This window comes from Aythya marila, assembly GCF_965140915.1.
Source record: "Aythya marila genome assembly, chromosome: 28".
Classification (NCBI taxonomy): Eukaryota; Metazoa; Chordata; class Aves; order Anseriformes; family Anatidae; genus Aythya; species Aythya marila.
In genome coordinates, this window is record NC_139069.1 from 2538111 (window position 1) to 2822821 (window position 284711).

General features: G+C 49.7%; 16 protein-coding genes and 1 pseudogene across 17 annotated transcripts in view; 8 read left to right on the plus strand and 9 right to left on the minus strand.

Annotated features, from left to right (window-relative positions):
* Positions 1 to 8180: 8180 nt before the first annotated feature.
* LOC309888286 (olfactory receptor 14C36-like) lies at positions 8181 to 9122 on the minus strand (the record flags this gene model as incomplete). The annotated part of the gene is made up of 1 exon (XM_082780525.1): positions 8181 to 9122. The coding sequence occupies one exon, from the start codon at positions 9120 to 9122 to the stop codon at positions 8181 to 8183; it is 942 nt and encodes a 313-aa protein (XP_082636651.1).
* A 14379-nt stretch (positions 9123 to 23501) lies between these two features.
* Positions 23502 to 120251, plus strand: LOC309888287 (olfactory receptor 14C36-like; the record flags this gene model as incomplete). The annotated part of the gene is made up of 2 exons (XM_082780526.1): positions 23502 to 24262; positions 120068 to 120251. The coding sequence occupies 2 exons, from the start codon at positions 23502 to 23504 to the stop codon at positions 120249 to 120251; spliced, it is 945 nt and encodes a 314-aa protein (XP_082636652.1).
* On the minus strand, positions 30949 to 31890 carry LOC309888152 (olfactory receptor 14C36-like; annotated as a pseudogene). Its single transcript has one exon. The product of its transcript is annotated as an olfactory receptor 14C36-like (transcript).
* LOC309888154 (olfactory receptor 14A16-like) lies at positions 40481 to 41440 on the plus strand (the record flags this gene model as incomplete). The annotated part of the gene is made up of 1 exon (XM_082780395.1): positions 40481 to 41440. One exon carries the CDS (start codon positions 40481 to 40483, stop codon positions 41438 to 41440), a length of 960 nt encoding a protein of 319 aa, XP_082636521.1.
* Positions 49753 to 50688, minus strand: LOC309888155 (olfactory receptor 14A16-like; the record flags this gene model as incomplete). The annotated part of the gene is made up of 1 exon (XM_082780396.1): positions 49753 to 50688. One exon carries the CDS (start codon positions 50686 to 50688, stop codon positions 49753 to 49755), a length of 936 nt encoding a protein of 311 aa, XP_082636522.1.
* On the plus strand, positions 74191 to 75132 carry LOC309888156 (olfactory receptor 14C36-like; the record flags this gene model as incomplete). The annotated part of the gene is made up of 1 exon (XM_082780397.1): positions 74191 to 75132. One exon carries the CDS (start codon positions 74191 to 74193, stop codon positions 75130 to 75132), a length of 942 nt encoding a protein of 313 aa, XP_082636523.1.
* LOC309888157 (olfactory receptor 14J1-like) lies at positions 101721 to 102419 on the plus strand (the record flags this gene model as incomplete). The annotated part of the gene is made up of 1 exon (XM_082780398.1): positions 101721 to 102419. The coding sequence occupies one exon, from the start codon at positions 101721 to 101723 to the stop codon at positions 102417 to 102419; it is 699 nt and encodes a 232-aa protein (XP_082636524.1).
* LOC309888158 (olfactory receptor 14A16-like) lies at positions 105370 to 110776 on the minus strand (the record flags this gene model as incomplete). The annotated part of the gene is made up of 2 exons (XM_082780399.1): positions 105370 to 105423; positions 109883 to 110776. 2 exons carry the CDS (start codon positions 110774 to 110776, stop codon positions 105370 to 105372), a joined length of 948 nt encoding a protein of 315 aa, XP_082636525.1.
* Positions 120252 to 134462: 14211 nt separating the features above from the next.
* LOC309888288 (olfactory receptor 14C36-like) lies at positions 134463 to 135398 on the plus strand (the record flags this gene model as incomplete). The annotated part of the gene is made up of 1 exon (XM_082780527.1): positions 134463 to 135398. One exon carries the CDS (start codon positions 134463 to 134465, stop codon positions 135396 to 135398), a length of 936 nt encoding a protein of 311 aa, XP_082636653.1.
* Positions 135399 to 139805: 4407 nt separating this feature from the next.
* On the minus strand, positions 139806 to 144681 carry LOC309888289 (olfactory receptor 14C36-like; the record flags this gene model as incomplete). Its single annotated transcript, XM_082780528.1, has 3 exons — positions 139806 to 139841; positions 142805 to 143008; positions 143992 to 144681. 3 exons carry the CDS (start codon positions 144679 to 144681, stop codon positions 139806 to 139808), a joined length of 930 nt encoding a protein of 309 aa, XP_082636654.1.
* A 19139-nt stretch (positions 144682 to 163820) lies between these two features.
* On the minus strand, positions 163821 to 164756 carry LOC309888290 (olfactory receptor 14C36-like; the record flags this gene model as incomplete). The annotated part of the gene is made up of 1 exon (XM_082780529.1): positions 163821 to 164756. The coding sequence occupies one exon, from the start codon at positions 164754 to 164756 to the stop codon at positions 163821 to 163823; it is 936 nt and encodes a 311-aa protein (XP_082636655.1).
* Positions 164757 to 173773: 9017 nt separating this feature from the next.
* LOC309888291 (olfactory receptor 14C36-like) lies at positions 173774 to 175450 on the plus strand (the record flags this gene model as incomplete). Its single annotated transcript, XM_082780530.1, has 2 exons — positions 173774 to 174667; positions 175403 to 175450. 2 exons carry the CDS (start codon positions 173774 to 173776, stop codon positions 175448 to 175450), a joined length of 942 nt encoding a protein of 313 aa, XP_082636656.1.
* Positions 175451 to 218808: 43358 nt separating this feature from the next.
* On the plus strand, positions 218809 to 219738 carry LOC309888292 (olfactory receptor 14C36-like; the record flags this gene model as incomplete). The annotated part of the gene is made up of 1 exon (XM_082780531.1): positions 218809 to 219738. One exon carries the CDS (start codon positions 218809 to 218811, stop codon positions 219736 to 219738), a length of 930 nt encoding a protein of 309 aa, XP_082636657.1.
* Positions 219739 to 223724: 3986 nt separating this feature from the next.
* On the minus strand, positions 223725 to 224660 carry LOC309888293 (olfactory receptor 14C36-like; the record flags this gene model as incomplete). Its single annotated transcript, XM_082780532.1, has 1 exon — positions 223725 to 224660. The coding sequence occupies one exon, from the start codon at positions 224658 to 224660 to the stop codon at positions 223725 to 223727; it is 936 nt and encodes a 311-aa protein (XP_082636658.1).
* Positions 224661 to 235232: 10572 nt separating this feature from the next.
* LOC309888294 (olfactory receptor 14J1-like) lies at positions 235233 to 255358 on the minus strand (the record flags this gene model as incomplete). The annotated part of the gene is made up of 2 exons (XM_082780533.1): positions 235233 to 235416; positions 254598 to 255358. 2 exons carry the CDS (start codon positions 255356 to 255358, stop codon positions 235233 to 235235), a joined length of 945 nt encoding a protein of 314 aa, XP_082636659.1.
* A 19425-nt stretch (positions 255359 to 274783) lies between these two features.
* LOC309888295 (olfactory receptor 14C36-like) lies at positions 274784 to 275713 on the plus strand (the record flags this gene model as incomplete). Its single annotated transcript, XM_082780534.1, has 1 exon — positions 274784 to 275713. The coding sequence occupies one exon, from the start codon at positions 274784 to 274786 to the stop codon at positions 275711 to 275713; it is 930 nt and encodes a 309-aa protein (XP_082636660.1).
* An 8845-nt stretch (positions 275714 to 284558) lies between these two features.
* The window catches only part of LOC309888296 (olfactory receptor 14J1-like), a gene marked incomplete at both ends in the record, with an annotated part of 936 nt that continues 783 nt past the window's right edge, over positions 284559 to 284711 (minus strand). The window contains one exon of the mRNA XM_082780535.1: positions 284559 to 284711. This exon is cut by the window's right edge and continues 783 nt beyond it. Within this exon, the coding sequence (XP_082636661.1) occupies positions 284559 to 284711 (153 nt within the window).

Below are 284711 nucleotides of genomic sequence, written 5' to 3' on the forward strand. Positions count from 1 at the left end.
GGGTGAGTGGTCTGGAGTTGGGCACTTTGAGCCTGGATTCCTCTGCTCTCAGCAGTGTTCAGATTCTTTACAGGTCAACCTCTGAGTAGAACTTTCCTGCAGCTCTCACAGGATAGCTGAGACCAGCACTGATGGACAGATTGTCTGTCCTCACTAAAGGACACTCTGCGCTATAGGGACAGTCCCTTTTACTCTGAGGATGCACAAAGTTTCCCATCAAGTGCAGGAGAAATGCTCAGGAATTCTGTTTTAGAAAATCTCAACGAGTGTGATAGGTTAGCAACAACAAAAAATCTGACACTATACAATCAAAATTAAAGAAATCTGTATATATATATATGCTCTGATGTTGGGTAACCTGGGAGCAACACTGGGGCAAGGTTCTTTGATATCAGCAGTGAAGTGAGTCTGAGATTACCCCATGTTCCACCTTTCCTCTGGCTATTGGGCAAAACTGACTCTTCCATTGCCCACGGAGGAGTCCCCTGCTCCCAGGGATACCCTTCCCTTAGGCAGCATTAGGAAGAACTCATGAAAGGGACCTGCCAAATGTCTTCCTGGAAGTGGGCAATTTTCTGGAGATTCTAAAAGAGAAATGGGATGATTTTTTTCCCTGATAAGTCTGTAGTACATTACTACTGTTCTTTCTCTTCTATGTGCAGAACCACATCCCAAAAATGCAGATGTCCAACAGAAGCACCATGACCGAGTTCCTCCTGCTGGCATTCGCAGACACGCGCGAGCTGCAGCTCCTGCACTTCGCGCTCTTCCTGGGCATCTACCTGGCTGCCCTCCTGGGCAACGGCCTCATCCTCAGCGCCGTAGCCTGCCACCACCGCCTCCACACCCCCATGTACTTCTTCCTCCTCAACCTCGCCCTCCTGGACCTGGGCTGCATCTCCACCACTCTGCCCAAAGCCATGGCCAATGCCCTCTGGGACACCAGGGCCATCTCCTATCAAGGATGTATTGCACAAATACTCTTTTCACTCTTCTTTGTTGTAGCTGAGTATTGCCTCCTCACAGTCATGGCCTATGACCGCTACGTTGCCATCTGCAAGCCCCTGCACTACGGGAGCCTCGTGGGCAGCAGAGCTTGTGCCCAGATGGCAGCAGCTGCCTGGGGCAGTGGCTTTCTCAATGCTGTCCTGCACACGGCCGACACATTTTCCCTGCCCCTCTGCCAAGGCAATGTTGTGGACCAATTCTTCTGTGAAATCCCCCACATTCTCAAGCTCTCCTGCTCAGGTGCCTATCAAAGGGAATTTGGTGCACTTGTAATAAGTATTTCAGTATTATTTGGTTGTTCCATTTTCATTGTTATTTCTTATATTCAGATTCTCAGGGCAGTGCTGAGAATGCCCTCTAAGCAGGGCCAACACAAAGCCTTTTCCACGTGCCTCCCTCACCTGGCTGTTGTCTCCCTGATGGTCAGCACTGGCATTTTTGCCTACCTGAAACCCCCAGACATCTCTTTCCCATCCCTGGATATGGTGGTGTCATTTCTGTACTCAGTGGTGCCTTCAGCAGTGAACCCTCTTATCTACAGCATGAGGAACAAGGAACTAAGGGATTCAGTGAGGACTCTGCTTGAATACACACATTTTCAACATATTCACCTATAATAATATAGATATAATTAGAAATTCCAGCATTTTCAGACAGTGGTGGCAGCATGCAGGGGAGGGGTCCCAGCAGGGCTTGGTGCTGCAGAGCCAGGGCTGCGCCAAGGGAGCCCAGAGCTGCAGGGGCAGGGGAGAGGAGGCTGCTCTGGGCCCTTGCTGGCCTGGGCAGAGCAGGAAAGGGGCCCAGGGCATTCGTCCCCTCCCCGCAGCCTGCCAGCACATCTGCTGAGGGCCAGGGTGGCTGCTGCAGGGGCAGGGAGCTCAGCATGGCCCTTGCAGCCCCTCTGCCCTTGGGCTCGACCCCGGCCTTGGCTCTGCTGGCAGGAGCGCTCTTGGCATGCACTTCCTGGCCTCCCCTCGCCTGCGCATATCTGCTGCCCACTCAGGCTGCTGCCACAAACGTGTCCTCACAAGCAGCACCACCCCTTGGGCTGCTTCTCTTGGCCTCCCCAACCAACTGCCTTGGCTCCTTGTCTCTGCTGGGCCCCACCTTCCACACTCAAATGTTTCCCTTGGCTGTTGTCTCCCTTTCCCCTGCCCTGTGGGAATACTAATCTGGGGCGGACAGGTTACCATTAGGTGCAGTGATGCTTGTGTAACTCACATTGGTGATGGCACAAATGCTGGTTCCTTCACCAGTGATGCACATGCTTCTTCATGTTAGGCCAAACTCAACATCCTTCTCTCTCTGCTTTTCCTCATGGATGAACTGGATTAGGTCTCCTTAATTATTCTGAGGCACAATGCAATGCTTTTTGCCTTCTGCTACTCAGGCACAATATGTGTGACTTTCCCTTAGTCTGCACATTGACCTGCAGGGTCATTCCGTATTTGTTGCTTTCCAAATGTTAGTTGGACGGGGGCCATTTGCAAAGTGGGGCAAGTTGATGTGTCCTGCCTCAGCCATTTGAAGCATGCTATACTTGAGTTTTTCAGCCTGAGTTTGCTAAAGATGACCCAGGAAGGCCATCAACAGATGTTCAAGTGTCCAGTTTAAGTAAGGGAGAGTATCTCAGGTTTCCAGTGGCCATTTCAAATCTAGGTCAATCCAAGGAACCCACTGAAGAAGAGGTTTGTCTTTGAAGGGGTGTTCCTGTGCTGGGCTGAGCTGCAGTTACAGGGACAAAGACCACTGCTGGCAGTGGAGGTGCCCTGGGAACTCCACCATGCTCCACCTGATTTTCCCGAAGGGCTCTGGTATCCTGCAGCTCTTTTCTGACATCTGCCGGTCCGGAGAAGTGCCTCAAACACAACGGGGCCACTGGAGGTTTTCCCTGGTTGCTTATGGTCAGACGGCAAAGCTCTGCCAGAATACCCAGTTTTTTTTTTCAGTACTTGAATAATAAAGCAACAACTCATCAGCTCAAAAGACTCAATCCTTTCTGTAAAATGTCTCATGTGAAGTGTAATTTCTATCATGAAGAAATGTGATTTTTCAGGATGCATACTCATCCCAGGAGAAGAAATACTGATGTTCACCTGTAGTGACATTGTCATTGCTTTTCTATCATGGTGTGCTCCCTCCCTCATCTTCCAGGCACAAAACTCATCTTGAATACATAGACCCTGCTGAATGCCCCCTTTCCAGCTGCCTGTCTGGACCTATGCACTTCCCATCATTCTCCTGGTTTGCCCTCCTCTTACCGTTTAATCATTCAGACCACTCTCAGTGACCCAGTTGCTGCTTGGAGTTTCAGTGAGTTCAAGGTCGCCCATCTCTCAGCAGTCTGTCCAATGGTTTCCTTAGTAAGACCCTCATCGTTTATCATTGAATTTGTATGATATGGATTAATATTAACACAATTACTTAAAATTTCCTATTAATCACTGTAAATTACATCATGTACAGTCATCCTTTTGGGAAGGTAAGCATCACTGGAGGCAATAAAATAAGGAACTTGAACTTTGTTTTATTTTTTTTTTTTTTTTGAAAATTGCAGCATGATTTCCTGTTGTTTGTTTTCAAATAGGAAAACCCCTGCTCTTCCCACCTAAGCAGGGCTTCAAAGGAGAAACCCTAGAGCAATATAACCAGGAAAATGATGCTCTAAACTGAAACACAACAAAATTCAGCCTTTAAAATGAAGAAAGATTTTTATTAGATGCTCCTTGAAATCTTCCCCCTTAACTACAACATGAAAGCTCTCCAATTAGCTGAACAAGTCTTGAAGACTTGAAGAAAATGGTGGGAGAGATATGGCTCCTTAGGAGTTTCTGTGTTTTAATGAGTTCCATTGTATGTTTAGGTGCTGAGTCAATGAAACTTGGGTACTGAGCGGAGAATGATGCAAGTGTGCGAAAAAGCAAACTCAAAAGGAAAAGCTGAAGTGACTTGGAGTATTAATGGGCCCCACTGAGGGCTGTTACTAACAAAGCCTCCCCAGGGATGTGTTAGGGCAGATAATTGGAGGCCATGATTACAGACAGGCAAAGCACTGTGCTGAGAAAAGTCTTGGTTGGTTTTGGTGAGGCAAAAGGTCTAAAGCCTGACCCCAGCCACTGCGAGGAGAGATCCTGCACCCCCCTGTCTGGCTCAGGACTTTTCCTGGAGGTCTGAGGAATGTGGTGGGCAGTGTGATGCCATGAGAGGAAAACTGGTATGACACCACCCTGCCTCTGCACAGGGTTGCAAGGAAGCAAAGAGGCTGCACTGCAATGACTATATTTCGTTTTCTCAAAAGTTCTAGGCAAAGCGTCAGGACTGTTGGGGACTTCCCTTTTTATCAGCAACCTCTGTCTTTTCCTCTGCATGCTTTCCTATGCTGTCCCACACTTTGTCCTGTTTCCTAGAAGTCTGTAGACAGCCATCTCTGTTCACCCCCTTGCTCTCATCAGAGCATTTCCATCATTTCACCAGTGTCTCCTCAAGCCTCACCAGCTGTTCCTTGAAACACAAAGCTAGGGTCTGATCATAGATACTCACCAGCATCTTCCAAGATATGGACCTGGTGCTGGCCTTGCAGCTTCTTGGCTAGACACAGCCAAGCCTTGTGCCTCCTGCTGCCCAGTCATGGACTCAAGCAGAAGGGACAGGACAACCCATCTGGGGGCCTTCTTTCTGCCTGGGTCTTCCTGGCTCTGGAGGCAGAGGGGATCCCCCAGTCAGCATGCCAAGCAGGTGCCTTGTGCTGGCCTAGCAGGGCCACTGCCAGATGTCAGCCCAAAAGTGCAGATCCCAGATCTATGTCAAGGGTGACCTGCCACTTCCAGACACAAGTGACCTCACAGTCCCTTTGCGTGACACGTTCCTGCTGCTGCCCAATCAAGTGCAGAGACAGAAGTGACCTCACAGTCCCTGCCACAGTCACATTCCTCGTGCTGGGGCAGGAGATCCTGAGGCAGAGCTGAGCTCCTCAGAGCATTCCCACCCATCTCCTCCTTGTGGCCCACAAGCTGATCAGATCCATGGCCCCTCACATTTATTTGAGGTTAGGGTTTTGTATAGGTCTCTTAAGCAGTTTTCTAGTGTTAAATAGGCCATTTTAGTGCTAGTATTAAGGGTGGAGATCAGAGTGATTAAGAGAGTAAGAGCTAGGATGAATCAGCTATGGGCTGAGTTTTGTCTTCTAGGGATACTTTCAGGTCAGTCATTAGAGTAGTGGATTCCTGTCAGGGTGCTGAGTAGCATTTAGGTTTAGGAATTAACTTTATAGGTTGAAGCTGGGGAATAGCCTTGAATGACTATTTTAAGTCATGGTTACATCTGCATCAGCATAACCTGAACCCTCTTACCTCTACATAATCCTTAATTTCAGCTGGCCAAGCCCCTATTCCCTGGTTTCAGTTAGAACAGAATTAATTTTCTTCCTAGTAGCTGGTGGAATGCTGTGTTTTGGCTTAGGATGAGAAGAGTGCTGATAACACCCCGATGTTTTAATTGTTGCAGAGCAGTGCTTATACCAAGCCAAGGACATCTCAGACTTTTGCTCTGTCCTGCCAACAGGCAGGCTGGGGGTGCAGTAAGAGCTGAGAGGGGACAGACCCAGGACAGGTGACCCGAACTAGCCAAAGGGGTATTCCATACCATCCGACGTCATGCTAAACAATATATAGGGGTGGCTAGCCGGGGGGGGGGGGGCCGGACTGCTCGGGGTTAAGCTGGGCATCGGTCAGCGGGTGGTGAGCAATTGCATTGTGCATCACTTGTTTGTACATATTATTAGAAGTAGTACTATTATCATCATTGTATTATTATTATTATTATTATTATTATTATTATTATTATTATTATTATTATTATTATTATTATTATTATTATTATTATTATTATTATTATTATTATTATTATTATTTTCCTGTCTTATTAAACTGTCTTTATCTCAACTCACGGGCTTCACTTTCCATTTCTCTCCCCCGTCCCAGAGAGGGAGGGGGGAGGGTGAGCGAACGGCTGCATGGTGTTTAGCTGCCAGCCGGGTTAAACCACGACACAGTCTCACATTTCTCCTGGCTTCTCCTGACCTCCCCATATCAGATATCTTTTTAGGGGCATGCTTATGATGCCTTTCAAGATTTTAGACTATCTGTCAGTGCTCTGTTGGCTACTCTATTTTGGAGAAAAGCGTCACTTAAGACACGATGGAAAAGGACACCAATGTCCATCAGAGCACCCTGCACAATGTGCCCAGCAGCTCTGCAGTGCCACAAAAGTACGGTTCCTGCCTACAAGTTTTCTTTCCAGAATGGCTCTTATGGCTCCAGGGTAACTTTTCCCAGACACTCACTTCCCCAGGCCACACCACCCTTGCTCGCAGGCCCCACGTGTCTCTCCAAGCCTCCCTTCTTCTCCTGCAGTAGTGGCACCTCACTGCAGCAGGTTGGTGCATCTCCAGGCTCAGGGGTGTTTCCTGAGGGCCTGCCCCGTGTGGGGAGTGGTGGGGAGGAAGAGAGCAAGGTCATCTCCTGGGACATGGCTGAGCACAGCCCAGCCATCCCACACTGTGGGCAGGTCCCTGCTCCCAGGCTGAGGCACACATGCAAGGTGGACACTTCTCCATCATTCCAGCTTCACGCAGGGCCTTTCAGCCCTGCCCCCCATCCGGGACTCACCACTTCCTTCTCGTCAACCCACAGACATCGATTGCTTTCCATTTGGGGACTCAGGCAGGACTTTAAGGATCTGCTAAAGCCCTGAGTGTCCTTGTTTCTCACAGCCTTCTCACAAGTCTTTCTCCTGGCCCTCCCCACTGCCCAGCACTGCCTCTCAGGTGGCACTCAGTGACCCTTCAGAAGGGCCTTTGGGCTTCCTCAATTGTTCTACTGCTTATTACCACTTTCCTGGCTCCTTGCAGAGCTTCTCATCCATTGTGGGGACAAAGACTGGCTGGGATGGCGTTTCTCTCTGCAGATCAGGCCCTGTGGTGCTGTGTTTTTGATATGTGACCATAGCAGTGTTGGTCACCCATGGCTGTAGTCGCTGTTCCTGAGCAGTGCTGGCACAGCATCAAGGCCTTCTCGGCTTCTCAGTCTACCCCAGGAGTCAGTTGGCTGCAGGTGGGCAAGAGGCTGGGAGGAGAACCTGCTGTGACAGCTGACCCAGCCTGAGCAGTCTGAGCTGCCCATGCACTCCTCAGATTCACCTTGTTTGTTACCTGAAACGACCTTGCACAGTCATTTTATGAGGTTCTAATCACTACCCACTGAGCACCCTGTCCCTGGAGATCCCCTGACATCTCCTGGAAGCTCCAGATTCCTCTCCAGGTTGGCATCAGCACAGTCCCAATCAGATGAGTTGTCATCTCCTTAGGCAAGTGCTGCCCCAACGAGAGTGCTTAGTCCTACTCTTGGTCCCTCACAGACCTCCATGGGAATTTCAGCCTCTGTCCCACACTCCATGAAGAAGCGCAGAAAACAGAAGAGCAGGGAGCAACCCCTTGGCTGTGTTCCTGATAGCACATTTGGAAGAGGTGTCCAGACTTCTGGGATTGCACTGAGCAAGACCCTCTTGTTATTGTGGTGCAAGCAGGGAGGCCAGCTGTGACCCAGGGCTGCACAGTGCCTGCTGCTGTCTGCAGCCACAGGGATGCCACTGCAGAGACAACAGGACTGTCACCAAGGCATATGAAAACTCAAGACTAACACAGAAAGAAGTACAGTGTGGAAGCTAAATGAGAGCAGCAGTGAAAAGACCACATCCTGCTGCTGGCCATGGCCATGGCTCCAGGGAAGCAGGAGCCCTGACCTGAAGGCAGCAGAGAGGCAGAGCCCAGCGGGCAGTGAGGGGCAGTCCTAAGGGCCACTGAGGATGCTCCTGCATGTGGCAGCTGGGCTTTTGATCCAGAGACCCTCCTGCGTGCTGAGGTTGCTCCCCCAGCTCCAGAGGAGATAGGAAGAGACTGACACCAGTGAATTTCTGATGGATTTCTTTTTGGGTTTACCTACACAGGAAGCCAACTTCAACTGGAAAATAATTGACTTCTACAGTGCTAGGAAAAAATATTATTTAAACAAAAGTGAAATAATGAGAGAAAATAACAATACAGATATTTAATAATTGAAGATATCACGTTATTTTCTTTCTTAGAAAAGCCTGGATTTCTAATATTAAGCATAGTATTACAGGTGAATTTGCTGAAGATGTGTGTATTCAAGTAGAGTCCTGATGGAATCCCTTAGTTCCTGGTTCCTCATGCTGTAGATGAGGGGGTTCGCTGCTGGAGGAACCACAGTGTACAGAACTGTAACCACCAGGTCCAGGGATGGAGAGGAGATGGAGGGGGGCTTCAGGAAGGCAAACATGGCAGTGCTGACCATCAGGGAGACCACGGCCAGGTGAGGGAGGCACGTGGAAAAGGCTTTGTGCCGGCCCTGAGAAGAGGGAATCCTCAGCACTGCCCTGAAGATCTGAACATAGGACACCACAATGAAAACAAAACAATCAAAGCCTATAAAAACACTAAACACAAGTGCCCAAACTTCCCTGAGGTAGGCATGTGAGCAGGAGAGCTTGAGGATGTGGGGGATTTCACAGAAGAACTGCTCCACAGCATTGCCTTGGCAGAAGGGTAGGGAAAATGTGTTGGCCGTGTGCAGGACAGCATTGAGAAAGCCACTGCCCCAGGCAGCTGCTGCCATGGTGGCACAAGCTCTGCTGCCCAGGAGGCTCCCATAGTGCAGGGGCTTGCAGATGGCAATGTAGCGGTCATAGGCCATGACCGTGAGAATAGAATATTCTGCTGCTATAAAGAAGAGAAAGAATAAGACCTGTGCAGCACATCCTTGATAGGAGATGGCCCTGGTGTCCCAGAGGGCATTGGCCATGGCTTTGGGCAGAGTGGTGGAGATGCAGCCCACGTCGAGGAGGGCGAGGTTGAGGAGGAAGAAGTACATGGGGGTGTGGAGGCAGTGGTCACAGGCTACGGCGCTGAGGATGAGGCCGTTGCCCAGGAGGGCAGCCAGGTAGATGCCCAGGAAGAGCGCGAAGTGCAGGAGCTGCAGCTTGCGTGTGTCTGCCAATGCCATCAGAAGGAACTCGCTCACAGAGCTGCTGTTGGGCATTTGCTGACTCTGGACAGTTGACTGTTGAAGAGGAGAAGGCAGTCAAATTTCAGATGACACCTAAGAAAAACCTACTGCAAGCCTTAAAGCACACCTAGCCTGAGCCTCTCTCTTTGCAGGAGAACCTTTCAGCTGCTGTGTTGCTTGAACTGTGGCTGGTGCTGGTAGGGAGTGGCACTGGTAGAAGGGGCTGCTGTGGCTCCAGAGGAGTCCTTCCTGCTGTGCAGCAGGAGGGAAGCAGGAACACAATGAAAACCTAACTTCAGACCTTTTGTCAAATCCATGAGTTTTCTGTTGTTGTTGGAAACAACTCATCTGAGTGCACAGTTCAACAGGCCACTGCCCACTAGCCTTCTTTTAAGCTGCCTTTTATCTCCCCTCTCTGAGGATCATCCCACTGAGGTCTTTCCATGAGAAGAATCTGGAGTCAGCTGAGAGCAGAGAAGCCCACTTCAAGTGCAGCTGGATGGAAACCTCACCTTGTCTCTGGAGGACTGAGAAGAACCTCAGCTCTTCCCTCTTTGCCTTACTCCAGCTGCCAAGAGAGCCATCCAGCTGTACGGACAGGGCCTTAGTGTGGAGGTGTCTTCTCCTTGGGTCACCTGGATAACACAAGGATGCCTTGAGAGAGCTGCATGCTGCTGGAGAACAGCCTGCAGCCCAGGAGGACACCTCATAGAGAGATGGATATCCACAAGAAGGGATGTCGCAATATCACAGCTGCACACCTGCAGGTTCTGGAGGAGGCTTGGCCACTCTACTCATAGCTGTCTAGGGGTACCTGGCTTAGGGCACTGCAAGGGGCTTCTGCCAGACTTCCTCAACTCTCACTGCAACCCAACAGGACTCTCAAAGCCTACTGCATTGCCCACTGCCCTCCCAGAAACAAGACCCAGCAGGAGACCCTTCCAGGACCTGCAGCTGCATGGCCCTGCAGCCAGACACTCACCTTGTCAAGGGCTGTGCAGGTTTCTCCTGCAGGCAGCTCTCAGAATCCTCCCACTGCCAACTGCCTTCAGCCCCTCTCTCATTTTCTTCTCTCTGTGTCTGTGCTTCTATGTCTCTTTCCTGATGTGCTGTGCAGAGGAGCTGCTCCTGGGCACACCTGTCTCTCTGCACCACGGCCCTCTTGCCACGAGCTCCCCTTGGGCTCACGAGCCCAGCCCAGCTCAGCAGCACAGCACCAGCCCAAGGCACTGCAATCACCCCTCTGGGGGATTTGATGATGAGCCCACGAACCTCAGGCACTCAGAGACAACTGAAGACATCTCTCCAGAAGTCCAAGTCAGAGGCAAGTTTCCTGCAGTGTCCCCCTGAGGGCCAGCACTGACACAGCCTCCCTTGGAGCTCATTAGAGCAGAACCCTGGAGGCAGTGAGGACAAGGAGATAAAGGCAATGTGAAGGTGACACTGATGTGTAGGAAAAGTGGATGTGTGTCACCAAGCACAAGGGCCAGGACTTGACATCCATCCCATTTTAAGGGGGATCCTTTCCCTTGACAGGTTGCTCAGGGCTCTTTGTGGGGCAGTAGGACATGGGGATGTGCATGGCCAAGTGCAGGAGAATGGTACGACTCCTGCCTGGTTCATGGGTGGGGGCGAGAAGGCAATGAGGCCCTGGTGCTTTACCAATCAGCTGTCTCCTCTAAGGGCTCAGTGGCAGAGACAACAGCCATAGCCATGAACACAAAGACCTGGGTCCTGCTGGGACTTTGAGCCTTGCCATAGCCCTTGCTCCTCTCCAAACCAGGATGGCCTAGAGAATCCCAGACCTGTACCTCTTCACTGGTTAGTTGAAGACACTTGTCCTTGTGATGTCATACCGGATCTGATATGAGCATGATAACTCAGATCTTTTTGGTGGCCGTGCTCCTCATGAGGCAGCTCTGTAGGAAGCTGGTCTGGTTCCTCGTGATGAGGCACCTCTGCTCATATGGCATCCCTTGTGGTGCCCAGGCCCTCCTCGTCCTGTGTACTCTGCAGTGTCCCAGTCTGCTCTGATATGTGGCGTTACTCTCCCTCTCGTTCAGGACTGGGCTCTTCTCCTTGTAAATGTCTAGAGGTTTCTTTAGACAAAATCCTGTAGTTTCTCAAGCTCCCACCACACTGATGCTCTGTTCTGTCAGATGTTCCTGTCCGCAGGCAGACAGTTCAGCCTTCATGTGATTGTGCTGTCTCTGACAAGACAGCAGCATTGGGAGGTACAGGGGACACAGAATCACACAGAATTGTCTGGGTTGGAGGAGACCTCAAGATAATCGAGTCCAACCTCTGACCTAACACTAACAAGTCCTCCACTAAACCAAAGTTTGGATAATACAGGAGTAACTGGCTAAATGGAATTGCAGCACAGTCACAGAAAGGTAGTGGGTGGAAGGCTGCCAGATTCTACTTTTTCTGTTCTTCATTCTCATGCATGCTGTCAGTTTCTCGGGAGCTGTGTCCTAAATGTTATGGGGCTGTGCAGGACAAAGTTAGAAAGGCCAAAGCCCAGCTGGAGCTTAATCAATCCATTCCTGTCAAAGACAATAAACACTGCCTATATAAATACTTTAAATTAAAGAGGATTAAGAATCATCATAAATTATTGGATGTGGGGGGAAACCTGGTGCCAAGAGATGAGGTAAAGGCTGAGGTACTTAATGCCTTCTTTGCCTCTGTTACTAGCAGCAAGACCAGTTGTTCCCCTGGTCACTTCTTCCTCCTCATGGCCAGTGCCTAACTTTTAGGGTGGTTTGTGTCTTTTTTTTTTTTCTCTCCTGCTCTTTCCTACTGCCAAAGCAGGCTCCATCAGGGTAGAAACCACTCCTGAAGTAGGCATCCCAACCCAGCAGGCTCCTTGCCGCCTGTCAGCCAACCAGACAGAAGTCACCTCAGCAGCACCTTCCAAGGCATGGACTTGCTGCTGGCCTTGCAGCTTCTTGGCTAGACACAGCCAAGCCTTGTGCCTGCTGCTGCCCAGCCATGGACTCAAGAAGAAGGGACAGGACAACCTGTCTTGGGGTCTCCTTTCTGCCTGGGTCCTCCTGGGTCTGGAGGCAGAGGGGATCCCCCAGTCAGCATGCCAAGCAGGTGCCTTCTGCTGGCCTAGCAGGGCCACTGCCAGATGTCAGCCCAAAAGTGCAGCTCCCAGGGAGAAGTGAAGGCTGACCTGCCACCTCCAGACACAAGTGACCTCCCAGTCCCTTTCTGTGACACATTCCTGCTGCTACCCTATCAAGTGCAGAGACAGAAGTGACCTCAGAGTCCCTGCCACAGTCACATTCCTCCTGCTGGGCCATGAGATCCTCAGGCATAGCTGACTGCTTTCTATTTCCCAAGGGACTAAGGCTCAGCTTTCTGGGTTAGAGAGTAAACAAATGTTTACTGGGAAGGTTTGGTGTTCTTCTATGTTTAGGGTATGGTCAGGCTCTGTAGTTTAGGTCATTTTTAGGTCTGCCTAGAAGCCTAGGGTTAAATAGAGTATTTTAATGCTAATATTAAGGAAAGGGATTAGGGTGATTAAAAGAGTAAATGTAATGGAAAGGGGCTATGGGGTGAGTTTTGCTTCAAGGGATACTTTGTGTTCAAGCTTTGGAGAAATGGATTCCTGTCAGAGTGTTGGAACAGCATTTAGATTTCGGGATTAAAACTACTGGTTAAAATAGTGTAAGGGCCATACATGACTCTACAAGTCAGTGTTGCTGCACAATCCGCATTTCATGATTCCTCTTACCTCTACAAAATCATTAATTGGCCATGCTCCTCTTGCCACCTGAAAATCTCACATCTCTCGTGTCCAGGTTGCTCCTGACCTCCACATATCTTACTGGGATCAGCTTTCCGATGACATCCATGACATAGGCAGTATATGTCTCACGTCTGTGGGCTATTCTGTTCTTCAGAGAGAAGTGGCATTGTAGTCAGGAGGGAAAAGGGCCTAAAGGAGCATCCTGCCCCATATGCCCATCAGCTCTGCCTCTCTACAAAACTGCGCATCCTACCTACTAGTTTTGTTTCCAGAATAGCTTCCATGGATCTCGAGTTCTTTTTCCAGGCCCTCACAAATACTTCAGTTTTGGATGTGTAGAGATGGAATAAGGAAAGCAATGCGCGGATAGACCTGAGCTTAGCAAGGGAGGCAAAGAATAACAGGAAGAGATTCTAGAGATACATAGCTCAGAAAAGAAAGGCCAAGGAGAGTGTACCCCCTCTGATGGATGAGAAGGGTAAACTGGTAATGACAGGCATGGAGAAGCCTGAGGGCCTTGACAATATTTTGGCTCAGTCTTCCCTGCCAATCAGGCTTCCCAAGTCTTTAATTTTCCTGAAGCCATGGGTGGAGGCTGGGAGGCAAAGCCCCACCTGCTCTTAGTGAAAAGCAGGTTTGAGACCACCTGAAGAAACTAAACAAGTACAAGTCTATGGGGCTTGATGACTTGCATCCCAGGGTCCTGAGGGAACTGGCTGATGTAGTTGCCAAGCCTCTCTCCATCATATTTGAAGATTCCTGAAGGTTGGGTGAAGTCCCTGGTGACCTGAAAAAGGAAAACATCACTCCCATTTTTAAAAAAGGGTAGAAAGGAGGACCCAGGGAACTACCGAATGGTGAGCCTCACCCCTGTGCCTGACAAGATCATGGAAAAGATCCTCCTGGAATCGGTGTCAAGGCACATGCAAGACAAAGAGGTGATCTCAGACAGCCAGCATGGCTTCTCCAGGGGGTAAATCTGGTAGCTTTCTACAATGGAGTGACTACATCAGACAACAATGGAAGACAGACCACCTACTTGGATTTCTGTAAGACCTTTGACACTATCCCACATGACATCCTGATCTCCAAATTGGAGAGATACGCATTTGATGGGTGCACCATTCAGTGGATAAGGAGTTGGCCTGAAGGTCACACCGAGAGAGAGGTGGTCAATGGATCTATGTCCAAGTGGAGGCTGGTGATGAGTGGTGTACCTCAGGGGTCTGTCCTGGGACAGGTATTGTTTAATATCTTTAGCAATGACATAGACAGTGGGGTCAAGTGCACCCTCAGCAAGTGTGCAGATGACACCAAGCTGAGTGGTGTAGTTGATGCAACAGAGGAAGGGATGCCACCCAAGTGGTTCTGGGAAAGCTTGAAATTTGGCCCCATGTGAACCTAAGCAGGTTCTATAAGTCCAAGTGCAAAGTGATGCACCTGGGCCGGGGAAATCTCACAAAGGAGGATAGACTGGGATAAGAACTGATTGACAGTAGCCCTGCAGAGAAGGACTTGGGGATTCTGCTGAACGAAAAGCTCGACATGAGCCAGCAGTGTGCCCTTGTAGCCCAGAAGGCCAACTGTAACCTGGGCTGCATCAGCAGAGGAGTGGCCAGCAGGTGGAGGCAGGTGATTCACCCCTTCTACTCTGTCCTTGTGAGGCTCCACTTGGAGTCCTGCATCCAGGACTGGGGCCGCCAGCACACGAAGGGTGTGGGTCTATTAGAATGGGTCTAGAGGAGGGCCACGAAGATGATCAAGGGTCTGGAAAACCTCTCCTATGAAGAAAGGCTGAGAGAGCTGGGGCTCTTCAGCCTGGAGAAGAAAAGGTTCCCGGGTGACCTCATCGCAGCCTTTCAGTACTTAAAGGGGGCTTATAAAAAAAATGGAGAGTGACTCTTGAAGTGGAGAGTGACTCTGAAGTTGCGAAATCTTCAGCACTTGTTCTCGTGGGGGACTTCAACTTCCCTGACATATCCTGGAAGCACAACACAGCCCTGAGGAAGCAGTCTAGGAGGTTTCTGGAGAGAGTGGAAGATAGCTTCCTGACGCAGCTAGTTAGTGAGCCTACCAGGGGTGGTGCCCCGCTAGACCTTCTCTTCACAAACAGAGAAGGACTGGTGGAGGATGTGATTGTTGGGAGCTGTCTTGGGCAGAGTGACCACGAAATGGTGGAGTTCACTATTCTTGGCGAGGCCAGGAAGGCGACCAGTAAAACCGCTGTATTGGACTTCCGGAGGGCTGACTTTGAGCTGCTCAGGACACTGGTTGGTGGAGTCCCTTGGCAGGCGGTTCTGAAGGGCAGAGGGGTCCAGGAAGGCTGGGCGCTCTTCAAGAGGGAAATCTTAATGGCGCAGGAATGGTCTGTCCCCACATGCCCAAAGATGAGCTGGCGGGGAAGAAGACCAGGCTGGCTCAACAGAGAATTGTGGCTTGAGCTTAGGAGAAAAAAGAGGGTTTATCATCTTTGGAAAAGTGGGAAGGCCACTAGGGAGGACTATAAGGATGTTGCGAGGCTGTGCAGGGACAAAATTAGGAAGGCCAAAGCTCATCTGGAGCTCAATCTGGCTACTGCCGTTAAAGAGAACAAAAAACGTTTCTATAAATACATCAACACAAAAAGGAGGACTAAGGAGAATCTCCATCCTTTACTGGATGTGGGGGGAAACTTAGTTACAAGAGATGAGGAAAAGGCGGAGGTGCTCAATGCCTTCTTTGCCTCAGTCTTTAGCGGCAATACCGGTTGTTCTCTGGATACCCAGTACCCTGAGCTGGTGGAAGGGGATGGGGAGCAGGATGTGGCCCTCATTATCCATGAAGAACTGGTTGGTGACCTGCTACGGCACTTGGATGTGCACAAGTCGATGGGGCCGGATGGGATCCACGCAAGGGTACTGAGAGAACTGGCAGAGGAGCTGGCCAAGCCACTGTCCATCATTTATCAGCAGTCCTGGCTATCGGGGGAGGTCCCAGTTGACTGGCGGCTAGCAAATGTGACGCCCATCTACAAGAAGGGCCGGAGGGCAGACCCGGGAAACTACAGGCCTGTCAGTTTGACCTCAGTACCAGGGAAGCTCATGGAGCAGATCCTCCTGAGAGTCATCATGCGGCACTTGCAGGGCAAGCAGGCGATCAGGCCCAGTCAGCATGGGTTTATGAAAGGCAGATCTTGCTTGACGAACCTGATCTCCTTCTATGACAAAGTGACGTGCTGGGTGGACGAGGGAAAGGCTGTGGATGTGGTCTACCTTGACTTCAGCAAGGCTTTTGACACCGTCTCCCACAGCATTCTCCTCAAGAAACTGGCTGCTCTTGGCTTGGACTGGCACACGCTTCGTTGGGTTAGAAACTGGCTGGATAGCTAAGCCCAAAGAGTCGTGGTGAATGGAGTCAAGTCCAGTTGGAGGCCAGTCACTAGTGGCGTCCCCCAGGGCTCGGTGCTGGGGCCAGTCCTCTTTAATATCTTCATTGATGATCTGGACGAGGGCATTGAGTGCACCCTCAGTAAGTTTGCAGATGACACCAAGCTAGGTGCGTGTGTCGATCTGCTCGAGGGTAGGAAGGCTGTGCAGGAGGATCTGGATAGGCTGCACCAATGGGCTGAGGTCAACTGCATGAAGTTCAACAAGGCCAAGTGCCGGGTCCTCCACCGGGGGTTCAATAACCCCAAGCAGAGCTCCAGGCTGGGAGATGAGTGGTTGGAGAGCTTCCACGCGGAGAGGGACCTGGGAGTGATGGTTGATAGTCGGCTGAATATGAGCCAGCAGTGTGCTCAGGTGGCCAAGAAGGCCAACGGCATCCTGGCTTGCATAAGAAATAGTGTGGCTAGCAGGGCTAGGGAGGTGATCGTCCCCCTGTACTCGGCTCTGGTGAGGCCGCACCTCGAGTACTGTGTTCAGTTTTGGGCCCCTCGCTACAAGAAGGACATCGAGGTGCTTGAGCGGGTGCAGAGAAGGGCGACGAAGCTGGTGAGGGGCCTGGAGAACAAGTCCTACGAGGAGCGGCTGAGGGAGCTGGGCTTGTTCAGCCTGCAGAAAAGGAGGCTCAGGGGTGACCTTATTGCTCTTTACAGATACCTTAAAGGAGGCTGTAGAGAGGTGGGGGTTGGTCTATTCTCCCACATGCCTGGTGACAGGACGAGGGGGAATGGGCTTAAGTTGAGCCAGGGGAGTTTTAGGTTAGATGTTAGGAAGAACGTCTTTACCGAAAGTGTTGTTGGACACTGGAACAGGCTGCCCAGGGAAGTGGTGGAGTCACCATCCCTGGAAGTCTTTAAAAGATGTTTAGATGTAGAGCTTAGGGATATGGTTTAGTGGGGATTGTTAGCGATAGGTAGAGGTTGGACTCGATGATCTTGAGGTCTCTTCCAACCTAGAAATTCTGTGATTCTGTGATTCTGTGCTCACTCAGCAGGGTCCCAGTCTGCCCTAATGCATGGGGTTACTCTTCCTCTGGTGCAGGACTGGGTCCTTCTCCTTGTAAACATCAAGAAGATACTTTAGGCAAAATCCTGCAGTTTCTCAACATTCCCCCACACTCATGCTCCTTTCTGTCAGCCGTTCATGTCTGCAGGCAGATGCTTCAACCTTTGTGTGACTGTGCTATCTCTGACAAGACAGGAGCATTACGAGCTGCAGGAAAGTTTGGATAATACAGGACTAGTCACTTGAATGGAACTGCAACACAGAGTCACAGAAAAACAGTGGGTGAAAGGCTGACAGATTCTACTTTTTCTGTTCTTCCTTCTCATGCATGCTGTCAATTTCTCGGGAGCTGTGTCCTAAATGTTATGGGGCTGTGCAGGTCAAAGTTAGAAGGGCCAAAGCCCAGCTGGAGCTCAATCTGGCTATGACTGTCAAAGACAATAAAGACTGCTTATAGAAATACTTTAAATAAAGGAGGATTAAGGAGAATCATCATCCTTTATAAGATGTGGTGGAAATCTCGTGATGATCTAGAGACTAGGTAAAGGCTGAGGTACTTAATGCCTTCTTTGCCCCACTGTGTAGCAGGAAGACCAGTTGTTCCCCTGGACATTTCTTCCATGACATGGCCACAGCAATACTTCTAAGGTGCACTTTGTAGCAGTCTTTTCTCTCCTGCTCTTTCCTACTACCAAAGAAAGCTCCACCAGTGTGGAAACCACTCCTGAAGTAGGCATCCCAACCCAGCAGGCTCCTTGCGGCCTCTCAGCCAACCAGACACAAGTCACCTCAGCAGCACCTTCCAAGCCAGGGGCCTGCTGCTGTGCAGTCATGGACTCAAGCAGAAGGGACAGGACAACCCATATGGGGGCCTTCTTTCTGTCTGGGTCCTCCTGGCTCTGGAGGCAGAGGGGATCCCCCAGTCAGCATGCCAAGCAGGTGCCTTCTGCTGGCCTAGCAGGGCCACTGCCAGATGTCAGCCCAAAAGTGCAGCTCCCAGGGAGAAGCCAAGGGTGACCTGTCACCTCCAGACACAAGTGACCTCACAGTCCCTTTCTGTGACACGTTCCTGCAGCTGCCCTATCAAGTGCAGAGACAAAAGTGACCTCACAGTCCCTGCCACCATCACATTCCTCCTGCTGAGCCATGAAATACTGAGGCAGAGATGACCTCTCTCTCACTATCTAGGTACCTGATTTTCTCTTTTTGGGTTAGAGACTAAGCAAAGTTTTAGTGGGAGTGTGTGTTGTTCTGCTTGTGGTGTCATGTCTGTGGTTAAGGTATGGATAAGCTCTACAGGTTAGGGTTTTTTTTTAGGTCTGCCAAGGAGTCTAGGGTTAAACAGAGAGTTTTCATGTTACTGTTAAGGGAAGGCATTAGGTTTAGCAAGAGAGAAAAAAAAAAAAAAAAAAAATAAGATTCCTTTCTGAGTACTGTAGTAGCATTTAGGTTTAGGCATTAAAATTACTGGCTCATGTAAGGTAAGGGCCGTTTGTGACTGTTTTAAGTCAGTGTTACCACAGCATCCACATTACATAAACCCTCTTACCTCCATGAAATCATAAGTTTCTGCTGGCCATGCTCTTCTTCCCAGCCTGAAATATCTCATCTCTATTGTCCAGGCTGCTCATGACCTCCCCATATCTTGTTGGGATCAGCTTTCTGATGACATTCACAATTGCAGAGTATCTGTCTCACCTCTGTTGGTTCCTCTATTCTTGAGACAGTAGTGGCATGGTAGTTAGAAGAGAAAAGGACACAAAGATCCTTAAGAGCATCCTGCATAATGTGCCCATCAGTTCTGCACCTCCACAAAAATGCGCTTCCTACCTACAAGTTTTGTTTCCCAAATGGCATTTATGGAATCAGGTTTTTTTTTTTTTTTTCTCATGCATGGTTCTGTTTTGGATATGCAGAGATGGAATAAGGAAAGTTAAGGCATGGATGGAACTGACCTTCTCAAGGGATGCAAGGAAAAATAGGAAGGTATTCTACAGATACACTGCTCAGAAAAGAATGGCCAAGGAGAGTGTACGCCCTCTGATGGATGAGAAGGGTGCACGGGTAATGACAGACATGGAGAAGGCTGAGGGACTCCACAACGTCTTTCCCTCAATCTTCCCTGCCAGTCAGGCTTCCCAAGTCTTTCATTTCCCTGAACCTGTAGATGGAGGCTGGGGGTGCACCTGGTGGGAGTGAAGAGCAGGTCCAAGACCACCTGATGACACTAAACAGGTACATGTCTATGGGGCCTGATGACATGCATCCCAGGGTCCTGAGGGAGCTGGCTGATGTAGTTGCCAAGCCTCTCTCCATCATACTTGGTGGCTGATAATTCTACAGAAGAGAAGGCTCCAGGGTGACCTCTTTGTGGCCTTTCAGTACTCAAAGGGGACTTCTAAAAAAGATGAAGAGTGACTGTTCACTTAATTGTATGACAGGACAAGGGGTAACAGTTTTAAAGTAAAAGTCTGGAGACTTAGACTAGAGGTTAGGAGAAAACTCTTCACTCAGAGGGAGGTGAGGCACTGGAACAGGTTGCTGAGAGACCTTAGGGATGCCCCATCCCTGGAGCTGATCAAGAGCAGGTTAGATGACGCCCTGGGCAACCTGATCTCATGGGGGGTATCACTGCTAATGGCATCGCTATCCATGGAACAGGTGGTTCAAACTAGATGACCTTTAAGGTCCCTCACAATAGGGGCCATTCTCTGATTCTATGGTCTCACGAGCCATACCTCAAGCACGACTCCCATGCCATCAGCCTTCCTGTGGTCTACCACCTGACCAGAACAGAAGGTGCCTCACCATCATCGTCAATGCCTTGAGCATGCTTCTGTCCTTTACAGTCCCTATCTGTGCCGTTTCCTGCTGCAGGTCCGTCAGATCCACGGACAGAAGTGACCTCCCAGCCTCCTTCACAGCCATGTGCCTCCTGCAGGCCCAGCACATCCTGAGGCACACCTGATCCCATCCCAGCATTCCCAGCCAGCTCCTGCTTGTGGTCTCTGATCTGATCACATACCTGTCACCTCACATGCCTCTTCCAATGCCATGGGACTGCTGCAGGACCTCACAGTCCCTGCCCTGCCCCAAGGGGACAAGCAGCTGAAGTTAGGGATAGCAGTGGGGTTGAGGATGAGACGTGCTGTGTGCATGGTGGAGGGCTTTGAGGGTTAGATGATCAGGTTAATGTTTAGGAAGTAGAGGTCACCCTCCAGGGTTAAGGGAATGGCAAAGGCTTCAAGGGAGGGATTGGTGTTCTGCTCAAGGTGTCTGCTCAGGATCTGGGATAAGGACAAGTGTTGAGGTTTTTAATTTAGATTTGATCTGAGGTGTAGATTCAATAATAGCATTTTAATCCTTAGTTAGGCTTAATTGTCCTCCTGTTTACCCTTCTTGTAGAAGATGCCTTTCATGTCTGGCTTTTCAAAATCCCGAGTAACGTCTCTCCTTTATCTGGCCTTTCCAAGGTCTTTGAGAGAGGTCTTATGATGACATCTGCAGATCCACTAGAACCTGTCTCATCCTTCACACACCACCTCTAAGCAACCTGAGGACTGACTGGGAGGATGATGATGGTTTGGGAAAGAGCTTGGTTAAAATCTCCGAGGAGGAAGACCAAAAGTTCTTCTCTCTACTAGAGAAACATTTATTCATGCCAATGAGTATGTCCTGTTCCTGTGTGGAAAGATTAATGTTATGATTGCTTTAAACAAAATGCTGTACCAAATGTTTGAAGGGCATAAGATACTGATTTTTTTTTTCCTTGGCGATTGTATTAGTAGCTTATGTTATGCGCTGTTCTGCGCTTCACATGGAGAGAGATGATGGTGTTATAGAAAACAATGACACTTGTGAGGACAGAAAAGCAGGTGGATAAAGCTTTGAGTCTGCCAACACAGGACACACACACATGAAAACTGCATGATTAGGAATTGGAAGATTGGATACAAATACAGATTACAAAAGCAAAACCATGAGTGTCACCGTGGCACTGCAGAACAGCTCCAGCAATGGGGCAAAACCAAGGAAGGTGTCCACGACACTGGGGCCACAGAACTGTAGCTGGGAGGAGGAGAAAGAATTCCTGTACATGAGAGAAATTCCCCTGGTTCAGGTACAGCTGCCTTCTGGAGTCAGACCTTCCACTTCCCGAGCCTTGCAGAGAACAGGGGTGGCATACAGTCCAGGGCTGACTGTAGGACATGGTCCCCAGCAGGAAGTACTGCGGTCATGCAGAAGGTGCAGCTGAGAGTGCTGCCAGCTCTGTGAGCAAAGGGGGTGCTGTCCCCAGCCAGGAAGCTGGCCAGCATCTGGCGGAGGGTGCTGGAGCTGTACAAGGCCTGCAAGGAGGAGAAATCTCCCTCAGGAAGAAGGCCACGGGCATCTGCAGGTGTTTGGTGGCCAGCACCAGCACAGTGATGAGGGTGTTCCACATCCCAGTCACTGTGCTGGTCATGTAAGAGAGGAGGGAGAGATGTTTGTAAGGGTTGAGAAACTTCCGTATTCACAGTAGTGGAAACTCAGCCAATGATGGCTTATTGCACCATTCCCCTTTCCTTATGGAAACCCTTTTAGAGCACTCTGGTCCCCTCTGTCTTGTTGGGATAAAAATTTCCAAGCAGTTTCTTCCCCAGTTCCTAAACGGAACAGTGAAGGAATTTCAGAGACGTGAAATTATCCATGCCTGTCATGGCCGAGGTATCCTGCAATACAACAGGAACAAAATAGGGGTTAAGGAATCATTGGTTCTCATGTTTGACAAACACACTCTAATAGCACAAATCACACTTCTAAAATGTATCTTCCCTTTCTTCAGAGAAGAGCATTCGGTGATGACTTTGGTCTGCCACAATCAGCACACCCCAGCAGAGACCCTGCTGCGTTCGGGAGTTGTCAGCTCTGAGGCCTTGGGGACATCTCGAGGGAGCCCAAGGGCACAGAGCAAGCCATGCCATGGTCGGGTGCTGTGCTGCTGAGCTGGGCTGGGCTCCTGGGCCCAAGCAGAGCTCCTGGCAAGAGGGCCGTGGTGCAGAGAGACAGCTGTGCCCAGGAGCAGCTCCTCTGCACAGCGCAGCAGGGCTGGGGGCTCTGACCGCAGCTGGCACACAGAGAGGAGAGAAGGAGAGAGGGCTTGGAGGCACTGAGGAGCGCAACAACAGAGGGCAGCGTGTGGCAGGACACATCTGCAGGCTCTTGACACCGTGAGGCTCTGCATTATTCTACATTTAATGTGGACTAGAAGATGCTGTAGGGAATGGCATTTATAAAAGGATTTTTTCCAGAGGAAGACTGAGGCTTGGATTATCTGAAGAGGAAGGCTTTTGTAGTTTCTGTGCTTTCAGATACTTGCAGTGGCGTTGAATCTGAGTGAGTCTGAGCACACAGCTTGTGGGATGGGGTCTGTTGGCCTTGGACAGGGAAGAGATTTGGGGAGAGAGAAACAAGTTCCCAGCCAGGACATGGGCAGGCAGCAGTGTCTATGTTCCTTAGGCACTGGAACAGGTACCACAGGGAAGTGGTCACAGCGCTGAGGCTGTCCGAATTCAAGAAATATTTGGGCAAACCCCTCAGATATAGGCAAGTTTTGGGGTTTTCATGTATAGATTCAGGGGTTGGATTTGAATATCCTTGTGGGCCCCTTCCAACCTGGGATAATCTATGACACCATGTCTCTATGAACCTCCGAGTGCAATACTTCTGTAGCTCAATAAATGCCAGCACAGGCCAAATGAGCCTAAGCATGGCTCAAAATTGTCTCTAAATGAAACTCTGAAGGGACTCTTTCATCTGAGGCTCCACAAGTTTTCATTTGAAATGCCCAGGATTTATGCCTTAGAAAACAGGGTCGGGTAGGCAGTTAAACAGAAAATACAAAAATAAATCCCCGCAGCCCTGCTCTGCAGATGCGTTAATTGAGAGCAACAAAATTGAAAAGCTCTTTATAATCAGCTGATTTAATCTGAGAATACCCCATCTTCCTCTTTACCTCTGGTTGTGGGTCAGGACTGACTCCTTGCCCAGAGCAGGGTCCCTTGCTCCCAAGGACACCCTCAGGCAGCATCAAGAAGAGCATATGAAAGGGAGCTGGTAAATGCCTGACTGAAAGGGTTTTCAGGGCAGTTATGTGAGAACTGTAAGAACTTTATCTCAGGTATGTCTTCTTATTTATTAAAGCTTTTTTCATCCTTGGCAGTAACCCATGGCCAGAACCACCAAATGTCCAACATCAGCTCAGTGAGTGAGTTCCTCCTGCTGGCATTCGCAGACACACGCGAGCTGCAGCTCCTGCACTTCGCGCTCTTCCTGGGCATCTACCTGGCTGCCCTCCTGGGCAACGGCCTCATCCTCAGCGCCGTAGCCTGCCACCACCGCCTCCACACGCCCATGTACTTCTTCCTGCTCAACCTCGCCCTCCTCGACGTGGGCTGCATCTCCACCACTCTGCCCAAAGCCATGGCCAATGCCCTCTGGGACACCAGGGCCATCTCCTATCAAGGATGTGCTGCACAGGTCTTTCTCTTTGTCTTCTTGATTGCATCAGAATTTTATCTTCTCACCATCATGGCCTATGACCGCTACGTTGCCATCTGCAAGCCCCTGCACTATGGGAGCCTCCTGGGCAGCAGAGCTTGTGCCCAGATGGCAGCAGCTGCCTGGGGCAGTGGCTTTCTCAATGCTGTCCTGCACACGGCCAACACATTTTCCCTGCCCCTCTGCCAAGGCAATGCTGTGGACCAGTTCTTCTGTGAAATCCCCCAGATCCTCAAGCTCTCCTGCTCACATGCCTACCTCAGGGAAGTCGGGGCACTTGTGTTTAGTGTTTCTTTAGTCCTTGGTTGTTTTGTTTTCATTGTGGTGTCCTATGTGCAGATCTTCAGGGCAGTGCTGAGGATGCCCTCTGAGCAGGGCCGGCACAAAGCCTTTTCCACGTGCCTCCCTCACCTGGCTGTGGTCTCCCTCTTTGTCAGCACTGGCACGTCTGCCTCCCTGAGGCACCCTTCAGACTCATTCCCATCCCTGGACCTGGTGGTGTCATTTTTATACTCAGTGGTGCCTCCAGCAGTGAACCCCCTCATCTACAGCATGAGGAACCAGGAATTGAAGGATGTTATAAACAAACAATTTAAACATTTGTTAAAGCATCACTAAACTTCTCATCAATTTATCCATTCTTCTAGCATATCCAAAAAGAGTTGAGATAATCTTTCATTTCTAATATACTTTAGAACTAGTTTAGCAAACACATGATAACATTTTGAGTTAAATATTAATCTTAGCAGCCTGCCTGTTTATTATTTTAATTACTTTGATCAGTTAATCTAATTTACCTATAGAACTAGGCTTCCTCAGTAGATATAGACAATAAAAATTGCATGAGAACCTCTCTGGTCTGAGCTGCCATCTCTTCCCATCTCCTCTGGAGCTGGGGGAGCAGCCCCAGAATGCAGGAGGGGCTCAGGATCAAGAGCCCAGCTGCCACATGCAGGAGCAGCCCTGGTGGCCCTTGGAGCTTCCCCTCACTGCCCGCTGGGCTCTGCCTCTCTGCTGCCTTCGGGTCGGGGCTGCTGCTTCCCTGGAGCCATGGCCATGGCCTGCAGCATGATGTGGCCTTTTCACTGCTGCTGTCTTTTGGCTTCCACATTGTTCCCTTGTGTTCTCCCACTGAGATCTCATGCATCTTGCTGACAGTCTAATTGTCTGTAAAGGGGCACCTCTTTCTTTGCACAGCTCTTCCAAAGTTGGTAGAAGGAATATACCCAAGGAACTGCTGCATGAACGGGTCTCTTGCTTTTTGGGGCTTCACCATGGATCAGAATTTCAGAGTGTTCAGTGTAGTGCTGCACTGGCAGCTCCCTTCTTGGCTGGCCATGGCTCAGCAAAAAATAATTGGCCTATGTCATGCCTGGGAGTGTCCACTGCTGTTGGGTCTGATGGCAAATGGCATGCTGGAGAGGAATCTGCAGCTGATCTGTGGCTGGGCCAGGCCTCTTGTGCTGGCCTGGGGAGTGGGGTTGGCCTTGTGGGGCACAGGCACTGTGTGCTGGGGATCTGCCAGGCAAAAGAGCAGGGCTCCTGCAGCTTCACGGACCTCCATCTCCTGAGTGCAGGGGCTGCTGGGGAGGTCCAGAGCTGCCTTTGTGCCAGCAGCTGCAGTGCCTTGCGATGGGCTGGGGCTGTGGTGGCCGTGCCCAGAGCCCTGCAGCAGCCTGCGGTGGGCACTGCCCTGGGGCCAGACCAGCCTGGGCTGCTGGGGTGGGCTGGGGAGAGGGCAGGGAGGTGGGGAGAAGTGGGCAGGGGCTGGGCTGGGCTGGGCAGTGCCCGGCAGAGGGCAACAGCAGCATCAGGGAGCAATGGCAGCATGCAGGGGAGGGCTCCCAGCAGGGCTTGGTGCTGCAGAGCCAGGGCTGCGCCAAGGGAGCCCAGAGCTGCAGGGGCAGGGGAGAGGAGGCCGCACTGGGCCCTTGCTGGCCTGGGCAGAGCAGGAAGGGGGCCCAGGGCATTTGTCCCCTCCCCAAAGCCTGCCAGGACCTGCAGGGCCGTCAGGAAGAGCCCAGGGCCAGGCTGTGCCCCTGGCCTTGGCTCTGCTGGCAGGAGCGCTCTTGGCATGCATTTCCTGGCCTCCCCTCGCCTGCGCACAGCTGCTGCCCACTCCAGCTGTTGCCACAAACGTGTCCTCACAAGCAGCACCACCCCTTGGGCTGATTCTGCTTTGCCTCCCCCACCCCACTGCCTTGACTCCTTGTCTCTGCTGGGCCCCACCTTCCACACTCAAATGTGTCCCTTAGCTGTCAGTGCCCTCTCCCCTGCTTTGTGGGAATACTAAGTCTGGGCGGACAGGTTACCATTAGGTGCAGTGGTGCTTGTGTAATTCACATTGGTGATGGCACAAATGACGGTTCCTTCACCAGTGATGCACATCCTTCTTCATGTTAGGCCAAAATCAACGTCCTTCTCTCTGCTTTTCCTCATGAATGATCTGGATTAGGTCTCCTTAATTATTCTGAGGCACAATACAATGCTTTTTGCCTTTTGCTACTCCAGCACAATATGTGTGATTTTCCCTTACTCTGCACATTGACCTGCAGGGTCATTCCACGCTTTTCGTTTTCAAATCCTTAGTTGGACGGGGGCCATTTGCAAAGTGTGGCAAGCTGATGTGTTCTGCCTCAGCCATTTGAAGCATGCTATACTTGAGTTTTTCAGCCTGAGTTTGCTAAAGATGACCCAGGAAGGTCATCAACAGATGTTCAAGTGTCTAGTTTAAGTAAGGGAGAGTATCTCAGGTTTCCAGTGGCCATTTCAGATCTAGGTCAATCCAAGGAACCCACTGAAGAAGAGGTTTGTCTTTGAAGGGGTGTTCCTGTGCTGGACTGGGCTGCAGTTACAGGGACAAAGACCACTGCTGGCAGTGGAGGTTCTCTGGGAACTCCAACTGTCTTCACCTGATTTTCCCAAAGGGCTCCGGCATCCTGCAGCTCTTTTCTGACATCTGCTGGTCCAGGGAAGTGACTCAAATACAACGGGGCCACTGGAGGTTTTCCCTGGTTGCTTATGGTCAGACAGCAAAGCTTTGCCAGAATACCCAGTATTTTTTTCAGTACTTGAATGATAAAGCTACAACTCATCAGCTCAAAAGATTCAATCCCTTCCGTAAAATGTCTCATGTGAAGTGGAATTTCTGTCATGAAGAAATGTGATTTTTCAGGATGCATATTCATCCCAGGAGAAGAAATACTGGTGTTCACCTGTAGTTGCATTGTCCTCGCTTTTCTATCATGGTGTGCTCCCTCCCTCATCTTCCAGGCACAAAACTCATCTTGATTACATAGACCCTGCTGAATGTCCTCTTTCCAGCTGCCTCTCTGGACCTATGCACTTCCCATCATTCTCCTGGTTTGCCCTCCTCTTACCGTTTAATCATTCAGACCACTCTCAGTGACCCAGTTGCTGCTTGGAGTTTCAGTGAGTTCAAGGTCACCCATCTCTCAGCAGTCTGTCTAATGTTTTCCTTAGTAAGACCCTCATCATTTATCATTGAATTAGTATGATATGGATTAATATTAACACAGTTATTTAAATCACTGTAAAATACATCATGTACAGTCATCCTTTTGGGAAGGTAAACATCACTGGAGGCAACAAAATAAGGAACTTGAACTTTTTTTTTTTTTTTTTTTTTTTAAATTGCAGCATGATTTCCTGTTGTTTGTTTTGAAATAGGAAAAACCCTGCTCTTCCCACCTAAGCAGGGCTTCAAAGGAGAAACCCTAGACCAATATAACCAGGAGAATGATGCTCTAAACTGAAACAGAACAAAATTCAGCCTTTAAAATGAAGAAAGATTTTTATTAGATGCTCCTTGAAATCTTCCCCCTTAACTACAACATGAAAGCTCTCCAATTAGCTGAACAAGTCTTGAATATTTGAAGAAAATGGTGGGAGAGACATGGCTCCTTAGGAGTTTCTGTGTTTTAATGAGTTCCATTGTATGTTTAGGTGCTGAGTCAATGAAACTTGGGTACTGAGCGGAGAATGATGCAAGTGTGCGAAAAAGCAAACTCAAAAGGAAAAGCTGAAGTGACTTGGAGTATTAATGGTCCCACTGAGGGCTGTTACTAACAATACCTCCCCAGGGACTGCTTAGGGCAGATTATTGGAGGCCATGGTTACAGACAGGCAAAGCACTGTGCTGAGAAAAGTCTTGGTTGACTTTGGTGAAGACAAGGCCCAAGGCCTTACCCCAGCCACTGTGAGGAGAGATCCTGCATCCCCCTGTCTGGCTCAGGACTTTTCCTGGGGGTCTGAGGAATGTGGTGGGCAGTGTGATGCCACGAGAGGAAAACTGGTATGACACCACCCTGCCTCTGCGCAGGGTTGCAAGGAAGCAAAGAGGCTGCACTGCAATGACTATATCTCATTTTCTCAAAAGCTCTAGGCAAAGCGTCAGGACTGTTGGGGCCTTCCCTTTTTAACAGCAACCTCTGTCTTTTCCTCTGCATGTTCTCCTATGCTGTCCCACACTTTGTCCTATTTCCTGGAAGTCTGCAGACACCCACCTCTGTTCACCACCTTGCTCTCATCCCAGCATTTCCATCATATCACCAACGTTTCATCAACCCTCACCAGCTGTTCCTTGAAAAATGAAGCTAAAGTCACATCATAGATACTCACCAGCACCTTCCAAGCCATGGGTCTGGTGCTGGCCTTGCAGCTTCTTGGCTAGATACAGCCAAGCTTTGTGCCTGCTGCTGTCCACTCATGGACTCAAGCACAAGGGACAGGACAACCCATATGGGGGCCTTCTTTCTGTCTGGGTCCTCCTGGGTCTGGAGGCAGAGGGGATCCCCCAGTCAGCATGCCAAGCAGGTGCCTTCTGCTGGCCTAGCAGGGCCACTGCCAGATGTCAGCCCAAAAGTGCAGATCCCAGGGAGAAGTCAGGGCTGACCTGCAACCTCCAGAAACAAGTGACCTCCCAGTCCCTTTGTGTGAAACGTTCCTTCTGCTGCCCTATCAAGTGCAGAGACAGAAGTGCCCTTTTGTCAGGGCTGCTGCATGCCCTGGGGCTGTAGAGCTCTCCTCTGTGTACTCACACCAGACTGAGCACTTGAGCTCTGGTCAGGCCACATGGGACATAACATGGTGCTCAGCAGTATATATTGGGGTCATCTTTCCAAGACAAGGTATCAGTTTCTCAGAGACTGGCAGCACAGTGGTCTCCTTATGGGAATAGAGGAGTTACTACATATTCCTCATGTTTGGGATAGGAATTTCTTTTTCTTTTATTTTCCATTTCCTTTCCCTTCCTCAAGTGTCTATCTCTCTGTGAGTTTATATGTTCGTTCCCCTCTCTCTCTAGATGTGTTTCCTCCTCTCCCTTCAGAGGAGGAAGAAGCAGACAGCTCATGCATGTGTAGTTTCTGGTTGAGGTGAGCAAGGAGGAGGCTGGGTATGCTGCAAGGTGATGGAGGTCCGTGAAGCTGCAGGAGCCCTGCTCTCTTGCCTGGCAGATCCCCAGCACACAGTGCCTGTGCCCCGCAGGGCCAGCCCCAGTCCCCAGGCCAGCACAAGAGGCCTGGCCCAGCCACAGAGCAGCCTGCCCCGAGCAGGGGCCTGCACAAAGAGCTTTCCCTTTGCCCTTTCCCCATCAGTGCAGGCCCAGCAATGCTGTCCTGCTCTTCCCCAGGGCCATCCCTGCTCCCAGAGAGCCTTGCCCAGGGCACTGTGTTTGTGCTAGCCTGGCTGGCCATTGCTGCTTCCCTCCCTGTGCTCCCTCAGGGCCCCAAGCTGGCGGTGCTGCTGTGAGAGCCAGGGGCTGTGGTGCCCTGGGACCCCCGCGGGTCTCCCCCCCTGCCCATGCTGCTCAGGCTGGGCACCAGACCTACATCCATGGGGATCTCTGCTGCTGAGCCCCTTTCCACCTGCCCTGATGGCTCAGCAGCACAGGGCAGTGCTGGGCAGGGCCATGGGGTGTGTCTGAGGGTACAAAGGGCAGGCAAGTGCTTCACCAGACCTTGCCCACGGCACTTCAAAATGCTTATCCTCAGTTACTCTGCAGTCTTATGGGCCTTTGCCTGCTGGGTCTTCAACACCTCTTGTGGCATTGCAGAGCCCTCCTTTAGCCCATCGAATCCTCAGATTCCCCTTTTCCTTTACCAGACCCTTCTTTGGATGGTCACACATTTTAGGAGGTTCTAATCACTACCCACTGAGCAGATTGTCCCTGCAGATCCCCTGACATCTCCTGGAAGCTCCAGATTCCTCTACAGGCTGCAATCTGCATCTGCCCCACTGCAGGGGGTGCAGTCCCATGCAGATAAATTTAAGATCAGTTGTCATCTCCTTAGGCAAGTTCTGCCATAATGGAAGCTCTTAGTGCTGCCCTTGGTTCCTCAGGGACCACCCTGGGACTTTCAGCCTGTGTCCCTCACTCCATGACTAACACCCAGAAATCAGAAGAGCGGGGAGCAACCCCTTGGCTGTGTTCCTGATAGCACATTTGGAAGAGGTGTCCAGGGCCTGGGTTTGCCCTGAACAGCCCCTCTTGTTACTGTGGTGCTATCAGGGAGGCAGCTGTGACCCAGGGCTGCACAGTGCGTGCTGCTGGCTGCAGACGCAGGGATGCCACTGCAGAGGGGACAGGACTGTCACCAAGGTACACGAGATCTGAGGGTTTACCCAGAAAAAAAGAAGTTCAATGTGGAAGCCATAAGAGAGCAGCAGGGAACAAGCCACGTCCTGATGCCGGCCATGGCCATGGCTCCAGGGAAGCAGCAGCCCCGACCCGAAGGCAGCAGAGAGGCAGAGCCCAGCGGGCAGTGAGGGGCAGCCCCAAGGGCCACCAGGGCTGCTCCTGCATGTGGCAGCTGGGCTCTTGATCCTGAGCCCCTCCTGCATGCTGGGGCTTCTCCCCCAGCTCCAGAGGGGATGGGAAGAGATGGCAGCTGAGACCAGTGAAGTTCTAATGGCTTTATTATTGGGTTTATCTACACAGGGAGTCGTCTTCAATAGGAAAATAATTGATTCTAGAGGGGTTTAAAAATAATATTATTTAATTCAAAAGTGAAATACTTAGAGAAAATAATAATACAGACATTTATTAACAGAAGATATGATATTACTTTATTTCTGAGAAAAACTAGGATTTCTAATATTAGGCATAGTATTATAGGTGAATTTGCTGAAGATGTGTGTATTCAAGTAGAGTCCTGATGGAATCCCTTAGTTCCCGGTTCCTCATACTGTAGATGAGTGGGTTCGCTGCCGGAGGTACTATTGAGTACAGAAGTGACACCACCAAGTCCAGGGACGGCGACGAGGTGGAGGGAGGCTTTAGGTAGGCAAACATGGCAGTGCTGACCATCAGGGAGATGACGGCTAGGTGCGGGAGGCATGTGGAAAAGGCTTTGTGCTGGTCCTGCACAGAGGGCACCCTCAGCACTGCCCTGAATACCAGCACATAAGATACCACTATGAAGACAAAACAACCAAAGGCCAAAAAAGTACTAAACACAAGTGGCCCAACTTCCCTGAGGTAGGTATCTGAGCAGGAGAGCTTGAGGATCTGGGGGATTTCACAGAAGAACTGGTCTACAGCATTGCCGTGGCAGAGGGGCAGGGAAAATATAGTGGCCGTGTGCAGGACAGCATTGAGAAAGCCACTGCCTCAGGCAGCTGCTGCCATCTGGGCACAAGCTCTGCTGCCCAGGAGGCTCCCATAGTGCAGGGGCTTGCAGATGGCAACGTAGCGGTCATAGGCCATGATGGTGAGAAGGAAATACTCCGATGACATCAACAAGACAAAGAGAAAAACCTGTGCAGCACATCCTTGATAGGAGATGGCCCTGGTGTCCCAGAGGGCATTGGCCATGGCTTTGGGCAGAGTGGTGGAGATGCAGCCCAGGTCGAGGAGGGCGAGGTTGAGCAGGAAGAAGTACATGGGGGTGTGGAGGCGGTGGTGGCAGGCTACGGCGCTGAGGATGAGGCCGTTGCCCAGGAGGGCAGCCAGGTAGATGCCCAGGAAGAGCGCGAAGTGCAGGAGCTGCAGCTCGCGCGTGTCTGCGAATGCCAGCAGGAGGAACTCACTCACTGAGCTGCTGTTGGGCATTCTCTGACTTTGTACTTGCTTGTCTGTTGAAGGGGAGAAGGCAGAAAAAGGTTAGAACAGACTTCTATGAAGAAAACTGGAAATAAAACAAAAGGCTGGCTAACTCATATTCAGATAAATGTCAGATCAATGAGCTTTGAAGTACTGCTGCAAAAAACTGAGCTGAATGCAAAGCAGAGCTGCAACTATTTCCCTCACTTTATTTTATTCTAGTTGCCCTATCCTAGTTGAGGTATTGGATTTTGAAACTCCCTGACATTACTTGCACACTCACGGTGAAATCCTGTGTTTGCCAGGAGGCAAAAGGGCTGTGCCTAGGTGAAGACTGAGCAGAGCAGCTCTGCCCAGTGGTCCTGTTCTCAGTTGCTCTGTGTCACCTCTCTGAGCTGCAGGACCATCCCACTCAGATGTTTCCCTGAGAAGAAACAAAAGAAAACTGAGAGCAGAAAAGCCTGAGTCCAAGTGCATCAGGACAGAATCCTCACCTTGTCTCATGGGGTCTTAGCAGGATCTCAGCTCTTCCATCCTAACCAGGGCTGCAGAAGCCTCACTCCAGCTTCCCAGAGACAGCCATCCAGCAGCACATCCAGGCATGGCCTTAACACGGAGGTGTCTCCTCCTTAGGGTACCTGGATGCTGCAAGGGCACAAGGATGCCACGAGAGAGCTGCATCCTGCTGTGGAGCAGCCTGCAGACCAGGAGGACACCCCTCAGACTAAGCTGGATATTCACAAGCTGGGGTATCCCAATATTCAAACTGCATCCCCTGCAGTGTCTGGAGGAGGCTTGGCCACAACACTCCTGGCTGAACAGGGGTAGCTAGGTTATGACATTCCAAGAGGCTTCTGCCAGACTTCCTCACCTTGCACTGCAACCCAGCAGGACTCTCAAAGCCTACTGCATTGCCCACTGCCCTCCCAGAAACAAGACCCAGCAGGAGACCCTTCCAGGACCTGCCGCTGCATGGTCTGCAGCCAGGCACTTACCTTGTCAAGGGCTGTGCGGGTTTCTCCTGCAGGCAGCTCTCAGAATCTTCCCACTGCCAACTGCCTCAAAGCCCTCTCTCCTTTTCTTCTCTCTGTGTCTGTGCCTCTGTGTCTCTTTCCTGCTGTGCTGTGCAGAGGAGCTGCTCCTGGGCACAGCTGTCTCTCTGCACCAAGGCCCTCTTGCCACGAGCTCTCTCTGTCCCACGAGCCCGGCCCAGCTCAGCAGCCCAAGGCACTGCAATCACCCCTCTGGGGGCTTTGCTGATGAGCCCACGAACCTCAGGCACTCAGACACAATTGAAGACATCTCTCCAGAAGTCCAAGTCCCAGGCAAGTTTCCTGCAGTGTCCCCCTGAGGGCCAGCACTCACACAGCCTCCCTTGGAGCTCGTTAGAGTAGAACCCTGGAGGCAGTGAGGACAAGGAGACAAAGGCAATGTGAAGGTGACACCGATGTGTGGACAAGTTGGATGTGTGTCACCAAGCACAAGGGTCAGGCCTTGACCTCCAGCCCCTTGGAAGGGAGATCCTTAGCAGTCACACCTTGCTCAGGCCGCTTTGTGGGGCAGTAGGAGATGGGGATGTGCATGGCCATGTGCAGGAGAATGGTATGACCCCTGCCTAGTCCATGGGTGCATGCACAGAGATAATGAGGACCTTGTGCTCATTATCAAGATGTCTCTTCACAGGCCTCAGTGGCAGTGAGTTTCAGTCAGGCCTCAGTGTTGGGACTTTCAGCCTTGGTAGAACCCTTGCTCTTCTCTACACCAGGCTGTCCTAGGGACTCCCAGACCTTCACCTCTTTACCAGCTAGTTGTAGGCACTTGTCCGTGTGGTGTCACACCAGGTCTGAGCTGAGTATGATAACTCAGATCTTCTTGGTGGCCATGCTCCTCATAAGGCAGCACTGTAGGAAGCTGGCCTGGTTCCTGGTGAGCAGGTACCACTGCTTGTATGCACCGCACTGATGTTTCATTCTGTCAGGTGTTAATGTCTTTACACAGATGGTTCAACCTTTCTGTGATTGTGCTGTCTCTGACAAGACAACAGCAGCAGGAGTTGCAGGAAAGTTTGGATAACACAGGAGTAACCAGTTGAATGCAATTGCAGCACAGTGTCACAGAAGCACAGGATGTGGAAGGTTGCCAGGTTCTACCTCTTCTGTGCTTCCTTATCATGCAAGCTGTCAGTTTGTCTGGAGCTGTGTCCTGAATGTTATGGGGCTGTGCAGGTGAAAATTAGAAGGGACAAAGCCCAGCTGGAGCTCCATCTGTATATTTATATCAAAGAAACAAAAACTATTTATATATAAACTCCAGATAAAGGAGGATTAAGGAGAATCATCATCCTTTATTGGATGTGGGGGGAAAGCTGGTGACAAGAAAGGAGGTGAAGGCTGAGGTACTTAATTCCTTCTTTGCTTCAGCCTCCAGCAGCAAGACCAGCTTTTTCCCCTGGATATTTCTTCCTTCTCATGGCCAGTGCCAAAGTTCCAGGGCACGCTTCATGGCAGTTTTTTTCTCCTGCTCTTTCCTATTACCAAAAAAAGCTCAATAGGTTTGGAAACCACTCCTGAAGTAGGCATCCCAACCCAGCAGGCTTCTTGCAGCCTCTCAGCCAACCAGACACAAGTCACCTCAGCAGCAGCTTCCAAGCCAGGGGCCTGCTGCTGGCCTTGCAGCTTCTTGGCTACACACAGCCAAGCCTTGAGCTTTCTGCTGTGCAGTCATGGACTCAAGCAGAAGGGACAGGACAACCCATGTTGGGGCCTTCTTTCTGTCTGGGTCCTCCTGGCTCTGGAGGCAGAGGGGATCCCCCAGTCAGCATGCCAAGCAGCTGCCTTCTGCTGGCCTAGCAGGGCCACTGCCAGCTGTCAGCCCAAAAGTGCAGCTCCCAGGGAGAAGTCAAGGGTGACCTGCCACCTCCAGACACAAGTGACCTCACAGTCCCTTTCTGTGACACATTCTTACTGCTGTCCTATGAAGTGCAAAGAGAGAAGTGACTTCACATTCACATTCCTCCTCCTGCTTCAGGACATCCTGAGGTAGTGCTGACCCCTCTCTAGTCCTTTAGGGACTAGGACTCACCATTCTAGGTTAGAGGATAAACACAGGTTTAATGGGAATCTTTGGTGTTCTTCTGTGGCTATCAGGTCTGTCTCAAGTGTATGGGCAATCCCTGTCTTTTAGTTGTTTTTTTTTTTTAGGCCTGCCAACAACTCCTCTAGGGCTAAATAGTGCATGTTAATGTTAGTGTTTAGGGTAGAGATTTGGGTAAGCGGGAGTGTCAAGGTAAGGGAAAGGTAAGGGAAAGGGGCTAAGGGCTGTGTTTTGCTTCAGTGCATACTTTGAGTAGGGGATTCCTCTCAGAGAGGTGGAGTAACGTTTAGTATTTAGTAGCGTTTATTTTTAAGGATTAAAATTACTGGTTCAAATAAGGTGACGGCAATACATGACTGTTTTAAATCAGTGTTAGTGTAGCATCTAGCATCTACAGTCTCTTGTCCAAGCTGCTCCTGACTGTGCCATATTTTATTGGGATCAGCTTTCTGATGACATTTAATATCTCAGTGTATCTGTCTCACCTCTGTTGGCTACCCCATCCCTGAGAAGGAAGTAGCATTGTAGTCAGGAGGGAAAAGGACATATGGGTCTTTAGGAGCATCCTGCACAATGTGCCCATCAGCTTTGCATCTCCACAATATCATGCTTCCTACCTACAAGTTTTGTTTCCCAAGTGGCTTCTATGGAGCCAGGGTTCCTTTTCCCAGGCCCTCTCACATGTTTCAGTTTCGGGTGTGCAGGGATGGGATAAGAAAAGCAATGCACAGATGGAACTGATCTTCTCAAGGGATGCAAGCAATAATAGGAAGGGATTCTACAGATACACTGCTCAGAAAAGAAAGGCCAAGGAGAGTGTACCCCTTGTGATGGATGAGAAGGGTGAACTGGTAATGACAGACATGGAGAAGGCTGAGGGACTCAACAACATCTTTGCCTCAGTCTTCTCTGCCAGTCAGGCTTCCCAAGTCTTTCATTTCCCTGGACCCATGGATGGAGGCTGGGGGTGCAAAGTCCCACCCACTGTAAATGAAGTGCATGTTTGAGACCACCTGCTGGAACTCCACAAGTACAAGTCTATGCGACCTGATGACTTGCATCCCAGGGTCCTGAGGGAACTGGCTGATGCAGTTGGCAAGCCTCTCTCCATCATATTTGAAGAGTCCTGTCAGTTGTGTGAAGTCCCTGGTGGCTTGAAAAAGGGAAATATCACTCCCATTTTTAAAAAGGGTAGAAAGGATAACCCAGGGAACTACTGAATGCTGAGCCTCACCTCTGTGCCTGACAAGATCATGGAAAAGATCCTCCTGGAATCAGTGTCAAGGCACAAAGAGGTGATCCGAGACAACCAGAATGGCTTCACCAAAGGGTAAATGGTGCCTGGCCAATCTGGTGGCTTTCTACAATGGAGTGACCACATCAGACAACAAGGGAAGACCAACCGATGTCATCTACTTGGACTTCTGTAAGACCATTGCCATTGTCCCACATGACATCCTGGTCTCCAAATTAGAGAGAGATGCATTTGATGGGTGCACCATTCAGTGGATAAGGAGCTGGCTTGAAGGTCACACCCAGAGAGTGGTGCTCAATGGCTTTATGTCCAAGTGGAGGCTGGTGGTGAGTCTTGTACCTCAGGGGTCTGTCCTCGGACCCGTACGGTTTAATATGTTTATTAGTGACATAGACAGTGGGGTCGAGTGCACCCTCAGCAAGTGTGCAGATGACACCAAGCTGAGAGGTGTAGTTGATGCAACAGAGGAAGGGATTCCTGTGCAAAGGGCCCTGGGCAACCTGATCTCATGGGGGGGCATCCCTGTTTATGGCCAGGGAGTTGGCATTAGGTGATCTTTAAAGTCCCTTCCAACAGGAGCCATTCTCTGATTCTATGGTCTCACTAGCTATACCTCAAGCATGACTCCCATGTCATCAGCCTTCCTGTGGTCTATCACCTGACCAGAACAGAAGATGCCTCACCATCATCTTCAATGCCATGTGCATGCTTCTGGCCTTTATGGTCCCTTTCTGTGCCACATTCCTCCTGCAGGTCCGTCACCTCCACAGACAGAAGTGACCTCCCAGCCTCCGTCACAGCCATGTGCCTCCTGCAGGCCCAGCACATCCTGAGGCACACCTGATCCCATCCCAGCATTCCCAGCCATCTCCTCCTTGTGGCCTCTGATCTGATCGTATACTTGTCACCTCACATGCCTCTTCCAATGCCATACGACTGCTTCAGGACCTCACAGTCCCTGCCCTACCCCAAGCATAAAAGCCACACAAGGTAGGCGTAGGAGTGGGGTTGAAGCTGAGATGTGCTGTGTGCAGGGTGGAGGGCTTTGAGGGTTAGATGATCAGGTTAATGTTTAGGAATTAGAGGTCACATTCCAGGGTTAAAGGAATGGCAAGGGCTTCAAGGAATTGTTTGGTATTGTGCCTAAGGATCCTGCTAGGGTTTTGAATAAGGGTAAGCTTTGAGGACTTCAGTTTAGGTCTGGTTTGAGGGCCTAAGGCTAAGGTTGGCACTTTTCTCCTTGGTTAGGCTTAATCATCCTTCTGCTTGCCCCTCTACTAGAAGATGGGTTTGACATCTGCCTTTTACAAGTCCCGAAGAAAGTCTTTGATCCATCTGTCCTTTCCAAGGTATTTGAGATAGGTCTTATGACAATGTCAGCATCTCCACTAGCACCTCTCTCACCCTTCCCACACCACCGCTAAGAAACCTGAGGATTGACCAGGGGGATGATGAAGGTTTGGAAAGAGCTTGGTTAAGATCTGTGAGGTGGGCTGTTCTGTGCTTCACACAGAAAATGATGATTGTGCCATAGAAAACGGTGACACTCGTGAGGACAGAAGAGCAGGTGGATAAAGCCTTGGGCCTGGCAACACAGGACACACACACATTAAATCAGCGTGATTAGGAATTGGAAGATTGGATGCAAATGCAAATTTTGAAAGCAAAACCAAGAGTATCACCATGGCACTGCAGGACAGCTCCAGCAATGGGGCAAAACCACAGAAGAGGTGTCTATGACAGTGGGGCCACAGAACTGTAGCTGGGAGGAGGAGAAAGAATTCCTGTACATGAGAGAAATTCCCCTGGTTCAGGTACAGCTGCCTTCTGGAGTCAGACCTTCCACTTCTTGAGCCTTGCAGAGAACAGGGGTGGCATAGAGCCCAGGGCTGACCATAGGACACGAACCCAAGCAGGAAGCACTGCGGTCATGCAGAAGGTGCAGCTGAGAGTGCTGCCACCTCTGTGAGCAATGGGGGTGCTGTCCCCAGCCAGGAAGCTGGCCAGCACCTGGCACAGGGTGCTGGAGCTGTGCAAGGAGGACAACTCTCCCCCAGGAAGAAGGCCACGGGCATCTGCAGGTGTTTGTTGGCAGGCACCAGCACAGTGATGAGGGTGTTCCACATCCCAGTCACGATGCTGGTCAAGCAAAAGAGAGGAAGAAGAGATTTGTGTATGGGTAGAGGATCTTCCAGATGGACAGCTAGGGAAACTCAATGAATGGTGTCTTAGTGTCGCATTCCCTTCATGGAAACCCTTTACAACATTCTGGTCCCCACTCTTTTGTTAGAACACATTCAGAGGGGTGAAATGATCCCTGCCTGTCATGGCTGAAGTGTCCTGCCATGCCGTGGGAACACAATAGGAGTTAAGGGAGAGAATCATTTGTAGTCATGTTTGACAATCAAACTTTAAGAGCATAAAATCAGTCTCTCCCAAAGTCATCAAGGAGCAGACAGTGATGACTTCAGTCTTCTTCAGACACCACACCCCAGCAGAGACCCTGCTGCCTTGGGGAGCTGTCAGCCCTGAGACCTTGGGGACACCTCGAGGGAGCCCAAGGGCACAGAGCAAGCGATGCCATGGTCGGGTGCTGTGCTGCTGAGCTGGGCCGGGCTCCTGGGCACAAGGGCAGCTCCTGACAAGAGGACAGTGCTGCAGAGAGACAGCTGTGGCCAGGAGCAGCTCCTCTGCACAGCGCAGCAGGGCTGGGGGCTCTGACCGCAGCTGGCACACAGACAAGAGAGAAGGAGAGAGGGCTTGGAGGCACTGAGGAGCGCAACAACAGAGGGCAGCGTGTGGCAGGACACATCTGCAGGCTCTTGACACCGTGAGGCTCTGGCAGCAGGGCAATGCAGGTGGGGTTGGCAGAGGGGTCTTCTAAAGCTGACACATCTGATGGCTGATAGCATCTGTCAGGGTGAGTCTCTGTTTCTCCAGAAATGAGTAGAAAATGCTTTAGAGAATGGCATTTATGATTGGATTTTTGAAAAGGAAGACCAAGGCAGGGGCTACCTGAATGGCAAGACTTTGTCTGTAGCCTGTGCTTGCAGACACCTGTGGTAGAGTGAAGGCCGGTTTCATGGTAATAGGTGGTCAGGTTTGTACTGAAGACTGAGACTCCTAGAACATTGCAGTGAGAGATCAATATTTAATCAATGAACTTCATAAAGTCCCTTCCCACACTTCAGCCCAGAAACTACACCAACATCATCATTGTGGTCCTCTCAGGTTTTATCCTAGCTCATCTTTTGGAGCTGCAAATCCTCCAGTGACCAGTGCCCTGTCTTTGGGAGGTCTCTGCTGGCTTGAGGTGAGCACAGATCATTTGCAATGAGAAGGAGCTGCCTCCTCTGCAGGCAGAGCTGCAGCACAGGAGGGTCTGCTGAGTGTCCGTCTGTCCCTCCCTGGCCTTGCCTCCCCTGGCAGCAGCACGCTGGCATTCCTCCTGGCTTCTCCAGCTGGCCGTGCTGCTGCTGTTCTTGTTCCCAGGCTGGCTGGGGATGGGGATTTCAGAGGCAGTGGTGTGCCCTCGGGGTGTTTGGGGAAAGGCGAGTACGGGGACAAGGTGAGGGCTGTGGAGATGGGCACTTTGAGCATGCATTCCTCTGCTTTCAGCAGTGTTCAGGTTCTTTTCAGATGAACAACTGAGTACAACTTTCCTGCAGCTCTCACGGGCCAGCTGAGACCAGCACTGATGGAGAGGCTGGCTGTCGTCTCTGACACTCTGCACTGAAGGCACAGTGTCTTTGCCTCCGAGGATCCACAGGGTTTTACTTGGAGTACAGCAGAATGCCCAGGATTTATGCCTTAGAAACAGTTCTCCGGTGTGGTGGGTCAGCTACAACCAATAATACAAAACAAATAATTATATATCTAAACCTCCATACCTCTGCTCTGCAGTTGGGTGAACTAGCAGCAAAACTGGGGAAATCTCTTTGATATCAGCAGTCAAGTTAATCTGAGACTACCCCATGTTCCTACCATGTTCCTACCATGTTGCTACCATGCTACTCCCTCTGGCTGTAGTACAGAACTGATTCTTCCATTGCCCACAGAGGAGTCCCCTGCTCCCAGAGGCACTCTCAGGCAGAATCAATGAAAGAGAGCTTCAAAATATCTTCCTGGAAATGGAAAAGCTTTTGGTGATTTTAAATGAGAATATGGAAAGGGTTTTCCTCAGTTATGTCTGTGGTACATTATCACTGCCTTTGTCTTCCTTGTACAGGACCTCATGACCAGAAATAACAGATGTCCAACGTCAGCTCCATCACTGAGTTCCTGCTGCTGACATTTGCAGATACGCGCCAGCTGCAGCTCCTGCACTTTGTACTCTTCCTGAGCATCTACCTGGCTGCCCTCCTGGGCAACGGCCTCATCCTCAGCGCCGTAGCCTGCAACCACCACCTCCACACCCCCATGTACTTCTTCCTGCTCAACCTCGCCCTCCTCGACGTGGGCTGCATCTCCACCACTCTGCCCAAAGCCATGGCCAATACCCTCTGGGACACCAGGGCCATCTCCTATCAAGGATGTGTTGCCCAAGTACTTCTTTTAGTCTTCTTTTTTGGTGCAGAGTTTTTTCTTCTCACCGTCATGGCCTACGACCGCTACGTTGCCATCTGCAAGTCCCTGCACTACGGGAGCCTCCTGGGCAGCAGAGCTTGTGCCCAGATGGCAGCAGCTGCCTGGGGCAGTGGCTTCCTGTACAGTGTCCTTCACACAGCCAACACATTTTCCCTGCCCCTCTGCCAAGGCAATGCTGTGGACCAGTTCTTCTGTGAAATCCCCCAGATCCTCAAGCTCTCCTGCTCAGATGCCTACCTCACGGAAGTCAGGATTCTCCTGGTTAGTGCCTGTTTAGGTGTTGGTTGTTTATTTTTCATTGTGCTGTCCTATGTGCAGATCTTCAGGGCAGTGCTGAGGATGCCCTCTGTGCAGGGCCGGCACAAAGCCTTTTCCATGTGCCTCCCTCACCTGGCCGTGGTCTTCCTGTATTTCAGTACTGTCATGATTGCCTACCTGAAACCCCCCTACATCTCTTTCCCATCCCTGGACATGGTGGTGTCATTTCTCTACTCAGTGCTGCCTCCAGCATTGAACCCCCTCATCTACAGCATGAGGAATAAAGAGCTCAAGGAGGCACTGAGGATGTTATTGCAATATTCAGTATTTCAAAAAGGAACCGGTCTTCTGCATCTGATTCCCTGAAGTATACCTGGAAAAGGCAGAAACACCTTTGTTCATATATTTCAAAAAAATGCTCATCCTTTTCAATATCATACCAATATTTTAAATAATTTTATCATTTCATTTTATAAATTTAAGATATTTTTCTTCCTCTATCTCCTTCTATATTTTCTTCTTACCCAAAGACCTCATGTAGAGGTTCTGCTAAGCTCTTTGTAACTAACTAAATAAAGGAACCAGCAGGTAGGCAGTTTCTGTGGATCTCATTTCTCATACAATCTTCTCAGGTACAGTAGTGGTTGTGGGATGAAGATACCTGCTGCAACGTGGTGGAAAGCCCTGGTGTCCTCCTTTGGGGCTGCCCTTTCTGCCCTGGCAGGCACTCCCTCCCTGCAGCCTTTGGAGGGGACCTCCAAAGCCCATCTAGCCACCCCCACTAGCCACGCATGGACACCTACACCAGGCAGCCCAGGCCCGTTTCCAGTTGGGTTTGGGGTATCTCCAGTTGAGGAGGACTCCCCCACTTTGGGGGAAACCTGATCGAATGCTTGGTATTGGAAACATGATCCAGTTCTTGATATTGCTCACAGTAAAAGTGTTTTCCTGTGTGCAATTCCCATGTCTTGTCCAATCACCGGGCATTGCTGAGACTGTCAGAGGAAAAGATCTGAGAGCAAATCCATGTCTCACAGACAGCTCATAGCAGCAGACAGAGATGAAGTAGACATGTTTTCTTGGTATTAGTTTGTACCAAAATGGTCACCGAGGCCTCTGTATTCAGTAAAAAGAGATCAAGGATGAGAAGAGCATTTATTGATAGGAAGGCCATGAAAAGCCACCAGGACAAGGGCCATTTTCTGCCCCTGCAGGAGACTGACCCTGGGCAAGGCCCAGCTTGGGAAGCAGCTGTGTTGGACGTTCATGGTGGGCAGTGAGCTGGGCAGGAGGCAGCTGTGTGCCCTGGGAGCACAGGAGGGAAGGCTGAGGGGCACCTGACCGCAGCCTGCCAGGAGCTGCAGGGATGTCAGGAAGAGCCCCCGCAGGGCCAGGCTGTGCCCTGTGATGTGCAGGGAGCCCTCCTCTTGCCATGCTGCATGTGCTGGCTGCAGCAGAGGGGACCCCCAGCCAGGCCGTACATGGGGCATGGGGCTCTGCCACCCGCCTGGCCCCGCGTTTGACTCCTTGTCTCTGCTGGGCCCCACCTTCCACACTCAGATGTGTCCCTTGGCTGTCGGCTTCCTTTCCCCTGCCCTGTGGGAATACCAAGCCAGGGCGGACAGGTTACCATTAGGTGTGCTGGTGCTTGTGTAATTCACATGGGTGATGGCACAAATGACGGTTCCTTCACCAGTGATGCACATCCTTCTTCATGTTAGGCCAAACTCAACGTCCTTCTCTCTGCTTTTCCTCATTGATGAACTGGATTAGGTCTCCTTGATTATTCTGAGGCACAATGCAATGCTTTTTGCCTTCTGCTACTCCAGCACAATATGGGTGACTTTCCCTTACTCTGCACATTGACCTGCAGGGTCATTCCGTATTTGTTGCTTTCAAAATGTTAGTTGGATGGGGGCCATTTGCAAAGTGGGGCAAGCTGATGTGTCCTGCCTCAGCCATTTGAAGCATGCTATACTTGAGTTTTTCAGCCTGAGTTTGCTAAAGATGACTCAGGAAGGTAAATGGATATTCACGTGTCTAGTAGGAACACAGAAGGGAATGTCAGCTTTCCAAGGGCCATTTCAAATCTAGGTCAATCCCAGGACCCCACTGAAGAAGAGGTTTGTCTTTGAAGGGGTGTTCCTGTGCTGGGCTGGGCTGCAGTTACAGGGACAAAGACCACTGCTGGCAGTGGAGGTACCCTGGGAACTCCACCTGGCTCCACCTGATTTTCCCAAAGGGCTCTGGCATCCTGCAGGTCTTTTCTGACATCTGCCAGTCCAAGGAAGTGCCTCAAACACAACGGGGCCACTGGAGGTTATCCCTGGTTGCTTATGGTCAGACAGCAAAGCTCTGCCAGAATACCCAGCATTTTTTTCAGTACTTGAATAATAAAGCAACAACTCATCAGCTCAAAAGACTCAATCCTTTCTGTAAAATGTCTCATGTGAAGTGGAATTTCTATCATGAAGAAATGTGATTTTTCAGGATGCATATTCATCCCAGGAGAAGAAATACTGGTGTTCACCTGTAGTTGCATTGTCATCGCTTTTCTATCATGGTGTGCTCCCTCCCTCATCTTCCAGGCACAAAACTCATCTTGAATACATAGACCCTGCTGAATGTCGCCTTTCCAGCTGCCTGTCTGGACCTATGCACTTCCCATCATTCTCCTGGTTTGCCCTCCTCTTACTGTTTAATCATTCAGACCATTCTCAGTGACCCAGTTGCTGCTTGGAGTTTCAGTGAGTTCAAGGTCGCCCATCTCTCAGCAGTCTGTCTAATGGTTTCCTTAGTAAGACCCTCCTCGTTTATCATTGAATTAGTATGATATGGATTAATATTAACACAATTACTTAAAATTTCCTATTAATCACTGTAAAATACATCATGTACAGTCATCCTTTTGGGAAGGTAAAAATCACTGGAGGCAATAAAGTAAGGAACTTGAACTGTGTTTTTTTTTTTTTTTTTTTTTTTTTTTTTTAAATTGCAGCATGATTTCCTGTTGTTTGTTTTGAAATAGGAAAACTCCTGTTTTTCCCACCTAAACAGGGCTTCAAAGGAGAAACCCTAGACCAATATAACCAGGAGAATGATGCTCTAAACTGAAACAGAACAAAATTCAGCCTTTAAAATGAAGAAAGATTTTTATTAGATGCTCCTTGAAATCTTCCCCCTTAACTACAACATGAAAGCTCTCCAATTAGCTGAACAAGTCTTGAATATTTGAAGAAAATGGTGGGAGAGACATGGCTCCTTAGGAGTTTCTGTGTTTTAATGAGTTCCATTGTATGTTTAGGTGCTGAGTCAATGAAACTTGGGTACTGAGCGGAGAATGATGCAAGTGTGCGAAAAAGCAAACTCAAAAGGAAAAGCTGAAGTGACTTGGAGTATTAATGGGCCCCACTGAGGGCTGTTACTAACAAAGCCTCCCCAGGGACTGCTTAGGGCAGATTATTGGAGGCCATGATTAGACAGGCAAAGCACTGTGCTGAGAAAAGTCTTGGTTGATTTTTGTGAAGACAAAGCCCAAGGCCTGACCCCAGCTACTGCAAGTAGAGATCCTGCATCCCCCTGTCTGGCTCAGGACATTTCTTGGAGGTCTGAGGAATGTGGTGGGCAGTGTGATGCCACGAGAGGAAAACTGGTATGACACCACCCTGCCTCTGCGCAGGGTTGCAAGGAAGCAAAGAGGCTGCACTGCAATGACTATATCTCGTTTTCTCAAAAGCTCTAGGCAAAGTGTCAGGACTGTTGGGGCCTTCCCTTTTTACCAGCAACCTCTGTCTTTTCCTCTGCATGCTCTCCTATGCTGTCCCACACTTTGTCCTATTTCCTGGAAGTCTGCAGACACCCATCTCTGTTCACCACCTTGCTCTCATCCCAGCATTTCCATCATTTCACTAATGTCTCATCAACCCTCACCAGCTGTTCCTTGACAAAGGAAGCTAGGGTCTGATCATAGATACTCAGCAGCATCTTCCAAGCCAGGGCCCTGCTGCTGGCCTTGCAGCTTCTTGGCTAAACACAGCCAAGCCTTGTGCCTGCTGCTGCCCACTCATGGACTCAAGCAGAAGGGACAGGACAACCCATCTGGGGGCCTTCTTTCTGTCTGGGTCCTCCTGGCTCTGGAGGCAGAGGGGATCCCCCAGTCAGCATGCCAAGCAGGTGCCTTCTGCTGGCCTAGCAGGGCCACTGCCAGATGTCAGCCCAAAAGTGCAGCTCCCAGGGAGAAGCCAAGGGTGACCTGCCACCTCCAGACACAAGTGACCTCACAGTCCCTTTCCGTGACACGTTCCTGCTGCTGCCCTATCAAGTGCAGAGATAGAAGTGACCTCACAGTCCCTGCCACAGTCACATTCCTCCTGCTGAGGCAGGAGATCCTGAGACAGAGCTGAGCTCCTCAGAGCATTCCCACCCATCTCGTCCTTGTGGCCCACAAGCTGATCAGATCCATGGCCCCTCAAATTCTTTTGAGGTTAGGGTTTTGTATAGGTCTCTTAAGCAGTTTTCTAGTGTTAAATAGACCATTTTAGTGCTACTATTAAGGGCAGAGATCAGAGTGATTAAGAGAGTAAGAGCTAAGGGAAGTGGCTATGGGCTGAGTTTTGTCTTCTAGGGATACGTTGAGGTCACTCATTAGAGTAGTGGATTCCTGTCAGGGTGCTGAGTAGCATTTAGGTTTAGGAATTAACTTTATAGGTTGAAGCTGGGGAATAGCTTTCTATGACTATTTTAAGTCACAGTTACATCTGCATCAGCATAACCTGAACCCTCTTACCTCTACAAAATCCTCAATTTTGGCTGGCAAAGCCCCTACTCCCTCCTCTCAGTGTTACATTTCTCCTGGCCAGGCTTCTCCTGATTTCCCCATATCAGTTATCTTTTTCGGGGCATGCTTATGATGCCTTTCATGACCTTAGACAGTCATAGCTGTCTAAGATGTCTAACATCTGTCAGTGCTCTGTTGGCTACTCTATTTCTGAGAAAAGTGGCACTTAAGACATGTCGGAAAAGGATACAAAAGTCCATCAGAACTCCCTGCCCCTGCAGCAGCCGCCCTGGCCCTCAGCAGATGTGCTGGCTGGCATGCATGGGGAGGTGCTGGCGTGCATCAGAGAGCAGCAAGGAGGATGCCGGAGAGGGCCAGGGCCAGGCAGGTGGCAGAGCCCCATGCAGGGGCTGGCTGGGGGTCCCCTCTACTGCAGCCAGCACACGCAGCATGGCAGGAGGAGGGCACACAGGGCTTGTGGCCACCTTGCTGCAGAAGAGCCCTGATCTGGAGGACAGAGCTCTTCCTGCTCGGAAGGACAAGCATCTCCAGCTTCTCCCCACACCTCGTGTCTTTACCCCGCTCCCTGTGCACCACAGGGCAGAGCCAGGCCCTGGGCCCTTCCTGACATCCCTGCATATCCTGGTGATATCAGTTCAGAAGGACATTTGGTTCTCTCCCTGTTAGAATAATAAAACCAAATTTGAAATACGTTGCTATGTTTAATTAGATGGAAGACTAGAAACTTTTTATGTCTGATGCTACCTTAGTCACTAACACCTTATCTGTGAGGCCATACAGAATTGTAACCCAGGATGGAGGAGAGGGATAAGATAATCTAGGGCTGGAGTATGTGCCTTTAAAGAATAGGTGAGGAACTTGTGGTATACAAGCAGTGCTATAGGCTGGGAGATGAGTGGTTGGAAAGCTGCCTGGCAGAGAAGGGCCTGGGAGTATTGGTTGATAGTCAGCTGAATATGAGCCTGCAGTGTGCCCAGGTGGCCAAGAAAGCCAATGGCATCCTGGCTTGTATAAGAAGCAGTGTGACCGGCAGGGCTAGGGAAGTGATTGTTTCCCTGTTCTCGGCTCTGGTGAGGCCGCACCTTGAGTACTGTGTTCAGTTTTGGGACCATCGCTACAAGAAGGACATGGAGGTGCTTGAGCAAGTCCAGAGAAGGGCAATGAAGCTGGTGAGGGGCCTGGAGAACAAGTCTTATGAGAAATTTAGGGAGCTGGGCTTGTTCAGCCTGGAGAATAGGAGGCTCAGGGGTGACCTTTTTGCTCTCTACAGGTACCTTAAAGGAGGCTGTAGAGAGGTGGGGGTTGGTCTGTTCTCCAACATGCCCAGTGACCGGACTAGAGGGAATGGACTGAAGTTGTGCCAGGGGAGGTTTAGGTTGGCTATTAGGAAAAACTTCTCTACTTGTGAGATATGTTCATCTGATTCGTGTCAATATGGAACAATGCTAGGGCCGCATGGTATGATGAATGTGACCTTCTCTCTTACATACCCTTGTATAAGCACAAGTCTAAGAAAAACACTTCTAAGAAAAACATTTCTAAGAAAAACAAGCCTAAGAGTGGTTAAAGTATATAATTCTTGTTTCTTGCAAAGGAATGTTTTAGCAATTCATGTCAATAGAGAGCTTGAATGGAAATATATTTGTAGACTTTTCCTTGAAGTCTCTGATATCTGGGGGGGGGGGGGTTCAGAATAACTGCTAACTATTATGACTATTGCATGGGACACTATGCAAGTTTCTGATATCTGGCGAGGAGATTAAGGAGACGGGGAGAGCTGAAGAACAACTAAAAGATAAAGCTTGCAGGGGACATTGCTCATGTCTCTGACATACAGACAAGTTGGACAAAGGAGAAGGACAAGAGGAAGGAAGACTATGAGCCTTCAGCACGAGAGACCCCCAGAGGGACCACCAGAGACTGATACGCATGCTCCAGTAGGAGGGTTCGGATTCCGGAAACTAATTATAATAATCCTGTTTTTTTTTTTTAGAAGTAGTAATGAATATGTATCAGCCTAGGACATAAAAGTCAGCTGCTTGATGTAACTGGTGTGCATCTTGGTGGAGAAGAGACTCCCGGCGCACCCAGCACTGTTTGCTTACCTCTATTCCTTTAATAAACTGTAAACTTTGATTATAGTCCTATTTTGAAGACTAAGCCATTTATTACATACTGAAAGGGTTGTTAGACATTGGAACGGGCTGCCCAGGGAAGTGGTGGAGTCACCATCCCTGGAGGTCTTTAAAAGACATACAGATGTAGAACTTAGTGATATGGTTTAGTAGAGAACTGGTTAGTATTAGGTCAGAGGTTGGACTAGGTGATCTAGGAGGTCTCTTCCAACCTAGGTGATTCTGTGATTCTGTGATCATCTTGTCAAACCTTCTTCTAGGGACAGGGACAATTTCCATTAGATTAGGTTGCCCAAAGTCACCTGCCAACTGGCCTTGAACAAGGTCTCACCTTTCTGCATTAGAGATTAAGCAAAAATTTATTGGGAGGATTTGGTGTTCTGCATAGGGTGTTAGGTCTGTGGCTGGGGTATGGACAAGCTTCGTGGTTTGTGGTTTTCTTTAGGTCTGCCAAGAAGTCGTCTAGGGTTAAATAAAGTGTTTTAATGTTAGTGTTAAGGGAAGAGATTAGGATGAGCAAGAGAGTAAAGGTAAGGAAAGGGGCTATGGGTTAAGTTCTGCTTGAAGGGATACTCTGAGGTGAGGTATTACTGCAGGGGATTTCTGTCAAGGTGTTGGAGCAACATTCAGGTTTCGGGATCAATGTTACTGGTCAGAAAAGGGTAAGAGCTTTACATGACTGTTTTAAGTCAGTTTTAAAGCACCATCAACATTACATGAAACCTCTTACCTCTACAAAATCGTTAATTTCTGCTTCCCAAGCTCCTCTTCCCTCCCCCAAATCTCAGTTCTCTCTTGGCCAGGCTTCTCCTGTCATCCTCATATTGGTTATCTTATTGGGATCAGCTTTCTGATGGCTTTCATGATCTCAGAGTATCTGTCTCACTCTGCTGGCTATTCTGTTCCTGAGAGAGAAGTGGTGTTGTAGTCGGTAGGGAAAAGGGCACAAAGGTCTGTAGGAGCATCCTGCACCTGCCCATCAGCTCTGCGCCTCCACAAAAGTGTACATCCTATGAAGAAGCGTTGGTTCCAGAATGATTCCTATGGATCCAGGGTAACATTTTGCAGGCCTTCGTGCAGGATGTACCTCCCTTCAAGAATCTGAAAGGCAGTAGCTTCCCCTATGGAGAAAACTAAAAACAGCTATGAGGTATGAGTTTAGTCAAAATTTGAGATCTCTGACAGGACAACCAGAGGTGCTGCTCTGCAGAGTGAGTGGGCTGTGGTGCCTGGGGCATGGGGGCACTCTGCAGGGCCATGCTGGGCAGGCTGGGAGGCAGACCCAGCTCATGGAGTCACTGCCATTGCCCCAGGGCTGCAAGGAGTCACTCGCCAGGCTCCTTTGCTGGGGCTGCTGCATGCCCTGGGGCTGAAGAGCTCTCCTCTGCCTGCTCACAGCAGATTGAGCACTTGAGCTCTGCTCAGTCCAGTTTTTCTGCTCAGTTTTTTTTTTTTTTTTTTTTTTTTTTAATAGCTTCTTTCCTAGTTCACAGGAGATGGGAATACACTGCAGCTGAGACCTATGAATTTCTACTCGCTTCTTTATTGTCTATAGCTACACGGAAAGCCTGGCTTTAAATATGCATGACTTGATTAGGAAAAGTAAACAGATAAATGAACAGGTAGGAGGCTAACAATGACATTAATTAAATCGACTCCACAACATGGAGAATATATTTATTAAGAAAAATAATATCAAATTACTTTCCTAACTGTTTCTGAGATACTCAGAATGTAAAGGCACATTATATTTTCTTAAGAAATATGTATTCAAACAATTTCCTCAGTGCATCCTTGAGCTCCTGGTTCCTCATGCTGTAAATGAGGGGGTTCAATGCTGGAGGTAACATGGAGTACAGAAAAGATACTGCAAGGTCCAGGGATGGGGAGGAGAATGAGGAGGGCTTCAGGTAGGCAAACATGATAGTGCTGACAAACAGGGAGACCACGGCCAGGTGAGGGAGGCATGTGGAAAAGGCTTTCTGTCGGCCCTGCTCAGAGGGCATCCTCAGCACTGCCCTGAGGATCTGCACATAGGATAACATGATGAAAACAAAGCAACAAAAGGCTAAAGAAACACTAAAAACTAGTGCCTCAACTTCCCTGAGGTAGGCATCTGAGCAGGAGAGCTTGAGGATGTGGGGGATTTCACAGAAGAACTGCTCCACAGCATTGCCTTGGCAGAGTGGCAGGGAAAATGTGTTGGCTGTGTGCAGGACAGCATTGAGAAAGCCACTGCCCCAGGCAGCTGCTGCCATCTGGGCACAAGCTCTGCTGCCCAGGAGGCTCCCGTAATGCAGGGGCTTGCAGATGGCAATGTAGCGGTCGTAGGCCATGACCGTGAGAAGGGAATACTCTGCTGTGATAAAGAAGACAAAGAGAAAGACCTGTGCAGCACATCCTTGATAGGAGATGGCCCTGGTGTCCCAGAGGGCATTGGCCATGGCTTTGGGCAGAGTGGTGGAGATGCAGCCCAGGTCGAGGAGGGCGAGGTTGAGCAGGAAGAAGTACATGGGGGTGTGGAGGCGGTGGTGGCAGGCTACGGCGCTGAGGATGAGGCCGTTGCCCAGGAGGGCAGCCAGGTAGATGCCCAGGAAGAGCGTGAAGTGCAGGAGCTGCAGCTCACGCGCATCTGCGAATGCCAGCAGGAGGAACTCGCTCACAGAGCTGATGTTGGGCATTTTTTGACATTGGACACTGTTGTCTGTAGAGAAGGAGAAGGCAGAAAAAGTTTAGAAGACAATTCTCTGAGGAAAACCTACTGCAAGCCTTAGACCACTCTCATCTGAAGCCTCTCTCTTGCAAAAAGAGCTTTCTGCAGCTCTATCGCTTGAGTCCCAGCTGATGCTGGGTGAGACTGGCACTGCAAGCATGGATTGCTGGGGCCTTTAGAGGTGTCCTTCCTTCTCTGAAGCAGTCAGAAAGCAGGAACAAGGGGGAAACTCAAGTTCAGTCCACTTATGGGATCCATGAACTTTGCAGGGTTGTTGCAAAGAACACCTCCAACCACACTGTAGAGCGAGTCAGATTTTATTATGCTTAGTAGAACAATCACACTCTTGTGTTTCCAAAGAAGTAGAGACAGCTTAAGGCAAAGAAGCCCCAACCCCAGTGCAGATGGACAGAATCCGCACCTTATCTCCAGGTACATGAGCAGGATCTCAGCTTTTCCCTCTTCTCCAAGAGTGCAGAAGCCTCATTCCAGCTGCCCACAGACAGCCATCCAGCAGCACAGACATGGTTTTAGTACAGAGATGTCTTCTCCTTGAGGTACCTGGATAACACAAGGATGCCACGAGAGAGCTGCATCCTGCGGGAGAGAAGTGTGCAGCCCAGGATGATGCCCCACGGACAGAGCTGGATATTCGAAATCTGGGGTGTCCCAATACCCAATCTGCATCCCCTGCAGTGTCTGGAGGAGACTTGGACACCCAACTCTTGGCTAAAAAGGGCAGCTGGGTTATGACACTCCAAGGGGCTTCTGCCAGACTTCCTCACCTTGCACTGCAACCCAGCAGGACTCTCAAAGCCTACTGCATTACTCACTGCCCTCCCAGAAACAAGACCCAGCGGAAGACCCTTCCAGGAGCTGCAGCTGCACGGCCCTGCAGCGAGACCCTTACCTTGTCAAGGGCTGTGCAGGTTTCTCCTGCAGGCAGCTCTCAGCATCCTCCCACTGCCAACTTCCTCCAAGCCCTCTCTCCTTCCCTCCTCTCTGTGTGCCAGCTGCGGTCAGAGCCCCCAGCCCTACTGCGCTGTGCAGTGTAGCTGCTCCTGGCCACAGCTGTCTCTCTGCAACAGGATCACTTTTGAAATGAGTTTTCTCTGTCCCACGAGCCCGGCCCAGCTCAGCAGCACAGCACTAGCCCAAGGCACTGCAATCACCCCTCTGGGGGCTATGCTGATGAGCCCAAGAAACTCAGGCACTCAGAGACAATTGAAGACATCTCTCCAGAAGTCCAAGTCCCAGGCAAGTTTCCTGCAGTGTCCCCCTGAGGGCCAGCACTGACACAGCCTCCCTTGGAGCTCGTTAGAGCAGAACCCTGGAGGCAGTGAGGACAAGGAGTCAAAGGCAATGTGAAGGTGACACTGATGTGTAGGAAACCTGGATGTGTGTCACCAAGCACAAGGGCCAGGACTTGACATCCAACCCATTTTAAGGGGGATCCTTTCCCTTCACACCTTGCTCAGGGCTCTTTGTGGGGCAGTAGGAGATGGGGATGTGCATTGCCAAGTGCAGGAGAATGGTACAACCCCTGCCTGCTTCATGGGTGGGGGCGAGGAGGCAATGAGGCCCTGGTGCTTTAACAATCAGCTGTCTCCTTAGAGGCGTCAGTGGCAGAGACAACAGCCATAGCCATGGACACAAAGACCTGAGTCCTGTTGAGACTTTCAGCCTTGCCATAGCCCTTGATCCTCTCCACACCAGGCTGTCTGAGGGACTCCTAGACCTGTACGTCTTTTCCTGCTGGCTGCAGACCCTCTTCTGTGTAGTACCACACTAGATCTCTGAGGAGTCTCATAACTCAGATCTTCTTGTTGGCCATGCTCCTCGTAAGGCAGCTCTGTGGGAAACTGGCCTAGCTGCTGCTGAGCAGGCACCACTGCTCATATGGCATCCCTTGTGGTGCCCAGGCCCTCCTCCTCCTGGCCACTGTTCACTCAGCAAGGTTCCATTCTGCCCTGATGTGTGGGTTTCTCTTCCTGTGGTGCAGTATGGGGTTCTTCTCCTTGTAAATGCCAAGAGGTTTCTGTAGGCAAAATCCTGCAGTTTCTCAAGGTTGCCCCACACTGATGCTCCATTCTGTCAGCTCTTCATGTCTACAGGCAGACAGTTCAAACTTTGCCTGTGATTGTGCTATCTTTGAGAAGACAGCAGCATCAGGAAAGTTTGGATAATACAGGAGTAACCAGTTGAATGGCATTGCAGCACAGAGCCACAGAAGAGCATGGAAAGCTGCCAGGTTCCACCTCTTCTGTGCTTCCTTCTCATGCATGCTGTCAGTTTGTCTGGAGCTGTGTCCTGAATGTTATGGGGCTGTGCAGGTCAAAATTAGAAGGGCCAAAGCCCAGCTGGAGCTCAATCTGTCTGTGACTCTCAAAGACAATGAAAAACTCTTTATAAAAATACTATAAATAAAGGAGGATTAAGGAGAACCATCATCCTTTATTGGATGTAGTGGAAATCTGGTGAAGATCTTGAGATAACGTAAAGGATGAGGTACTTAATGCCTTCTTTGCCTCCGACTAGGTCAGCGAGACCAGTTGTTCCGCTGGACATTTCTTCTTCCTCATGGCCAGTGCCAATATTCCTGGGCACACATTGTGGCAAGTTTTTCTCTCCTGCTCTTTCCTACTACCAAAGGAAGCTCCATCAGTGTGGAAACCACTCCTGAAGTAGGCAGCCCAACTCAGCAGGCTCCTTGTGGCCTGGCAGCCAACCACACACAAGTCACCTCAGCAGCAGCTTCCAAGCCAGGGGCCTGCTGCTGGCCTTGCAGCTTCTTGGCTAGACACAGTCGAGCCTTGTGCCTGCTGCTGCCCACTCATGGACTCAAGCACAAGGGACAGGACAACCCATATGGGGGCCTTCTTTCTGCCTGGGTCCTCCTGGGTCTGGAGGCAGAGGGGATCCCCCAGTCAGCATGCCAAGCAGGTGCCTTCTGCTGGCCTAGCAGGGCCACTGCCAGATGTCAGCCCAAAAGTGCAGATCCCAGGTCTATGTCAAGGGTGACCTGCCACCTTCAGACACAAGTGACCTCACAGTCCCTTTCTGTGACACGTTCCTGCTGCTGCCCTATCAAGTGCAGAGACAGAAGTGACCTCACAGTCCCTGCCACAGTCACATTCCTGCTGCTGGGGCAGGAGATCCTGATGCAGAGCTCACCTCTCTCTTGTATCATAGGGAGTAGAATTTACCATTCTTTGTTAGAGATCAAGAAAAGTTTATGTTGGAAGATTTAGTGTTCTGTTTTTGGTGTCATGTTTCTGGTTACAGTATGGGCAAGCATTAAGGTTTAGGGTTTTGTTTAGGTCTGGCAAGAAGGCTAGGGATAAACAGAGCATTTTAATGGTAGTGTTAAGGGCAAGGATCATGGTGAGCAAGAGAGTAAAGGGAATGAAAGGGGACTATGGGCTGAGTTTTTCTTCAGGTGATATTTTGAGTTCTGCTTTCCAACAGTGGATTCCTGTCAGAATGTTGCACTAATGTTTAGGTTTAAGGATTATTGTTATTTTTGAAAATAGTTTACAGGCCTGATAAGAATTTCTGAAATCAGTTTTACAGCAGCATCAACATTACAGGAACCCACTTACACTTAACTCTACAAAGTTAAGTTTCCGACCTCCTCTTCCCTTTCTCTTCCCTCCCCGAAATCTCACATCTCTCCTGGCCAGGCTACTCCTGACCTCCCCATATCAGTCATTTAACTGAGATCAGCTTTCTGATGGCTGTTATTATATCACAGTGCCTGTCTTACCTCTGTTGGCTACTCTATTCTGTGGTATTAGACTTCTCTAGACTCTATATTCCAGACTCTGTTGGCTATTCTAGTCTATTAGTATGAAAGCCTCCCATGGGAATTGTTTGGGCAGATAACTGGAAGCCATGATTATAGACAAGAAAAGGCACTGTGCTGAGAAATCTTGGTTTGTTTTGGTGAATCAGAAGGTGAAGGCCTGACCCCAGCCACTGGAGGGGAGATCCTGCACCCCCAGCACCCCCATGTCTCACTCTTCCTGGGGTCTGTGGGGCAGGGGGTGATGCCCACAATATCATGTGAAGGACAATGGTATGACACCTTCCAGCATTTGCGAAGGGTTGAAAGGAGAATTCATAGTCCCAATGCCATGAGTAAAACACATCTTCTCATAGGCCATGGCCAAGGGGACAAAGATGTCAGTGCTGCTGCAGCCTTCCATTCTTGTCAGAGCCCTCTGCCTTCTCCTCTGCAGGCTTTCTTGTGCTGTCCCACACTTCCCTGAAGGCTGCAGACAGACACTTCTCTTCCCCACCTTGCTCTCACTCTGGTATTCCCATGATTTCACTGCTGCTTCTCCACTCTCACCAGCTGTTCCTTCAAACACAAGGGCATGGGCTGATCCAAACTCCCCCTGGGTGACCTCTAGACCCACAGCACAAGTGCCAGTGCCTCACCTCCAAGTCAAGAATTTCATCTGACTATCTACTCTAAATCTACCCTCTTGAAGTTTAAAACCATTCCCCTTGTCCTATGATAGAGTCATCGAAATCATAAAAGCACAAATTTGGAAAGGACCTACAAGACCATTTAGTCCAACCTTCCCATCACTAATACTACCCACTAAGCTACTGAGCCATATCCCCTAGCACCTTGTTCTGGTGCTTCTTGAACACTGAGGGTTGGTGACTCCACCATGTCCCTGAGCAGACCATTCCAGTTCCCGACTACTCTTTGAGAGAAAAAGTTTTTCTGTGATATCTAATCTAAACATCCCCAGGCACAACTTGTGGCCATTTCCTCGAGTCCTATCATTAGTTATCTGAGAGAAGAGGCCAACCCCCGCCTTACATCAACCTCCCTTCAGGAAGTTGTAGAGTGCAATGAGGTCTCCCTTGAGCCTCTTCTTCTCCAAAGTAAATAATCTCAGACACTCCTCATAAGACCTGTTATCCATACCTTTCAACAGTTTGGTTGCCCTTCTCTGGACATGTTCCAGGACCTCGATGTCCTTCTTGTAGTGAGGGGCCCAAACCTGAACACAGTGCTCAAGGTTTGGCCTCACCAAAGCCGAGTACAGGAGGATGATCACCTCCCTGCTCCTGCTGGCTGATCTATTTCTAATACAGGCCAGAATGCCCTTGGCCTTCTTGGCCACCTGGGCACATGGCTGGCTCATGTTCAGCCGAGCATCCATCAACACTCCCAGGTCCTTTTCCTCTTCACAGTCTTCTAGCCACTCTGCCCCAAGCCTATAGTGTTGCATGGGGTTATTGTGGCCAAAGTGCAGGACCCTGCACTTGGCCTTGTTGAACCTCATCCCATTCACCTCAACCCAGCAATCCAGCCTATCCTGATCCCTCTGAAAGGCCACCCTACCCTCATGTGGATCGTCACTACCTCCGAGCTTGGTGTCATCTGCAGACTTACTGAGGGTACACTCAATCCCCTCATCTAGGTCATCAATAAAGACATTAAACATGATAGGTCGCAGTACCGACCCCTGGGGAACACCACTTGTAAGAGGATGCCAACTGGACTAACCAAAAATCTTGGTTAAAAGCTCTGAGGAGGGCCTTTAAGGGCTTTGTATGGACAACGGTAGCAGTGTCACAGATAATCATAGAAACATGGGATAATAGAATCATAGAATGGTTTGGGTTGGAAGGGACCTTAAAGATCCTCCTTTTCCAATCATCTTCCTACTAGACCTGGTTGCTCAAAACTCATTGCAACCTGTCCTTGAACACTTCCAGGGATGGGACATTCACAGCTGTTAGGAATGTTTTAACAATCCGTGTCCATAAAGAACAGTCCTGTCTGCCTCTGGGCCCTGCACTAGCAATTTAATTCCTGAACCACAGATGCAGTGTGTCCCAGTCTCCCCCTCATTTTAGTCAATTTACCAAGTCTTCAGAAAATACTCCTCAAATTTATGAACCTGTTTGCTTTTGTTATTCCGGACTTCTATTTCTAACAGTTACAGCCTTTTTTCTGTCTTCTTTGAGATTAACTTAACACTGCTATAGGTGTGACTGTCCCTGTGAATGGCTGGTGAAGAATGTTTTAATTACTGGTGAAGTGTCAATAAGAAAGCTATTTCTGTTTGTATGAAGTCTTTGATGTCTGGGGGTTTCAGAACAACTGATAACAACTAGTGACTGGTATGGGATACTATGCAAACCTCTGGTATCTGGCCAGGAGGCCAAGAGATTAAGAAGAAGAAAAAAGAAGCTGAAGGACGGCTGGGAGACAAGACCTGTAGGGAATGTTCTATAAACTTGATACGGTGCCAAGGGAGTACAAAGGGGAAGAACTTGGAGAGGAAGACTACGAGCCTTCAGCATGAAAGATCCCTAGAGACCCCCAGAAGAGACTGATGCGCATGCTCCAGTAGGAGGGACTGCACCCCGGAAGCTAATTTTAATAATCTATTTTTTTAGAAGTAGTAATGAATATGTATTAGTCTAGGAGCATAAAAAACAACTGCTTGATGTAACTGGTGTGCGTCCTGGTGGAGCGGAGACTCCCGGTGCACCCAGCGCTGTTTGCTTACTTCTATTCCTTTATATTCTTTTAATAAATCCTATTTTTTTATTTAATCCTAATTTGAATCCTGAGCCATTTATAACACAGCTTTTCCAGGCTACCTGTTCCAATGCCTCACCATCATCAGAGGAAAGAATTTCTTCCATATATCTAAGTTAAACCTGCCCTCTTCTAATTTAAAATCATTACTCCTTGTCCTATCACTACAATCCCAGACAAAGACTGTCTCCCCAGCTTTCCTGTAGGTCCTCTCTAAGTACTGGAAGGATCCTCTAAAGTTTCTCCGATGCTGAGCAGTACCAGTTCTCTCAGCACGCCTTCATAGCAGAAGTGCTCCAGCCCCTTGATCATCTTTGTGGCCCTCCTCTGGACCTATTCAAATAATTCCATGTACTCGAACTGTCGCGTTAAAACACAGAAGTCTTTTTGGCACCCAGTGTGAGGCACAAAGGGTTGAGATAATGACAGATCTTACCACAGAGTGCTAAAGTTAAATTGTTATATGTATTAGACCAGTTTAATAGTTGCTGATCACAGTGTCAACGTTTTGGATCTCAGGTCTGTTGGGCTTGTTTTCAGAAATGTGTTGTATAGCACATTACTTACTGCACGTGTTCCCATTGTGCTCTTTATCATTTCTGGGTCTGGTATAAAGTTATTTTGCTATGTTGTGTAGCACTGGCTTATGAATCTATAAAATTATTGGTCAGGTGACAAATCTGTTCTTTGTACTGAGCATTGCCATCACCTCCATTCCTCTGGAAGCATCACTCAGAAATTATTAAGAATTATGCTCTTGACCTTTTTGCTTTAGGGAGCCATACTAAGGGAGGAAAAGGGATGTACACTTCTCCACTTCTTCACCTCCCCCTTCTCCTCCAGGGTAATTACACTAGCTCTAAAAAGCTCAGAATATCCATGGGATGGTCCTACTGTGATGTCTCCAGAATGTCTTTCAGCTATTGTTTATGGATAAACAGCTCTTGAAGAATGCCCTCCAGAGACCTGCCCCAAGGCAGGAGACTTAGGAGTGGCAGGGAGCATGGGAGGATCTGGGCAGGCACCTAGAGCAGTGGGCACCTCCAGTGCTTTGGAACTTCCCCCCTGAGCACGTGCAGAATCCTTAAAAACTGCAGAAGTGCTTGAAAAGGAGGGGTTATCACCTTGGCAATTCCAAAGGGAATTCCAAAGGCAGCCTCAGTCAGTGCCATCTAAGCTCTGTGACAGGCTCTGCAGCTACTCTAACACCTCTGACATGTCCTGCAGCTACTCCAACACCTCTGACATGTCCTGCCGCCACTCCAGCACCTATGACAGGCCCCAGGTCTAGTCTGGGGCCTAGACCAGACCCCCCTGGGTCTGCTCTTGCTAGGCCAGAACACCAACCTTTGCCAGGATCCATTGCCTCTACATGCAGGAGAAAACAATGGGTGTGAAAATCAGGCTCATAAGAATGGAAAAGAACTACTGCCCAGAAAAGAAAGGAGGGAGAAGAATGTTGATCTATGAAACCTTGACATAAACTTCCCCATGAGAGGGTACTTCCAAGATCCAAAAGGGTACAGGTGGGGTTTTGGGATAGCTGTCTTGGGGACAGAGGATATTAAAGAGTTGTCTCCCTCGCCCAGTCCCTAGGAGGACCCTTCCATTTCCACAGTGGTTGAAGGTCAAAGAAGAGCAGGTGCAGATGGTTAATGCAATGTTCTACAAGTTGGGTACAGGCTGGACATCAGTCAGTAATGAGCAATTGCACTGTGTATAGCTTGCTTTGAACATAACAATAATAGTAATAAAAATAATTACTATTATTATTATTATTTCTCTTCCCTTTTGGTCTTTCAAATCGCCCTTACTTCAACACATAAGCATGTGGGGGCGTTGGTGTGAGGCAACCGCTGTGTGGTGCTGAGCTGCCCACCAGGTTAAAGCACATCATGTTTGACAACCACAGTCCAACAGCACAAATCACCCTTGTAAAAGTCATCTCCCCTGTGTTCAGAGAAGTGCAGTTGGTGATGAATTCAGTCTGATTCAAACAGCACACCCCAGCAAAGACCCTGCTGCCTTCAGGAGCTGTCAGCCCTGAGGCCTTGGGGACACCTTGAGGGAGCCCAAGGGCACAGAGCAAGCAATGCCATGGTCGGGTGCTGTGCTGCTGAGCTGGGCCAGGCTCCTGGGCCCAAGGGGAGCTCCTGGCAAGCGCTGCAGAGAGACAGCTGTGCCCAGGAGCAGTTCCTCTGCACAGCACAGCAGGGCTGGGGGCTCTGACCGCAGCTGGCACACAGAGAGGAGAGAAGGAGAGAGGGCGTGGAGGCACTGAGGAGCGCAACAACAGAGGGCAGCGTGTGGCAGGACATATCTGCAGGCTTTTGACACCGTGAGGCTCTGGCAGCAGGGCCATGCAGGTGGGGTTGCCAGAGGGGTCTTCTTCAGCTAGCGCATCTGATGGCTGATAGCATCTGGCAGGGTAGGTCTCTCTGTTTCTCCAGAAATGAGTAGAAGATGCTTTAGAGAATGGCATTTATGGTTCGATATTTAAAGAGGAAGGCTAAAACAGGGGTTACCTGAAGGGTAAGATTTTTTTTTTAGTCTGTGTTTTGAGCTTACAGCAGTAGAGACAATATAGGTTTCATGTTAATTTGTTGTCAGCATTGTGTAGGAGACTGAGATTCCTAGAGCATTGCACTGAGAGATCTACATGGAAGCAGTGAACTTCATAAAGTGCCTTCAGCCAGTTCAGCTTAAAGATTACACCAACATCATGTTTGTGGTCTCCTCAGGATATAACTGAGCTGACACTAATCTGGCTCCTGGTAGGGATATGGGTAGGCAGCAGGGACATGGGCAGGCAGTGAGAGGGAGCTGCTGCCAGAAATGCTGTGCGAGGGAGGGCTCAGGCACCTCCCTGCCACCCTCTACAGGGCAGGCGCCTTCCCTGGGACACCCCTTGCTCTCTTCTCTCACCAGCACAGCCTGTGCCTTCAAGCCCCTGCTGTCCCCAGCACAAGCTGCCTCCTCTGCAGGCAGAGCTGCAGCACAGGAGGGTCTGCTGAGTGTCCGTCTGTCCCTCCCTGGCCTTGCCTCCCCTGGCAGCAGCACGCTGGCATTCCTCCTGGCTTCTCCAGCTGGCCGTGCTGCTGCTGGTCTTGTTCCCAGGCTGGCTGGGGATGGGGGTTTCACATGCCAATGGTGTGAGCCCTCAGTGTGCTTGGGGGAAGGGGAGTACGGGGAGAAGGTGAGGCGTCGGGAGATGGGCACTTTGAGCCTGGATGTCTCTGCTCTCAGCAGTGTTCAGGTTCTTCTCAGGTCAACCTCTGAGTAGAACTTTCCTGCAGCTCTCACAGGGCAGCTGAAACCAGCACTGATGGACAGATTGTCTGTCCTCACTAAAGGACACTTCACGCTATAGGGACTGCCTCTTTTTCTCTTAGGATGTGCAAAGTTTCCCATCAAGTGCAGGAGAAATGCTCAGGGTTTCTGTTTCAGAAAAACTCAGCAGGTGTGGTAGGTTAGCAACCACAAAAAATCTGACCATATACAATAAAAATTAAAGAAATCTGTATATATATATATGCTCTGAAGTTGGTTAACCCGGGAGCAACACTGGGGCAAGGTTCTTTGATATCAGCAGTGAAGTGAGTCTGAGATTACACCATGTTCTGCCTTTCCTCTGGCTATTGGGCATAACTGACTCTTCCATTGCCCACAAAGGAGTCCCCTGGGAGCAGGGATACCCTCAGGCAGCATCAGGAAGACCTCATGAAAGGGACTTGCCAAATGTCTTACTGGAAGTGGACAACTTTTCTGGTGATATTAGATGAGAAATGGGATTAATTTTTCTCTGATAAATCTGTTGTATGTTATTACTGTTCTTCCTCTTCTATGTGCAGGAACACATCCCAAAAAAACAGATGTCCAACAGAAGCACCATCACTGAGTTCCTCCTGTTGCCATTCGCAGACACACGTGAGCTGCAGCTCCTGCACTTTGTGCTCTTCCTGGGCATCTACCTGGCTGCCCTCCTGGGCAACGGCCTCATCCTCAGTGCCATAGCCTGCCACCACCGCCTCCACACCCCCATGTACTTCTTCCTCCTCAACCTCGCCCTCCTTGACCTGGGCTGCATCTCCACCACTCTGCCCAAAGCCATGGCCAATGCCCTCTGGGACACCAGGGCCATCTCCTATCAAGGGTGTGCTGCTCAGGTCTTCTTTTTTGTCTTATTGTTTGGAGCAGAATATTACGTTCTCACAGTCATGTCGTACGACCGCTACGTTGCCATCTGCAAGCCCCTGCACTACGGGAGCCTGCTGGGCAGCAGAGCTTGTGCCCAGATGGCAGCAGCTGCCTGGGGCAGTGGCTTTCTCAATGCTGTCCTGCACACGGCCACTACATTTTCCCTTCCCCTCTGCCAAGGCAATGTTGTGGACCAGTTCTTCTGTGAAATCCCCCAGATCCTCAAGCTCTCCTGCTCAGAGTCCTGGCTGAGGGAGATTGTGCTTCTTGTAGTTACTCTCTGTTTAGCCTTTACATGTTTTGTTTTCATTTCATTTTCTTATGTGCAAATCTTGAGGACAGTGCTGAGAATGCCCTTTCATCAGGGTCGTCATAAAGCCTTTTCCATGTGCCTCCCTCACCTGGCCGTGGTCTCCCTGTTTGTCAGCAGTGTCCTGTTTGCCTACCTGAAGCCTCCCTCCATCTCCTCCACATCCCAGGACCTGATGGTGACAGTTCTGTACTCGGTGGTGCCTCCAGCCGTGAACCCTCTCATTTACAGCATAAGGAACCAGGAGCTCAAGGAAGCCTTGAGGAAACTCTTTGGACACATGCTTCTTTGGCATCAATAATGTGTCTATAAAAATAACAGGAAAGAGAGGTTATCTGAAAAAATCTCTTCATACAATAGCTTGTAATTCTTCTATTTTTTTAATTATTTCTTAAACTTGTAATTTTGACTGAATTCTACTTGTGTAATCCTACCTATTAATTAAGTTATTATCTGTCACCCAATCATCTAATATACCTACAGTACCAGGCTCTCTGTTTGGATAAAAAGAATAAAGAAACTATGAATTTTGGTGGTGTCAGCTGCTCCCTCTTTGCATCTGCTATGGAGTTGGGGGAGCAGCCCCAGCACGCAGGAGGGGCTCAGGGCCAAGAGCCCAGCTGCCACATGCAGAAGCAGCCCCGGTGGCCCTCGGGGCTGCCCCTCACTGCCTGCTGGGCTCTGCCTCTTTGCTGCCTTTGGGTCGGGGCTGCTGCTTCCCTGGAGCCATGGCCATGGCCAGCAGCAGGACGTGGTCTTTTCCCTGCTGCTCTCTTTTGGCTTCCACATTGTGCTTCTTTTCTTTCTGGGTAAGCCCTGATATCTTGTGTACCTTCGTGACAGTCCTGTTGTCTGTGCAGTGGCATCCCTGTGGCTGCAGGCAGCAGCAGGCACTGTGCAGCCCTGGGTCACAGCTGCCTCCCTGCTAGCACCACAGTAACAAGAGGGTCTTGCTCAGGGCAAACCCAGAACCCTGGACACCTCTCCAAAGCTGCTGCCAGGAATACACCCAAGAGGTTGCTCCCTGCTCTTCTGTTTTCTGGGGTTTGTCATGGAGTGAGGGACAGAGGCTGAAAGTCCCAGGGTGGTTTGTGGGGAAACAAGGGCAGGACTAAGAGTTCCTTTTATGGCGGCACTTGCCCAAGCAGATGAGAACTGGTCTTGGACTCATCTATATTAGACTGCACCCGCTGTAGTGGGGCTGACGGCCAAAGCCAGCCTGGAGAGGAATTTGGAGCTTCCAGGAGATGTCAAGGGATCTCTAGGGACAGGGTGCTCAGTGGGTAGTGATTAGAACCTCATAAAATGACTGTGCAAGGTCGTTTCAGGTAACAAACAAGGTGAATCTGAGGAGTGCATGGGCAGCTCAGACTGCTCAGGCTGGATCAGCTGTCACTGCAGATTCTCCTCCCAGCCTCTTGCCCACATACAGCCAACTGTCTCCTGGGGCAGAGTGAGAAGCACAGAAGGCCTTGATGCTGTGCAACCACGGGTGACCAACACTGTTCTGGTCACCTATCAAAAACACAGCACCACAGGGCCTGATCTGCAGAGAGAAACTCTGTCCCAGCCATGAGTCATCATACCACAATGGACAAGAAGGTCTGGAAGGAGTCAAGAAAGTGCTAATAGACACCAGGACAATTGAGGAAGCCCAGAGGCCCTTCTGAAGGGTCACTGAGTGCCACCTGAGAGGCAGTGCTGGGCAGTGGGGAGGGCCAGGAGAAAGACTTGTGAGAAGGCTGTGAGAAACAAGGAAATCCATGGCTTTAGCAGATCCTTAAAGTCCTGCCTGAGTCCCCAGATGGAAAGCAGGGTATGCCTGTGGGTGGAGAAGTAGCCAAATCTTGTGACTGGGACAGGGTTGAAGGGTCCTGAGTGAATCTGGTCTGATGGAGAAGTGTCCACCTTGCATGTGTGCCTCAGCCTGGGAGCAGGGGCCTGCCCACGGTGCAGGATGGCTGGGCTGTGCTCAGCCATGCCCCAGGAGATGACCTTGCTCTCTTCCTCCCCACCACTTCCCACACGGGGCAGGCCCTCAGGAAACACCCCTGAGCCTGGAGATGCACCAACCTGCTGCGCTGAGGTGCCACTACTGCAGGGGAAGAGGGGAGGGTTGGAGAAACACGTGGGGCATGCGGGCAAGAGTGGTGTGGCCTGGGGAAGTGAGTGCCTGGGAAAAGTTACCCTGGAGCCATAGGAGCCATTCTGGAAAGGAAACTTGTAGGCAGGAACCACGCTTTTGTGGCAGTGCTGAGCTGCTGGGCATATTGTGCAGGTTGCTGTGATGGACTTGTGTGTCCTTTTCCATCGTGTCTTAAGTGACGCTTTTCTCAGGAATAGAGTAGCCGACAGAGCACTGACAGATAGTCTAAAATCATGAAAGGCATCATAAGCATGCTCCTAAAAAGATAGCTGATATGTGGAAATCAGGAGAAGCCAGGAGAAATGTGAGACTGAAAGGAAGGAATAGGGGCTTGGCCAGTCGAAATTAAGGATTTTGTAGAGGTAAGAGGGTTCAGGTTATGCTGATGTAGATGTAACTGTGACTTAAAATACACATACAAAGCTATTCCCTGGCTTCAACCTGTAAACTTATTTCCTAAACCTAAATGCTACTCAGCACACTGACAGGAATCCACTACTCTAATGAGTGACCTCAACGTATCCCTAGAAGACAAAACTCAGCCAATAATTGATTCATCCTAGCTCTTACTCTCTCAATCACTCTGATCTCCACCCTTAACCCAGGACCCAGGCAGAAAGAAGGCCCCAAGGTGGGTTGTCCTGTCCCTTCTGCTTGAGTCCATGACTGGGCAGCAGGAGGCACAAGGCTTGGCTGTGTCTAGCCAAGAAGCTACAAGGCCAGCAGCAGGTCCATGGCTTGGAAGATGCTGCTGAGTATCTATGATCAGACCCTCGCTTCGTTTTTCAAGGAACATCTGGTGAGGGTTTAAGAGATGTTGGTGATATGATGGAAATGCTGGGATGAGAGCAAGTTGGTGAACAGAGATGGGTGTCTGCAGACTTTCAGGAAATAGGACAAAGTGTAAGACAGCATAGGAAAGCGTGCAGAGGAAAAGACAGAGGTTGCTGGTAAAAAGGGAAGGCCCCAACAGTCCTGACGCTTTGGCTAGAGCTTTTGAGAAAACGAGATATAGTCATTGCAGTGCAGCCTCTTTGCTTCCTTGCAACCCTGCGCAGAGGCAGGGTGGTGTCATACCAGTTTTCCTCTCGTGGCATCACACTGCCCACCACATTCATCAGACCCCCAGGAAAAGTCCTAAGCCAGACAGGGGGGTGCAGGATCTCACCTCACAGTGACTGGGGTCAGGCCTTGGACCTTTTGCTTCACAAAAACCAACCAAGACTTTTCTCAGCACAGTGCTTTGCCTGTCTAATCATGGCCTCCAATTATCTGCCCTAAGCAGTCCCTGGGGAAGGCTTTGTTAGTAACGGCCCTCAGTGGGGCCCATTAATACTTCAAGTCACTTCAGCTTTTCCTTTTGAATTTGCTTTTTCACACAGTTGCATCATTTTCCTCTCAGTACCCAACTTTCATTGACTCAGCACCAAAATACACCATGGAACTCATTAAAACACAGAAACTCCTAAGAAGCCATGTCTCTCCCAACATTTTCTTCAAGTCTTCAAGACTTGATCAGCTAATTGGAGAGCTTTCATGTTGTAGTTAAGGGGGAAGATTTCAAGGAGCATCTAATAAAAATCTTTCTTCATTTTAAAGGCTGAATTTTGTTCTGTTTCAGTTTAGAGCATCATTCTCCTGGTTATATTGGTCTAGGGTTTCTTCTTTGAAGCCCTGCTTAGGTGGGAAGAGCAGGGTTTTTCCTATTTGAAAACAAACAACAAGAAATCGTGTTGCAATTTTCAAAAAAACAAACAACAACAAAAAAAAAAAAACACAGTTCAATTTCCTTATTTTGTTGCCTCCAGTGATGTTTACCTTCCCAAAAGGATGACTGTACATGATGTATTTTACAGTGATTAATAGGAAATTTTAAGTAATTGTGTTAATATTAATCCATATCATACTAATTCAATGATAAACGATGTGAGTCTTACTAAGGAAACCATTAGAAAGACTGCTGAGAGATGGGTGACCTTGAACTCACTGAAACTCCAAGCAGCAACTGGGTCACTGAGAGTGGTCTGAATGATTAAACGGTAAGAGGAGGGCAAACCAGGAGAATGATGGGAAGTGCATAGGTCCAGACAGGCAGCTGGAAAGGGGGCATTCAGCAGGGTCTATGTATTCAAGATGAGTTTTGTGCCTGGAAGATGAGGGAGGGAGCACACCATGATAGAAAAGCGATGACAATGCAACTACAGGTGAACACCAGTATTTCTTCTCCTGGGATGAATATGCATCCTGAAAAATCACATTTCTTCATGACAGAAATTACACTTCACATGAGACATTTTACGGAAAGGATTGAGTCTTTTGAGCTGATGAGTTGTTGCTTTATTATTCAAGTACTGAAAAAAATACTGGGTATTCTGGCAGAGCTTTGCTGTCTGACCATAAGCAACCAGGGAAAACCTCCAGTGGCCCCGTTGTGTTTCAGGCACTTCCTTGGACTGGCAGATATCAGAAAAGACCTGCAGGATGCCAGAGCCCTTTGGGAAAATCAGGTGGAGCCAGGTGGAGTTCCCAGGGCACCTCCACTGCCAGCAGTGGTCTTTGTCCCTGTAACTGCAGCCCAGCCCAGCACAGGAACACCCCTTCAAAGACAAACCTCTTCTTCAGTGGGTTCCTTGGATTGACCTAGATTTGAAATGGCCACTGGAAACCTGAGATACTCTCCCTTACTTAAACTGGACACTTGAACATCTGTTGATGACCTTCCTGGGTCATCTTTAGCAAACTCAGGCTGAAAAACTCAAGTATAGCATGCTTCAAATGGCTGAGGCAGGACACATCAACTTGCCCCACTTTGCAAATGGCCCCCGTCCAACTAACATTTGGAAAGCAAGAAATACGGAATGACCCTGCAGGTCAATGTGCAGAGTAAGGGAAAGTCACCCATATTGTGCTGGAGTAGCAGAAGGCAAAAAGCATTGCATTGTGCCTCAGAATAATCAAGGAGACCTAATCCAGTTCATCCATGAGGAAAAGCAGAGAGAGAAGGATGTTGAGTTTGGCCTAACATGAAGAAGCATGTGCATCACTGGTGAAGGAACCAGCATTTGTGCCATCACGAATGTGAGTTACACAAGCACCACTGCACCTAACGGTAACCTGTCCGCCCCAGATTAGTATTCCCACAGGGCAGGGGAAAGGGAGACAACAGCCAAGGGAAACATTTGAGTGTGGAAGGTGGGGCCCAGCAGAGACAAGGAGCCAAGGCAGTGGGTTGGGGAGGCCAAGAGAAGCAGCCCAAGGGGTGGTGCTGCTTGTGAGGACACATTTGTGGCAGCAGCCTGAGTGGGCAGCAGCTGTGCGCAGGTGAAGGGAGGCCAGGAAGCGCATGCCAAGAGCGCTCCTGCCAGCAGAGCCAAGGCCGGGGCCGAGCCCAAGGGCAGAGGGGCTGCAAGGGCCATGCTGAACTCCCTGCCCCTGCAGCAGCCACCCTGGCCCTCAGCAGATGTGCTGGCAGGCTGCGGGGAGGGGACGAATGCCCTGGGCCCCCTTCCTGCTCTGCCCAGGCCAGCAAGGGCCCAGAGCGGCCTCCTCTCCCCTGCCCCTGCATCTCTGGGCTCCCTTCATGCAGCCCTGGCTCTGCAGCACCAAGCCCTGCTGGGACCCCTCCCCTGCATGCTGCCACCACTCCCTGAAAATGCTGGAATTTCTAATTATAGCCATATTATTATAGGTGAATATGTTGAAGATGTGTGTATTCAAGCAGAGTCCTCACTGAATCCCTTAGTTCCTTGTTCCTCATGCTGTAGATGAGAGGGTTCACTTCTGAAGGCACCACTGAGTACAGAAATGACACCACCACATCCAGGGTGGGAAAGAGATGTAGGGGGGTTTCAGGTAGGCAAATATGCCAGTGCTGACCAGCAGGGAGACAACAGCCAGGTGAGGGAGGCAAGTGGAAAATGCTTTGTGTTGGCCCTGCTTAGAGGGCATTCTCAGCACTGCCCTGAGGATCTGAATATAAGAAATAACAATGAAAATGGAACAACCAAATAATACAGAAATACTTATTACAAGTGCACCAAATTCCCTTTGATAGGCACCTGAGCAGGAGAGCTTGAGAATGTGGGGGATTTCACAGAAGAACTGGTCCACAACATTGCCTTGACAGAGGGGCAGTGTCGTGGTTTAACCCGGCTGGCAGCTAAACACCACACAGCCATTCGCTCACCCTCCCCCTCCCTCTCTGGGACGGGGGAGAGAAATGGAAAGTGAAGCCTGTGAGTTGAGATAAAGACAGTTTAATAAGACAGGAAAATAATAATAACAAAAGTAATAATAACAATAATAATAATAATAATACAATGGTGATAATAGGAAAATAATAATAATGTGTACAAACAAGTGATGCACAATGCAATTGTTCACCACCCGCTGACCGATGCCCAGCCTAACTGAGCAGTCCGGCCCCCTCCCCCCGGCTAGCCACCCCTATATATTGTTTAGCATGACGTCAGATGGTATGGAATACCCCTTTGGCTAGTTCGGGTCACCTGTCCTGGGTCTGTCCCCTCCCAGCTCTTACTGCACCCCCAGCCTGCCTGTTGGCAGGACAGAGCAAAAGGCTGAGATGTCCTTGGCTTGGTATAAGCACTGCTCTGCAACAATTAAAGCATCGGGGTGTTATCAGCACTCTTCTCATCCTAAGCCAAAACACAGCATTCCACCAGCTACTAGGAAGAAAATTAATTCTGTTCTAACTGAAACCAGGACACCTGCACCTTCTGCATGACCGCAGTGCTTCCTGCTGGGGGCCATGTCCTACAGTCAGCCCTGGGCTGTATGCCACCCCTGTTCTCTGCAAGGCTCAAGAATTGGAAGGCCTGACTCCAGAAGGCAGCTGTACCTGAACCAGGGGAATTTCTCTCATGTACAGGAATCCTTTCTCCTCCTCCCAGCTACAGTTCTGTGGCCCCAGTGTCATAGACACCTTCTGTTGTTTTGTTCCATTGCTGGAGCTCTCCTGCAGTGTCACAGTGATACTCATGCTCTTTGATTTCATAATCTACATTTTGGATCCAATCTTCCTCTTCCCTCCCATACAGTTTTCATGTGTGTGCGTCTTGTGTTGGCAGGCCCAAGGTCTTGTCCACCTGCTCTTTAGTCCTCATGAGTGTCACTGTTTTCTGTGACACCACCCTCACTGTCTGTGTGAAGCCCATAAAGGCTGTGCTCAGAGGTTTTAACCAAGCCCTTTCCCAAACCTTCATAATCCCCCTGCTCAATCCTCAGGTTGCTTAGCAGTTGAGTGGGAAGGGTGAGAGACATGATGGTGGAACTGCTCCAGACATTGTCATAAGATCTATCTGAGAGGCCTTGGAAAGGACAGGTTGATCAGAGGTTCCTCGGGACGTGGAAAAGGCAGATGTCGAAAGCATCTTGTACTTCAAGGCTGAGCAGAAGGATGATTAAGCCTAATCATGAATTAGAATGCCAGTGTTAACCCTAGCCCTCACCCAAGAACTAAACAAAACTCTGACCCACAAGGCTTGCCCTTTTCCTACACCTTGAGCAGGCATCTTGAGCAGAATTGCTCCCTCAAAGCCCTTCCATTACATTAGCTGTAGAAGTTGACTTCTAATCCCTAAATGTTAAATTGACCACCTAGCCCTCCACCACACACACAGCACATCTCATCTTCAAACCCACTCCTATCCCTAACTTCAGCTGTTTGTCCCCTTGGGGCAGGGCAGGGACTGTGATGTCCTTGAGCAAAGAATCACACTCCATCTTTTTTATAAGCCCCCTTTAAGTACTGAAAGGCTGTGATGAGGTCACCCTGAAGCCTTCTTTCCTCCAGGCTGAACAGCCACAGTGCTCTCAGCCTTTCTTCATAGGAGAGGTTCTCCAGCCACTTGATCATCTTCTTTGCCCCCCAGCCTCCATCTATGGGTTCAGGGAAATGAAAAACTTGGGAAGCCTCACTGGCAGGAAAGACTGAGGCAAAGATGTTGTTGAGGCCCTCAGGCTTCTCCATGTCTGTCATTACCGTTTACCCTTCTCATCCCTCAGAGCAGGTACACTCTCCTTGGCCTTTCTTTTCTGAGCTATGCATCTATAGAATCTTTTCCTGTTATTCTTTGCATCCCTTGCTAAGCTCAGGTCTATCCGTGCATTGCTTTCCTTATCCCATCTCTACACATCCAAAACTGAAGCATTCATAAGGGCCTGGAAAAAGAACTCGAGATCCATGGAAGCTATTCTGGAAACAAAACTAGTAGGTAGGATGCGCAATTTTGTAGAGAGGCAGAGCTGATGGGCATACTGGGCAGGATGCTCCTTTAGGCCCTTTTCCCTCCTGACTACAATGCCACTTCTCTCTGAAGAACAGAGTAGCCCACAGAGGTGAGACATATACTGCCTATGTCATGGATGTCATCAGAAAGCTGATCCCAGTAAGATATGGGGAGGTCAGAAGCAACCTGGACACGAGAGATGTGAGATTTTCAGGTGGCAAGAGGAGCATGGCCAGCAGAAATTAATGATTTCGTAGAGGTAAGAGGCATCATGAAATGCAGATTGTGCAGCAACACTGACTTGTAGAGTCATGTATGGCCCTTACACTATTTTAACCAGTAGTCTTAATCCTTAAATCTAAATGCTCCTCCAACACTCTGACAGGAATCTATTTCTCTAAAGCTTGAACACAAGGTATCCCTTAAAGCAAAACTCACCCCATACCCCCTTTCTATTACTTTTACTCTCTTACTCACCCTAATCCCTTCCCTTAATATTAGTATTAAAATGCTCTATTTAACCCTAGGCTTCTAGGCAGACCTAAAAATGACCTAAACTACAGAGCCTGACCATACCCTAAACACAGAAGAACACCAAACCTTCCCAGTAAACATTTGTTTACTCTCTAACCCAGAAAGTTGCGCCTTATTCCCTTGGGAACTAGAAAGCAGTCAGCTATGCCTGAGGATCTCATGGCCTAGCAGGAGGAACGTGACTGTGGCAGTGACTGTGAGGTCACTTCTGTCTCTGCACTTGATAGGGCAGCAGCAGGAGCGTGTCACGGAAAGGGACTGTGAGGTCACTTGTGTCTGGAGGTGGCAGGTCAGCCTTTACATAGACCTGGGATCTGCACTTTTGGGCTGACAGCTGGCAGTGGCCCTGCTAGGCCAGCAGAAGGCACCTGCTTGGCATGCTGACTGGGGGATCCCCTCTGCCTCCAGACCCAGGACGACCCAGACTGAAAGGCCCCCAGATGGGTTGTCCTGTCCCTTCTGCTTGAGTCCATGAGTGGGCAGCAGCAGGCACAAGGCTTGGCTGTGTCTAGCCAAGAAGCTGCAAGGCCAGCAGCAGGCCCCTGGCTTGGAAGCTGCTGCTGAGGTGACTTGTGTCTGGTTGGCTGAGAGGCCGCAAGGAGCCTGCTGGGTTCGGATGCCTAATTCAGGAGTGGTTTCCACCCTGATGGAGCCTGCTTTGGTAGTAGGAAAGAGCAGGAGGAAAAAAAAAAAAAAAAGAAAAAGACACAAACCACCCTAAAAGGTGGGCTCTGGCCATGAGGAGGAAGAAATGACGAGGGAAACATCTGGTCTTGCTGCTACAGACTGAGGCAAAGAAGGCATTAATTACCTCAGCTTTTACCTCATCTCTTGGCACCAGGTTTCCCCCCACATCCAATAATTTATGATGATTCTTAATCCTCTTTAATTTAAAGTATTTATATAAGCAGTGTTTATTGTCTTTGACAGGAATGGATTTATTAAGCTCCAGCTGGGCTTTGGCCTTTCTAACGTTGTTCTGCACAACCCCATAACATTTAGGACACAACTCCTGAGAAACTGACAGCATGCATGAGAATGAAGAACAGAAAAAGTAGAATCTGGCAGCCTTCCACTCATTACCTTTCTGTGACTGTGTTGCAGTTCCATTCAACTGGTTACTCCTGTATTATCCAAATGTTGATTTAGTGGAGGACTTGGTAGTGTTAGGTCAGAGGTTGGACTCGATCATCTTGAGGTCTCTTCCAAACTAGACAATTCTGTGTGATTCTGTGTGTGATTCTGTGTCCCCTGTACCTCCCAATGCTGCTGTCTTGTCAGAGACAGCACAATCACATGAAGGCTGTCTTGTCTGCCTGCAGACATGAACAGCTGACAGAACGGAGCATCAGTGTGGTTGGAGCTTGAGAAACTACAGGATTTTGTCTAAAGAAACCTCTAGACATTTACAAGGAGAGGAGCCCAGTCCTGAACGAGAGGGAGAGTAACGCCACATATCAGAGCAGACTGGGACACTGCAGAGTACACAGGACGAGGAGGGCCTGGGCACCACAAGGGATGCCATATGAGCAGAGGTGCCTCCTCACGAGGAACCAGACCAGCTTTCTCCAGAGCTGCCTCATGAGGAGCACGGCCACCAAAAAGATCTGAGTTATCATGCTCATATCAGATCCGGTATGACACCACAAGGACAAGTGTCTTCAACTAACCAGTGAAGAGGTACAGGTCTGGGATTCTCTAGGCCATCCTGGTTTGGAGAGGAGCAAGGGCTATGGCAAGGCTCAAAGTCCCAGCAGGACCCAGGTCTTTGTGTCCATGGCTATGGCTGTTGTCTCTGCCACTGAGTCCTTAGAGGAGACAGCTGATTGGTAAAGCACCAGGGCCTCATTGCCTTCTCGCCCCCACCCATGAACCAGGCAGGGGTCGTACCATTCTCCTGCACTTGGCCATGCACATCCCCATCTCCTACTGCCCCACAAAGAGCCCTGAGCAACCTGTCAAGGGAAAGGATCCCCCTTAAAATGGGATGGATGTCAAGTCCTGGCCCTTGAGCTTGGTGACACACATCCACTTTTCCTACACATCAGTGTCACCTTCACATTGCCTTTATCTCCTTGTCCTCACTGCCTCCAGGGTTCTGCTCTAATGAGCTCCAAGGGAGGCTGTGTGAGTGCTGGCCCTCAGGGGGACACTGCAGGAAACTTGCCTCTGACTTGGACTTCTGGAGAGATGTCTTCAATTGTCTCTGAGTGCCTGAGGTTCGTGGGCTCATCAGCAAAGCCCCCAGAGGGGTGATTGCAGTGCCTTGGGCTGGTGCTGTGCTGCTGAGCTGGGCTGGGCTCGTGAGCCCAAGGGGAGCTCGTGGCAAGAGGGCCGTGGTGCAGAGAGACAGCTATGGCCAGGAGCAGCTCCTCTGCACAGCACATCAGGAAAGAGACATAGAAGCACAGACACAGAGAGAAGAAAATGAGAGAGGGGCTGAAGGCAGTTGGCAGTGGGAGGATTCTGAGAGCTGCCTGCAGGAGAAACCTGCACAGCCCTTGACAAGGTGAGTGTCTGGCTGCAGGGCCATGCAGCTGCAGGTCCTGGAAGGGTCTCCTGCTGGGTCTTGTTTCTGGGAGGGCAGTGGGCAATGCAGTAGGCTTTGAGAGTCCTGTTGGGTTGCAGTGAGAGTTGAGGAAGTCTGGCAGAAGCCCCTTGCAGTGCCCTAAGCCAGGTACCCCTAGACAGCTATGAGTAGAGTGGCCAAGCCTCCTCCAGAACCTGCAGGTGTGCAGCTGTGATATTGCGACATCCCTTCTTGTGGATATCCATCTCTCTATGAGGTGTCCTCCTGGGCTGCAGGCTGTTCTCCAGCAGCATGCAGCTCTCTCGAGGCATCCTTGTGTTATCCAGGTGACCCAAGGAGAAGACACCTCCACACTAAGGCCCTGTCCGTACAGCTGGATGGCTCTCTTGGCAGCTGGAGTAAGGCAAAGAGGGAAGAGCTGAGGTTCTTCTCAGTCCTCCAGAGACAAGGTGAGGTTTCCATCCAGCTGCACTTGAAGTGGGCTTCTCTGCTCTCAGCTGACTCCAGATTCTTCTCATGGAAAGACCTCAGTGGGATGATCCTCAGAGAGGGGAGATAAAAGGCAGCTTAAAAGAAGGCTAGTGGGCAGTGGCCTGTTGAACTGTGCACTCAGATGAGTTGTTTCCAACAACAACAGAAAACTCATGGATTTGACAAATGGTCTGAAGTTAGGTTTTCATTGTGTTCCTGCTTCCCTCCTGCTGCACAGCAGGAAGGACTCCTCTGGAGCCACAGCAGCCCCTTCTACCAGTGCCACTCCCTACCAGCACCAGCCACAGTTCAAGCAACACAGCAGCTGAAAGGTTCTCCTGCAAAGAGAGAGGCTCAGGCTAGGTGTGCTTTAAGGCTTGCAGTAGGTTTTTCTTAGGTGTCATCTGAAATTTGACTGCCTTCTCCTCTTCAACAGTCAACTGTCCAGAGTCAGCAAATGCCCAACATCAGCTCTGTGAGCGAGTTCCTCCTGCTGGCATTCGCAGACACGCACGAGCTGCAGCTCCTGCACTTCACGCTCTTCCTGGGCATCTACCTGGCTGCCCTCCTGGGCAACGGCCTCATCCTCAGCGCCGTAGCCTGTGACCACTGCCTCCACACCCCCATGTACTTCTTCCTCCTCAACCTCGCCCTCCTCGACGTGGGCTGCATCTCCACCACTCTGCCCAAAGCCATGGCCAATGCCCTCTGGGACACCAGGGCCATCTCCTATCAAGGATGTGCTGCACAGGTCTTATTCTTTCTCTTCTTTATAGCAGCAGAATATTCTATTCTCACAGTCATGGCCTACGACCGCTACATTGCCATCTGCAAGCCCCTGCATTACGGGAGCCTCGTGGGCAGCAGAGCTTGTGCCCAGATGGCAGCAGCTGCCTGGGGCAGTGGCTTTCTCAATGCTGTCCTGCACACGGCCAACACATTTTCCCTACCCTTCTGCCAAGGCAATGCTGTGGACCAGTTCTTCTGTGAAATCCCCCACATCCTCAAGCTCTCCTGCTCACATGCCTACCTCAGGGAAGTTTGGGCACTTGTGTTTAGTGTTTTTATAGGCTTTGATTGTTTTGTTTTCATTGTGGTGTCCTATGTTCAGATCTTCAGGGCAGTGCTGAGGATTCCCTCTTCTCAGGGCCGGCACAAAGCCTTTTCCACGTGCCTCCCTCACCTGGCCGTGGTCTCCCTGATGGTCAGCACTGCCATGTTTGCCTTCCTGAAGCCCCCCTCCATCTCCTCTCCATCCCTGGACCTGGTGGTTACAGTTCTGTACACTGTGGTTCCTCCAGCAGCGAACCCCCTCATCTACAGCATGAGGAACCAGGAACTAAGGGATTCCATCAGGACTCTACTTGAATACACACATCTTCAGCAAATTCACCTGTAATACTATGCTTAATATTAGAAATCCAGGCTTTTCTAAGAAAGAAAATAACGTGATATCTTCAATTATTAAATATCTGTATTGTTATTTTCTCTCATTATTTCACTTTTGTTTAAATAATATTTTTTCCTAGCACTGTAGAAGTCAATTATTTTCCAGTTGAAGTTGGCTTCCTGTGTAGGTAAACCCAAAAAGAAATCCATCAGAAATTCACTGGTGTCAGTCTCTTCCTATCTCCTCTGGAGCTGGGGGAGCAACCTCAGCACGCAGGAGGGTCTCTGGATCAAAAGCCCAGCTGACACATGCAGGAGCATCCTCAGTGGCCCTTAGGACTGCCCCTCACTGCCCGCTGGGCTCTGCCTCTCTGCTGCCTTCAGGTCAGGGCTCCTGCTTCCCTGGAGCCATGGCCATGGCCAGCAGCAGGACGTGGTCTTTTCACTGCTGCTCTCATTTAGCTTCCACACTGTACTTCTTTCTGTGTTAGTCTTGAGTTTTCATATGCCTTGGTGACAGTCCTGTTGTCTCTGCAGTGGCATCCCTGTGGCTGCAGACAGCAGCAGGCACTGTGCAGCCCTGGGTCACAGCTGGCCTCCCTGCTTGCACCACAATAACAAGAGGGTCTTGCTCAGTGCAATCCCAGAAGTCTGGACACCTCTTCCAAATGTGCTATCAGGAACACAGCCAAGGGGTTGCTCCCTGCTCTTCTGTTTTCTGGGCTTCTTCATGGAGTGTGGGACAGAGGCTGAAATTCCCATGGAGGTCTGTGAGGGACCAAGAGTAGGACTAAGCACTCTCGTTGGGGCAGCACTTGCCTAAGGAGATGACAACTCATCTGATTGGGACTGTGCTGATGCCAACCTGGAGAGGAATCTGGAGCTTCCAGGAGATGTCAGGGGATCTCCAGGGACAGGGTGCTCAGTGGGTAGTGATTAGAACCTCATAAAATGACTGTGCAAGGTCGTTTCAGGTAACAAACAAGGTGAATCTGAGGAGTGCATGGGCAGCTCAGACTGCTCAGACTGGGCCAGCTGTCACAGCAGGTTCCGTTCCCAGCCTCTTGCCCACCTGCAGCCAACTGACTCCTGGGGTAGACTGAGAAGCCGAGAAGGCCTTGATGCTGTGCAAGCACTGCTCAGGAACAGCGATCAGAACCACGGGTGACCAACACAGCTCTGGTCACATATCAAAAACACAGCACCACACGGCCTGATCTGCAGGGCGAAACGCCATCCCAGCCAGTCTTTGTCCCCACAATGGATGAGAAGCTCTGCAAGGAGCCAGGAAAGTGGTAATAAGCAGTAGGACAATTGAGGAAGCCCAAAGGCCCTTCTGAAGGGTCACTGAGTGCCACCTGAGAGGCAGTGCTGGGCAGTGGGGAGGGCCAGGAGAAAGACTTGTGAGAAGGCTGTGAGAAACAGAGACACTCAGGGCTTTAACAGATCCTTAAAGTCCTGCCTGAGTCCCCAAATGGAAAGCAATCGATGTCTGTGGGTTGACGAGAAGGAAGTGGTGAGTCCCGGATGGGGGGCAGGGCTGAAAAGCCCTGCGTGAAGCTGGAATGATGGAGAAGTGTCCACCTTGCATGTGTGCCTCAACCTGGGAGCAGGGACCTGCCCACAGTGTGGGATGGCTGGGCTGTGCTCAGCCATGTCCCAGGAGATGACCTTGCTCTCTTCCTCCCCACCACTCCCCACACAGGGCAGGCCCTCAGGAAACACCCCTGAGCCTGGAGATGCACCAACCTGCTGCGCTGAGGTGCCACTACTGCAGGAGAAGAAGGGAGGCTTGGAGAAACACGTGGGGCATGCGGGCAAGAGTGGTGTGGCCTGGGGAAGTGAGTGCCTGGGAAAAGTTACCCTGGAGCCATAAGAGCCATTCTGGAAAGAAAACTTGTAGGCAGGAACCGTACTTTTGTGGCACTGCAGAGCTGCTGGGCACATTGTGCAGGGTGCTCTGATGGACATTGGTGTCCTTTTCCATCGTGTCTTAAGTGACGCTTTTCTCCAAAATAGAGTAGCCAACAGAGCACTGACAGATAGTCTAAAATCTTGAAAGGCATCATAAGCATGCCCCTAAAAAGATATCTGATATGGGGAGGTCAGGAGAAGCCAGGAGAAATGTGAGACTGTGTCGTGGTTTAACCCGGCTGGCAGCTAAACACCACGCAGCCGTTCGCTCACCCTCCCCCCTCCCTCTCTGGGACGGGGGAGAGAAATGGAAAGTGAAGCCCGTGAGTTGAGATAAAGACAGTTTAATAAGACAGGAAAATAATAATAAAAATAATAATAGTAATAATAATAATAATAATAATAATAATAATAATAATAATAATAATAATACAATGATGATAATAGTACTACTAATAATAATATGTATAAACAAGTGATGCACAATGCAATTGCTCACCACCCGCTGACCGATGCCCAGCTTAACCCCGAGCAGTCCGGCCCCCTCCCCCCGGCTAGCCACCCCTATATATTGTTTAGCATGACGTCAGATGGTATGGAATACCCCTTTGGCTAGTTCGGGTCACCTGTCCTGGGTCTGTCCCCTCTCTGCTCTTACTGCACCCCCAGCCTGCCTGTTGGCAGGACAGAGCAAAAGTCTGAGATGTCCTTGGCTTGGTATAAGCACTGCTCTGCAACAATGAAAACATCGGGGTGTTATCAGCACTCTTCTCATCCTAAGCCAAAACACAGCATTCCACCAGCTACTAGGAAGAAAATTAATTCTGTTCTAACTGAAACCAGGACAGACTGAGAGGAGGGAATAGGGGCTTGGCCAGCTGAAATTAAGGATTATGTAGAGGTAAGAGGGTTCAGGTTATGCTGATGCAGATGTAACCATGACTTAAAATAGTCATACAAGACTATTCCCCAGCTTCAACCTATAAAGTTAATTCCTAAACCTAAATGCTACTCAGCACCCTGACAGGAATCCACTACTATAATGACTGACCTGAAAGTATCCCTAGAAGACAAAACTCAGCCCATAGCTGATTCATCCTAGCTCTTACTCTCTTAATCACTCTGATCTCCACCCTTAATACTAGCACTAAAATGGCCTATTTAACACTAGAAAACTGCTTAAGAGACCTATACAAAACCCTAACCTCAAATAAATGTGAGGGGCCATGGATCTGATCAGCTTGTGGGCCACAAGGAGGAGATGGGTGGGAATGCTCTGAGGAGCTCAGCTCTGCCTCAGGATCTCCTGCCGCAGCACGAGGAATGTGACTGTGGCAGGGACTGTGAGGTCACTTCTGTCTCTGCAATTGATTGGGCAGCAGCAGGAACGTGTCACGCAAAGGGACTGTGAGGTCACTTGTGCCTGGAAGTGGCAGGTCACCCTTGACATAGATCTGGGATCTGCACTTTTGGGCTGACATCTGGCAGTGGCCCTGCTAGGCCAGCAGAAGGCACCTGCTTGGCATGCTGACTGGGGGATCCCCTCTGCCTCCAGACCCAGGAGGACCCAGGCAGAAAGAAGGCCCCCATATGGGTTGTCCTGTTCCTTCTGCTTGAGTCCATGAGTGGGCAGCAGGAGGCAGAAGGCTTGGCTGTGTCTAGCCAAGAAGCTGCAAGGCCAGCACCAGGTCCATATCTTGGAAGATGCTGGTGAGTATCTATGATCAGACCCTAGCTTTGTGTTTCAAGGAACAGCTGGTGAGGCTTGAGGAGACACTGGTGAAATGATGGAAATGCTCTGATGAGAGCAAGGTGGTGAACAGAGATGGCTGTCTACAGACTTCTAGGAAATAGGACAAAGTGTGGGACAGCATAGGAAAGCATGCAGAGGAAAAGACAGAGGTTGCTGATAAAAAGGGAAGTCCCCAACAGTCCTGACGCTTTGCCTAGAACTTTTGAGAAAACGAAACATAGTCATTGCAGTGCAGCATCTTTGCTTCCTTGCAACCCTGCGCAGAGGCAGGGTGGTGTCATACCAGTTTTCCTCTCATGGCATCACACTGCCCACCACATTCCTCAGACCTCCAGGAAAAGTCCCAAGCCTGACAGGGGGGTGCAGGATCTCTCCTCGCAGTGGCTGGGGTCAGGCCTTGGGCCTTGTCTTCACCAAAATCAACCAAGACTTTTCTCAGCACAGTGCTTTGCCTGTCTGTAATCATGGCCTCCAATTATCTGCCCTAAGCAGTCCCTGGGGAGGCTTTGTTAGTAACAGCCCTCAGTGGGACCATTAATACTCCAAGTCACTTCAGCTTTTCCTTTTGAGTTTGCTTTTTCACTCAGTTGCATCATTCTCCTCTCAGTACCCAAGTTTCATTGACTCAGCACCAAAATACACCATGGAACTCATTAAAACACAGAAAGTTCTAAGGAGCCATGTCTCTCCCACCATTTTCTTCAAGTCTTCAAGACTTGATCAGCTAATTGGAGAGCTTTCATGTTGTAGTTAAGGGGGAAGATTTCAAGGAGCATCTAATAAAAATCTTTCTTCATTTTAAAGGCTGAATTTTGTTGTGTTTCAGTTTAGAGCATCATTTTCCTGGTTATATTGCTCTAGGGTTTCTCCTTTGAAGCCCTGCTTAGGTGGGAAGAGCAGGGGTTTTCCTATTTGAAAACAAACAACAGGAAATCATGCTGCAATTTTAAAAAAAAAAAATAAATAAATAAAACAAAGTTCAAGTTCCTTATTTTATTGCCTCCAGTGATGCTTACCTTCCCAAAAGGATGACTGTACATGATGTAATTTACAGTGATTAATAGGAAATTTTAAGTAATTGTGTTAATATTAATCCATATCATACAAATTCAATGATAAACGATGAGGGTCTTACTAAGGAAACCATTGGACAGACTGCTGAGAGATGGGCGACCTTGAACTCACTGAAACTCCAAGCAGCAACTGGGTCACTGAGAGTGGTCTGAATGATTAAACGGTAAGAGGAGGGCAAACCAGGAGAATGATGGGAAGTGCATAGGTCCAGACAGGCAGCTGGAAAGGGGGCATTCAGCAGGGTCTATGTATTCAAGATGAGTTTTGTGCCTGGAAGATGAGGGAGGGAGCACACCATGATAGAAAAGCAATGACAATGCCACTACAGGTGAACATCAGTATTTCTTCTCCTGGGATGAGTATGCATCCTGAAAAATCACATTTCTTCATGATAGAAATTCCACTTCACATGAGACATTTTACGGAAAGGATTGAGTCTTTTGAGCTGATGAGTTGTTGCTTTATTATTCAAGTACTGAAAAAAATACTGGGTATTCTGGCAGAGCTTTGCTGTCTGACCATAAGCAACCAGGGAAAACCTCCAGTGGCCCCGTTGTGTTTGAGGCACTTCCTTGGACTGGCAGATGTCAGAAAAGACCTGCAGGATGCCAGAGCCCTTTGGGAAAATCAGGTGGAGCCAGGTGGAGTTCCCAGGGTACCTCCACTGCCAGCAGTGGTCTTTGTCCCTGTAACTGCAGCCCAGCCCAGCACAGGAACACCCCTTCAAAGACAAACCTCTTCTTCAGTGGGGTCCTGGGATTGACCTAGATTTGAAATGGCCCTTGGAAAGCTGACATTCCCTTCTGTGTTCCTACTAGACACGTGAATATCCATTTACCTTCCTGAGTCATCTTTAGCAAACTCAGGCTGAAAAACTCAAGTATAGCATGCTTCAAATGGCTGAGGCAGGACACATCAGCTTGCCCCACTTTGCAAATGGCCCCCATCCAACTAACATTTTGAAAGCAACAAATACGGAATGACCCTGCAGGTCAATGTGCAGAGTAAGGGAAAGTCACCCATATTGTGCTGGAGTAGCAGAAGGCAAAAAGCATTGCATTGTGCCTCAGAATAATCAAGGAGACCTAATCCAGTTCATCAATGAGGAAAAGCAGAGAGAAGGACGTTGAGTTTGGCCTAACATGAAGAAGGATGTGCATCACTGGTGAAGGAACCGTCATTTGTGCCATCACCCATGTGAATTACACAAGCACCAGCACACCTAATGGTAACCTGTCCGCCCTGGCTTGGTATTCCCACAGGGCAGGGGAAAGGAAGCCGACAGCCAAGGGACACATCTGAGTGTGGAAGGTGGGGCCCAGCAGAGACAAGGAGTCAAACGCGGGGCCAGGCGGGTGGCAGAGCCCCATGCCCCATGTACGGCCTGGCTGGGGGTCCCCTCTGCTGCAGCCAGCACATGCAGCATGGCAAGAGGAGGGCTCCCTGCACATCACAGGGCACAGCCTGGCCCTGCGGGGGCTCTTCCTGACATCCCTGCAGCTCCTGGCAGGCTGCGGTCAGGTGCCCCTCAGCCTTCCCTCCTGTGCTCCCAGGGCACACAGCTGCCTCCTGCCCAGCTCACTGCCCACCATGAACGTCCAACACAGCTGCTTCCCAAGCTGGGCCTTGCCCAGGGTCAGTCTCCTGCAGGGGCAGAAAATGGCCCTTGTCCTGGTGGCTTTTCATGGCCTTCCTATCAATAAATGCTCTTCTCATCCTTGATCTCTTTTTACTGAATACAGAGGCCTCGGTGACCATTTTGGTACAAACTAATACCAAGAAAACATGTCTACTTCATCTCTGTCTGCTGCTATGAGCTGTCTGTGAGACATGGATTTGCTCTCAGATCTTTTCCTCTGACAGTCTCAGCAATGCCCGGTGATTGGACAAGACATGGGAATTGCACACAGGAAAACACTTTTACTGTGAGCAATATCAAGAACTGGATCATGTTTCCAATACCAAGCATTCGATCAGGTTTCCCCCAAAGTGGGGGAGTCCTCCTCAACTGGAGATACCCCAAACCCAACTGGAAACGGGCCTGGGCTGCCTGGTGTAGGTGTCCATGCGTGGCTAGTGGGGGTGGCTAGATGGGCTTTGGAGGTCCCCTCCAAAGGCTGCAGGGAGGGAGTGCCTGCCAGGGCAGAAAGGGCAGCCCCAAAGGAGGACACCAGGGCTTTCCACCACGTTGCAGCAGGTATCTTCATCCCACAACCACTACTGTACCTGAGAAGATTGTATGAGAAATGAGATCCACAGAAACTGCCTACCTGCTGGTTCCTTTATTTAGTTAGTTACAAAGAGCTTAGCAGAACCTCTACATGAGGTCTTTGGGTAAGAAGAAAATATAGAAGGAGATAGAGGAAGAAAAATATCTTAAATTTATAAAATGAAATGATAAAATTATTTAAAATATTGGTATGATATTGAAAAGGATGAGCATTTTTTTGAAATATATGAACAAAGGTGTTTCTGCCTTTTCCAGGTATACTTCAGGGAATCAGATGCAGAAGACCGGTTCCTTTTTGAAATACTGAATATTGCAATAACATCCTCAGTGCCTCCTTGAGCTCTTTATTCCTCATGCTGTAGATGAGGGGGTTCAATGCTGGAGGCAGCACTGAGTAGAGAAATGACACCACCATGTCCAGGGATGGGAAAGAGATGTAGGGGGGTTTCAGGTAGGCAATCATGGCAGTACTGAAATACAGGAAGACCACGGCCAGGTGAGGGAGGCACATGGAAAAGGCTTTGTGCCGGCCCTGCACAGAGGGCATCCTCAGCACTGCCCTGAAGATCTGCACATAGGACAGCACAATGAAAAATAAACAACCAACACCTAAACAGGCACTAACCAGGAGAATCCTGACTTCCGTGAGGTAGGCATCTGAGCAGGAGAGCTTGAGGATCTGGGGGATTTCACAGAAGAACTGGTCCACAGCATTGCCTTGGCAGAGGGGCAGGGAAAATGTGTTGGCTGTGTGAAGGACACTGTACAGGAAGCCACTGCCCCAGGCAGCTGCTGCCATCTGGGCACAAGCTCTGCTGCCCACGAGGCTCCCGTAGTGCAGGGGCTTGCAGATGGCAACGTAGCGGTCGTAGGCCATGACGGTGAGAAGAAAAAACTCTGCACCAAAAAAGAAGACTAAAAGAAGTACTTGGGCAACACATCCTTGATAGGAGATGGCCCTGGTGTCCCAGAGGGTATTGGCCATGGCTTTGGGTAGAGTGGTGGAGATGCAGCCCAAGTCGAGGAGGGCGAGGTTGAGGAGGAAGAAGTACATGGGGGTGTGGAGGCGGTGGTGGCAGGCTACGGCGCTGAGGATGAGGCCGTTGCCCAGGAGGGCAGCCAGGTAGATGCCCAGGAAGAGCGCGAAGTGCAGGAGCTGCAGCTCGCGCGTGTCTGCGAATGCCAGCAGGAGGAACTCAGAGATGGAGCTGACGTTGGACATCTGTTATTTCTGGTCATGAGGTCCTGTACAAGGAAGACAAAGGCAGTGATAGTGTACCACAGACATAACTGAGGAAAACCCTTTCCATATTCTCATTTAAAATCACCAAAGGGTTTTCCATTTCCAGGCAGATATTTTGAAGCTCTCTTTCATTGATTCTGCCTGAGAGTGCCTCTGGGAGCAGGGGACTCCTCTGTGGCAATGGAAGAATCAGTTCTGTACTACTGCCAGAGGGAGTAACATGGTAGCAACATGGTAGGAACATGGTAGGAACATGGGGTAGTCTCAGATTAACTTGACTGCTGATATCAAAGAGATTTCCCCAGTTTTGCTCCTTGTTCACCCAACTGCAGAGATGAGGTGTGGAGATTTAGATATGTAATTATTTGTTTTGTGTTTTTGTTTCTAGCTGCCACACCACATGAGAACAGTTTCTAAGGCATAAATCCTGGGCATTCTGCTGCACTCCAAGTAAATCCTTGTGGATCCTCAGGGGCAAAGACACTGTGCCTTCAGTGCAGAGTGTGCCTCAGAGACGACAGCCAGTCTCTCCATCAGTGTTGGTCTCAGCTGGCCCATGAGAGCTGCAGGAAAGTTGTACTCAGTTGTTCATCTGAAAAGAACCTGAACACTGCTGAAAGCAGAGGAATGCATGCTCAAAGTGCCCATCTCCACAGCCCTCACCTTGTCCCCGTACTCGCCTTTCCCCAAACACCCCGAGGGCACACCACTGATTCTGAAATCCCCATCCCCAGCCAGCCTGCAAACAAGACCAGCAGCAGCACGGCCAGCTGGAGAAGCCAGGAGGAATGCCAGCGTGCTGCTGCCAGGGGAGGCAAGGCCAGGGAGGGACAGACGGACACTCAGCAGACCCTCCTGTGCTGCAGCTCTGCCTGCAGAGGAGGCAGCTCCTTCTCATTGCAAATGATCTGTGCTCACCTCAAGCCAGCAGAGACCTCCCAAAGACAGGGCACTGGTCACTGGAGGATTTGCAGCTCCAAAAGATGAGCTAGGATAAAACCTGAGAGGACCACAATGATGATGTTGGTGTAGTTTCTGGGCTGAAGTGTGGGAAGGGACTTTATGAAGTTCATTGATTAAATATTGATCTCTCATTGCAATGCTCTAGGAGTCTCAGTCTGCAGTACAAACCTGACCACCTATTACCATGAAACCGGCCTCCGCTCTACCACAGGTATCTGCAAGTACAGGCTACAGACAAAGTCTTGCCTTTCAGATAGCCCCTGCCTTGGTCTTCCTTTTCAAAAATCCAATCATAAATGCCATTCTCTAAAGCATTTTCTACTCATTTCTGGAGAAACAGAGAAACTCACCCTGACAGATGCTATCCGCCATCAGATGTGCCAGCTGTAGAAGACCCCTCTGGCAACCCCACCTGCATTGCCCTGCTGCCAGAGCCTCACGGTGTCAAGTGCCTGCAGATGTGTCCTGCCACACGCTGCCCTCTGTTGTTGCACTCCTCAGTGCCTCCAAGCCCTCTCTCCTTCTCTCCTCTCTGTGTGCCAGCTGTGGTCAGAGCCTCCAGCCCTGCTGCGCTGTGCAGAGGAGCTGCTCCTGGGCACATCTGTCTCTCTGCAGCACTATCCTCTTGCCAGGAGCTCTGCTTGGGCCCAAGAGCCCGGCCCAGCTCAGCAGCACAGCACCCGACCATGGCATCGCTTGCTCTGTGCCCTTGGGCTCTTTTGAGGTGTCCCCAAGGCCTCAGGGCTGACAGCTCCTGAAGGCAGCAGGGTCTCTGCTGGGGTGTGGTGGTTAAAGCAGACTGAAGTCATCACTGTCTGCTCCTAGATGAATTTCGGAGAGACTGATTTTATGCTCTTAAAGTTTGATTGTCAAACATGAGTACAAATGTTTCCCTCCCTTAACCTCTATTCTGTTCCCACTGCATGGCAGGACACCTCAGCCATGACAGGCAGGGATCTCGTCACCCCTCTAAATGTGTCCTAACAAGAGAGGGGGGAACTGAATGCTCTAAAAGGTTTTCCAAGAAGGGAATTGGACACTAAGACAGCATTTGTTGAGTTTTCCCAGTAATCCACATGGAAGATCCTCTACCCATACACAAATCTCTTCTTCCCCTGTTACTTGACCAGCACGGTGACTGTGATGTGGAACACCCTCATCACTATGCTGGTGCCTGACACCAAACACCTGCAGATGCCCATGGTCTTCTTCATCTTCCCTGCAGGCCTTGTACAGCTCCAGCACCCTACGCCAGATGCTGGCCAGCTTCCTGGCTGGGGACAGCACCCCCTTTGCTCACAGAGGTGGCAGCACTCTCAGCTGCACCTTCTGCAGGACCGCAGTGCTTCCTGCTGGGGACGATGCCCTACAGTCAGCCCTGGGCTGTATGCCACCCCTGTTCTCTGCAAGGCTCGGGAAGTGGAAGGTCTGACTCCAGAAGGCAGCTGTACCTGAACCAGGGGAATTTCTCTCATGTACAGGAATTCTTTCTCCTCCTCCCAGCTACAGTTCTGTGGCCCCAGTGTCGTGGACACCTTCTGTGGTTTTGCCCCATTGCTGGAGCTGTCCTGCAGTGTCACAGTGATACTCATGGTTTTGCTTTTGTAATCTGTATTTGTATCCAATCTTCCTGTTCCTAATCATGCAGTTTTCATGTGTGTGTGTCCTGTGTTGGCAGACTCAAAGCCTTATCCACCTGCTTTTCTGTCCTCACAAGTGTCATTGTTTTCTATAACACCATCATCTCTCTCCATGTGAAGCGCAGAACAGCGCATAACATAAGCTACTAATACAATCGCCAAGGAAAAAAAAAAATCAGTATCTTATGCCCTTCAAACATTTGGTACAGCATTTTGTTTAAAGCAATCATAACATTAATCTTTCCACACAGGAACAGGACATACTCATTGGCATGAATAAATGTTTCTCTAGTAGAGAGAAGAACTTTTGGTCTTCCTCCTCGGAGATTTTAACCAAGCTCTTTCCCAAACCATCATCATCCTCCCAGTCAGTCCTCAGGTTGCTTAGAGGTGGTGTGGGAAGGATGAGACAGGTTCTAGTGGATCTGCAGATGTCATCATAAGACCTCTCTCAAAGACCTTGGAAAGGCCAGATAAAGGAGAGACGTTACTCGGGATTTTGAAAAGCCAGACATGAAAGGCATCTTCTACAAGAAGGGTAAACAGGAGGACAATTAAGCCTAACTAAGGATTAAAATGCTATTATTGAATCTACACCTCAGATCAAATCTAAATTAAAAACCTCAACACTTGTCCTTATCCCAGATCCTGAGCAGACACCTTGAGCAGAACACCAATCCCTCCCTTGAAGCCTTTGCCATTCCCTTAACCCTGGAGGGTGACCTGTACTTCCTAAACATTAACCTGATCATCTAACCCTCAAAGCCCTCCACCATGCACACAGCACGTCTCATCCTCAACCCCACTGCTATCCCTAACTTCAGCTGCTTGTCCCCTTGGGGCAAGGCAGGGACTGTGAGGTCCTGCAGCAGTCCCATGGCATTGGAAGAGGCATGTGAGGTGACAGGTATGTGATCAGATCAGAGACCACAAGCAGGAGCTGGCTGGGAATGCTGGGATGGGATCAGGTGTGCCTCAGGATGTGCTGGGCCTGCAGGAGGCACATGGCTGTGAAGGAGGCTGGGAGGTCACTTCTGTCCGTGGATCTGACGGACCTGCAGCAGGAAACGGCACAGATAGGGACTGTAAAGGGCAGAAGCATGCTCAAGGCATTGACGATGATGGTGAGGCACCTTCTGTTCTGGTCAGGTGGTAGACCACAGGAAGGCTGATGGGATGGGAGTCATGCTTGAGGTATGGCTCGTGAGACCATAGAATCAGAGAATGGCCCCTATTGTGAGGGACCTTAAAGGTCATCTAGTTTGAACCACCTGTTCCATGGATAGCGATGCCATTAGCAGTGATACCCCCCATGAGATCAGGTTGCCCAGGGCGTCATCTAACCTGCTCTTGATCAGCTCCAGGGATGGGGCATCCCTAAGGTCTCTCAGCAACCTGTTCCAGTGCCTCACCTCCCTCTGAGTGAAGAGTTTTCTCCTAACCTCTAGTCTAAGTCTCCAGACTTTTACTTTAAAACCGTTACCCCTTGTCCTGTCATACAATTAAGTGAACAGTCACTCTTCATCTTTTTTAGAAGTCCCCTTTGAGTACTGAAAGGCCACAAAGAGGTCACCCTGGAGCCTTCTCTTCTGTAGAATTATCAGCCACCAAGTATGATGGAGAGAGGCTTGGCAACTACATCAGCCAGCTCCCTCAGGACCCTGGGATGCATGTCATCAGGCCCCATAGACATGTACCTGTTTAGTGTCATCAGGTGGTCTTGGACCTGCTCTTCACTCCCACCAGGTGCACCCCCAGCCTCCATCTACAGGTTCAGGGAAATGAAAGACTTGGGAAGCCTGACTGGCAGGGAAGATTGAGGGAAAGACGTTGTGGAGTCCCTCAGCCTTCTCCATGTCTGTCATTACCCGTGCACCTTTCTCATCCATCAGAGGGCGTACACTCTCCTTGGCCATTCTTTTCTGAGCAGTGTATCTGTAGAATACCTTCCTATTTTTCCTTGCATCCCTTGAGAAGGTCAGTTCCATCCATGCCTTAACTTTCCTTATTCCATCTCTGCATATCCAAAACAGAACCATGCATGAGAAAAAAAAAAAAAAAACCTGATTCCATAAATGCCATTTGGGAAACAAAACTTGTAGGTAGGAAGCGCATTTTTGTGGAGGTGCAGAACTGATGGGCACATTATGCAGGATGCTCCTAAGGATCTTTGTGTCCTTTTCTCTTCTAACTACCATGCCACTACTGTCTCAAGAATAGAGGAACCAACAGAGGTGAGACAGATACTCTGCAATTGTGAATGTCATCAGAAAGCTGATCCCAACAAGATATGGGGAGGTCATGAGCAGCCTGGACAATAGAGATGAGATATTTCAGGCTGGGAAGAAGAGCATGGCCAGCAGAAACTTATGATTTCATGGAGGTAAGAGGGTTTATGTAATGTGGATGCTGTGGTAACACTGACTTAAAACAGTCACAAACGGCCCTTACCTTACATGAGCCAGTAATTTTAATGCCTAAACCTAAATGCTACTACAGTACTCAGAAAGGAATCTTATTTTTTTTTTTTTTTTTTTTTTTTTTTTTTCTCTCTTGCTAAACCTAATGCCTTCCCTTAACAGTAACATGAAAACACTCTGTTTAACCCTAGACTCCTTGGCAGACCTAAAAAAAAAACCCTAACCTGTAGAGCTTATCCATACCTTAACCACAGACATGACACCACAAGCAGAACAACACACACTCCCACTAAAACTTTGCTTAGTCTCTAACCCAAAAAGAGAAAATCAGGTACCTAGATAGTGAGAGAGAGGTCATCTCTGCCTCAGTATTTCATGGCTCAGCAGGAGGAATGTGATGGTGGCAGGGACTGTGAGGTCACTTTTGTCTCTGCACTTGATAGGGCAGCAGCAGGAACGTGTCACAGAAAGGGACTGGGAGGTCACTTGTGTCTGGAGGTGACAGGTCAGCCTTGGCTTCTCCCTGGGAGCTGCACTTTTGGGCTGACATCTGGCAGTGGCCCTGCTAGGCCAGCAGAAGGCACCTGCTTGGCATGCTGACTGGGGGATCCCCTCTGCCTCCAGAGCCAGGAGGACCCAGACAGAAAGAAGGCCCCAACATGGGTTGTCCTGTCCCTTCTGCTTGAGTCCATGACTGCACAGCAGCAGGCCCCTGGCTTGGAAGCTGCTGCTGAGGTGACTTGTGTGTGCTTGGCTGAGAGGCCGCAAGGAGCCTGCTGGGTTGGGATGCCTACTTCAGGAGTGGTTTCCACACTGGTGGAGCTTTCTTTGGTAGTAGGAAAGAGCAGGAGAGAAAAGACTGCTAGAAAGTGCACCTTAGAAGTATTGCTGTGGGCATGTCATGGGAGAAATGTCCAGGGGAACAACTGGTCTTCCTGCTACACAGTGGGGCAAAGAAGGCATTAAGTACCTCAGCCTTTACCTAATCTCTAGATCATCACGAGATTTCCACCACATCTTATAAAGGATGATGATTCTCCTTAATCCTCCTTTATTTAAAGTATTTCTATAAGCAGTGTTTATTGTCTTTGACAGTCATAGCCAGATTGAGCTCCAGCTGGGCTTTGGCCCTTCTAACTTTGACCTGCACAGCCCCATAACATTTAGGACACAGCTCCCGAGAAATTGACAGCATGCATGAGAAGGAAGAACAGAAAAAGTAGAATCTGTCAGCCTTTCACCCACTGTTTTTCTGTGACTCTGTGTTGCAGTTCCATTCAAGTGACTAGTCCTGTATTATCCAAACTTTCCTGCAGCTCGTAATGCTCCTGTCTTGTCAGAGATAGCACAGTCACACAAAGGTTGAAGCATCTGCCTGCAGACATGAACGGCTGACAGAAAGGAGCATGAGTGTGGGGGAATGTTGAGAAACTGCAGGATTTTGCCTAAAGTATCTTCTTGATGTTTACAAGGAGAAGGACCCAGTCCTGCACCAGAGGAAGAGTAACCCCATGCATTAGGGCAGACTGGGACCCTGCTGAGTGAGCACAGAATCACAGAATCACTGAATTTCTAGGTTGGAAGAGACCTCAAGATCATCGAGTCCAACCTCTACCTATCGCTAACAATCCCCACTAAACCATATCCCTAAGCTCTACATCTAAACGTCTTTTAAAGACTTCCAGGGATGGTGACTCCACCACTTCCCTGGGCAGCCTGTTCCAGTGTCCAACAACACTTTCGGTAAAGACGTTCTTCCTAACATCTAACCTAAAACTCCCCTGGTGCAACTTTAGTCCATTCCCCCTCGTCCTGTCACCAGGCATGTGGGAGAATAGACCAACCCCCACCTCTCTACAGCCTCCTTTAAGGTATCTGTAAAGAGCAATAAGGTCACCCCTGAGCCTCCTTTTCTGCAGGCTGAACAAGCCCAGCTCCCTCAGCCACTCCTCGTAGGACTTGTTCTCCAGGCCCCTCACCAGCTTCGTCGCCCTTCTCTGCACCCGCTCAAGCACCTCGATGTCCTTCTTGTATTGAGGGGCCCAAAACTGAACACAGTACTCGAGGTGCGGCCTCACCAGAGCCGAGTACAGGGGGACGATCACCTCCCTAGCCCTGCTAGCCACACTATTTCTTATGCAAGCCAGGATGCCGTTGGCCTTCTTGGCCACCTGAGCACACTGCTGCCTCATATTCAGCCGACTATCCACCATCACTCCCAGGTCCCTCTCCGCGTGGAAGCTCTCCAACCACTCATCTCCCAGCCTGTAGCTCTGCTTGGGGTTATTGAACCCCAGGTGGAGGACCCGGCACTTGGCCTTGTTGAACTTCATGCAGTTGACCTCAGCCCATTGGTGCAGCCTATCCAGATCCTCCTGCACAGCCTTCCTACCCTCGAGCAGATCGACACACGCACCTAGCTTGGTGTCATCTGCAAACTTACTGAGGGTGCACTCAATGCCCTCGTCCAGATCATCAATGAAGATATTAAAGAGGACTGGCCCCAGCACCGAGCCCTGGGGGACGCCACTAGTGACTGGCCTCCAACTGGACTTGACTCCATTCACCACGACTCTTTGGGCCTGGCTATCCAGCCAGTTTCTAACCCAACGAAGCGTGTGCCAGTCCAAGCCAAGAGCAGCCAGTTTCTTGAGGAGAATGCTGTGGGAGACGGTGTCAAAAGCCTTGCTGAAGTCAAGGTAGACCACATCCACAGCCTTTCCCTCGTCCACCCAGCACGTCACTTTGTCATAGAAGGAGATCAGGTTCGTCAAGCAGGACCTGCCTTTCATAAACCCATGCTGACTGGGCCTGATCGCCTGCTTGCCCTGCAAGTGCCGCATGATGACTCTCAGGAGGATCTGCTCCATGAGCTTCCCTGGTACTGAGGTCAAACTGACAGGCCTGTAGTTTCCCGGGTCTGCCCTCCGGCCCTTCTTGTAGATGGGCGTCACATTTGCTAGCCGCCAGTCAACTGGGACCTCCCCCGATAGCCACGACTGCTGATAAATGATGGACAGTGGCTTGGCCAGCTCCTCTGCCAGTTCTCTCAGTACCCTTGCGTGGATCCCATCCGGCCCCATCGACTTGTGCACATCCAAGTGCCGTACCAGGTCACCAACCAGTTCTTCATGGATAGTGAGGGCCACATCCTGCTCCCCATCCCCTTTCACCAGCTCAGGGTACTGGGTATCCAGAGAACATCCGGTATTGCCGCTAAAGACTGAGGCAAAGAAGGCATTGAGCACCTCCGCCTTTTCCTCATCTCTTGTAACTAAGTTTCCCCCCGCATCGAGTAAAGGATGGAGATTCTCCTTAGTCCTCCTTTTTGTGTTGATGTATTTATAGAAACGTTTTTTGTTATCTTTAACGGCAGTAGCCAGATTGAGCTCCAGATGAGCTTTGGCCTTCCTAATTTTGTCCCTGCACAGCCTCGCAACATCCTTATAGTCCTCCCTAGTGGCCTTCCCACTTTTCCAAAGATTATAAACCCTCTTTTTTCTCCTAAGATCAAGCCACAATTCTCTGTTGAGCCAGCCTGGTCTTCTTCCCCGCCAGCTCATCTTTGGGCATGTGGGGACAGACCGTTCCTGCGCCATTAAGATTTCCCTCTTGAAGAGCGCCCAGCCTTCCTGGACCCCTCTGCCCTTCAGAACCGCCTCCCAGGGGACTCCACCAACCAGTGTCCTGAGCAGCTCAAAGTCAGCCCTCCGAAAGTCCAATACAGCGGTTTTACTGGTCCCCTTCCTGGCCTCGCCAAGAATAGTGAACTCCACCATTTCGTGGTCACTCTGCCCAAGACAGCTCCCGACAATCACATCCTCCACCAGTCCTTCTCTGTTTGTGAAGAAAAGGTCTAGCGGGGCACCACCCCTGGTAGGCTCACTAACTAGCTGCGTCAGGAAGCTATCTTCCACTCTCTCCAGAAACCTCCTAGACTGCTTTCTCAGGGCTGTGTTGTGCTTCCAGGATATGTCAGGGAAGTTGAAGTCCCCCACGAGAACAAGTGCTGAAGATTTCGCAACTTCAGAGTCACTCTCCACTTCAAGAGTCACTCTCCATTTTTTTTATAAGCCCCCTTTAAGTACTGAAAGGCTGTGATGAGGTCACCCGGGAACCTTTTCTTCTCCAGGCTGAAGAGCCCCAGCTCTCTCAGCCTTTCTTCATAGGAGAGGTTTTCCAGACCCTTGATCATCTTCGTGGCCCTCCTCTAGACCCATTCTAATAGACCCACACCCTTCATGTGCTGGCGGCCCCAGTCCTGGATGCAGGACTCCAAGTGGAGCCTCACAAGGACAGAGTAGAAGGGGTGAATCACCTGCCTCCACCTGCTGGCCACTCCTCTGCTGATGCAGCCCAGGATACAGTTGGCCTTCTGGGCTACAAGGGCACACTGCTGGCTCAGGTTGAGCTTTTTGTTCAGCAGAATCCCCAAGTCCTTCTCTGCAGGGCTACTGTCAATCAGTTCTTATCCCAGTCTATCCTCCTGTATGGGATTTCCCCGGCCCAGGTGCAGCACTTAGCACTTGGACTTATAGAACCTGCTTAGGTTCACATGGGGCCAAATTTCAAGCTTTCCCAGAACCACTTGGGTGGCATCCCTTCCTCTGTTGCATCAACTACACCACTCAGCTTGGTGTCATCTGCACACTTGCTGAGGGTGCACTTGACCCCACTGTCTATTTCATTGATAAAGATATTAAACAATACCTGTCCCAGGACAGACCCCTGAGGTACACCACTCATCACCAGCCTCCACTTGGACATAGATCCATTGACCACTTCTCTCTCGGTGTGACCTTCAGGCCAACTCCTTATCCACTGAATGGTGCACCCATCAAATGCGTATCTCTCCAATTTGGAGATCAGGATGTCATGTGGGATAGTGTCAAATGTCTTACAGAAATCCAATTAGGTGGTCTGTCTTCCATTGTTGTCTGATGTAGTCACTCCATTGTAGAAAGCTACCAGATTTACCCCCTGGAGAAGCCATGCTGGCTGTCTGAGATCACCTCTTTGTCTTGCATGTGCCTTGACACCGATTCCAGGAGGATCTTTTTCATGATCTTGTCAGGCACAGGGGTGAGGCTCACCATTCGGTAGTTCCCTGGGTCCTCCTTTCTACCCTTTTTTAAAAATGGGAGTGATGTTTTCCTTTTTCAGGTCACCAGGGACTTCACCCAACCTTCAGGAATCTTCAAATATGATGGAGAGAGGCTTGGCAACTACATCAGCCAGTTCCCTCAGGACCCTGGGATGCAAGTCATCAAGCCCCATAGACTTGTACTTGTTTAGTTTCTTCAGGTGGTCTCAAACCTGCTTTTCACTAAGAGCAGGTGGGACTTTGCCTCCCAGCCTCCACCCATGGCTTCAGGAAAAGTAAAGACTTGGGAAGCCTGATTGGCAGGGAAGACTGAGCCAAAATGTTGTTGAGGCCCTCAGGCTTCTCCATGCCTGTCATTACCAGTTTACCCTTCTCATCCATCAGAGGGGGTACACTCTCCTTGGCCTTTCTTTTCTGAGCTATGTATCTCTAGAATCTCTTCCTGTTATTCTTTGCATCCCTTGCTAAGCTCAGGTCTATCCGCGCATTGCTTTCCTTATTCCATCTCTACACATCCAAAACTGAAGTATTTGTGAGGGCCTGGAAAAAGAACTCGAGATCCATGGAAGCTATTCTGGAAACAAAACTAGTAGGTAGGATGCGCAATTTTGTAGAGAGGCAGAGCTGATGGGCATACTGGGCAGGATGCTCCTTTAGGCCCTTTTCCCTCCTGACTACAATGCCACTTCTCTCTGAAGAACAGAATAGCCCACAGACGTGAGACATATACTGCCTATGTCATGGATGTCATCAGAAAGCTGATCCCAGTAAGATATGGGGAGGTCAGGAGCAACCTGGACACGAGAGATGTGAGATTTTCAGGTGGCAAGAGGAGCATGGCCAGCAGAAATTAATGATTTTGTAGAGGTAAGAGGAATCATATAATGTAGATTATGAAGCAACACTGACTTGTAGAGTCATGTATGGCCCTTACACTATTTTAACCAGTAGTCTTAATCCTTAAATCTAAATGCTCCTCCAACACTCTGACAGGAATCCATTTCTCTAAAGCTTGAACACAAGGTATCCCTTGAAGCAAAACTCACCCCATAGCCCCTTTCCATTACTTTTACTCTTTTACTCACCCTAATACCTTTCCTTAATATTAGTATTAAAATACTCTATTTAACCCTCGGCTTCTAGGCAGACCTAAAAATGACCTAAACTACAGAGCCTGACCATACCCTAAACACAGAAGAACACCAAACCTTCCCAATAAACATTTGTTTACTCTCTAACCCAGAAAGTTGTGCCTTATTCCCTTGGGAACTAGAAAGCAGTCAGCTATGCCTGAGGATCTCATGGCCCAGCAGAAGGAATGTGACTGTGGCAGGGACTGTGAGGTCACTTCTGTCTCTGCACTTGATAGGGCAGCAGCAGGAATGTGTCACAGAAAGGGACTGGGAGGTCACTTGTGTCTGGAGGTGGCAGGTCAGCCTTGATTTCTCCCTGGGATCTGCACTTTTGGGCTGACATCTGGCAGTGGCCCTGCTAGGCCAGCAGAAGGCACCTGCTTGGCATGCTGACTGGGGGATTCCCTCTGCCTCCAGAGCCAGGAGGACCCAGGCAGAAAGAAGGCCCCCAGATGGGTTGTCCTATCCCTTCTGCTTGAGTCCATGACTGGGCAGCAGCAGCAGGCACAAGGATTGGTTGTGTCTCCACAAGAAGCTGCAAGGCCAGCAGCAGGCCCCTGGCTTGGAAGCTGCTGCTGAGGTGACTTGTGTCTGGTTTGCTGAGAGGCTGCAAGGAGCCTGCTGGGTTGGGCTGCCTACTTCAGGAGTGGTTTCCACCCTGATTGAGCCTGCTTTTGTAGTAGGAAAGAGCAGGAGGAAAAAAAAAAAAAAAAAAAACACCCTAAATATCTAGGGGAACAGTTGGTCTTGCTGCTAGAGACTGAGGCAAAGAAGGCATTAAGTACCTCAGCCTTTACCTCATCTCTTGGCACCAGGTTTCCCCCCACATCCAATAATTTATGATGATTCTTAATCCTCTTTTATTTAAAGCATTTATATAAGCAGTGTTTATTGTCTTTGACAGGAATGGATTGATTAAGCTCCATCTGGGCTTTGGCCCTTCTAACTTTGTCCTGCACAGCCCCATAACATTTAGGACACAGCTCCCGAGAAACTGACAGCATGCATGAGAATGAAGAACAGAAAAAGTAGAATCTGGCAGCCTTCCACCCACTACCTTTCTGTGACTGTGCTGCAATTCCATTTAGCCAGTTACTCCTGTATTATCCAAACATTGGTTTAGTGGAGGACTTGTTAGTGTTAGGTCAGAGGTTGGACTCGATTATCTTGAGGTCTCCTCCAACCCAGACAATTCTGTGTGCTTCAGTGTCCCCTGTACCTCCCAATACTGCTGTCTTGTCAGAGACAGCACAATCACATGAAGGCTGAACTGTCTGCCTGCGGACAGGAACATCTGACAGAACAGAGCATCAGTGTGGTGGGAACTTGAGAAACTACAGGATTTTGTCTAAAGAAACCTCTAGACATTTACAAGGAGAGGAGCCCAGTCCTGAACGAGAGGGAGAGTAACGCCACACATCAGAGCAGACTGGGACACTGCAGAGTACACAGGACGAGGAGGGCCTGGGCACCACAAGGGATGCCATATGAGCAGAGGTGCCTCATCACGAGGAACCAGACCAGCTTCCTACAGAGCTGCCTCATGAGGAGCACGGCCACCAAAAAGATCTGAGTTATCATGCTCATATCAGATCCGGTATGACATCACAAGGACAAGTGTCTTCAACTAACCAGTGAAGAGGTACAGGTCTGGGATTCTCTAGGCCATCCTGGTTTGGAGAGGAGCAAGGGCTATGGCAAGGCTCAAAGTCCCAGCAGGACCCAGGTCTTTGTGTTCATGGCTATGGCTGTTGTCTCTGCCACTGAGCCCTTAGAGGAGACAGCTGATTGGTAAAGCACCAGGGCCTCATTGCCTCCTTGCCCCCACCCATGAACCAGGCAGGGGTCGTACCATTCTCCTGCACTTGGCCATGCACATCCCCATGTCCTACTGCCCCACAAAGAGCCCTGAGCAACCTGTCAAGGGAAAGGATCCCCCTTAAAATGGGATGGATGTCAAGTCCTGGCCCTTGAGCTTGCTGACACACATCCACTTTTCCTACACATCAGTGTCACCTTCACATTGCCTTTGTCTCCTTGTCCTCACTGCCTCCAGGGTTCTGCTCTAACGAGCTCCAAGGGAGGCTGTGTCAGTGCTGGCCTTCAGGGAGACACTGCAGGAAACTTGCCTCTGACTTGGACTTCTGGAGAGCTGTCTTCAATTGTCTCTGAGTGCCTGAGGTTCGTGGGCTCATCAGCAAAGCCCCCAGAGGGGTGATTGCATTCCCTTTGGCTGGTGCTGTGCTGCTGATCTGGGCTGGGCTCGTGAGCCCAAGGGGAGCTCGTGGCAACAGGGCCCTGGTGCAGAGAGACAGCTGTGCCCAGGAGCAGCTCCTCTGCACTGCGCAGCACGAAAGAGACACAGAAGCACAGACACAGAGAGAAGAAAATAAGAGAGGGCTTGGAGGCAGTTGGGTGTGGGAGGATTCTGAGAGCTGCCTGCAGGAGAAACCTGCACAGCCCTTGACAAGGTAAGTGCCTGGCTGCAGGGCCATGCAGCTGCAGGTCCTGGAAGGGTCTCCTGCTGGGTCTTGTTTCTGGGAGGGCAGTGGGCAATGCAGTAGGCTTTGAGAGTCCTGCTGGGTTGCAGTGCGAGGTGAGGAAGTCTGGCAGAAGCTCCTTGGAGTGCCCTAAGGCAGGTGCCCCCGGTCAGCCCAGAACACCCTGCCCTGGCTAGCCATGCCAGGCTCTCTGACAGCTGCCCCGTAACTCCTGCAGCCATGGAGGTGCCCCTTGGCAGGGCCCTGTTGGTGGCAGGGTGCTGCAGGGCAGCGCTGAGCACAGCCATGTGGGATGGGGTCTGTGAGCACGGGCAGGGGGAAAGAAGAGGTGGGCGCAGAGCAGCAGCTCCCGGCAGGGACAGCTGCAGGCAGCACAGAAGGGCAGGCGGCCAGAAGGAGCTGTTGGCAGAAACGCCGTGGCAGGGGGGATTCGGGCACCTCGTGGCCATGCCCTGCAGTGCAGACGCCTTCCCCTGGAGCAGCCCCTCCCTGGCCTCCTCTTCCCCTGCAGCCCATGGGCTGTGGGGCAGATGGGGGTAGAAGAGGAGGTAGAGCTCAGACAGGGATGCTTCCAAGCTCTGTCTGTGTGAGAACTTCACCTCAGGTGAGGTTTCTGTCCAGCTGCACTTGGACTGGGGCTTCTCTGCTCTCAGTTGTCTCCAGTTTCTTCTCAAGGAAACTCCAGAGCTGGGTGGTCCTGCGGCTCAAAGACAGGAAACACAGGGTAGATTAGAACACGACTTGTGGGCAGTGGCCTGTGTAACTGCATTCAGAGGAGTTGTTTGAAATAACACTGAAAAGCTCATTGATCTGACCAGTGAACTGAACTTGAGCTTCCCCCAAGTTCCTGATTTCTTTCTTTTCTACAGCAGCAAGGACTCCTCTGCAGTCTACAGCAGCCCCTGCTCCCAGTGCACTCTCAGCCAGCACCAGCTGGAGCTCAAGTAAGAGAGCTGCAGAAAGGTTCTTCTGAAAAGAGAGATGCTCAGGCTGGAGGGTGCTCTAAGACTTGCAATAAGTCTCCCTCAGAGAAGTGTGAACTAACATTGTTCTGCCTTCTCCTCTTCAACAGACAACTGTGTTCAATGTCAACAAATGCCCAACATCAGCTCTGTGAGCGAGTTCCTCCTGCTGGCATTTGCAGACACGCGCGAGCTGCAGCTCCTGCACTTCGTGCTCTTCCTGGGCATCTACCTGGCTGCCCTCCTGGGCAATGGCCTCATCCTCAGTGCCATAGCCTGCCACCACCGCCTCCACACCCCCATGTACTTCTTCCTCCTCAACCTCGCCCTCCTTGACCTGGGCTGCATCTCCACCACTCTGCCCAAAGCCATGGCCAATGCCCTCAGGGACAACAGGGCCATCTCCTATCAAGGATGTGCTGCACAGGTACTCCTATTTCCCTTCTTGGTTGGAGTAGAGTTTTTTCATCTCACCGTTGTGGTGGTTTTACCGTGCTGGGCAGCTAAACCCCACAACCGCTCTCTCACTCCCCCTCCTTTAGATGAGGAGGGGGAGAAGTAAAGCAAAGAACAACTCACGGGTTGAGATAAGGATAATTATTTAAAGGGAAATAATTATAATAATTAAATAAAGACTACCATGAACTAAACAATTTAACTAAGGGGAAGTAAAAGGGAAAAGGGGAACAAGGGAGGAAAACAAACAAACAAAATAAATGAAGGCTATATGGAAGTGCAGAGGAAAGAAATTACTCTCTACTTCCCACAAATGAGTGATGATTGACCACGTCCTTGAAGCAAGGCCTCAACGCACGCAGCCGGTGTTCGAGAGGAGGACCGAGGTCTTCTCAACGAGAGCCCACCCCTCCCCTCTTCTTCCTGTTTCCTCCTTTTATTGCTGAGTGTGACACCACATGGTATGGAATATCCCTTTGATTGGTTTAGGTCAGCTGCCCTAGTGATGTTTCTCTCCTCACTTTTTGCCCACCCCCTCGGAGGGTTAGAGAAAGGCCCAATGCTGTGCCACTGCTGCTCAGCAGTAGACACAACACTGGTGTGATAACACTGCTGTTCCAGCTACAAGTACAGAGTACGGCACTGAATGGGCTGCTGCCGGGAAAGTTAACATTCCAGCCAGACCCAGTACAAACTCGAGGTCGGCCCCTGGGGTTTTGGAGTCGGGGATGCAGAGGATCTGAGGCCCGCTATACTCCAACTGAAAAGGAGATATTGGCAGCATATGAAGGAGTTCGATCTGCTTCGGAGGTGGTCGGTACTGAAGCGCAGCTCCTCCTAGCACCCCGATTACCGGTACTAGGCTGGATGTTCAAGGGAAGGGTCTCCTCTATACATCATGCAACTGATGCTACGTGGAGCAAGTGGGTTGCACTGATTACTCAGCGGGCTCGAATAGGAAACCCCAGTCGCCCAGGAATCTTGGAAGTGATTATGGACTGGCCAGAAGGCAAATACTTTGGGATATCATCAGAGGAGGAGGTGGGTCGTGCTGAGGAAGCCCTACTGTACAACCAGTTACCAGAGAATGAGAAGAAATATGCCCTGTTCACTGATGGGTCCTGTCGTATTGTGGGGAAGCATCGGAGATGGAAGGCTGCTGTATGGAGTCCTACGCGACGAGTTGCAGAAGCTGCTGAGGGAGAAGGTGAATCGAGTCAGTTTGCAGAAGTGAAAGCCATTCAGCTGGCTTTAGACATTGCTGAACGAGAAAAATGGCCAGTTCTCTATCTCTACACCGATTCATGGATGGTAGCAAATGCCCTGTGGGGATGGTTACAGCAATGGAAGCAAAACAACTGGCAGCGTAGGGGCAAACCCATCTGGGCTGCTGCATTGTGGCAAGATATTGCTGCTCGGGTAGAGAACCTGGCTGTGAAAGTACGTCACGTAGATGCTCATGTGCCCAAGAATCGGGCTACAGAAGAATATCAAAACAACCAGCATGTGGATCAGGCTGCTAAGATTGAAGTAGCTCAGGTGGACCTGGATTGGCAGCATAAAGGTGAATTATTTATAGCCCGATGGGCCCATGACACCTCAGGCCATCAAGGTAGAGATGCAACATACAGATGGGCTCGTGATCGAGGGGTGGACCTGACCATGGACGCTATAGCACAGGTTATTCATGACTGTGAAACATGTGCTGCAATCAAGCAAGCCAAACGGTCAAAGCCTCTTTGGTATGGAGGACGATGGCTGAAATAGAAATATGGAGAGGCCTGGCAGATTGATTACATCACACTCCCTCAAACTCGCAATGGGAAGCGCCACGTACTTACAATGGTGGAAGCAACCACCGGATGGCTGGAAACATATCCTGTGCCTCATGCCACCGCCCGGAACACTATCCTGGGCCTTGAAAAGCAAGTCCTATGGCGACATGGTACCCCAGAAAGAATAGAGTCAGACAATGGGACTCATTTCCGAAACAACCTTATAGACACTTGGGCCAAAGAACATGGTATTGAGTGGGTGTATCACACCCCCTATCATGCACAAGCCTCCGGGAAAGTTGAACGATACAATGGACTGTTAAAGACTACATTGAAAGCAATGGGCGCTGGGACATTCAAAAATTGGGATACGCATTTGGCAAAGGCCCCCTGGTTAGTCAATACTAGGGGATCTGCCAACCGAGCTGGACCTGCCCAATCAAACCTGTTACGTACTGTAGATGGGGATAAAGTTCCTGTAGTGCATGTAAGAAATATGCTGGGTAAAACAGTCTGGGCTACTCCTGCCTCAGGAAAAGGCAAACCCATTCGTGGAATTGTTTTCGCTCAGGGACCTGGGTACACTTGGTGGGTGATGCAAAAGAACGGAGAGGTCCGGTGTGTACCTCAAGGAGATTTAATACTGGGTGAGAATAGCCCATGAACTGAATTGCACCATGTTAAATAGTATATTATACTGTATGTTATCACTACCATGATTACTATAGGTGACTAATTAGAATGTATGGAAAAGAGTGTAACCTGAGCATGACATAAATGGTATGGAATAAGGGGTGGATAGATGTCCTGGTTTCAGTTAGCACAGAATTAATTTTCTTCCTAGTAGCTGGTGGAATGCTGTGTTTTGGCTTAGAATGAGAAGAGTGCTGATAACACCCCGATGCTTTAATTGTTGCAGAGCAGTGCTTATACTAAGCCAAGGACATCTCAGCCTTTGCTCTGTCCTGCCAACGGGCAGGCTGGGGGGTGCAGTAAGAGCTGGGAGGGGACAGACCCAGGACAGGTGACCCAAACTAGCCAAAGGGGTATTCCATACCATCTGACGTCATGCTAAACAATATATAGGGGTGGCTAGCCGGGGGGAGGGGGCCGGACTGCTCGGGGTTAGGCTGGGCATCGGTCAGCGGGTGGTGAGCAATTGCATTGTGCATCACTTGTTTGTACATATTAATAGTAGTAGTACTATTATCATCATTGTATTATTATTATTATTATTATTATTATTATTATTATTATTATTATTATTATTATTATTATTATTATTATTATTTTCCTGTCTTATTAAACAGTCTTTATCTCAACTCACGGGCTTCACTTTCCATTTCTCTCCCCCGTCCCAGAGAGGGAGGGGGGAGGGTGAGCGAACGGCTGCGTGGTATTTAGCTGCCAGCCGGGTTAAACCACGACACATGGCCAATGCCCTCAGGGACACCAGGGCCATCTCCTATCAAGGATGTGCTGCTCAGGTCTTTTTCTTTGCTTTCTTGGTTGTAGGTGAGTTTTCCCTTCTTACCGTCATGGCCTACGACCGCTACATTGCCATCTGCAAGCCCCTGCACTACGGGAGCCTCGTGGGCAGCAGAGCTTGTGCCCAGATGGCAGCAGCTGCCTGGGGCAGTGGCTTTCTCAATGCTGTCCTGCACACGGCCAACACATTTTCCCTACCCCTCTGCCATGGCAATGCTGTGGACCAGTTCTTCTGTGAAATCCCCCACATCCTCAAGCTCTCCTGCTCACATGCCTACCTCAGGGAAGTTGGGGCACTTGTGTTTAGTGTTTCTTTAGTCCTTTGTTGTTTTGTTTTCATTGTGCTGTCCTATGTGCAGATCTTCAGGGCAGTGCTGAGGATGCCCTCTGAGCAGGGCCAGCACAAAGCCTTTTCCACGTGCCTCCCTCACCTGGCTGTGGTTTCCCTGTTTATCAGTACTTCCATATTTGCCTACCTGAAGCCCCCCTCCATTTCCTCGCTATCCCTGGACCTGGTGGTCACACTTCTCTACTCGGTGGTGCCTCCAGCACTGAACCCCATCATCTACAGCATGAGGAACGAGGAGCTCAAGAATGCAGTGAGGAAACTCTTTCCATACATTCCTCTTAAGCATCCATGATGTGTTCAGAAGATGTATTCTTAATAATATGCAAATGTTTTGATTCACATTATATTGTATCATTTTTATCATTCCTAGTGTTATCATAACATTGTCATTAATAGTAATCCTATCAGAAATCAAAGGATATTTGGGAAAATGATAGAACATTTTTAAAATTATTTTTCTCTGTTAATATTTTAACAATATTTTATTTGTATTTTATAACGTAGTTCTCAGCATTCTGAATGTTATATTTTGTGTAATTTTTTACCATATCAGCTAATGTACACACTGATCCATGCTTCCTAGGTAGATAAAGACAATAAAGAAGTCAGCGGAAATTCATTGGTCTCAGTATCCCTCTCTTCCCTTCCCCTCTGGAGCTGGGGGAGCATCCCCAGCATGCAGGAGGGGCTCAGGGCCAAGAACCCAGCTGACACATGCAGGAGCAGCCCTGGTGGCCCTTGGGACTGCCCCTCACTGCCCGCTGGGCTCTGCCTCTCTGCTGCCTTCGGGTTGGGGCTGCTTCTTCCCTGGAGCCATGGCCATGGCCAGCAGCAGGACGTGGCCTTGTCACTGCTGCTCCCTTTGGCTTCCTCATTGTTCTCTTGTGCTTTCACATTCAACTAAGACTTGAGATCTCGTGTATCTTGCTGACAATCTTGTTGTCTGTACAGTGGCATCTCTTTCATTGCACAGCTCTTCCAAAGCTGGTGCTAGGAATATACCCAAGGAACTGCTGCATGAACGGACCTCTTGCTTTTCTGGCCTTCACTGTGGATCAGAATTTCACAGTGCTCAGTGTAGTGCTGGACTGGGAGTTCCCTTCTTGGCTGGCCATGGCTCAGCAAACAATAACTGGCCTTGACTGGCCTGGAACTGTCCCGGTTGTGCTTAGTCTGATGGCAAATAACATGCTGGAGAGGAATGTGGAGCTGCTCTGTGGCTGGGCCAGGCCTCTTGTGCTGGCCTGGGGAGCGGGGCTGCCCCTGCGGGGCACAGGCACTGTGTGCTGGGGATCTGCCAGGCAAGAGAGCAGGGCTCCTGCAGCTTCACGGACCTCCATCTCTTGAGCCGGGTCTGGCCTCAGCGTGGGGACTGCTGGGGAGGCCCAGAGCTGCCTTTGAGGCAGCAGCTGCGGTGCCTTGCAAGGGGCTGGGGCTGTGGTGGCCGTGCCCAGAGCCCTGCAGCAGCCTGTGGTGGGCACTGCCCTGGGGACAGCACAGTCTGGGCTGCTGGGCTTGGCTGGGGAGAGGGCAGGGAGGTGGGGAGAGGTGGGCAGGGGCTGGGCTGGGCTGGGCAGTGCCCGGCAGAGGGCAACAGCAGCATTAGGGAGTGGTGGCAGCATGCAGGGGAGGGCTCCCAGCAGGACTTGGTGCTGCAGAGCCAGGGCTGCGCCAAGGGAGCCCAGAGCTGCAGGGGCAGGGGAGAGGAGGCCGAGGGCCAGGGCAGCTGCTGCAGGGGCAGGGAGCTCAGCATGGTCCTTGCAGCCCCCTGCCCTGGGCCTGCCTCTGCCCTTGGGCTCGGCCCCGGCCTTGGCTCTGCTGGCAGGAGCGCTCTTGCCATGCGCTTCCTGGCCTCCCCTCGCCTGCGCACAGCTGCTGCCCACTCAGGCTGCTGCCACAAACGTGTCCTCACAAGCAGCACCACCCCTTGGGCTGCTTCTGCTGGCCTCCCCCACCCCACTGCCTTGACTCCTTGTCTCTACTGGGCCCCACCCCACCTTCCCCACCCAAATGTGTCTCTTGACTGTTGGCTCCATTCCCCTGCCCCATGGAATTACTGTGCTATGGCAGAACGTGTCTCCATTGGGCCGTCTACCAGACACAGCAATGAATACTATGAGCAGGACTAGAGGGGTCCTGCTTCAAGCCAGGGGGAGGCAGGGAGGAAAGGGAGAAACAGGTTTACTTGACTGTATATATTTAATGGCCTGGCACATCACACCCACAAATGTATCAGGCTCTACTGCACAACGGTGCACAGAGTACCCTAATGCCATCAAGCTAGAAAGAGGTAGAACCCACCTGTATTTCTGGAGTGACAGGGGCAGCCCATTAACTTTACTGGAGGCTGAAGTGAGTCTAACTGGGAAGGAATGGCAAAAGCACCCCACTGGGACTGGCCCAGAGGCTATGTGCATCCTTGGCATTGACTGCTTCAGGAGAGGGAATTCTGAGTTTCAAGAGGGCACCACGGGTGGGGCTTTGGCAGAGGTGCCTTGGAGACAAAGGACATGAACCAGTTGTCTACCTTGCTTGGCCTTCCACAGAATCCTTCTGTTGGGGGTTTGCTGAGGGTTGAAGAACAGCAGGTGCCAATGGCTACCATGGTGGCGCACCTGAGGCAGCATCGCGCTAACCGAGACTCCCTGATTGCCATCCATGAGCTGGGTCATCGACTGGAGAGCCAAGGTGTAGATGCAGAGCTTGGGAGCATGGTTTAGTGATGGACTTGTCAGCAGTAAGATAAATTTGCCTGACCTGGGTTACACGTCCCAGAGTAATGTCAGGCACAATGCAATTCTTTTTGCCTTCTGCATCTATAGCACAGGAATTAGGACTTTGCCCTACTCCATTGACTGGGGAGGTCTTTTCACATTACTCAATTTAGGTTTCTGTGTCTGGAAGGGGAAAATTTTCCCAAAGAGGCCAAGATCATGGGTACAGCTACAGCCAATAAAAATATATTTTCTTTAGTTTTCACCCTGAGTTTTCCACAGACGATCCAAGAGAGTCCATGGATGTCCAGGTGTCTACTGAGATTCAGGCTGAATTTCTCAGGATTCAATGGTCATTTCAATCTTTTTATTTTATTTTATTTTATTTTGTTTTGTTTTGTTTTGTTTTGTTTTATTTTATTTTATTTTTATTATCTGAACACAACCCTGACTTATCTTAGAAAGGGTTTCATGTGCTAGGCTGGGCTGCAGTTACAGGGACAAAGACCACTGCTGGCAGTGGAGCTGTCAGATCTCCAGTCTCTGCTTTTCCTCCTGATGCAGGTCTCCATAGAAGTCACCCTGGATGAAGAACAATAGGAGAATGATCATCCAAACTGAAATGCAACAACATTCAGCCTTTGAAACAAGAAAATATATTTATTATTTGCTTTGTGAAATCTTTTCCCTTAACTACGTCATGGAAGCTCTGCAGTTAACAGCACAAGGCATGAAAACCTTGAAGAAAACTTTGGAGGAGATGTTAGGACTTTCTTCATTTTAATGAATTCCATGGTGTATTGTGGTGCTGAGTCTATGAAGCTCAGGTACTGAGAGGAGAATGATGCAACTGCTAGAGAAAGTAAAGTCAGAAGGAAAAGCTGAAGTGACTTGGAGTATTAATGGGCCCCACTGAGGGCTGTTACTAACAAAGCCTCCCCAGAGACTAGTTAGGGTAGATAATTGGAGGCCATGATTGCAGACAGGCAAAGCACTGTGCTGAGAAAGGTCTTGGTTGGTTTTAGTGAAGCAGAAGAGCCAAGGCCTGACCCCAGCCACTGTGAGAGGAGATCCTGAACCGCCACGTCTGGCTCAAGGCTGTTCCTGTTGTCTGAGGGGTGTGGTGGGCAGTGTGATGCCATGAGAAGAACAGTGGTATGACACCTCTGAGCTGCTGCACAGGGTTGCAAGGAATCAATGAGGCCCCATTGCAATGAGTATAACATCTCCTCCTAAGCTACTGCCAAGGGGAAAAACCTTCACGGCTGTTGGGCCTTCCCTTTTTACCAGCACCCTCTGCCGTCTCCTCTGTAGCTTTTCCTATGCTGTCCCACACATTGCCCTATTTTCTTGAAGTCTGGAGACATCCATCTCTGTTCACCATCTTGCTCTCATGCCTTGCTTTCACTGATGTCTTGTCAACCCTCACCAGCTGTTCCTTGAAACACAAAGCCAGGGTCTGATCAGAGGGTGACCTCTGGCACCACAGCATGACCCTTTGAGGGACATTTCTCCCTCTTTGTGACCAGTGCCAGCCTTTCTGGAACACTTTGTGGCAGTTTTTTTCTCTTCTGCTCTTTCTTGCTACCGCAGAAAGCTCCATCAGGGTGGAAACCACTCCTGAAGTAGGCATCCCAACCCAGCAGGCTCCTTGCGGCCTCTCAGCCAAGCAGACACAAGTCACCTCAGCAGCAGCTTCCAAGCCAGGGGCCTGCTGCTGGCCTTGCAGCTTCTTGTGGAGACACAGCCAAGCCTTGTGCCTGCTGCTGCGTAGTCATGGACTCAAGCAGAAGGGACAGGACAACCCATCTTGGGGCCTTCTTTCTGCCTGGGTCGTCCTGGCTCTGGAGGCAGAGATGGATCCCCCAGTCAGCATGCCAAGCAGGTGCCTTCTGCTGGCCTAGCAGGGCCACTGCCAGATGTCAGCCCAAAAGTGCAGCTCCCAGGGAGAAGCCAAGGGTGACTTGCCTCCTCCAGACACAAGTGACCTCCCAATCCCTTTCCGTGACACATTCCTGCTGCTGCCCTATCAAGTGCAGAGACAGAAGTGACCTCACAGTCCCTGCCACAGTCACATTCCTGCTGCTGGGGCAGGAGATCCTGAGGCAGAGATGAGCTCCTCTCATCATCCCCGCCAATCTCCTCCTTGTGGTCCACAAGCTGGTCAGATCAGAGTGAGCAAGAGATTAAAGATAAGGGGAAGAGGCTATAGGCTGTGTTTTGGCTTCAAGGGATACTTTGAGGTCAGGCATAAGAGTAGTCGATTCCTGTCTGGGTGTGGAGTAGCATTTAGGTTTGGGGATTAATGTCACTGGTTAAAATAGGGGAAGGGCTTTACATGACTGTTTTAAGCCAGCATTACAGCAGAATCAACATTGCCTGAATGTTCTAATCTCACAGAAATCATTAATTTCTGCTGGCTAAACTCCTTTTCCCTCTCTCAAATCTCACATCTCTCCTGGCCAGGCTTCTCCTGTCTTTCCCATATCAGTCATCTTCCTAGGGGCAGCTTTCAGATGGCTTTCATGATCTCAGAGTATCTTTCTCATATCTGTTGGCTACTCCTTTCTTGAGACTGACGTGGCACCTAAGTCAGGATGGAAAAGAACACAAAGGCTGTAGGTGAACCCTGCACAATACGCCCAGCAGTTCTTGTACCACCCCAAAATTTTGTTTCCTGCCTCCAACTTCTGGATACGGAATGGCTTCTGTGCACCCAGGATATCTTTTTTCCAAACCCCCACGCATGGTTCAGTTTGCCCCAAGCATCTTGGAGGCAGTGGCCCTCTCTGTGTAGAAAACTGAAAGCAGTCCTAAAGGATGACTTCAGGCAAAAGCTGACACCTCTGACATGACAACCCCTACCCAAGACCTCTTTCACTATGGGGCCTACCAGCTACTTAGGAAGAGCCAATCTCAGAAATGACATGCACAGCAAGTGCCTTCTGCTGCCCTACCATGGACACTGGCAGATGTGAGCCTAAAGGCACAGATCCCAGCCAGGAGTCAAGGGTGACCTGTCAGCTACTTCAGAAAGCAGTCACCTCACAGGCCATTTAACAGCCATTCACTTCTGGCTGGACTTAGTGTTTCTGATGCACCACTGAGCTTATAATACCACACCTACAAAACACCCCCTTTTTGGGCCAGGACCTGCCCAGGTTGAAGTGATCTGGTTGTGATCTTCCAAGCTCATGGCACACCTGCTGGGCTCCCAGCCTCTCTGACACTCAGGAGCCAGTTCCGTGCCAGTTCTGGGAGATGCTAGGGAAGGAGGAACCTTGCAGGCAATGTTCTAGCACCATTCCATGTTGGCGGACTGTCAGCTCCTTGTGCACAATGAAGATCATGTTCGTATCCAGAAGCCGTGAGCCTGTAACTGGCTTAGAAGACACTCAGGAGAAGTGGCCTCCAAGCCCCAGTGCCCCAGCCCCAGCCCCAGCCCCAGCTGGCAGTGCTGCTCTGCAGAGTGAGGGGGCTGTGGTGCCTGTGGCACAGGAGCAATCTGCAGAGGTGTGCTGGGCAGGCTGGGAGGCAGACCCAGCTCAGGGGGTCACTGCCATTGCCCCAGGGCTGCAAGGAATCACTCACCAGGCTCCTTTGCTGGGGCTGCTGCGTGCCCTGGGGCTGCAGGGCTCTCCTCTGCCTGCTCACAGCATACTGAGCACTTGAGCTCTGATCAGTCCACCTTGGAGGAGATCCCCCCTTAGGAGGGAAGTGCTGCAGTGGAGGCCAGCTGTGCCACTGCCGTGCCCACTGCCTGTCCCTGCCTGCAGTCCCAGCTCGGCCCCACAGCAGCACTGGCACCAAGCTGCAGGAGCAGCCGGGCCTGACCCCACCAGCAGGGCTCAGCAGGACAGGGCGGCAGTGGCAAGAGAGCAGCTCTGCATGTCCCAAGCGCTGGTGCTCCCTGGCCGTGCTGCTGGGATGGGACTCTTTTCCTCTGCACCCCTGCACATGGGCACTGCCCCTGCAGAGCCAGACCAGGTCTCGGAGGAAGGATATCAGACAAAAAAGCCTATTGAACTTTAACTTCCTTAAGGTTAAATTCACAGAGAGCATGGCTTCACATGCACAGTCTATGAGCTATATTCAACAGGTACACCCATATCATTTTAATGGGTGTTCATTAGCTGAATTGATGTAATAAGAATATGTACAAGCACAACCACAAAAAAAAAAAAAAAAAAAAAAAAAAAAAACCTGTAGAGTGGATATTCGTCCAATTATTGACATTACAAATCAGATGTAGAAGCAGATTAGCAATTTCTTGCATCGAAGACACATCTAGTCATTAATTTCCACAAAGCATGCTTGACCTCTTGGATCATTATGGTACAGATGAGGACGTGCTCTGCTGGAAGTACCACTGAGTACAGAACTGCCTCCACCAGGTCAAGGGATGGGGAGAAGTTGGAGGGAGCTTCAGGCAGGCAACCATGACAGGCCTGAGGGAGACGGACACCATGGCCAGGTGAGGGAGGCACGTGGAAAAGGCTTTGTGCCAGCCCTGCTATAGAGACAAGAGGACTGTCACCTAGATGCACTAGTTCTAATCCAAATACACTGCTCCTACCCATGGCAGCTGGGCTCTTGGCCCTGAGCCCCCCCTGGATGCTGGGTCTGCTCCCCCAGCTCGACAGAAGATGGGAAGAGAAGGATACTGAGACCAATGAATTTCTGCTGAGTTTTTTATTGTTTTATCTATCAAGGAAGCCCAGTTCTATATGTACAATAGATGATGTGGTCAAACCTTACAAAAGATGTAACATTCTGAAAGGTAGAATGAGATTATTAAAAACAAAATGAAATATTGTTAAAATACTCACAGAGAAAAATAATTTTAAAAATGTTGTGTCATTTTCCCGAATACACTTTTATTTCTCTTGGGATTCTTATTAATGACAATGTTATGATAACACTAGTAACGATAAAAATGATATGATATAATGTGAATCAAAATATTTGCATATTATTAAAAATAAATTTTCTGAACACATAATGGATGCTTAAGAAGAATGTATGGAAACAGATTCCTCACTGCATTCTTCAGCTCCTGGTTCCTCATGCTGTAGATGAGGGGGTTCACTGCTGGAGGCACCACTGAGTATAAAAATGACACCACCAGGTCCAGGGATGGAGAGGAAATGGAGGGGGGCTTCAGGTAGGAAAATATGCCTGTGCTAATGAAGAGGGAGACCACAGCCAGGTGAGGGAGGCACGTGGAAAAGGCTTTGTGCCGGCCCTGCTCAGAGGGCATCCACAGCACTGCCCTGAAGATCTGCACATAGGACAACACAATGAAAACAAAACAACCAAATGCTAAAAAGATACTAAACTGAAATGCCCAAAATTCTCTGAGATAGGAATCTGAGCAGGAGAGTTTGAGGATGTGGGGGATTTCACAGAAGAACTGGTCCACAGCATTGCCTTGGCAGAGGGGTAGGGAAAATGTGTTGGCCGTGTGCAGGACAGCATTGAGAAAGCCACTGCCCCAGGCAGCTGCTGCCATCTGGGCACAAGCTCTGCTGCCCACGAGGCTCCCGTAGTGCAGGGGCTTGCAGATGGCAACGTAGCGGTCATAGGCCATGATAGTAAGGTTATAATACTCTGCTGATATGAAGAAGAGAAAGAAAAAGACCTGAGCAGCACATCCTTGATAGGAGATGGCCCTGGTGTTCCAGAGGGCATTGGCCATGGCTTTGGGCAGAGTGGTGGAGATGCAGCCCACGTCGAGGAAGGCGAGGTTGAGGAGGAAGAAGTACATGGGGGTGTGGAGGCGGTGGTCACAGGCTACAGCGCTGAGGATGAGGCCGTTGCCCAGGAGGGCAGCCAGGTAGATGCCCAGGAAGAGCGCGAAATGCAGGAGCTGCAGCTCGCGCGTGTCTGAGAATGCCAGCAGGAGGAACTCAGTGATGTTGCTTCTGTTTGACATTTGCGTTTTTGGGATGTGGTCCTGCACATAGAAGAGGAAGAACAGTAATAACATACAACAGACTTATCAGAAAAACTCATCCCATTTCTCATCTAATATCACCAGAAAAGTTGCCCACTTCCAGAAAGGTATTTGGTGGTTCCCTTTCTTGAGTTCTTCCTGATGATGCCTGAGGTTATCCCTTGGAGAAGGGGACTCCTCTGTCGACAATGGAAGAGTCAAGTTTGCCCTACAGCCAGAGATAAGGTTGAACATGGGGTAAACTCAGACTCACTTCACTGCTGGTATCAAAGAACCTTGCCCCAGTGTTGCTCCCAGGTCACCCAACTTCAGAGCAGATATATATATATGGATTTTTTTAATTTTTAATTCATAGGGTCAGATTTTTGTTGTTGCTACCCTACCACACCAGCTGAGCTTTTCTAAAACAGAATTCCTGGGCTTTTCTCCTGCACATAATGGGATACTTTGTGCATCCTAAGAGAAAAAAAGGATTGTCCCTATAGCGTAGTGTGTCCTTTAGTGAGGACAGACAATCCGTCCATCAGTGCTGGTCTCAGCCACCTCGTGTGAGCTGCAGGAAAGTTCTACTCAGAGGTTGACCTGAGAAGAACCTGGACACTGCTGAGAGCAGAGGAATCTAGGCTCGAAGTGCACATCTCCAGACCCCTAAACCAGTCCCTGTACTCCCCTTCCTCCAAGCACACCGAGTGCTCACTCCATGGGCATGTGAAATCCCCATCCCCAGCCAGCCTGGGAACAAGACCAGCAGCAGCACGGCCAGCTGGAGAAGCCAGGAGGAATGCCAGCGTGCTGCTGCCAGGGGAGGCAAGGCCAGAGAGGGACAGACGGACAATCAGCAGACCCTCCTGTGCTGCAGCTCTGCCTGCAAACGAGGCAGATCATGCTCATTGCAGGTGATCTGTGCTCACCTCAAGTCAGCAGAGACCTCCAAAAGACAGGGCACTGGTCACTGGAGGATTTGCAGCTCCAAAAGATCAGCTAGGATAAAACCTGAGAGGACCACAATGATGATGTTGGTGTAGTTTCTGGGCTGAAGTGTCGGAAGGGACTTTATGAAGTTCATTGATTAAATATTGATCTCTCACTGCAATGTTCTAGGAGTCTCAGTCTGCAGTACAAACCTGACCACCTATTACCATGAAACCGGCCTCCGCTCTACCACAGGTATCTGCAAGCACAGGCTACAGAAAAAGTCTTGCCATTCAGGTAGCCCCTGCCTTGGTCTTCCTTTTGAAAAATCCAATCATAAATGCCATTCTCTAAAGCATTTTCTACTCGTTTCTGGAGAAACAGAGAGACCCACCTTGATAGATGCTATCAGCCATCGGATGTGCCAGCTGTAGAAGACCCCTCTGGCAACCCCACCTGCATGTTCCTACTGCCAGAGCCTCACGGTGTCAAGAGCCTGCAGATGTGTCCTGCCACACGCTGCCCTCTGTTGTTGCGCTCCTCAGTGCCTCCAAGCCCTCTCTCCTTCTCTCCTCTCTGCATGCCAGCTGCGGTCAGAGCCCCCAGCCCTGCTGCGCTGTGCAGAGGAGCTGCTCCTGGGCACAGCTGTCTCTCTGCAGCACTGTCCTCTTGTCAGGAGCTTCCCTTGGGCCCAAGAGCCCAGCCCAGCTCAGCAGCACAGCACCCGACCATGGCATCGCTTGCTCTGTGCCCTTGGGCTCCCTCGAGGTGTCCCCAAGGCCTCAGGGCTGACAGCTCCCGAAGGCAGCAGGGTCTCTGCTGGCGTGTGGTGTCTGAAGCAGACTGAAGTCATCACTGTCTGCTCCTTGATGAATTTGGGAGAGACTGATTTTATGCTCTTAAAGTTTGATTGTCAAACATGACTACAAATGATTCTCTCCCTTAACTCCTATTGTGTTCCCACGGCATGGCAGGACACTTCAGCCATGACTGCCAGGGATCATTTCACCCCTCTGAATGTGTTGTAACAAAAGAGAGGGGGGAACTGAATGCTCTAAAAGGTTTTCTAAGAAGGCAGTTGGACACTAAGACACCATTCATTGAGTTTCCCTAGCTGTCCATCTGGAAGATCCTCTACCCATACACAAATCTCTTCTTCCTCTCTTGCTTGACCAGCATGGTGACTGGGATGTGGAACACCCTCATCACTGTGCTGGTGCCTGCCAACAAACACCTGCAGATGCCCGTGGCCTTCTTCCTGGGGGAGAGTTGTCCTCCTTGCACAGCTCCAGCAGCCTGCCCCAAATGCAGTCCAGCTTCCTGGCTGGGGACAGCACCCCCTTTGCTCACAGAGGTGGCAGCACTCTCAGCTGCACCTTCTGCATGACCGCAGTGCTTCCTGCTTGGGGTTGTGTCCTACGGTCAGCCCTGGGCTGTATGCCATCCCTGTTCTCTGCAAGGCTCGAGAAGTGGAAGGTCTGACTCCAGAAGGCAGCTGTACCTGAACCAGGGGAATTTCTCTCATGTACAGGAATTCTTTCTCCTCCTCCCAGCTACAGTTCTGTGGCCCCAGTGTCATAGACACCTCTTGCGTGGTTTTGCCCCATTGCTGGAGCTGTCCTGCAGTGCCATAGTGATACTCTTGGTTTTGCTTTCAAAATTTGCATTTGCATCCAGTCTTCCAATTCCTAATCATGCAGATTTCATGTGTGTGTGTCCTGTGTTGGCAGGCCCAAGGCTTTATCCACCTGCTCTTCTGTCCTCACGAGTGTCACTGTTTTCTATGGCACAATCATCATTTTCTGTGTGAAGCACAGAACAGCCCACCTCACAGATCTTAACCAAGCTCTTTCCAAACCTTCATCATCCCCTGGTCAATCCTCAGGTTTCTTAGTGGTGGTGTGGGAAGGGTGAGAGAGGTGCTAGTGGAGATGCTGACATTGTCATAAAACCTATCTCAAATACCTTGGAAAGGACAGATGGATCAAAGACTTTCCTCAGGATTTGGAAAAGGTAGACGTCAAACCCATCTTCTAGTAGAGGGGCAAGCAGAAGGATGATTAAGCCTAACCAAGGAGAAAAGTGCCAGCCTTAGCCTTAGGCCCCAAACCAGACCTAAACTGAAGTCCTCAAAGCTTGCCCTTATTCTAAACCCTGAGCAGGTTCCTTAGGCACAACACCAAACAATTCCTTGAAGACCTTGCCATTCCTTAAACCCTGGAATGTGACCTCTTATTCCTAAACATTAACCTGATCATCTAACCCTCAAAGCCCTCCACCCTGCACACAGCACATCTCAGCTTCAACCCCACTCCTACCCCTACCTTGTGTGGCTTTTATGCTTGGGGTAGGGCAGGGACTGTGAGGTCCTGAAGCAGTCCCATGGCATTGGAAGAGGCATGTGCGGTGAAAGGTATGTGATCAGATCACAGTCCACAAGGAGGAGCTGGCTGGGAATGCTGGGATGGGATCAGGTGTGCCTCAGGATGTGCTGGGCCTGCAGGAGGCCCATGGCTGTGAAGGAGGCTGGGAGGCCACTTCTGTCTGTACAGCTGACGGACCAGCTGCAGAAATGTGGCACAGATAGGGACTGTAATGGCCAGAAGCATGCACATGGCATTGAACATGATGGTGAGGCACCTTCTGTTCTAGTCAGGTGAGAGACCACAGGAAGGCTGATGGCATGGGAGTCATGCTTGAGGTATAGTTTGTGAGACCGTAGAATGAGAGAATGGCTCCTGTTGGAAGGGACCTTAAAGGTCATCTAGTTCCAACCCCCCCGGCCGTAAGCAGGGATGCCTCCTACGAGATCAGGTTGCCCAGGGCCCTTTGCACAGGAATCCCTTCCTCTGTTGCATCAACTACACCTCTCAGTTTGGTGTCATCTGCACACTTGCTGAGGGTGCACTCGACCCCACTGTCTATGTCACTAATAAACATATTAAACCGTACGGGTCCGAGGGCAGACCCCTGAGGTACAAGACTCATCACCAGCCTCCACTTGGACATAGAGCCATTGAGCACCACTCTCTGGGTGTGACCTTCAGGCCAACTCCTTACCCACTGAATGGTTCACCCATCAAATGCATATCTCTCTAATTTGGAGACCAGGATGTCATGTGGGACCATGGCAATGGTCTTACAGAAGTCCAAGTAGATGACATTGGTTGGTCTTCCCTTGTTGTCTGATGTGGTCACTCCATTGTAGAAAGCCACCAGATTGGCCAGGCACCATTTACCCTTTGGTGAAGCCATTCTGGTTGTCTCGGATCACCTCTTTGTGCCTTGACACTGATTCCAGGAGGATCTTTTCCATGATCTTTTGAGGCACAGAGCTGAGGCTCACCATTCAGTAGTTCCCTGGGTTATCCTTTCTACCCTTTTTAAAAATGGGAGTGATATTTCCCTTTTTCAAGCCACCAGGGACTTCACACAACTGACAGGAATCTTCAAATATGATGGAGAGAGGCTTGCCAACTGCATCAGCCAGTTCCCTCAGGACCCTGGGATGCAAGTCGTCAGGTGCCATAGACTTGTACTTGTGGAGTTCCAGCAGGTGGTCTCAAACATGCACTTCATTTACAGTGGGTGGGACTTTGCACCCCCAGCCTCCATCCATGGGTCCAGGGAAATGAAAGACTTGGGAAGCCTGACTGGCAGAGAAGACTGAGGCAAAGATGTTGTTGAGTCCCTCAGCCTTCTCCATGTCTGTCATTACCAGTTCACCCTTCTCATCCATCACAAGGGGTAAACTCTCCTTGGCCATTCTTTTATGAGCAGTGTATCTGTAGAATCCCTTCCTATTATTGCTTGCATCCCTTGAGAAGATCAGTTCCATCTGTGCATTGCTTTCCTCATCCAATCCCTGAACACCCGAAACGGAAACATGTGAGAGGGCCTGGGAAAAGGAACCCTGGCTCCATAGAAGCCACTTGGGAAAAAAAAACTTGTAGGTAGGAAGCATGATTTTGTGGAGGTGCAAAGCTGATGGGCACATTGTGCAGGATACTCCTAAAGACCCATGTGTCCTTTTGCCTCCTGACTACAATGCTGACTACAATGCTTCTCAGGAATGGGGTAGCCAACAGAGGTGAGACAGATACACTGAGATGTTAAATGTCATCAGAAAGCTGATCCCAATAAAATGTGGCACAGTCAGGAGCAGCTTGGACAAGAGACTGTAGATGCTAGATGCTACAGTAAAACTGATTTAAAACAGTCATGTATTGCCGTCACCTTATTTGAACCAGTAATTTTAATTGTTAAAACTAAATGCTACTAAATACTAAACGCTACTCCACCTCTCTGAGAGGAATCCACTACTCAAAGTATGCACTGAAGCAAAACACAGCCCTTAGCCCCCTTCCCTTACCTTTCCCGGACCTTTACACTCCTGCTTACCCCAATCCCTACCCTAAACACTAACATTAAAATGCACTATTTCGCTCTAGAGAAGTTGTAGGCAGGCCTTAAAATACTCTTAACCACAGGGTTTGCCCATAAGCTTATGACAGACCTAATAGCCACAGAAGAACACCAAAGATTCCCATTAAACCTGTGTTTATCCTCTAACCTAGAATGGTGAGCCCTAGTCCCTAAGGAACTAGAGAGAGGTCAGCCCTACCTCAGGATGTCCTTACCCAGCAGGAGGAATGTGACTCTGAAGTCACTTCTGCATCTGCACTTGATAGGGCAGCAGCAGGAATGTGTCACGGAAAGAGACTGTGAGGCCACTTCTGTCTGGAGGTGGCAGGTCACCCTTGCCTTCTCCCTGGGAGCTGCACTTTTGGGCTGACATCTGGCAGTGGCCCTGCTAGGCCAGCACAAGGCACCTGCTTGGCTGGTGGATCCCCTCTGCCTCCAGACCCAGGAGGACCCAGGCAGAAAGTAGGCCCCCATATGGGTTGTCCTGTCCCTTCTGCTTGAGTCCATGACTGCACAGCAGCAGGCACAAGGCTTGGCTGTGTCTAGCCAAAAAGCTGCAAGGCCAGCAGCAGGCCCCTGGCTTGGAAGCTGCTGCTGAGGTGACTTGAGTCTGCTTGGCTGACAGGCCACAAGAATTATGATGGGTTGGGATGCCGTCTTCAGCTGAGAGAATGGAGCATCAGTGTGGGCGAAACTTGAGAAAATGCAGGATTTTGCCTAGAGAATCCTCTTGACATTTACAAGAAGAACCCAGTCTTGCACCAGAGGAAGAGGAACCCTACACATGGGCAGACTGGGACCCTGCTAAGTGAGCGGTGCCCAGGAGGAGGAAGGCCTGAGCACCACGAGGGATGCCATACAGCAGTGGTGCCTGCTCACCAGAAACCAGGCCAAGCTTCCTACAGAGCTGCCTTAGGAGGAGCATGGCCACCAAGAAGATCTGAGTTATCAGACTCAGCTCAGACTCGGTGTAACACCTCACGGACAAGTGCCTACAATAGCCACTAAAGAGGTACAGGTCTGGGAGTCCCTAGGACAGCCTGGTGTGGAGAGGATCAAGGGTTATACCAAGGCTGAAAGTCCCTACTCTCATTTCTGACTGAAACTCACTGCCACTGATGAATTCGAAGAGACAAGTTGATAATGAGCCCAAGGTCCTCATTATCGCTATGCATGCACCCATGAACCAGGCAGGGGTTGTACCATTCTCCTGCACTTGGTCATGTACATCCCCATCTGCTACTGCACCACAAAGAGCCCTGAGCTGTCTCTGAATGTAAAGGATCTCCCTTCCCAGGGGACATGGGTCAAGGCCTGGCCCTTGAGCTTGGTGACACACATCCAGTTTTCCTACACATCACTGTCACCTTCACATTGCCTTTTTCTCCTTGTCCTCACTGCCTCTAGAGTTCTGCTCTAACGAGCTCCAAGGGAGGCTGTGTCAGTGCTGGCCCTCAGGGGGACACTGCAGGAAACTTGCCTCTGACTTGGACTTCTGAAGAGATGTCTTCGATTGTCTTGGAGTGCCTGAGGTTCATGGGCTCATCAGCAAAGCCCCCAGAGGGGTGATTGCAGTGCCTTGGGCTGGTGCTGTGCTGTTGAGCTGGGCCAGGCTCATGGGACAGAGAGAGCTCGTGGCAAGAGGGCCGTGGTGCAGAGAGACAGCTGTGCCCAGGAGCAGCTCCTCTGCACAGCGCAGCAGGGCTGGGGGCTCTGACCGCAGCTGGCACACAGAGAGGAGAGAAGGAGAGAGGGCTGGGAGGCACTGAAGAGCGCAACAACAGAGGGCAGCGTGTGGCAGGACACATCTGCAGGCTCTTGACACCGTGAGGCTCTGGCAGCAGGGCACTGCAGGTGGGGTTGCCAGAGGGGTCTTCTACAGCTGGCACATCTGATGGCTGATAGCATCTGTCAGGGTGGGTCTCTCTGTTTCTCCAGAAAGGAGTGGAAGATGCTTTAGAGAATGGCATCTATGGTTGGACATTTAGAGAGGAAGGCTAAAACTGGGGTTACCTGAAGGGTAAGATTTTTTCTATAGTCTGTGTTTTGAGCTTATGGCAGTGGAGTGCAGGTAGGTTTCAAGGTAATTTGTTGTCAGCATTGTGTAAGAGACTGAGACTCCTGGAGCATTGCACTGAGAGATCCATATGTCAGAAATGAACTTCATAAAGTGCCTTCAGCCACCTCAGGTTAAAGATTGGACCAATGTCATGTTTGTGGACTCCTCAGGTTTTTACTGAGCTGACGCTAATCTGGCTCCTGGCAAGGATATGGGCAGGTAGCAGGGACATGGGCAGGCAGTGAGAGGGAGCTGCTGCCAGAAATGTTGTTTTAGGGAGGGCTCAGTCACCTCCCTCCCATCCCCTGCAGGGCAGGCACCTTCCCTGGGACACCCCCTGCTCTCCTCTCCCACCAGCACAACCTCTGCCCTGGTGTCCCCAGCAGGAGCTGCCTCCTCTGCAGGCAGAGCTGCAGCACAGGAGGGTCTGCTGAGTGTCCGTCTGTCCCTCCCTGGCCTTGCCTGCCCTGGCAGCAGCACGCTGGCATTCCTCCTGGCTTCTCCAGCTGGCCATGCTGCTGCTGTTCTTGTTCCCAGGCTGGCTGGGGATGGGGGTTTCACATGCCTGTGGGGTGAGCCCTCGGTGTGCTTGGGGGAAAGGGAGTATGGGAGTATGGGGACAGAGTGGGGGGTCTGGAGATGGACACTTTGAGCTTGGATTGCTCTGCTCTCAGCAGTGTCCAAGTTATTCTCAGGTGAACTTCTGAGTTCAGTTTTCCTGCAGCACAGATCAACTGAATCCATGGAGAGGATCCACAGGATCCACAGTATTTCACATGCAATAAGAAAGAAATGTACAGGATTTCTGCCTTAGAGATTCTCCACAGGAGTAATGGCTAAGCTAGAAGAAAAGATACAAGTCTTCCTATGTTATTTACCTATTGGTGTAGGACAGTATTGACTCCTGCATTGCCTAAAGCAGAGTCCTCTGCTCCAAAGCACAGCCTAAGGCAGCATCAATCCAACTGCAAGAAAGGGATCTGCCAAATATCTTCATGGAAGTGAGCAAGCATGTTGGGAGGCTTAAATGAGAAATTGAAATCCTTTTCCTTAGATAATTCTAATGTTAATAATCACCATCTTTCTGTTCCTTCGGCAGGACCCCATGCCCAGAACAAGCATATGCCCAACATCAGCTCTGTGAGCGAGTTCCTCCTGCTGGCATTCGCAGACACGCGTGAGCTGCAGCTCCTGCACTTCGCGCTCTTCCTGGGCATCTACCTGGCTGCCCTCCTGGGCAACGGCCTCATCCTCAGTGCCGTAGCCTGCCACCACCGCCTCCACACCCCCATGTACTTCTTCCTCCTCAACCTCGCCCTCCTTGACCTCGGATCCATCTCCACCACTCTGCCCAAAGCCATGGCCAATGCCCTCTGGAACACCAGGGCCATCTCCTATCAAGGCTGTGCTGCTCAGGTCTTCTTTTTTGTCTTCTTAGCTGGAGCAGAATATTCCCTTCTCACCGTCATGGCCTACGACCGCTACGTTGCCATCTGCAAGCCCCTGCACTACAGGAGCCTCGTGGGCAGCAGAGCTTGTGCCCAGATGGCAGCAGCTGCCTGGGGCAGTGGCTTTCTCAATGCTGTCCTGCACACGGCCACTACATTTTCCCTGCCCCTCTGCCAAGGCAATGCTGTGGACCAGTTCTTCTGTGAAATCCCCCACATCCTCAAGCTCTCCTGCTCAGATGCCTACCTCAGGGAAGTTAGGGCACTTGTGTTTACTGTTTCTTTATTTTTTGGATGTTTTGTTTTCATTGTTTTCTCCTATGTGCAGATCTTCAGGGCAGTGCTGAGGATGCCCTCTGAGCAGGGACGACACAAAGCCTTTTCCATGTGCCTCCCTCACCTGACCGTCGTCTCCCTCTTTGTTAGCACTGCCATATTTGCCTACCTGAAGCCACCCTCCATTTCCTCACCATCCTTGGATCTGGTGGTCGCACTTCTGTACTCAGTGGTGCCTCCAGCACTGAACCCCCTCATCTACAGCATGAGAAACCAAGAGGTGAAGGATGCAGTGAGGAAACTGTTTCAATACATGCTTCTTAAGCATCAGTAATGTGTTCAGAAGATGTATTTCTAATAATGTGGAATTTTGATTCATATTATGTTATTTCATTTTTATCTTTACTAGTGCTATCATAACACTATCATTGATAATAATCCTAACAGAAATAAAAGGATATTTGGGAAGATGATATAATATTTTTTTAAATTATTTTTCTCTGTTAATATTTTAAATATTTTTTTTTTTATAATGCAATTCTTAGCATTCTGAATGTTACGTTTTGTGTTAGTTTTCACCACGTCATCTGTGACCCAGAGGCTTTCTCTGAATGTGTTTATCCCTAAATGACACCTGGCCTCTGTTGTGGCATCTTGTTTATAAAATGAAGTTGCTCAGTGCTCAGGGGTCTTCTTCCCAATCTGGAGTGAAGAAGACAATCAGGGAATACCAGGCTCAAGGCCTCGGTCTTGTACTTGGGTACCACCTGGACACAGGGGCATGAGGACATGGGGTGCTGGGTGAGGGAGTCAGGACTGAGTCGTCACTGGTGGATGCCCATTGCCCCTGGAGACCCTGACCTGTCAAGAAGCAGCTTCTTGGGATTGACAAGTGACAGGACTGGTGGCATCAAGGAGGTATTGCGAGCCACCAGAATATCCTAAGGGTTCTCCTGGGACACTGTGTGCCTTGTGTTGGGTGGGCAGTGAGTGGATCGTCACGGTAAAGTTAAGCCAAAGGATGCATAGGCTGGTGGGAGCTCTGCAGTGCCAGGACACACAGTAATTACCCATTAATTTATTTAGTACTTAATTAATAAAACAACAACTCATCAGCTCAAAAGATTCTATCCCTTCCGTAAAATGTCTCACATGAAGTGTAATTTCTATCATGAAGAAGTGTGATTTTTCAGGATGCATATTCATCGCAGGAGAAGAAATACTGGTGTTCACCTGTACTTGCATTGTCCTCGCTTTTCTATCATGGTGTGCTCCCTCCTTCATCTTCCAGGCACAAAACCCATCTTGATTACACAGAACATGCTGAATGTCTCCTTTTACCAGCTGCCAGTCTGGACCCATGCACTTCCTATTGTTCTCCTGGTTTGCCTTCCCCTTACTCTTTAATCATTCAGACCTCTCTCACCAACCCAGTTGCTGCTTTGAGTTTCAGTGAGTTCAAGCTCACCCATCTCTCAGCAGTCTGTCTAATGGTTTCCTTAGCAAGACCCTCATAATTTATCATTGAATGAATATGATACGGATTGATATAAACACTATTTTTTTTAATTTCCTTTTAGTCATTTTAAAATACATCGTGTACTTAGCCATCCTTTTGGGAATATAAACATTACTGGAGGCAACAAAATAAAGAACTTGAGCTTTGTTTTTTTGAAAATTGCAAAGCCTCCCCAGGGACATGTTAGGGTAGATAACTGGAGGTCATCATTACAGACAGGCAAAGCACTGTGCTGAGAAAACTCTTGGTTGCTTTTCTTGAAGCACAGGGGCCAAGGCCTGACCCCTGGAAGTGGGAGGGGAGATCCTGCACCCCTACATCTGGCTCAGGGCTCTTCCTGGGGATCTGTGGGATGTGGTGGGCAGTGTGATGTCATGAGAAGAACACTGGTATGACACCTGCCAGCCTCTGCACAGGGTTGCAAGGAATCGATGAGGCCCCACCGTAATGAACATCTCTCCTCATAAGCTCTAGCCAAGGGGACAACAATGTCAGGGTTTTTGGGGCCCTGCATTCTTGCCAGCACCCTCTGCCTTCTCCTCTGCAGGCTTTGCTATGCTATCCAACATTTCTCTTTCTTTCCTTGAAATCTGCAGACACCCATCTCTGTTCACCCCCTTGCTCTCATCCCGGCATTTCAGTCATTTCACCAATGTCTCATCAACCCTCACCAGCTGTTCCTTGAAACACAAAGCCATGGTCTGATCACAGACACTCTTTGGTTGACCTCTGGCACCACAGCACAACCCTTTGAGGGACATTTTTTCCTCCTCGTGGCCAGTGCGTAACTTCCATGCTGCAGTCTGTGTCATTTTTTTTTTCTCTCCTGCTCTTTCCTACTGCCAAAGAAAGCTCCATCAGGGTGGAAACCACTCCTGAATTAGGCATCCCAACTCAGCAGGCTCCTTGCGGCCTCTCAGCCAAGCAGACACAAGTCACCTCAGCAGCAGCTTCCAAGCCAGGGGCCTGCTGCTGGCCTTACAGCTTCTTGGCTACACACAGCCAAGCCTTGTGCCTGCTGCTGCGTAGTCATGGACTCAAGCAGAAGGGACAGGACAACCCATATAGGGGCCTTCTTTCTGCCTGGGTCCTCTGGGGGTGTAGGCAGAGGGGATCCCCCAGTCAGCATGCCAAGCAGGTGCCTTCTGCTGGCCTAGCAGGGCCACTGCCAGATGTCAGCCCAAAAGTGCAGCTCCCAGGGAGAAGGCAAGGGTGACCTGCCACCTCCAGACACAAGTGACCTCACAGTCCCTGCCACAGTCACATTCCTGCTGCTGGGGCAGGAGATCCTGAGGCAGAGCTGAGCTCCTCTGATCATCCCCACCCATCTCCTCCTTGTGGCCCACAAGCTGATGGCTTTCATGATCTCAGAGTATCTGCCTCATATCTGTTGGCTACTCCTTTCCAGAGACTGACATGGCACCTAAGTCAGGATGGTGAAGAACACAAAGGCTGTACTTGAACCCTGCACAATATGCCCAGCAGTTCTTGTACCACCCCAAAATTTTGTTTCCTGCCTCCAACTTTTGGATACAGAATGGCTTCTGTGTACCCAGGCTATCTTCTTCCAAACCCACATGCACGGTTCAGTTTGCCCCAAACGTCTTGGAGGCAGTGGCCCCCTCTGTCTCGAAAACTGAAAGCAGTCCTAAAGGATGACTTCAGGCAAAAGCTGACACCTCTGACATGACAACCCCTATCCAAGACCTCTTCCTCTATGGGGCCTAGCAGGTACTTAGAAAGAGCCGATCTCAGAAACTACATGCACAGCAAGTGCCTTCTGCTGCCCTACCATGGACACTGGCAGATGTGAGCCTAAAGGCACAGATCCCAGCCAGGAGTCAAGGGTGACCTGTCAGCTACTTCAGAAAGCAGTCACCTCACAGGCCATTTAACAGCCATTAGCTTCCTGCTGGACTTAGTGCTTCTGATACACCACTGAGCTTATAATGCCACACCTACAAAACACCCCCTTTTTGGGCCAGGACCTGCCCAGGTAGAAGTGATCTGGTTGTGATCCTCCAACCTCATGGCACACCTGCTGGACTCCCAGCCTCTCTGACACTCAGGAGCCAGTTCTGTGCCGGTCCTGTGAGGTGCTACGGCAGGAGGGATCTTGTAGGCAATGTTCCAGCCCCATGCCTGTTGGCGGTCTCTCAGCTCCTTGTGCACAGTGAAGATCACGCTCACATCCAGAAGTCGTGTGCCTGAAGCCAGCTTACAAGGCACTCACGGGAAACATCCTTGCAGCCCCAGCCCCAGCTGGTGGTGCTGCTCTGCAGAGCGAGGGGGCTGTGGTGCCCAGAGCATGGGGGCACTCTGCAGGGCTGTGCTGGGCAGGCTGGGAGGCAGACCCAGCTCATGGGGTCACTGCCATTGCCCCAGGGCTGCAAGGAATCACTCACCATGCTCCTTTGCTGGGGCTGCTGTGTGCCCTGGGGCTGCAGATCCCTCCTCTGCTTGCTCACGCCAGATTGAGCACTTGAGCTCTGATCAGTCCACCTCGGAGGAGATCCCCCCTTAGGAGGGAAGTGCTGCAGTGGAGGCCAGCTGTGCCACTGCCGTACCAACTGCCTGTCCCTGCCTGCAGTCCCAGCTCGGCCCCACAGCAGCACTGGCACCAAGCTGCAGGAGCAGCTGGGCCTGACCCCACCAGCAGGGCTCAGCAGGACAGGGCGGCAGTGGCAAGAGAGCAGCTCTGCATGCCCCAAGCGCTGGTGTTCCCTGGCCATGCTGCTGGGATGGGACTTTTCCTCTGCACCCCTGCACACAGACACTGCCCCTGCAGAGCCAGGCCTGGTCTCAGAGGAAGGCTTCTCTCTGTAGATTTCAGAGACTGATTTTTGAAAGTGTGATTTGTGCTGTTGGACTGTGGTTGTCAAGCATGTTGTGCTTTATCCTGGCAGACAGCTCAGCACCACATAGCTCATCCTCACCCCTGAAATGCTCATGTGTTGAGATAAGGATGGTTTGATAGCAAAGGAAAGGAAGAGATGTTGCTGCTGCTGCTGCTGATGATGATGATAATGTAGTTTATTAAATCATGCGATGACAGTGCAATTGCTCACCACACACTGACCAATACACAGCCCATCCCCAAGCAGGGGTCCCCCTGAACCTGGCCAGCCTGCCTCAGGATCTCCTGTGTAGGTCCTTTGACCTTGCTTTGTTTTATGTCAAAATCAGCGGTGGTGGGACTTCATTCAGTCCACAGAAGTCCACCATGATCTTCCACTCCCCATTAGAATTTTGCACTGTCCATATGGGACTATTAAAGGGTGAGAGAGCCTTGCTGATCACTCCTTGGCTCTCCAGTCAATGAACCAGGTCATGCATGGGAATCAGGGAGTCTCTGTTAGTGTAATACTGCCTCAGGTGCACTGTTGTGGTAGCGATTGGCACCTGCTGCTCATTGGCCATCAGCACGTCCACAGCAGAAGGGTCCTGTGAGAGAGTGGGCAAGGTAGACAACTGTTTAAAGGTAAGCCTTTGGATCTTTGGAGTACCCTTTCCTGAAGGACTCTATACTAAGGATGCACAGAGCTTCTGGGCCAGTCTCAAGGGGTTGCTTTTGCCACTCTTTCCCATTAGACTCACATCAGCCTCCAATACAGTTAACTACTGGGATTCTCCTGTCATTCCAGAAATACAATTGGGTTCTGGCCCTTTTAGCTCGATGGCATTACACTACACTGTGCATTGGTGTCCTTTAAAACCTAACACCTGCTGTGGGTCTGATGTGCCAAGCAAGTAATCCTCAAAGTCCAATACACTCAGTTGCCTCCTTCCTCCCCCCGGTTGGAGGTAGAACCCCTCTAGTCCTGCTCATAGTATTCATTACTCTGTTTGGAGGACTGCCCACTAGAAACAGGAGCAGCAATTTTCTCAGAAGAACCACTTTTTGTGAATGTTTTTCCGTGTGCTTCATGTATCCATGCCTCTAGGATGGAGGTAGATTTTCCATCCCATTTACTCATGGCTTCTCCGTGATCACACAGTTAAAACCACAGAGCTGCACGTGGTATGTACCCACTATATCACCTTTCTTGAGTAGAGGGACACTTGCACCTGAGAGCTGAGGTATTGGTTCGTACAGGTGGGGAGGAAGATGTATTCTCTTGTAGTTCTTGGACCTACTCAGACAGTTTCTCCATTGACGAGACACAGGTTCGTAGGGAAGAAGAGAGACTTTCTTTGTAATGCCATAGCTGGGTAGCCAATTCATCCACCATGGGTTCCTCTTGGTCTTTCCTGGTCATTACTGCCAACGAATTGGCATATGATTATGGTGCGCTCTCTACAAACTTCTGTCACATGGGTCATGTGCAGTTGACTTCATCTGGATCTTTGGACAGCTGTTAGTTTTCTAGGTTTCTACAAATCACCTTCAGCATGGGTAATTCCCTCAGGTACAGGATACCCCTCTGCATGGTGGTCCACTTGCCTGGTTGACATAGAAGATCTTCCTTCAAGGGATACCTTTCTTTCAGGCCTGAGAGGATTAAGTTCCTTGTGCCCTTTTCCACTGGCTTTCTCAATCACCCCTCACCTACAGGAGGATCCCAGCTGCTTGGCTTCCCTGCCCTCTAAATCCAGACTGTTAGCCCCCTTCTCTCAGCACTGGAGCAGCCAGCTGACAATGTGCTCACCGAGATGATGGCTAAAATATTTTCCTATGTCTCGTAGCTTACACTGGGATAGGGATCACATGGTTTCTGATGCTTATATGACCTCTTCTTCTTGGTCACCCTGCTTCCATGATGGACCAACTTAGCAGAAACCTGCCTCTTCTACTTCCTCCTCCTTTCTTGTCTGGGTGCCTGAGTTTCTTTCCTTTCTAAAGAAAAACTGACTTTTACACCCATTGTTTTCTCTTGCATAAAGAGGCAACCGATACTGGCACAGGCTGGTTCTCTGGCCCAGCCATGGGGCCCATTGCAGGTGCTGGAGTGGCTGCAGGGCCCATCACTGGAGTTGTTCTGGCTGCAGGGCCTTCTGGATGAGTTGAAGTGGCTGCAGTGCCTATCGCAGGTTTGGGAGTAGCTATAGGGCCTGTCACGAGTGTCAATTTAACTTTGGGCCCACCTCAGGAGCTGGAGTGCCTGCAGGGCCTGTTGCAGGGTTTGGAGTGGCTTTGGACAGGCCATATGCCTGTCCTGGAGGAGAAGGGAGATATGCAGGAGAAAGAGAGAGGGAAGAAGTGGTGAAAAGCATCCCCCACTGTCCATCCCAGTTCCACCCACCCTGCATAGGTTTACTCCCCAAGGAGAAAAGGCAAAGAGTTTAAAAGAGTGTAATTCTAAATAATTTCTAAGAGATGAAGAGATGGTTCCTGAGATATGGAGGCAGCAATTATTTTATCCTGTCATAAGTCAGCATTATCCAATACAGCAAAACAGTAACCTTAAACCAGCCCCCAGAACTGATAAAGAGCACGCAGTGGATGACAATTAGTAATGTGCTGTACAACACAATTCTGAAAACAAGCACCACAGACCCCAGATCAAAAATATCAATACTGTGATCAGCAACTGGTAAACTGATCTAATGCTTTTAACAATTTACTTTTAAAACGCTGTGGTCAGCTCTGTCATCTCAACCTTTGTGCTCCATGCTAGGCACCAAAAAGCCTTTCTGTGGTTTGACCCAGCAGGCAGCTCAGAACTGTACAGATATTCATCCAATGGACTGCAGGAGAGAAGAGGGAGAAAAAAAAAAAAAAAAGTAAAAGTTTATGAGTTGATATAAAAGCAGATTAATAGGACACAAAGGAAATAATGATAACAACAACAATAGCAATAAATTGTTATTATATATTTCATCATCATCACCATTATTATTATTATTATTATTATTATTATTATTATTATTATTATTATTATTATTATTATAGACACAGATATAATTATTATTATGGCCTGGCACATCAGACCCACAAAATGTATCAGGCTCTACTAGACACCAGTGCACAGTGTACCCTAATGCCATCAAGCTAGAAAGAGGTCCACCTGTATATCTGGAGTGACAGGGGGATCCCAACAGTTAACTGTACTGGAGGCTGAAGTGAGTCTAACTGGGAAGGAATGGCCAAAGCACCCCATTGGGACTGGCCTGGAGGCTACGTGCGTCCTCGACATAGGCTGCTTCAGGAGAGGGAATTTCAAAGTTCCAAGGTGGGGCTTTGACATAGCTGTCTTGGAGAAAAAGGACATGAACCAGTTGTCTACCTTGCTTGGCCTTCCACAGAACCCTTCTGTTGGGGGTTTGCTGAGGGTTGAAGAACAGCAGGTGTCAATGGCTACCACGGTGGCGCACCTGAGGCAGCGTCACGCTAACCGAGACTCCCTGATTGCCATCCATGAGCTGGGTCATCGACTGGAGAGCCAAGGTGTAAATGTAGAGCTTGGGAGCGTAGTTTAGTGATGGCCTTGTCAGCACTAAGGTAAAGTTGCCTGACCTGGGTGACACGTCCCAGAGTAGTGTCAGGCACAATGCAATTCTTTTTGCCTTCTGCATCTATAGCACAGGAAGTAGGACTTTGCCCTACTCTATTGACTGGGCAGGTCTTTTCACATTACTCAGTTCAGGTTTGTGTGACTGGAGGGGGACAATTTCCCAAAAGAGGCCAAGCTCATGGGTACAGCTACAGCCACAGGAAGATTTTTTTTTTTTCACTTTTTACCTTGAGTTTTCCACAGAAGACCCAAGAGACACCCTGGATGTCCAGTTGTCTACTAAGATTCATTTAGAATTTCTCAGGATCCAACGGTCATTTCAAATTTATTTTATTTTATTTTATTTTATTTTATTTTATTTTATTTTATTTTATTTTATTTTTTATTTTTTCCCTCATTATCTTAAAAAGTTTTCTATGTGCTGAACTGTGCTACAGTTACAGGGACAAAGACTACTGCTGGCAGTGGAGGTGTCAGACCTCCAGACTCTGTTTTTCTTCCCAATGAAGGTCTCCAAAGAAGTCCCCCTGGATCAATAGCAACAGGAGAATGATGCTCAAAACTGAAATGCAGCAAAATTCAGCCTTTAAACAAAAACAGTTTTGTATTAGCTGCTTTTTTGAAATCTTCTTCCTTAACTACTTCATGCAAGCTCTGACATTAGCTGTACAAGTCTTGAAGTCATGAAGAAAACTATGGAAGAGATGTTAGGAGTTTCTGCATTTTAATGAGTACCATGGTGTATTTTGATCTGATGCTATGACGCTCAGGTACTGAGAGGAGAATAATGCAACTGCTAGAGAAAGTGAAATCAGGAGGAAAACTTGAAGTGATTTGGAGTATTAATGGGCCCACTGAGGGCTGTTACTAATGAAGCCTCCCCAGGGCCTTGTTAGGGCAGATAATTGCATCCAGCTAAGCAGACACAAGTCACCTCAGCAGCAGCTTCCAAGCCATGGGACTGCTGCTGGCCTTGCAGCTTCTTGGCTAGACACAGCCAAGCCTTGTGCCCGCTGCTGTGCAGTCATGGACTCGAGCACAAGGGACAGGACAACCCATGTTTTGGCCTTCTTTCTGCCTGGGTCCTCCTGGCTCTGGAGGCAGAGGGGATGCCACAGTCAGCGTGCCAAGCAGGTGCCTTCTGCTGGCGTAGCAGGGCCACTGCCAGATGTCAGCCCAAAAGTGCAGATCCCAGGGAGAAGTCAGAAGTCAAGGCTGACCTGCCACCTCCAGACACCAATGACCTCACAGTCCCTTTCTGTGACACGTTCCTACTGCTGCCCTATCAAGTGCAGAGACAGAGGTGACCTCACAGTCCCTGCCACAGTCACATTCCTCCTGCTAGGCCATGAGATCCTGAGGCAGAGCTCACCTTTCTCTTGTCCTCTATGGACTGGGGCTTACCTTTCTGGTTTAGAAAGTAAACAAAGTTTTAGTTGGAAGGTTTGGTGTTCTGTTTGTGGTGTCAAGTCTGTGGTCTGGGTATGGGCAAGCATTATGGTTTAGGGTTTTGTTTAGGTCTGGCAAGAAGGCTAGAGATAAATAGAGCATTTAATGGTAGTGTTAAGGGCAGGGATCAGGGTGAGCAAGAGAGTAAATGTAAGGGACAGGGGCTCTGCGCTGAGTTTTTCTTGAGGTGATATTTTGAGTTCTGATTTCCAATAGTGGATTCCTGTCAGGATGTTGCACTAATGTTTAGGTGGAGGGATTATTGTTATTGTTTACAGGCCTTACAAGACTGAAGTCAGTTTTAACAGCAGCATCAACATTACAGGAACCCTCTTACCTCTACAAAGGTAAGCTTCCGAGCTCCTCTTCCCTTCCTCTTCCCTCCTCCAAATCTCACATTTCTCCTGGCCAGGCTACTCCTAACCTGCCCATATCAGTCATCTAACTGGGATCAGCTTTCTGATGGCTGTTATTATATCAGAGTACCTGTCTCACCTCTGTTGGCTACACTATTCTGTAGTATTAGAATACTCAGTACTCTGTTGGCTATTTTATTCGGTTACTCACAAAGCCTCCTGTGGGAATTGTTAGGGCAGATAACTGGAAGCCATGATTACAGAGAGACAAAGGCACTGTGCTGAGAAAATCACTGTTTATTTTGGTGAATCAGAAGGTGAAGGCCTGATCCCAGCCACTGGGAGGGGAGATCCTGCACCCCCAGCATCCCCATGTCTCACTTTTCCTGGGGTCTGTGGGGTAGGGTGTGATGCCCACAATATCATGTGAAGGGCAGTGATATGACACCTCCTGGTGTTTGCACAAGGTTGAAAGGAGAATACATGGTTCCAATGCCATGAGTATAACACATCTCCTCCTAAGCCAAGGCCAAGGGGAAAAAGTTGTCAGTGCAGCTGAAGCCTTCCATTCTTGTCAGAGCCCTCTGCCTTCTCCTCTGCACGCTTTCCTGTGCTGTCCCACACTTCCCTGAAGGCTGCAGACAGACACTTCTCTTCCCCACCTTGCTCTCACTCTGCTGTTCCCATGATTTCACTGCTGCCTCTCCACTCTCACCAGCTGTTCCTTCAAACACAAGGGCATGGGCTGATCCAAACTCCCTCTCGGTGACCTCTGGACCCACAGCACAAGTTCCAGTGCCTCACCTCCAAGTCAAGAATTTCATCTGACTATCGAATCTAAATCTACCCTCTTGAAGTTTAAAACCATTTCCCTTGCCCTATGACAGAGTTATAGAAATCATAAAAACACAGATTTGGAAAGGACCTCCAAGATCATTTAGTCCAACCGTCCTATCACTAATACTACCCACTAAGCTACTAAGCCATATCTCCTAGCACCTTGTCCTGGTGCTCCTTGGACACTGTGATGGTCAGTGATTCCACCATGTCCCTGAGCAGACCATTCCAGTTCCCGACTACTCTTTGAGAGAAAAGTTTTTTGTGATATCTAATCTAAACATCCCCAGGCACAACTTGTGGCCTTTTCCTCAAGTCCTATCATTAGTTATCTGAGAGAAGAGGCTGACCCCCACCTCATCACAACCTCTCTTCAGGAAGTTGTAGAGTGCAATGAGGTCTCCCCTGAGCCTCCTCTTCGCCAAAGTAAATAATCTCAGTTCCCTCAGCCGATTCTCATAAGACCTGTGCTCCAGTCCCCTCAACAGTTTGGTTGCCCTTCTCTGGACATGTTCCAGGACTTACTGAGGGTACACTCAATCCCCTCATCTACGTCATCAATAAAGACCTTAAACAGTACCGACCCCTGGTGGACACCACTTGTAAGAGGATGCCAGCCAGACTAACCAAAAATCTTGGTTAAAAGCTCTGAGGAGAGCCTTTATGGGCTTTGTATGGACAACGGTAGCAGTGTCACAGGTAATCATAGAAACATGGGATCACAGAATCATAGAATGGTTTTGGTTCAAAGGGACATTAAAGATCACCTTATTATTCTTAACAGAGATAAACAAAACCCTAAACCACAAAGCTTGCCCATACCCTAACCACAGATGTCACACCTTAAACAGAATACCAAACACTTGGTAACACAAAAACTAATTTTTCCTTAATGTTTAATACAGAAAGGTGAGCCCTAGTCCCTAATACGATACATGAACAAATAACATTGAAAGTCCCTGTACCTGTGCATTAACCTTCTCACCTTCAACAACCCTCCTAAACCGTACCTTAAGGCGCTTGGCACCTTGGGGGAAGGCAGGAACCGAGGTTACTGTGTAGTCAAATGGCATTCAAAGCTGAATTTGAGGGGCCATGGGTCTGATCAGCTTGTGGGCCACAAGGAGATGGGTGGGAATGCTCTGAGCCCTACCTCAGGATCTCCTGCCCCAGCAGGAGCAATGAGACTGTGGCAGGGACTGTGAGGTCACTTCTGTCTCTGCACTTGATTGGGCAGCAGCAGGAACGTGTCACGGAAAGGGACAGGGAGGTCACTTGTGCCTGGAGGTGGCAGGTCAGCCTTGACTTCTCCCTGGGATCTGCACTTTTGGGCTGACATCTGGCAGTGGCCCTGCTAGGCCAGCAGAAGGCACCTGTTTGGCATGCTGACTGTGGGATCCTCTCTGCCTCCAAACCCAGGGGGACGCAGACAGAAAGAAGGCCCCAACATGGGTTGTCCTGTCCCTTCTGCTTGAGTCCATGAGTGGGCAGCAGCAGGCACATGGCTTGGCTGTGTGTAGCCAAGAAGCTGCAAGGCCAGCAGCAGGCCCCTGGCTTGGAAGCTGCTGCTGAGGTGACTTGTGCCTGCTTGGCTGCCAGGCCGCAAGGAGTCTGCTGGGTTGGGATGCCTACTTCAGGAGTGGTTTCCTCCCTGATGGAGCTTCCTTTGGTAATATGAAAGAGCTGGAGAGAAGAACTTGCCACAATGTGTGCCCTGGAAGTTTGGCGTTGGTCACAAGGAGGAAGAAATGTCCAGGGGAACAGTTGGTCTTGCTGCTGGAGACTGAGGCAAAGAAGGAATTAAGTACCTCAGCCTTTACCTTATCTCTAGATCATTACCAGATTTCCCCTCAGATCTAATAAAGGATGATGATTCTCCGTAATCCTCCTCTATTTAAAGTATTTATATAAACAGCTTTTTATTGTCTTTGACAGTAATATACTGATGGAGCTCCAGCTGGGCTTTGGCCCTTCTAATTTTGACCTGCACAGCCCCATAACATTCAGGACACAGCTCCAGACAAACTGACAGCATGCATGAGAAGGAAGCACAGAAGAGGTGGAACCTGGCAGCCTTCCATATCCTGTGCTTCTGTGACTCTGTGCTGCAGTTCCATTCAACTGGTTACTCCTGTGTTATCCAAACTTTCCTGCAACTCCTGCTGCTGTTGTCTTGTCAGAGACAGCACAATCACAGAAAGGTTGAACCATCTGTGTAAAGACATTAACACCTGACAGAATGAAACATCAGTGCGGTGCATACAAGCAGTGGTGCGTGCTCACCAGGAACCAGGCCAGCTTCCTACAGTGCTGCCTTATGAGGACCATGGCCACCAAGAAGATCTGAGTTGTCAGACTCAGCTCAGACCCGGTGTGACACCAAACGGACAAGTGCTTACAACTAGCTGGTAAAGAGGTGAAAGTCTGGGAGTCCCTAGGACAGCCTGGTGTGGAGAGGAGCAAGGGTTCTACCAAGGCTGAAAGTCCCAACACTGAGGCCTGACTGAAACTCACTGCCACAGAGGCCTGTGAGGAGACATCTTGATAATGAGCACAAGGTCCTCTATCTCTGTGCATGCACCCATGAATCAGGCAGAGGTCGTGCCATTCTCCTGCACTTGGCCATGCACATCCCCATCTCCTACTGCCCCACAAAGAGCCCTGAGCAATGTGGGAAGAGAAAGGATCTCCTTCCTAGGGAACATGGGCCTTGTGCTTGGTGACACACATCCAGGTTTCCTACACATCACTGTCACCTTCACATTGCCTTTGTCTCCTTGTCCTCACTGCCTCCAGGGTTCTGCTCTAACGAGCTCCAAGGGAGGCTGTGTCAGTGCTGGCCCTCAATGGGACACTGCAGGAAACTTGCCTCTGACTTGGACTTCTGGAGAGATGTCTTCAATTGTCTCGGAGTGCCTGAGGCTCGTGGGCTCATCAGCAAAGCCCCCAGAGGGGTCATTGCGGTGCCTTGGGCTGGTGCTGTGCTGCTGAGCTGGGCCAGGTTCATGGGACAGAGAGAGCTCGTGGCAAGAGGGCTGTGGTGCAGAGAGACAGCTGTGCCCAGGAGCAGCTCCTCTGCACAGCACAGCAGAGACAGAGTGCTTAAAGGCAGGCAGAAGTGGCAGGATGCACAGAGCTCACTGGGGGAGAACACTTCCCAGCCCTGAACCTGGTAAGTCTCTGGCTGGAGGGCAATGCAGCTTTTGGTCCTGGAGGAAGGAGAAGCTGGGTGTTCAGGCAGGGCTGCCCAGCGCTGTGGTGCAGACCAGGGTCCCTGCACTCAGCCTGCCTGGGAGCCCAGGGTCTTGGGCAGGGGAAGGGCAGTGCAGGGGCTGCCTGAAAAGAGAAGTCACTTTCTGCACTCTCTGCCTGCCTCTTCCTGCTCTGATTGTGGGGCAGGCTCTCTGTTAACAGAGTGGTTGGATTTGCACAGGTGACTGAGCTTCTACTGCCTTGAACTGAGACATAAACAGTTTAGTGACAAACCTGAGAATATCCCTTCTCTTCTCTCTGCTTACAGGCTGCACCAGGGCTTTTCTGAGCTCTTCTTCAGGACCTGCAGTAAAGGAGATGTGATTTTTCAGCACAAACATTGAGTGCAGCCATCCCCCAGCTGAGTACTGTAAGCAGCCAGCAGCTGGGCAGCAGGGGATGGACAGAGCAGGCCTCCTGGAAGTGACTTCTGGCTGAGGTTTTTGCCCATAGCAACAACATTTACCACTGCAGTGGAGCTGTGTGGCTGTGTGCTGTGTACAGGACATTCAGCAAGCACAAAGCAGGGCTACAACCAGGGAGAGACACAAAGGTCACCTTGAAAGAAAGATAATGTGAAGGCTTTAATGAGAAAGGAAATGAGTATTGTTCGGGGAAATTTCCCCTAACAGTCTGTATTTTTCCTTCTATGCAGTACCTTTGATGAAAGGCAGCAAATGCCCAACATCAGCTCAGTGAGCGAGTTCCTCCTGCTGGCATTCGCAGACACGCGCGAGCTGCAGCTCCTGCACTTCGCGCTCTTCCTGGGCATCTACCTGGCTGCCCTCCTGGGCAACGGCCTCATCCTCAGCGCCGTAGCCTGCCACCACCGCCTCCACACCCCCATGTACTTCTTCCTCCTCAACCTCGTCCTCCTCGACCTGGGCTGCATCTCCACCACTCTGCCCAAAGCCATGGCCAATGCCCTCTGGGACACCAGGACCATCTCCTATCAAGGCTGTGCTGCTCAAGTCTTCTTTTTATTCTTCTTGTTTGGCTCAGAGTATTATCTCCTCACCATCATGGCCTATGACCGCTATGTTGCCATCTGCAAGCCCCTGCACTACGGGAGCCTCCTGGGCAGCAGAGCTTGTGCCCAGATGGCAGCAGCTGCCTGGGGCAGTGGCTTTCTCAATGCTGTCCTGCACACGGCCAACACATTTTCCCTGCCCCTCTGTGAAGGCAATGCTGTGGACCAGTTCTTCTGTGAAATCCCCTACATCCTCAAGCTCTCCTGCTCAGATGCTTATCTCAGGGAAGGTCAGCTTCTCATCTTTAGTGCCTGCTTAACCATTGGATGTTTTGTTTTCATTGTGGTGTCCTATATTCAGATCTTCAGGGCAGTGCTGAGGATTCCCTCTGAGCAGGGACGGCACGAAGCCTTTTCCATGTGCCTCCCTCACCTGGCCATGGTCTCCCTGATGATCAGCACTGGCATGTGTTCCTACCTGAAGTCCCCCTCCATCTCCTTCCCATCCTTGGACATTGTAATGGCAGTTCTGTACTCGGTGGTGCCTCCAGCACTGAACCCCCTCATCTACAGCATGAGGAACCAAGAGGTGAAGGATGCAGTGAGGAAACTTCTTCAATACATGCTTCTGGATCATCAGTGATGTGTTCAGAAGATGTATATCTGATTATATGCAATTTTGATTCATATTATATCATATCATTTTTATCATTACTGGTGCTATCAAAACATTTTAATTTATAATAATCCTAACAGAAATAAAATGTTATTTGGGAAAATGATATGATATTTTTAAAATTATTTTTCTCTGTTGAATTTTTAAAATATTTTATTTTGTTTTTAATAATGTAATTCTTACCATTCTAAATGTTACATTTTGTGTTTGCTTTGACCATATCTTCTAACATACATAGAGAACCAGGCTTCCTTGGTAGATAAAGACAATAAAGATACCATCAGAAATGCTTTGGTCTCAGTATCCCTCTCTTCCCATCTCCTCTGGAGGTGGGGCAGCAGCCTCAGCATCCAGGAGGGGCTAGGGGCCAAGAGCCCAGCTGCCACAGGAAGGAGCAGTGTATTTGGATTAGACCTTGTGTATCTAAGTGACAGTCCTGTCGTCTCTATAGCAGGGCCGGCACAAAGCATTTTCCACATGCCCCCCTCACCTGGCCACGGTGTCCGTCTTCCTCAGGCCTGTCATGGTTGCCTACCTGAAGCCCCCTTCATCCCCTCCCCATCCCTGGACCTGGTGGTGGCAGTTCTGTACTCAGTGGTGCCTCCAGCAGAGCACGTCCTCATCTGTAGCATGAGGAGCCAGTAGCTTAAGGATGCCTTGTGGAAATTAATGACTAGATGTGTCTTGGATGCAAGAAATGTCTGATCTGCTTCTGCACATGACTTGCAATGTCAATAATTGGAGAAAGAGCCAGTATACCTGTTTGTGTGTTTTGTTTTGTTTTGTTTTGTTTTGTTTTGTGGTTGTGTTTGTGCATATTCTTATTACATTAATTCAGCTAATAAGCACCCATTACAATGATATGGATGTACCTGTTGAATATACATGTAGCTCATAGACTCTGTGCATGTGAAGCCATGCTCTCTGTGACTTTACCCTTAAGGAAGTTAAGATTTAACTCCCTTTTTTGTCTGACATCCTTCCTCTGAGACCTGTTCTGGCTCTGCAGGGGCAGTGCCCGTGTGCAGGGGTGCAGAGGAAAAGAGTCCCATCCCAGCAGCACGGCAAGGAAACACCAGCGCTTGGGGCATGCAGAGCTGCTCTCTTGCCACTGCCACCCTGTCCTGCTGAGCCCTGCTGGTGGGGTCAGGCCCGGTTGCTCCTCTCACTTGGTGCCAGTGCTGCTGTGGGGCTGTGCTGGGACTGCAGGCAGGGACAGGCAGTGGGCACGGCAGTGGCACAGCTGGCCTCCACTGCAGCACTTCCCTCCTAAGGGGGGATCTCCTCCAAGGTGGACTGAGCAGAGCTCAAGTGCTCAATCTGGTGTGAGCAGGCAGAGGAGAGCTCTGCAGCCCCACGGCACAAAAAAGCCCCAGCAAAGGAGCCTGGGGAGTGATTCCTTGCAGCCCTGGGGAAATGGCAGTGACCTCCTGAGCTGGGTCTGTCTCCCAGCCTGCCCAGCATGGCCCTGCAGAGTGCCCCCGTGCCCCAGGCACCACAGCCCCCTCACTCTGCAGAGCAGCACTGCCAGCTGGGGCTGGGGCTGGGGCACTGGGGCTTGGAGGCCACTTCTCCTGAGTGTCTTCTAAGCCAGTTACAGGCTCACGGCTTCTGGATACGAACATGATCTTCATTGTGCACAAGGAGCTGACAGTCCGCCAACATGGAAGGGTGCTAGAGCATTGCCTGCAAGGTTCCTCCTTCCCTAGCATCTCCCGGGACTGGCACGGAACTGTCTCCTGAGTGTCAGAGAGGCTGGGAGCCCAGCAGGTGTGCCATGAGCTTGGAGGATCACAACCAGATCACTTCTACCTGGGCAGGTCCTGGCCCAAAAAGGGGGTGTTTTCTAGGTGTGGTATTATAAGCTCAGTGCTGCATCAGAAACACTAAGTCCAGCAGGAAGCTAATGGCTGTTAAATGGCCTGTGAGGTGACTGCTTTCTGAAGTAGCTGACAGGTCACCCTTGACTCCTGGCTGGGATCTGTGCCTTTAGGCTCACATCTGCCAGTGTCCATGGTAGGGCAGCGGAAGGCACTTGCTGTGCATGTAGTTTCTGAGATTGGTTCTTTCTAAGTAGCTGGTAGGCCCCATAGAGGAAGAGGTCTTGGGTAGGGGTTGTCATGTCAGAGGTGTCAGCTTTTGCCTGAAGTCATCCTTTAGGACTGCTTTCAGTTTTCTACACAGAGGGGGCCACTGCCTCCAAGACGCTTGGGGCAAACTGAACCATGCATGAGGGTTTGGAAAAAAAGATACCCTGGGTGCACAGAAGCTATTCCGTATCCAGAAGTTGGAGGCAGGAAACAAAATTTTGGGGTGGTACAAGAACTGCTGGGCACATTGTGCAGGGTTCACCTACAGCCTTTGTGTTCTTTTCCATCCTGACTTAGGTGCCACGTCAGTCTCAAGAAAGGAGTAGCCAACAGATATGAGAAAGATACTCTGAGATCATGAAAGCCATCTGAAAGCTGCCCCTAGGAAGATGACTGATATGGGAAAGACAGGAGAAGCCTGGCCAAGAGAGATGTGAGATTTGAGAGAGGGAAAAGGAGTTTAGCCAGCAGAAATTAATGATTTCTGTGAGATTAGAACATTCAGGCAATGTTGATTCTGCTGTAACGCTGGCTTAAAACAGTCATGTAAAGCCCTTCCCCTATTTTAACCAGTGACATTAATCCCCAAACCTAAATGCTACTCCACACCCTGACAGGAATCCACTACTCTTATGCCTGACCTCAAAGTATCCCTTGAAGCCAAAACACAGCCTATAGCCTCTTCCCTTTATCTTTAATCTCTTGCTCACTCTGATCTGACCAGCTTGTGTGCCACAAGGAGGAGATTGGCGGGGATGATCAGAGGAGCTCAGCTCTGCCTCAGGATCTCCTGCCCCGGCAGCAGGAATGTGACTGTGGCAGGGACTGTGAGGTCACTTCTGTCTCTGCACTTGATAGGGTAGCAGCAGGAACGTGTCACGCAAAGGAACTGTGAGGTCACTTGTGTCTGGAGGAGGCAAGTCACCCTTGCCTTCTCCTTGGGAGCTGCACTTTTGGGCTGACATCTGGCAGTGGCCCTGCTAGGCCAGCAGAAGGCTCCTGCTTGGCATGCTGACTGGGGGATTCCCTCTGCCTCCAGACGCAGGAGGACCCAGGCAGAAAGAAGGCCCCAACATGGGTTGTCCTGTCCCTTCTGATTGAGTCCATGAGTGGGCAGCAGCAGGCACATGGCTTGGCTGTGTGTAGCCAAGAAGCTGCAAGGCCAGCAGCAGGCCCCTGGCTTGGAAGCTGCTGCTGAGGTGACTTGTGTCTGGCTGGCTGAGAGGCCGCAAGGAGCCTGCTGAGTTGGGATGCCTACTTCAGGAGTGGTTTCCACCCTGATGGAGCTTTCTGCGGTAGCAAGAAAGAGCAGAAGAGAAAAAAACTGCCACAAAGTGTTCCAGAAGGGCTGGCACTGGTCACAAAGAGGGAGAAATATCCCTCAAAGGGTCATGCTGTGGTGCCAGAGGTCACCCTCTGATCAGACCCTGGCTTTGTGTTTCAAGGAACAGCTGGTGAGGGTTGACAAGACATCAGTGAAAGCAAGGCATGAGAGCAAGATGGTGAACAGAGATGGATGTCTCCAGACTTCAAGGAAATAGGGCAATGTGTGGGACAGCATAGGAAAAGCTACAGAGGAGAAGGCAGAGGGTGCTAGTAAAAAGGGAAGGCCCAACAGCCGTGAAAGTTTTTCCCCTTGGCAGTAGTTTAGGAGGAGATATGTTATACTCATTGCAATGGGGCCTCATTGATTCCTTGCAACCCTGTGCAGCAGCTCAGAGGTGTCATACCACTGTTCTTCTCATGGCATCACACTGCCCACCACACCCCTCAGACAACAGGAACAGCCTTGAGCCAGACGTGGCAGTTCAGGATCTCCTCTCACAGTGGCTGGGGTCAGGCCTTGGCTCTTCTGCTTCACTAAAACCAACCAAGACCTTTCTCAGCACAGTGCTTTGCCTGTCTGCAATCATGGCCTCCAATTATCTACCCTAACTAGTCCCTGGGGAGGCTTTGTTAGTAACAGCCCTCAGTGGGGCCCATTAATACTCCAAGTCACTTCAGCTTTTCCTTCTGACTTTACTTTCTCTAGCAGTTGCATCATTGTCCTCTCAGTACCAGAGCTTCACAGACTCAGCACCACAATACACCATGGAATTCATTAAAATGAAGAAAGTCCTAACATCTCCTCCAAAGTTTTCTTCAAGGTTTCATGTCTTGTGCTGTTAACTGCAGAGCTTCCATGACGTAGTTAAGGGAAAAGATTTCACAAAGCAAATAATAAATATATTTTCTTGTTTCAAAGGCTGAATGTTGTTGCATTTCAGTTTGGATGATCATTCTCCTATTGTTCTTCATCCAGGGTGACTTCTATGGAGACCTGCATCAGGAGGAAAAGCAGAGACTGGAGGTCTGACAGCTCCACTGCCAGCAGTGGTCTTTGTCCCTGTAACTGCAGCCCAGCCTAGCACATGAAACCCTTTCTAAGATAAGTCAGGGTTGTGTTCAGATAATTAAAATAAAATAAAATAAAATAAAATAAAACAAAACAAAACAAAACAAAATAAAATAAAATAAAATAAAATAAAATAAAATAAAATAAAATAAAATAAAAAGATTGAAATGACCATTGAATCCTGAGAAATTCAGCCTGAATCTCAGTAGACACCTGGACATCCATCACTCTCTTGGATCGTCTGTGGAAAACTCAGGGTGAAAACTAAAGAAAATATATTTTTATTGGCTGTAGCTGTACCCATGATCTTGGCCTCTTTGGGAAAATTTTCCCCTTCCAGACACAGAAAACTAAATTGAGTAATGTGAAAAGACCTCCCCAGTCAATGGAGCAGGGCAAAGTCCTACTTCCTGTGCTATAGATGCAGAAGGCAAAAAGAATTGCATTGTGCCTGACATTACTCTGGGACGTGTAACCCAGGTCAGGCAAATTTATCTTACTGCTGACAAGTCCATCACTAAACCATGCTCCCAAGCTCTACATCTACACCTTGGCTCTCCAGTCGATGACCCAGCTCATGGATGGCAATCAGGGACTCTCGGTTAGCGCGACGCTGCCTCAGGTGCTCCACCATGGTAGCCATTGGCACCTGCTGTTCTTCAACCCTCAGCAAACCCCCAACAGAAGGATTCTGCGGAAGGCCAAGCAAGGTAGACAACAGCTTCATGTCCTTTGTCTCCAAGGCACCTCTGCCAAAGCCCCACCCGTGGTGCCCTCTTGGAACTCAGAATTCCCTCTCCTGAAGCAGTCTATGCCAAGGATGCACATAGCCTCTGGGCCAGTCCCAGTGGGGTGCTTTTGCCATTCCTTCCCAGTTAGACTCACTTCAGCCTCCAGTACAGTTAATGGGCTGCCCCTGTCACTCCAGAAATACAGGTGGGTTCTACCTCTTTCTAGCTTGATGGCATTAGGGTACTCTGTGCACCGTTGTGCAGTAGAGCCTGATACATTTGTGGATCTGATGTGCCAGGCCATTAAATATATACAGTCAAGTAAACCTGTTTCTCCCTTTCCTCCCTGCCTCCCCCTGGCTTGAAGCAGGACCCCTCTAGTCCTGCTCATAGTATTCATTGCTGTGTCTGGTAGACGGCCCAATGGAGACACGTTCTGCCATAGCACAGTAATTCCATGGGGCAGGGGAATGGAGCCAACAGTCAAGAGACACATTTGGGTGGGGAAGGTGGGGTGGGGCCCAGTAGAGAAAAGGAGTCAAGGCAGTGGGGTTGGAGAGGCCAGCAGAAGCAGCCCAAGGGGTGGTGCTGCTTGTGAGGACACGTTTGTGGCAGCAGCCTGAGTGGGCAGCAGCTGTGTGCAGGCGAGGGGAGGCCAGGAAGTGCATGCCAAGAGCGCTGCTGCCAGCAGAGCCAAGGCCGGGGCCGAGGCCAAGGGCAGAGGCAGGCCCAGGGCAGGGGGCTGCAAGGGCCATGCTGAGCTCCCTGCCCCTGCAGCAGCTGCCCTGGCCCTCGGCCTCCTCTCCCCTGCCCCTGCAGCTCTGGGCTCCCTTGGCGCAGCCCTGGCTCTGCAGCACCAAGCCCTGCTGGGAGCCCTCCCCTGCATGCTGCCACCGCTCCCTGATGCTGCTGTTGCCCTCTGCCGGGCACTGCCCAGCCCAGCCCAGCCCCTGCCCACCTCTCCCCACCTCCCTGCCCTCTCCCCAGCCAAGCCCAGCAGCCCAGGCTGTGCTGGCCCCAGGGCAGTGCCCACCACAGGCTGCTGCAGGGCTCTAGGCACGGCCACCACAGCCCCAGCCCCTTGCAAGGCACCGCAGCTGCTGCCTCAAAGGCAGCTCTGGGCCTCCCCAGCAGTCCCCACGCTGGGGCCAGACCCGGCTCAAGAGATGGAGGTCTGTGAAGCTGCAGGAGCCCTGCTCTCTTCCTGGGAGATCCCCAGCACACAGTGCCTGTGCCCCGCAGGGGCAGCCCCACTCCCCAGGCCAGCACAAGAGGCCTGGCCCAGCCACAGAGCAGGTCCACATTCTTCTCCAGCATGTTATTTGCCATCAGACTAAGCACAACCGGGACAGTTCCAGGCCAGTCAAGGCCAGTTATTGTTTGCTGAGCCATGGCCAGCCAAGAAGGGAACTCCCAGTCCAGCACTACACTGAGCACTCTTAGATTCTGATCCATAGTGAAGCCCAGTAAAGTAGGGTTCCTATTCATGCAGCAGTTCCTTGGGTATATTCCTAGCACCAGCTTTGGAAGAGCTGTGCAATGAAATAGATGCCACTGTACAGACAACAAGATTGTCAGCAAGATACATGAGATCTCAAGACTTAGTTGAATGTGAAAGCACAAGAGAACAATGAGGAAGCCAAAGGGAGCAGCAGTGACAAGGCCACGTCTTGCTGCTGGCCATGGCCATGGCTCCAGGGAAGCAGCAGCCCCAACCCGAAGGCAGCAGAGAGGCAGAGCCCAGTGGGCGGTGAGCCTCTTGGCCCTGAGCCTCTCCTGCATGCTGGGGCTGCTCCCCCCAGAATCAGAGGAGATGGGAAGAGAGGGATACTGAGTCCAATGAATTTATGCTGTCTTCTTTATTGTCTGTACTTACAGAGGAAATCTAGTTCAATAGGTTGATTAGAAGACGTAGTTAAAGTAAATAAATTACTTAAAAAATTAAGCCAATATCAACAGTTATGAAAATAATCAAAATGAAAAATGAAATGAAAATCTCTCATGTCAGCTTCTCAAATAGAATGGTAGCATTTAGAGGATTATTAGTAGTAGTACAATATGATAATAATACTAAGTACAAAAAACGATATGATACAAATCACAATAATGTTAACAACACTGATGCTTAAGAAGCACATATAGAAACAGTTTCCTCACTGCAACCTTGAGTTCCTGGTTCCTCATGCTGTAGATGAGGGGGTTCACTGCTGGAGGTACTACTGAGTACAAAAGTGACACCACCAAGTCCAGAGATGGGGAAGAGATGGAAGCTGGCTTCAGGTAGGCAAACACGGAAGTGCTGAGAAAGAGGAAGGCCATGGCCAGGTGAGGGAGGCACGTGGAAAAGGCTTTGTGCCGGCCCTGTTCAGAGGGCATCCTCAGCATTGCCCTGAAGATTTGCACATAGGACAGCACAATGAAAACAAAACAACTAAAGGCTAAAGAAATACTAAAACACAAGTGCCCCAACAAGTGCTCCCCCAGCTCCAGAGGGGATAGGAAGAGGTGGCAGCTCAGACCAATGAATTTCTTCTGGATTCTTTATTGTGTTTACCTACACAGGAAGCCTGGTTCTATAGGTAAATCTTTAACAAGTAGGAGGTTAAGATTAATATTATTTATATCTGAAACAATAGCTAGTGAAAATAACAACACAGACAAATAAAAAGAAAAAAAAATGTATCTTAAAGTTTTCAAAAAATAGGTGTTTCTGATTATAAGCTTATTGTTATAGTCAACGAAGCTGAAGAATATGTATTCAATCAGTGTCCTCACTGCAACCGTTAGTTCCAGGTTCCTCATGTTTTAGATGAGTGGGTTCACTGCTGGAGGCACTGGCGATGGGAAGAGACTGTGGTAGAGACTAATGAAATAGTCCCAGTTTCTTTATTGTCTTTATTTAAACAAGAATAATGATTGTAAAGTTATTTGAAATTATTGACTTCATAATAATAATAATAAAATAAAAATAATTAGGAGGCTTAGAATAACATTAAATCAAAGCAACCAATTATAGGAAATAATAATAAAGAAAATTACTTTCAAGAATTTGCACTAAGAGTGTTTGTTTGCAGAAATCCTATTAGTATTTTATGCACATTATTAATACTGAAGGAAGAGGTATAAAATAGTTTCCTCACTGCATGTTTGAGCTCCTGGTTCCTCATGCTGTAAATGAGTGGATTCACTGCTGGAGGCAACACTGAGTATAGAACAGCCATCACCAGGTCCAGGGATGGGGAAGAGATTGAGGGGGGCTTCAGGTAGGCAAATATGCCAGTACTGACAAACAGGGAGACCACGGCAAGGTGAGGGAGGCACGTGGAAAAGGCTTTGTGCCGGCCCTGAGAAGAGGGCATCCTCAGCACTGCCCTGAAGATCTGCACATAGGAGAAAACAATGAAAACAAAACAACCAAGGACTAAAGAAATACTAAACACAAGTGGCCCAACTTCCCTGAGGTAGGCATCTGAGCAGGAGAGCTTGAGGATCTGGGGAACTTCACAGAAGAACTGGTCCACAGCATTGCCATGGCAGAGGGGCAGGGAAAATGTGTTGACCATGTGCAGGACAGCATTGAGAAAGCCACTGCCCCAGGCAGCTGCTGCCATCTGGGCACAAGCTCTGCTGCCCAGGAGGCTCCCGAAGTGCAGGGGCTTGCAGATGGCAATGTAACAGTCGTAGGCCATGACGGTGAGAAGGGAATACTCTGCTACAACCAAGAAAGCAATGAAAAAGAGTTGGGCAGCACATCCTTGATAGGAGATGGCTCTGGTGTCCCAGAGGGCATTGGCCATGGCTTTGGGCAGAGTGGTGGAGATGCAGCCCAGGTCGTGGAGGGCGAGGTTGAGGAGGAAGAAGTACATGGGGGTGTGGAGGCGGTGGTGGCAGGCTACGGAGCTGAGGATGAGGCCGTTGCCCAGGAGGGCAGCCAGGTAGACGCCCAGGAAGAGCGCGAAGAGCAGGAGCTGCAGCTCGCGCGTGTCTGCGAATGCCAGCAGGAGGAACTCACTCACAGAGCTGATGTTGGGCATTTTCTGACATTGAACACTGTTGTCTGTAGAGAAGTAGAAGGCAGAAAAAAATTTAGAAGACAATTCTGTGAGGAAAACCTACTGCAAGCCTTAAAGCACTCTCATCTGAAGCCTCTCTCTTTGCTAAAGGAGCTTTCTGCAGCTCTATCGCTTGAGTCCCAGCTGATGCTGGGTGAGACTGGCACTGCAAGCATGGATTGCTGGGGACTTTAGAGGTGTCCTTCCTTCTCTGAAGCAGTCAGAAAGTAGGAACAAGGGGGAAACTCAAGTTCAGTCCACTTACGGGATCCATGAACTTTGCAGGGTTGTTGCAAAGAACACCTCCAACCACACTGTAGAGTGAGTCAGATTTTATTATGCTTAGTAGAACAATCACACTCTTGTGTTTCCAAAGAAGTAGAGACAGCTTAAAGCAAAGAAGCCCCAACCCCAGTGCAGATGGACAGAATCCGCACCTTATCTCCAGGTACATGAGCAGGATCTCAGCTTTTCCTTCTTCGCCAAGAGTGCAGAGGCCTCATTCCAGCTGCCCACAGAAAGCCATCAAGCAGCACAGACATGGTTTTAGTACAGAGATGTCTTCTCCTTGAGGTACCTGGATAACACAAGGATGCCAGGAGAGAGCTGCATCCTGCGGGAGAGAAGCATGCAGCCCAGGACAATGCCCCACGGACAGAGCTAGATATTCGCAATCTGGGGTGTCCCAATACCCAATCTGCATCCCCTGCAGTGTCTGGAGGAGACTTGGACACCCAAGTCTTGGCTAAAAAGGGCAGCTGGGTTATGACACTCCAAGGGGCTTCTGGCAGACTTCCTCACCTTGCACTGCAACCCAGCAGGACTCTCAAAGCCTACTGCATTGCCCACTCCCAGAAACAAGACCCAGCAAGAGGAGACCCTTCCAGGACCTGCAGCTGCATGGCCCTGTAGCCAGACACTTACCTTGTCAAGGGCTGTGCACGTTTCTCTTGCAGGCAGCTCTCAGCATCCTCCCCCTGCCAACTGCCTTCAGCCCCTGTCCCATTCTCTTCTCTCTGTGTCTGTGCCTCTGTGTCTCCAACCCTGCTGCGCTGTGCAGAGGAGCTGCTCCTGGGCACAGCAGTCTCTCTGCACCACGGCCCTCTTGCCACAAGCTCTCTCTGTCCCACGAGCCCGGCCCAGCTCAGCAGCACAGCACCAGCCCAAGGCACTGCAATCACCCCTCTGGGGGCTTTGCTGATGAGCCCACGAACCTCAGGCCCTCAGAGACAATTGAAGACATCTCTCCAGAAGTCCAAGTCAGAGGCAAGTTTCCTGCAGTGTCCCCCTGAGGGCCAGCACTGACACAGCCTCCCTTGGAGCTCGTTAGAGCAGAACCCTGGAGGCAGTGAGGACAAGGAGACAAAGGCAATGTGAAGGTGATAGTGATGTGTAGGAAAACTGGATGTGTGTCACCAAGTACGAGTCCTGTGACTGATGTGTTGCGATAGATGGTTACAGGCTCTTCAGGAGGGACAGGTAGGGTAGGCGAGGTGGTGGGGTGGCGATGTATGTGAAGCAGGGGCTGGACTGTGTGGAACTTCAGGTCGGCAATGGCAAAGTTGAGAGCCTCTGGGTAAGGATCAAGGGACGAACGAATAAAGGGGATGTCGTTGTGGGAGTCTATTACAGACCGCCTGGCCAGGACGATAGCGCCGATAAATTATTCTTTACAGAACTAAGAGAGGCCTCGAGATTAACTCCCCTTGTCCTTATGGGGGACTTCAACTTGCCAGACGTTAACTGGGAGTGCCACACGGCTGACACGAGCAAGTCCAGGAGGTTCATGAAGCACCTAGATGATAACTTCTTGGTGCAGGTGCTAACGGAGCCAACTAGGAAAGGTGCCCTCCTAGACCTCTTGCTAGAAAACAGAGAGGGTCTGGTGGGAGATGTGGTGATTGGTGGCCGCCTCAGTCATAGCGACCATGAAGTGGTTGAGTTCAAAATTTACGGTGACAGAAGGAAAAGTGCCACCAAAACCTCATCCCTAGATATGGGGAAAGCGGACTTCAGGCTGCTCAGGGAACTAGTCAGCAAGGTCCCCTGGGAAACTGCTCTTGAAGGCCTCGATGTCCACCAGTGCTGGTCATTCTTTAAGCGATGCCTCCTAGAAGCACAAGATCAGGCAATTCCTAAATATCGCTAGTCAGGCAGGCGGGGCAGGAGGCCGGCGTGGCTGACCAGGAATGTTCTAATGGAGATTAGGCGGAAACAGAGAGTGTTTTGCTACTGGAAGGAGGGCCAGGTGTCATGGAATGAATACAGGGATGCTGTTCATGTTTGTAAGGGAGAAAGTTTGTGTGGCCAAAGCACACCTAGAGTTGAAGCTGGCTGTGTCTGTGAGAGAAAATAAAAAGTTTTTTTTTAGATATGTGAATGGAAAAAGGAGAACTAAAGAATACATAGGGCCGCTCCTTGATAGGGAAGGTCTCCTCACAGACAATGACATAGGCAAAGCAGAGACGCTTAACGCCTTCTTTGCCTCTGTCTTCACTGCCGATGATGGGCTTCGGGACCCAGGGTGCCCTGAGCTGGAGGACCGGGACGGTGGGGATGACAAACTCCCAACTGACCCTGAACGTGTGCGGGATTTGCTACTCCACCTGGATCCCTACAAGTCCATGGGTCCGGATGGGATTCATCCCCGGGTGCTGAAAGAGCTGGCGGACGTCATTGCGGAACCTCTTTCAATTATTTTTCAACGATCCTGGGAATTTGGAGAGGTCCCGGTAGACTGGAAGCTGGCAAATGTTGTGCCAATTTTCAAGAAGGGTCAGAAAGAAGACCCTAGCAATTACAGGCCTGTCAGTCTCACGTCAGTGCCTGGTAAAATCATGGAGAAGATGGTTCTCGGACTTATTGAGGCGCACCTGGGAGACAAAGCAGTCATTGGTCCCAGCCAGCATGGGTTTGTGAAGGGTAGGTCCTGCCTAACTAACCTGATTTCCTTTTATGATAAGATCACCCGTAGGGTGGACCAAGGGAAACCAGCTGATGTGATTTTTTTGGACTTCAGCAAGGCTTTTGACACGGTTTCCCATAGGATCCTACTGGACAAAATGTCCACCATACAGCTAAATAAAAACATTATACCATGGGTGAGCAATTGGCTAAAGGGCAGGGCCCAAAGGGTTATGGTAAATGGGGCTGCGTCAGGCTGGCGGGCGGTCACCAGTGGGGTCCCTCAAGGCTCCATTTTAGGGCCGGTACTTTTCAATATTTTTATAAACGATCTGGATGTAGGAATAGAGGGTATTTTGAGCAAGTTTGCTGATGACACCAAACTTGGAGGAGTTGTGGACTCAAATGAGGGCGTAAAGGCCTTACAGAGGGATCTGGACAGGTTGGAGAGCTGGGCGATCACCAACCACATGAAGTTCAATGAGAGCAAGTGCCGGGTCCTGCACCTGGGACGGGGAAACCCTGGCTGCATGTACAGACTGGGCAATGAGACGCTGGAGAGCAGCCTAGAAGAGAGGGATCTGGGGGTCGTGGTAGACAGCAAGTTGAATATGAGCCAGCAGTGTGCCCTGGCAGCCAGGAGGGCCAACCATGTCCTGGGGTGCATCAAGCACAGCATCGCTAGTAGGTCAAGGGAGGTGATTGTCCCGCTCTACTCTGTGCTGGTGCGGCCTCACCTCGAGTACTGTGTGCAGTTCTGGGCACCACAGTATAAAAAGGACATGAAACTGTTGGAGAGTGTCCAGAGGAGGGCTACGAAGATGGTGAAAGGCCTGGAGGGGAAGACGTACGAGGAACGGCTGAGGTCACTGGGCCTGTTCAGCCTGGAGAAGAGGAGGATGAGGGGAGACCTCATCACAGTCTACAACTTCCTCGTAAGGGGGTGTCGAGAGGCAGGAGACCTTTTCTCCATTAACACCAGTGACAGGACCTGCGGGAACGGGGTTAAGCTGAGGCAGGGGAAATTTAGGCTGGACGTCAGGAGGGGGTTCTTCACAGAGAGGGTGGTTGCACACTGGAAGTGGCTCCCCAGGGAAGTGGTCACTGCACCGAGCCTGTCTGAATTTAAGAAGAGATTGGACTGTGAACTTAGGCACATGGTCTAAACTTTTGGGTAGACCTGTGCGGTGTCAAGAGTTGGACTTGATGATCCTTAAGGGTCCCTTCCAACTCAGGATATTCTATGATTCTATGATTCTAATATCCTTCTTGTAACAAGGGTCCAAAATTGAACACAGTGCTCGAGGTGTGGCCTCACTAGAGACGAATACAGGGGGATGATCACCTCCCTGCTCCTGCTGGCTGCACTATTTCTAATACAAGCCAGGATGCCCTTGGCCTATTTGGCCACCTGGGCGCACGGCTGGCTCATGTTCAGCCGAGCATTCATCAACACTCCCAGGTCTGTTTCCTTTTCACAGTCTTCTAGCCACTCTGCCCCAAGCTTATAGTGTTGCATGGAGTTGTTGTGGCCAAAGTGCAGGACCCTGATCCTCAGGCAGATCAATACTACCTCCCAACTGGGTGTCATCTGTAGACTTACTGATCTAGGTCATCAGTAAACAAGATAGGTCCCAGTACCAACCCCTGGGGGACACCACTTGTAACAGGATGCCAGCTGGACTAACCGAAAATCTTGGTTAAAATCTCTGAGGAGAGACGTGAGGAATGTTTTAACAATTCGTATCCATAAAGAACAATTCTGTTTGAATCCTGTCTGCCTCTGGGCCCTGCACTGGCAATTTAATTCTTGAACCACAGATGCAGTGTGTCCCAGTCTCCCCCTCATTCTAGTCAGTTTATCAAGTCTTCAGAAAATACTCCTCAAATTTATGAACCTGTTTGCTTTTGTTATTCTTTTGTTATTCCAGACTTCTCTTTCTAACAGTTACAGCCTTTTTTCCTGTCTTCTTCGAGATTAACTTAACACTGCTATAGATGTGACTGTCCCTGTGAATGGCTGGGGAAGAATGTTTTAATTACTCGTGAAGTGTCAATAAGAAAGCTGTTTGTGTTTGATGTCTGGGAGTTTCAGAAAAACTGATAACTACTAGTGACTGTTATGGGATACTATGCAGACCTTTGGTATCTGGCCAGGGGGGCAAGAGATTAAGAGGAAGGAAAAAGAAGCTGAAGGACGGCTGGGAGACAAGACCTGCAGAAAATGTTCTATAAACTTGGTATGGTGCCAAGTGAGTACAAAGGGGAGAGGAAGACTACGAGCCTTCAGCATGAAAGACCCCTAGAGACCCCCAGAAGAGACCCCCAGAGGAGACTGCGCATGCTCCAGTAGGAGGGACTGCACCCCGGAAGCTAATTAATAATCTATTTTTTTAGAAGTAGTAATGAATATGTATTAGTCTAGGAGCATAAAAATCAGCTGCTTGATGTAACTGGTGTGCGTCCTGGTGGAGCGGAGACTCCCGGTGCACCCAGCGCTGTTTGCTTACCTCTATTCCTTTATATTCTTTTAATAAATCCTATTTTTTTTATTTAATCCTAATTTGAATCCTGAGCCATTTATAACAGACATTATGAGCTTTGTAAGGACAATGGTAGCAGTGTCACAGGTAATCATAGAAACATGGGATCACAGAATCATAGAATGGTTTTGGTTCAAAAGGACCTTAAAGATCACTTCATTCTTCTTAACAGAGCTAAACAAACCCTAGACCACAAAGCTTGACAATACCCTAACCACAGATGTCACACCTTAAACAAAATACCAAACATTTGGTAACACAAAAAACTAATTATCCCTTAATCTTTAATTCAGATAGGTGAGCCGTAGTCCCTAATACCATACATGAACAAATAACATCGAAAGTCCCTGTACCTGTGCATTAACCTTCTCACCTTCAACACCCCTCCTAAACCTTCCCTTAAGGTGCTTGGCACCTTGGGGCAAGGCAAGAACTGAGGTTGCTGTGTAGTCAAATGGCATTCAAAGCTGAATTTGAGGGGCCATGGGTCTGATCAGCTTGTGGGCCACAAGGAGATGGGTGAGAATTCTCTGAGCCCTACCTCAGGATTGCCTGCCCCAGCAGGAGCAATGTGACTGTGGCAGTGAATGTGAGGCGACTTCTGCCTCTGCAGATGATAGGGCAGCAGCAGGAACCTGTCACACAAAGGGACTGTGAGGTCACTTGTGTCTGGAGGTGGCAGGTCAGCCTTGACTTCTCCCTGGGAGCTGCACTTTTGGGCTGACATCTGGCAGTGGCCCTGCTAGGCCAGCAGAAGGCACCTGTTTGGCATGCTGACTGTGGGATCCTCTCTGCCTCCAAACCCAGGGGGACGCAGACAGAAAGAAGGCCCCAACATGGGTTGTCCTGTCCCTTCTGCTTGAGTCCATGAGTGGGCAGCAGGAGGCACAAGGCTTGGCTGTGTGTAGCCAAGAAGCTGCAAGACCAGCAGCAGGCCCCTGGCTTGGAAGCTGCTGCTGAGGTGACTTGTGCCTGGTTGGCTGCCAGGCCGCAAGGAGCCTGCTGGGTTGGGATGCCTACTTCAGGAGTGGTTTCTACCCTGATGGAGCTTTCTTTGGTAATATGAAAGAGCTGGAGAGAAGAACTTGCCACAATGTGTGCCCTGGAAGTTTAGCGTTGGTCACAAGGAGGAAGAAATGTCCAGGGGAACAGTTGGTCTTGCTGCTGGAGACTGAGGCAAAGAAGGAATTAAGTACCTCAGCCTTTACCTTATCTCTAGATCATTACCAGATTTCCCCTCACATCTAATAAAGGACGATGATTCTCCGTAATCCTCCTCTATTTAAAGTATTTATATAAACAGCTTTTTATTGTCTTTGACATAAATATACAGATGGAGCTCCAGCTGGACTTTGGCCCTTCTAATTTTCACCTGCACAGCTCCGTAACATTCAGGACCCAGCTCCAGACAAACTGACAGCTTGCATGATAAGAAAGCACAGAAGAGGTGGAACCTGGCAGCCTTCCATATCCTGTGCTTCTGTTACTCTGTGCTGCAGTTCCATTCAACTGGTTATTCCTGTGTTATCCAAACTTTCCTGCAACTCCTGCTGCTGTTGTCTTGTCAGAGACAGCACAATCACAGAAAGGTTGAACCATCTGTGTACAGACATTAACACCTGACAGAATGAAACATCAGTGCGGTGCATACAAGCAGTGGTGCCTGCTCACCAGGAACCAGGCCAGCTTCCTACAGTGCTGCCTTATGAGGACCATGGCCACCAAGAAGATCTGAGTTATCATACTCAGCTCAGACCTGGTGTGACACCGCATGGACAAGTGCCTACAACTAGCTGGTAAAGACGTGAAGGTCTGGGAGTCCCTAGGACAGCCTGGTGTGGAAAGGAGCAAGGGTTCTACCAAGGCTGAAAGTCCCAACACTGAGGCCTGACTGAAACTCACTGCCACTGAGGCCTGTGAAGAGACATCTTGATAATAAGCACAAGGTCCTCATTATCTCTGTGCATGCACCCATGAACCAGGCAGAGGTCGTGCCATTCTCCTGCATTGGCCATGCACATTCCCATCTGCTACTGCCCCACGAAGAACCCTGAGCAATGTGGGAAGAGAAAGGATCTCCTTCCTAGGGAACATGGGCCTTGTGCTTGCTGACACACATCCAGTTTTCCTACACATCAGTGTCACCTTCACATTGCCTTTGTCTCCTTGTCCTCACTGCCTCCAGGGTTCTGCTCTAATGAGCTCCAAGGGAGTCTGTGTGAGTGCTGGCCCTCAGGGGGACACTGCAGGAAACTTGCCTCTGACTTGGACTTCTGGAGAGCTGTCTTCAATTGTCTCTGAGGGCCTGAGGTTCGTGGGCTCATCAGCAAAGCCCCCAGAGGGGTGATTGCAGTGCCTTGGGCTGGTGCTGTGCTGCTGAGCTGGGCCGGGCTCGTGGGACAGAGAGAGCTCGTGGCAAGAGGGCCCTGGTGCAGAGAGACAGGTGTGCCCAGGAGCAGCTCCTCTGCACAGTGCAGCAGGAAAGAGACACAGAGGCACAGACACAGAGAGAAGAAAAGGAGAGAGGGCTTGGAGGCAGTTGGCAGTGGGAGGATGCTGAGAGCTGCCTGCAGGAGAAACCTGCACAGCCCTTGACAAGGTAAGTGCCTGGCTGCAGGGCCATGCAGCTGCAGGTCCTGGAAGGGTCTCCTCCTGCTGGGTCTTGTTTCTGGGAGGGCAGTGGGCAATGCAGTAGGCTTTGAGAGTCCTGCTGGGTTGCAGTGTGAGGTGAGGAAGTCTGGCAGAAGCTCCTTGGAGTGTCATAACCTAGCTACCCCTGGTCAGATAAAAGAGGAGTGGCCAAGCCTCCTCTAGACCCTGTAGGGGGTGCAGCTGGGATATGGGACACTCCAGCTTTCAGATATCCAGCTCTGTCTGTGGGGCATCCTCCTTGGCTGCAGGCTGCTCTCCAGCAGGATGCAGCTCTCTCGTGGCATCCTTGTGTTATCCAGGTGCCCAAGGAAAAGACACCTCCATACTAACATCATGTCCATGCTGCTGGATGGCTGTCTGTGGGCAGCAGGAATGAGGCCTCTGCAGCCCTGTCTAGGAGGGAAGAGCTGAGATCCTGATCAGTCCCCTGGAGAAAAGTCAAGATGCTGTTCAGCTGCACTTGGACTGGGGCTTCTCTGCTCTCAGCTGTCTCCTGTTTCTTCTCAGGGCAGCACCTGAGAGGGATGGTCCTGTAGCTCATAGAGGGGTAGCCCAGGGCAGCAGAGAGCAGGACTGATGGGCAGAGCTGCTCTGCTCAGTCTTCGCCAGAGGACAAGTCCTTTGCCTCTTGGCACCCACAGGATATCACCTGGAGTGTGGAAGTAATGTCAGGGAGTTCCACCATCCAATACCTCTCCTATGTGTTATACGGGCAACTAGGATAAAATAAAGTGAGGAAAATAGTTGCAGCTTTGCTCTGCAATCAGCTCAGTCGTTTGCAATAATACTGCAAGACTCATTGGTCTGACATTTTTCTGAATTTGAGTTATCCACCCTTCTATTTCCTATTTTCCTCAGAGAAGTCTGTTCTAACATTGCTCTGCCTTCTCCTCTTCAACAGACAAGCAAGTACAAAGTCAGAGAGTGATGAACAGCAGCTCTGTGAGCGAGTTCCTGCTGCTGGCATTCGCAGACACACGCGAGCTGCAGCTCCTGCACTTCGCACTCTTCCTGGGCATCTACCTGGCTGCCCTCCTGGGCAACGGCCTCATCCTCAGCACCGTAGCCTGCCACCACCGCCTCCACACCCCCATGTACTTCTTCCTCCTCAACCTCGCCCTCCTCGATCTGGGCTGCATCTCCACCACTCTACCCAAAACCATGGCCAATGCCTTCTGGGACACCAGGACCATCTCCTATCAAGGATGTGCTGCTCAAGTTCTCTTTTTTGTCTTCTTCTTTGGCTCAGAGTATTCAATTCTCACCATCATGGCCTATGACCGCTACGTTGCCATCTGCAAGCCCCTGCACTACGGGAGCCTCGTGGGCAGCAGAGCTTGTGCCCAGATGGCAGCAGCTGCCTGGGGCAGTGGATTTCTCGATGCTGTCCTGCACACGGCCATTACATTTTCCCTGCCCTTTTGCAAAGGCAATGCTGTGGACCAGTTCTTCTGTGAGATCCCCCACATCCTCAAGCTCTCCTGCTCACATGCCTACCTCAGGGAAGTTGGGGCACTAGCATTTAATGTTTCTTTAAGCTTTGGTTGTTTTGTTTTCATTGTGCTGTCCTACGTGCAGATCTTCAGGGCAGTGCTGAGGATGCCCTGTGAGCAGGGCCGGCACAAAGCCTTTTCCACGTGCCTCCCTCACCTGGCCGTGGTCTCCCTCTTTCTTAGCACTGTCATGTTTGCCTGCCTGAAGCCTCCTTCCATCTCCTCTCCATTGCTGGATCTCGTGGTGTCATTTCTGTATTCAGTGCTGCCTCCAGCAGTGAACCCCCTCATCTACAGCATGAGGTATAAAGAGCTCAAGGAGGCACTGAGGATGTTATTGCAATATTCAGTATTTCAAAAAGGAATTGGTCTTCTGCATCTGATTCCCTGAAGGATACTTGGAGAAGGCAGAAATATCTTTGTTCCTATATTTCAAAAATTGTTCATCCTTGTCAATATTATTCCAATATGCTAAATATTTTCTTATGAATTTATTTTATAAATTTAAGATATATTTATTCCTCTAACTTCTACATTTTCTTTTAACCCAAAGTCCTCATGTAGAGGTACTGTTAAGCTCTTTGTAGCTAACTAAATAAAGGAACCAGCAGGTAGGCAGTTTCTGTGGATCTCATTTCTCATACACTCTTCTCAGGTACAGCAGTGGTTGTGGGATGAAGATCCCTGCTGCAACATGGTGGAAAGCCCTGGTGTCCTTTGGGGCTGCCAATTTCTGCCCTGGCAGGCACTCCCTCCCTGCTGCCTTTGGAGGGGACCTCCAAAGCCCATCTAGCCACCCCCACTAGCCACGCATGGACACCTACACCAGGTAGCCCAGGCCCATTTCCAGTTGGGTTTGGGGTATCTCCAGTTGAGGAGGACTCCCCCACTTTTGGGGAAACCTGATCGAGTGCTTGGTATTGGAAACATGATCCAGTTCTTGATATTGCTCACAGTAAAAGTGTTTTCCTGTGTGCAATTCCCATGTCTTGTCCAATCACCGGGCATTGCTGAGACTGTCAGAGGAAAAGATCTGAGAGCAAATCCGTGTCTCACAGACAGCTCATAGCAGCAGACAGAGATGAAGTAGACATGTTTTCTTGGTATTAGTTTGTACCAAAATGGTCACCGAGGCCTCTGTATTCAGTAAAAAGAGATCAAGGATGAGAAGAGCATGTATTGACAGGAAGTTCATAAAAAGCCACCAGGACAAGGGCCATTTTCTGCCCCTGCAGGAGACTGACCCTGGGCAAGGCCCAGCTTGGGAAGCAGCTGTGTTGGACGTTCATGGTGGGCAGTGAGCTGGGCAGGAGGCAGCTGTGTGCCCTGGGAGCACAGGAGGGAAGGCTGAGGGGCACCTGACCGCAGCCTGCCAGGAGCTGCAGGGATGTCAGGAAGAGCCCCCGCAGGGCCAGGCTGTGCCCTGTGATGTGCAGGGAGCCCTCATCTTGCCATGCTGCATGTGCTGGCTGCAGCAGAGGGGACCCCCAGCCAGGCCGTACATGGGGCATGGGGCTCTGCCACCCGCCTGGCCCCGCGTTTGACTCCTTGTCTCTGCTGGGCCCCACCTTCCACACTCAGATATGTCCCTTGGCTGTCGGCTCCCTTTCCCCTGCCCTGTGGGAATACCAAGCCAGGGCGGACAGGTTACCATTAGGTGTGCTGGTGCTTGTGTAATTCACATGGGTGATGGCATAAATGCTGGTTCCTTCACCAGTGATGCACATCCTTCTTCATGTTAGGCCAAAATCAACGTCCTTCTCTCTGCTTTTCCTCATGGATGAACTGGATTAGGTCTCCTTGATTATTCTGAGGCACAGTGCAATGCTCTTTGCCTTCTGCTACTCCAGCACAAGATGGGTGACTTTCCCTTACTCTGCACATTGACCTCACGGGTCATTCCACACTTTTTGCTTTCAAATCCTTAGTTGGACGGGGGCCATTTGCAAAGTGGGGCAAGCTGATGGGTTCTGCCTCAGCCATTTGAAGCATGCTATACTTGAGTTTTTCAGCCTGAGTTTGCTAAAGATGACCCAGGAAGGTCATCAACAGATGTTCAAGTGTCTAGTTTAAGTAAGGGAGAGTATCTCAGGTTTCCAGTGGCCATTTCAGATCTAGGTCAATCCAAGGAACCCACTGAAGAAGAGGTTTGTCTTTGAAGGGGTTTCCTGTGCTGGACTGAGCTGCAGTTACAGGGACAAAGACCACTGCTGGCAGTGGAGGTGCCCTGGGAACTCCACCATGCTCCACCTGATTTTCCCAAAGGGCTGCGGCCTCCTGCAGGTCTTTTCTGACATCTGCCGGTCCAGGGAAGTGCCTCAAACACAACAGGGCCACTGGAGGTTTTCCCTGGTTGCTTATGGTCAGACAGCAAAGCTCTGCCAGAATACCCAGTTTTTTTTTCAGTACTTGAATAATAAAGCAACAACTCATCAGCTCAAAAGACTCAATCCTTTCTGTAAAATGTCTCATGTGAAGTGTAATTTCTATCATGAAGAAATGTGATTTTTCAGGATGCATATTCATCCCAGGAGAAGAAATACTGGTGTTCACATGTAGTTGCATTGGTATCGCTTTTCTGTCATGGTGTGCTCCCTCCCTCATCTTCCAGGCACAAAACTCATCTTGATTACACAGACCCTGCTGAATTTCCCCTTTCCAGCTGCCTGTCTGGACCTATGCACTTCCCATCATTCTCCTGGTTTGCCCTCCTCTTACCGTTTAATCATTCAGACCATTCTCAGTGACCCAGTTGCTGCTTGGAGTTTCAGTGAGTTCAAGGTCGCCCATCTCTCAGCAGTCTGTCCAATGGTTTCCTTAGTAAGACCCTCCTCGTTTATCATTGAATTAGTATGATATGGATTAATATTAACACAATTACTTAAAATTTCCTATTAATCACTGTAAAATACATCATGTACAGTCATCCTTTTGGGAAGGTAAAAATCACTGGAGGCAATAAAATAAGGAACTTGAACTGTGTTTTTTTTTTTTTGTTTGTTTGTTTGTTTGTTTGTTTTTTGTTTTGTTTTTTTTTTTTTTTTTTAATTGCAGCATGATTTCCTGTTGATTGTTTTGAAATAGGAAAACTCCTGTTTTTCCCACCTAAACAGGGCTTCAAAGGAGAAACCCTAGACCAATATAACCAGGAGAATGATGCTCTAAACTGAAACAGAACAAAATTCAGCCTTTAAAATGAAGAAAGATTTTTATTAGATGCTCCTTGAAATCTTCCCCCTTAACTACAACATGAAAGCTCTCCAATTAGCTGAACAAGTCTTGAATACTTGAAGAAAATGGTGGGAAAGATATGGCTCCTTAGGAGTTTCTGTGTTTTAATGAGTTCCATTGCATGTTTTGGTGCTGAGTCAATGAAACTTGGGTACTGAGCGGAGAATGATGCAAGTGTGCGAAAAAGCAAACTCAAAAGGAAAAGCTGAAGTGACTTGGAGTATTAATGGGCCCCACTGAGGGCTGTTACTAACAAAGCCTCCCCAGGGATGTGTTAGGGCAGATAATTGGAGGCCATGATTAGACAGGCAAAGCACTGTGCTGAGAAAAGTCTTGGTTGATTTTGGTGAAGACAAAGCCCAAGGCCTGACCCCAGCTACTGCGAGTAGAGATCCTGCATCCCCCTGTCTGGCTCAGGACTTTTCTTGGAGGTCTGAGGAATGTGGTGGGCAGTGTGATGCCACGAGAGGAAAACTGGTATGACACCACCCTGCCTCTGCACAGGGTTGCAAGGAAGCAAAGAGGCTGCACTGCAATGACTATATCTCGTTTTCTCAAAAGCTCTAGGCAAAGTGTCAGGACTGTTGGGGCCTTCCCTTTTTACCAGCAACCTCTGTCTTTTCCTCTGCATGCTCTCCTATGCTGTCCCACACTTTGTCCTATTTCCTGGAAGTCTGCAGACACCCATCTCTGTTCACCACCTTGCTCTCATCCCAGCATTTCCATCATTTCACTAATGTCTCATCAACCCTCACCAGCTGTTCCTTGACAAAGGAAGCTAGGGTCTGATCATAGATACTCAGCAGCATCTTCCAAGCCAGGGCCCTGCTGCTGGCCTTGCAGCTTCTTGGCTAAACACAGCCAAGCCTTGTGCCTCCTGCTGCCCACTCATGGACTCAAGCAGAAGGGACAGCACAACCCATCTGGGGGCCTTCTTTCTGCCTGGGTCGTCCTGGCTCTGGAGGCAGAGGGGATCCCCCAGTCAGCATGCCAAGCAGGTGCCTTGTGCTGGCCTAGCAGGGCCACTGCCAGATGTCAGCCCAAAAGTGCAGCTCCCAGGGAGAAGTCAAGGCTGACCTGACACCTCCAGACACAAGTGACCTCACAGTCTCTTTGTGTGACACGTTCCTGCTGCTGCCCTATCAAGTGCAGAGACAGAAGTGACCTCACAGTCCCTGCCACAGTCTCATTCCTCCTGCTGAGGCAGGAGATCCTGAGGCAGAGCTGAGCTCCTCAGAGCATTCCCACCCATCTCCTCCTTGTGGCCCACAAGCTGTTCAGATCCATGGCCCCTCAAATTCATTTGAGGTTAGGGTTTTGTATAGGTCTCTTAAGCAGTTTTCTAGTGTTAAATAGACCATTTTAGTGCTACTATTAAGGGCAGAGATCAGAGTGATTAAGAGAGTAAGAGCTAAGGGAAGTGGCTATGGGCTGAGTTTTGTCTTCTAGGGATACGTTGAGGTCACTCATTAGAGTAGTGGATTCCTGTCAGGGTGCTGAGTAGCATTTAGGTTTAAGAATTAACTTTATAGGTTGAAGCTGGGGAATAGCTTTCTATGACTATTTTAAGTCACAGTTACAGCTGCATCAGCAGAACCTGAACCCTCTTACCTCTACAAAATCCTCAATTTTGGCTGGCAAAGCCCCTACTCCCTCCTCTCAGTGTTACATTTCTCCTGGCCAGGCTTCTCCTGATTTCCCCATATCAGTTATCTTTTTAGGGGCATGCTTATGATGCCTTTCATGATCTTAGACAGTCATATCTGTCTAAGATGTCTAACATCTGTCAGTTCTCTGTTGGCTACTCTATTTCTGAGAAAAGTGACACTTAAGACATGTCGGAAAAGGATACAAAAGTCCATCAGAACTCCCTGCCCCTGCAGCAGCCGCCCTGGCCCTCAGCAGATGTGCTGGCCGGCATGCATGGGGAGGTGCTGGCGTGCATCAGAGAGCAGCAAGGAGGATGCCGGAGAGGGCCAGGGCCAGGCAGGTGGCAGAGCCCCGTGCAGGGGCTGGCTGGGGGTCCCCTCTACTGCAGCCAGCACACGCAGCATGGCAGGAGGAGGGCACACAGGGCTTGTGGCCACCTTGCTGCAGAAGAACCCTGATATGGAGGACAAAGCTCTTCCTGCTCGGAAGGCCAAGCAGCTCCAGCTTCTCCCCACACCTCGTGTCTTTACCCCGCTCCCTGTGCACCACAGGGCAGAGCCAGGCCCTGGGCCCTTCCTGACATCCCTTCATATCCTGGTGATATCAGTTCAGAAGGACATTTGGTTCTCTCCCTGTTAGAATAATAAAACCAAATTTGAAATACATTGCTATGTTTAATTAGATGGAAGACTAGAAACTTTTTATGTCTGATGCTACCTTAGTCACTAACACCTTATCTGTAAGGCCATACAGAATTGTAACCCAGGATGGAGGAGAGGGATAAGATAATCTAGGGCTGGAGTATGTGCCTTTAAAGAATAGGTGAGGAACTTGTGGTATACAAACAGTACTATAGGCTGGGAGATGAGTGGTTGGAAAGCTGCCTGGCAGAGAAGGGCCTGGGAGTATTGGTTGATAGTCAGCTGAATATGAGCCTGCAGTGTGCCCAGGTGGCCAAGAAAGCCAATGGCATCCTGGCTTGTATAAGAAGCAGTGTGACCGGCAGGGCTAGGGAAGTGATTGTTTCCCTGTTCTCGGCTCTGGTGAGGCCGCACCTTGAGTACTGTGTTCAGTTTTGGGACCATCGCTACAAGAAGGACATGGAGGTGCTTGAGCAAGTCCAGAGAAGGGCAATGAAGCTGGTGAGGGGCCTGGAGAACAAGTCTTATGAGAAATTTAGGGAGCTGGGCTTGTTCAGGCTGGAGAAGAGGAGGCTCAGGGGTGACCTTTTTGCTCTCTACAGGTACCTTAAAGGAGGCTGTAGAGAGGTGGGGGTTGGTCTGTTCTCCAACATGCCCAGTGACCGGACTAGAGGGAATGGGCTAAAGTTGTGCCAGGGGAGGTTTAGGTTGGCTATTAGGAAAAACTTCTCTACTTGTGAGATATGTTCATCTCATTCGTGTCAGTATGGAACAATGCTAGGGCCGCATGGTATGATGAATGTGACCTTCTCTCTTACATACCCTTGTATAAGCACAAGTCTAAGAAAAACATTTCTAAGAAAAACATTTCTAAGAAAAACAAGTCTAAGAGTGGTTAATGTATATAATTCTTGTTTCTTGCAAAGGAATGTTTTAGCAATTCATGTCAATAGAGAGCTTGAAGGGAAATATATTTGTAGACTTTTCCTTGAAGTCTCTGATATCTGGGGGGGGGGGGGGGGGGGGGGTCAGAATAACTGCTAACTATTATGACTATTGCATGGGACACTATGCATATGCAAGTTTCTGATATCTAGCCAGGCGATTAAGGAGACGGGGAGAGCTGAAGAACAACTAAAAGACAAAGCTTGCAGGGGACATTGCACAAGTCTCTGACATACAGACAAGTTGGACAAAGGAGAAGGACAAGAGGAAGGAAGACTATGAGCCTTCAGAACGAGAGACCCCCAGAGGGACCACCAGAGACTGATACGCATGCTCCAGTAGGAGGGTTCGGATTCCGGAAACTAATTATAATAATCCTGTTTTTATTTTTTTTTTTTAGAAGCAGTAATGAATATGTATCAGCCTAGGAGCATAAAAGTCAGCTGCTTGATGTAACTGGTGTGCATCTTGGTGGAGAAGAGACTCCCGGCGCACCCAGCGCTGTTTGCTTACCTCTATTCCTTTAATAAACTGTAAACTTTGATTATAGTCCTATTTTGAAGACTAAGCCATTTATTACATACTGAAAGGGTTGTTAGACATTGGAACGGGCTGCCCAGGGAAGTGGTGGAGTCACCATCCCTGGAGGTCTTTAAAAGACATACAGATGTAGAACTTAGTGATATGGTTTAGTAGAGAACTGGTTAGTATTAGGTCAGAGGTTGGACTAGGTGATCTAGGAGGTCTCTTCCAACCTAGGTGATTCTGTGATTCTGTGATCATCTTGTCAAACCTTCTTCTAGGGACAGGGACAATTTCCATTAGATTAGGTTGCCCAAAGTCACCTGCCAACTGGCCTTGAACAAGGTCTCACCTTTCTGCATTAGAGATTAAGCAAAAATTTATTGGGAGGATTTGGTGTTCTGCATAGGGTGTTAGGTCTGTGGCTGGGGTATGGACAAGCTTCGTGGTTTGTGGTTTTCTTTAGGTCTGCCAAGAAGTCATCTAGGGTTAAATAAAGTGTTTTAATGTTAGTGTTAAGGGAAGAGATTAGGATGAGCAAGAGAGTAAAGGTAAGGAAAGGGGCTATGGGTTAAGTTCTGCTTGAAGGGATACTCTGAGGTGAGGTATTACTGCAGGGGATTTCTGTCAAGGTGTTGGAGCAACATTCAGGTTTTGGGATTAGGGTTACTGGTCAAAACAGGGTAAGGGTTTTACATGACTGTTTTAAGCCAGTTTTAAAGCACCATCAATATTGCATGAAACCTCTTACCTCTACAAAATCGTTAATTTCTGCTTCCCAAGCTCCTCTTCCCTCCCCTAAATCTCACTTCCCTCTTGGCCAGGCTTCTCCTGTCATCCTCATATTGGTTTTCTTATTGGGATCAGCTTTCTGTTGGCTTTCATAATCTCACAGTATCTGTCTCACTCTGTTGGCTACTCTGTTCCTGAGACAGAAGTGGTGTTGTAGTCGGTAGGGAAAAGGGCACAAAGTTCTGTAGGAGCATCCTGCACGTTCCCATCCACTCCACACCTCCGCAAAAGTGTACATCCTATGAAGAAGCGTTGGTTCCAGAATGACTCCTATGGATCCAGGGTAACATTTTGCAGACCTTCGTGCAGGATTTACCTCCTCTCAGGCATCTTGGAGGCAGTAGCCACCCCTAAGGAGAAAACTAAAAACACCTATGAGGTATGAGTTTAGTCAAAATTTGAGATCTCTGACATGACAACCAGAGGTGCTGCTCTGCAGAGCAAGGGAGCTGTGGTGCCTGGGGCACGGGGGCACTCTGCAGGGCCATGCTGGGCAGGCTGGGAGGCAGACCCAGCTCATGGTGTCACTGCCATTGCCCCAGGGCTGCAAGGAGTCACTCGCCAGGCTCCTTTGCTGGGGCTGCTGCATGCCCTGGGGCTGCAGAGCTCTCCTCTGCCTGCTCACAGCAGATTGAGCACTTGAGCTCTGGTCAGCCCACCTCAGACAGGCTTTTGGTCCGTGGGCTCCATTCATTGCTGTCTCCTGGGCTCACGCTGGCCTGACAGAGGAGGCCAGAGAGTGATTTTTTGCAGGCCTGGGTTAATGGCAGTGATATTTCCTTGTTTCTCACGGCCTTCTCACATGTCTTTCTCATAACCCTTCCCACTGCCCAGCACTGCCTCCCAGGTGGGAATAAGTCAACCTTCAGAAGGGCCTTTGGGCTTCCTTCATCATCCTGGTGCTTATTAGGATCTTCCTGACTCCCCACAGAGCTCAGAGGGAGCCTTCTTGTCCAGTGTGTGGACCTGTATTGGCTCTGACTGTGACGAAGTAATTCTCTGCAGAGCAGCCCCTGTGGTGCTGTGTTTTCAATATGTGACCGTTATGGGTCTGGCTGGGATGGAGTTAACTTTTCCTGTAGAAGCTCACCCAGTGCTGTGCTCTGCTTGAGTAGCTAGAACAGCACTGGTATCACGGTTCTGTTTTGTCTACTGCTGAGCAATGCTGTCACAGCATCAGGAATCCCTCTAATTCCCCCTCCCCAAAGAGCCAGCAGGCTGCGGGTGCGCAAGAGACAGAGAGGGGACATCACCAGGTCAGCTAACCTAAACCAACCACAGAGATATTCCATACCATATGATGTCACACTCAGCAATAGAAGGTGGAAAATGGAAGGAGAGGGGAGAGGTGGGCTCCCGTTGTGAAAACGTCTGTCCTCCTAAAAATCAGACGCATCTATTGAGGCCCTGTTTCAAGGAAGTGGTCAAGCATCACTGTCACAAACAGTTTTGCTATTTATTTTTTTTTTAAATAGCTTCTTTGCTAGTTCCAAGGAGATGGGAATACACTGCAGCTGAGACCTATGAATTTCTGCTCACTTCTTTATTGTCTATAGCTACACAGAAAGCCTGGCTTTACATATACATGAGATGATTAGGAAAAGTAAAGAGATAAATGAACAGGTAGGAGGCTAACAATGATATTAATTAAATCGACTCCACAACATGGAGGACATATTTATCAAGAAAAATAATACCAAATTACTTTCCTAACTGTTTCTGAGATAAACTCGGAATGTAAAGGCACATTATACTTTCTTAAGAAATATGTATTCAAACAATTTCCTCAGTGCATCCTTGAGCTCCTGGTTCCTCATGCTGTAGATGAGGGGGTTCACTGCTGGAGGTAACATGGAGTACAGAAAAGATACTGCAAGGTCCAGGGATGGGGAGGAGAATGAGGGGGGCTTCAGGTAGGCAAACATGATAGTGCTGACAAACAGTGAGACCACGGACAGGTGAGGGAGGCATGTGGAAAAGGCTTTCTGTCGGCCCTGCTCAGAGGGCATCCTCAGCACTGCCCTGAGGATCTGCACATAGGATAACATGATGAAAACAAAGCAACAAAAGGCTAAAGAAACACTAAAAACTAGTGCCTCAACTTCCCTGAGGTAGGCATCTGAGCAGGAGAGCTTGAGGATCTGGGGGATTTCACAGAAGAACTGCTCCACAGCATTGCCTTGGCAGAGGGGCAGGGAAAATGTGTTGGCTGTGTGCAGGACAGCATTGAGAAAGCCACTGCCCCAGGCAGCTGCTGCCATCTGGGCACAAGCTCTGCTGCCCACGAGGCTCCCGTAGTGCAGGGGCTTGCAGATGGCAACGTAGCGGTCATAGGCCATGACGGTAAGAAGGGAAAACTCTGCTGACATCAAGAAGACAAAGAGAAAGACCTGTGCAGCACATCCTTGATAGGAGATGGCCCTGGTGTCCCAGAGGGCATTGGCCATGGCTTTGGGCAGAGTGGTGGAGATGCAGCCCAGGTCGAGGAGGGCGAGGTTGAGGAGGAAGAAGTACATGGGGGTGTGGAGGCGGTGGTCACAGGCTACGGCGTTGAGGATGAGGCCGTTTCCCAGGAGGGCAGCCAGGTAAATGCCCAGGAAGAGCGCGAAGTGCAGGAGCTGCAGCTCACGCATGTCTGCGAATGCCAGCAGGAGGAACTCACTCACAGAGCTGATGTTGGGCATTTTCTGACATTGAACACTGTTGTCTGTAGAGAAGTAGAAGGCAGAAAAAAATTTAGAAGACAATTCTGTGAGGAAAACCTACTGCAAGCCTTAGAGCACTCTCATCTGAAGCCTCTCTCTTTGCAAAAGGAGCTTTCTGCAGCTCTATCGCTTGAGTCCCAGCTGATGCTTGGTGAGACTGGCACTGCAAGCATGCATTACTGGGGACTTTAGAGGTGTCCTTCCTTCTGTGAAGCAGTCAGAAAGCAGCAACAAGCGGGAAACTCAAGTTCAGTCCACTTATGGGATCCATGAACTTTGCAGGGTTGTTGCAAAGAACACCTCCAACCACACTGTAGAGCGAGTCAGATTTTATTATGCTTAGTAGAACAATCACACTCTTGTGTTTCCAAAGAAGTAGAGACAGCTTAAAGCAAAGAAGCCCCAACCCCAGTGCAGATGGACAGAATCCGCACCTTATCTCCAGGTACATGAGCAGGATCTCAGCTTTTCCCTCTTCTCCAAGAGTGCAGAAGCCTCATTCCAGCTGCCCACAGACAGCCATCCAGCAGCACAGACATGGGTTTAGTACAGAGGTGTCTTCTCCTTGAGGTACCTGGATAACACAAGGATGCCAGGAGAGAGCTGCATCCTGCGGGAGAGAAGAATGCAGCCCAGGACAATGCCCCACGGACAGAGCTGGATATTCGAAATCTGGGGTGTCCCAATACCCAATCTGCATCCCCTGCAGTGTCTGGAGGAGACTTGGACACCCAACTCTTGGCTAAAAAGGGCAGCTGTGTTATGACACTCCAAGGGGCTTCTGCCAGACTTTCTCACCTCACACTGCAACCCAGCAGGACTCTCAAAGCCTACTGCATTACTCACTGCCCTCCCAGAAACAAGACCCAGCAGGAGACCCTTCCAGGACCTGCAGCTGCACGGCCCTGCAGCCAGACCCTTACCTTGTCAAGGGCTGTGCAGGTTTCTCCTGCAGGCAGCTCTCAGAATCCTCCCACTGCCAAGTGCCTTCAGCCCCTCTCTCCTTCTCTCCTCTGTGTGTGCCAGCTGCGGTCAGAGCCCCCAGCCCTACTGCGCTGTGCAGTGGAGCTGCTCCTGGCCACAGCTGTCTCTCTGCACCAGGATCACTTCTGAAATGAGTTTTCTCTGTCCCACGAGCCCGGCCCAGCTCAGCAGCACAGCACTAGCCCAAGGCACTGCAATCACCCCTCTGGGGGCTATGCTGATGAGCCCACGAACCTCAGGCACTCAGAGACAATTGAAGACAGCTCTCCAGAAGTCCAAGTCAGAGGCAAGTTTCCTGCAGTGTCCCCCTGAGGGCCAGCACTGACACAGCCTCCTTTGGAGCTCGTTAGAGCAGAACCCTGGAGGCAGTGAGGACAAGGAGTCAAAGGCAATGTGAAGGTGACACTGATGTGTAGGAAACCTGGATGTGTGTCACCAAGCACAAGGGCCAGGACTTGACATCCAACCCATTTTAAGGGGGATCCTTTCCCTTCCCACCTTGCTCAGGGCTCTTTGTGGGGCAGTAGGAGATGGGGATGTGCATTGCCAAGTGCAGGAGAATGGTACGACCCCTGCCTGCCTCATGGGTGTGGGCGAGGAGGCAATGAGGCCCTGGTGCTTTAACAATCAGCTGTCTCCTTAGAGGCGTCAGTGGCAGAGACAACAGCCATAGCCATGGACACAAAGACCTGAGTCCTGTTGAGACTTTCAGCCTTGCCATAGCCCTTGATCCTCTCCACACCAGGCTGTCTGAGGGACTCCTAGACCTGTACGTCTTTTCCTGCTGGCTGCAGACCCTCTTCTGTGTAGTACCACACTAGATCTCTGAGGAGTCTCATAACTCAGATCTTCTTGTTGGCCATGCTCCTCGTAAGGGAGATCTGTGGGAAACTGGCCTAGCTGCTGAGCAGGCACCACTGCTCATATGGCATCCCTTGTGGTGCCCAGGCCCTCCTCCTCCTGGCCACTGTTCACTCAGCAAGGTTCCATTCTGCCCTGATGTGTGGGTTTCTCTTCCTGTGGTGCAGTATGGGGTTCTTCTCCTTGTAAAAGCCAAGAGGTTTCTGTAGGCAAAATCCTGCAGTTTCTCAAGGTTGCCCCACACTGATGCTCCATTCTGTCAGCTCTTCATGTCTACAGGCAGACAGTTCAAACTTTGCGTGTGATTGTGCTATCTATGAGAAGACAACAGCAGCAGGAAAGTTTGGATAATACAGGAGTAACCAGTTGAATGGCATTGCAGCACAGAGCCACAGAAGAGCATGGAAAGCTGCCAGGTTCCACCTCTTCCGTGCTTCCTTCTCATGCATGCTGTCAGTTTGTCTGGAGCTGTGTCCTGAATGTTATGGGGCTGTGCAGGTCAAAATTAGAAGGGCCAAAGCCAAGCTGGAGCTCAATCTGTCTGTGACTCTTAAAGACAATGAAAAACTCTTTATAAAAATACTATAAATAAAGGAGGATTAAGAAGAACCATCATCCTTTATTGGATGTAGTGGAAATCTGGTGAAGATCTTGAGATAACGTAAAGGATGAGGTACTTAATGCCTTCTTTGCCTCCGACTAGGTCAGCGAGACCAGTTGTTCCGCTGGACATTTCTTCTTCCTCATGGCCAGTGCCAATATTCCTGGGCACACATTGTGGCAAGTTTTTCTCTCCTGCTCTTTCCTACAGCCAAAAAAAGCTCCATCAGGGTGGAAACCACTCCTGAAGTAGGCATCCCAACCCAGCAGGCTCCTCGCGGCCTGTCAGCCAACCAGACACAAGTCACCTCAGCAGCAGCTTCCAAGCCATGGGACTGATGCTGGCCTTGCAGCTTCTTGGCTAGACACAGCCAAGCCTTGTGCCTGCTGCTGCCCACTCATGGACTCAAGCAGAAGGGACAGGACAACCCATGTTGGGGCCTTCTTTCTGCCTGGGTCCTCCTGGCTCTGGAGGCAGAGGGGATCCCCCAGTCAGCATGCCAAGCAGGTGCCTTCTGCTGGCGTAGCAGGGCCACTGCCAGATATCAGCCCAAAAGTGCAGATCCCAGGGAGAAGTCAAGGGTGACCTGCCACCTCCAGACACAAGTGACCTCACAGTCCCTTTCCGTGACACATTCCTGCTGCTGCTCTATCAAGGGCAGAGACAGAAGTTACCTCACAATCACTGCCACAGTCATATTGCTCCTGCTGGGGCAGGAGATCCTGAGGCAGAGCTCACCTCTCTGTTGTCCCCTACAGGCTGGGACTTACCTTTCTGGTTTAGAGAGTAAACGAAATGTTAGTTGGAAGGTTTACTGTTCTGTTTGTGGTGTCAGGTCTCTGGTTAGGGTATGGGAAAACATTATGGATTAGGGTTTTGTTTAGTTCTGGAAATAAGTCTTGGGATAAATAGAGCATTTAATGTTAGTGCTAAGGGCAGGGATTAGGGTGAGCAAGAGAGGAAATGTAAGAAACAGGCGCTATGGGCTGAGTTTACTTGAGGTGATATTTTGAGTTTTGCTTTACAATAGTGGATTCCTGTCAGCATGTTAGACTAACGTTTAGGTTGAGGGATTATTGTTATTGTTTAAAGGCGTTACAAGACTGAAGTCAGTGTTACAGCAGCATCAACATTACAGGAACCCTCTTACCTCTACAAAGGTAAGCTTCCGAGCTCCTCTTCCCTTCTTCTTCCCTCCCCCAAATCTGACGTCTCTCCTGGCCAGGCTACTCCTGACCTCCCCATATCAGTCATCTAACTGGGATCAGCTTTCTGATGGCTGTCATTATATCAGAGTACCTGTGTCAACTCTGTTGGCTACACTATTCTGTAGTATTAGAATACTCATTACTCTGTTGGCTATTTTATTCGGTTACTCACAAAGCCTCCCATGGGAATTGTTAGGGCAGATAACTGGAAGCCATGATTACAGGTTGGCAAAGGCACTGTGCTGAGAAAATCACTGTTTATTTTGGTGAAGCAGAAGGGCCAAGGCCTGACCCCAGCCACTGGGAGGGGAGATCCTGCACCCACAGCATCCCCGTGTCTCACTCTTCCTGGGGTCTGTGGGGCAGGGGGCGATGCCCATAATGTCATGTGAAGGACAATGGTATGACACCTTCCAGCGTTTGCGAAAGGTTGAAAGGAGAATTCATAGTCCCAATGCCATGAGTAAAACACATCTTCTCATAAGCCATGGCCAAGGGGACAAAGGTGTCAGTGCTGCTGCAGCCTTCCATTCTTGTCAGAGCCCTCTGCCTTCTCCTCTGCATGCTTTCCTGTGCTGTCCCACACTTCCATGAAGGCTGCAGAACAACCACTTCTCTTCACCACCTTGCTCTCACTCTGCTGTTCCCATGATTTCACTGCTGCCTCTCCACTCTCACCAGCTGTTCCTTCAAACACAAGGGCATGGGCTGATCCAAACTCCCTCTGGGTGACCTCTGGAGCCACAGTACAAGTGCCAGTGCCTTACCTCCAAGTCAAGAATTTCATCTGACTATCGAATCTAAATCTACCCTCTTGAAGTTTAAAACCATTCCCCTTGTCCTATGATAGAGTCATCGAAATCATAAAAGCACAAATTTGGAAAGGACCTACAAGACCATTTAGTCCAACCTTCCTATCACTAATACTACTCACTAAGCTACTAAGCCATATCTCCTAGCAACTTGTCCTGGTGCTTCTTGAACACTGAGGGTCAGTGATTCCACCATGTCCCTGAGCAGACCATTCTAGTTCCCGACTACTCTTTCAGAGAAAAAGTTTTTCATGATATCTAATCTAAACATCCCCAGGCACAACTTGTGGCCATTTCCTCGAATCCTATCATTAGTTAGTTATCTGAGAGAAGAGGCTGACCCCCACTTCATCACAACCTCTCTTCAGGAAGTTGTAGAGTGCAATGAGGTCTCCCCTGAGCCTCCTCTTCGCCAAAGGAAATAATCCTAGTTCTCTTAGCCTCTTCTCATAAGACCCGTACTCTAGCCCCCTCAACAGTTTGGTTTCCCTTCTCTGGACATATTCCAGGACCTCGATGTCCTTCTTGTAATGAGTGGCCCAAAACTGAACACAGTGCTCGAGGTGTGGCCTCACCAGAGCCGAGTACAGGAGGATGATCACCTCCCTGCTCCTGCTGGCTGATCTATTTCTAATACAGGCCAGAAAACCCTTGGTCTTCTTGGCCACCTAGGCACACGGCTGGCTCATGTTCAGCCGAGCATCCATCAACACTCCCAGGTCCTTTTCCTCTTCACAGTCTTCTAGCCAGTCTGCCCCAAGCCTATAGTGTTGCATGGAGTTATTGTGGCCAAAGTGCAGGACCCTGCACTTGGCCTTGTTGAACCTCATCCCATTCACCTCAACCCAGAAATCCAGCCTATCCAGGTCCCTCTGATGGGCCACCCTACCCTCATGCGGATCGTCACTACCACCCAACTTGGTGTCATCTGCAGACTTACTGAGGGTACACTCAATCCCCTCATCTAGGTCATCAATAAAGACATTAAACAAGATAGGTCGCTGTACCGATCCCTGGGGGACACCACTTGTAACAGGATGCCAGCTGGACTAACCAAAAATCTTGGTTAAAATCTCTGAGGAGAGACATTATGGGCTTCACAAGGACAATGGTAGCAGTGTCACAGATAATCATAGAAACATGGGATCATAGAGTCATAGAATGGTTTGGGTTGGAAGGGACCTTAAAGATCCTCTTATTCCAACCATCCTTCTACTAGATCTGGTTGCTCAAAACTCATTTCAATCTGTTCTTGAACACTTCCAGGGATGGGACATTCACAGCTTTTCCAGGAAACCTGTTCCAATGCCTCACCATCCTAAAAGGAAAGAATTTCTTCCATATATCTAATTTAAACCTGCCCTCTTCTAGTTTAAAGTCATTACTCCTTGTCCCTTCACTACACTCCCAGACAAAGACTGTCTCCCCAGCTTTCCTGTAGGTCCTCTCTAAGTACTGGAAGGTTGCTCTAAGGTTTCTCCGGTGCTGAGTAGTACCAGTTCTCTCAGCACGCCTTCATAGCAGAAGTGCTCCAGCCCCTTGATCGCCTTTGTGGCCCTCCTCTGGACCTCTTCAAATAATTCCATGTACTCGAACTGCCGCGTTAAACCACAGAAGTCTTTTTGGCACACGGTGTGGGGCACAAAGGGTTGAGATAAGGACAGATCTTACCACAGAGTGCTAAAGTTAAATTGTTATAAACATTAGACCAGTTTAATAGTTGCTGATCACAAGGTCGACATTTTGGATTTCAGGTCTGTTGGGCTTGTTTTCAGAAATGTGTTGTATAGCACATTACTTACTGCACGTGTTCCCATTGTGCTCTTTATCATTCCTGGGTCTGGTTTAAAGTTATTTTGCTATGTTGTGTAGCACTGGCTTATGAGTCAGGAAAATTACTGGTCATGTGACAAATCTGTTCTTTGTACTGAGCATTGCCATCACCTCCATACCTCAGGAACCATCACTCAGAAACTATTAAGAACTACACTCTTCACCTTTTTGCTTTAAGGAGCTAATCTAGGGGAGGAAAAGGGAGGGACACTTCTCCACTTCTTCACCTCCCCCTTCTCCTCCAGGGTAATTACACTAGCTCTAAAAAGCTTAGAATATCCATGGGATGGGCCCACTGTGATGTCTCCAGAATGTCTTTCAGCTATTGTTTATGGATAAACAGCTCTTGAAGAATGCCCTCCAGAGACCTGCCCCAAGGCCGGAGAGTTAGGAGTGACAGGGAGCATGGGAGGATCTGGGCAGGCACCTAGAGCAGTGGGCACCTCCAGTGCTTTGGAAGTTCCCCCCTGAGCACGTGCAGAATCCTTAAAAACTGCAGAAGTGCTTGAAAAGGAGGGGTTATCACCTTGGCAATTCCAAAGGGAATTCCAAAGGCAGCCTCAGTCAGTGTCACTCCAACCCCTGGGACAGGCCCTGCAGCTACTCCAACACCTCTGACATGTCCCGCAGCCACTCCAGCCACTGTGACAGGCCCCAGACTAGACCAGACCCCCCAGGTCTGCTCTTGCTAGGCCAGAGCACAAACCTGTGCCAGGATCCGTTGCCTCTACATGCAGGAGAAAACAGAGGGTGTGACAATCAGGCTCCTGAGAATGGAAGAGAACTACTGCCCAGAAAAGAAAGGAGGGAGAGGAATGTTGATCTATGAAACCTTGACATAGACTTCCCCACGAGAGGGTACTTCCAAGATCCAAAAGGGTACAGGTGGAGTTTCGGGATAGCTGCCTTCAAGAGAGAGGATGTTAAAGAGCTGTCTACCTTGCCCAGTTCCTGGGAGGACCCTTCCATTTGTGGACTTGTTGAAGGTCAAAGAAGAGCAGGTGCAGATGGTTACCACAATGTTCTACTAGTTGGGGACAGGCTGGACATCAGTCAGTAATGAGCAATTGCACTGTGTATAGCTTGCTTTGTACATGAAAATAATAGTACTAAAAATAATTGCTATTATAATTCTTTCTCTACCATTTCAGTCCTTTCAACTGCCCTGACCTGAACCGATAAGCATGTGGGGGGGTTGGTGTGAGCTAACTGCTGTGTGGTGCTGAGCTGCCTGCCAGGTTAAAGCACATCATGTTTGACAACCACAGTCCAGCAGCACAAATCACACTTCTAAAAATCTTGTGTTCAGAGAGGAGCAGTAGATGATCAGTTCAGTCTGCCTCAATGAGCAAACCCCAGCAGAGACCCTGCTGCCTTGGGGAGCTGTCAGCCCTGAGGGACACCTCGAGGGAGCCCAAGGGCACAGAGCAAGCGATGCCATGGTCAGGTGCTGTGCTGCTGAGCTGGGCCGGGCTCCTGGGCACAAGCGGAGCTCCTGGCAAGCACTGCAGAGAGACAGCTGTGGCCAGGAGCAGCTCCTCTGCACAGCGCAGCAGGGCTGGGGGCTCTGACCGCAGCTGGCACGGGAGAGGAGAGAAGGAGAGAGGGCTTGGAGGCACTGAGGAGCGCAACAACAGAGGGCAGCGTGTGGCAGGACACATCTGCAGGCTCTTGGCACCGTGAGGCTCTGGCAGCAGGGCCATGCAGGTGGGGTTGCCAGAGGGGTCTTCTGCAGCTGGCACATCCGACAGCTGATAGCATCTGTGAGGATGGCTTTTACTCTATATTTAATGTGGAATGGAATGTGCTATACACAATGGCATTTAAAAAAGGGCATTTCCAGAGGAAAACTGACGCTTGGTTAATCTGAAGAGGAAGGCTTTTTTAGTTTCTGTGCTTTCTGAATCTTGCAGTGCAGTGGAAGCATGGATGTGGTCTGTGAGCATGGACAGGGAGGAGATGTGGGGACATAGAACCATCATCCAGCAGGGAGGCAGCAGGGACTTGGGCAGGCGGTGAGAGGGAGCTGCTGCCACAAATGCTGTGCGAGGGAGGGCTCAGGCACCTCCCCACAACCCCCTGCACAGCAGGCGCCTTCCCTGGGACACCCCCTGTTCTACTCTCCCACCAGCTCAGCCTCTGCCCTCAAGCCCCCGCTGTCCCCAGCAGGAGCTGCCTTGTCTGCAGGCAGAGCTGCAGCACAGGAGGGTCTGCTGAGTGTCCGTCTGTCCCTCCCTGGCCTTGCCTCCCCTGGCAGCAGCACGCTGGCATTCCTCCTGGCTTCTCCAGCTGGCCGTGCTGCTGCTGGTCTTGTTTGCAGGCTGGCTGGGGACGGGGGTTTCACATGCCCGTGGGGAGAGCCCTCGGTGTGCTTGGGGGAAGGGGAGTAGGGGGACAGGGTGGGGGATCTGGAGATGTGTGCTTTGAGCCTGGATTCCTCTGCTCTCAGCAGTGTCCAGGTTCTTCTCAGGAGAACCTCCTTAGTGCAATTGCCCTGCAGCTTAAGGACACGCCAGCAGAGAACAACTGAAGGAACAACCAATGAAGGAAAGGGATCTGCCAATTGTCTACATGCAGTTCGGCAAATGCTTTGAGAGGTTTAACTGAAAAAAATGAACTGTTTTTTCTCAGATAATCCTGATATATTATCACTCTATTTCTCTTCCTTTAGCAGGACAACATACACAAAACAAGCAAATGCCCAACAGCAGCTCAGTGGGTGAGTTCCTCCTGCTGGCATTCGCAGACACGCACAAGCTGCAGCTCCTGCACTTCGCGCTCTTCCTGGGCATTTACCTGGCTGCCCTCCTGGGCAACGGCCTCATCCTCAACGCCGTAGCCTGTGACCACCGCCTCCACACCCCCATGTACTTCTTCCTCCTCAACCTCGCCCTCCTCGACGTGGGCTGCATCTCCACCACTCTGCCCAAAGCCATGGCCAATGCCCTCTGGGACACCAGGGCCATCTCCTATCAAGGATGTGCTGCACAGGTCTTCTTTTTCTTCTTCTTGGTTGGAGCAGAGTATTCCCTTCTCACTGTCATGTCATACGACCGCTACGTTGCCATCTGCAAGCCCCTGCACTACGGGAGCCTCGTGGGCAGCAGAGCTTGTGCCCAGATGGCAGCAGCTGCCTGGGGCAGTGGCTTTCTCAATGCTGTCCTGCACACGGCCAACACATTTTCCCTTCCCCTCTGCCAAGGCAATGCTGTGGACCAGTTCTTCTGTGAAATCCCCCAAATCCTCAAGCTCTCCTGCTCAAATACCTACGTCAGGGAAGTTAGGGCACTTGTTTTTAGTGTTTTTTTGGCCTTTGGTTGTTTTATTTTCATTGTGCTGTCCTATGTGCAGATCTTCAGGGCAGTGCTGAGGATGCCCTCTTGGCAGGGACGACACAAAGCCTTTTCCACGTGCCTCCCTCACCTGGCCGTGGTCTCTCTGTTCCTCAGTACTGCCATATTTGCCTACCTGAAGCCTCCCTCCATTTCCTCTCCATCCTTGGACCTGGTGGTGTCATTTCTATACTCGGTGGTGCCTCCAGCAGTGAACCCCCTCATCTACAGCATGAGGAATCAGGAGCTCAAGAATGCAGTGAGGAAATTGTTTCCGTACATGCTTCTTTAGCATCTGTGATGTATTCAGAGGATGTATTCTTTATAATATGCAAATATTTTGATTCATACTATATCATATCATTTTATCATTATTAGTGTTATCATAAAATTTTCATTAATAATAATCCTAACAGAAATAAAAGGGTATTTGGGAAAATGACACAACCTTTTAAAAATTATTTTTCTCTGTTAATATTTTAACAATATTTTATTTTGTTTTTAGTAGTGTAGTTCTCAGCATTCTGAATTTTACATTTTGTCTTAGTTTTTACCCTTTAATTTAATGTACACAGAGATCATGTTTCCTTTGCTGTTAAAGACAATAAAGATACCAGTGATAAATTCATTGGTCTCAGTATCCTTCTCTTTCCATCTCCTCTGGTGCTGTTGGAGCATCCTCAGCATCCTGAAGGGGCTCGGGGCCAAGAGCCCAGCTGCCACGCAGAGGAGCAGTGTATTTGGATTAGACCTTGTGGATCTAGGTGACAGTCCTCTCGTCTCTATAGCAGGGCTGGCACAAAGCCTTTTCCAGGTGCCTCCCTGACCTGGCCATGGTGTCCGTCTCCCTCAGGCCTGTCATGGTTGCCTGCCTGAAGCTCCCTCCATCTCCTCCCCATCCCTGGACCTGGTGGTGGCAGTTCTGTACTCAGTGGTGTCTCTAGTTGAGCACGTCTTTATCTGTAGCATGAAGAACCAGGAGCTCAAGCATGCCTTGTGGAAATTAATGACTAGATGTGTCTTGGATGCAAGAAATATCTGATCTGCTTCTGCACATGACTTGGAATATCAATAATTGGAGAAAGAGCCAGTATACCTGTTTGTATTTTTTTTTTGTGTGTGTGGTTGTGTTTGTGCATATTTTTATTACATTAATTCAGCTAATAAACACCCATTAAAATGATATGGATGTACCCGTTGAACATAGCTCATAGGCTCTGTGCATGTGAAGCTATGCTCTATGTGAATTTAACCTTAAGGAAGATAAGATTTAACTGCCTTTTTTGTCTGACATCCTTCCTCTGAGACCTGGTCTGGCTCTGCAGGGGCAGTGCCCATGTGCAGGGGTGCAGAGGCAAAGAGTCCCATCCCAGCAGCACGGCCAGGGAGCACCAGCGCTTGGGGCATGCAGAGCTGCTCTCTTGCCACTGCCGCCCTGTCCTGCTGAGCCCTGCTGGTGGGGTCAGGCCCGGCTGCTCCTGGAGCTTGGTGCCAGTGCTGCTGTGGGGCTGTGCTGGGACTGCAGGCAGGGACAGGCAGTGGGCACGGCAGTGGCACAGCTGGCCTCCACTGCAGCACTTCCCTCCTAAGGGGGGATCTCCTCCAAGGTGGACTGACCAGAGCTCCTGTGCTCAGTCTGGTGTGAGCAGGCAGAGGAGAGATCTGCAGCCCCACTGCTCAAAAAAGCCCCAGCAAAGGAGCCTGGTGAGTGATTCCTTGCAGCCCTGGGGCAATGGCAGTGACCCCCTGAGCTGGGTCTGCCTCCCAGCCTGCCCAGCACACCTCTGCAGAGTGCCCCCGTGCCACAGGCACCACAGCCCCCTCGCTCTGCAGAGCAGCACCTCCAGCTGGGGCTGGGGCTGGAAGGGTGCTTCCCCTGAGTGTCTTCTAGGCCAGCTTCAGGCTTCTGGATGTGAGTGTGATCTTCACTGTGCACAAGGAGCTGAGAGACCGCCAACAGGCATGGGGCTGGAACATTGTCTACAAGGTCCCTCTTGCCATATCACCTCCCAGGACTGGCACGGAACTGGCTCCTGTGCATCAGAGAGGCTGGGAGCCCAGCAGGTGTGCCATGAGCTTGGAGGATCACAGCCAGATTATTTCCACCTTGGCAGCTCCTGGGCAAAAAAGGCGGTGCTTTGTAGGTGTGGTATTCTTTGCTCACTGGTGTATCAGAAACACTAAGTTCAGCAGGAAGCAAATGGCTGTTAAATGGCATGTGAGGTGAGCTCTTTCTGAAGTAGCCAACAGGTCACCCTTGACTCCTGGCTGGGATCTGTGCCTTTAGGCTCACATCTGCCAGTGTCCATGGTAGGGCAGCAGAAGGCACTTGCTGTGCATGTAGTTTCTGAGATCGGCTCTTTCTAAGTACCTGGTAGGCCCCATAGAGGAAGAGGTCTTGGGTAGGGGTTGTCATGTCAGAGGTGTCAGCTTTTGCCTGAAGTCATCCTTTAGGACTGCTTTCAGTTTTCTACACAGAGGGGGCCACTGCCTCCAAGATGCTTGGGGCAAACTGAACCATGCATGAGGGTTTGGAAAAAGATAGCCTGGGTGCACAGAAGCTATTCTGTATCCAAACGTTGGAGGCAGGAAACAAAATTTTGGGGTGATACAAGAACTGCTGGGCACATTGTTCAGGGTTCATATACAGCCTTTGAGTTATTTTCCATCCTGACTTAGGTGCCATGTCAGTCTTAAGACAGGAGTACCCAACAGATATGAGACAGATACTCTGAGATCATGAAAGCCATCTGAAAGCTGCCCCTAGGAAGATGACTGATATGGGGAAGTCAGGAGAAGCCTGGCCAGGAGAGATGTAAGATTTGAGGGAGGGAAAAGGAGTTTGGCCAGCAGAAATTAATGATTTCTGTGAGGTTAGAACATTCAGGCAATGTTGATTCTGCTGTAACACTGGCTTAAAACAGTCATGTAAAGCCATTCCCCTATTTTAACCAGTGACATTGATCCCCAAACCTAAATGCTACTCCACACCGTGACAGGAATCCACTACTCTTATGCCTGACCTCAAAGTTTCCCTTCAAGCCAAAACACAGCCTATAGTCGCTTCCCTTTATCTTTAGTCTCTTGCTCACCCTGATCTGATCAGCTTGTGGGCCACAAGGAGGAGATGGGTGGGGATGTCTGAGGAGCTCAGCTCTGCCTCAGGATCTCCTGCCCCAGCAGGAGCAATGTGACCATGGCAGTGACTGTGAGGTCACTTGTGTCTGGAGGTGGCAGGTCAGCCTTGGCTTCTCCCTGGGAGCTGCACTTTTGGGCTGACAGCTGCCAGTGGCCCTGCTAGGCCAGCAGAAGGCACCTGCTTGGCATGCTGACTGGGGGATCCCCTCTGCCTCCAGACCCAGGAGGACCCAGGCAGAAAAAGGCCCCCAGATGGGTTGTCCTGTCCCTTCTGCTTGAGTCCTTGAGTGGGCAGCAGCAGGCACAAGGCTTGGCTGTGTCTCCACAAGAAGCTGCAAGGCCAGCAGCAGGCCCCTGGCTTGGAAGCTGCTGCTGAGGTGACTTGTGTGTGGTTGGCTGAGACGCCGCAAGGAGCCTGCTGGGTTGGGATGCCTACTTCAGGAGTCGTTTCCACGTTGATGGAGCTTCCTTTGCTAACATGAAAGAGCAGGAGAGAAAAAAAAGACACAAACAACCCTAGAAGGTTGGCACAGGCCTTCAAATTTTTACCTGCACAGCCCCATAACATTCAGGACACAAGTCCAGACAAACTGACAGCATGCATGAGATGGAAGCACAGAAGAGGTGGAACGTGGCAGCCTTCCATCCCCTGCCTTTCTGTGAGTCCGTACTGCAATTCCTTTCCACTGGTTACTCCTGTATTATCCAAACTTTCCTGTAGCTCCTGATGCTGCTATCTTGTCAGAGAGTGCGTAATCACACGATGGCTGAACTGACTGCTTGCAGACACAAACAACTGACAGCATGGAGCATCAGTGTGAGGGAATCTTTAGGAATTGAAGGATTTTGCCTAAAGGAACCTCTTGACATTTACAAGGAGAAAAACCCAGAACTGCACCAGAAGAAGAGGAAACCCACACATGAGGGCAGACTGGGACCCTGATGAGTGAGCAGTGCCTAGGAGGAGGGGGCCTGGGCACCACGAGGGATGCCATACGAGCAGTGCTGTTTGCTCACCAGGAGCCAGGCCAGCTTCCTTAAGAACTGCCTTACGAGGAGCAGGAACACCACGAAGATCCTTGTTATCAGACTCAGCTCAGATCCCATGTGACACTACCAACAGAAGGGTCTGAATCAAGCAGTGGAAGATTTGGAAGTCCAGGAGTCCCTCAGCCTGGTGAGGAGAAGAGTAATGGTTGTGGCAAAGCTCAAAGTCCCAACAGGACCCAGGTCTTTGTGTCCATGGCTATGGCTGTTGTCTCTGCCACTGAGGCCTTTGAGGAGAAAGCTTATTTCACAGAATCACAGAATCACAGAATTTTCTAGGTTGGAAGAGACCTCAAGGTCATCGAGTCCAACCTCTGACCTAACGCTAATAGTCCCCACTAAACCATTTCCCTAAGCTCTACATCTAAACGTCTTTTGAAGACTTCCAGGGATGGTGACTCCACCACTTCCCTGGGCAGCCTGTTCCAGTGCCTCACAACCCTTTCAGTGAAGAAGTTCTTCCTAACATCTAAACTAAAACTCCCCTGGCTCAACTTAAGCCCATTCCCCCTCGTCCTGTCACCAGGCACGTGGGAGAACAGACCAACCCCCACCTCGCTACAGCCTCCCTTGAGGTACCTATAGAGAGCGATAAGGTTGCCCCTGAACCTCCTTTTCTCCAGGCTCAACAAGCCCAGCTCCCTCAGCCGCTCCTCGTAGGACTTGTTCTCCAGGCCCCTCACCAGCTTTGTCGCCCTTCTCTGCACCCACTCAAGCACCTCGATGTCCTTCTTGTAGTGAGGGGCCCAAAACTGAACACAGTACTCGAGGTGCGGCCTCACCAGAGCTGAGTACAGGGGGACGATCACCTCCCTAGCCCTGCTGGTCACACTGTTTCTGATACAAGCCAGGATGCCATTGGCCTTCTTGGCCACCTGAGCACACTGCTGGCTCATATTCAGCCGACTATCCACCATCACTCCCAGGTCCTTCTCTGCCTGGCAGCTCTCCAACCACTCCACCCAGCCTGTAGCTCTGCTTGGGGTTATTGCGCCCCAGGTGCAGGACCTGGCACTTGGCCTTGTTGAACTTCATGCAGTTGACCTCAGCCCATCGGTGCAGCCTATCCAGATCCTCCTGCAGAGCCTTCCTACCCTTGAGCATGTGAGGAATGTTTTAACAATTCGTGTCCATAAAGAACAATTCTGTTTGAATCCTGTCTGCCTCTGGGCCCTGCACTGGCAATTTAATTCTTGAACCACAGATGCAGTGTGTCCCAGTCTCCCCCTCATTCTAGTCAATTTATCACGTCTTCAGAAAATACTCCTTAAATTTATGAACCTGTTTGCTTTTGTTATTCTGGACTTCTATTTCTAACAGTTACAGCCTTTTTTCCTGTCTTCTTTGAGATTAACTTAACACTGCTATAGATGTGTCTGTGAATGGCTGGGGAAGAATGTTTTAATTACTCATGAAGTGTCAATAAGAAAGCTGTTTGTGTTTGATGTCTAGGAGTTTCAGAACAACTGATTACAACTAGTAACTGTTATGGGATACTATGCGGATCTTTGGTATCTGGCTAGGGGGCCGAGAGATTAAGAGGAAGGGAAAAGAAGCTGAAGGACGGCTGGGAGACAAGACCTGCAGAAAATGTTCTATAAACTTGGTATGGTGCCAAGTGAGTACAAAGGGGAGAGGAAGACTATGAGCCTTCAGCATGAAAGATCCCTAGAGACCCCCAGAGGAGACTGATGCGCATGCTCCAGTAGGAGGGACTGCACCCCGGAAGCTAATTATAATAATCTATTTTTTTTAGAAGTAGTAATGAATATGTATTAGTCTAGGAGCATAAAAATCAGCTGCTTGATGTAACTGGTGTGCGTCCTGGTGGAGCAGAGACTCCCGGTGCACCCAGCACTGTTTGCTTACCTCTATTCCTTTATATTCTTTCAATAAATCCTATTTTTTATTTAATCCTAATTTGAATCCTGAGCCATTTATAACAGCTGTGTGAAGATGACACTGACGTATAGACAAACTGGATGTGAGTCAGCAAGCACAAGGGCCAGGCCTTGACCCCTGTCCTCTGGGAAGGGAGATCCTTTCCCTTCACACCTTGGTCAGGAAGCTTCTTGGTCAGTAGGAGATGGGGATGTGCATGGCCAAGTGCAGGAGAATGGAACAACCCCTGCCTGGTACATGGTTGGGGGTGAGCAGGCAATGAGGCCCTGGTGCTTTAACAATCAGCTGTCTCCTCATAGGCCTCAGTGGCAGAGACAACAGCCATAGCCATGGATACAAAGACCTGGGTTCTTTTTGGACTTCGAGCCTTGCCACAGCACTTGATCCTCTCCACACCTGGCTGCACTAGGGAATCCCAGACCTGTACCTCTTTCCCTGTACCTGTATACAATTTTGGGAGGGTGTTCTCACTGAATATGAACTGAGTCTGACAACTCAGATCTTCTTGGTGGCCATGCTTTTCATAAGGCAGCTCTCTAGGAAGCGGGCCTGGTTCCTGCTGAGCAGGCACCACTGCTTGTATGGCATCCCTCATGGTGTCCAGGCCCCCTCCTCCTGGGCACTGCTCACTCAGCAGGGTCCCAGTCTGCCCCCATGTGTGGGGTTCCTCTTCTTCTGGTGCAGTACTGGGCTCTTCTCCTTGTAAATGTCAACAGGTTTCTGTAGGCAAATTCCTGCAGTTTCTCGAGGTTCCCCTGGACAGATGCTCCATTCTCTCAGCTGTTAATGTCTGCAGGCAGACGGCTCACCGTGATTGTGCTGTCTCTCACAAAGCAATGGCAGCAGGAGTTTGCAGGACAGTTTGGATAATACACGAGTAACTAGTTGAATGGAATTACAGCACAGAAGCACTGAAGGGTATGGGATAGAAGGCTGCCAGATTCCTCTTTTTCTGTTCTTCTTTCTCATGCATGCTGTTACTTACAAAACACTGCATTGGATCATCTAATAGGAAGGAAATTAAGTCTATCCCAGCCGACACATGGACAATATCTGGCCCATATTCCATACCATCTGCATCATGCTCAGCTCCAGTACTTTCCAATTAAGCACAACCTCCTTTTCTCTGTTGATATACGCAGAGGGAAATCATGCCCTTAGTCTGTGGGTGTCCTGGAGCTGGCTAGGATCGAGGTAATTTTCCTCCTAGGAGCTGGTATGAAGCTGTTTTTTGGATTCAGCATGAGAAGAATGCTGATTACACACTGATGGCTTAGTTGTTGCCCAGCAGTGGAGGGCTGGGGGTGCCTGCAAAGCTGGTGGGGACAGAAGCAGGACAGCTGACCCCAAGAAGCCAAAGGGATATTCCAGACCACACGACGTCGTGCTGAACAATCAATATGGGGTGGCTGGCCAGGGTAGGGAGTACCACTACTGTGGGACACGCAATCACCATCATGATTGTCATCATCATTGCTCGTATTATTTGTCTTCCTTTTCTGTCCTATTAAACTATCTTTATTTCAAACCAAGATTTATTTATTTATTTATTTATTTATTTATTTATTTATTTATTTAACCTTTTTTCCCCTCCTCATTCTCTCCTGCATCTGCTCGGGGTGTAGCAGGGTGTGTGTGTGAGGGAATGGCTGTGTGGTGCTGTGCTGTGCTGCCTCCCGGGTCAAACCACACTCTTTTGGTGCCCAACATGGAGCACAAATTTTGAGCAAATGGCAGATCTGACCACAGCATGTTAAAAGAAAGCTATTATAAGCATTAGTTGATTTTAACAGTTGGTGATCCCAAAGTTGATTTCCTTCCTTCCTTCCTTCCTTCCTTCCTTCCTTCCTTCCTTCCTTCCTTCCTTCCTTCCTTCCTTCCTTCCTTCCTTCCTTCCTTCCTTCCTTCCTTCCTTCCTTCCTTCCTTCCTTCCTTCCTTCCTCTCTCTTTCTCTCTTTTTCTTTTAAGCTCAGATCTGTTGTGCTCGATTTCAGAATTGTGTTTCATAGCACATTACTTACTGTATGTCTCCCCTGTCATGCTGTTTATCTTTTCTGATGGCTGCGTCAAGTTCATTCTTTTGATGTGTTGTGTAACACTGGCTTATGATATGATAAAAATCCTGGTCATGAGACTAATCTGGTACTTGTACTCAGCATTGCCATTGCCAACATACCTTGGGAGCCATCTCTCAGAAACTATTAAGAACTACACTCTGGACCTTATCTCCTCAGGAAATCAAGCCATTGGGAGACAAGGGGAGGACACTTTTCCCCACTTGTTCACTCTCCCTTTCTCTTTTACCTCCCCATTCTCCTCAAGGATATTTACACTGGCTCTTCAAAGTTTTGAATATCCTTGGGATGCTCAAACATGCATGCTCCTATTGTTTTGTCTCCTGAATGTGTTTCAGGACTACTTAAGAATACCATTCAGATTTCTGTCTGGTGGCAGGAGAGTTTGGAGTGGCAGGGAGTGAGGGAGGATCTGGGCAGGCACCTACAGCTGTCGGCACCACCAGAATTTTGGAACTTCACCCCCAGCAAATGCAGAATCCTTAAAAAAAAAAAAAAAAAAAAGTGGTTAAATGCTTGAAAAGGAGGTGTTATCACTGGCATTTCCAAAGAGACACATGCCACTGCAGTGTGCTGGGTCTTGGCCTGTGCTTACAGAGCCACAATCAATGCCACTCCAACCTGTGTGAAAAGCCCTGCAGTCACTCCAACCCCTCTGACAGACCCTGCAGCTACTACAGCATCTGCAAAATGCCCTGCAGCAACTCCAGCTCTTTTTCTGGGCCCTGTGTCTGAGCCAGAAAACCAAGCTCTGTCTGTATGACTTCCTCCTATATGCAAGAAAAAACAATGGATGTGAAAGTCAGTTAGTCTGAGGATGAGGCAGTCTTCAGAAAAGCTGGGCTATCATATGAGTAGGAGGACGAAGAGAAAGAAGTCATAAGAGCATCAGTAATCACGCGATCCCTATCCCTATGCTGCTCTGGTGTTGGGAGAAATGGGGCCCCTCCCTGGAATTAAAGGGCAGGAAAGGAGATATGGTGGGCACACACTATGTGCCACCCTGTGGTTTTACCGGTGTGTCGTGGTTTAACCCGGCCGGCAGCTAAACACCACGCAGCCGTTCGCTCACCCTCCCCCCTCCCTCTCTGGGACGGGGGAGAGAAATGGAAAGTGAAGCCCATGAGTTGAGATAAAGACAGTTTAATAAGACAGGAAAATAACAATAACAATAACAATAACAATAACAATAACAATAACAATAACAATGACAATAATACAATGACGATAATAATACTACTAATAATAGTATGTACAAACAAGTGATGCACAATGCAATTGCTCACCACCCGCTGACCGATGCCCAGCCTAACCCCGAGCAGTCCAGCCCCCTCCCCCCGGCTAGCCACCCCTATATATTGTTTAGCATGACGTCAGATGGTATGGAATACCCCTTTGGCTAGTTTGGGTCACCTGTCCTGGGTCTGTCCCCTCCCAGCTCTTACTGCACCCCCAGCCTGCCTGTTGGCAGGACAGAGCAAAAGGCTGAGATGTCCTTGGCTTGGTATAAGCACTGCTCTGCAACAATGAAAACATCGGGGTGTTATCAGCACTCTTCTCATCCTAAGCCAAAACACAGCATTCCACCAGCTACTAGGAAGAAAATTAATTCTGTGCTAACTGAAACCAGGACAAAATGCCAGCCTTAAACCTAGCTCTCTAACCAAACCTAAATTAAAAACCTCAAAACTTGTCCTTATCCCAGACCTTGAGAAGGCACCTTGAACAGAACCATAGTCCCTCACTTGAAGCCTTTGCCATTCCCTTAACCCTGGAGGGTGACCTGTACTTCCTAAACATTAACCTGATCATCTAACCCCCAAAGCCCTCCACCATGCACACAGCACGTCTCATCCTCAACCCCACTGCTATCCCTAACTTCAGCTGCTTGTCCCCTTGGGGTAGGGTAGGCACTGTGAGGTCCTGCAGCAGTCCCATGGCATTGGAAGAGGCATGTGAGGTGACAGGTATGTGATCAGATCAGAGGCCACAAGGAGGAGCTGGTTGGGAATACTGGGATGAGGTCAGGTGTGCCTCAGGATGTGCTGGGCCTGCAGGAGGCACGTGGCTGTGAAGGAGGCTGGGAGGTCACTTCTGTCTCTGGAGCTGACGGACCTGCAGGAGGAATGGGGTACAGTTAGGGACCATAAAGGGCAGAAGCATGCACAAGGCATTGAAGATGATGGTGAGGCACCTTCTGTTCTGGTCAGGTGAGAGACCACAGGAAGGCTGATGGGATGGGAGTCATGCTTGAGGTATAGCTCGTGAGACCATAGAATCAGAGAATGGCTCCTGTTGGAAGGGACCTTAGAGGCATCTAGTTCCAAGCCCCGGTCCATGGACGCCATAAGCAGGGATGCCCCCCATGAGATCAGGTAGCCCAGGGCCTCATCTCACATGCTCTTGATCAGTTCCAAGGATGGGGCATCCCTAAGGTCTCTCAGCAACCTGTTCCAGTGCTTCAACAGCCTCTGGGTGAAGAGTTTCCTCCTAATCTCTAGTCTAAATCTCTAGTCTTTTACTTTAAAAACATTTCCCTCTTGTCCTGTCATACGACTGAGCAAAGAGTCACTCTCCATCTTTTCTAGAAGTCTCCTTTGAGTTCTGAAAGGCCACAAAGAGGTCACCCTGGAGCCTTCTCTTCTGCAGAATGATCAGCCACCAAGTATGATGGAGAGAGGCTTGGCAACTACATCAGCCAGTTCCCTCAGGACCCTGGGATGCATGCTATCAGGCCCCATAGACATGTACCTGTTTAGTGTCATCAGGTGGCCTTGGACCTGCTCTTAACTCCCACCAGGTTGGACTTTGCCCTCCCAGCCTCCATCTACAGGTTCAGGGAAATGAAAGACTTGGGAAACCTGACTGGCAGGGAAGATTGAAGAAATGATGTTGTTGAGTCCCTCAGCCTTCTCCATGTCTGTCATTACCAGTGCACCCTTCTCATCCATCAGAGCGCGTACACTCTCCTTGGCCATTCTTTTCTGAGCAGTGTATCTGTAGAATCCCTTCCTATTATTCCTTGCATCCCTTGAGAAGATCAGTTCCATCTGTTCCTTAACTTTCCTTATTCCATCTCTGCATATCCAAAACAGAAACATGCATGAGAGAAAAAAATAACGCTGATTCCATAGAAGCCATTCTGGAAACAAAATTTGTAGGTAGGAAGCGCAGTTTTGTGGCAGTGCAGAACTGATGTGCACATTGTGCAGGATGCTCCTAAGGATCTTTGTGTCCTTTTCTCTTCTAACTACCATGCCACTACTGTCTCAGGAATGGAGGAGCCAACAGAGGTGAGACAGATACTCTGCAATTGTGAATGTCATCAGAAGGCTGATCCCAATAAGATACGGGGAGGTCAAGAGCAGCCTGGACAAGAGAGATGTGATATGTTGGGGTGGGAAGAAGAGCTTGGCCACCAGAAACTTATGATTTCATAGAAGTAAGAGGGTTTATGTAATGTGGATGCTGTGGTAGCACTGACTTAAACTAGTCACATATAGCCCTTACCTTACATGAGCCAGTAATTTTAATGCCTAAACCTAAATGCTACTACAATACTCAGAAAGGAATCTTTTTTTTTTCTTTTTTTTTTTCTTTTTTTTTTTTCTCTTGCTAAACCTAATGCCTTCCCTTAACAGTAACATGAAAACTCTCTGTTTAACCCTAGACTCCTTGGCAGACTTAAAAATACCCTAAACCGTAGAGCTTGTCCATACCTTAACCACAGACACGACACCACAAGCAGAACAACACACACTCCCACTAAAACTTTGCTTAGTCTCTAACCAAGAAAGAGAAAAACAGGTACCTAGGGGGCTAGAGAAAGTTCAGCTCCGCCTCAGGATCTCCTGCCTCTGCAGGAGGAATGTGACTGTGGCAGTGACTGTGAGGTCACTTCTGTCTCTGCACTTGATAGGGCAGCAGCAGGAACGTGTCACGCAAAGGGACTGTGAGGTCACTTGTGTCTGGAGGTGGCAGGTCACCTTTGACTTCTCAGCACTCCTACTACTCTGTTTTCTATTCTGTACTCTAGTACTCCTAGACCTCCGTATTCAGTAAAAGTGTTCAAGGATGAGAAGAGCATGTATTGAGAGGAAGGCCATGAAAAGCCAACAGGAGAAGGGCCATTTTCTCCCCTGCAGGGGACTGACCCTGGGCAAGGCCCAGCTTGGGAAGCAGCCATATGGGACATTCATCCCCAAAAGATCCTATGCCCCATGAGCACCCAGTGTCCACCAGGTTTGAAGATACTGTAGAGAAGTTCTCAGAAACACTGCCAGGCACTGCAGAGTGATAGGTTCACTGAGAGTGGAGGGGACCTCCAAAGCCCATGTAGCCATCCACACTAGCCAAGCATGGACACCTAAACCAGGCAGCCCAGGCCCATTTCCAGATGGGCTTTTGTATCTCCAGTGATGGAAACTCCCGTACTTTTGGGGAAACACGATTCAGTGCATTTCGCACTTTCATTCCCATAGTTGGAAGGGGATGCATTCCCAAAGTGCGGCAAGCTGATGGGTTGTATCCTAGTTATTTGAAGTTTCCTATTCTTGAGTCTTGCAACCTGAATTTTCCACAGATGTCCCACGATGGTAAATGGATGCTCAGCTGTCTACTAGGAACAAAGAAGAGTATCTTGGGTTCCCAATGGCCATTTCAGCTTTAGGTCAATCTCCGAAATTCACTGAAGAAGGGGTGTTGTCTTTGAAGAGGTTTTATGTGCTGGACTGGGCTGTAGTTGCAGGGGTAAAGACCACTGCCAGCAGTAGAGGTACCCTTGAACTCCACCTGGCTGCACCTGAATCCCTCAAAAGGCTCCGGTCTCCTGAAAGCCCTTTCTGATAGCTGCAAATCCAGGGAAGTACTTCAAATACAACCGGGTCTCTGGTGGTTTTCCCTGATTGCTTATGGTCAGACAGCAAAGTTCTGTGTCAATACCCAGTAATGTCATTAGTACTTTACTAATAGAGCAACTACTCATCACTTCAAATGATTCAATCCCTTCCATAAAATGTCACACAGTGTAGTTTCTACCATGAAGAAATGTGAATTTTCAGGATGTATTTTCATCGCAGGAGAAGAAATACTGGTGTTCATCTGTAGTTGCATTGTCCTCTCATAGTCTGTCATGATGTGCTCCCTCATCTTCCAGGCACATCCACAAGTTTTGATTAAACAGACAATGCTCAATGTAGCTTTTCCAGCTGCCTATCTGCACCTACGCACTTCCCAAGGTTCTGGTTTGCCCTCCTCTTAATCTGATCATTCAGACTGCTCTCACTGACCCAGTTGCTGCTTTGAGCTTCAGGTAGAAACAGCCCAGCTTGCCCATCTATCAGCAGCCTGTAATTTTTTTCCTTAGCAAGAACCTCATACTTCATCTTTGAAGTCATATGGTATGGATCAATGCTAATACTATTGTTCATAATTTCATATCTATCACTATAAAATACTTCTTGTACATTCAATCTTTTGGGAAGGTAAACCTCAGAGAAGAAATAGAAGATGAGAAGGTTGTTTTTTTTTTTATTATTTTATTTTATTTTATTTTACTTTTTTTTTTTTTTTTTAATTGCTGCATGTTTTCATTTGCTTTGGTTGGAAATTAGAAAGACCCTTCTGCACCTGTGTACAGCCACATCTCTTAGGAAAGCAGGTAGAAGCTGCTGCAAAGGGGCCATAGCATCCAGCTGCAGCCTTGAGTGAAGTCTGGTGTAAGGAAATGAGAAGCAAGCACCAGGTGGCCATTGAGAGAAATGGCAGGGCTGGGGTGGTGAGGAGCAAGGCTGTCCATGCAGTGTCAGACCTCCAGAGTCTCCTTTTCCTCCCCAAGCACATCTCCGAAGGAGACACCCTGGATCAATACCAATTAGAGAGTAGTACCTCAAACTGAAATTCGACAAAAAGCATCCTTTAAGATGAGAAGAGGTTTTTATTAGGTGCTTTATGCAATCTTCCTCCTTAAATATACCATGAAAACTCTCCAAATAGTTGTACAAGTCTTGAAGTCCTGGACAAAAATACAGAGGAGATGCTAGGAGTTTCTTCCTTCTAATGAGGTCCATGCTGTATTTTGGTGCTGAGCCTGTGACGCTCAGGTACTGAGAGGACAATGATGTAACCGCTTGAGCAAGTAAAGTCAGAAGGAAAAGTTGAAGTGACTTGGAGTATTAATTAGCGCCACTGAGGGTTATTACTAAGACAACCTCCCCAGAGACTTGTTAGGGCAGATAATTGGAGGCCATGATTACAGACAGGCAAAGGCACTGTGCAGAGAAAGGTCTTTGTTTGCTTTGATAAAGCAGAAGGGCTGAAGCCTGCCACCAGCTACTGGGAGAGAAAATCCTGCTCCCCCACGTCTGGCTCGGGGCTTTTCCTAGGGATCTGTGGGATGTGGTGGGCAGTGTGATGCCATGAGAAGAACAGCGGTATGACAATTCCGAGCTGATGCACAGGGTTGAAAGAAATCAATGAGGCCCCATCACAATGAATATAGCATATCTCCTCATAAGCTCTAGCCAAGGTGACAAAAACCTTAGGGCTGTTGAGGCCTTCCACTTTTACCAGCACTCTCTGCCTTCTCCTCTGAAGGCTTTCCTATTTTGTCCCACACTTCCCCCTATTTCCTTGACGTCTGCAGACACCCATCTCTGTTCGACATCTTGCTCTCATTTTTTGCTTTCACCCATGTCTCCTCATCCCTCACCAGCTGTTCCTTGAAACACAAAGCCAGGGTCTGATCAGAGGGTGACCTCTGGCACCACAGCACGACCCTTTGAGGGACATTTCTTCCTCCTCGTGGACAACGTGTAACTTCCAATGTATACTCCATGGACATTTTTCTCTCCTGCTATTTCCTACTACCAAAGAAAGCTCCACCAGGGTGGAAACTACTCCTGAAGTAGGCATCCCAACCCAGCAGGCTCCTTGCTGCCTCTCAGCCAAGCAGACACAAGTCACCTCAGCAGCACCTTCCAAGCCAGGGGCCTGCTGCTGGCCTTGCAGCTTCTTCTGGAGACACAGCCAAGCCTTGTGCCTGCTGCTGTGCAGTCATGGACTCAAGCAGAAGGGACAGGACAACCCATCTGGGGGCCTTCTTTCTGCCTGGGTCCTCCTGGGTCTGGAGGCAGAGGGGATCCCCCAGTCAGCATGCCAAGCAGGTGCCTTCTGCTGGCCTAGCAGGGCCACTGCCAGACGTCAGCCCAAAAGTGCAGCTCCCAGGTCTATGTCAAGGGAGACCTGCCACCTCCAGACACAAGTGACCTCACAGTCCCTTTGCGTGACACGTTCCTGCTTCTGCCCTATCAAGTGCAGAGACAGAAGTGACCTCACAGTCACTGCCACAGTCACATTCCTCCTGCAGAGGCAGGAGATCCTGAGGTAGGGTTCATAGGATTCCCACCCATCTCCTCCTTGTGGCCCACAAGCTGATCAGACCCATGGCCCCTCACGTTCATCTTTGAATGCCAAGCAACTGCACAGCAGCCTCACAGTTCTTCTCCTGCAACAAGGGGCCAAGCACCTGAAGTCAAGGTTCAGGAGAGAGGCTGAAGGTGATGAGGTTAATGCACAGGAACAGGGGCTTTGGCTGTTAGGTGTTCATGTATGGCATTAGGGAACAAGGCTCACCTTTCTGAGTTAGAGTTTAGGTAAAATTTTAGTGGAAGACTTTTGTGTGCTGCCTGGGGTGTCAAGCCAGTGGTTAAATTATTGGCAAGCTTTGCGATTTAGGATTTTGTTCTGGTCTGCCTAGAAATCCAGGGTTAAAGAGAGCCTTTTAATGCTAGTGTTAAGGTCAGGGATCAGGGTGAGCAATAGAGTAAAGTTAAGAGAAAGAGGTTATGGGCTGAGTTTTGACTTCAAGGGAATCTTTGAGTTCAGACATTGGAGTAGTGGATTCCTGTCAGGGTGTGGAGTATCATTCAGATTTGTGACTTAAGTTTACTGATTGAAAGTGGGGAAGGGTCTCATATGACTGTTTTAAGTCATGGTTACAGCAGCAAGAGCTTAACCTGAACCATCTTACCTCTACAAAATCCTTAATTTCTGCTGGCCAAGCCCTTATTCCCTCCTCCAAATCTTACATCTCTCCTGTCCAGCCTTCTCCTGACCTCCCCATATCAGACATCTCATTGGGATCAGCTTTCTGGTGGCTTTCATGATCTCAGAGTATCCATCACACCTCTGTTGGCTGCTCTATTCCTGAGAAAAGTGGCACTTAAGACACGATGGAAAGGACACAAAAGTCCATTAGAGCACCCTGCACAGTGTGCCCAGCAGCTCTGCACTGCCACAAAAGTGTGGTTCCTGCCTACAAGTTTTCTTTCCAGAATGGCTCCTATGGCTCCAGGGTAACTTTTCCCAGGCACTCACTTCCCCAGGCCACACTACTCTTGCCCGCAGGCCCCACGTGTCTCTCCAAGCCTCCCCTCTGCCCCTGCAGTAGTGGCACCTCAGTGCAGCAGGTTGGTGCATCTCCAGGCTCAGGGGTGTTTCCTGAGGGCCTGCCCCGTGTGGGGAGTGGTGGGGAGGAAGAGAGCAAGGTCATCTCCTGGGGCATGGCTGAGCACAGCCCAGCCATCCTGCACCGCGGGCAGGCCCCTGCTCCCAGGCTGAGGCACACATGCAGGGTGGACATTTCTCCATCAGCCCAGCTTCACGCACAGACCTTTCAGCCCTGTCCCAGTCCCAAGATTTGGCTACTCCTCCACCCACAGACATACCCTGCTTTCCATTTGGGGACTCAGGCAGGACTTTAAGGATCTGCAAAAGCCATGGATTTCCTTTTTTCTCAGAGCCTTCTCACAAGTCTTTCTCCTGGCCCTCCCCACTGCCCAGCACTGCCTCTCAGGTGGCACTCAGTGACCCTTCAGAAAGGCCTTTGGGCTTTCTCAATTGTCCTGGTGCTTATTAGCACCTTCCTGGCTCCTTCCAGAGCTCAGAGGGAGTCTTCTTTTTCCATCAGGGGCCCTGTACTTGCTCTGGCTGGGGCAGTTACTCTCTGCAAAGCAGCCCCTTGTGGTACAGTGTTTTGGTTGTGTGACCAGTGATGGTCACCCACAGATGTGGTTGCTGTTTTTGAGCATTTCTTGCACAGCATCAGGGCCTTCTGTGGCTCACAATTTGTGAGTTTTACTTGGTTTTGCTATTCTGTCCCCAGTTCCTCTAAAAGAAGAGAAAGCAGGTGGCGAATACGTGTTTCTCTGCTGGATGCGTTGAGCAAGGAGGTGTCCATGGTGCCAGGAGATGGAGGTCTGTGAAGCTGCAGGAGCCCTGCTCTCTTGCCTGGCAGATCCCCAGCACACAGTGCCTGTGCCCCGCAGGGCCAGCCCCGCTCCCCAGGCCAGCACAAGAGGCCTGGCCCAGCCACAGAACAGTCTGACCTGAGTTCTTTTCCATTCTCAGGAGCCTGATTTTCACACCCACTTTTTTTCTGTTGCATGTAGAGGCAAGAGATCCTGGCACAGGTTGGTGCTCTGGCCTAGCAAGAGCAGACCTGGGGGGTCTGGTCTAGTCCCCAGACTAGACCTGGGGCCTGTCACTGGGGCTGGAGTCGCTGCGGGACATGTCAGAGGTGTTGGAGTAGCTGCAGGGCCTGTCCCAGGGGTTGGAGCGGCACTGACTGAGACTCCCCTTGGAATTCCCTTTGGAATTGCCAAGGTGATAACCCCTCCTTTTCAAGCACTTCTGCAGTTTTTAAGGATTCTGCACGGGCTCAGAGGGGAAGTTCCAAAGCACTGGAGGTGCCCACTGCTCTAGGTTTCTGCCCAGATCCTCCCATGCTCCCTGCCAATCCTAAGTCTCCTGCCTTGCGGCAGGTCTCAGGAAGGCATTCTACAAGAGTTGTTTATCCATAAACAATAGCTGAAAGATATTCAGGAGACATCACAGTAGGACCATCCCATGGGTATCCAAAGCTTTGTAGAGCTAGTGTAATTAGCCTGGAGGAGAAGGGGGAGGTGAAGAAGTGGAGAAGTGTCCCTCCCTTTTCCTCCCCTAGATTAGCTCCTTAAAGCAAAAAGGTGAAGAGTGTAGTTCTTAATAGTTTCTGAGTGATGGTTCCTGAGGTATGGAGGTGATGGCAATGCTCAGTACAAAGAACAGATTTGTCACATGACCAGTAATTTTCCTGACTCATAAGCCAGTGCTACACAACACAGCAAAATAACTTTAAACCAGACCCAGGAATGATAAAGAGCACAATGGGAACACGTGCAGTAAGTAATGTGCTATACAACACATTTCTGAAAACAAGCCCAACAGACCTGAAATCCAAAATGTCGACCTTGTGATCAGCAACTATTAAACTGGTCTAATGTTTATAACAATTTAACTTTAGCACTCTGTGGTAAGATCTGTCCTTATCTCAACCCTTTGTGCCCCACACCGTGTGCCAAAAAGACTTCTGTGGTTTAACGCGGCAGTTCGAGTACATGGAATTATTTGAAGAGGTCCAGAGGAGGGCCACAAAGGCGATCAAGGGGCTGGAGCACTTCTGCTATGAAGGCACGCTGAGAGAACTGGTACTACTCAGCACCGGAGAAACCTTAGAGCAACCTTCCAGTACTTAGAGAGGACCTACAGGAAAGCTGGGGAGACAGTCTTTGTCTGGGAGTGTAGTGAAGGGACAAGGAGTAATGACTTTAAACTAAAAGAGGGCAGGTTTAAATTAGATATATGGAAGAAATTCTTTCCTCTGAGGATGGTGAGGCATTGGAACAGGTTTCCTGGAAAAGCTGTGAATGTCCCATCCCTGGAAGTGTTCAAATAGGTTGCAATGAGTTTTGAGCAACCAGGTCTAGCAGGAGGATGGTTGGAATAAGAGGATCTTTAAGGTCCCTTCCAACCCAAACCATTCTATATGTATGATTCTATGTTCCCATGTTTCTATGATTATCTGTGACACTGCTACCGTTGTCCTTGTGAAGCTCACAAAGGCTCTCCTCAGAGATTTTAAACAAGATTTTTGGTTAGTCCGGCTGGCATCCTTACAAGTGGTGTCCCCCAGGGGTTGGTACTACAACCTGTCTTGTTTAATATCTTTATTGATGACCTAGATGAGGGGATTGAGTGTACCCTCAGTAAGTCTGCAGATGACACCAAGTTGAGAGGTAGTGTTGATCTGTCTGAGGATCTGTAGGTGGCCCTTCAGAGGGACCTGGATAGGCTGGATTTCTGGGTTGAGGTGAATGGGATGAGGTTCAACAAGGCCAAGTGCAGGGTCCTGCACTTTGGCCACAATAACTCCATGCAACACTATAGGCTTGGGGCAGACTGGCTAGAAGACTGTGAAGAGGAAAAGGACCTGGAAGTGTTGATGGATGCTCGGCTGAACATGAGCCAGCCGTGTGCCTAGGTGGCCAAGAAGACCAAGGGTTTTCTGGCCTGTATTAGAAATAGATCAGCCAGCAGGAGCAGGGAGGTGATCATCCTCCTGTACTCGGCTCTGGTGAGGCCACACCTCGAGCACTGTGTTCAGTTTTGGGCCACTCATTACAAGAAGGACATCGAGGTCCTGGAATATGTCCAGAGAAGGGAAACCAAACTGTTGAGGGGGCTAGAGCACAGGTCTTATGAGAAGAGGCTAAGAGAACTAGGATTATTTCCTTTGGCAAAGAGGAGGCTCAGGGGAGACCTCATTGCACTCTACAACTTCCTGAAGAGAGGTTGTGATGAAGTGGGGGTCAGCCTCTTCTCTCAGATAACTAACTAATGATAGGATTCGAGGAAATGGCCACAAGTTGTGCCTGGGGATGTTTAGATTAGATATCATGAAAAACTTTTTCTCTGAAAGAGTAGTCGGGAACTAGAATGGTCTGCTCAGGGACATGGTGGAATCACTGACCCTCAGTGTTCAAGAAGCACCAGGACAAGTTGCTAGGAGATATGGCTTAGTAGCTTAGTGAGTAGTATTAGTGATAGGAAGGTTGGACTAAATGGTCTTGTAGGTCCTTTCCAAATTTGTGCTTTTATGATTTCGATGACTCTATCATAGGACAAGGGGAATGGTTTTAAACTTCAAGAGGGTAGATTTAGATTCGATAGTCAGATGAAATTCTTGACTTGGAGGTAAGGCACTGGCACTTGTACTGTGGGTCCAGAGGTCACCCAGAGGGAGTTTGGATCAGCCCATGCCCTTGTGTTTGAAGGAACAGCTGGTGAGAGTGGAGAGGCAGCAGTGAAATCATGGGAATACCAGAGTGAGAGCAAGGTGGGGAAGAGAAGTGTCTGTCTGCAGCCTTCAGGGAAGTGTGGGACAGCACAGGAAAGCGTGCAGAGGAGAAGGCAGAGGGCTCTGACAAGAATGGAAGGCTGCAGCAGCACTGACATCTTTGTCCCCTTGGCCATGGCTTATGAGAAGATGTGTTTTACTCATGGCATTGGGACTATGAATTCTCCTTTCAACCCTTCGCAAATGCTGGAAAGTGTCATACCACTGTCCTTCAGATGATATTGTGGGCATCACCCTCTGCCCCACAGACCCCAGGAAGAGTGAGACATAAGGGTGCTGGGGGTGCAAAATCTCCCCTCCAGTGGCTGGGGTTAGGCCTTCACCTTCTGATTCACCAAAACAAACCAAGATTTCTCAGCACAGTGCCTTTTCTTGTCTATAATCATGGCTTGCAGTTATCTGCCCAAAAAATTCCCATGGGAGGCTTTCATAGTAACAGACTAGAATAGCCAACAGAGTCTGGAATATAGAGTCTAGAGCAGTCTAATACCACAGAATAGAGTAGCCAACAGAGATGAGACAGGTACTCTGATATAATAGCAGCCATCAGAAATCTGATCTCAGTTAAATGACTGATATGGCGAGGTCAGGAGTATCCTGGCCAGGAGAGATGTGAGATTTGGAGGAGGGAAGAGGAAGGGAAGAGGAGCTCAGAAACTTAACTTTGTAGAGATAAGAGGGTTCCTGTAATGTTGATGCTGCTGTAAAACTGATTTCAGAAATTCTTGTAGGGCCTGTAAACTATTTTCAAAAAAAAACAATAATCCTTAAACCTAAACATTAGTGCAACATCCTGACAGGAATCCACTATTGGAAAGCAGAACTCAAAATATCACCTGAAGAAAAACTCAGCCCATAGTCCCCTTTCCTTCCCTTTACTCTCTTGATCACCATGATCCCTGCCCTTAACACTACCATCAAAATGCTCTGTTTATCCCTAGCCTTCTTGTCAGACCTAAACAAAACCCTAAACCTTAATGCTTGCCCATACCGTAACCAGAAACATGACACCAAAAACAGAACACTAAATCTTCCAACATAAACTTTGCTTAATCTCTAACACAGAATGGTAAATTCTACTCCCTACGATACAAGAGAGAGGTCAGCTCTGCGTCAGGATCTCCTGCCCCAGCAGGAGCAATGTGACTGTGGCAGTGAATGTGAGGTCACTTCTGTCTCTGCACTTGATAGGGCAGCAGCAGGAATGTGTCACAGAAAGGGACTGTGAGGTCATTTCTGTCTGGAGGTGGCAGGTCACCCTTGCCTTCTTCCTGGGATCTGCACTTTTGGGCTGACATGTGGCAGTGGCCCTGTTAGGCCAGCAGAAGGCACCTGCTTGGCATGCTGACTGGGGGATCCCCTCTGCCTCCAGAGCCAGGAGGACCCAGGCAGAAAGAAGGCCCCAACATGGGTTGTCCTGTCCCTTCTGCTTGAGTCCATGACTGCACAGCAACAGGCGCAAGGCTTGGCTGTGTGTAGCCAAGAAGCTGCAAGGCCAGCAGCAGGCCCCTGGCTTGGAAGCTGCTGCTGAGGTGACTTGTGTCTGGTTGGCTGAGAGGCCACAAGGAGCCTGCTGGGTTGGGATGCCTACTTCAGGAGGGTTTTTTTCCTTGAAGGTGCTTCCTTTTTGTAGTAGGAAAGAGCAGGAGAGAAAAACTTCCATGGAGTATACATTGGAAGTTACATATTGGCCACGAGGAGGAAGAAATGTATCTCAAAGGGTCATGCTGTGGTGCCAGAGGTCACCCTCTGATCAGACCCTGGCTTTGTGTTTCAACGAACAGCTGGTGAGGGCTGACGAGACATCAGTAAAAGCAAGGCATGAAAGCAAGATGGCGAACAGAGATGGGTGCCTGCAGACTTCAATAAAATAGGGCAATATGTGGGACAGCATTGGAAAGCCTGCAGAGGAGAAGGCAGAGGGTGCTGGTAAAAAAGGAAGGCCCTAACAGCTGTGAAGTTTTTCTCCCCTTGGCAGTAGCTTAGGAGGAGATATGTTATATTCCTTGTGATGGGGCCTCATTGATTTCTTGCAACCCTGTGCAGCAGCTCAGAGGTGTCATACCACTGTTCTTCTCATGACATCCCACTGCCCACCACAGCCCACAGACCCCAGCAAGAGCCTTGAGCCGGACTTGGGGGTGCAGGATCTCCTCTCCCTGTTCCAGGGGTCAGGCCTTGGCTCTTCTGCATCACCAAAACCAAGAAAGACTTTTCTCAGCACAGTGCTTTGCCTATCTGCAATCATGATCTCCAATTATCTACCCTAACTAGTCCCTGGAGAGGCTTTGTTAGTAACAGCCCTCAGTGGGGCCCATTAATACTCCAAGTCACTTCAGCTTTTCCTTCTGACTTTACTTTCTCTAGCAGTTGCATCATTCTCCTCTCAGTACCTGAGCTTCATAGACTCAGCACCAAAATACACCGTGGAACTCATTAAAATGCAAAAATTCCTAACATCTCCTCCATAGTTTTCTTCAAGGTTTCATGCCTTGTGCTGTTAACTGCAGAGCTTCCATGACGTAGTTAAGGGAAAAGATTTCACAAAGCAAATAATAAATATATTTTCTTGTTTCAAAGGCTGAATGTTGTTGCATTTCAGTTTGGATGATCATTCTCCTATTGTTCTTCATCCAGGGTGACTTCTATGGAGACCTGCATCAGGAGGAAAAGCAGAGACTGGAGGTCTGACAGCTCCACTGCCAGCAGTGGTCTTTGTCCCTGTAACTGCAGCCCAGCCTAGCACATGAAACCCTTTCTGAGATAAGTCAGGGTTGTGTTCAGATAATTAAAATAAAATAAAACAAAACAAAACAAAACAAAACAAAACAAAAAATAAAATAAAATAAAATAAAATAAAATAAAATAAAATAAAATAAAATAAAATAAAATAAAAAGATTGAAATGACCATTGAATCCTGAGAAATTCAGCCTGAATCTCAGTAGACACCTGGACATCCATGGACTCTCTTGGATCGTCTGTGGAAAACTCAGGGTGAAAACTAAAGAAAATATATTTTTATTGGCTGTAGCTGTACCCATGATCTTGGCCTCTTTGGGAAAATTTTCCCCTTCCAGACACAGAAACCTAAATTGAGTAATGTGAAAAGACCTCCCCAGTCAATGGAGCAGGGCAAAGTCCTTCTTCCTGTGCTATAGATGCAGAAGGTAAAAAGAATTGCAATGTGCCTGACACTACTCTGGGACGTGTAACCCAGGTCAGGCAAATTTATCTTACTGCTGACAAGTCCATCACTAAACCATGCTCCCAAGCTCTGCATCTACACCTTGGCTCTCCAGTCGATGACCCAGCTCATGGATGGCAATCAGGGAGTCTCGGTTAGCGCGATGCTGCCTCAGGTGCGCCACCATGGTAGCCATTGGCACCTGCTGTTCTTCAACCCTCAGCAAACCCCCAACAGAAGGATTCTGTGGAAGGCCAAACAAGGTAGACAACTGTTTCATGTCCTTTGTCTCCAAGGCAGCTCTGCCAAAGCCCCACCGGTGGTGCCCTCTTGAAACTCAGAATTCCCTCTCCTAAAGCAGTCAATGCCAAGGATGCACATAGCCTCTGGGCCAGTCCCAGTGGGGTGCTTTTGCCATTCCTTCCCAGTTAGACTCACTTCAGCCTCCAGTAAAGTTAATGGGCTGCCCCTGTCACTCCAGAAATACAGGTGGGTTCTACCTCTTTCTAGCTTGATGGCATTAGGGTACTCTGTGCACCGTTGTGCAGTAGAGCCTGATACATTTGTGGGTGTGATGTGCCAGGCCATTAAATATATACAGTCAAGTAAACCTGTTTCTCCCTTTCCTCCCTGCCTCCCCCTGGCTTGAAGCAGGACCCCTCTAGTCCTGCTCATAGTATTCATTGCTGTGTCTGGTAGACGGCCCAATGGAGACACGTTCTGCCATAGCACAGTAATTCCATGGGGCAGGGGAATGGAGCCAACAGTCAAGAGACACATTTGGGTGGGGAAGGTGGGGTGGGGCCCAGTAGAGACAAGGAGTCAAGGCAGTGGGGTTGGGGAGGCCAGCAGAAGCAGCCCAAGGGGTGGTGCTGCTTGTGAGGACACGTTTGTGGCAGCAGCCTGAGTGGGCAGCAGCTGTGCGCAGGCGAGGGGAGGCCAGGAAGCGCATGGCAAGAGCGCTCCTGCCAGCAGAGCCAAGGCCGGGGCCGAGCCCAAGGGCAGAGGCAGGCCCAGGGCAGGGGGCTGCAAGGACCATGCTGAGCTCCCTGCCCCTGCAGCAGCCACCCTGGCCCTCGGCCTCCTCTCCCCTGCCCCTGCAGCTCTGGGCTCCCTTGGCGCAGCCCTGGCTCTGCAGCACCAAGTCCTGCTGGGAGCCCTCCCCTGCATGCTGCCACCACTCCCTAATGCTGCTGTTGCCCTCTGCCGGGCACTGCCCAGCCCAGCCCAGCCCCTGCCCACCTCTCCCCACCTCCCTGCCCTCTCCCCAGCCAAGCCCAGCAGACCAGGCTGTGCTGTCCCCAGGGCAGTGCCCACCACAGGCTGCTGCAGGGCTCTGGGCACGGCCACCACAGCCCCAGCCCCTTGCAAGGCACCGCAGCTGCTGCCTCAAAGGCAGCTCTGGGCCTCCCCAGCAGTCCCCACGCTGGGGCCAGACCCGGCTCAAGAGATGGAGGTCTGTGAAGCTGCAGGAGCCCTGCTCTCTTGCCTGGCAGATCCCCAGCACACAGTGCCTGTGCCCCGCAGGGGCAGCCCCGCTCCCCAGGCCAGCACAAGAGGCCTGGCCCAGCCACAGAGCAGCTCCACATTCCTCTCCAGCATGTTATTTGCCATCAGACTAAGCACAACCGGGACAGTTCCAGGCCAGTCAAGGCCAGTTATTGTTTGCTGAGCCATGGCCAGCCAAGAAGGGAACTCCCAGTCCAGCACTACACTGAGCACTGTGAAATTCTGATCCACAGTGAAGGCCAGAAAAGCAAGAGGTCCGTTCATGCAGCAGTTCCTTGGGTATATTCCTAGCACCAGCTTTGGAAGAGCTGTGCAATGAAAGAGATGCCACTGTACAGACAACAAGATTGTCAGCAAGATACACGAGATCTCAAGTCTTAGTTGAATGTGAAAGCACAAGAGAACAATGAGGAAGCCAAAGGGAGCAGCAGTGACAAGGCCACGTCCTGCTGCTGGCCATGGCCATGGCTCCAGGGAAGAAGCAGCCCCAACCCGAAGGCAGCAGAGAGGCAGAGCCCAGCGGGCAGTGAGGGGCAGTCCCAAGGGCCACCAGGGCTGCTCCTGCATGTGTCAGCTGGGTTCTTGGCCCTGAGCCCCTCCTGCATGCTGGGGATGCTCCCCCAGCTCCAGAGGGGAAGGGAAGAGAGGGATACTGAGACCAATGAATTTCCGCTGACTTCTTTATTGTCTTTATCTACCTAGGAAGCATGGATCAGTGTGTACATTAGCTGATATGGTAAAAAATTACACAAAATATAACATTCAGAATGCTGAGAACTACGTTATAAAATACAAATAAAATATTGTTAAAATATTAACAGAGAAAAATAATTTTAAAAATGTTCTATCATTTTCCCAAATATCCTTTGATTTCTGATAGGATTACTATTAATGACAATGTTATGATAACACTAGGAATGATAAAAATGATACAATATAATGTGAATCAAAACATTTGCATATTATTAAGAATACATCTTCTGAACACATCATGGATGCTTAAGAGGAATGTATGGAAAGAGTTTCCTCACTGCATTCTTGAGCTCCTCGTTCCTCATGCTGTAGATGATGGGGTTCAGTGCTGGAGGCACCACCGAGTAGAGAAGTGTGACCACCAGGTCCAGGGATAGCGAGGAAATGGAGGGGGGCTTCAGGTAGGCAAATATGGAAGTACTGACAAACAGGGAAACCACAGCCAGGTGAGGGAGGCACGTGGAAAAGGCTTTGTGCTGGCCCTGCTCAGAGGGCATCCTCAGCACTGCCCTGAAGATCTGCACATAGGACAGCACAATGAAAACAAAACAACAAAGGACTAAAGAAACACTAAACACAAGTGCCCCAACTTCCCTGAGGTAGGCATGTGAGCAGGAGAGCTTGAGGATGTGGGGGATTTCAGAGAAGAACTGGTCCACAGCATTGCCATGGCAGAGGGGTAGGGAAAATGTGTTGGCCGTGTGCAGGACAGCATTGAGAAAGCCACTGCCCCAGGCAGCTGCTGCCATCTGGGCACAAGCTCTGCTGCCCACGAGGCTCCCGTAGTGCAGGGGCTTGCAGATGGCAATGTAGCGGTCGTAGGCCATGACGGTAAGAAGGGAAAACTCACCTACAACCAAGAAAGCAAAGAAAAAGACCTGAGCAGCACATCCTTGATAGGAGATGGCCCTGGTGTCCCTGAGGGCATTGGCCATGTGTCGTGGTTTAACCCGGCTGGCAGCTAAATACCACGCAGCCGTTCGCTCACCCTCCCCCCTCCCTCTCTGGGACGGGGGAGAGAAATGGAAAGTGAAGCCCGTGAGTTGAGATAAAGACAGTTTAATAAGACAGGAAAATAATAATAATAATAATAATAATAATAATAATAATAATAATAATAATAATAATAATAATACAATGATGATAATAGTACTACTACTAATAATATGTACAAACAAGTGATGCACAATGCAATTGCTCACCACCCGCTGACCGATGCCCAGCTTAACCCCGAGCAGTCCGGCCCCCTCCCCCCAGCTAGCCACCTATATATTGTTTAGCATGACGTCAGATGGTATGGAATACCCCTTTGACTAGTTTGGGTCACCTGTCCTGGGTCTGTCCCCTCCCAGCTCTTACTGCACCCCCCAGCCTGCCCGTTGGCAGGACAGAGCAAAGGCTGAGATGTCCTTGGCTTAGTATAAGCACTGCTCTGCAACAATTAAAGCATCGGGGTGTTATCAGCATTCTTCTCATTCTAAGCCAAAACACAGCATTCCACCAGCTACTAGGAAGAAAATTAATTCTGTGCTAACTGAAACCAGGACATCTATCCACCCCTTATTCCGTACCATTTATGTCATGCTCAGGTTACACTCTTTTCCATACATTCTAATTAGTCACCTATAGTAATCATGGTAGTGATAACATACAGTATAATATACTATTTAACATGGTGCAATTCAGTTCATGGGCTATTCTCACCCAGTATTAAATCTCCTTGAGGTACACACCGGACCTCTCCGTTCTTTTGCATCACCCACCAAGTATATCCAGGTCCCTGAGCGAAAACAATTCCACGAATAGGTTTGCCTTTTCCTGAGGCAGGAGTAGCCCAGACTGTTTTACCCAGCATATTTTTTACATGCACTACAGGAACTTTATCCCCATCTACAGTACGTAACAGGTTTGATTGGGCAGGTCCAGCTCGGTTGGTAGATCCCCTAGTATTGACTAGCCAGGTGGCCTTTGCCAAATGCGTATCCCAGTTTTTGAACGTCCCAGCGCCCATTGCTTTCAAGGTAGTCTTTAACAGGCCATTGTATCGTTCAACTTTCCCGGAGGCTGGTGCATGATAGGGGATGTGATACACCCATTCAAACTCATTCTTCTTACGAGTTACTTGGTAGAGTGGGTTTACAATCAGACTGTAATTTGGGATTTCCATTGAAGACCCAATAGAGACTATGGATGTCCAGTTGTCTACTAAGATTCATTTACAATTTCTCAGATCCCAATGGTCATTTCAAATTTATTTTATTTTATTTTATTTTATTTTATTTTATTTTATTTTATTTTATTTTATTTTATTTTATTTTATTTTATTTTATTTTATTTTATTTTATTTTATTTTATTTTATTTTTATTTTATTTTATTTATTAATTTAATTGTTTCCCAAGAAACCCCTGACTTGTCTTAGAAAGGTTTTTATGTGCTAGGCTGGGCTGCAGTTACAGAATCACAGAATTACAGAATTTTTCTAGGTTGGAAGAGACCTCAAGGTCATCGAGTCCAACCTCCAACCTAACGCTAACAGCCCTCCACTAAACCATATCCCTAAGCTCTACATCTAAGCGTCTTTTGAAAACTTCCAGGGATGGTGACTCCACCACTTCCCTGGGCAGCCTGTTCCAATGCCTCACAACCCTTTCAGTGAAGAAGTTCTTCCTAACATCTAACCTAAAACTCCCCTGGCTCAACTTAAGCCCATTCCCCCTCGTCCTGTCACCAGGCACGTGGGAGAACAGGCCAACCCCCACCTCGCTACAGCCTCCCTTGAGGTACCTAAAAAGAGCGATAAGGTCACCCCTGAGCCTCCTCTTCTCCAGGCTGAACAAGCCCAGCTCCCTCAGCCGCTCCTCGTAGGACTTGTTCTCCAGGCCCCTCACCAGCTTCGTCGCCCTTCTCTGCACCCGCTCAAGCACCTCCATGTCCTTCTTGTAGCGAGGGGCCCAAAACTGAACACAGTACTCGAGGTGCGGCCTCACCAGAGCTGAGTACAGGGGGACGATCACCTCCCTAGCCCTGCTGGTTACGCTGTTCCTGATACAAGCCAGGATGCCGTTGGCCTTCTTGGCCACCTGAGCACACTGCTGCCTCATATTGAGCTGACTATCCACCATCACTCCCAGGTCCTTCTCTGCCTGGCAGCTCTCAAACCATTCCTCTCCCAGCCTGTAGCTCTGCTTGGGGTTATTGCGCCCCAGGTGCAGGACCCGGCACTTGGCCTTGTTGAAGTTCATGCAGTTGACCTCAGCCCATCGGTGCAGCCTATCCAGATCCTCCTGCAGAGCTTTCCTACCCTCAAGCAGATCGACACACGCACCTAACTTGGTGTCATCTGCGAACTTACTGAGGGTGCACTCGATGCCCTCGTCCAGATCATCAATGAAGATATTAAAGAGGACCGGCCCCAGCACCAGTTACAGGGTCCAGTTACAGGGACAAAGACCACTGCTGGCAGTGGAGGTGTCAGACCTCCAGACTCTGCTTTTCCTCCCAATGGAGTTCTCCAAAGAAGTCATCCTGGATGAATAGCAATAGGAGAATGATGCTCCAAACTGAAATGCAACAACATTCAGCCTTTGAAACAAGAAAATATTTTTATTATGTGCTTTGTAAAATCTTTTCCCTTAACTACGTCATGCAAACTCTGCAATTAGCTGCACAAGGCGTGAAAGCTTGAAGAAAACTATGGAGGAGATGTTAGGAATTTCTGCATTTTAAAGAGTTCCATGGTGTATTGTGGTGCTGAGTCTATGAAGCTCAGGTACTGAACCTACTTCAATCTTAGCAGCCTGATCCACCTGCTGGTTGTTTTGATGTTCTTCAGTAGCCCGATTCTTGGGCACATGAGCATCTACGTGACGTACTTTCACAGCCAGGTTCTCTACCCGAGCAGCAACGTCTTGCCACAAAGCAGCAGCCCAGATGGGTTTGCCCCTACGCTGCCAGTTGTTTTGCTTCCATTGCTGTAACCATCCCCACAGGGCATTTGCTACCATCCATGAATCGGTGTAGAGATAGAGAACTGGCCATTTTTCTCGTTCAGCAATGGCTAAAGCCAGCTGAATGGCTTTCACTTCTGCAAACTGACTCGATTCACCTTCTCCCTCAGCAGCTTCTGCAACTCGTCGCGTAGGACTCCATACAGCAGCCTTCCATCTCCGATGCTTCCCCACAATACGACAGGACCCATCAGTGAACAGGGCATATTTCTTTTCATTCTCTGGCAACTGGTTGTACAGTGGGGCTTCTTCAGCACGACCCACCTCCTCCTCTGATGATATCCCAAAGTATTTGCCTTCTGGCCAGTCCATAATCACTTCCAATATTCCTGGGCGACTGGGGTTTCCTATTCGAGCCCGCTGAGTAATCAGTGCAACCCACTTGCTCCACGTAGCATCAGTTGCATGATGCGTAGAGGGGATCCTTCCCTTGAACATCCAGCCTAGTACCGGTAATCGGGGTGCTAGGAGGAGCTGCGCTTCAGTACCGACCACCTCCGAAGCAGATCGAACTCCTTCATATGCTGCCAATATCTCCTTTTCAGTTGGAGTATAGCGGGCCTCAGATCCTCTGTATCCCCGACTCCAAAACCCCAGAGGCCGACCTCGAGTTTCCCCAGGTTCTTTCTGCCAGAGGCTCCAGGTGGGGCCGTTCTCCCCGGCTGCAGTGTAGAGCACATTCTTTACATCTGGTCCTGTTCGAACTGGCCCAAGGGCTACTGCATGGACTATTTCCTGCTTGATTTGTTCAAAGGCTTGTCGTTGTTCAGGGCCCCATTCAAACTCATTCTTCTTACGAGTTACTTGGTAGAGTGGGTTTACAATCAGACTGTAATTTGGGATGTGCATTCTCCAAAACCCCACAACACCTAGGAAAGTCTGTGTTTCCTTTTTGTTAGTTGGTGGAGACATAGCTGTTATTTTGTTGATCACATCCATTGGGATTTGACGACGTCCATCTTGCCATTTTATTCCTAAAAACTGGATCTCCCGTGCAGGTCCTTTGACTTTATTTTGTTTTATGGCAAAACCGGCTTTCAGAAGGATTTGGACTATTTTCTTCCCTTTCTCGAAAACTTCCTCTGCTGTGTCACCCCACACAATAATGTCATCGATGTACTGCAGGTGTTCAGGAGCTTCCCCCTGCTCTAGTGCAGACTGGATCAGCCCATGGCAAATGGTAGGGCTGTGTTTCCACCCCTGGGGCAGCCTATTCCAGGTATATTGGACTCCCCTCCAAGTGAAGGCAAATTGTGGCCTGCACTCTGCTGCTAGAGGGATGGAGAAAAATGCATTAGCGATATCAATTGTGGCGTACCACTTGGCTGCCTTCGATTCAAGTTCATACTGAAGTTCCAGCATGTCCGGCACTGCAGCACTCAGTGGTGGCGTGACTTCGTTCAGGCCGCGATAGTCCACTGTTAGTCTCCACTCGCCATTAGACTTTCGCACTGGCCATATGGGACTATTGAAAGGTGAATGAGTCTTGCTGATCACTCCTTGGCTCTCCAATTGACGAATTAGCTTATGGATGGGAATCAGGGAGTCTCGGTTGGTGCGATATTGCCGCCGGTGCACAGTTGTGGTAGCAATTGGCACTTGCTGTTCTTCGACCCTCAGCAACCCCACAACAGAGGGGTCCTCTGAGAGACCAGGCAAGGTAGATAATTGTTTAATGCCCTCTGTCTCTAAGGCAGCAATACCAAAAGCCCACCGGAACCCTTTTGGGTCCTTGCAGTATCCTCTTCTAAGATAGTCTATGCCAAGGATACATGGAGCATCCGGGCCAGTCACAATACGGTGCTTTTCCCACTCATTCCCAGTCAGACTCACTTCAGCCTCCAATACAGTCAACTGCTGAGATCCGCCTGTCACTCCACAAATATAGATGGGCTCTGGTCCTTTATAGCTCGATGGCATTATAGTGCATTGTGCACCGGTGTCTACTAAAGCCTTATACTTCTGTGCGTCTGATGTGCCAGGCCATCGAATCCACACAGTCCAATAAACTCGATTATCCCTTTCCTCCCCCTGGCTGGAGGCAGGGCCTCCCTAATCCTGGTCGGAATCTTCTTCGTTTCTGTGTTTGAAGGACTGTCTGCTGGAAGTTGGAGCAGCAAACTTTTCAGAGAATCCCTTCTTCCTGATTGTTTTCTTTTGCAACTCACGTACCCGTGCCTCTAGGGTCGCGGTAGATTTTCCATCCCATTTTCTCATGTCCTCTCCATGGTCTCGTAAGTAAAACCACAGGGTAGCACGGGGTGAGTACCCACCATATCGTCTTCCTTGTGTGGATGAACGACTACCCCTGACAGCTGAGACACTGCTCTGTACAGGTACGGAGGAGAATAATCTCTCTTCAAGTTGGTGAACCTTTTCAGAAAGTTTCTCCACAGTGTTCTCTTTTGGTCGGTGGACACTGGTTGGTTCAGGTGGGGATGAAGATAGATTCTCTTTAAGTTGGTGGAACTCTTCAGAAAGTTTCTCCACAGCTGAGACGCAGGCCTGTAAGGAAGAGGAGAGACTTTCTTCTTACTGCCGAAGTTGTTTAGCCACTTCATCCACTGTGGGTTCCTCATCCTCTTTCCAGGCCATTATTGCCAATGAGCTGGCATATGATGATGGTGCACTCCGTACAAACTTCCGCCACATGGGTCGCGTACACCTGACTTCATCTGGATCTTTGGATGTTTGTCTGAGGTCTGGATCCTCATAAATCACTTCCCGTACGGCTAATTCCCTCAGGTACTGGATTCCCTTCTCCATAGTGGTCCACTTGCCTGGTAGACATAAAAGTTCTTCCTTGAAGGGATACCTTTCCCTCACAGCTGAGAGGAGACGCCTCCAGAGGCTGTGAGATTGTGCTCCATCTGCAATTGCTTTGTCAATGCCTGCGTCTCTAGCAAGGGATCCCAGTCGTCTGGCTTCCTTCCCCTCTAATTCCACACAATTGGCTGTGGTGTCCCAAGCTGCTTGTACCAAGGTGAAAAGCTGCTCACCTATACAGCGACCAAAATCTTTTTGCACATCTCGTAGCTCGCGCTCGTATAGGTTTCGGGTAGTTACCGTTGATTTTTCGGCATCCTCATCTTCCTCCTCCTGAATCCCTGATGGCCCAGCATCGTCATCGTCTCTATACCTAGATTTGGCAGAAGACTCTCTGCGTTCTAAATGACCTGAATCTCTATACCATTTTTTCACCTTCTCTACAGGGGCAGCTTGCACTGCTACAGCTCGCTTCTCTGACCCTGTTACAGCGTCTGCCACAGGGGTTGGAAGACCCTCTGCAGGGTCAACTTGCACTGTTACAGTTCGTTTCTCTGACACAGTCACAGGAGCTGGAGCGGCTGCAGGAGCTGGGACTGGAGCCGCTGCAGTGTCCACTGTAGGGGTCACAGTGGCCGTTGGATCTGTCACAGGGCTTGGAGTGGCCGCAGGGTCTGTCACTAAGTTGATAGCAGTATCCATGGCAGCTCGATAGGCATGATCCAGGCCCCAGCACGTTACAATGATTTGTGTTACTTTGGAACTGCCAGAATCATGACACCTTTTTCTCAAGCATTCTGCCAGTTTTTGAGGATTTTGCAGTTGTTCAGGGGTGAATTTCCAAAACACTGGGGGTGCCAACTGCTCTAGATGCCTGCCCATATCCTCCCATACTCCCTGCCACCCACAACTATACTGCCTCCACGCAGATCTCCAGATGAGCTTCCTAAGTAGTTGTTTAACTTTAAGCAGAATCTGAAGTGCATTCATGAGGCATAACAACAAGACCATGCTGGTCTGAGTATCCCAAGGATATTCAATATCTTGGAGAGCTATTGTAGCAAGCTCGGAGGGTAAGAGGGTGGTGAAGGAGGAAGGCATAGTGATCCAGGAGGATACAGGGGTGGTGAAGGAGAAAGGGAGAGTGATCAAGTAAGAAAAAATATCTTCCCCTTTCCCCTCCACAGATTGACTCCCTAACGGAAAAAAACAATAGGTATAATTGCTAATAGTTTCCAAGATACAGTTTCCAAAATACAGAGTCGACGATGTTACTGAGTACAAATACCAAGTTAGAGTCATGACCAGATATCTCATCGTCTCATAAGCCATTGCTACAACACTCAGTACCATAATGGTCTGAAACCAGGGCCCGGAGAGGATAAACAACATGACAGAGAGCAAATACGGAAAATAATGTACTATAATACTCAATTTGGAAAACAGGCGCAGCAGAGTTAAGATTAAAGCAATCAGCATTATGACAAGTGACTATTAAGCAGGTCTAATACTTACACCAATTTTAGTTTAACACACTCTGGTCAGATCTGCCGTTATCTCAACCTTTCGAGCCCCACGTTGGGCGCCAAAAAGACTGTCGTGGTTTAACCCGGCTGGCAGCTAAACACCACGCAGCCGTTCGCTCACCCTCCCCCCTCCCTCTCTGGGACGGGGGAGAGAAATGGAAAGTGAAGCCTGTGAGTTGAGATAAAGACAGTTTAATAAGACAGGAAAATAATAATAACAAAATAATAATAACAATAATAACAATAATGTTACAATGGTGATAATAGGAAAGTAATAATAATATGTACAAACAAGTGATGCACAATGCAATTGCTCACCACCTGCTGACCCATGCCCAGCTTAACCCCGAGCAGTCCGGCCCCCTCCCCCCGGCTAGCCACCCCTATATATTGTTTAGCATGACGTCAGATGGTATGGAATACCCCTTTGGCTAGTTTGGGTCACCTGTCCTGGGTCTGTCCCCTCCCAGCTCTTACTGCACCCCCAGCCTGCCTGTTGGCAGGACAGAGCAAAAGGCTGAGATGTCCTTGGCTTGGTATAAGCACTGCTCTGCAACAATGAAAACATCGGGGTGTTATCAGCACTCTTTTCATCCTAAGCCAAAACACAGCATTCCACCAGCTACTAGGAAGAAAATTAATTCTGTGCTAACTGAAACCAGGACACTAGCCCTGCTGCCCACTCTGCTTCTGATACAAGCCAGGATGCTGTTGGCCTTCTTGGCCACCTGGGCACACTGCTGGCTCATATTCATCCGACTATCAACCAATACTCCCAGGCCCTTCTCTGCCAGGCAGCTCTCCAACCACTCATCTCCCAGCCTATAGCACTGCTTGTATACCACAAGTTTCTCACTTATTTTTTAAAAACACATACTCCAGCCCTAGATTATCTTATCCCTCTCCTCCATCCTTGGTTACAATTCTGTATGGCCTTACAGATCAGGTGTTAGTGACTAAGGTAGCATCAGACATAGAAAGTTTCTAATCTTCTATCTAATTAAACATAACAACATATTTCAAATCTGGTTTTATTATTCTAACAGGAAGAGAACCAAATGTCCTTCTGAACTGAAATCACCAGGATATGCAGGGATGTCAGGAAGGGCCCAGGACCTGGCTCTGCCCTGTGGTGCAGAGGGAGGGGGTAAAGACACGAGGTGTGGGGAGAAGCTGGAGCTGCTTGGCCTTCCGAGCAGGAAAAGCTTTGTCCTCCGGATCAGGGCTCTTCTGCAGCAAGGTTGCCACAAGCCCTGTGTGCCCTCCTCCTGCCACACTGCATGCGTTGGCTGCAGCAGAGGGGACCCCCAGCCAGCCCCTGCATGGGGCTCTGCCACCCGCCTGGCCCCATCCCTCTCCAGCATCCTCCTTGCTGCTCTCTGATGCACGCCAGCACCTCCCCGTGCATGCCAGCCAGTACATCTGCTGAGGGCCAGGGCGGCTGCTGCAGGGGCAGGCAGCTCAGCATGGCCCTTGCAGCCCCCTGCCCTGGGCCTGCCACTGCCCTTGGCCTTCGTCCTGGCCTTGGCTCTGCTGGCAGGAGCGCTCTTGGCATGTGCTTCCTGGCCTCCCCTCACCTGCGCACAGCTGCTGCCCACTCCGGCTGCTGCCACAAACGTGTCCTCACAAGCAGCACCACCCCTTGGGCTGCTTCTGCTGGCCTCCCCCACCCCACTGCCTTGACTCCTTGTCTCTGCTGGGCCCCAACTCCTGCACCGAAATGCATCCCTTGGCTGTCAGTGCCCTCTCCCCTACCATGGTGGGATGTGTTTCCAGTGGGCCATCTACCATGCACCGTAATGAATACTATGAGCAGGACTAGAGGGGGCCTGCTTCCAGCCAGGGGGGAGGCAGGGAGGAAAGGGAGAATCGGGTTTACTGGACTGGGTATATTTAATGGCCTGACACATCACACCTACAAATGTATCAGGCTCTACTGGACACCGGTGCACAGAATATCCTTTTGCCATCAAGCCAGAAAGAGTTAGAACCCACCTGTATTTATGGAGTGACAGCGGGATCCCAAAAGTTAACTGTACTGGAGGTTGAACTTAGTCTAACTGGGAAGGAATGGCAAAAGCAGCCTATTGGGACTCACTCGGAGGCTATGTGCATCCTCAGCATAGACTGCTTCAGGAGAGGGAACTTCAAAGTTGCAAGAGGGCACCACCGGTGGGGCTTTGACATAGCTGCCTTGTGAAAAGAGCTGCCCAATCAATAGCTACTCTATTGACTGGGCAGGTCTTTTCACATTACTCAATTTAGTTTTCAGTGTCTGGAAGGGGACAATTTCCCCAAAGAGGCCAAGCTCATGGGTACAGCTACAGCCACTTAAAGAAATATTTTCTTTAGTTTTCATTCTGAGTTTTCCACAGCAGACCCAAGAGAGACCGTGGATGTCGAGTTTTCTAGTAAGATTCAGGCTGTATTTCTCAGGTTCCAATGGTCATTTCGAATTTATTTTATTTCAATTTTATTTTATTTTATTTCATTTTATTTTATTTTATTTATTTATTTATTTATTTATTTATTTATTTATTTATTTATTTATTTATTTTTTCCCAAAGAACCCCGGACTTGTCTTATAAAGGGTTTCCCGTGCTGGGCTGGGCTGCATTTACAGGGACAAAGACGACTGCTGGCAGTGGAGGTGTCAGACCTCCAGTCTCAGCTTTTCCTCCCTATGGAAGTCTCCAGAGAAGTCACCCTGGATCAATAGCAAGAGGAGAATGATGCTCAAAATTGAATTGCAGAAAAATCAACCTTTAAAACTAGAAAAGATCTTTTTTAGGTGCTTTTTGAAAACTTCTTCCTTAACTACAGCATGCAAGTTCTGCAATTAGGTGCAAAAGCTGGGAAGACTTGAAGAAAACTATGGAGGAGATGTTAGGAGTTTCTGCATTTTAATGAGTTCCATGGTGTATTGTGGTGCTGAGTCTATGAAGCTCAGGTACTGAGAGGAGAATGATGCAACTGCTAGAGAAACTAAAGTCAGGAAGAAAAGCTGAAGTGACTTGGAGTATTAATGGGCCCCACTGAGGGCTGTTCCTAACAAAGCCTCCCCAGGGACTTGTTAGGGCAGATAATTGGAGGCCATGGTTACAGACAGGCAAAGCACTGTGCTGAGAAATGTCTTCGTTGGTTTTTGTGAAGCAAAAGAGCCAAGGCCTGACCCCTGGAACTGTGAGAGGAGATCCTGCACCCCTATGTCCATTTCAGGGCTCTTCCTGGGGTCTGTGGGATGGGGTGGGCAGTGTGATGCCTTGAGAAGAACAGTGGTACTACACCTCTGAGGTGCTGCACAGGGTTGTAAGGAATCCATGAGACCCCATCACAATGAATATAACATCTCTCCTCCTAAGCTCTAGCCAAGAGGACACAAAAACCTCAGGGTTGTTGGGACCTTCCATTCTTGCCAGCAACCTCTGCCTTCTCCTCTGTAGCTTTTCTTATGCTGTCCCACAATTTGTCCTATTTCTTTGAAGTCTTCAGACACCCATCTCTGTTCACCACCTTGCTCTCATGCCTTTTTTTCACTGATGTCTCGTCAACCCTCATCAGCTGTTCCTTGAAACATGATGCCATGGTCTGATAAGAGGGTTACCTCTGGCACCACAGCACAACCCTTTGAGGGATATTTCTTTCTCCTCGTGGAAAGTGCGCAACTTCCATGGTACACTTTGTAGCAGTTTCTTCTCTCCTGCTCTTTCCTACTACCACAGAAAGCTCCATCAGGGTGGAAACCACTCCTGAAGTAGGCATCCCAACCCAGCAGGCTCCTTGCGGCCTCTCAGCCAAGCAGACACAAGTCACCTCAGCAGCAGCTTCCAAGCCAGGGGCCTGCTGCTGGCCTTGCAGCTTCTTGGCTAGACACAGCCAAGCCTTGTGCCTCCTGCTGCCCACTCATGGACTCAAGCAGAAGGGACAGGACAACCCATCTGGGGGCCTTCTTTCTGCCTGGGTCCTCCTGGGTGTGTAGGCAGAGGGGATCCCCCAGTCAGCATGCCAAGCAGGTGCCTTCTGCTGGCCTAGCAGGGCCACTGGCAGCTGTCAGCCCAAAGGTGCGGATCCCAGGTCTATGTCAAGGGTGACCTGCCACCTCCAGACACAAGTGACCTCACAGTCCCTTTCCGTGACACGTTCCTGCTGCTGCCCTGTCATGTGCAGAGACAGAAGTGACCTCACAGTCCCTGCCACAGTCACATTGCTCCTGCTGGGGAAGGAGATGATGAGGCATAGCTCACCTCTCTCTTGTCCTCTCTGAACTGGGGCTCAACTTTCTGGTTTAGAGAGTAAACGAAGTTATAGTTGGAAGGCTTGGTGTTCTGTTTGTGGTGTCAGCTCTGTGGTTAGTGTATGGGCACGAATTATGGGTTAGGGTTTTGTTTAGGTTTGTGAAGAAGTCTAGGGATAAATAGAGCATTTAATGGTAGTGTTAAGGGCGGGGATTAGGGTGAGCAAGAGAAGAAAGGGAAGAAAAAGGGGGTATGTGCTGAGCTTTTCTTTAGGTGATATTTTGAGTTCTGCTTTCCAATAGTGGATTCCTGTCAGGATGTTGCACTAATGTTTAGGTTGAGGGATTCTGTTGAAAATAGTTTACAGGCCCTACACAACTGTTTGAAATCAGTTTTACAGCAGCATCAACATTACATGAACCCTCTTACCTCTACAAAGTAAGCTTCCGAGCAACTCTTCACTTCTTCTTCCCGCACCCCAATCTGACATCTCTCTTGGCCAGGCTACTCCTGACCTCCCCATATCAGTCATTTAACTGGGATCAGCTTTCTGATGGCTGTCATTATATCAGAGTACCTGTCTCTCCTCTGTTGGCTACTCTATTCTGTGGTATTAGACTGCTCTAGACTCTATACTCTGTTGGTTATTCTAGTCTGTTACTTCGACTATGCCCAGGGCATTCGTCACCTCCACGCAGCCTGCCAGGACCTGCCACAGTCTCATTCCTCCTGGTGGGGCAGGAGATCCTGAGGCAGAGCTGAGCTCCTCAGAGCATTCCCACCCATCTCCTCCTTGTGGCCCACAAGCTGATCAGATCCATGGCCCCTCACATCCATCTTTGAATGCCATGTGGCTGCAGAGCAGCCTCACGGTTCCTGCCTTGCCCCTAGGGAAAACGAACCTAAATTTAAAGGTTAGGAAAAAGGTTAAAGGTGAGGACGTTAATGCACAGGAAGACAGGCTTTGGATGTTAGTTGTTCGTTTATGGCATTAGGGGCTACAGCAAACTTTTCTGGATTAGAGATTAAGCAAATTTTTAGTAGGAGGGTTTGATGTTCTGCTTGGGATGTCAGGTCTGTGGTTAGGGCATGTGGAAGCTCTTTGGTTTAACATTTTGTTTAGATCTGCAAGAATACTAGAGTTAATTAGAGCATTTTAATGCTAGTGTTAAGGGCAGGGATCAGGCTGAGCAAGAGCGCAAAGATAATGGAAAAGGGGTTTGGACTATAATTTCTGAAGCACGACTGACTTCATAATACCATACCTACAAAACACCCCCTTATGAGGCCAGGACCTGCACACATACAAGTAATCTGGCTGTGATCCTTGCAGCATTGATGATGGGCTCCCAGCCTCTCTGAGGAGCCAGTTCCATGCCAGTCCTGTAAGGTACTTGGGCAGGAGGGACCTCCTGCCCTGTGCCTGTTGGTGGTCTCTCAGATCGTTGCTCTAAGCGAAGATCACACTCACATCCAGAAGCCCTGTGAAGCTGGCCTGGAAAACACTTGGGGAAGCACCTCCCAGCCCCAGCCCCAGCCCCAGCCTCAGCTGGTGGTGCTGCTCTGTAGGGTGAGGGGGCCGGGGTTCCCGGGGCATGGGGCACTCTGCAGGGCAGTGCTGGGCAAGCTGGGAAGCAGGCCCAGCTCATGGGGTCACTGCCATTGCCCCAGGGCTGCAAGGAATCACTTTCCAGGCTCCTTTGCTGGGGCTGCTGCGTGCCCCGGGGTTGCAGAGCTCTCCTCTGCCTGTTCACACCAGATTGAGCACTTGAGCTCTGGTCAGTCCACATAGGACAGGCTCACGCTCTGCGGGCTCCATTCATTGCTGTCTACTGGGCTCACAATGCCCTGACAGAGGAGGCCAGTGAGTGAGTTTTTGGAGCCATGGGGCAATGGCAGTGATATTTCTATGTTTCTCACAAACTTCACACAATTGTTTCTCCTAGCCCTCCCCACTGCCCAGCACTGTCTCTCGGGTGGCACTCGGTGACCCTTCAGAAGGGCCTTTGGGCTTCCTCAATTGTCCTGGTGCTTATTAGCACCTTCCTGGCTCCTTCCAGAGCTTCTTCTCCATTGTGGGGACACTGTCTCTGGCTGGGGCAGAGTTCTTCTGCAGTGCAGCCCCTGTGGTGCTGTGTTTTTGATATGTGACCAAAGCAGTGTTGGTCACCCACAGCTGTAGTCAGTGTAGTGCAGTGTTTGCACAGCATCAAGGCCTTCTCTGCTTCTCACTCTGCCCCACCATCGAGTCGGCTTCCACTAGACCAGGTTGCTCAAAGCCCCATCCAACCTAGCCTTGAATACTTCCAGGGATAGGGCATCCACGGCTTCCCTGGGCAGCCTGTTCCGCTGCCTTACCACCCTTAAGTTAAGAACTTCTTTCTAATGGCTAATCTAAATCTACTCTCTTTCAGTTTAAAACCATTACCGCTACTCCTATCATGACACTCTGATGAAGAGTCCGTCCCCAGCTTTCCTGTAGGCCCCCTATTGGTACTGGAAGGGCTCTTTAAGGTCTCCCCAGAGCCTTCTCTTCTCCAGACCGAACAAACCCATCTTCCTCAGCATGTTCCTAGGAAAAGTGCTGCAGCCCATTGATCATCCTCATGGCCCTCCACTGGACTCCTTCTAATAGATACACATCCTTATTGGGGCCTCAGGGCTGAACACAGTACTCGAGCTCTGGCCTCACAAGCCCTCCTAACAGATCAACATTCACTCCAAACTTGGTGTCAACTGCAAACTTACTGAGGGTGCACTCGATCCCCTCATCCACATCATTGATGGAGATATTGAAGAGAACAGGCCACAGTACAGGGCCCTGCGGGACACTAAGGACAGGCCTCCATCTGCATTTATTCACATTTACCATGACTCTTTGGGCCAGTTTTTAACCCCACAAAGCGTACACCCATCCAAGCCTTGAGCAGCCAGTTTCTCTGGAGAATGTTGTGGGAAAAGATGGAAAAGCCTTACTGCGGTCTAGGTAGACCACATCCACAGCCTTTCCCTCATCCACTGCGAGCATCACCTTGTCACACCTTGCGATCTGATTTGCCAAGACAAATTTGACCTGCCTTTGAGAAACCCATGCTGACTGGGCCTGATCACCTGTTTGTTCTGGAAGCATTGTGTGATGGAATTCAAGATAATCTGCTCCAAGAGCTTCCCCAGTACCGAGTTCAGACTGACAGGCTTGTAGTTCCACGATCCTCCTTCCAGCCGTTTTGTAGGTGAGCATCACAGTTGCTAGTCACCAGTTGACTGATAGCCAGGACTGCTGATAAATGATGGAAGGCAGCTTGGTGAGCACTTCTGCCAGCTCCCTCAGCACCCTCGGATATATTTCATCTTGCTCTATAGACTTGTGAACACCCTCCATGAGGGATGCCATACGAGCAGTGGTGCCTGCTCACCAGGAACCAGGCCAGCTTCCTACAGAGCTGCCTTACGAGGGGCATGGCCACCAAGAAAATCTGAGTTATCCGACTCAGCTCAGATGTGATGTGACACCACATGGACAAGTGTCTACAAATAGCCAATAAAGAGGTACAGGTCTGGGATTCTCTAGGCAATCCTGGTTTGGAGAGGATCAAGGGCTATGACAAGGCTGAAAGTCCCAGCAGGACTCAGGTCTTTGTGTCCATGGCTATGGTTGTTGTCTCTGTCACTGAGGCCTATGAGGAGACAGCTTATAATTAAAGCACAAGGGCCTCATTGCCTCCTTGCCCACACCCATGAACCAGGCAGGGGTTGTACCATTCTCCTGCACTTGGCCATGTACATCCCCATCTCCTACTGCACCATAAAGAGCCCTGAGCAAGGTGTGAAGGTGTGAACGGAAAGGATCTCCCTTCCCACAGCTTCAGGGTCAAGGCCTGGCCCTTTTTCTTGGTGACACACATCCAGTTTTCCTGCACATCAGTGTCACCTTCACATTGCCTTTGTCTCCTTGTCCTCACTGCCTCCAGGGTTCTGCTCTAACGAGCTCCAAGGGAGGCTGTGTCAGTGCTGGCCCTCAGGGGGACACTGCAGGAAACTTGCCTGGGACTTGGACTTCTGGAGAGATGTCTTCAATTGTCTCTGAGGGCCTGAGGTTCGTGGGCTCATCAGCAAACCCCCAGAGGGGTGATTGTAGTGCCTTGGGCTGGTGCTGTGCTGCTGAGCTGGGCCGGGCTCGTGGGACATGAAAAAAAAAAATGTATTTCAAAAAGTCCCATGAAGCAGAGAGAGAACTGTGCCCAGGAGCAGCTCCTCTGCACAGCGCAGCAGGGCTGGGGGCTCTGACTGCAGCTGGCACACAGAGAGGAGAGAAGGAGAGAGGGCTTGGAGGCACTGAGGAGCACAACAACAAAGGGCAGCATGTGGTAGGACACATCTGCAGGCTCTTGACACCGTGAGGCTGTGGCAGCAGGGCACTGCAGGTGGGGTTGCCAGAGGGGTCTTCTGCAGCTGGCACATCTGATGGCTGATAGTATCTGTCAGGATGGGTCATATTCTACCTGTAATGTGGCATAGAAGATGTTTTAGAGAATGGTATTTTTGAGGGGGCATTTTAACAGGAAGACCGAGGCTTGGTTTATCTGAAATGGAAGACTTGCTTGGATTCTGTGCTTTCAGATTCTTGGTGTGGAGGGGCGGCAGGGTTCATGACAATGAATTGTCTGGATTGTACAGGAGACTGAGACTCCAAGAGTATTGCAGGGAGAGATCAACATGGCAGCAATTAATGTGATCAAATCCCTTCAGGCATCTCAGCCTAAAGACTGAAACAACAATGTTTGTTTTCTCCTCAGGGCTTATCAGGTCTTCAGGAGCTGCAACCCCTGTGATGTCCTGTACTCAGGAAGCACACAGCTTGTGGGATAGGGTCTGTGAGCATGGACAGGGAGGGGATGTGGGGACACAGAACCAGCTTCCAGTAGGGACATAGATACAAGCAGGGACATGGGCAGGCGGTGAGAGGGAGCTGCTACCAGAAATGCTGTGCGAGGGAGGGCTCAGGCACCTCCCTGCCATCCCCTGCAGGTCAGGCGCCTTCCCTGGGACACCCCCTGCTCTCCTCTCCCTCCAGCACAGCCTCTGCCCTCAAGCCCCCGGTGTCCCCAGCAGGAGCTGCCTCGTCTGCAGGCAGAGCTGCAGCACAGGAGGGTCTGCTGAGTGTCCGTCTGTCCCTCCCTGGCCTTGCCTCCCCTGGCAGCAGCACGCTGGCATTCCTCCTGGCTTCTCCAGCTGGCCGTGCTGCTGCTGGTCTTGTTCCCAGGCTGGCTGGAGATGGGGGTTTCACACGCCCATGGGGTGAGCCCTCGGTGTGCTTGGGAGAAGGGGAGTACGGGGACAGGGTGAGGGGTGTGGAGATGGGCACTTTAAACCTGGATTCCTCTACTCTCAGCAGGGTCTTTGTTCTTTTCAATCAAACATGTGAGTAGAACTTTCCTGCAGCTCTCACAGGGCAGCTGAGACCGTACTTGATGGACAGACTGGCTGTCTTCCCTGAAGAACACTGTGCACTAAAGTGAGAGTCCCTTTTTCTCAGATAATGATCTACAAGGATTCCCTTTCAGTCCAGCAGAAATAGCCAGGATCTGTGGCTCGGAAACATTCCTCAGGAGTGGTGGGACAGCTGAAAGAAACAAAACAAAACAAATAAATAAATATATATATAAAACACCACCACAGCTATGCTCTGTAGTTTGGTGGACAGGGAGCAACACTGGGGCAAAACATTTTCAGATCAGGAAGGAAGTGAAACCAACATTTCCCCATGTTCCTCTTCACCTCTTGCTGTAGGACAGGGCTGGCTCCTGCAGTGCCCGTAGAAGAGGCCCCTGTTCCAACAGACTCCGTCAGGCAGAATGAATCAGGATGCATGAAAGGGATCTGCCAAATGTCTGCCAGAAAGTGCACAATATAGGTGATGATTTTAAATGAGAAATTGAATTAATTTCCCTCTGATACATTTCTTGTACTTTATTACTCTCATCCTCTTCTTTGTTCAGGACCACATCTCAAAAAAAGCAGATGTCCAACAGAAGCACCATCACTGAATTCCTCCTGCTGGCATTCGCAGACACGCGCGAGCTGCAGCTCCTGCACTTCGTGTTCTTCCTGGGCATCTACCTGGCTGCCCTCCTGGGCAACGGCCTCATCCTCAGCGCCGTAGCCTGCCACCACCACCTCCACACCCCCATGTACTTCTTCCTCCTCAACCTCGCCCTCCTGGACCTGGGCTGCATCTCCACCACTCTGCCCAAAGCCATGGCCAATGCCCTCTGGGACACCAGGGCCATCTCCTATCAAGGCTGTGCTGCACAGGTCTTTCTCTTTGTCTTCTTGATGTCAGCAGAGTTTTCCCTTCTCACCGTCATGGCCTACGACCGCTACGTTGCCATCTGCAAGCCCCTGCACTACGGGAGCCTCCTGGGCAGCAGAGCTTGTGCCCAGATGGCAGCAGCTGCCTGGGGCAGTGGCTTTCTCAATGCTGTCCTGCACATGGCCAACACATTTTCCCTGCCCCTCTGTCGAGGCAATGCTGTGGACCAGTTCTTCTGTGAAATCCCCCAGATCCTCAAGCTCTCCTGCTCAGATGTCTACCTCAGAGAAGTTGGTGTTCTTCTAGTTAGTGGTTGCTTTGGTGTTGGTTGTTTTGTTTTCATTTTGGTGTCCTATGTTCAGATCCTCAGGGCAGTGCTGAGGATGCCCTCTGAGCAGGGCAAGCACAAAGCCTTTTCCACGTGCCTCCCTCACCTGGCCGTGGTCTCCCTCTTTCTCAGCACTGTCTTGTTTGCCTACCTGAAGCCCCCTTCTATTTCCTCCATATCCTTGGACATGGTGATGGCAGTTCTGTACTCAGTGGTGCCTCCAGCAGTGAACCCCCTTATCTACAGCATGAGGAACCAGGAGCTGAAAGCGACACTGAAGAAACTGATTCTAGTTTTAGTATTTGCTTAGTAATGAACTGTCTCTCTTTTCTAGTTTAACTCAAGTTAATCTCCGGCAATTTGTGCCCTCTAGGTATAGCATTTGTCCTTGTTTGAGCTTGGATAGAGTTAATTTTCTTCCTAGTAGCTGGTAGAATGCTATGTTTTGGCTTAGGATGAGAAGAATGCTGATAATATGCCGAAGTTTTAATTGTTGCAGAGCAGTGCTTACACCAAGCCAAGGACATTTCAGTTTCTCACTCTGTCCTGCCAACGGGCAGGATGGGGGTGCAGCAAGAGCTGGGAGGGGACAGACCCAGGACAGCTCACCCAAAGTGGCCAAAGGTGTATTCCCTACCATCTGATGTCATGCTAAACAATAGATAGAGGTGGCTAGCTGGGGCGGGGGGGGGGAGGGTATGGCGGGGGGTTGGAGGAGGGGAGTGATCAGGGTTAGGCTGGGCATCGGTCAGTGGGTGGTGAGCAATTGCATTGTGCATCACTTGTTTCGTACAGGTTAGTAGTAGTAGTGCTATTATCATCATTATTGTTATTATTATTGTTATTATTATTTTCCTGTCATAATAAACTGTCTTTATCTCAACTCACAGGCTTCACTTTCCCATTTCTCTCCCCCATCCCAGAGAGGGAGAGGGGAGGGTGAGCAAATGGCTGTGTGGTGTTTAGCTGACGGCTGGGTTAAACTACAGCAGTCCTTTTGGCGCCCAACACGGGGCTCGAAGGGTTCATATAACGACAGATCTGACCAGAGTGTGTTAAAATAAAATTGGTATAAGTATTAGACCTCCTTAACAGTTGCTAGTCACATTGCTGATTGCTTTAATCTCAAGTCTGCTGTGCCTGTTTTCCAAATTGAGTTTTATAGCACGTTACTTTCTTTATGTGCTCTCTGTCATGCTGTTTATTCTTTCCAGGCCCTGTTTTAAGATCGTTATGGTACTGTGTGGTGTAACAGTGGCTTATAAGACGATGAAATTTCTGGTCATGACCCTAACCTGGTATTTGTACTCAGCACTGTCATCGACTCTATACTTTGGAAACCATATCTCGGAAACTGTTATCAATTGCACCTCTTGCCTTTTTTCATTAGGGAGCCAATCTGTGGAGGGGAAAGGGGAAGATATTTTTTCCTACTCGTTCACTCTCCCTTTCTCCTTCACCACCCTCTTATCCTCCGAAGCCTAGTACAAATAAATCTTATATAAATCTTAAATAAATATTCAATAAATCTTATAATGCTAAACTGACTCAGAATTTATAACAATTTGGTGACCCCGATGTGATCCTCTTGTTTCCCGAGGCTGTGAACAGCTAAAGGAGGCACTCCCACCCTTGTTTCGTTGTGGCCCTTTGCCGGGAGCAGTACAGAGCCCAGCAGGATTATGAACATAAAAGGCAAGTAAAGAACAAAGAGCTCTCCCTTCCTCTGGTTTAAACCTGTAATTCTGCATGCGAAGATCCAAACAAAGATTTATCATTTCATGAGTATGCCCTTTGGTTGGGTGGATTCGGTTGTGTGACTGTAACGGTGTGATTGAGACGGAACTCAGTTCCGAAACGAGTGCGGAGGTCTTCTGACTGCGATTCCAATATCCCGTGAGGGACTCAGCTGGTGAAGGACCAAAGTGATCATTCTAAGTATTTGTGGGTAGGGTAACACTCAAAAGACACCTTTAGATACAGGCACAACCATGAGTTTTGGAACTTTATTTGTATAAAAAGAAGTTCCAGGAATGGGTCAGGGACAAAGCAGATCCTTGGACTCGGGAGGATTCCAGGAGGGGTTTAAAAAGGGGGGAAAATTACCAGATACTCCACCGGATAGTCCCTTAGGGCTAATGTTAAGTTATTGGGATAGTATTAGAAGCACTAAACATAAGGATAAGGCGAGAATGATTCAATTTTGTATGGTTCAATAGCCAATAACAGAATCCCAGAAACCTGTAAAACAGTATCCCATTCCATTAGAAGGAAGGGATTAAAACCAGTCATAGATCAGCTATTACATGGAGGGACTTTAGAACCATGTATGTTCCCCCATAAGAGGCCTGTATTACCCATAAAAAAAAAAAAAAATAAAAGGCTGATGGGACATGCCAATTGGTTCAAGATCTAAGAGCTGTAAATCGAAGAACAGTGACTAAATTCCCAGCAGTGGCAAATCCTTATACACTATTTAATCATTTGACCCCATGTCGTGGTTTAACCCAGCCAGCAGCTAAACACCACACAGCCATTCGCTCACTCTCCCCTCTCCCTCTCTGGAATGGGGAAGACAAACGGGAAAGTGAAGCCTGTGAATTGAGATAAGGACAGTTTATTAAGACAGGAAAATAATAATAACAATTACAATAATAACAATAATGGTGATAATAGTACTACTACTAATAATATGTACAAACAAGTGATGCACAATGCAATTGCTCACCACCCGCTGACCAAAGACCAGCCTAACCCCGAGCAGTCCAGCCCTCCTCCCCATGGCTACCCACCCCTACATATTGTTTAGTATGACGTCAGAAGGTATGGAATACCCCTTTGGCTAGTTTGGGTCAGCTGTCCTGGGTCTGTCCCCTCCCAGCTCCTGCTGCACCCCCAGCCTGCCCGTTGGCAAGACAGAGTGAGAAGCTGAAACATCCTTGGCTTGGTGTAAGCACTGCTCTGCAACAATTAAACATCAGCGTCTTATCAGCACTCTTCTCATCCTAAGCCAAAACATAGCACCCTACCAGCTACTAGAAAGAAAATTACCTCTGTCCTAACTGAAACCAGGATATCTATCCACCCTTTATTCAATACCATTTATTTCATGCTCAGGTTCCATTCCTTACAAGACCACATCCTGCTGCTGACCATGGCCATGGCTCCAGGGAAGCAGCAGCACCAACCCAAAGGCAGCAGAGAGGCAGAGCCCAGCGGGCAGTGAGGGGCAGCCCCAAAGGGCCACCAGGGCTGCTCCTGCATGTGTCAGCTGGGCTCTTGGCCATGAGCCCCTCCTGCATGCTGGAGCTGCTCCACCAGCTCCAGAGAAGATGGGAAGAGACGGATACTGAGATCAGTGAATTTCTGATGGCTTCTTTATTGTCTTTATTTACACTGGAAAACTAGTCCTATGGGTAGATTAGATGATTTGGTCAGAGTAAATAAATTAATTAACAGGCAGGATGCTAAGAATAACATTACTGAAATAATGATAAAAGTGAACTGACGTGAATCACAGTAATTTCACATAATTATGACTATATATTATAAACTCATTATTGATGTTTAAGAAGCATGTATAGGAGCAGTCTCCTCACTCCATACTTTAAGTTCTTGTTTCTCATGCTGTAGATGAGAGGGTTCAGTGCTGGAGGTACCACTGAGTACAGAAATGCCAGCACCAGGTCCAGCGATGGGGAGGAGTTGGAGAGGGGCTTCAGGTAGGAAACCATGACAGGCCTGAGGGAGGCAGACACCATGGTCAGGTGAGGGAGGCACATGGAAAAGGCTTTGTGCCAGAGCTCTGATATAGAGACAACAGGACTGTCACCTAGATCCACAAGGTCTAATCCAAATACACTGCTCCTACCTGTGCCAGCTGGGCTCTTGGCCCTGAGCCCCTCCTCGATGCTGGGACTGCTCCCCCAGCTCCAGAGGAGAAGGGAAGAGAAGGATACTGAGACCAATGAATTTCTCATGATATCTTTATTGTCTTTAACTACCAAGTAAGCCTGCTTCTGTATATGCATTAGACCATGTGGTCAAACCTAACACAAGAAATAACATTCAGAATGGTAAGAATGAGATTATTAAAAACAAAATGAAATATTGTTCAAATTTTTACAGAGAAAAATAATTTAAAAAATGTTGTGTCATTTTTCCAAATACCCTTTTATTTATTTTAGTATTATTATGAATGATAATGTCATGATAACACTAGTAACAATAAAAATGATATGATATAGTATGAATCAAAATATTTGCACAGTATTAAGAATACATCTTCTGAACACATCATGGATGCTTAAGAAGCATGTATGGAAACAGTTTCCTCACTGCATTCTTGAGCTCCTGGTTCCTCATGCTGTAGATGAGGGGGTTCAGGGCTGGAGGCATCACCGAGTACAGAAATGCCACCACCAGGTCCAGGGATGGCGAGGAAATGGAGGGGGGCTTCAAGTAGGAAAATATGCCAGTGCTGACAAACAGGGAGACCACAGCCAGGTGAGGGAGGCACGTGGAAAAGGCCTTGTGCTTTCCCTGCTCAGAGGGCATCCTCAGCACTGCCCTGAAGATCTGCACATAGGACAGCACAATGAAAACAAAACAACCAAATGCTAAAAATGCGCTAAAGACCAGAAGACCAGCTTCCCTGAGGTAGGCATCTGAGCAGGAGAGCTTCAGGATCTGGGGGATTTCACAGAAAAACTGGTCCACAGCATTGCCGTGGCAGAGGGGCAGGGAAAATGTGTTGGCCGTGTGCAGGACAGCATTGAGAAAGACACTGCCCCAGGCAGCTGCTGCCATCTGGGCACAAGCTCTGCTGCCCACGAGGCTCCCGTAGTGCAGGGGCTTGCAGATGGCAACGTAGCGGTCATAGGCCATGACGGTGAGAAGGGAATACTCTGCTCCAAACAAGAAAGCAACGAAAAAGACCTGTGCAGTACATCCTTGATAGGAGATGGCCCTGGTGTCCCAGAGGGCATTGGCCATGGCTTTGGGCAGAGCGGTGGAGATGCAGCCCACGTCGAGGAGGGCGAGGTTGAGGAGGAAGAAGTACATGGGGGTGTGGAGGCGGTGGTGGCAGGCTACGGCGCTGAGGATGAGGCCATTGCCCAGGAGGGCAGCCAGGTAGATGCCCAGGAAGAGCGCGAAGTGCAGGAGCTGCAGCTCGCGCGTGTCTGCGAATGCCAGCAGGAGGAACTCACTCACAGAGCTGATGTTGGGCATTTTCTGACATTGAACACAGCTGCCTGTTTGAGAGAAAACGGTAGAAAAAGTTAAAAAAGATTTCTTTGAGGAAGAACTATTGCAAGCCTTAGAGTACCCCCCAGTCCAAGGCTCAGTATGTGAAGACATTTTCTGCAGCTCTCTTCCTTGAGCTGTGGCTGGTGCTAGCTGAGAGTGACACTGGAAGAATGGGTAGTTGTGGGCTCCCTAGCGTTTCTTCCTCCTGTGCAGCAGGAGGGAAGCAGGAACATGAGGGAACCTCAAGTGCCTTCTACTTGTCAGTTGTTGCAAACAACTCAGATGAGTGCAGAGCTGAGCTGTAGGTATTTTGTTTGCTTTATTCTATCCCAGTAGGCCTGGCAAAGCTTAGGATAGGAATTGGGTTGCTGAATGTCCTCAAATTTCCTGTGCATTCCTCTTGATACCCTGTGGGAGTGTCCCTTGGTGAAGATCAAGCAGAGCAGCTCTGCCCAGCAGTCCTGTTCTTAGCTGCCCTGTGTCACCCCTATATGAGTTGCAGGACCATCCCGTTAGACTGTTTCCCTGAAAAAACAGAGAAGACACTGGAGAAGGCTGCTGAGGGAGGAGGGCCACAGAAAGCCAGATGGAGCTTGTGAGCTTGTCTTCTTTTCTATGGCTGCAGGAACTATGAGGCAGCTGACAGAGAGCCTGACATGGCCTGCTCGAGCAGGGTGTTCTGGGCAGACCAGGGAGACCTGGCTTATGGCTATACAAGAGGTTTCTGCCAGACTTCCTCACCTCACACTGCAACCCAGCAGGACTCTCAAAGCCTACTGCATTGCCCACTGCCCTCCCAGAAACAAGACACAGCAGGAGGAGACCCTTCCAGGACCTGCAGCTGCACGGCCCTGCAGCCAGACCCTTACCTTGTCAAGGGCTGTGCAGGTTTCTCCTGCAGGCAGCTCTCAGCATCCTCCCACACCCAGCTGCCTCCAAGCCCCCTCTCCTTCTCTCCTGTCTGTGTGCCAGCTGCGGTCAGAGCCCCCCAGTCCTGCTGCGCTGTGCAAAGGAGCTGCTCCTGGGCACAGCTGTCTCTCTGCACCAGGGTCCTCTTGCCACAAGCTCTCTCTGTCCCATGAACCTGGCCCAGCTTAGCAGCACAGCACCAGCCCAAGGCACTGCAATCACCCCTCTGGGGGCTTTCCTGATGAGCCCACAAACCTCAGGCACTCAGAGACAATTGAAGACAGCTCTCCAGAAGTCCAAGTCAGAGGCAAGTTTCCTGCAGTGTCCCCCTGAGGGCCAGCACTCACACAGCCTCCCTTGGAGCTCGTTAGAGCAGAACCCTGGAGGCAGTGAGGACAAGGAGACAAAGGCAATGTGAAGGTGACACTGAGGTATAGACAAACTGGATGTGTGTCACCAAGCACAAGGGCCAGGCCTTGACCCCTGTCCTCTGGGAAGGAAGATCCTTTCCCTTCACATCTTCCACAGGACGCTTCCTGGTCAGTAGGAGATGGGGATGTGCATGGCCAAGTGAGGAGAATGGTACGAGCCCTGCCTGGTTCATGGGTGGTGGCAAGGAGGCAATGAGGCCCTGGTGCTTTAATGAGAAGCTGTGTCCTCATAGGCCTGAGGAACAGAGACAACAGCCATAGCTGCCCCTTTGGCTACAGCTTAGGAGGAGATATGTTAAAATCATTGTGCTGGGGCCTCATTGATTCATTTCAACGTTGTACAGAACCTCAGAAGTTTCATACCACTGCTCTTCTCATGGCATCACACTGCCCACCCCATCCCACAGACCCCAGGAAGAGCCCTGACACAGATGTCGGAGTGCAGGATCTCCCCTCCCACTTCCAGGGATGAGGCCTCTTCTCCTTCATTAGAAGAATACAAGACTTTTTTCAGCACAGTGCCTTTGCCTGTCTTTAACCATGGCCTCCAATTATCTGCCCTAACAAGTCCCTGGGGAGGCTTCATTAGTAACAGCCCTCCGTGGGGCCCATTAATACTCCAAGTCACTTCAGCTTTTCCTCCCGACTTCACTTTCTCTAGCAGTTGCATTATTCTCCTCTCAGTACCTGAGCGTCATAGCATCAGACCAAAAAACACCATGGTACTCATTAAAATGCAGAAACTCCTGACATCTCTTCCATAGTTTTCTTCATGACTTCAAGACTTGTACAGCTAATGGCAGAGCTTGCATGAAGTAGTTAAGGAAGAAGATTTCAAAAAAGCAGCTAATACAAATATTTTTTTGTTTTAAAGGCTGAATTTTACTGCATTTCAGTTTTGAGCATCATTCTCCTATTGCTACTGATCCAGGGGGACTTCTTTGGAGACTTTCATTGGGAAGAAAAACAGTCTGGAGGTCTGACACCTCCACTGCCAGCAGTAGTCTTTGTTCCTGTAACTGTAGCACAGTTCAGCACATGAAAAGCTTTCTAAGATAATCAGGGAAAATATAAAAAATAATAAAATAAAATAAAATAAAATAAAATAAAATAAAATAAAATAAAATAAAATAAAATAAAATAAATTAATAAAATAAAATAAAATAAAATAAAATAAAATAAAATAAAATAAAATAAAATAAAATAAAATAAAATAAAATAAAATAAAATAAAATAAAATAAATTTGAAATGACCGTTTGATCCTGAGAAATTCTAAATGAATCTTAGTAGACAACTGGACATCCATGGTCTCTCTTTGGTCTTCTGTGGAAAACTCAGGGTAAAAAGTAAAAAAAAAAATCTTCCTGTGGCTGTAGCTGTACCCATGAGCTTGGCTTCTTTTGGGAAATTGTCCCCCTCCAGCCACACAAACCTAAACTGAGTAAAGTGAAAAGAGCTGCCCAGTCAATAGAGCAGGGAAAAATCCTACTTCCTGTGCTGTAGATGCAGAAGGCAAAAAGAATTGCATTGTGCCTGACACTACTCTGGGACGTGTAACCCAGGTCAGGCAACTTTACCTTAGTGCTGACAAGTCCATCACTAAACTACGCTCCCGAGCTCTACATTTACACCTTGGCTCTCCAGTCGATGACCCAGCTCATGGATGGCAATCAGGGAGTCTCGGTTAGCATGACGCTGCCTCAGGTGCACCACCATGGTAGCCATTGGCACCTGCTGTTCTTCAACCCTCAGCAAACCCCCAACAGAAGGATTCTGTGGAAGGCCAAGCAAGGTAGACAACAGTTTCATGCCCTTTGTCTCCAAGGCAGCTATGTCAAAGCCCCACCTTGAAACTCAGAATTCCTTCTCCTAAAGCAGTCAATGCCAAGGATGCACATAGCCTCTGGGCCAGTCCCAGTGGGGTGCTTTGGCCATTCCTTCCCAGTTAGACTCACTTCAGCCTCCAATACAGTTAACTTTTGGGATCCCCCTGTCACTCCAGATATACAGGTGGACCTCTTTCTAGCTTGATGGCATTAGGGTACACTGTGCACTGGTGTCTAGTAGAGCCTGATACATTTTGTGGGTCTGATGTGCCAGGCCATAATAATAATTATATCTGTGTCTATAATAATAATAATAATAATAATAATAATAATAATAATAATAATAATAATAATAATAATAATAATAATAATGTTGATGATGAAATATATAATAACAATTTATTGCTATTGTTGTTGTTATCATTATTTCCTTTGTGTCCTATTAATCTGCTTTTATATCAACTCATAAACTCTTACTTTTTTTTTTTTTTTCTCCCTCTTCTCTCCTGCAGTCCATTGGATGAATATCTGTACAGTTCTGAGCTGCCTGCTGGGTCAAACCACAGCAAGGCTTTTTGGTGCCTAGCATGGAGCACAAAGGTTGAGATGACAGATCTGACAACAGCGTTTTAAAAGTAAATTGTTAAAAGCATTAGATCAGTTTACCAGTTGCTGATCACAGTATTGATATTTTTGATCTGGGGTCTGTGGTGCTTGTTTTCAGAATTGTGTTGTACAGCACATTACTAATTGTCATCCATGGTGTGCTCTTTATCAGTTCTGGGGGCTGGTTTAAGGTTACTGTTTTGCTGTATTGGATAACGCTGACTTATGACAGGATAAAATAATTGCTGCCTCCATACCTCAGGAACCATCTCTTCATCTCTTAGAAATTATTTAGAGTTACACTCTTTTAAACTCTTTGCCTTTTCTCCTTGGGGAGTAAACCTATGCAGGGTGGGTGGAAGTGGGATGGACAGTGGGGGATGCTTTTCACCACTTCTTCCCTCTCTCTTTCTCCTGCACATCCCCCTTCTCCTCCAGGACAGGCATATGGCCTGTCCAAAGCCACTCCAAACCCTGCAACAGGCCCTGCAGGCACTCCAGCTCCTGAGGTGGGCCCAAAGTTAAATTGACACTCGTGACAGGCCCTATAGCTACTCCCAAACCTGCGATAGGCACTGCAGCCACTCCAACTCATCCAAAAGGCCCTGCAGCCAGAACAACTCCAGTGATGGGCCCTGCAGCCACTCCAGCACCTGCAATGGGCCCCATGGCTGGGCCAGAGAACCAGCCTGTGCCAGTATCGGTTGCCTCTTTATGCAAGAGAAAACAATGGGTGTAAAAGTCAGTTTTTCTTTAGAAAGGAAAGAAACTCAGGCACCCAGACAAGAAAGGAGGAGGAAGTAGAAGAGGCAGGTTTCTCCTAAGTTGGTCCATCATGGAGGCAGGATGACCAAGAAGAAGAGGTCATATAAGCATCAGAAACCATGTGATCCCTATCCCAGTGTAAGCTACGAGACATGGGAAAATATTTTAGCCATCATCTCGGTGAGCACATTGTCAGCTGGCTGCTCCAGTGCTGAGAGAAGGGGGCTAACAGTCTGGATTTAGAGGGCAGGGAAGCCAAGCAGCTGGGATCCTCCTGTACGTGAGGGGTGATTGAGAAAGCCATTGGAAAAGGGCACAAGGAACTTAATCCTCTCAGGCCTGAAAGAAAGGTATCCCTTGAAGGAAGATCTTCTATGTCAACCAGGCAAGTGGACTACCATGCAGAGGGGTATCCTGTACCTGAGGGAATTACCCATGCTGAAGGTGATTTGTAGAAACCTAGAAAACTAACAGCTGTCCAAAGATCCCGATGAAGTCAACTGCACATGACCCATGTGACAGAAGTTTGTAGAGAGCGCACCATAATCATATGCCAATTCGTTGGCAGTAATGACCAGGAAAGACCAAGAGGAACCCATGGTGGATGAATTGGCTAGCCAGCTATGGCATTACAAAGAAAGTCTCTCTTCTTCCCTACGAACCTGTGTCTCGTCTATGGAGAAACTGTCTGAGTAGGTCCAAGAACTACAAGAGAATACATCTTCCTCCCCACCTGTACGAACCAATACCTCAGCTCTCAGGTGCAAGTGTCCCTCTACTCAAGAAAGGTGATATAGTGGGTACATATCACGTGCAGCTCTGTGGTTTTAACTGTGTGATCACGGAGAAGCCATGAGTAAATGGGATGGAAAATCTACCTCCATCCTAGAGGCATGGATACATGAAGCGCAAGGAAAAACATTCACAAAAATTGGTTCTTCTGAGAAAATTGCTGCTCCTGTTTCTAGTGGGCAGTCCTCCAAACAGAGTAATGAATACTATGAGCAGGACTAGAGGGGTTCTACCTCCAACCGGGGGGAGGAAGGAGGCAACTGAGTGTATTGGACTTTGAGGATTACTTGCTTGGCACATCAGACCCACAGCAGGTGTTAGGTTTTAAAGGACACCAATGCACAGTGTAGTGTAATGCCATCGAGCTAAAAGGGCCAGAACCCAATTGTATTTCTGGAATGATGGGAGAATCCCAGTAGTTAACTGTATTGGAGGCTGATGTGAGTCTAATGGGAAAGAGTGGCAAAAGCAACCCCTTGAGACTGGCCCAGAAGCTCTGTGCATCCTTAGTATAGAGTCCTTCAGGAAAGGGTACTCCAAAGATCCAAAGGCTTACCTTTAAACAGTTGTCTACCTTGCCCACTCTCTCACAGGACCCTTCTGCTGTGGACGTGCTGATGGCCAATGAGCAGCAGGTGCCAATAACTACCACAACAGCGCATATGAGGCAGTATTACACTAACAGAGACTCCCTGATTCCCCTGCATGACCTGGTTCATTGACTGGAGAGCCAAGGAGTGATCAGCAAGGCTCTCTCACCCTTTAATAGTCCCATATGGACAGTGCAAAATTCTAATGGGGAGTGGAAGATCATGGTGGACTTCTGTGGACTGAATGAAGTCCCACCACCACCGCTGATTTTGACATAAAACAAAGCAAGGTCAAAGGACCTACACAGGAGATCCTGAGGCAGGCTGGCCAGGTTCAGGGGGACCCCTGCTTGGGGATGGGCTGTGTATTGGTCAGTGTGTGGTGAGCAATTGCACTGTCATCGCATGATTTAATAAACTACATTATCATCATTATCAGCAGCAGCAGCAGCAACATCTCTTCCTTTCCTTTCCAATCAAACCATCCTTATCTCAACACATGAGCATTTCAGGGGTGAGGATGAGCTATGTGGTGCTGAGCTGTCTGCCAGGATAAAGCACAACATGCTTGACAACCACAGTCCAACAGCACAAATCACACTTTCAAAAATCAGTCTCTGAAATCTACAGAAAGAAGCCTTCCTCTGAGACCAGGCCTGGCGCTGCAGGGGCAGTGTCTGTGTGCAGGGGTGCAGAGGAAAAGTCCCATCCCAGCAGCACGGCCAGGGAACACCAGCGCTTGGGGCATGCAGAGCTGCTCTCTTGCCACTGCCACCCTGTCCTGCTGAGCCCTGCTGGTGGCGTCAGGCCCGGCTGCTCCTGCAGCTTGGTGCCAGTGCTGCTGTGGGGCCGAGCTGGGACTGCAGGCAGGGACAGGCAGTGGGCACGGCAGTGGCACAGCTGGCCTCCACTGCAGCACTTCCCTCCTAAGGGGGGATCTCCTCCGAGGTGGACTGATCAGAGCTCAAGTGCTCAATCTGGCGTGAGCAAGCAGAGGAGGGATCTGCAGCCCCAGGGCACACAGCAGCCCCAGCAAAGGAGCATGGTGAGTGATTCCTTGCAGCCCTGGGGCAATGGCAGTGACCCCATGAGCTGGGTCTGCCTCCCAGCCTGCCCAGCACAGCCCTGCAGAGTGCCCCCATGCTCTGGGCACCACAGCCCCCTCGCTCTGCAGAGCAGCACCACCAGCTGGGGCTGGGGCTGCAAGGATGTTTCCCGTGAGTGTCTTGTAAGCTGGCTTCAGGCACACGACTTCTGGATGTGAGCGTGATCTTCACTGTGCACAAGGAGCTGAGAGACTGCCAACAGGCATGGGGCTGGAACATTGCCTACAAGATCCCTCCTGCCCTAGCACCTCACAGGACTGGCACAGAACTGGCTCCTGAGTGTCAGAGAGGCTGGGAGCCCAGCAGGTGTGCCATGAGGTTGGAGGATCACAACCAGATCACTTCTACCTGGGCAGGTCCTGGCCCAAAAAGGGGGTGTTTTGTAGGTGTGGCATTATAAGCTCAGTGGTGTATCAGAAGCACTAAGTCCAGCAGGAAGCTAATGGCTGTTAAATGGCCTGTGAGGTGACTGCTTTCTGAAGTAGCTGACAGGTCACCCTTGACTCCTGGCTGGGATCTGTGCCTTTAGGCTCACATCTGCCAGTGTCCATGGTAGGGCAGCAGAAGGCACTTGCTGTGCATGTAGTTTCTGAGATCGGCTCTTTCTAAGTACCTGGTAGGCCCCATAGAGGAAGAGGTCTTGGATAGGGGTTGTCATGTCAGAGGTGTCAGCTTTTGCCTGAAGTCATCCTTTAGGACTGCTTTCAGTTTTCGAGACAGAGGGGGCCACTGCCTCCAAGACGTTTGGGGCAAACTGAACCATGCATGAGGGTTTGGAAGAAGATAGCCTGGGTACACAGAAGCCATTCTGTATCCAAAAGTTGGAGGCAGGAAACAAAATTTTGGGGTGGTACAAGAACTGCTGGGCATATTGTGCAGGGTTCAAGTACAGCCTTTGTGTTCTTCACCATCCTGACTTAGGTGCCATGTCAGTCTCTGGAAAGGAGTAGCCAACAGATATGAGACAGATACTCTGAGATCATGAAAGCCATCAGCTTGTGGGCCACAAGGAGGAGATGGGTGGGGATGATCAGAGGAGCTCAGCTCTGCCTCAGGATCTCCTGCCCCAGCAGCAGGAATGTGACTGTGGCAGGGACTGTGAGGTCACTTGTGTCTGGAGGTGGCAGGTCACCCTTGCCTTCTCCCTGGGAGCTGCACTTTTGGGCTGACATCTGGCAGTGGCCCTGCTAGGCCAGCAGAAGGCACCTGCTTGGCATGCTGACTGGGGGATCCCCTCTGCCTACACCCCCAGAGGACCCAGGCAGAAAGAAGGCCCCTATATGGGTTGTCCTGTCCCTTCTGCTTGAGTCCATGAGTGGGCAGCAGCAGGCACAAGGCTTGGCTGTGTGTAGCCAAGAAGCTGTAAGGCCAGCAGCAGGGCCATGGCTTGGAAGCTGCTGCTGAGGTGACTTGTGTCTGCTTGGCTGAGAGGCCGCAAGGAGCCTGCTGAGTTGGGATGCCTAATTCAGGAGTGGTTTCCACCCTGATGGAGCTTTCTTTGGTAGTAGGAAAGAGCAGGAGAAAAAAAAAAAATGACACAGACTGCAGCATGGAAGTTACGCACTGGCCACGAGGAGGAAAAAATGTCCCTCAAAGGGTTGTGCTGTGGTGCCAGAGGTCAACCAAAGAGTGTCTGTGATCAGACCATGGCTTTGTGTTTCAAGGAACAGCTGGTGAGGGTTGATGAGACATTGGTGAAATGACTGAAATGCCGGGATGAGAGCAAGGGGGTGAACAGAGATGGGTGTCTGCAGATTTCAAGGAAAGAAAGAGAAATGTTGGATAGCATAGCAAAGCCTGCAGAGGAGAAGGCAGAGGGTGCTGGCAAGAATGCAGGGCCCCAAAAGCCCTGACATTGTTGTCCCCTTGGCTAGAGCTTATGAGGAGAGATGTTCATTACGGTGGGGCCTCATCGATTCCTTGCAACCCTGTGCAGAGGCTGGCAGGTGTCATACCAGTGTTCTTCTCATGACATCACACTGCCCACCACATCCCACAGATCCCCAGGAAGAGCCCTGAGCCAGATGTAGGGGTGCAGGATCTCCCCTCCCACTTCCAGGGGTCAGGCCTTGGCCCCTGTGCTTCAAGAAAAGCAACCAAGAGTTTTCTCAGCACAGTGCTTTGCCTGTCTGTAATGATGACCTCCAGTTATCTACCCTAACATGTCCCTGGGGAGGCTTTGCAATTTTCAAAAAAACAAAGCTCAAGTTCTTTATTTTGTTGCCTCCAGTAATGTTTATATTCCCAAAAGGATGGCTAAGTACACGATGTATTTTAAAATGACTAAAAGGAAATTAAAAAAAATAGTGTTTATATCAATCCGTATCATATTCATTCAATGATAAATTATGAGGGTCTTGCTAAGGAAACCATTAGACAGACTGCTGAGAGATGGGTGAGCTTGAACTCACTGAAACTCAAAGCAGCAACTGGGTTGGTGAGAGAGGTCTGAATGATTAAAGAGTAAGGGGAAGGCAAACCAGGAGAACAATAGGAAGTGCATGGGTCCAGACTGGCAGCTGGTAAAAGGAGACATTCAGCATGTTCTGTGTAATCAAGATGGGTTTTGTGCCTGGAAGATGAAGGAGGGAGCACACCATGATAGAAAAGCGAGGACAATGCAAGTACAGGTGAACACCAGTATTTCTTCTCCTGCGATGAATATGCATCCTGAAAAATCACACTTCTTCATGATAGAAATTACACTTCATGTGAGACATTTTACGGAAGGGATAGAATCTTTTGAGCTGATGAGTTGTTGTTTTATTAATTAAGTACTAAATAAATTAATGGGTAATTACTGTGTGTCCTGGCACTGCAGAGCTCCCACCAGCCTATGCATCCTTTGGCTTAACTTTACCGTGACGATCCACTCACTGCCCACCCAACACAAGGCACACAGTGTCCCAGGAGAACCCTTAGGATATTCTGGTGGCTCGCAATACCTCCTTGATGCCACCAGTCCTGTCACTTGTCAATCCCAAGAAGCTGCTTCTTGACAGGTCAGGGTCTCCAGGGGCAATGGGCATCCACCAGTGACGACTCAGTCCTGACTCCCTCACCCAGCACCCCATGTCCTCATGCCCCTGTGTCCAGGTGGTACCCAAGTACAAGACCGAGGCCTTGAGCCTGGTATTCCCTGATTGTCTTCTTCACTCCAGATTGGGAAGAAGACCCCTGAGCACTGAGCAACTTCATTTTATAAACAAGATGCCACAACAGAGGCCAGGTGTCATTTAGGGATAAACACATTCAGAGAAAGCCTCTGGGTCACAGATGACGTGGTGAAAACTAACACAAAACGTAACATTCAGAATGCTAAGAATTGCATTATAAAAAAAAAATATTTAAAATATTAACAGAGAAAAATAATTTAAAAAAATATTATATCATCTTCCCAAATATCCTTTTATTTCTGTTAGGATTATTATCAATGATAGTGTTATGATAGCACTAGTAAAGATAAAAATGAAATAACATAATATGAATCAAAATTCCACATTATTAGAAATACATCTTCTGAACACATTACTGATGCTTAAGAAGCATGTATTGAAACAGTTTCCTCACTGCATCCTTCACCTCTTGGTTTCTCATGCTGTAGATGAGGGGGTTCAGTGCTGGAGGCACCACTGAGTACAGAAGTGCGACCACCAGATCCAAGGATGGTGAGGAAATGGAGGGTGGCTTCAGGTAGGCAAATATGGCAGTGCTAACAAAGAGGGAGACGACGGTCAGGTGAGGGAGGCACATGGAAAAGGCTTTGTGTCGTCCCTGCTCAGAGGGCATCCTCAGCACTGCCCTGAAGATCTGCACATAGGAGAAAACAATGAAAACAAAACATCCAAAAAATAAAGAAACAGTAAACACAAGTGCCCTAACTTCCCTGAGGTAGGCATCTGAGCAGGAGAGCTTGAGGATGTGGGGGATTTCACAGAAGAACTGGTCCACAGCATTGTCATGGCAGAGGGGCAGGGAAAATGTAGTGGCCGTGTGCAGGACAGCATTGAGAAAGCCACTGCCCCAGGCAGCTGCTGCCATCTGGGCACAAGCTCTGCTGCCCACGAGGCTCCCGTAGTGCAGGGGCTTGCAGATGGCAACGTAGCGGTCGTAGGCCATGACGGTGAGAAGGGAATATTCTGCTCCAGCTAAGAAGACAAAAAAGAAGACCTGAGCAGCACAGCCTTGATAGGAGATGGCCCTGGTGTTCCACAGGGCATTGGCCATGGCTTTGGGCAGAGTGGTGGAGATGGATCCGAGGTCAAGGAGGGCGAGGTTGAGGAGGAAGAAGTACATGGGGGTGTGGAGGCGGTGGTGGCAGGCTACGGCACTGAGGATGAGGCCGTTGCCCAGGAGGGCAGCCAGGTAGATGCCCAGGAAGAGCGCGAAGTGCAGGAGCTGCAGCTCACGCGTGTCTGCGAATGCCAGCAGGAGGAACTCGCTCACAGAGCTGATGTTGGGCATATGCTTGTTCTGGGCATGGGGTCCTGCCGAAGGAACAGAAAGATGGTGATTATTAACATTAGAATTATCTAAGGAAAAGGATTTCAATTTCTCATTTAAGCCTCCCAACATGCTTGCTCACTTCCATGAAGATATTTGGCATATCCCTTTCTTGCAGTTGGATTGATGCTGCCTTAGGCTGTGCTTTGGAGCAGAGGACTCTGCTTTAGGCAATGCAGGAGTCAATACTGTCCTACACCAATAGGTAAATAACATAGGAAGACTTGTATCTTTTCTTCTAGCTTAGCCATTACTCCTGTGGAGAATCTCTAAGGCAGAAATCCTGTACATTTCTTTCTTATTGCATGTGAAATACTGTGGATCCTGTGGATCCTCTCCATGGATTCAGTTGATCTGTGCTGCAGGAAAACTGAACTCAGAAGTTCACCTGAGAATAACTTGGACACTGCTGAGAGCAGAGCAATCCAAGCTCAAAGTGTCCATCTCCAGACCCCCTACTCTGTCCCCATACTCCCATACTCCCTTTCCCCCAAGCACACCGAGGGCTCACCCCACAGGCATGTGAAACCCCCATCCCCAGCCAGCCTGGGAACAAGAACAGCAGCAGCACGGCCAGCTGGAGAAGCCAGGAGGAATGCCAGCGTGCTGCTGCCAGGGGAGGCAAGGCCAGGGAGGGACAGACGGACACTCAGCAGACCCTCCTGTGCTGCAGCTCTGCCTGCAGAGGAGGCAGCTCCTGCTGGGGACACCAGGGCAGAGGTTGTGCTGGTGGGAGAGGAGAGCAGGGGGTGTCCCAGGGAAGGTGCCTGCCCTGCAGGGGATGGCAGGGAGGTGCCTGAGCCCTCCCTAACACAACATTTCTGGCAGCAGCTCCCTCTCACCACCTGCCCTGCTCATATCTCTACTGCCTTCCTATGTCCCTGCTGGAAACAGAATCTCTGTCCCCATGTATCTGCCATGTCCTTGCTCACAGACCCCATCTGAGAAGCTGTGTGCTTCCTAAGTACAGGACATCACAGGGGTTGCAGCTCCTGAAGACCTGATAAGCCCTGAGGAGACAACAAATGTTGTTGTTTCAGTCTTTAGGCTGAGGTGCCTGAAGGGATTTGATCACGTTAATTGCTGCCATATTGATCTCTCCCTGCAATACTCTTGGAGTCTCAGTCTCTTATACAATCCAGACAATTCATTGTCACGAAACCTGCCTCCCCTCCACACCAAGAATCTGAAAGCACAGAATCCAAGCAAGTCTTCCATTTCAGATAAACCAAGCTTCGGTCTTCCTGTTAAAATGTCCCCTCAAAAATATCATTCTCTAAAACATCTTCTATGCCACATTACATGTAGAACAAGACCCACCCTGACAGATGCTATCAGCCATCAGATGTGCCAGCTGTAGAAGACCCCTCTGCCAACCCCACCTGCAGTGCCCTGCTGCCAGAGCCTCACGGTGTCAAGAGCCTGCAGATGTGTCCTGCCACACGCTGCCCTCTGTTGTTGCGCTCCTCAGTGCCTCCAAGCCCTCTCTCCTTCTCTCCTCTCTGTGTGCCAGCTGCGGTCAGAGCCCCCAGCCCTGATGCGCTGTGCAGAGGAGCTGCTCCTGGGCACAGCTGTCTCTCTGCACCAGGGCCCTCTTGCCACAAGCTCTCTTTGTCCCACGAGCCCGGCCCAGCTCAGCAGCACAGCATCAGCCCAAGACACTGCAATCACCCCTCTGGGGGCTTTGCTGATGAGCCCACGAACCTCAGGCACTCAGAGACAATTGGAGACAGCTCTCCAGAAGTCCAAGTCAGAGGCAAGTTTCCTGCAGTGTCCCCCTGAGGGCCAGAACTGACACAGCCTCCCTTGGAGCTCGTTAGAGCAGAACCCTGGAGGCAGTGAGGACAAGGAGACAAAGGCAATGTGAAGTTGACGCTGATGTGTAGGAAAACTGGATGTGTGTCACCAAGCACAAGGGCCAGGCCTTGACTCCCTACTCAAGGAAGGGAGATCCTTTCCCTTCACACCTTGCTCAGGGCTCTTCGTAGGCAGTAGGAGATGGGGATGTGCATGGCCAAGTGCAGGAGAATGGTACGACCCCTGCTTTGTTCATTGGTGGGGGCGAGGAGGCAATGAGGCTTTGGTGCTTTAAAGATCATCTGTCTCCTCATAGGCCTCAGTGGCAGACAACAGCCATAGGCATGGACACAAAGACCCGGGTCCTGCTGGGACTTTCAGCCTTGGTAGAGCCCTTGATCCTCTCCACACCAGGCTGTCCGAGGGACTCATAGACCTGTATGTCTTTTCTTGCTGGCTGCAGACCCTCTTCTGTGTAGTACCACACTGGATCTCTGAGGAGTCAGATAACTCAGATCTTGGTGGCCATGCTCCTTGTAAGGCAGCTCTGTAGGAAGCTGGCCTGGCTCCTGCTGAGCAGGCACCACTGCTCGTATGGCATACATCGTGGTTCCGAGGCCCTCCTCCTCCTGGGCACTGCTCACTCACCATTGACAGCTCCATCAGGGTGGAAAGCACTCCTGAAGTAGGCAGCCCAACCCAGCAGGCTCCTTGCGGCCTCTCAGCCAACCAGACACAAGTCACCTCAGCAGCAGCTTCCAAGCCAGGGGCCTGCTGCTGGCCTTGCAGCTTCTTGTGGAGACACAGCCAAGCCTTGTGCCTGCTGCTGCCCACTCATGGACTCAAGCAGAAGGGACAGGACAACCCATCTGGGGGCCTTCTTTCTGCCTAGGTCCTCCTGGGTCTGGAGGCAGAGGGGATCCCCCAGTCAGCATGCCAAGCAGGTGCCTTGTGCTGGCCTAGCAGGGCCACTGCCAGATGTCACCCCAAAAGTACAGATCCCAGGAATAAGTCACGGGAGACCTGCCACCTCCAGACACAAGTGACCTCCCAGTCCCTTTCTGTGACACGTTCCTGCTGCTGCCCTATCAGCTGCAGAGACAGAAGTGACCTCACAGTCCCTGCCACAGTCACATTCCTCGTGCTGGGGCAGGAGATCCTGAGGTAGAGCTGAACTTTCTCTAGCCCCCTCGGTATCTCTTTTTACTTTCTGAGTTAGAGATTAAGCAAAGATTTAGTGGGAGTGTTTGGTGTTCTGTTTGTGGTGTCAGGTCTGTGGTTAAGGTATGGACAAGCTCTGTGGTTTACGGGTGTTTTTCGTCTATCAATGAATCTAGGGTTAAATAAGGCATTTTAATGTATGTGTTAAGTGAAAGGATTACAGTTATCAAGTGAGAAAATTGATTTCTTTCAGTTTGTTGTAGTAGCATTTAGGTTTATATAGCGTTAAAATTACTAGCTCAAGTAAAGTAAAGGCCATATGTGACTGTTTTAAGTCAGTCTTACTGCACTACCAGCATTGCATGAATGCTCTTACCTCTATAAAATCATTAATTTCTGCTGGCCATGCTGCTCTTACCACCCCAAAATCTCACATGTCTCTTGTTCAAGGTGCTCCTTACCTCCCGATATTTTACTGGGATCAGCTTTCTGATGACATTTACCATCTCAGTGTACCAGTCTCACCTCTGTTGGCTGCTCCATTCCTGAGAAGGAAGTGGCATTGTACTCAGGACAGAAAAGGACAAAGAGGTCTTTAGGAGCATCCTGCACAATGTGCCTATCATCTCTATTCTTCCACAAAATCACGCTTCCTGTGTACAAGTTTTGTTTCCCAAATGGCTTCTCTGAATCCAGGGCTACTTTTCCCAGGCCCTCTCACATGTTTCAGTTTTGGATGTGCAGGGATGGGATAAGGAAAGCCAAGGCATGGATGGAACTGATCTTCTCAAGGGATGCAACTAATAATAGTACTTTGTTCAGAAAAGGAAGGCCAAGGACAGTGTACCCCCTTCTGATGGATGAGAAAGGTGTACTGATAATGACAGACATGGAGAAGGCTGAGGGACTCAACAACATCTTTGCCTCAGTCTTCCCTGCCACTCAGGCTTCCCAAGTCTTTCACTTCCCTGAACCCATAGATGGAGGCTGGGGGGCAAAGTCCCTCCTGCTCTAAGTAAAGAGGAGGTCTGAGTCCACCTGAAGAAACTGAGCACATGCAAGTCTATGGGGCCTGGTGACATGCATCCCAGGGTCCTGAGGGAACTGGCTGATGTAGTTGTCAAGCCTCTCTCCATCATATTTGAAGAGTCCTGGCAGTCAGGTGAAGTCCCTGCTGACTGGAAAAAGGAAATATCACTCCTATTTTTAAAAAGGATAGAAATGAGAACCCATGGAACTACCAAATGGTGAGCCTCACCGCTGTGCCTGAAAAGATCATGGAAAAGATCCTCCTGGAATCAATGTCAAGGCACATGCAAGACAAAGAGGTGATCTCAGACAGCCAGCATGGCTTCACCAGAGTAAATCATGCCTGACCAATGTGCTGGCTTTCTACAATGGAGTGATCACATCAGACAACAACAGAAGACCAACCTATGTCATCTACTTGGACTTCTGTAAGACTACTGACACTGTCCCACATGACATCCTTGTCTCCAAACTGGAGAGATGCGCATTTGATGGGTGAGCCATTCAGTGGATAAGGAGTTGGCTTGAAGGTCACACCCAGAGAGTGGTGCTCAATGGCTCTATATCCAAGTTGGGGCTGGTGACAAGTGTTGTACCTCAGGGGTCTGTCCTGGCACTGCTACAGTTTAATATCTTTATCTATGACAGACAGTGAGATCAACAATGAGATAGTACATTCTGCGCTTTGTAGTGGGTTTACATGGCAAGGTTTTGGTAGCAGGGAGCCATAGGGGTGGTTTCTGTGAGAAAGATCTAGAAGCTGCCCCATGTTTGGGAAGGGCCCCATTGTTTTCCAGATCCGAGCCAATAAGCGATGTTGTTTTGCGCCTCTGTGAGAGCATATTTAAGACAGGGAAAAAACGCTGCGCCACACAGCAGCCGGGAGAGTCAAGGGAGTGGGAGAACAGCCTTGCACCAAGGTCAGTGTAGAAGGAGGGGGAGTGAGAGAGCGGCTGTGGTGGAGCTCGGCTGCCCACTCGAGCGGAACCACGACACGCTTTTAGCCCAGAAGGCCAACTGCACCCTGGGCTCCATAAGCAGAGGAGTGGCCAGCAGGTGGAGGGAGGTCACTTCTACTTCTACTCCTTGTACTCTACCCTTGTGAGGCCCCACTTGGTGTCCTGCATCCAGGACTGGGGCCCCCAGCTTGAGAAGGATGTGGGTCTGTTAGAACAAGTCCAGAGGAGGGCCACAAAGATGATCAAGGGGCTGGAGCATGTCTCCTCTGAAAAAAGGCTGAGAGAACTGGGGCTGTTCAGCCTGGAGAAGAAAAGGCTCCAGGGTGACCTCTTTGTGGTCTTTCAGTACTTAAAGGGGGCTTATAAAAAAGATGGAGAGTGACTTGTTGCTCAGTCAGATAATGAGAAGGCAAAGGGGAATGGTTTTAAGTTAAATGAGGGGAGATTTAGATTAGAAGATAGGAGGAAATTCTTCACTCAGAGAGTGGTGAGGCACTGGAACAGGTTGCCCAGAGAAGCTGTGGATGCCCCATCCCTGGAGCTGATCAAAAACAGGTTAGATGAGGCCCTGGGCAACCTGATCTCATGGGGGGCATCCCTGCTTATGGGCAGGTGGTTTGTACCAGATGACCTTTAAGGTCCCTTCCAACAGGAGGCGTTCTGTGATTCTATGGTCTCACTAGCTATGCCTCAAGCATGACTCCCATCCCATTAGCCTTCCTGTGGTCTCTCACCTGACCAGAACAGAAGGTGCCTCACCATCATCTTCAATGTCTTGAGCATGCTTCTGCCCTTTACGGTTCCTATCTGTGCCACATTCCTGCTGCAGGTCCATCAGCTCCAGAGACAGAAGTGACCTCCCAGCCTCCTTCACAGCCATGTGCCTCCTGCAGGCCCAGCACATCCTGAGGCACACCTGACCTCATCCCAGCATTCCCAGCCAGCTCCTCCTTGTGGCCTCTGATCTGATCACATACCTGTCACCTCACATGCCTCTTCCAATGCCATGGGACTGCTGCAGGACCTCACAGTCCCTGCCCTACCCCAAGGGGACAAGCAGCTGAAGTTAGGGATAGGAGTGGGGTTGAAGTTGAGATGTGTTGTGTGCATGGTGGAGAGTTTTTGGAATTAGGTGTTCAGATTAACATATAGGGATTAGAGGTCACCTTCTAGGGTTATGGGAATGGTAGGGCTTTGAGGGAAGGATTGGTGTTCTTCTCAAGATGCCTGCTCAATTTATAGGGAAGATCAAGCTTTGGAGATTGGAGATTTGTTTAGTTCTTGACTGGGGACTAGGGTGAAGGCTGGTGTTATAATCCTTGGTTAGGCTTAATCATCCTTTTGCTCAGCCTTCTAGTAGAAGATGGGTTTGACATCTGCCTTTTCTAAGTCCTAAGGAATGATTTTAATCAATTTGTATTTTCCAAGGTCTTTGAGATAGGTCTTATGACGATGTCAGCAGCTGTACCAGCACCTCTCTCCTTCTTCCAAAACCAACTCTAAGCAACCTGAGGACTGGCCAGGGGGATGATGAAATTTTGGGAAAGGGCTTGGTTAAAATCTCTGAGGAGAGCCTTTATGAGCTTCACATGGTCAATGATGGCAGTGTCATAGATAATCATAGAAACATGGGATCATGGTTTGGGTTGGAAGGGACCTAAAGATCATCTTATTCCAACCCCCCTGCAGTGGGCAGGGACACTTTGCACTAGACCGGGTTGCTCAAAACACATTTCAACCCGTCCTTGAACACTTCCAGGGATGGGACATTCACAGCTTTTCCAGGCAACCTGTTCCAGTGCCTCACCATCCTCAAAGGAAAGAATTTCTTCCATGTATCTAATTTAAACCTACCATCTTCTATTTTAAAGTCATTACTCTTTGTCCTATCACTACACTCCCAGACAAAGACTGTCTCCGCAGCTTTCCTGTAGGTCCTCTCTAAGTACTGGTAGGTTGCTCTAAGGTTTCCCTGGTGCCTTGTCTTCTCCAGGCAGAACAGTTCTCTCAGTGTGCCTTCATAGAAGACTTGCTCTAGCCCCTTGATCTGGACTTGTTCAAATAATTCCATGTACTCGAACTGCCGCGTTAAACCACAGCAGTCTTTTTGGCACACGGTGTGGGGCACAAAGGGTTGAGTTAAGTACAGATCTTACCACAAAGTGCTAAAGTTAAATTGTTATAATCATTAGACCAGTTTAATAGTTGCTGATCACAAGGTCGACATTTTGGATCTCAGGTCTGTTGGGCTTTCATTCAGAAATGTGTTGTATAGCACATTACTTACTGCACGTGTTCCCATTGTGCTCTTTATCATTTTTGGGGCTGGTTTAAAGATATTTTGCTATGTTGTGTAACACTACCTTATGAGTCAGGAAAATTACTGGTCATGTGACAAATCTGTTCTTTGTACTGAGCATTGCCATCACGTCCATTCCTCAGGAACCATCACTCAGAAACTATTAAGAATTACACTCTTGACCTTTTTGCTTTAGGGAGCCAATCTAGGGGAGGAAAAGGGATGTACACTTCTCCACTTCTACACCTCCCCCTTCTCCTCCAGTTTAATTACACTACTTCTACAAAGCTTAGAATATCCATGGGATGGTCCTACTGTGATGTCTCCTGAATGTGTTTCAACTGTTGTTTAAGGATAAACAGCTCTTGAAGAATGCCCTCCAGAGACCTGCCCCAAGGCAGGAGACTTAGGAGTGGCAGGGAGCATGGGAGGATCTGGGCAGGCACCTAGAGCAGTGGGCACCTCCAGTGCTTTGGAACTTCCCCCCTGAGCACATGCAGAATCCTTAAAAACTGCAGAAGTGCTTGAAAATGAGGGGTTATCACCTTGGCAATTCCAAAGGGAATTCCAAAGGAAGCCTCACTCAGTGTCACTCCAAGCCCTGTGATGGGCCCTGAAGCTACTCCAACACCTCTGACATGTCCTGCAGCCACTCCAGCCCCTGTGACAGACCCCAGGTCTAGTCTGGGGCCTAGACCAGACCCCCCAGGTCTGCTCTTGCTAGGCCAGAACACCAACCTGTGCCAGGATCTCTTGCCTCTACATGCAACAGAAAACAGTGGGGGTGAAAATCAGGCTCCTGAGAATGGAAAAGAACTACTGCCCAGAAAAGAAAGGAGGGAGAAGAATGTTGATCTATGAAACCTTGACATAAACTTCCCCATGAGAGGGTACTTCCAAGATCCAAAAGGGTACAGGTGGGGTTTTGGGATAGCTGTCTTGGGGACAGAGGATATTAAAGAGTTGTCTCCCTCGCCCAGTCCCTAGGAGGACCCTTCCATTTCCACAGTGGTTGAAGGTCAAAGAAGAGCAGGTGCAGATGGTTAATGCAATGTTCTACAAGTTGGGTACAGGCTGGACATCAGTCAGTAATGAGCAATTGCACTGTGTATAGCTTGCTTTGAACATAACAATAATAGTAATAAAAATAATTACTATTATTATTATTATTTCTCTTCCCTTTTGGTCTTTCAAATCGCCCTTACTTCAACACATAAGCATGTGGGGGCGTTGGTGTGAGGCAACCGCTGTGTGGTGCTGAGCTGCCCACCAGGTTAAAGCACATCATGTTTGACAACCACAGTCCAACAGCACAAATCACCCTTGTAAAAGTCATCTCCCCTGTGTTCAGAGAAGTGCAGTTGGTGATGAATTCAGTCTGATTCAAACAGCACACCCCAGCAAAGACCCTGCTGCCTTGGGGAGCTGTCAGCCCTGAGGCCTTGGGGACACCTTGAGGGAGCCCAAGGGCACAGAGCAAGCCATACCATGGTCGGGTGCTGTGCTGCTGAGCTGGGCCAGGCTCCTGGGCCCAAGGGGAGCTCCTGGCAAAGGCAGTGCTGCAGAGAGACAGCTGTGCCCAGGAGCAGCTCCTCTGCACAGCGCAGCAGGGCTGGGGGCTCTGACCGCAGCTGGCACACACAGAGGAGAGAAGGAGAGAGGGCTTGGAGGCACTGAGGAGCGCAACAACAGAGGGCAGCGTGTGGCAGGACATATCTGCAGGCTTTTGACACCGTGAGGCTCTGGCAGCAGGGCCATGCAGGTGGGGTTGCCAGAGGGGTCTTCTTCAGCTAGCGCATCTGATGGCTGATAGCATCTGGCAGGGTAGGTCTCTCTGTTTCTCCAGAAATGAGTAGAAGATGCTTTAGAGAATGGCATTTATGGTTCGATATTTAAAGAGGAAGGCTAAAACAGGGGTTACCTGAAGGGTAAGATTTTTTTTTTAGTCTGTGTTTTGAGCTTACAGCAGTAGAGACAATATAGGTTTCATGTTAATTTGTTGTCAGCATTGTGTAGGAGACTGAGATTCCTAGAGCATTGCACTGAGAGATCTACATGGAAGCAGTGAACTTCATAAAGTGCCTTCAGCCAGTTCAGCTTAAAGATTACACCAACATCATGTTTGTGGTCTCCTCAGGATATAACTGAGCTGACACTAATCTGGCTCCTGGTAGGGATATGGGTAGGCAGCAGGGACATGGGCAGGCAGTGAGAGGGAGCTGCTGCCAGAAATGCTGTGCGAGGGAGGGCTCAGGCACCTCCCTGCCACCCTCTACAGGGCAGGCGCCTTCCCTGGGACACCCCTTGCTCTCTTCTCTCACCAGCACAGCCTCTGCCCTCAAGCCCCTGCTGTCCCCAGCACAAGCTGCCTCCTCTGCAGGCAGAGCTGCAGCACAGGAGGGTCTGCTGAGTGTCCGTCTGTCCCTCCCTGGCCTTGCCTCCCCTGGCAGCAGCACGCTGGCATTCCTCCTGTCTTCTCCAGCTGGCTGTGTTGCTGCTGGTCTTGTTCCCAGGCTGGCTGGGGATGGGGGTTTCACATGCCCATGGTGTGAGCCCTCAGTGTGCTTGGGGGAAGGGGAGTACAGGGAGAAGGTGAGGCGTCAGGAGATGGGCACTTTGAGCCTGGATGTCTCTGCTCTCAGCAGTGTTCAGGTTCTTCTCAGGTCAACCTCTGAGTAGAACTTTCCTGCAGCTCTCACAGGGCAGCTGAAACCAGCACTGATGGACAGATTGTCTGTCCTCACTAAAGGACACTTCGCGCTATAGGGACTGCCTCTTTTTCTCTTAGGATGCGCAAAGTTTCCCATCAAGTGCAGGAGAAATGCTCAGGGTTTCTGTTTCAGAAAAACTCAGCAGGTGTGGTAGGTTAGCAACCACAAAAAATCTGACCATATACAATAAAAATTAAAGAAATCTGTATATATATATATGCTCTGAAGTTGGTTAACCCGGGAGCAACACTGGGGCAAGGTTCTTTGATATCAGCAGTGAAGTGAGTCTGAGATTACACCATGTTCTGCCTTTCCTCTGGCTATTGGGCATAACTGACTCTTCCATTGCCCACAAAGGAGTCCCCTGCTCCCAGGGATACCCTCAGGCAGCATCAGGAAGAACTCATGAAAGGGACCTGCCAAATGTCTTCCTGGAAGTGGACAACTTTTCTGGTGATATTAGATGAGAAATGGGATTAATTTTTCTCTGATAAATCTGTTGTATGTTATTACTGTTCTTCCTCTTCTATGTGCAGGAACACATCCCAAAAACACAAATGTCCAACAGAAGCACCATCACTGAGTTCCTCCTGTTGCCATTCGCAGACACACGCGAGCTGCAGCTCCTGCACTTCGCGCTCTTCCTGGGCATCTACCTGGCTGCCCTCCTGGGCAACGGCCTCATCCTCAGCGCCGTAGCCTGCCACCACCGCCTCCACACCCCCATGTACTTCTTCCTCCTCAACCTCGCCCTCCTCGACCTGGGCTGCATCTCCACCACTCTACCCAAAGCCATGGCCAATGCCCTCTGGAACAACAGGGCCATCCCCTATCAAGGGTGTGCTGCTCAGGTCTTCTTTTTTGTCTTATTGTTTGGAGCAGAATATTACGTTCTCACAGTCATGTCGTACGACCGCTACGTTGCCATCTGCAAGCCCCTGCACTACGGGAACCTCCTGGGCAGCAGAGCTTGTGCCCAGATGGCAGCAGCTGCCTGGGGCAGTGGCTTTCTCCATGCTGTCCTGCACACGGCCACTACATTTTCCCTTCCCCTCTGCCAAGGCAATGCTGTGGACCAGTTCTTCTGTGAAATCCCCCAGATCCTCAAGCTCTCCTGCTCAGAGTCCTGGCTGAGGGAGATTGTGCTTCTTGTAGTTACTCTCTGTTTAGCCTTTACATGTTTTGTTTTCATTTCATTTTCTTATGTGCAAATCTTGAGGACAGTGCTGAGAATGCCCTTTCATCAGGGTCGTCATAAAGCCTTTTCCACGTGCCTCCCTCACCTGGCCGTGGTCTCCCTGTTTGTCAGCAGTGTCCTGTTTGCCTACCTGAAGCCTCCCTCCATCTCCTCCACATCCCAGGACCTGATGGTGACAGTTCTGTACTCGGTGGTGCCTCCAGCCGTGAACCCTCTCATTTACAGCATAAGGAACCAGGAGCTCAAGGAAGCCTTGAGGAAACTCTTTGGACACATGCTTCTTTGGCATCAATAATGTGTCTATAAAAATAACAGGAAAGAGAGGTTATCTGAAAAAAACTCTTCATACAATAGCTTGTAATTCTTCTATTTTTTTAATTATTTCTTAAACTTGTAATTTTGACTGAATTCTACTTGTGTAATCCTACCTATTAATTAAGTTATTATCTGTCACCCAATCATCTAATATACCTACAGTACCAGGCTCTCTGTTTGGATAAAAAGAATAAAGAAACTATGAATTTTGGTGGTGTCAGCTGCTCCCTCTTTGCATCTGCTATGGAGTTGGGGGAGCAGTCCCAGCATGCAGGAGGGGCTCAGGGCCAAGAGCCCAGCTGCCACATGCAGAAGCAGCCCCGGTGGCCCTCGGGGCTGCCCCTCACTGCCCACTGGGCTCTGCCTCTCTGCTGCCTTTGGGTCGGGGCTGCTGCTTCCCTGGAGCCATGGCCATGGCCAGCAGCAGGATGTGGCCTTTTCCCTGCTGCTCTCTTTTGGCTTCCACATTGTGCTTCTTTTCTTTCTGGGTATCCCTGATATCTTGTGTACCTTCGTGACAGTCCTGTTGTCTCTGCAGTGGCATCCCTGTGGCTGCAGGCAGCAGCAGGCACTGTGCAGCCCTGGGTAACAGCTGGCCTCCCTGCTAGCACCACAGTAACAAGAGGGTCTTGCTCAGGGCAAACCCAGAACCCTGGACACCTCTCCAAAGCTGCTGCCAGGAATACACCCAAGAGGTTGCTCCCTGCTCTTCTGTTTTCTGGGGTTTGTCATGGAGTGAGGGACAGAGGCTGAAAGTCCCAGGGTGGTTTGTGGGGAAACAAGGGCAGGACTAAGAGTTCCTTTTATGGCGGCACTTGCCCAAGCAGATGAGAACTGGTCTTGGACTCATCTATATTAGACTGCACCCGCTGTAGTGGGGCTGACGGCCAAAGCCAGCCTGGAGAGGAATTTGGAGCTTCCAGGAGATGTCAAGGGATCTCTAGGGACAGGGTGCTCAGTGGGTAGTGATTAGAACCTCATAAAATGACTGTGCAAGGTCGTTTCAGGTAACAAACAAGGTGAATCTGAGGAGTGCATGGGCAGCTCAGACTGCTCAGGCTGGATCAGCTGTCACTGCAGATTCTCCTCCCAGCCTCTTGCCCACATACAGCCAACTGTCTCCTGGGGCAGAGTGATAAGCCGAGAAGGCCTTGATGCTCTGCAACCACGGGTGACCAACACTGTTCTGGTCACCTATCAAAAACACAGCACCACAGGGCCTGATCTGCAGAGAGAAACTCTGTCCCAGCCATGAGTCATCATACCCACAATGGAGAAGAAGGTCTGGAAGGAGTCAAGAAAGTGCTAATAGACACCAGGACAATTGAGGAAGCCCAGAGGCCCTTCTGAAGGGTCACTGAGTGCCACCTGAGAGGCAGTGCTGTACAGTGGGGAGGGCCAGGAGAAAGACTTGTGAGAAGGCTGTGAGAAACAAGGACACTCAGGGCTTTAGCAGATCCTTAAAGTCCTGCCTGAGTCCCCAGATGGAAAGCAATCTATGTCTGGGTTGACGAGAAGGAAGTGGTGAGTCCCGAATGGGGGACAGGACTGAAGGTCCCTGCGTGAAGCTGGGTGGATGGAGACGTGTCCACCTTGCATGTGTGCCTCAGCCTAGGAGCAGGGGCCTGCCCACGGTGCAGGATGGCTGGGCTGTGCTCAGCCATGCCCCAGGAGATGACCTTGCTCTCTTCCTCCCCACCACTCCCCACACGGGGCAGGCCCTCAGGAAACACCCCTGAGCCTGGAGATGCACCAACCTGCTGCACTGAGGTGCCACTACTGCAGGGGCAGAAGGGAGGGTTGGAGAGACACGTGGGACCTGCATGCATGAGTGGTATGGACTGGGGAAGTGAGTGTCTGGGAGAAGTTACCCTGGAGCCATAGGAGCCATTCTGGAAAGAAAACTTGTAGGCAGGAACCACGCTTTTGTGGCAGTGCAGAGCTGCTCGGCACATTGTGCAGGGTGCTCTGATGGACATTTGTGTCCTTTTCCATCGTGTCTTAAGTGCCACTTTTCTCAGGAATAGAGTAGCCGACAGAGCACTGACAGATAGTCTAAGATCATGAAAGGCATCATAAGCATGCCCCTAAAAAGATAACCGATATGGGGAAATCAGGAGAAGCCTGGCCAGGAGAAATGTGAGACTGAGAGGAGAGAATAGGGGCTTGGCCAGCTAAAATTAAGGATTTTGTAGAGGTAAGAGGGTCCAGGTTATGCTGATGCAGCTGTAACCGTGACTTAAAATAGTCATACAAGGCTATTCCCTGGCTTCAACCTGTAAAGTTAATTCTTAAACCTAAATGCTACTCAGCACCCTGACAGGAATCCACTACTCTAATGAGTGACCTCAGCGTACCCCTAGAAGACAAAACTCAGCCCATAGCTGATTCATCCTAGCTCTTACTCTCTTAATCACTCTGATCTCTGCCTTTAATACTAGCATCAAAATGGTCTATTTAACACTGGAAAACTGCTTAAGAGATCTGAACAAAACCCTAACTCCAAATGAATGTGTTGGGCCATGGATCTGATCAGCTTGTGGGTCACAAAGAGGAGATGGGTGGGAATGCTCTGAGGAGCTCAGCTCTGCCTCAGCATCTCCTGACCCAGCAGGAGGAATGTGACTGTGGCAGGGACTGTGAGGTCACTTCTGTCTCTGCACTTGATTGGGCAGCAGCAGGAACGTGTCACGGAAAGGGACTGTGAGGTCACTTGTGTCTGGAGGTGGCAGGTCACCCTTGTTTTCTCCCTGGGATCTGTACTTTTGGGCTGACATCTGGCAGTGGCCCTGCTAGGCCAGCAGAAGGCACCTGCTTGGCATGCTGACTGGGGGATCCCCTCTGCCTCCAGACCCAGGACGACCCAGGCAGAAAGAAGGCCCCCAGATGGGTTGTCCTGTCCCTTCTGCTTGAGTCCATGAGTGGGCAGCAGGGGGCACAAGGCTTGGCTGTGTCAAGAAGCTGCAAGGCCAGCACCAGGTCCATGTCTTGGAAGATGCTGGTGAGTGTCTATGATCAGACCATAGCTTTGTGTTTCAAGGAGCAGCTGGTGAGGGTTGATGAGAAACTGGTGAAATGATGGAAATGCTGGGATGAGAGCAAGGTGGTGAACAGAGATGGCTATCTGAAGACCTCCAGGAAATAGGACAAAGTGTGGGACAGCATAGGAAAGCATGCAGAGGAGAAGGCAGAGGTTGCTGGTAAAAAGGGAAGGCCCCAACAGTTCTGACGCTTTGGCTAGAGCTTATGAATAAATGAGATATACTCATTGCAATGCAGCCTCTTTGCTTCTTTGCAACCCTGTGCAGAGGCAGGGAGGGGTCATACCAGTGTTCTTCTCATGGCATCACACTACCCACCACATTCCTCAGACCCCCAGGAAAAGTCCTGAGCCAGACAGGGGGGTGCAGGATCTCCCCTCACAGTGGCTGGGGTCAGGCCTTGGCTGTTCTGCTTCACTAAAACCAACCAAGACTTTTCTCTGCACGGTGCTTTGCCTGTCTGTAACCATGGCCTCCAATTATCTGCCCTAAGCAGTCCCTAGGGAGGCTTTGTTAGTAACAGCTCTCAGTGGGACCATTAATACTCCAAGTCACTTCAGCTTTTCCTTTTGAGTTTGCTTATTCGCACAGTTGCATCATTCTCCTCTCAGTACCCAAGTTTCTTTGACTCAGCACCAAAATACACCATGGAACTCATTAAAACACAGTAATTCCTAAGGAGCCATATCTCTCCCACCATTTTCTTCAAGTATTCAAGATTTGATCAGCTAATTGGAGAGCTTTCATGTTGTAGTTAATGGGGAAGATTTCAAAGAGCATCTAATAAAAATCTTTCTTCATTTTAAAGGCTGAATTTTGTTGTGTTTCAGTTTAGAGCATCATTCTGCTATAGGTATTGGTCTAGGATTTGACCTTTGAAGCCCTGCTTAGGTGGGAAGAGCAGGGTTTTTCCTATTTCAAAACAAACAACAGGAAATCATGCTGCAATTTTCAAAAAAAAAAAGCTCAAGTTCCTAATTTTGTTTCCTCCAGTGATGTTTACCTTCCCAAAAGGATGACTCTACATGATGTATTTTTTAGTGAGTAATAGGAAATTTCAGATAATTGTGTTAATATTAATCCATATCATACTAATTCAATGATAATCGATGAGGGTCTTACTAAGGAAACCATTAGAAAGACTGCTGAGAGATGGGCGACCTTGAACTCACTGAAACTCAAAGCAGCAACTGGGTTGGTGAGAGTGGTCTGAATGATTAAAGAGAAAGGGGAGGGCAAACCAGGAGAATGATGGGAAGTGCATAGGTCCAGACAGGCAGCTGGGTCCAGACATTCAGCTCTCTGACCGTAAGCAACGAGGGAAAACCTCCAGTGACCCCGTTGTGTTTCAGGCACTTCCCTGGACTGGCAGATGTCAGAAAAGACCTGCAGGAGGCTGGAGCCCTTTGGGAAAATCAGGTGGAGCCAGGTGGAGTTCCCAGGGCACCTCCACTGCCAGCAGTGGTCTTTGTCCCTGTAACTGCAGCCCAGTCCAGCACAGGAACACCCCTTCAAAGACAAACCTCTTCTTCAGTGGGGTCCTGGGATTGACCTAGATTTGAAATGGCCCTTGGAAAGCTGAGATACTCTCCCTTATTCCTACTAGAAATGTGAACATCAGTTTACATTCCTGGGTCAACTTTAGCAAACTCAGGCTGAAAAACTCAAGTATAGCATGCTTGAAATGGCTGAGGCAGAACCCATCAGCTTGCCCCACTTTGGAAAGGGCCCTCCAACTAAGGTTTGAAAGCAAAAAGTGTGGAATGACCCTGCAGGTCTATGTGCAGAGTAAGGGAAAGTCACACATATTGTGCTGGAGCAGCAGAAGGCAAAAAGCATTGCATTGTGCCTCAGAATAATTAAGGAGACCTAATCCAGTTCATTCATGAGGAAAAGCAGAGAGAGAAGGATGTTGAGTTTGGCCTAACATGAAGAAGGATGTGCATCACTGCTGAAGGAACTGGCATTTTTGCTATCACCAATGTGAATTACACAAGCACCACCGCACCTAATGGTAACCTGTCCGCCCAGGCTTAGTATTCCCACAAAGCAGGGGAGAGGGCACTGACAGCTAAGGGACACATTTGAGTGTGGAAGGTGGGGCCCAGCAGAGACAAGGAGTCAAGGCAGTGGGCTGGGGGAGGCAAAGCAGAAGCAGCTCAAGGGGTGGTGCTGCTGGTGAGGACACGTTTGTGGCAACAGCTGGAGTGGGCAGCAGCTGTGCGCAGGCGAGGGGAGGCCAGGAAGTGCATGCCAAGAGCACTCCTGCCAGCAGAGCCAAGGCCAGGGGCACAGCCTGGCCCTGGGCTCTTCCTGACGGCCCTGCAGGTCCTGGCAGGCTTTGGGGAGGGGACAAATGCCCTGAGCCCCCTTCCTGCTCTGCCCAGGCCAGCAAGGGCTCAGTGCGGCCTCCTCTCCCCTGCCCCTGCAGCTCTGGGCTCCCTTGGCGCAGCCCTGGCTCTGCAGCACCAAGCCCTGCTGGGAGCCCTCCCCTGCATGCTGCCACTGCTTCCTGATGCTGCTGTTGCCCTCTGCCGGGCACTGCCCAGCCCAGCCCAGCCCCTGCCCACCTCTCCCCACCTCCCTGCCCTCTCCCCAGCCCACCCCAGCAGCCCAGACTGTGCTGGCCCCAGGGCAGTGCCCACCGCAGGCTGCTGCAGGGCTCTGGGCACGGCCACCACAGCCCCAGCCCATCGCAAGGCACCGCAGCTGCTGGCACAAAGGCGGCTCTGGACCTCCCCAGCAGCCCCTGCACTCAGGAGATGGAGGTCCGTGAAGCTGCAGGAGCCCTGCTCTTTTGCCTGGCAGATCCCCAGCACACAGTGCCTGTGCCCCACAAGGCCAACCCCACTCCCCAGGCCAGCACAAGAGGCCTGGCCCAGCCACAGATCAGCTCCAGATTCCTCTCCAGCATGCCATTTGCCATCAGACCCAACAGCAGTGGACACTCCCAGGCATGACATAGGCCAATTATTTTTTGCTGAGCCATGGCCAGCCAAGAAGGGAGCTGCCAGTGCAGCACTACACTGAACACTCTGAAATTCTGATCCATGGTGAAGCCCCAAAAAGCAAGAGACCCATTCATGCAGCAGTTCCTTGGGTATATTCCTTCTACCATCTTTGGAAGAGCTGTGCAAAGAAAGAGGTGCCCCTTTACAGACAATTAGACTGTCAGCAAGATGCATGAGATCTCAGTGGGAGAACACAAGGGAACAATGTGGAAGCCAAAAGACAGCAGCAGTGAAAAGGCCACATCATGCTGCAGGCCATGGCCATGGCTCCAGGGAAGCAGCAGCCCCGACCCGAAGGCAGCAGAGAGGCAGAGCCCAGCGGGCAGTGAGGGGAAGCTCCAAGGGCCACCAGGGCTGCTCCTGCATGTGGCAGCTGGGCTCTTGATCCTGAGCCCCTCCTGCATTCTGGGGCTGCTCCCCCAGCTCCAGAGGAGATGCAAAGAGATGTCAGCTCAGACCAGAGAGGTTCTCATGCAATTTTTATTGTCTATATCTACTGAGGAAGCCTAGTTCTATAGGTAAATTAGATTAACTGATCAAAGTAATTAAAATAATAAACAGGCAGGCTGCTAAGATTAATATTTAACTCAAAATGTTATCATGTGTTTGCTAAACTAGTTCTAAAGTATATTAGAAATGAAAGATTATCTCAACTCTTTTTGGATATGCTAGAAGAATGGATAAATTGATGAGAAGTTTAGTGATGCTTTAACAAATGTGTAAATTGTTTCTTTATAACATCCTTCAATTCCTGGTTCCTCATGCTGTAGATGAGGGGGTTCACTGCTGGAGGCACCACTGAGTATAAAAATGACACCACCAGGTCCAGGGATGGGAATGAGTCTGAAGGGTGCCTCAGGGAGGCAGACGTGCCAGTGCTGACAAAGAGGGAGACCACAGCCAGGTGAGGGAGGCACGTGGAAAAGGCTTTGTGCCGGCCCTGAGAAGAGGACATCCTCAACACTGCCCTGAAGATCTGCACATAGGACAGCACAATGAAAACAAAACAACCAAGGACTAAAGAAACACTAAACACAAGTGCCCCGACTTCCCTGAGGTAGGCATGTGAGCAGGAGAGCTTGAGGATCTGGGGGATTTCACAGAAGAACTGGTCCAAAGCATTGCCATGGCAGAGGGGCAGGGAAAATGTGTTGGCCGTGTGCAGGACAGCATTGAGAAAGCCACTGCCCCAGGCAGCTGCTGCCATCTGGGCACAAGCTCTGCTGCCCAGGAGGTTCCCGTAGTGCAGGGGCTTGCAGATGGCAACGTAGCGGTCATAGGCCATGATGGTGAGAAGATAAAATTCTGATGCAATCAAGAAGACAAACAAAAAGACCTGTGCAGCACATCCTTGATAGGAGATGGCCCTGGTGTCCCAGAGGGCATTGGCCATGGCTTTGGGCAGAGTGGTGGAGATGCAGCCCACGTCGAGGAGGGCGAGGTTGAGGAGGAAGAAGTACATGGGGGTGTGGAGGCGGTGGTCACAGGCTACGGCGCTGAGGATGAGGCCGTTGCCCAGGAGGGCAGCCAGGTAGATGCCCAGGAAGAGCGCGAAGTGCAGGAGCTGCAGCTCACGTGTGTCTGCGAATGCCAGCAGGAGGAACTCGCTCACAGAGCTGATGTTGGACATTTGGTGGTTCTGGCCATGGGTTACTGCCAAGGATGAAAAAAGCTTTAATAAATAAGAAGACATACCTGAGATAAAGTTCTTACATTTCTCACATAACTGCTATGAAAACCCTTTCAGTCAGGCATTTACCAGCTCCCTTTCATATGCTCTTCTTGATGCTGCCTGAGGGTGTCCCTGGGAGCAAGGGACCCTGCTCTGGGCAAGGAGTCAGTCCTGCCCCACAGCCAGAGGTAAAGAGGAAGATGGGGTATTCTCAGATTCAATCAGCTGATAATAAAGAGCTTTTCAATTTTGTTGCTCTCAATTCACCCAACTACGGAGCAGGGCTGCGGGGATTTATTTTTGTATTTTCTGTCTAACTGCCTACCCGACCCTGTTTTCTAAGGCATAAATCCTGGGCATTTCAAATGAAAACGCCATCTGAGTGGAGCCTCAGATGAAAGAGTCCCTTCAGAGTTTCATTTAGAGACAATTTTGAGCCATGCTTAGGCTCATTTGGCCTGTGCTGGCATTTATTGAGCTACAGAAGTATTGCACTCATAGGTTCATAGAGACATGGAGTCACAGATTATCCCAGGTTGGAAGGGGCCCACAAGGATATTCAAATCCAACCCCTGAATCTGTACATGAAAACCCCAAAATTGGCCTATATCTGAGGGGGTTGCCCAAATATTTCTGGAATTCTGACAGCCTCAGCGCTGTGACCACTTCCCTGTGGTACCTGTTCCAGTGCCTAAGGAACCAGGACACTGCTGCCTGCCCATGTCCCTGCTGGGAACTTGTTTCTCTATCCCCACATCTCTTCCCTGTCCAAAGCCAGCAGACCCCATCCCATAAGCTGTGTGCTCAGACTCACTCAGATTCCCCACCACTGCAAGTATCTGAAAGCACAGAAACTAAAAAAGCCTTCCTCTTCAGATAATCCAAGCCTCAGTCTTCCTCTGGAAAAAATCCTTTTATAAATGCCATTCCCTACAGCATCTTCTAGTCCACATTAAATGTAGAGTAAAAGCCACCCTGCCAGATGCTGTCAGGCATCGGATGTGCCAGCTGTAGAAGACCCCTCTGGCAACCCCACCTGCATGGCCCTGCTGCCAGAGACTCATGGTGTCAAGAGGCTGCAGATGTGTCCTGCCACACGCTGTCCTCTGTTGTTGCGCTCCTCAGTGCCTCCAAGCCCTCTCTCCTTCTCTCCTCTCTGTGTGCCAGCTGCGGTCAGAGCCCCCAGCCCTGCTGCGCTGTGCAGAGGAGCTGCTCCTGGGCACAGCTGTCTCTCTGCACCAGGGCCCTCTTGCCACGAGCTCTCTCTGTCCCACGAGCCCGGCCCAGCTCAGCAGCACAGCACCAGCCCAAGGCACTGCAATCACCCCTCTGGGGGCTTTGCTGATGAGCCCACGAACCTCAGGCACTCAGAGACAACTAAAGACATCTATGCTGAAGTCTAAGTCAGAGGCAAGTTCCCTGCAGTGTCCCCCTGAGGGCCAGCACTGACACAGCCTCCCTTGGAGCTCGTTAGAGCAGAACCCTGGAGGCAGTGAGGACAAGGAGACAAAGGCAATGTGAAGGTGACACTGATGTGGAGGAAAACTGGATGTGTTTCACCAAGCACAAGGGCCAGGCCTTCACTCACAACTCAAGGAAGGGAGATCCTTTCCTTTACAGGTTGCTCAGGCCTCTTTGTGGGGCAGTAGGAGATGGGGATATGCATGGCCAAGTAAGGAGAATGGTACAGACCCTGCCTGCTACATGGGTGGATGAGGAGTTAATTAGGCTCTGTTGCTTTAGTGATTAGCTGTCTCCTCATAGGCTTTAGTGGCAGAGACAAGAGCCATAACCATGGACACAAATATGTCACAAGGCAGCTCTGTAGGAAGCTGGCCATGCTCCTGGTGAGCAGGCACCACTGCTCATATGGCATCCCTCGTGGTGCCCAGGCCCTCCTTCTTGAGAACTGCTCACTCAACAGGTTCCCAATCTGTTCTGCCGTGTGGGGTTCCTCTTCCTCTGCTGCAGGACTGGTTTCTTCTCCTTGTTAATGTCAAGAGGCTTCTGTAGGCAAAATCCTGCAGTTTCTCAAGGTCCTACCACACTGATGCTCCATGTTGTCACCTCTTCACGTCTGCAGGCAGACAGTTCAACCTTCCTGTGATTGTGCTATCTCTGACAAGACAGCAGCATCAGGACTCGCAGGAATGTTTGTATAATACAGGAGTAACCAGTTGAATGGCATTGCAGAACAGAGCCACAGAAGGGTAGGGGATGGAAGGCTGCCAGGTTCCATGTCTTCCATGCTTCCTTCTCATGCATGCTGTCAGTTTGTCTGAAGCTGTCCTGAATGTTATGGGGCTGTGCAGGTGAAAATTAGAAGGGCCAAAGCCCAGCTGGAGCTCAATCTGTATATTTATGTCAAAGACAATATAAAATTGTTTACAGAAATACTTTCATTTAAGGAGGATTAGGGAGAATCATCATCCTTTATTAGACGTGGGGGAAGTCTGGTGATGATCTATAGATAAGGTAAAGGCTGAGGTCCTTAATGCCTTCTTTGCCTCAGACTCTAGCAGCAAGACCAACTTTTCCCCTGGACATTTCTTCCTCCTTGTGACCAGTGCCAACCTTCCAGGGCACACATTGTGGCAAGTTCTTCTCTCCCGCTCTTTCATATTACCAAAGAAAGCTCCCTCAGGGTGGAAAGCACTCCTGAAGTAGGCATCCCAACCCAGCAGACTCCTTGCGGCCAGGGAGAAGTCAAGGCTGACCTGCCACCTACAGACACAAGTGACCTCCCAGTCCCTTTCCTGACATGTTGCTGCTGCTGCCCTATCAAGTGCAGAGACAGAAATGACCTCACAGTCCCTGCCACAGTCACATTCCTCCTGCTGGGCCATGAAATCCTGACACAGAGCTCATCTCTCTCTAGTCCTCTATGGACTGGGGCTCACCTTGTATAGAAAGTAAAGAAAGTTTTAGTTAGAAGGTTTGGTGTTCTATTTGTGGTGTCATGTCTCTGGTTAGGGTATGGGCAAGAGTTATGGTTTAGGGTTTTGTTTAGGTCTGGCAAGAAGTCTAGGGATAAATAGAGCATTTTAATGTTAGTGTTAAGTGTGGGGATTAGGGTGAGCAAGAGAGAAAATGTAAGGGAAAGGAGCTATGCCCTGAGTTTTTCTTGAGGTGGTATTTTGAGTTCTGCTTTACAATAGTGGATTCCTGTCGGGATGCTGCACTAATGTTTAGGTAGAGGGATTATTGTTATTGTTTACAGGTCTTACAAGACCGAAGTCAGTGTTACAGCAGCATCAACATTGCATGAACCCTCTTACCTCTACAAAGTTAAGCTTCCGAGCTCCTCTTCCCTTCTTCTTCCCTCCCCCAGATCTGACGTCTCTCCTGGCCATGCTACTTCTGACCTCCCCATATCAGTCATCTAACTGGGGTCAGCTTTCTGATTGATTTCATTATATCAGAATACCTGTCCCACCTCTGTTGGCTACTGTGTTCCACAGTACTAGACTGCTCTCTATGTTCTGTTGGCTATTCTAGTCTATTCTAATCTATTACTATGAAAGCCTCCCATAGTAACTGTTAGGCCAGATAACTGGGAGCCATGATTACAGACAGGCAAAGGCACTGTGCTGAGAAACTCTTGGTTTGTTTTGGTGAATCAGAAGGTGAACGCCTGACCCAAGCCACGGGGAGGGGAGATCCTGCAGCCCCAGCACCCCCATGTCTCACTCTTCCTGGGGTCTGTGGAGTAGGGGGCAATGCCTATAATATCATGTGATGGACAACGTTATGACACCTCCCAGCATTTGCACAAGGTTGAAAGAAGAATACATGGTCCCAAAGCCATGAGTATAACACATCTCCTTATGGCCAAGGGGACAAAGGTGTCAGCGCTGCTGCAACCTTTCATTCTTGTCAGAGCCTTCTGCCTTCTCCTCTGCATGCTTTCCTGTGCTGTCCCACACTTCCCTGAATTTTGAGGGATTTTTGAAACATCAAGAAGGCCATGACTTGCTGCAGCTGAGCAAACCAAGCTACCCGGATGACTAGGAGAAGTTCCCATGACAGTGTTCCCACATTGCGCGGTTGAGGAATTTAGAGAAATATTGTTGCCAGCAGCTGGCTTCAAGGACAAGGTCTGAGTGACTGCTAATCACAAGGGGTTTGTTTTCTTGCAGGTGAGGTTGTTTTTGTGCAGTTGTTTGTCTGAGTGCTTTTGACCAATAATCTTGTGTGAGACACTATCCGCCCCTGTTAAGTTTGCTATAAAAGTCAGGCTGTTCGGGTAATAAAATGGAGCATGATCTGACCATACTGGTGTCTGTTGTGTTTTCGGCCATTCTTCCTGCAACACCATACTATCTCTAAGCAACCCTAAGACAGACCAGGGGGATCATGAAGGTTTGGGAAAGGGCTTGCTTAAAATCTCTGAGAAGGTCTGTTCTGTCCTTCACTTGGTGAATTAAGATTGTGTCATAGAAAACAGTGACACTCATGAGGACAGAAGAGCAGGTGGGTGTCCTGGTTTCAGTTAGGACAGTGGGTCAGGCCTTAGGCCTGCCAACACAGGACACACACACATGAAATCTGCATGAGAGAGAAGAGGAAGATTGGATCCAAAATGTAGATTATGAAAGGAAAGACCATGACTATCGCTGTGGCACTGCAGGACAGCTCTGGCAATGGGGCAAAACCACAGAAGAGGTGTCTATGACAGTGGGGCCACAGAACTGTAGCTGGGAGGAGGAGAAAGAATTCCTGTACATGAGAGAAATTCCCCTGGTTCAGGTACAGCTGTCTTCTGGAGTCAGACCTTCCACTTCCCGAGCCTTGCAGAGAACAGGAGTGGCATACAGCCCAGGGCTGACAGTAGGACATGACCCCAGCAGGAAGCACTGCGGTCATGCAGAAGGTGCAGCTGACAGTGCTGCCACCTCTGTGAGCAAAGGGGGTGCTGTCCTCAGCCAGGAAGCTGGCCAGCATCTGGCACCAGGTGCTGGAGCTGTGCAAGGAGGACAACTCTCCCCCAGGAAGAAGGCCACGGGCATCTGCAGGTGTTTGGTGTCAGGCAGAAGCATAGTGATGAGGGTGTTCCACATCCCAGTCACTGTGCTGGTCAAGTAAGAGAGGAAGAAGAGATTTGTGTATGGGTAGAGGATCTTCCATTTGGATTGCTGGGAAAACTCAACAAACGGTGTCTTAGTGTCCAGTTCCCTGCATGGAAAACCTTTTAGAGCATTCAGGTCCCCCCTCTCTTGTTAGGACACATTCAGAGGGGTGAAATGATCCGTGGTAGTCGTGGCTGAGGTATCCTGTCATGCAGTGGGAACACAATAGGAGTTAAGGGAGGGAATCATTTTACTCACGATGGACAATCAAACTTAAATAGCATAAATCACACTTCTAAAATCAGTCTCTCCCAAGTTCAGCAAGGAGCAGCCAGCGAAGACTTCAGTCTAATTCAGGCACCACACCCCAGCAGAGACCCTGCTGCCTTGGGGAGCTGTCAGCCCTGAGGCCTTGGGGACACCTCGAGGGAGCCCAAGGGCACAGAGCAAGCGATGCCATGGTCGGGTGCTGTGCTACTGAGCTGGGCCGGGGTCCTGGGCACAAGGGCAGCTCCTGGCAAGCGCTGCAGAGAGACAGCTGTGGCCAGGAGCAGCTCCTCTGCACAGCACAGCAGGACTGGGGGCTCTGACCACAGCTGGCACGCAGACAGGAGAGAAGGAGAGAGGGCTTGGAGGCACTGAGGAGCACAACAACAGAGGGCAGCGTGTGGCAGGACACATCTGCAGGCTCTTGACACTGTTAGGCTCTGTCAGCAGGGCAATGCAGGTGGGGTTGCCAGAGGGGTCTTCTACAGCTGACACATCTGATGGCTGATAGCATCTGTCAGGGTGGATCTCTCTGATTCTCCAGTGAGGAATAGAAGATGCGTTAGAGAATGGCATTTAAAATTGGATTTTTCAAGAGAAAGACCAGGGCAGGGACTACCTGAAAAGCAAGACGTTTTTTTCAGTCAGTGTATTCATATTCCTGCAGTGGAGTGGACGAAGGTTTCATGGTAATGAATTTTCAGGGTTGTACAGGAGACTGAGACTCCTGGAGCATAGCACTGAGAAATTGATATGTCAGTGATGAAGTTTGTAAAGTACCTTCCCAAACCTCATCTCACAGACTGCACCAACATCATATTGTGATCCTCTCGGGTTTTATCCTAGCTGATCTTTGGGAGCTACAAAAGCCTTGATACCCCCTGTCTTTGGGAGGTGTCTACAGGCCAAGGCAGAGCAGAGATTGTTTGCAAAAAGAATGAGCTGCCTCCTCTACAGGCAGAGCTGCAGCACAGGAGGATCTGCTGAGTGTCCGTCTGTCCCTCCCTGGCCTTGCCTCCCCTGGCAGCAGCACGCTGGCATTCCTCCTGGCTTCTCCAGCTGGCCGTGCTGCTGCTGGTCTTGTTCCCAGGCTGGCATCCCTGTACATCCCTGGCATTCCTGGGGATGGGGGTTTCACATGCCCATGGCGTGAGCCCTCGGTGTGCATGGGGGAAAGGGAGTATGGGGACAGAGTGGGGGGTGTGGAGATGGGCACTTTGAACCTGGATTGGTCTGCTCTCAGCCGTGTCCTGGTTCTTTTCAGGTAAGGATGTGAATATCATTGTCATACCGTTCAAAGAGATGCCAGAGGAGACCAGACTTGATGGAAAGACTGTCTTTCCCCTCTGAATTACATTCTGGACTAAAGGGGGAGTCCCTTTCTCTGAACATTCCTCAGAACTTGGAAATGACAGATGTCAAACTCATCTGCTAATAGGAGGGCAAGCAGAAGAATGATAAAGCCTAATCAAGGAATAAAATGCCAGCCTTAGCCTTAGCCCCCAAACCAGACCTAAACTGAAGTCCTCAAAGCTTGCCCTTATCCTAAATCTTGAGCAGGATCCTTGAGCAAAACTCCAATCCCTCCCTCGCCGCTTTGCCATTCCCTTGACCCTGGAGGGTGACCTCTAATCCCTAAACATTAACCTGATCATCTAACCCTCAAAGCCCTCCAGCATACACACAGTACATCTCAGCTTCAACCTCACTCCTATCCCTAACTTCAGCTGTTTGTCTCCTTATGGCAGGGCAGGGACTGTGAGGTCCTGCAGCAGTCCCATGGCATTGGAAGAGGCATGTGAGGTGACAGGTATGTGATCAGATCAGAGGCCACAAGGAGGAGCTGGCTGGGAATGCTGGGATGAGGTCAGATGTGCCTCTGGATCTGCTGGGCCTGCAGGAGGCAATGGCTGTGAAGGAGGCTGGGAGGTCACTTCTGTCTCTGGAGGTGACGGACCAGCAGGAGGAATGTGGCACAGATAGGGATCGTAAACGGCAGAAGCATGCACTTGGAATTGAAGATGATGGTGAGGCACCTTCTGTTCTGGTCAGGTCATAGACCACAGGAAGGCTGATGGCATGGGAGTCATGCTTGAAGTAGAGCTAGTGAGACCATAGAATAAGAGAATGGCTCCTGTTGGAAGGGACCTTAAAGGTCACCTAGCTCCAACCCCCTGGCCATAAGCAGGGATGCCCCCCATGAGATCAGGTTGCCCAGGGCCTCATCTACACTGCTCTTGATCAGCTCCAGGGATGGGGCATCCCTAAGGTCTCTCAGCAACCTGTTTCAGTTCCTCACCTCCCTCTGAGTGAAGAGTTTCCTTGTAACCTCTAATCTAAATCTCCCCCCTTTTAGCTTAAAACCATTCACCCTTGTCCTATCATTATCTAATTGAGCAAAGAGTCACTCTCCATCTTTTTATAAGCTCCCTTTAAGTACTGAAAGGCCACAAAGAGGTCATCCCGGAGCCTTCTTTTCTCCAGGCTGAACAGCCCCAGCTCTCTCAGTCTTTCTTCATAGGAGACATGCTCCAACCCCTTGATCATCTTTGTGGCCCTCCTCTGGATTTGTTCTAACAAACCCACACCCTTCTAGTGCTGGGAGCCCCAGTTATGGATGCAGGACTCCAAGTGAGGCCTCCCAAGGGCAGAGTACATATATCAGAAAATGCCCAACATCAGCTCTGTGAGCGAGTTCCTCCTGCTGGCATTCGCAGACACGCGCGAGCTGCAGCTCCTGCACTTCGCGCTCTTCCTGGGCATCTACCTGGCTGCCCTCCTGGGCAACGGCCTCATCCTCAGTGCCGTAGCCTGTGACCACCGCCTCCACACCCCCATGTACTTCTTCCTCCTCAACCTCGCCCTCCTCGATGTGGGATCCATCTCCACCACTCTGCCCAAAGCCATGGCCAATGCCCTCTGGGACACCAGGGCCATCTCCTATCAAGGCTGTGCTGCTCAGTTCTTATTCTTTTTCAGTTTTTATTCTTCTTCTTTGGTTCAGAGTACTGTCTCCTCACCATCATGGCCTACGACCGCTACGTTGCCATCTGTAAGCCCCTGCACTACGGGAGCCTCGTGGGCAGCAGAGCTTGTGCCCAGATGGCAGCAGCTGCCTGGGGCAGTGGCTTTCTCAATGCTGTCCTGCACACGGCCACTACAATTTCCCTGCCCTTTTGCCAAGGCAATGCTGTGGACCATTTCTTCTGTGAGATCCCCCACATCCTCAAGCTCTCCTGCTCACATGCCTACCTCAGGGAAGTCGGGGCACTTGCATTTAATGTTTCTTTAGGCTTTGGTTGTTTTATTTTCATTGTGGTGTCCTACGTGCAGACCTTCAGGGCAGTGCTGAGGATGCCCTCTGAGCAGGGCCGGCACAAAGCCTTTTCCACGTGCCTCCCTCACCTGTCTGTTGTCTCCCTGATGGTCAGCACTGGCATATTTTCCTACCTGAAGCCCCCCTCGATCTCCTCCCCATCCCATGACCTGGTGGTGTCATTTCTGTACTCGATGCTGCCTCCAGCCCTGAACCCCCTCATCTACAGCATGAGAAACAAGGACCTAAAGTACGGAGTTAGGAGACTTTTCCTATACATGCCTCTGAAGCATTAATAATTTGTTTATAATATATAATCATAATTATGTGAAATTATTGTGATCCATATCATTTCTTTTTTATCATTATTTCACTGTTATTCTTAACATCCTGCTTGTTAATTAATTTATATACTTTGACCAAAACATCTAATCTACCTGTTGTACTAGTCTTCCAGTGTAAATAAAGACATTAAAGAAGCTATCAGAAATGAACTGATCTCAGTATCCCTCTCTTCCCATCATCTCTGGAGCTTGGAGTGTAGCCCCAGCACGCAGGAGGGGCTCAGGGCCAAGAGCCCAGCTGACACATGCAGGAGCAGCCCCGGTGGCCCTCGGGGCTGCCCCTCACTGCCCGCTGGGCTCTGCCTCTCTGCTGCCTTCGGGTCGGGGCTGCTGCTTCCCTGGAGCCATGACCATAACCAGCAGCAGGACGTGGCCTTGTCACTGCTGCTCTCTTTTGGCTTCCTCATTGTTCTCTTGTGCTCTTACATTTGGATAACCTCTTAGATCTCATGTACCTTAGTGACAGTCCTGTTCTCTCTGCAGTGGCATCCTTGTGACTGAAGGCAGCAGCAAGCACTGTGCAACCCTGGGTCACAGCTGCCTCCCTGCTAGCACCACAGTAACAGGAGGGGCTGTTCAGGGCAAACCCAGAACCCTGGACACCTCTTCCAAATGTGCTATCAGGAACACAGCCAAGGGGTTGCTCCCTTCTCTTCTCTATTCTGGGTGTTCATCATAGAGTGAAGGACACAGGCTGAAAGTGGTTCCTGAGGAACCAGGGGCAGGACCAAGAGCTTCAGTTATGGCAGAACTTGCCTAAGGCGATGACAAGTGATCTTAAATTTATCTGCATGGGACTGCACCCCCGGCAGCGGGGCAGATGGCAGATTCCAGCCTGTAGAGGAATCTGGAGCTTCCAGGAGATGTCAGGGGATCTGCAGGGACAATGTGCTCAGTGGGTAGTGATTAGAACCTCATAAAATGTGTGTCCATGCAAAGAAGGGTCTGTTAAAGGAAAAGGGGAATCTGAGGAGTCCATGGGCTAAAGGAGGGCTCTGCAATGCCAGCAAAGGTGTTGAAGAGCCAGCAGGCAAAGGCCCATAAGACTGCAAAGTAACTGAGGATAAGCATTTTGAAGTGCTGTGGGCCAGGTCTGGTGCAGCACTCGCCTGCCCTTTGTGCCCTTAGAGACACCCCATGGCCCTGCCCAGCACTGCCCTGTGCTGCTGAGCCATCAGGGCAGATGCAAAGGGGCTCAGCAGCAGAGATCCCCATGGACGTAGGTCTGCTGCCCACCCTGACCATCACGGGTACGGGGGAGATCCCCGGGGGTCCCAGGGCACCACAGTCCCTGGCTCTCACAGCAGCACTGCAAGCTTGCAGCCCTTTGGGGAGCACAGGGATGGAAGAAGCAACGGCTGGCCAGGCCAGCACGGACACAGTGCCCTGGGTAAGGCTCTCTGGGAGCAGGGATGGCCCTGGGGAAGAGCAGGGCAGCATTGCTGGGCCTATATAAAAGCAGAAATGAGAAGGAGAAAGCTCTTTGTGCAGGCCCTTGCTCAGGGCAGGCTGCTCTGTGGCTGGGCCAGGCCTCTTGTGCTGGCCAGGGGAGCGGGGCTGCCCTGCGGGGCACAGGCACTGTGTGCTGGGGATCTGCCAGGCAAGAGAGCAGGGCTCCTGCAGCTTCACGGACCTCCATCTCTTGAGCTGGGGCTGGCCCTAGTGCGGGGGCTGCTGGCGAGGCCCAGAGCCGCCTTTGTGCCAGCAGTTGCGGTGCCTTGTGAGGGGCTGGGGCTGTGGTGGCCGTGCCCAAAGCCCTGCAGCAGCCTGCGGTGGGCACTGCCCTGGGGCCAGAACAGCCTGGGCTGCTGGGCTGGGAAGAGGGCAGGGAGGAGGAGAGAGTTGGGCAGGGGCTGGGCTGGGCAGTGCCCGGCAGAGGGCAACAGCAGCGTCAGGGAGCGGTGGCAGCATGCAGGGGAGGGCTCCCAGCAGGGCTTGGTGCTGCAGAGCCAGGGCTGCACGAAGGGAGCGCAGAGCTGCAGGGGCAGCGGAGAGGAGTCCGCTCTGGGCCCTTGGTGGCCTGGGCAGAGAAGGAAGGGGGCCCAGGGCATTCGTCCCTTCCCCGCAGCCTGCCAGGACCTGCAAGGCGCTCATGGAGTGTCCAGGGCCAGGCTGTACCCCATGGCCACGAGCCCTGCCTTCCCTCCTCCTGTTACACTGTGTGCACTGGCTGCAGCAGAGGGGACCACCAGCCAGCCCCTGCATGGAGCTCTGCCACCCGCCTGGCCCCGGCCCTCTCCAGCGCCCTCCTTGCTGCTCTCTGATGCACGCCAGCCCCTCCCCGTGCGTGCCCGCCAGCACATGTGCTGAGGGCCAGGGTGACTGCTGCAGGGGCAGGGAGCTCAGCATGGCCCTTGCAGCCCCCTGCCCTGGGCCTGCCTTTGCCCTTGGGCTCGGCCTCGGCCTTGGCTCTGCTGGCAGCAGCGCTCTTGGCATGCGCTTCCTGGCCTCCCCTCGCCTGCGCACAGCTGCTGCCCACTCAGGCTGCTGACACAAACGTGTCCTCACCAGCAGCACCACCCCTTGGGCTGCTTCTGCTGGCCTCCCCCAGCCCACTGCCTTGACTCCTTGTCTCTGCTGGGCCCCAGCTCCTGCACTGAAATGCATCCCTTGGCTGTCAGTGCCCTCTCCCCTACCATGGTGGGATGTGTTTCCAGTGGGTCATCTACCATGCACTATAATTAATACTATGAGCAGGACTAGAGGGGTCCTGCTTCCAGCCAGGGGGAGGCAGGGAGGAAAGGGACAATCAGGTTTACTGGACTGGGTATAGTTAATGGCCTGACACATCACACCCACAAATGTATCAGGCTCTACTGGACACCGGTGCACAGAGTACCCTAATGCCATCAAGCTAGAAAGAGGTAGAACCCACCTGTATTTCTGGAGTGACAGGGGGATCGCAACAGTTAACTGTACTTGAGGCTGAAGTGAGTCTAACTTGGAAAGAATGGCAAAAGCACCCCAGTGGGACTCGCTCGGAGGCTATGTGCATGCTCGGCATAGACTGCTTCAGGAGAGGGAACTTCAAAGTTCCAAGACGGCACCACCGGTGGGGATTTGGCAGAGCTGCCTTGTGAAAAGACCTGCCCAGTCAATAGCAACTCTATTTGAGTAATGTGACTTTTCACATTACTCAATTTAGTTTTCCGTGGCTGGAAGGGGACAATGTCCCCAAAGAAGCCAAGCTCATGGGTACAGCTACAGCCACTTGAAGAAATATTTTCTTTAGTTTTCATTCTGAGTTTTCCACAGCAGAACCAAGAGAGACTGTGGATGTCCAGTTTTCTAGTAAGATTCAGGCTGTATTTCTCAGGTTCCAATGGTCATTTCAAATTTATTTTATTTCAAATTTATTTTATATTATATTTTATTTTATATTTTATTTTATATTATTTATTTTATTATTTTATTTTATTTTATTTTATTTTATTTTATTTATTTTAATTTTATTTTTTTTTTTCCCAAGGAACCCCTGACTTTTCTTAGAAAGGGTTTCCCGTGCTGAACTGGGCTGCATTTACAGGGACAAAGACCACTGCTGGCAGTGGAGGTGTCAGACCTCCAGCCTCTGCTTTTCCTCCCTATGGAGGTCTCCAAAGAAGTCAACCTGGATCAATAGCAATAGGAGAATGATGCTCAAAATGGAATTGCAGAAAAATCAACCTTTAAAACCAGAAAAGATTTTTATTAGGTGCTTTTTGAAAACTTCTTCCTTAACTACAGCATGCAGGTTCTGCAATTAGGTGCAAAAGCTGTGAAGACTTGAAGAAAACTATGGAGGAGATGTTAGGAGTTTCTTAATTTTAATGAGTTCCACAGTGTATTGTGGTGCTCAGTCTATGAAGCTCAGGTACTGAGAGGAGAATGATGCAACTGCTTTAGCAAGTAAAGTCAGGAGGAAAAGCTGAAGTGACTTGGAGTATTAATGGGCCCCACTGAGGGCTGTTCCTAACAAAGTCTCCCCAGGGCCTTGTTAGGGCAGATAATAGGAGGCCATGGTTACAGACAGGCAAAGCACTGTGCTGAGAAAAGTCTTGGTTGGTTTTAGTGAAGCAGAAGAGCCAAGGCCTGACCCCTGGAACTGTGAGAGGAGATCCTGCACCCCTATGTCCATTTCAGGGCTCTTGCTGGGGTCTGTGGGATGTGGTGGGCAGTGTGATGCCATGAGAAGAACAGTGGTATGACACCTCTGAGCTGCTGCACAGGGTTGTAAGGAATCCATGAGACCCCATCACAATGAATATAACATCTCTCCTCCTAAGCTCTAGTCAAGAGGACAAAAACCTCAGGGCTGTTGGGCCCTCCATTCTTGCTAGCACCCTCTGCCTTCTCCTATGTAGCTTTTCCTACGCTGTCCCACAATTTGTCCTATTTCCTTGAAGTCTTCAGACACCAATCTCTGTTCACCACCTTGCTCTCATCGCTTGCTTTCACCAATGTCTCGTCAACCCTCGCCAGCTGTTCCTTGAAACATGAAGCCATGGTCTGATCAGAGGGTTACCTCTGGCACCACAGCATGACCCTCTGAGGGACATTTCTTCCTCCTTGTGGACAGTGCGCAACTTCCATGGTGCACTTTGTTGAGTTTCTTCTCCCCTGCTCTTTCCTACTAGCAAAGGAAAGTTCCATCAGGCTGGAAACCACTCCTGAAGTAGGCATCCCAACCCAGCAGACTCCTTGCAGCCTGTCAGCAAACCAGACACAGGTTACCTCAGCAGCAGCTTCCAAGCCAGGGGCCTGCTGCTGGCCTTGCAGCTTCTTGGCTACACACAGCCAAGCCTTGTGCCTGCTGCTGTCCACTCATGGACTCAAGCAGAAGGGACAGGACAACCCATGTTGGGGCCTTCTTTCTGTCTGGGTCCTCCTGGCTCTGGAGGCAGAGGGGATCCCCCAGTCAGCATGCCAAGCAGGTGCCTTGTGCTGGCCTAGCAGGGCCACTGCCAGATGTCAGCCCAAAAGTGCAGATCCCAGGGAGAAGCCAAGGCTGACCTGCCACCTCCAGACACAAGTGACCTCCCAGTCCCTTTCTGGGAGACGTTCCTGCTGCTGCCCTATCAAGTGCAGAGACAGAAGTGACCTCACAGTCCCTGCCACAGTCACATTCCTCCTGCTGGGGCAGGAGATCCTGAGGCAGAGCAGAGCTCATCACAGCATTCCCACCCATCTCCTCCTTGTGACCCACAAGCTGATCAGATCCATGGCCCCTCACATTAATTTGGAGTTAGGGTTTTGTTTTGGTCCCTTAAGCAGTTTTCTAGTGTTAAATAGACCATTTTAATGCTACAATTAAGGGCAGAGATCAGAGTGATTAAGAGAGTAAGAGCTAGGGGAAGTGGCTATGGGCTGAGTTTTGTCTTCTAGGGATACTTTGAGGTCAGTCATTAGAGTAGTGGATTCCTGTCAGGGTGCTGAGTAGCATTTAGGTTTAGGAATTTAGTTTACAGGTTGAAGCCAGCGAATAGCCTCATATGACTATTTTAAGTCACAGTTACGGCAGCATCAGCAGAACCTGAACCCTCTTACCTCTACAAAATCCTTAATTTTGGCTGGCCAAGCCCCTATTCCCTCCTCTCAGTCTCACATTTCTCCTGGCCAGGCTTCTCCTGATTTCCCCATATAACTTATCTTTTTAGGGGCATGTTTATGATGCCTTGCATGATCTTAGAATATCTGTCACTGCTATTTTGGCTACTCTATTCCCAAGAAAAGTGGCACTTAATACACGATGGAAAAGGACAAAAATGTCCATCAGAACAGCCTGCACAATGTGCCCAGCAGCTCTGCACTGCCACAAAAGTGCGGTTCCTGCCTACAAGTTTCCTTTCCAGAATGGCTCCTATGGCTCCAGGGTAACTTTTCCCAGGCACTCACTTCCCCAGGCCAAACCACCCTTGCTTGCAGGCTCCACGTGTCTCTCCAAGCCTCCCTTCTTCCCCTGCAGTAGTGGCACCTCATCGCAGCAGGTTGGTGCATCTCCAGGCTCAGGGGTGTTTCCTGAGGGCCTGCCCCGTATGGAGAGTGGTGGGGAGCAAGAGAGCAAGGTCATCTCCTGGGACATGGCTGAGCACAGCCCAGCCATCCTGCACCGTGGGCAGGCCCCTGCTCCCAGGCTGAGGCACACATGCAAGGTACACATTTCTCCATCAGTCCAGCTTCACGCAGGGACCTTCAGCCCTGTCCCAGTCCCAAGATTTGGCTACTTCTCCACCCACAGACATACCCTGCTTTCCATTTGGGGACTCAGGCAGGACTTTAAGGATCTGCAAAAGCCCTGAGTGTCCTTGTTTCTCACAGCCTTCTCACAATTCTTTCTCCTGGCCCTCCCCACTGCCCAGCACTGCCTCTCAGTTGGCACTCGGTGACCCTTCAGAAGGGCCTTTGGGCTTCCTCAATTGTCCTGGTGCTTATTAGCACCTTCCTGGCTCCTTCCAGAGCTTCTTATCCATTGTGGGGACACTGTCTCTGGCTGGGGCAGAGTTCTTCTGCAGTGCAGCCCCTGTGGTACTGTGTTTTTGATATGTGACCAAAGCAGTGTTGGTCACCCACAGCTGTAGTCAGTGTAGTGCAGTGTTTGCACAGCATCAAGGCCTTCTCTGCGTCTCACTCTGCCCCACCATCGAGTCGGCGTCCACTAGACCAGGTTGCTCAAAGCCCCATCCAACCTAGCCTTGAATACTTCCAGGCATCCACAGCTTCCCTGGGCAGCCTGTTCCACTGCCTTACCACCCTTAAGTCAAGAACTTCTTTCTAATGGCTAATCTAAATCTACTCTCTTTCAGTTTAAAACCATTACTGCTACTCCTATCATGACACTCTGATGAAGAGTCCGTCCCCAGCTTTCCTGTAGGCCCCCTATTGGTACTGGAAGGGCTCTTTAAGGTCTCCCCAGAGCCTTCTCTTCTCCAGACCGAACAAACCCATCTTCCTCAGCATGTTCCTAGGAAAAGTGCTGCAGCCCATTGATCATCCTCATGGCCCTCCACTGGACTCCTTCTAATAGATACACATCCTTATTGGGGCCTCAGGGCTGAACACAGTACTCGAGCTGTGGCCTCACAAGCCCTCCTAACAGATCAACATTCACTCCAAACTTGGTGTCAACTGCAAACTTACTGAGGGTGCACTCGATCCCCTCATCCACATCATTGATGGAGATATTGAAGAGAACAGGCCACAGTACAGGGCCCTGCGGGACACTAAGGACAGGCCTCCATCTGCATTTATTCACATTTACCATGACTCTTTGGGCCAGTTTTTAACCCCACAAAGCGTACACCCATCCAAGCCTTGAGCAGCCAGTTTCTCTGGAGAATGTTGTGGGAAAAGATGGAAAAGCCTTACTGCGGCCTAGGTAGAGCACATCCACAGCCTTTCCCTCATCCACTGCGAGCATCACCTTGTCACACCTTGCGATCTGATTTGCCAAGACAAATTTGACCTGCCTTTGAGAAACCCATGCTGACTGGGCCTGATCACCTGGTTGTTCTGGAAGCATTGTGTGATGGAATTCAAGATAATCTGCTCCAAGAGCTTCCCCAGTACCGAGTTCAGACTGACAGGCTTGTAGTTCCACGATCCTCCTTCCAGCCGTTTTGTAGGTGAGCATCACAGTTGCTAGTCACCAGTTGACTGATAGCCAGGACTGCTGATAAATGATGGAAGGCAGCTTGGTGAGCACTTCTGCCAGCTCCCTCAGCACCCTCGGATATATTTCATCTTGCTCTATAGACTTGTGAACACCCTCCATGAGGGATGCCATACGAGCAGTGGTGCCTGCTCACCAGGAACCAGGCCAGCTTCCTACAGAGCTGCCTTACGAGGGGCATGGCCACCAAGAAAATCTGAGTTATCCGACTCAGCTCAGATGTGATGTGACACCACATGGACAAGTGTCTACAAATAGCCAATAAAGAGGTACAGGTCTGGGATTCTCTAGGCAATCCTGGTTTGGAGAGGATCAAGGGCTATGACAAGGCTGAAAGTCCCAGCAGGACCCAGGTCTTTGTGTCCATGGCTATGGTTGTTGTCTCTGTCACTGAGGCCTATGAGGAGACAGCTTATAATTAAAGCACAAGGGCCTCATTGCCTCCTTGCCCACACCCATGAACCAGGCAGGGGTTGTACCATTCTCCTGCACTTGGCCATGTACATCCCCATCTCCTACTGCACCATAAAGAGCCCTGAGCAAGGTGTGAAGGTGTGAACGGAAAGGATCTCCCTTCCCACAGCTTCAGGGTCAAGGCCTGGCCCTTTTTCTTGGTGACACACATCCAGTTTTCCTGCACATCAGTGTCACCTTCACATTGCCTTTGTCTCCTTGTCCTCACTGCCTCCAGGGTTCTGCTCTAACGAGCTCCAAGGGAGCCTGTGTCAGTGCTGGCCCTCAGGGGGACACTGCAGGAAACTTGCCTCTGACTTGGACTTCTGGAGAGCTGTCTTCAATTGTCTCTGAGTGCCTGAGGTTCGTGGGCTCATCAGCAAAGCCCCCAGAGGGGTGATTGCAGTGCCTTGGGCTGGTGCTGTGCTGCTGAGCTGGGCCGGGCTCGTGGGACATGAAAAAAAAAAATGTATTTCAAAAAGTCCCATGAAGCAGAGAGAGAACTGTGCCCAGGAGCAGCTCCTCTGCACAGCGCAGCAGGGCTGGGGTCTCTGACTGCAGCTGGCACACAGAGAGGAGAGAAGGAGAGAGGGCTTGGAGGCACTGAGGAGCACAACAACAAAGGGCAGCATGTGGTAGGACACATCTGCAGGCTCTTGACACCGTGAGGCTGTGGCAGCAGGGCACTGCAGGTGGGGTTGCCAGAGGGGTCTTCTGCAGCTGACACATCTGATGGCTGATAGTATCTGTCAGGATGGGTCATATTCTACCTGTAATGTGGCATAGAAGATGTTTTAGAGAATGGTATTTTTGAGGGGGCATTTTAACAGGAAGACCGAGGCTTGGTTTATCTGAAATGGAAGACTTGCTTGGATTCTGTGCTTTCAGATTCTTGGTGTGGAGGGGCGGCAGGGTTCATGACAATGAATTGTCTGGATTGTACAGGAGACTGAGACTCCAAGAGTATTGCAGGGAGAGATCAACATGGCAGCAATTAATGTGATCAAATCCCTTCAGGCATCTCAGCCTAAAGACTGAAACAACGTTTGTTTTCTCCTCAGGGCTTATCAGGTCTTCAGGAGCTGCAACCCCTGTGATGTCCTGTACTTAGGAAGCACACAGCTTGTGGGATGGGGTCTGTGAGCATGGACAGGGAGGGGATGTGGGGACACAGAACCAGCTTCCAGTAGGGACATAGATACAAGCAGGGACATGGGCAGGCGGTGAGAGGGAGCTGCTGCCAGAAATGCTGTGCGAGGGAGGGCTCAGGCACCTCCCTGCCATCCCCTGCAGGTCAGGCGCCTTCCCTGGGACACCCCCTGCTCTCCTCTCCCTCCAGCACAGCCTCTGCCCTCAAGCCCCCGGTGTCCCCAGCAGGAGCTGCCTCGTCTGCAGGCGGAGCTGCAGCACAGGAGGGTCTGCTGAGTGTCCGTCTGTCCCTCCCTGGCCTTGCCTCCCCTGGCAGCAGCACGCTGGCATTCCTCCTGGCTTCTCCAGCTGGCCGTGCTGCTGCTGGTCTTGTTCCCAGGCTGGCTGGGGATGGGGGTTTCACACGCCCATGGGGTGAGCCCTCGGTGTGCTTGGGAGAAGGGGAGTACGGGGACAGGGTGAGGGGTGTGGAGATGGGCACTTTAAACCTGGATTCCTCTGCTCTCAGCAGGGTCTTTGTTCTTTTCAATCAAACATGTGAGTAGAACTTTCCTGCAGCTCTCACAGGGCAGCTGAGACCGTACTTGATGGACAGACTGGCTGTCTTCCCTGAAGAACACTGTGCACTAAAGTGAGAGTCCCTTTTTCTCAGATAATGATCTACAAGGATTCCCTTTCAGTCCAGCAGAAATAGCCAGGATCTGTGGCTCGGAAACATTCCTCAGGAGTGGTGGGACAGCTGAAAGAAACAAAACAAAACAAATAAATAAATATATATATAAAACACCACCACAGCTATGCTCTGTAGTTTGGGGGACAGGGAGCAACACTGGGGCAAAACATTTTCAGATCAGGAAGGAAGTGAAACCAACATTTCCCCATGTTCCTCTTCACCTCTTGCTGTAGGACAGGGCTGGCTCCTGCAGTGCCCGTAGAAGAGGCCCCTGTTCCAACAGACTCCGTCAGGCAGAATGAATCAGGATGCATGAAAGGGATCTGCCAAATGTCTGCCAGAAAGTGCACAATATAGGTGATGATTTTAAATGAGAAATTGAATTAATTTCCCTCTGATACATTTCTTGTACTTTATTACTCTCATCCTCTTCTTTGTTCAGGACCACATCTCAAAAAAAGCAGATGTCCAACAGAAGCACCATCACTGAATTCCTCCTGCTGGCATTCGCAGACACGCGCGAGCTGCAGCTCCTGCACTTCGTGTTCTTCCTGGGCATCTACCTGGCTGCCCTCCTGGGCAACGGCCTCATCCTCAGCGCCGTAGCCTGCCACCACCACCTCCACACCCCCATGTACTTCTTCCTCCTCAACCTCGCCCTCCTGGACCTGGGCTGCATCTCCACCACTCTGCCCAAAGCCATGGCCAATGCCCTCTGGGACACCAGGGCCATCTCCTATCAAGGCTGTGCTGCACAGGTCTTTCTCTTTGTCTTCTTGATGTCAGCAGAGTTTTCCCTTCTCACCGTCATGGCCTACGACCGCTACGTTGCCATCTGCAAGCCCCTGCACTACGGGAGCCTCCTGGGCAGCAGAGCTTGTGCCCAGATGGCAGCAGCTGCCTGGGGCAGTGGCTTTCTCAATGCTGTCCTGCACATGGCCAACACATTTTCCCTGCCCCTCTGTCGAGGCAATGCTGTGGACCAGTTCTTCTGTGAAATCCCCCAGATCCTCAAGCTCTCCTGCTCAGATGTCTACCTCAGAGAAGTTGGTGTTCTTCTAGTTAGTGGTTGCTTTGGTGTTGGTTGTTTTGTTTTCATTTTGGTGTCCTATGTTCAGATCCTCAGGGCAGTGCTGAGGATGCCCTCTGAGCAGGGCAAGCACAAAGCCTTTTCCACGTGCCTCCCTCACCTGGCCGTGGTCTCCCTCTTTCTCAGCACTGTCTTGTTTGCCTACCTGAAGCCCCCTTCTATTTCCTCCATATCCTTGGACATGGTGATGGCAGTTCTGTACTCAGTGGTGCCTCCAGCAGTGAACCCCCTTATCTATAGCATGAGGAACCAGGAGCTGAAAGCGACACTGAAGAAACTGATTCTAGTTTTAGTATTTGCTTAGTAATGAACTGTCTTTTCTAGTTTAACTCAAGTTAATCTCAGGCAATTTGTGCCCTCTAGGTATAGCATTTGTCCTTGTTTGAGCTTGGATAGAGTTAATTTTCTTCCTAGTAGCTGGTAGAATGCTATGTTTTGGCTTAGGATGAGAAGAATGCTGATAATATGCCGAAGTTTTAATTGTTGCAGAGCAGTGCTTACACCAAGGCAAGGACAGTTCAGTTTCTCACTCTGTCCTGCCAACGGGCAGGATGGGGGTGCAGCAAGAGCTGGGAGGGGACAGACCCAGGACAGCTCACCCAAAGTGGCCAAAGGTGTATTCCCTACCATCTGATGTCATGCTAAACAATAGATAGAGGTGGGTAGCTGGGGCGGGGGGGGGGAGGGTATGGCGGGGGGTTGGAGGAGGGGAGTGATCAGGGTTAGGCTGGGCATCGGTCAGTGGGTGGTGAGCAATTGCATTGTGCATCACTTGTTTCGTACAGGTTAGTAGTAGTAGTGCTATTATCATCATTATTGTTATTATTATTGTTATTATTATTTTCCTGTCATAATAAACTGTCTTTATCTCAACTCACAGGCTTCACTTTCCCATTTCTCTCCCCCATCCCAGAGAGGGAGAGGGGAGGGTGAGCAAATGGCTGTGTGGTGTTTAGCTGACGGCTGGGTTAAACTACAGCAGTCCTTTTGGCGCCCAACACGGGGCTCGAAGGGTTCATATAACGACAGATCTGACCAGAGTGTGTTAAAATAAAATTGGTATAAGTATTAGACCTCCTTAACAGTTGCTAGTCACATTGCTGATTGCTTTAATCTCAAGTCTGCTGTGCCTGTTTTCCAAATTGAGTTTTATAGCACGTTACTTTCTTTATGTGCTCTCTGTCATGCTGTTTATTCTTTCCAGGCCCTGTTTTAAGATCGTTATGGTACTGTGTGGTGTAACAGTGGCTTATAAGACGATGAAATTTCTGGTCATGACCCTAACCTGGTATTTGTACTCAGCACTGTCATCGACTCTATACTTTGGAAACCATATCTCGGAAACTGTTATCAATTGCACCTCTTGCCTTTTTTCATTAGGGAGCCAATCTGTGGAGGGGAAAGGGGAAGATATTTTTTCCTACTCGTTCACTCTCCCTTTCTCCTTCACCACCCTCTTATCCTCCGAAGCCTAGTACAAATAAATCTTATATAAATCTTAAATAAATATTCAATAAATCTTATAATGCTAAACTGACTCAGAATTTATAACAATTTGGTGACCCCGATGTGATCCTCTTGTTTCCCGAGGCTGTGAACAGCTAAAGGAGGCACTCCCACCCTTGTTTCGTTGTGGCCCTTTGCCGGGAGCAGTACAGAGCCCAGCAGGATTATGAACATAAAAGGCAAGTAAAGAACAAAGAGCTCTCCCTTCCTTGGTGGATTCGGTTGTGTGACTGTAACGGTGTGATTGAGACGGAACTCAGTTCCGAAGCGAGTGCGGAGGTCTTCTAACTGCGATTCCAATATCCCGTGAGGGACTCAGCTGGTGAAGGACCAAAGTGATCGTTCTAAGTATTTGTAGGTGGGATAACACTCAAAAGACACCTTTAGATACAGGCACAACCATGAGTTTTGGAACTTTATTTGTATAAAAAGAAGTTCCAGGAATGGGTCAGGGACAAAGCAGATCCTTAGACTCGGAAGGATTCCAGGAGGGGTTTAAAAAGGGGGGAAAATTACCAGATACTCCACCGGATAGTCCCTTAGGGCTAATGTTAAGTTATTGGGATAGTATTAGAAGCACTAAACATAAGGATAAGGCGAGAATGATTCAATTTTGTATGGTTCAATAGCCAATAACAGAATCCCAGAAACCTGTAAAACAGTATCCCATTCCATTAGAAGGAAGGGATTAAAACCAGTCATAGATCAGCTATCACATGGAGGGACTTTAGAACCATGTATGTTTCCCCATAAGACGCCTGTATTACCCATAAAAAAAAAAAAAAAAAAAAAAAAAAAAAGGCTGATGGGACATGCCAATTGGTTCAAGATCTAAGAGCTGTAAATCGAAGAACAGTGACTAAATTCCCAGCAGTGGCAAATCCTTATACACTATTTAATCATTTGACCCCATGTCGTGGTTTAACCCAGCCAGCAGCTAAACACCACACAGCCATTCGCTCACTCTCCCCTCTCCCTCTCTGGAATGGGGAAGACAAACGGGAAAATGAAGCCTGTGAGTTGAGATAAAGACAGTTTATTAAGACAGGAAAATAATAATAACAATAATAATAATAACAATAATGATGATAATAGTAATACTACTACTAATGTGGACAAAACAAGTAATGCACAATGCAATTGCTCACCATTCGCTGACTGATGCTCGGCCTAACCCTGAGCAGTCTGGCCTCCCCACCCTGGCTAGCCACCCCTATATATTGTTTAGCATGACATCAGATGGTAGGGAATTACCCGCTTTGGCCAGTTTGGGTGAGCTGTCCTTGGTCTGTCCCCTCCCAACTCTTGCTGCACCCCCAGCCTGCCCGTTGGCAGGACAGAGTGAGAAGCTGAAATGTCCTTGCCTTGGTGTAAGCACTGCTCTGCAACAATTAAAACTTCGGCATATCATCAGCACTCTTCTCATCCTAAGCCAAAACATAGCACCCTACCAGCTACAAGGAGGAAAATTAACTGTGTCCTAACTGAAACCAGGACAGACCTGACAGGTCATTTCACATTTTTGACTTTCATATCCCTGTTGGAAGGGGATGATTCCCAAACTGGGGTAAGCTGATGGGTTCTGCCTCAGCCATTTGAAGTGCCCTGCTCTTGAGCCTTTCAGCCTGAGATTGCCAAAGATGACCCATGATGGTAAATGGATGTTCAGCTAGGAATAAGGGAAAGTGTCTTGGGTTTTCCAGTGGCCATTTCAAAGTTAGGTGAATCCCAAGAACGCCCTGAACTAGGCTATTGTCTTTGAAGGGGTTTCATGTGTTGCGCTGGGCTGGAGTTATTGGGACAAAGACCACTGCTGGCAGTGGAGGTGCTCTGGTATCTCCACCTGGCTCCATATGAATCCTCCAAAGGGCTCTGGTCTCTTGCATGTCCTGCTTGTCTATTGTCTGACAGCAAAGCTCTGACTCAATACCCAGTAATTTCTTTAGTACTTAATAAAAGTGCAACTACTCATCATCTCAAATGTTTCAATCCTTTCTATAAAACATTACACACGAAGTGTAATTTCTATCGTGAAGAAATGTGAATGTTCAGGATGTATATTCATTGAAGGAAAAGAAATTCTGAAGTTCACCTCTACTTGCTTTGTCGTCGCTTTGTCTATCATGGTGTGCTCCCTCATCTTCCAGGTACATCCAGCTGTCTTGATTAAACAGACAATGTTGAATGTCCCCTTTCCAGCTGCCAGTCTGGACCTATGCACTCCCCATGGTTCTCAGGTTTGTCCTCCCCTTACTCCTAGGTCACTCAGACCGCCCTCACCAACCCAGTTGCTGCTTTGAGCTTCAGGTAGAAGCAGCACAGCTTGACCATCTATTTAATTGTCTGTCTAATTATTTCCTTAGCTAGAACCTCATCCTTTCTCATTGAATTCATATGATATGGGTTAATACTAACACTATTATTTATAGTTTCCTATCTGTCAGTATAAAATAGGTCTTGTGCAGTCATCCTTTTGGAAAGGCCAATCTCACAGGAGGCGTACAAGAGAAGGAGCTTACTCCGTTTTTTGGAAAATTGGAACATGATTTGATTTGAATTAGGAAAACCCTCCTGCACCTGAGTGCAGCCAGGTCTCTAAGGAAAGCAGGTGGGAGCTGGTGCAAAAGAGCTGTAACATCCAGCTGCAGACTTCAGTGCAGAAGTCTGATGTAAGGAAAAGTGATGCAAGGAGTAGATGGACAATGAGAGAAATGGCATGGCTGGGGTGGTGAGGAACAAGGTTGTCCGTGCAGTGTCAGACCTCATGAGTCTGCTTTTGCTCCCTATGTATAGCTCCTTAGGAGCAGCCCTAGATCACTATCAATTGGAGAATGACAATCTGAATTGAAACACAACAAAATTCACCCTTCAAAATGAGACATATATCTAATAGATACTCTTTGAAATCTTTCTTCTTAACTATACAATGAAAGCTCTGCAATTAGCTGTACAATGCTTGAAGACTTGAAGAAAATGATGGGAGAGATATGGCTTCTTAGGAGTTTCTGCATTTTAATGAGTTCTGTGGTGTATTCTGGTGCTGAGTCGATGGAGCTCAGGTACTGAGAGGAGAGTGATGCAACAATGTAAGACGGCAAAGTCAGAAGGAAAAGTTGAAGTGACTTGGAGTATTAATGGGCCCCACTGAGGGCTGTTACTATGAAAGCCTCTCCGGGGACATGTTAGGGCAGATAATTGGAGGCCTTGATTACAGACAGGCAAAGGCACTGTGCTGAGAAAGGTCTTTGTTGGTTTTGGTGAAGTAAAAGGTCCAGGGTCTGACCCCAGCTATTGGGAGAGAAGATCCTGCACCCCCAAGTCTGGCTCCGGACTCTTCCTGGGGGTCTGTGGGATGTGGTGGGCAGTGTGATGCCACGGGAAGAACAATGGTATGACAACTCCCAGCCTCTGCACAGGGTCACAAGAAAGCCATGAGGCCCCATTGCAATGACTGTATTTCATCTCCTCATAAGCTCTAGACAAGGGGACAAAAATGTCCTTTTTGCCAGCACCCACCTCTTTGTCCTCTCCAGACTTTGCTGTGCTGTCCCACACTTTTCCCTATTTCCCTGAAGTCTGCAGATACCTATGTCTGTTCACCACCTTGATTTCATCCTGGATATTACATCATTGCAACGATGTCTCGTCAACCCTCACTAGCTGTTCCTTGAAACACAAGCTATGGTTTGATCACAGACACTCTTTGGGTGACCTCTGGCACCACAGCACTACCCTTTGAGAGACATTTCTTCCTTCTCATGGCCAATGCCGAAATTCCAAAGTACACTCTGTGGAAGTTTTCTCTCCTGCTCTTTCCTAATTCTAAAGAAAGCCCCATTCGGGTGGAAACCACTCCTGAAGTAGGCATCCCAACACATCAGGACTCACTGGACTCCTCTGTTGAGCCCAGGAGACAGCAGTGAATGGAGCCCACAGAGCATGAGCCTGTCCGAGGTGGACTGAGCAGAGCTCAAGTGCTCAATCTGGTGTGAGCAGACAGAGGAGAGCTCTGCAGCTCCAGGGCACACAAAAGTCCCACCAAAGGAGCCTGGCAAGTGATTCCTTGCAGCCCTGGGGCAATGGCAGTGACCCCATGAGCTGGGTCTGCCTCCCAGCCTGCCCAGCACACCCCTGCAGACTGCCCCCATGCCCTGGACACCAGAACCCCTTCCTCTGCAGAACAGCACCGTCAGCTGGGGTTCGGGCTGGGGCTGGGGCTTGGAGGGCGCTTCCCTGAGTGTCTGCTAGGCCAGCTTCAGGCTTCTGGATGTGAGCGTGATCTTCACTGTGCACAAGGAGCTGAGAGACCGCCAACAGGCACGGGGCTGGAACATTGCCTGCAAGGTCCCTCCTGCCCTAGTACCTCACAGGACTGGCACGGAACTGGCTCCTGAGTGTCAGAGAGGCTGGGAGCCCAGCTGGTGTGCCATGAGGTTGGAGGATCACAACCAGATCACTTCTACCTGGGCAGGTCCTGGCCCAAAAAGGGGGTGTTTGGTAGGTGTGGCATTATAAGCTCAGTGGTGTATCAGAAGCACTAAGTCCAGCAGGAAGCGAATGGCTGTTAAATGGCCTGTGAGGTGAGCTCTTTCTGAAGTAGCTGACAGGTCACCCTTGACTCCTGGCTGGGATCTGTGCCTTTAGGCTCACATCTGCCAGTGTCCATGGTAGGGCAGCAGAAGGCACTTGCTGTGCATGTAGTTTCTGAGATCGGCTCTTTCTAAGTACCTGGTAGGCCCCATAGTGGAAGAGGTCTTGGATAGGGGTTGTCATGTCAGAGGTGTCAACTTTTGCCTGAAGTCATCCTTTAGGACTGCTTTCAGTTTTCGAGACAGAGGGGGCCACTGCCTCCAAGACGTTTGGGGCAAACTGAACCGTGCATGTGGGTTTGGAAGAAGATAGCCTGGGTACACAGAAGCCATTCTGTATCCAAAAGTTGGAGGCAGGAAACAAAATTTTGGGGTGGTAGAAGAACTGCTGGGCACATTGTGCAGGGTTCACCTACAGCCTTTGTGTTCTTCACCATCCTGACTTAGGTGCCATGTCAGTCTCTGGAAAGGAGTAGCCAACAGATATGAGGCAGATACTCTGAGATCATGAAAGCCATCAGCTTGTGGGCCACAAGGAGGAGATGGGTGGGGATGATCAGAGGAGCTCAGCTCTGCCTCAGGATCTCCTGCCCCAGCAGCAGGAATGTGACTGTGGCAGGGACTGTGAGGTCACTTGTGTCTGGAGGTGGCAGGTCACCCTTGCCTTCTCCCTGGGAGCTGCACTTTTGGGCTGACATCTGGCAGTGGCCCTGCTAGGCCAGCAGAAGGCACCTGCTTGGCATGCTGACTGGGGGATCCCCTCTGCCTACACCCCCAGAGGACCCAGACAGAAAGAAGGCCCCAGGATGGGTTGTCCTGTCCCTTCTGCTTGAGTCCATGAGTGGGCAGCAGCAGGCACAAGGCTTGGCTGTGTGTAGCCAAGAAGCTGCAAGGCCAGCAGCAGGCCCCTGGCTTGGAAGCTGCTGCTGAGGTGACTTGTGTCTGCTTGGCTGAGAGGCCGCAAGGAGCCTGCTGAGTTGGGATGCCTAATTCAGGAGTGGTTTCCACCCTGATGGAGCTTTCTTTGGTAGTAGGAAAGAGCAGGAGAGAAAAAAAAAATGACACAGACTGCAGCATGGAAGTTACGCACTGGCCACGAGGAGGAAAAAATGTCCCTCAAAGGGTTGTGCTGTGGTGCCAGAGGTCAACCAAAGAGTGTCTGTGATCAGACCATGGCTTTGTGTTTCAAGGAACAGCTGGTGAGGGTTGATGAGACATTGGTGAAATGACTGAAATGCCGGGATGAGAGCAAGGGGGTGAACAGAGATGGGTGTCTGCAGATTTCAAGGAAAGAAAGAGAAATGTTGGATAGCATAGCAAAGCCTGCAGAGGAGAAGGCAGAGGGTGCTGGCAAGAATGCAGGGCCCCAAAAACCCTGACATTGTTGTCCCCTTGGCTAGAGCTTATGAGGAGAGATGTTCATTACGGTGGGGCCTCATCGATTCCTTGCAACCCTGTGCAGAGGCTGGCAGGTGTCATACCAGTGTTCTTCTCATGACATCACACTGCCCACCACATCCCACAGATCCCCAGGAAGAGCCCTGAGCCAGATGTAGGGGTGCAGGATCTCCCCTCCCACTTCCAGGGGTCAGGCCTTGGCCCCTGTGCTTCAAGAAAAGCAACCAAGAGTTTTCTCAGCACAGTGCTTTGCCTGTCTGTAATGATGACCTCCAGTTATCTACCCTAACATGTCCCTGGGGAGGCTTTGCAATTTTCAAAAAAACAAAGCTCAAGTTCTTTATTTTGTTGCCTCCAGTAATGTTTATATTCCCAAAAGGATGGCTAAGTACACGATGTATTTTAAAATGACTAAAAGGAAATTAAAAAAAATAGTGTTTATATCAATCCGTATCATATTCATTCAATGATAAATTATGAGGGTCTTGCTAAGGAAACCATTAGACAGACTGCTGAGAGATGGGTGAGCTTGAACTCACTGAAACTCAAAGCAGCAACTGGGTTGGTGAGAGAGGTCTGAATGATTAAAGAGTAAGGGGAAGGCAAACCAGGAGAACAATAGGAAGTGCATGGGTCCAGACTGGCAGCTGGTAAAAGGAGACATTCAGCATGTTCTGTGTAATCAAGATGGGTTTTGTGCCTGGAAGATGAAGGAGGGAGCACACCATGATAGAAAAGCGAGGACAATGCAAGTACAGGTGAACACCAGTATTTCTTCTCCTGCGATGAATATGCATCCTGAAAAATCACACTTCTTCATGATAGAAATTACACTTCATGTGAGACATTTTACGGAAGGGATAGAATCTTTTGAGCTGATGAGTTGTTGTTTTATTAATTAAGTACTAAATAAATTAATGGGTAATTACTGTGTGTCCTGGCACTGCAGAGCTCCCACCAGCCTATGCATCCTTTGGCTTAACTTTACCGTGACGATCCACTCACTGCCCACCCAACACAAGGCACACAGTGTCCCAGGAGAACCCTTAGGATATTCTGGTGGCTCGCAATACCTCCTTGATGCCACCAGTCCTGTCACTTGTCAATCCCAAGAAGCTGCTTCTTGACAGGTCAGGGTCTCCAGGGGCAATGGGCATCCACCAGTGACGACTCAGTCCTGACTCCCTCACCCAGCACCCCATGTCCTCATGCCCCTGTGTCCAGGTGGTACCCAAGTACAAGACCGAGGCCTTGAGCCTGGTATTCCCTGATTGTCTTCTTCACTCCAGATTGGGAAGAAGACCCCTGAGCACTGAGCAACTTCATTTTATAAACAAGATGCCACAACAGAGGCCAGGTGTCATTTAGGGATAAACACATTCAGAGAAAGCCTCTGGGTCACAGATGACGTGGTGAAAACTAACACAAAACGTAACATTCAGAATGCTAAGAATTGCATTATAAAAAAAAAATATTTAAAATATTAACAGAGAAAAATAATTTAAAAAAATATTATATCATCTTCCCAAATATCCTTTTATTTCTGTTAGGATTATTATCAATGATAGTGTTATGATAGCACTAGTAAAGATAAAAATGAAATAACATAATATGAATCAAAATTCCACATTATTAGAAATACATCTTCTGAACACATTACTGATGCTTAAGAAGCATGTATTGAAACAGTTTCCTCACTGCATCCTTCACCTCTTGGTTTCTCATGCTGTAGATGAGGGGGTTCAGTGCTGGAGGCACCACTGAGTACAGAAGTGCGACCACCAGATCCAAGGATGGTGAGGAAATGGA